The sequence below is a fragment of the Saccopteryx bilineata genome, chromosome 3 (genome assembly GCF_036850765.1).
Source record: "Saccopteryx bilineata isolate mSacBil1 chromosome 3, mSacBil1_pri_phased_curated, whole genome shotgun sequence".
NCBI lineage: Eukaryota > Metazoa > Chordata > Mammalia > Chiroptera > Emballonuridae > Saccopteryx > Saccopteryx bilineata.
The window spans coordinates 199,332,786-199,621,143 of NC_089492.1; the positions used below are offsets into that span (position 1 = coordinate 199,332,786).

The following is a 288,358-nucleotide window of genomic DNA, read 5'->3' on the forward strand; positions in this document are numbered from 1 at the left end:
GAACCTCTCTCATAGAAATTGCATTCTAATGGAGAAGAGAGTCAAAAAACAAAACAAAAAAATATAGGATATTCTATAAATACAATGTCAACTCAGTGCTATAAAAAATAAAAACCTAAAAGAATGTAAGGAGAAAAAGGAGATAAAGTTGGATAAGTGGCTCTCTGAAAGATTAGCGACTTGAGTGAAATCTTACAAAGACTTTGGCAGTGAAAAAGAGAAAGGTAAATGCCCCAGTGTGAGAATGAGTCCACCATACCTAAGGAATAGCAAGAAGTCTGGGACAGAGGAGCGGCACAGAGAAGCTTAGAGATGAGCCTTCAAGGGCAGGCAGGGACCAGATCAGGTAAGAATTTACAGGTTCTAAGAAGGAATTCAGAATTTCTTTTCAGTATAATGAGAAACCATTGGAGGATTTTGAGCAGGGGAGGACCAGAAAGTGTTTTCCAGTTATAATCATCACTGAGGCTTCTGCATGAAGAACTCACATTAGACTAGCAATTCTGGAAACCACTTAGAAAGCTCCTGTAGTGATCTGGGAGAATGGTGAACAGGTGGCAGCAATAATGGAGGTGGGGGGAAGTGGATGGACTGGCTATTTTACTTTCTTTCTGATATTTGGTCTCTAATACACATCAAAAATAAACACACAACTATTAGAAAAAGTTTAAAGTTCCCTCATGTTCTATCTGAAAGTATTTCAGCCACTATGTCCCATGTTCCATCCCTTGTGAGAGGCTGATATAATGTTTCAACTTCAGGCTCTGAAATCAGACTGTTTGTATTTGAGTTCATTACCTGACTTATTGCCTGGAAGGCCTTTTGCAAGTTACTTTACCTATTTCTTTGCCTATATAATGAGGATGTTAATAGCTCTCTTTTAGGGTTATTAGTAGTATTCAATGGGATAATGCACATGCAATGCAACACATGACACAGTACATGGTGGATAACAAGTATATCTGTAAACAATATAATTCATGGAGATATCCAGGTTTTATTTTGTTTTCTTTCAGAAACCGCATAAGCACTATGTTAACCTTATAAATATGCTATTAGCCTTAAGAAGAACTAATATTTTTTAATTGGACATTTAATAATTAATGTGCTGCAAATGTGGTGGTGTTTTCCAAATAATTGTAATGCTTCAGATTCATAGTTCGGGGAGGTATTTTTTGCTCTTGTACTCCACAGGTGAAATAACAACGGGAACTTACCAGAGTTCTACTCGTCAAAGAATCGGCATTCAGTGGCACAAAACTAACACAGGTGCTGCAGCCTGCTGGCAAAGAATAAATAGAAGCACATGTTTTGAAAGGTACATAATACTTCACTTCTTAAAATACTACTTATGAAATGTGGTCAGCTTTGTTTTGCAAATTGGCTGACACCTAACATACAGAGGAACTGCGGTTGGTGCTGCGTGGCTGCGCCACCTGGATTCCCTTATCTCGTTTATTATTATTAACCATTTCAAAAACACTTTGGAGATTTTTAAAGAAAGAGATAGATTGTGATCTCTGCTTTGAGTGTGGTCCTGCTAGAAAGCCCAATGACTTTTTAAAGGTGCTTTTAGTGACATGGTATGCTGTAACTGGTATTTTCCTATTGTAAACAACTGTCCTCTTGGGTAGAGCCCAGAAAGGATATTAGGGATTATGTTTGAATAAAAACACTGAATTCACTTTCCAACCCCCATCCCCTTTTATTTTCAGGAAAGAAATTATCTTGAAATGTGGAAAAGAAATGAATTTGAGCATACTAAATCCGAATAACCCAACACTGATCTCTCTTAGTCTCAAGTCAATACAATAGCAAAAGCTCCAATAATGTTAAACTTGCTGTCAGGAGACCGGACCTATTACATGTTGTGCTTACTTGAGACAGATGGGTGGTCTACAGAATGTGATTGTCCTGTAAAAACAGGGGCACACACGCTTATAAAAACTTCTCAAGGAAGCCTTCCAAAGAATGTCTGTCTGTGCTGCCACCTCTGATTCTTCCAATTAAAATTGAAGAGCCTTCTAAGTTTCCAAACTCTAAGTAACACCAAATGTTGGATTTACTTGACAAGCATCATCAGCCACCATCTGAGATTAACCTCCCAGCTTAAAAATTCATTTTCTTCCAGCCATGGAAACTGTGATACCCAGGAAGATAAGCTTATCACTCAATGGCTTCTCCTCACTCACTCATCCTCCAAAATGAATATGAAGAAGTAAATTTCAAAACAGAGCCAAACTCAGGCTTCTTGAAACACAAGGTTGGGTTACTGAGGTTATTAACAAAATCTTTTTGGTAACCCAAGTTTACCTGACAGTTCTTGCAAAGTGCTCAATTAGTTCGACAATTTGTAGACCTGCAGAACTGGACCAAAGTTAATCTAGACTTGTGGTACATGAAATACTAGCATAATACTAGGAACAGTGGATTCTACACTGTCTTCCTAATTTCCCTAAATCTGAGAAACACATGGGTATTATTAGCAATACTCTTGGAAACTTGTAAAAAGCTAAATTTCACTACCTAGAGTATTTTTTATTCTGGATTCTTGCACTAACTGAAACATTCCAAATATTAAAAATTATATTAAGTGCCCTATTCATGGAGAATTTTACAACTAAGATGTAGAAATACCATGGTAAGAATATTTTATGAAAGAGCCAGAACACATAATAAATTAATATTGATTTGCATGAAATTTTGCAGACATCAGATGATAATATAAAAAAGGAAATAAACTTTGTTTGAACTCTATAGCTATTATGTTAGATTATCCCCTGTTTGATTCTATTCCTGTACCTAATTTAACACCTGTAAGTTGCCATGGAAATTGTATATAAAAAGTGCATTTCATATTGCAAAGGTAGGAAGTTCAAGTTGTATGAGAATCAGAATTTTATTAGAATTCTTTCAGCTTGAGCCTTTCCCTAGCCTTGAAAGTGTGGGTAATTTGTGTTCTATCATTTTTTATATCTTATAGTATTTGGCAGTAGTTAACAAAAGTGGTCAGGAGAGCAAAGAGGCATTGCTAGAACTATAAACCATGGAAAAAGATGAAACAGATTGAGTTTGAACTTAATAGTCTTCTAATTCACTTAAAAAACATTTTTTAACTTTTATTTATCTTAAGATTTTATTTTTATTTATTTTTTAGAGAGAATAGAGAGACAGAGAGAAAGGGGCAGATGGGAGGAGTGAGTAACATCAACTCATAGGAGTGCCTTGACCAGGCAAGCCCAGGATTTTAAACCAGCAACCTCAGTATTCCAGGTCAATGCTTTATCCACTGCACCACCACAGGTCCTAATTCACTTTTCAAAATAAATTTCTTAAACAAGTAGAAAAATTGCAGAAGTCTCCTAGTGACTCTAATGATTCTAAAGCTTGAGGTAAAGAGCTGGACAAGCACAAGAAAGGTGTGTCTGGCTTTGGGTCTGTAAGTCCAGGAGCTGCAGCGGCCACAGCCACCACCTGGCACATGCAGGTTCCCATTGAATTCGGATAGATCATAGAGTAACAATGGAGCCAAGAACTAGTGGGCCATTTTCTTTATTTCTAGCCTCATGCTAAACAGGCGAGTAAATACACATAGCGGGAAAACATTTCCCTTTCCACTCAGGGCTCCCAAAGCCACTGACTCATCTGAGTTTTACTAAAATCAGAGGCCCTCACCAGTTCAGCAGACCTTACAAAGACCTTCACCTCTGTTTCCTTTCAGCTCCCTGCTATCTTGCTCCCTGCCTCCTCTCTGCAACCATATGGCCTCTTTCCCCTGCAACAAGTAGTCTCCTCCCCTGAAACAACATGGTCTCCTCCAAAATGGCCTCCTAGCTCCTCCTTTTAAAACTTTTTGGCACAAAAATCCCTCCTCTAGCACACATTAGCATAACCAAGCCCCTTCCCAAGCAGAAAGGCAATCAGCACTATCACATGGCAGCATCATCACATGAGCAGTGGCCATTTTTAACAAAGTGAGCATAAAAATTATATTTTATAAACTTATTTGCCCAACAGGGTCTCTATAGTATGATGTGGGTTCTTCTGGAGTTGTGCTTTTATTACTCATTGCATGAGCTTTTTCTTTCCCTGAATGGGACTTATTGACTCATTGCTAGAAGGATATAAAATCTAAGGTATTAATCAGAGACATTCTTTCTCAGGCCTACTTCTAAACTAATCCTTAAGAAATGTTTGTCAATTGGCATTTTCTAGCATGAGTGGCAGGTCATGTGCATAATTCACATGAATGTGCTTTGAGTACTCTTAAGTGCCATGGAAAGTAATAGTATTATCATTGTTATTGTTATTATTATTATTATGCAAAGTCCTGTAGCAAAAAATTACAGTATCTATTTTCCATTCATATTGTGAATTTATTGCTGAGCTGGAGCTAGAAGTTAGACTTTCTTAAACACTCTTATTTTCAGTGCTTACAGTTACTTCATAAACTTCCTTTGGTATGAAAACACTTAAGGTTTTATTTTCTCCTGAATGCCCCAGGTGGTTCACCAGGTGTGTCACAGCCTCAACTGGCAGGTGGCCATCAACAACTGACAGTGTGATTCCAGATGGTTAAACCCATATGATTCTTCCTCCCTCATCCCAATAAATGTAAATTTCCCATTTTTTCTTAATTAAAAATGATTATTAAGAAGCAAATTTTAAAATTTATTGTTTTAAAGATGTCTTTTTAAAGTAACTCAAAGAAATGAAGGCAGAGATTCAAATTAATTGCTGTCTTTTTCCCACGTTTCTACCGTAGAAATCTATCAGTTCAAAGCTCTTTTCTGACATCATTTTTCACAAATGTTTGAGGGTACCACTGCTCATTGATTGATTCCAATCTGTTTTAGAAGCTATAGGCTGGTCAAAGGTTATTCATGGCTTAAGCTATTCACTGAGAAGTTCTTAGGTGAGGCATTGATTTATATCTACATATGCAAGAAGAGAGAGGAAAAGACACTGACAACAGGATTCTGTTGGGAGCACTTTCTCCAGTTAAAAAAATAGCCATTTTTTCTTTTTCTTTTGATTTCCCGCCACCTGTTAGTTACTTAACTTCCCAGTTAGCTCTAGGTGCAGCCTAATTTGTATGCTATCCTGGTTTATTTGTACCTTTACCATTGACTACAACCTGAACTCACAAACTGCTTAACGAAGAAAAGTCTGAGCAAAATGTCAACAGCTCCTTCTGCGGTAGGTAGGCAGTTAGAGATGAGCAGAGCAAGGACTGTGGGCCAGGTACAGAAGGTCAGCAGGGGGGAAGGTTCCGGTGCCTGGCAGCGAACAAAACTGAGAAAACAAAGACCTTGCCCTCAGGGTAACCTTTTCTCCCCTGCATGGTGCTAGTTATGCAGGTTAAACTCCCTTAGAGGAGGAAAGAAATGGAGCCCTCAAACACAAAGTCCCCAGAACAGTGGGGTTCTGACCAGAATCAAATATATCTAAGCCTCAGTTGTGTTTCTGTTTCCAGGCCCAGAAAAGCAGCAAGACCAGACAAGCAAATGGCTTATGTGTCAAGACCAGCTGCATTGACTAATGACCCCCTACCCCAGTGCTGATCAATCAGTAGAGACCATAACCCTAAAAGGACACACCCGGAAACTGATGAATATCCTACTGGGTTCTTCCCCTGAGACATTCAGATAAATGTCTTCAAGATGGAGGACCCAGTGTGGCTCTCTCTGTGGAGCCCAACTGAGTATTTCTCCACTCCCTTCCCGTAGGGTGTTTTCCTTGCCTCTCTCTTTCTACCTAAGCTCCAAGGGCTCTTCTTTTGCCTCTACAACCTGTTCCTGAGTCCATTTCTTAAACAGTTCACTTCTACTTCTGTGACTATCTAAATATACCTTCCCTTATAATTTGAGTCTTGACTCTGAAGTCTTTCTTAGCCAGAATTCAAATACTAAGGTTGTTGAACCAAGGTCCAGTCTGACTCCACTGGTCTAACACTTAGAGCCATTTCATCACCAACACTTAGGTCTTTATACTCAGTTAATTACACCATCCATTAACTAATACATATATGTTCCAGTTATACTATATATTTTTTATTTAATTTTGGGGGGTAACACTGGTTAATGAAAATAAATGTTTCCTGTGTACAATTCTATAATACATCATCTGTAATATTATATTATGTGTTCACCACCCCAAGTCAAGTCTTCTTCCATCACCATTTATCCCCCCTTTACCCCTTTTACACTCTCACCCCCCTGTCCCTCTGGTAATCACCATAGTATTAGTGTAACTATAGGACAAGAAATCCCAGTAGATCATAGCTATCCATTTATAAATTATAATTTTCCTCATTGTGGAAGAAAATATTCAAGACCTATATAATTCACATACTTAGAAAAGAAAATTTATTTTTTGCCCTACTTTCTCAAATTCCTTGGAAGTGAAAAAATGTTAAACGGATAATATCTTTCAACACTGAATTGATTTCTCAGCTTAATTTAAGCATAGGAATTATGTGCCAGATGGCATAATCAACATATTCTGTTGAAAGATTGCAATTTTATTCTTATAAGAAAAAATAAAATAAGCATTTTCCATGTGGTCTACTCAGTAGGAAAGAAAGTTTATGTGTGCTCATTCCAACAATGCCATCTTTGATGAGGAAAATGACAATAGCTTTCAATGTTTTAATTGAACTCTTTTGAAAACAGGAAGTGCACTTTGTTTTGCATAAGAACTCTGGTGAATAACTGGAAATAGAAATAGTATAATGAATAATCATAAATATAGTAAAATTTATCTTAGCGCCATTGGATATTTAAAGACTTCCTGAAATGCATTTCATTTTCACTCATATTATAACCATATTCATTCAATATCCTGAACCTTGTGCTCTAAAATTGGAACATGCCCTTGGCTCTCTTCTTCAGAGAGGTCATTCAAAAATATACCTATCTCGGGAGATATGGCAACTGCTTGTTTCCACAATTTATTGCATTTACAGTAAATGTGATATTTATATTCTCTACACTTCCATAAAGCACTTGGCCAAGGAACTTAGTTATGAGTTAAAGAGAAAAACACAATGTTCATAATAACAGAGAGAAATACTGTCAAAAAAGTCCTCACCCTGAGAAGCAGAAAGAGGAGAAGCTTTATTCGAGTACACATTTTGCAAACTAGGGCCATGCAGCAACTGTGGAAACTGAAAGCATAATCTGTGGAAATAACAAGGAGAGTGCCTTTTATAAAGTTCTCACTCTGGTTCTGAACTGGTCCATTTTTATGCAAATGAGTAATATAATCTGCACTAACTGATTGGTCCAAATAGTTCTGATTTGATTGGTCAGCTTCTTGAGATCTGATTGGTCATATATAGCTACAGCTAGTGCTCAACTTACAACCACGGTTGGTTCTGACAGACCGGTCGTAACACAATTCGGTCATAAGTTGAGTAGGCTATATGTACAGTACTGTGAAATGATGTTATAAAAATCTTTAAGTCATATTTTATCATAATTTTCTTTCATTATTGTTATATATCATAATTTTCTTTGTTCATTTTATGCCATTTGTATCATCTCTACTCCACTTTGTTTCTTATTTTTACATTTGTCAGGTTTAAGTAAAACACTGCATTACCAGTACAACTGGTTTAATATTTGCAAAGACTATTTCCTCTTGGTAGACATCTTGGGAGGGGTTTGATGAAAAATATCCAAGACACAAAACACAAATTGCTGTACCAAGTCTGGGATAACAGTTGAAATGGTGCACGCGGAGATGGTAGTGCTGCTGGAAGCTGGTTTGCACTGTCGTACGTCCAGCTGGGCAACGCTTGCGCTGCCAGATGCGGAGCAGTTGTGGCTAGTGATTGTGGTCATAAAGTCGAATGGTTGTAAGTTGCATAGGTCATAAGTTAATCAATATTTGTACTCTGATTGGTCAGTATAAATGCAAATAAGGATATAGTTGTGCAATTCTAGTTGTATGGGGCAGTCTCAACCCACTGGTCAAAGATGATTTCAGAAAATCCTTTGTAAGATGGCAATAGCACAGTGCAAGAGGCTAAAGATTCAATCTTTAGCTTTTCCCTGAGATGCAGAGTGAGTAAGAGGCCTCTGTCAGCAATGGCTGCCAGACTCTAGGTATGAATTTGTGCCCAGTTAACCCTAACGAGTCATCCTTGTCAGATATATTCTTTCTTGAGCCCCACAGTACAGTTAACGGATACAAATATTTGAACACTATGAGTGTCAACCAAAGAAGAGAAAAAGAGAGTAAAGAATGTGGGGGGGGGGAATGAAGGGAGTGCAGAGGAGAGAAGTGAGGGGTGACCAGATAATATAGGAAGACAAAAATGTGAAACAATTCATTGATGACATTAATTTGTATTCTAAACAAATTTTATTTGTTTCTGAAAAATAGAGAAAGTCCTTCCTATGACAAATTATTGCTGGAGAAGATAAGACATTTCTAGTTACTTTGAAGAAAAATTTAAATGATTATTAAAACAGATACTTGGAATAAAATAAGTTTTTAGTAAAATAACCTCTCAATCGATACTTTTTGGAGAAAAAGTTCAGTAATGATGTCGCTGTGGCAAGTTTCCTTTTTTAGCTTCTGGTTGAGATTGTTCTTTTATCTTCACAAGACCTGTATTTTGATGCTTAGACAACTCTAAGCGTCTCTGGCCTGATAATGGCAGCCTGCTTGGCAGCATTATGTTAAAATATGCTTTTCTAACTTCTCTTATAAAAACAATATTATTGAAGATGCACTCACTTATAATATCAGGTGCATTTCAGAAGAACTATATTATAATTCCATTAAGATATCTAAATCTTATTCCTTGAGTGTCAATTTTTTTTCATCATTATTATCATGATTAAATATACTTTGATATAATCTCTTACACAAGATTACACCATATAAACATCAGATGATGATCTAGAAAATTTAGTAGGTGTCAAACACCTACTAGGTCACTATTGATACATGGTTTAAAAATGACAAATCAGTCCTGGCCGGTTGGCTCAATGGACAGAGCATCAGCCCTGCATGTGAACATTTGATCCCCAGTGAGGGCACACATAAGAAGCTCCCCCCACCCCTTCTCTCTCTCTTCCTCTCACACAGCCAGTGGCTCGATTGGTCTAAGCATCAGCCTCAGGCACCTAGAATAGCTTGGTTGATTCAAGCATCAGCCCCTGACAGGGGTTACCAGATGGATCCCAGTCGAGTGCATGCGGGAGTCTGTCTCACTATCTCCCCTCCTCTCACTTAAAAAAAAAAAAAAAGACAAATCATATTAATTGACATAGTAATCACTTACTGTGCACTTGGGGTATGAGAAGAAGTACTACAGCCTGTCTGGGGTTAAGTCTGGATTTTCTAGGCATCCTAATTCTATTTCTATTCTAATACAAATAGGAACAATATAAATTAAAGAACTTTATTTTTAAATGTTTTGGTTTTTAATTTGTATTCTAAAATATGGCAAATGAAAACAAATAGCCCAAATAAGTGAAACATGAGAAAAATGAGAATTCATAAGACAAAATGAACAGAAATGTCATACTTTAATGGATTTAGGGGATAAAAAAGGAAGAATTTATAGAAAAGGTAGAGAGAGAGAGAGACCACAAAGTTTAAATCCAAAATAACACTATTAAGAAATGTTAAGGATATGGCAGCCATTGCTGTCGAAGGCAATACCGAGGTCTACAAAAGTAAGAATTCAAAACTGACACTGAGTTCGGCCAATCCAAAGTTAGTGGTTAGGATTTTCAGTGGAGAGATTGGGTCTGAAGACAAAGTCTAGGGGATTGCGGTATGAATGTTCAGTGAAAAAACAGAAAACAAAAGATCTGTAGAATTCAGAGCAATTGTTCTTTCTTTCCCCTTATGGAAGGAAAAAGGAATGTCTAATACATCATTACAGCTTTATCCTCAATTTCTAAGTGCTATTTTGTGAATTTTGCACTCCATTTGTTTTGCATTTGCATAGTATTGAGTACTCCATATCTTAGTTCTACATTTCCTGCGTTGCAAAGCCTTACAATAAGCTCAGGTGTAAGTGAGAGTGTAGAGACGAAGGGAAAGAAAGCCATAACCAGAGTATAGCTGAGCTGGTCGCCACTGTGGGCTAATGGAGTTAAATTTCCTGGGATGGACTGGTATGTAGTATGTACCTCAGAGAGTTGTCCTTCTGAAGCACTGGAAGCTAGAGACTGTATGCATGAGACTCCTGCCTCAAGTGACTAAATGTTGCTCCCAGGGGCATGATTTCCATTGGCATTTCCAAGACTGAGGAAGAACTGCTTTGTGAAGAAGAAAGCCCTGTGTAAGAGGATTGGAGAGATGCAACCCCTTGGGGTGGATGTGGGAGAGGAAGCATGTACAGGGAATTGTCCATCATCCTGACACTGAAGTCAGGGGGGTGGCACTGTAACACAGGGTACAGACAGTGTCCCAGTTCCACCAAAAGTCTCCAGTAGAATTATGACTCCAGAAAGTGCCATGCTAGTTCTGTCCTTTTTGTGTGTGTTTTCTAATATAGGGGGAGCACATATACATATGTGAGAAGCATGAATTTAGAATATACGTATATAGGCACCTTTAAAGAAACAAACAAACAGGTTGAAAAAAAGTTCATGCCACTTGTGAAATCTTAGTCATGCTCAGACTCCAGGAGCCCAAGTAGAGAGAGTGAGTGAGTCAGTGAGTCAGTGAGTGAGCCATGTGGACTTCACTCAGAGGCAAAGAGCCCAAGTTACTAGCAAGAGACAGGGGACCAAATACTGCTCACAAATATGAAGGGATATTTTATTGCTTCATATATATTTTGAAATATCCCCTCATTTTTGTGAGCAGTACATTCATTCCTCTAGCTGTCTCTGCTTGCTCTTTCAAAGCCAGGACTAACGCTATACCTCACAAAAATAAAAGGAAAAATAATACCTCCCCAGACCATATCATTGCACTCTTCCTTTGTGAAATAGCATTAGTAGGTAATAATTCATATTTTAGGTACTGCGATAGTATTAATAGCACAGGGTATCAGTGACAAAAAACCAACTTCCAAACTAACAACGTGTGTATATGCTATCCTCTGTCCATGCCCATGGGTCCCCATTAACAAATATCATATATCTTACTCAGCTCCAAGTTCACCAATGCCTCTAACCAAGGCTTTTTTTTCTCTAAGTAGACTAAGCCAAAAGGTAAAACAGCAACGAAAGCTCTGGCTGTCTGAACTGAACTCTGCAATGACATGTGTATTTTCTTCTTTCTGAGTGGATTCATGAAGTTCTAAAGCTATGGGCCTTAAAACTTGGTTTCCTGACCAAGAGCGTCAGCATCATTTGGAAATATATTTGGAATACTGTACAAATTTCTTGCCACCTGACAAAGACTCTCTCCATGACCAAACTCTAGTCAGGCTTCTTTGAGCTTTCCTCTCAGAGTCCCTGGCTTTTTCTATGTTCTTCTCTGCCTTGTTCATTTTTTAGCAAGAATCCTGATAACTTGGTATAGCCAGATTCCCTCACCCTCAATATTTGATCATCCTCAATATCTATTCAAGTTCCTCATTTCAGCACCCCTGGTGGTCACTCTGGTCTATCTTCAGCAAGAATCCTGACAGATAGGTTTTTTCTAGAATCTTCCTTTACCCTTGATGTTTCCTCCTAATAATTTTCCATACACTGAGCCTCCCTCTCTGTTTCTTGGGTATAAACTGCCACTTTTCCTTGTTGCATTTAAAATTGAATCCAATCTTTCTCCCCTACTACAAAACTCAGTTGAAGTAGCTGCTTTGAATAAAGTCTTCCTTATTATCTTTAAAAAGTGTCATGAGTAATTTTTTCAATGCTTCTCCCAGACTTACAGAATCAGAAGATCTGCAGATGGGGCCCAGCAATCTGTATTTTGTCAAACTCTTTGAAAGATTCAGTGCTTACTAAAGTTTGAGACCCACTGCTCAAAATGAGGCCCTAAGGAAGGGGGCATTCACACTACAAAAGCAACATGCCAGGCAATAGGGACAGGTCTAAGAACATACGAGAAAAAACCAATTTTTATTCTCATAACTCTCACAGTTAGTAAGGGTAATTGTAAGATCTCCATTTGGAGACAGGCATCCACATCTCCAATAAAATTGAGAAAGGCTGACCTAGGACCCCCTGGAGAAACCATGATTATTTCAGGCATATGATGGTAGTAATTTAAGAATCTGGATTTAAAGTATGGAATCAGCTGTGGCTCTGAAAACCCCACAGGACAGTGGCTAAAATTCTAATTGTCAGTTCTGTGGTTCTGTACTGACCTGTGGTTTCACATGGGAAATACCCACAGCTGTAGAGGAAACCACAAAGGTCTGGAAATGGCAGGCAGAGGTAAACAGAACCATAGTATATTCTATAAACAATAATAAGGAACCACAGAAAAGTATCAAAAGGGATACTTTTGGCTGGCAATTTATTGAATGTTTAGACTTAGGGAACAAAGTGGTAAGAAAGTGAATGGGATTTCTTGGCTTTAATTCCACAAAGAAATAGCTGTTAAAGCCTACATTTTTATTTCCCATTAAGAATGGTTAACAATGAAATATAAAAGGAGGGTTACTTTAGAATAATTCATTAATTCATCTTGTATTTTTATTTATTTTTTTAATCTTTACAGACATGAGGAATGTATATGTCTCTCCAAAAGTTTAAACATATTAAACCTTTTTGTTTTTCTTAGCAGATATGCTTTTATAAGACAAATAGTCAAATAAGAAGAAATCTGTAACTCTCGAACTTAAGCTTTTTGACCATTACTGTTAGATCTGCTGTCCAGGAGATAGATAACAATGAGTGAGAATCATTGATATGATGCAAATGTTCAAATCTTCTTTCTCCCTTCATTCCAGAGGCACATGCTTTATAAGTTCCCTGACCATTCATTCACAAGCTTTTTCTGCTCCCCCTGGTGGTAGCTGCTTTGGAGCTGGAGAGCACTGGAGAGGGTATTTCAGAAGTCTGTACAATAGAATTCAATGTGAATTTTGAAGTCCAAAACTTGCTCTGTTAGTATTGAGCATTTCCCCTCCCTCAAAAAGTGCTTTTTCCTTAATCTGCTAGAAATATAGTGAGGGGATTTTACTTTGCAATAAATCTCTAGTGTGTTTTTGAATACTAATTAAATTATTTAGATTATTTCTTAAAATTTTAATGTTAATATTTATAGTATGTCATTTTTAAATGTCACTATTAATATCCACAGCACAAAAAAAGACAAAGGCTACTTCTTTAATTATGAGAATTCCGATTGTCTACAGACTTAGAAACATATATCTTCTCAAAAGTTTTAAATATTCAACTTTTTAAACAGACAAGCTTTTCACAAGAACGATATTCAAATTAGAAGAAAAACCTCAATTCTTCAACTTCAGCTTTTCAGCATTATTCCTTATTCTCTAACTCCCTTTTAGCTTAACCTACTTGGGAATCTAGCCCCTTCAAACTGTCCCATCCCTCTGAACAAACTATTCTCAAAAGCACACAAGCTTTCTTCTTGCTCATGATAAGTGATCTCTCCCTTTGTTTCACATCACTTTTAGCTGCCCTAATGCCATTTGTCTATTTCTCCTTGCAACAAAACGTTTCCACATTTTCATCTCACATTCTCTCTTTAGCACACATTTTTTTTCTTTTTTTCTTTTTTGTATTTTTCTGAAGTGAGAAGCAGGGCAAGGCAGACAGACTCCCACATGCGCCTGACTGGGATCCACTCGAGGCAAGCACACAGACTCCCACATGAGTGGGATCCACCTGGCATGCACACTTTTGAAGACATTTCTGCTCTGGCCAGCTAGGGTGGTTGGTTAGAGCTTCGTCCCGAAGTGCAAACATTGCTGGTTCAATCCCTAATCAGGGCTGCTGGTTCAATCCCTAATCAGGGCACGTACAAAAATAGCTTGGTGTTTCTCTCTCTCTCCCTCCTTCTTTCTCCTTTGCTGAAATCAATACTAATAATAATAATAATAATAATAATAATAAAAGTACCAGCTATTTTTAACTGGCCACGTAGGCTCTCCTCTTACTTCATAAGTGGTATTTGAGCAATCACCCCCCTTTCTTTCATGTCTAATAAAGTACCTCAAACTTAACAGAAGCAAATCACAGCTGGATTCATTCCACTAACACTGCTTACACTTTTCAGTTCATTGTGCTATTATCATTCACTCTACACTTTTCCTCACAAGCCTACCCTGCCCCATATCTCCTCCCTGTTTCTACTGCCAGAGCCCTAGTGCAAAGCATCATCATCTCTAACCCACGGCTCTGCAGTACTCTAACCCACTTCCCCTTGACCTACCTTCAGCAGTTCATCTCCATAGCAGCCACAATTACCTTTTAACATATAGGTGCAATCTTATCATCTCCATTTACCACCCTCCAGTGGCTGCCCACTCAATTAGAAGAAAACCCAATACCACCCCCCCCACACACACACATGGCCACAAGAAACTACATCATCTAACAACTGTTGCCAAACCTCTTTATCTAAATTTCCTTCACATCTCTCTTTGTGTTTTATCCATCTTATCTACTTTTTTAGTAGCAGTTTCCTCTGCTTGGCGTGTACTTCCCTCTGTTTTGCTAGTTCCTTCTCATTTTTCATATCCCAGGTACATTATTGATATCATCACATCTCCTGCCTACTTCTCTGATTGCTCTGTCAAAAGTAGCTCTTTGCACCAACCCATGACCTTTTCCATAATCATCATAGCATCTTTTCTCATCTTAAATTATCTCATTGATTTATGTGTATGTTGTTCCACCCACCAAAATGTTAGCTTAACAAAGTCACTGATTTCTTGTTCACCATTGGATTTTGTGTGCCAAGTACTTATTTTATAGCATGTTTAACAAACAAATTAATAAATGAACAAATACCTCAGCTTGTAACAGGCAACATGGCCAAATCACATGTTACAGCTGCTGTGGATTGTCCCTTTCCCAGAATGTCTCTGAGTTAATGGCTTTTTTCTTCTTCCTAGGGTTATATGCACTGCTTCAGAGCCAGCACCTCTCCTGAGCACCCTTTTCAGATTTCCTCCAGTTCCCCAACACTAGAAGTCTCTCTCTCTCTCTCTCTCTCTCTCTCTCTCTCTCTCTCTCTCTCTTTTGTAGTTTTCTAAAGTGAGAAGCAGGGAGGCACAGAGACAGACCCTTGCATGTGCCCGACCGGGATCCACCCAGCAAGCTCACCAGGGGGCAATGCTCTGCTCCTCTCGGCCATTGCTCCATTGCAACCTGAGCCATTCTAGCACCTGAAGTGGAGGCCATGGAGCTGTGCTCAGCGCCTGGGCCAACTTTGCTCCCTTAGCCTTGGCTGTGGGAGGGGAAGAGAGAGATAGAGAGAAAGGAGAAGGGGAAGGTTGGAGAAGCAGAAGGGTGGAGTTACTTCTCCTGTTTGCCCTGGCTGGGAATTGAACCTGAGACTTCCACACGCTGGGCCAACACTCTAACATGGAGCCAACTGGTCAGGGCTGGATGTGTCTTAAAGAGAAATTTTGACTACAATTCTATTTCTGGCTCTGGTCCCTGAGACTAATTGGACAGAGTAAGAAGGTTATACTGATTAGGGAAGACATGAGAATGATACAAAGACTATTTTAATTGCCCAGGAAGGGCATATTAAAAGTAAATACCCAGCAGTGGGTTTGGTGAACAGTGAATAAATTCAAGAGATACTATAATGGAATTGATTGGCTAGATGAGGAGAGATGGTGCTATCTTACCTTGCTATACCAAAGAGGCACAAAACACCAACAAAATACCAAAGGCTAAGCTGCTTAAACAACAGAAATTTATTTTTCATAGCTTTGGAAGCTGAAAGTTCATGACCAAGGTATCAGCAGGGTTGATTTTTTCTAAGACCTTTCTCCTTGACTGACAGATAACTATATTCTCACTGTGTCTTATGTGTGTGTGGTGTGTGTGTGTATGTGTGTCTATGTGTCTTCTTTTAAGAACACCAGTCCTATCAGATTAGGACCCCCACCCTTATGACCTCTTTAACCTTAATTACCTTCTTAAAGGTCCTATCTGCAAATATAGTCATATGTAGAGTTAGGGTTTCATTGTATGAATTTGTAGCAGATACAATTTGTTCCATATAGGAAAGAAGACCTGTTTAGACTAAGAAACATCATTGATGATTTCTAAAAGTATATGATTTGTCTAATTGTTCTCCATTGCTATTAATAGATGTCTTATTTATTTTTCATATTAAGCCCATTATAGTCAATTTAAAGGGCAGGAAAACTTTCTATTACTAGAAGAGCATAATTTTTAGGTTGGTTTTAGGACACAGAACCCCTCAACTTCCAAATTACACCCACAAATTTCTTTGTTCCAATTAGTGTATTAGTTAGATGAGTGTGGCAGTCAGCTTCACTGGTTTTAAGCAACAGAGCTATCATTGTTGCTTCTCAATCATGAAATGATTGAAAAAGAACTGAGAACATAATGGTCCTTACATGAGTGACGTCCTAAAGGTTAAGAGTTTGAAGAGCTCAAGCTTGCCTGAAACCAGGCAGGATGGTCACGAAAGGTCTGGAGCTTGCGCCTGGATACTGTCTTTTGCCAGGTGGTCAGCACTTCCTCAGCTCCTTCTTCTCCATGGCTCAGTTCAGGTGGGCTCTGACCTCACCATGACACTGAAGCCCCTCCTATCCAAGTTGCCAGTTATCTCCATTCACCACATCCCAAAGTCAAGCTTCAAAACCCACTCAGCTTGACATTTCAGTAAGAACTGACACAGCTGACCACACTTCCTTCTTGAAGTACTATTTCCCTTAGAAAATGCACTTATTTTCCTCCAATACCACTGCCTCTTTCTTCTTATTTCTACTTGTGGCTCCTTCTCCTTTCCCCACCCTCTCCACACTCATTATCTCATTTAAAACCCTTGCTTACTTTAAAGATCAAATCTAATCTCTAGCTCTGACCTTTCCCTGACAATTTAAGATTCTGATGTCCCGTTCTGACATGTCTGGTCAGAAATATAATGAATTTCTTTAACAATACTTCTAAAATATAATTCCTGATTCTTTTCTCAAAACTTTCTCCAGTTTTCTCTATTGCAGTAAACAGCACCAAATTCATTTAGTTGCTTAATTCATAAATAATGATAATGATAATAATATTTACTGACACATATATATGTTTATTAGAGGCCAAATTCTGTTCTAAATAGGACACCTACCTATTTTTAAGGTTTTATGTTTTCTGTGTTGGGCTTCTTTTTCTCTATCGTTTTTTAGGAAATTGTCTTTTGTACACTGAAGGAGCACACTCAAGAGATACATTCCCTAGCTTTCTCACCCCCCTAACCACCGCCCATTCCGAGATTAAGTTATGGACACTGTAAATCAGCCATACCTTCCTCAGTCCTGAAAATGTTCTCTTCTCTGGCAAATGCCATGCTTCCTTTTATGTGGTAGGAACTAGCTAATGGTGATAATTATCATGGCTATTTTACAGCTAAGATAAAGAGAATTCATGCAGAAGATGCTGCATCTCAAAATTATAATAGAATAAACTATTAAAAAGCAGAACTATAAGAAAATGCTTTGGCCAACAATCTACAGCCACAAGGTAGCCATGGTATGAGTAGTGCTTTACAATATTCTGAACTACTGGTTTTTGTCACCATTTAGCCATGAAAGAGGCCACATTCATCAGATTGTAAAGGCGTATAATGATTACTGGAAACATGTACCCTTTCCTCAGGTTTTAGTGGCCATCTCTCCTTGAGGGATGGAGGGCACGTGGTTTAGGTTCCTAAGCAATCACAGGTCTGGGTAAACATGCTTGACTGATTAATGATAACAGCTCTTAAAGCACTGCAGATGTTTCCAGCACCCAGAGATGTTTATTATTTTATACTAAATTAAATTCATTTTCTCTCTCATTCCCCTCTAAGGAAAATGGTGACAAATCTAAATTCAGAGTGGACTGCTATATTAAAAATGGCCATGTGCCACAACCTCTAAACAGGCTATGGTTTGGGTTTGTATTTCAGTGAGAGGATGATGGGAGGGAGGATATTTAAGGGCAAGGGAGAAAAAGGAAACCCTCAATGAGCACTGAGCCAGAGTACAATTAGCACTGAGCCAACTGTCCTGCAAACAGAAAGTAGTAACCTGATAGCTTTTTGTATTTACCAAATACAATAATAATCAAAACAGCAATAATTTATCATATTGTTGCATGATACATACTTATGATGGGCACAGAGAAGGAAATAAATATTTTAAGGCTCATCTGCTTTGTGCCAGGCAACACAATACTGGGAAATAGGAAACATTATTTCCATTAAGCAGATTAGAAAACTGAAGTTTACAGTGAATGGCTCACTTGCCCAAGACAGAACAGCACAATATTTATTCACACTAATTCCAAAAATGAGAGTAACAATAGACATGTATACAGTATCTATTTATTTTTCTTACATAAATCATTTCAGTCCATTTTATGCTAATAAATTTGTTGTCTCTTAAAAATCTATATTAGCCAGTGGTCAGCAAACTCATTAGTCAATAGAGCCAAATATCAACAGTACAATGATTGAAATTTTTTTTGAGAGACAAATTTTTTAAACTTAAACTATATAGGTAGATACATTCCTTATCGAGGTAGCGCCTGCACATGGTATTTCGTGGAAGAGCCACACTCAAAGAGCCAAAGAGCCACATATGGATTACGAGCCTCAGTTAACCAATCACTGGACTAGACAGTCATTCATGGCATCCTAACTCTTGTGGGTTTTTTCATATTACCATGACCCTGGGAATGCCCACCGGCTGCATACTGTTCTCAGCAGGGAGATGTTCTCAGAAGAGTACATCCTTCCAATGAATAGCTGTCCCTGGTTTCTAAGGATGATGGCTGTATGATTCAGATACATACAATAGATTCCAGAATGAGCTGAGGCAGAACCAGAAATTCAGATAGTTATGACTGTCAGTTTTTAAACATTGAGTTGAAATAAAGCTGTGGATTATAAATCAATTTGAAGAGATAATTAGACATTGCTTGTTTCTACTTTTTAAAAATTTTGGTCACAAATGAATTCATAAAAGCACACATGGTTACATATAAAATAGGAAGATTCATGGCATCACTGTGCATTACAGTCTTTAAGAAAAGAAGACATTTGACTTGTGATTTAAGACTGGTCATTATAAATTTTGGGCAATTCTTGACAGTGATTCTGATTTGTTTTCTACATGTTAAAGACAGGCATAGAATTCTTTCACTTCATAAAGTGTGCATATATTCTACATGTAAGAAAGGGAAGGGTCTTCAACATTTATTTATTTACTAGCTGTACCCGGTCATGCATTGCTGTGGCTCAGTCTGGTTAAATGGAAAAGAAAGAAAAGAGAAAGCACACATTTCTAATATGTTTAATTTTACAATGCTTGTGGATATACAATATTTTTTGTTGTTCCATTGTCTGTGGAGATATAGAGATTGTCTGATTTGCCAACTCTAGAACACACAACATATAACTGTCCATGGGAGAAGCAATCTGTGTCTAGATCTAAACCACACAATTCTAAAAATTAGCCCTGAGCTTTGTTGATGGTGATTGCAAATGCCAATTGAATTGGGAACTGCAATCTCTGAAATTGAAATGGCATATCTGTTGGAATCATAGGAATGCAAGGAATGAGGACATGTTCACCTTTGAAAGGTCCTGTCAAGATTGTTGCTTCTATGATGTTGCTCATTAATATTTTATTTTAAGTCATGTGCCGTTGCAAAGCTTTGGCTGGTTGATATTTCACAACATGATAACTGGCATTCCGATTTTCCATTGCAGTACATGCGATGGCATCCCTGCCAGATCGAGTGAATTAAAAAATTCTGTTGGGTAATTAACTGCTTCATCTGCTTCCACAACAGTGTCAACGGACTTGTACGTGACTGCCTCACTTTGAATGTTAGACTGAATAATATTGTTAAGTTCGTAGACATCTTTGTTCTTGGCCTCAAGGATAGCTCGTTCACTCAGCCAATCATGATTCTTATAATTGGTTTGAATATTGGGAAATGCTTTTTCAACCAATTCTTCTTTTGACGTCACTAAATTGCAAAAGTTATGAGGCAATGAAATTTGTCCTGAGGTCAGATCAACCAGCACCTTTCCATTCCCAATTTCCAGCAATTGATGTGAGAATATCTCAGCTGATCGATTGTTTTGCATCTGGACACGCATATTTGTAGTTAATTTTAACGTCTTTACGTGTCTCCACAAAGTAGAGTATTTCAGGTAAGCATTTATTTTATCCGCTGGTGTCAATCGAGGAATTACAGGTAATGTTTGCCTGAAATCTCCTGCAAGCAATATTAATGCGTTCCCAAATGGTCTGATGTTTCCATGCAAGTCTTGCAATGATCGATTAAGAGCCTTGAGTGACTTTGTGAGCCATTGTGCATTCATCCCAAACAGTAAGTTTGCATTTCTGCAATACTTTTTCCATGCCAGATGCTTTGGAAATGTTGCATGTGGGAGTTTCAATGACTTGCATGTTCAGTGGCTATTTCAAAGCAGAATGAGCAGCTCTTCCACCTGGTAGCAATGTGGCAGCTATTCTGGATGATGCAAGAGCTAAGGCTATGTCATTTTAGGATCAAATTGCTGCCAGAATCAATCTAATTAGGAATGTTTTACCAGCTCCTCCTGGGGCATCTAAGAAGAAGAGTTCTCCAACCCATTATTGACAATTTGCATTATTTGATCGTAAATGCCTTTTTGCTCAAGCGTTATCTTAAGAATATTTGATTGCACATACAACAAAAGATCACCCGTGTTGTAATTTTGTTCATGATGCAATTCTACATCGAATGAAGCAGCAGCAGATCAATTCGGTGATGGCATTCCCAATTGATTGAGAACTTTGTTCGCGATTTCTAAGCACAAATCTTCAATCATTATCAATGCTTCGTTGTAGATTTCTGCTGTAAAATCCATGTTCATATTTGAATTTTCTTTGCGTATTTGATGAAAAATATCTTCAGCCATGTGTGAGTTATATTTCTCCCATAACATTGAAATGGAATCATAAAATATTTAGTATAGCTTGTGTTGCTTTTACGTCCAACAGATGGCGCTGTTTTTCAAAAAAAGCATGTTTTATTTGTCACAGGTGTGACATCTATGCAATAGTAGGTATATAAAAACATAAAAACATGCACGTATTCGAATGCAATGTTGTGTCAAAATTTCAAAGCAATTGGTGCAGAATTTTCGGAGATTTGAGATTTTGAACAAATGAATATTTACATTTTTATTTATATAGATTCTTCAATATGTATATGTGGCTTGTTCATTTGTATCAAGAACTGTAGTAAATTTCAGGGAAACAGCTTGACAAAATACTACCCCTGCCCTCAAGTAGCTCAGTGTTTAGAGTAGAGAACACAGAAATTAAAGCGGAGAAATCAAACTAAGCAAGATGCCGTAAGCAATTAAATTTCAGAACATCTTGTGGCCATTTAAACAAACAAAACGAATAAAACTGTTGTCCTAATCTAGTAAATATTCATTCTTTGAGTTAAACATTTGTTCCAAAAGAGGCAACCATACTTTCTGAAACACTTAAGGCCTTCCAACAATGGTGTGTCTGATCAGAATGAACCTGTGGGGCAAATGGTTTTCTGCCAACTCTGAATATTGAATTCCTATTCATTCTTCAAAGTCCAGTAGAAAAACTGCTTCCTCCAAAGAGACTTGCATGATACACTAAGCTGAATATGCTCTGGGCCTGCCTTACTACTGCCTTATAAATAGATCACTTCCAGACTTATAGCAATTTTTTCTGATTTTTGCTTTCAAAAACACATGGCTACCTGAAATTACCAAAGAGAGAAGGCTCACCTTCTTCATTTTTTCCCCCTGGAGAATCTCTTTCTCTCATGGCAGCTAAGCTGACATTTCTGAAAAATTAAGTCAAATATAAGTACATCAGGGTATACATGGACCAGGCTACCATGTATAAGCAGGAGCAAAGCAGGAGCCATAGCCCTCCTGATATGCTGTTCTCCACCTAGGCTGGGCCTCCAAAGAGCTAAGACTGTCCCATGAAGCCCTGGAGCTTTGTGTGGGCATCTATCCTACATGAATTCACTTTTTTATCTTAGTATAAAAATAAAAAATAGGACTATGATATAGATATATAATGACACCAACCAAGGTTAAATTGCACAGAATGGAATGGGTAACCAATCACAACCACCATGACCAAGTGCTCTCTGTTTTTGCAGTAATACAATGTATTGATTGGCTGAGGCTGTGTATTGCTACAGTAACAAACAACTCTGAAGTCTCAAGAGTTTAAAACAACAGAGGTTCTCTCTCAGTGCACATCTCTCAGCAATGACATCCATCTCGGCTGTGGATCTGCTCTATTCATTTTTTCTTCCAAGACTGAGGCTGAAGAAGTGGCTCTTCTTTATTATGAACAATGCCCATGTCATAAAAAAGAGAAAAGAAGATGACAGACTACATGATGGTTTTTCAAGTACAGGTCTGTTCTGCTCCTATTCCATTGTGAAAAAAAGTCTATGGCTAAGACTGACATCAGTGAGATGAAGGTATGTAATTCCCTCAGAGGAAAAAGCCTGTAGGAGGAGCAGTAAATACTTTAAACAATAATTTCATTTACTACACCATGTGAGAAAGGTTAAGCTATTGAAGCAATCCAGAAAAACACTATACCAGAGGGTTCTTATTAAGTTTTAGTGAAAATATAGTCATGTCAATTGTCTGTTTCTAAGTCTTAACTTTTTTATCTATAAAATCAGAGATTTGGTTTATATGGTGTCAAGGTACCTTCCAACTCTGCGATAGAGCCCACAGCCTGCATTATGGTTATTTGTTTTGGTATCTTAACCAAAGTGTAAATGCCAATATTACTTCTATATTTTTCAAAGTCCTCACCAAGTGTGGTGCTTGAAAACATGTATTGCATGAATAAGTTAAACCCTATGAGTAACTTACACTTTAGTGCAAATCCATTAGATAATGTGCTGGAAGCAGGTTCCCTGGCCGAAAAGAGTAGAGTGCTGAGAGCCTCGAGTGTGTTGCGAAGGGACAGAAATAAGGAGGAGAATGAAAACAGCACAGGAAAGCACTAAGGACGGCAAGCTGAAACCCAAGGCTGGCAATGTTCCAGTTACTAGTTGATCTCTCTAAAAGCAGTTCTGTGGCTGAATGTGTATATTAGGACAGGCTACTATTCTGGATTACTTTAGGGCTGAAAATTACTTAATTCACTACATTTAAAGACATATTTTTTGGAACTATTGCAAATGGGAAGAGGTTTGGTTTTATTCTTCTGTTTCTTATTTTGTATAGGAGGACTAGGTGAAGAACACATTCCCAAACTGTTAGAATTCAATGATAGGAAATGCTGCAGCATTGGATAAAAATTGAAATTCCTGCTTTTATTGTGAAAAGGAAATAATAGCCTTTAGAAGCTAACAAAATAGTTGATTTGCCAAGAAAATGCTCCCAACTAGAAGGAATCAGCTAAGAAGAAAAAACAGACAGTGCTTTTGTCCCCATTAACTCTGTTTTCATGAAGTGATGAAAAAGCTCTCATTAAAAAAAAAAAAAGTTCTACACTTACAGCAATACAAAGCATTGTTATTTAAGTAACTACAATATGTAATTTGAATTTCATATTTAATCTTCAGCCAGAGTGATGGATAGTTCTCTGCTACTTACCCATATCATTCTTCCTGTCCTCATAATTGTAGCTTGGCAAGAGCACCTGTGAGTATTTCTTATTTTTACAATTGTAGTCCACAGTAGCTCTTCAATTATTTCACTTCATGGTTGAACAAATAAATCAAATGTGTAGATTTACTTTTAAATCAATGCACTGTGAAGCTGATTTAAAAACTTGATGTAGTTTGAAATAAAAAAAATAATAAGTAATCCACAACACAGATAAAATCCATCCACAATAATGGGAGCTGTTTTGTAAGCTCAACCAACATCCTGTCGCTGAAAAACTAACGCTTTTTTTCTTAACTAATTTCAACGTGATAAGCTGTAAAACTCCAAACACTGTAGTGAAGATTTGAGAAGTGAAACAGAAAGCAAGTGAAAGCTGGAGTCTGGCTATGGAATACCCTTGAGGAATCCATTGTTTACTCTCTTTTCTTTTTTAGGTTTTCAAGTATTGCCTTTCAATTAGTGATTTGAGCATTTAAGAAAAAGACATTCAAGGACAGTAGTGTCTAAACCATAACTTTATACTTTTCTCAGAAATCTGTATTCTTGCACCTCTTGCTGACTTTGGAGAGGACTGGTTCTCACTTTGGAAAGGAGGATAACAACATTTCTCTCTGCCTCCTGACCAGTGGCTCTTCCCCTTCCCCTCTGGTGATGGTATGTTAGCAAGCAAAGCCATCAAGTAGAACACAAGTATTTCTTAGGCTTTTAAATCAAAAGCATTTTGTAGTTTTCAACAACTGTCCAGAATATTGCTCCTTCCGGTGGCTAAAAACCCATATATGGGTGATACTGAGATGTTTAGTAAGCTTATAATATAAAATATGTAAAGTAACATCACTAGAACTTTCAAGTGTTACTTTGCTATTAAACACCCAGATCTTGAAGCTTAGCAGTAAGCTTAGTCAGTATGTAATACCCACAGGTCTGTTTCAGTCAATACTAGTCTATTAGTACGCAGTTTTCCTTGGAGACTGGCCATCTTCACATTGTGCCTGTGTTCCCCTTTCCAATCTTCCTGTCACTGCTCCCTGTCCCCGACTCAGCCTAGGGCACCTTGGATGGAACTCTTGCCATTTCCTGTATTCTGCAAGAGCACTAATTGAAAATTTGGGTGGCCTTGCTTATTTATTTTTCTGGAATGCAGTTGGTTATATTTTCATGGCATTTTCTCAGCAGTGCAGAGTTTCAATTTCAAACTACGACAATCAGAAGTAAAGTCAGCCAGTGTCGGCAGGCTGTACCCCGGCTTTGAATTTGCAGTACTGTCTTTGCAGATTGTAACTAAATGTAAGCCATCAGAAGTGTCCGTTTTTTTTCATGAAACTAAAAATACAGGTTTACTTTTGCCTTGAAAAAAAGAGAAAACATAGTTTGTGCTCAGTTACTCTAAAAAATAAAAGATAAATAGGAGGTAACATTAAAAATTATTTGGCAAAATTTAACAATTGCCTGTCATATCTAAATCTTCATAAAGTGAAGATTTAAGGCTTAAATTTTCTGTCAGATCAATATATTTTAAAAAGAGCTTGCTTCACCATACTGTAGCACTGAGATTTCATACAAATCACAGCCTCATGTGTTGCATGCACATTTTTCTATAGGATTATGAAGGCTAACAGTGAAATATTTAATTTTATCAATATGTTATACCATGTTGTTCTAATAATCTACCACTGCTCTAAAGTTTGCATTGCCTAACATTCAAAGAGGACTATATTTCAGTGAATTTGGGTAAAACACAGTTCTGGCAAAAATTAAAAGTATACACATGGCTTATAAAATTTATACCTTAAAACTGACTTTTGATTTCATCCTGGATGTGTCCATATTTCACTTCTGAACTAAAAGGACATAGAGAGAGATAATTTTTTAACATCTCATATATTTTGCATGAACTACATTGAAAGATTTAGAATGGCTGAAAATATACATATAAATTAAATAGAGTTTGTCACCAAAGACAATTATTTTCATTCAACTTCCTGAAAAAGTGTCAACTCAGAGGCAAATACATTTTCAGTTTTGTAATTTTAAAATAGGACTGAGTCTTCTTTTTTTTGTTTTTTGTTTTTATTTTTTATTTTTTAATCTTGACAGCCACCATCCCTTGGTTGACATGTATTTCTGTCATTCGTGTAATTAATGGGTACATTAATTGTACACCGATTTGCCTCAAGATGGAAAAATGATTAAGATCTTTCTGTGGAGCAAAGGTTGCCATGGCTGTGAGCTAAAACTAAACTCTTAAAAAAAATCTGTCCCATTTAATTTAGGCAACTGATTTAGGAAATTAAAAAAAAAACTTCATTTGTTCATTTTAATTAAATAATTAATGGTATTAAATAGCAATCCTGAGTCAGTTTTTATAAACTGACACATATGACAATGACACAAATCATATCTTTACATAAGAAAAAAGTACACGAAATTAATCTGACTTCTTAAGTGAGCAAATTTATGAAAGCCTTCCTATAATTCATAAATAGGATTTCTTTTCCACATACATTTTGTTTTTAAATTGACTTGAAAGAAGAAAAAATCTGCTTGTGCTATGCAAGTATTGCTGAAGTACTTATTTTGAATATATACAGATGTAAGCTGAGTTATAAAATTATGCTTTTCACATGACACTGATTATGTACTTGAAGATATGCTATGAATATTATATTGGTAACACTTTATGATTATATAGCTCTAAGTAAACTGCAAAAGTATTTTTCTAACATATATAACTGAACAATTTAGAAAACAAGCTTGTAGGCATTCATTAACTTGGTAAATACAAACATATTTTATTTAGTACTTTTTTTAAATTTGACTTTTTAAAAATAAAATATTTAAAGAAATATAACACTATTCACATCCATATCATTCCTTTCCTAATAGTGAGTTTCTTCATGTTTCTGTCTTGTTATGTTTCATTATACCTTAGGAAAATAGTTGTCAGCTGATGTATAGTCCATTTGGAGGCTTGCTTTTTGTCATTAAGTCTGAGCAAATATGGGAAAAGACATGTTTTTACTATTTGTACAAAGTCTCAAAAATTAAAATTTTTACATATTCTTAATATTTTCCAGTATCATGTCAATTTTCTGAGCATTAATGATAAGTTTTAGTGTGAGTGATAATTTCTTCCCTAGAGGTCAAACCACAAAATTAAAATATCTGAAAAAGCAATACACTTCACAGAATAAGCAAGAACAAAACTACCTCTTTGGACTTACCCTTTCCTGTATATGTGGACAGCTGCCATTTCCTTTCAGATGTGTGACTCCAGGGTATGTTTTCTTCCAACTTGTGCACAGACATAAGTCACAGCCGAATTTAGGCATTGCTCAAAAGAAATGAATGCCTAAAATTTCAAAATAATTCACAATAAAAATGGAAGATCTGGGCTGGAGGATTTCTATGACAGGATGGGCCATTATCTGCAGAGTAAACTGAGGTGGGACAAGGTTGCCAGTCGGTGAGCTCAAAACAAAATTCACGAAAGCATCAAGTATTTCTTACCTTCTCATCTTTGATTTCTTGAAACTTAATGACTTAGATGGGAAAATGAGGTATATGTATAATGTTGGATAACAGAATTATTGGACCTATGTATTGGTTTTCTATATCTGACATTCTATTATAAACAACTGACAACTCACCTAATTTAAATTAGTTTATCCAAAGCATGAGGTTCCTGGTTTCTTTTGCTTGAGAAAATAAGCTGGTTCTTTTGAACATTTTCTTGTAATAAAGGCAAAAAGAGGTGATACAGCTAAGGGAACAAGGTACCTTCAGGCTTAAGGATTTGCCAGTATGGACTACCTACTTTAAGACTTGGAGAGCAGAGGCATTGTGGCTAGCAACCCCCAAATCTCCCAAACACAGTTTTCCAGTTGTACAGGCCACAAATAATCTTAAGAGCTGTTGAAAGCAAAGTGCCAGTGTACAATCTTCCTATGAAGAGTGGGTTATCCACAAAAGAGAAATGTGTAAATCAGAGAATTTTTTTAAAAAATTAGGATGCTGCTCTCAGAATTCTTTTTTACATAGAATTCTGCCGAGGACCTCAATTTACATTAAAGATGAAAGAGATGTTGGGAAAATAAATATTTAAACTGTGATTGATGAGACAGGATGATGCAAGTTGGGTTAAAACAGGGCTAAAACAAAATGGAATCTAAACATTCAAAAGTCCTCAAATCCCCACAGCCACTCCCCCCAGTTCTTCACACCCACCATCTGGAATGTGATTCCCAGTGGGACCACCCTCACTCACCCCACTGCAAAGCAACACTTTTTAGTGGTCACTACCTCCAAATTCCGTTTTCAACACTTCCTTATGCGCGCATGTGTGTGGCAGGCAGTGGTGAGCACTGACCCATGGTGTCTACCCATGCTGGTCTGACCACAGCAAGCCTTTGGACTAAAGAGGAAGGCCCCTTGAGGAGGGGATGTTTTTCTGCAGTTTTGGGAGGGCTGCCTTAATCTGCTACTGCATTTAGTTTAAACACGAGTGCAAGCTAAAATGACAAGGTACTGAAATTACTTGTTACTTATAAAAAAAAAGAACTCTAATTTTTCTCAGAATCATATGTTCTGTTCAAAAATGAAAATGAATAGCAGATAGGAGAAAGAGAAGCAGGAAGCAAAGGAAAAATTAAAGTCAATCTATAGACACAACTTTCTCCTCTGTCCACTTCCACTTAATATTTTTTTCTTTTTTAATTTTGGTTAATTAGCTTAGAGTTCTCATTTGTCTGGTGCCAGCCATTTCTGGTTTTGTGACATTGCTTTCTCCTCACTATGGAAATGTGATTTTCAGGACATAAAAAGCCACAGGATATAATCCATCCCTATGAATCTAAGGTGAATGTTGTATGCAAAAGGAATAAAAGTTGATGTCTGTCACTACCATTACCCTAGACTGAAATGCTTACTCTAGTCTTCTGGAATGTTCTGCTGACCACCATCTACTGATTGCCTCTGAAGCATGAGCACTTTCTGAACTGGCAAATAGGATTTCTGTATGCATTATGTTTGCATTGGCCTGAAAAAAAACTTGGGATGTATCAGGGACCAAAACTAAATGGAGATTTTAACAGGTCAGATTTCCATAGATTTTGTAAATAAGAGGGTTATTAAATAAGAAGGTTATTTTTGTTTGTTTGTTTCTAAGTGTTTCTCAGCAGTTGAAAACTATTAATTGTAAATATCATTACCAATATTGATTTTATTAATAATTATTACAGATATGCTGAAAAAGTTCAGCCTAATTTCATCTATCAGAGTTGTGTTTTACATGTATATAGTTAGTTATTTCATACTTAAATAAGCTGCTCACTTAGCCAGGATTCTTGGAAGAATTCCTTAAAATGATTCTCCAACATGAAATATTCTAATTTCTACTTTTAAATATTCTAATTTCTACATTTAAAAAATGTAAGGGTTCTCGTTTATAGTTAATTTGCTGTTTTATTAGTTTGTGTTCTTAGACAATATGAAATCTCATTGGATAAAGTATAAAGCTTTGATTATATAACAGAACTGCATGCATTCAAGAATTATATTTTATATGGAAAGTCAGTATTCTAAACTAGTTATTTAGGTTCATTAAAGGTCCTGATATGTGTAACATTTCTGGTAACTTAAAACTTTTAACATGTAGTTATTAGATTTCTAGTCAGAATGGGCATTTTTTATTAAAACACATTTGAATGATTTGCTATTGTCATTTTCAAAAATAGTAGTAATAATGTGTATTTAATTAATTATTCTCATATCATGCTCACAAATGCCTATATTTCTATATTTCCAACAGAGATCACCATAATGTGAACGTTTGCATGTAATGTGAACCACAATATGTATATTTTTTCCAGTATAAGTTCATTAAATAAGTACATTAAAGAATTTAAAAGTTACGCATGGGTCACCTCCATTTATAGTAGTGAGTTTACTCATGCTTGCATTTTTAAAGGATGAGTTGTGCCAACAGCCTTGTGCCTGAGATTATTTCTATCCCCAAATACTGCTTACATAATTATATTTTCTAATAAACCTAACCAATAGGACAGTCCTTTCTTTGGGCACAGTCAAAATTTGCTGATTTAAATGTTAGAGTATGCTTGTAAAAATAAGCAGGAAAGACAACTTCTTTAGAGTGTCAGCTGTTGTTTTCTTACTGCTAAAAGATTTTCTCCCAACAAATTCTCTGAGGCAGTCAATTTGTATTGGCCCTAATTTTTAATATTTATCAAATAAGACCTGGGCATAAATTAAAAATATATATATAAAATAGGATTTCTCATTATCTTGACCACCTTCCATGATCCAAAGATATGCTTTAAGGAAAATAAATATGAGAAAAGGATAATAATTATAATGGCATAATGGCTTTACTTTGTGGTTGATTAGCTTAATTTATAGAAACCAAGAGAAGACATGTTGAAAAAAATAGTAATGCCTGGCATACATAAGGTATTGGTCATTATTTGTTTGTTTGAACCACAAGCTTGAATTGCTGCCCCATACATGTACAGAGGATCTCTCTGAATTAGTAGCTAGGCAATTAGTTATGTGCAAAAAGTAAACCTTTCTTAAAAGTGTTTTCTTTATTTGTATTGCCTCTAGGGTCAGTTACATACAGATTTCTTAGACATTTAAAAATGATTAACAGTTTTATTGAGTTATAATCGATATACAAAAAATTGCACATATTTACGGTATACGATCTGCTGACTGGAGCTTAGACATCTTTAAATGAAAGGATTACAGTATTGTAAACCAAGAAAGAAAAGCAATGCAAAAATTCTGTAAATATAGAAGACCAACTAAAAATGCAAAAAGCTCCTCTTTGTTTGATGTGGCAAGCTGACTCATCTTGTTCAGGAAGAGCATTCTAAATTCTTTGAGAAATCATTTATCTTTTATTTCTCTTAAAACATGCCAAAATCCATGGGGTGGAGGGGGGGGGAAGACAAGGACTGGTACAGCAATGCATTTTATGTTCTCTTTCCAGCATTACGACCAAGGAAAACATGGGCCATAAATTCTGATTTAAAACAAATTTTCCTAAAGAATGAAAACATCTCTCTAAATGTCTTTTAACCAATACATGCTTACAAACAGGAAGACAGTAACAACCATAATTAAACATATCTAAAACACAGAATGATGTGCAAGGACTGACAGCAATCACTGAAATTTTCTTTCACAATTTGAAATCAGCAAACATCGTGTACAACTCTCTAGATAAATTATAATTACATAGAGATTTTCTCCATTTGCTCTCAAATCCTTACAAGTCTACAGTCTTAAAAAGCTATTGTTTATCAGAAGGAAAACATATGTATGTGCTAAAAAAAATCTATTATTCATGTCTCTGCATTTATTCGAACCTCTAATCTATGTTAATAGGATGAATGTGCATCGTGTTAAATAGATGTAAAACATAATAGTAATGAAAATCAACACAGACCCATACATCTAGGATCTAAAAAGTGTGGCCAAGCTTAGAAGGAATTACTTACGGAAAAGTAGGAATTCAATAAAAACACAAAACTGAAAATGCAACTCACGTACTTAACATTATATTTTTCTCCTTTTTATTACTTTACTTCACAGCTAACCTGCCATAGTTTGGTTTTCTGCTTTTTTATAGTAGAAAAACTATCCTAGTCAGGGACTAAGAAGTAAAGCAATTAGTTCACAGGGTAGGGGGCTGAGGAAGTGGTGAAGGTCTTGCAATTCAGTCAAAACTCACTGCAGAGAGTTGTTCTTTGAAAAGTGCGGTCATGGGATTTAAGACCTTAAAGTGCCTTTCAGTCTCTGCCTCCTGAACACCTTCTTTTAAAAATGGGATAACTGGCATCCCAGCTGGGTGGCTCAGTGGATAGATTGTCATCCCAACCGAGGTTGTGGGTTTGATTACTGGTGAGCGCACATATGAGAAGCAACCAATGAGTGCAGAACAAAGTGAACAATGAGTTGATGGCTCCTCTCTCTTCTTCCCTTCTTTCCCCTTCCTCCCTCTCTCTCTTTCTCTCTCTCTCTCTCTCTCTCTCTGTGTCTCTCTGTCAAATCAATGGGGGTAAAAAGTGAGATAACCAGAATGCTCAAGAAGTCGAAGAATGTATCTGATCAGGGTTGATATCAGGCCTGGCCCAGAATGTGGACTTCTGAACTCTCAGTGTGATTAAGCTATACAGCAGATTTTTGAATAATGTATTGTAATTTCATTCAACATCATTTCTTTATAGTGTTGATGAAGAAGAAAATAATTTACTTTAGCTGAGGCCACTGTCTCTGGAGTGTGTACTCTCTCCCCACGTATGTGAGGGTTTTTCTCCAGGGACTCTGGTTTTTTCCTGCAAACAAGAGCTGTGCACATGTCTATACTGTCTCAGTCTGAGTGCATGTGGGGTGTGTGATGTGCCCTGTGATGGACGTGTGCCCTCTCCAATGCACTGTACCCTCAGCTGCCAGGTTGGGCTTCTGCCATGCACTCCTCTGAACTGGAATAAGTGGGTTGAAAATAATGATCTTACTTGTTTTTATTAATCTGCCTTAAATGTGTGTATAGCTCCCATTTATTTAAGTTTAAAATTAAAACTGTTTTTGAGTCTTTACTTAGAAGTTTGGTGATGTTTTTGTGACCAGAAATATGCTGTAAGAACTTAACTATTGTTTACATCAATTTGTCTATGATAAAATTGGTTCCATTATACATCATTTTGCTTAAAGTTATAGCTTCTGAGAATCTACTGAGGACTTAAGTGAGGACACACTGTATCTCTAGCTACATCAATCAATCAATCTATCTATATTTAAACCAACAACATATAATCAACACTTCATTTTTCAGGGGCCATGGATACTTTCATTCTTTATTTTTAGTATGTCACTGCTCAAGTTTCATCAGAGGTGGAAAAGTAAGTTTTTACTCAAATTAATTGGCTACACTCTTTGGTTATCACTTTTGTTGTAAATGTTCAGTCAGGAAGAACAAAAGCTCAGGCTTTTGTCTAAAGGGTGACTTGGAATTTATTTTTGGCTTATAATTTTTATGCTGTCCTCATCCCTTTGTACAATGGAAAGTATAAAGAGAGTTCTGCCCTGCTGGCACACCGGCCTAGCATACTGGACAGCAGTAGAATAGCAGCAGCTGTTTGAAGATGTGCTTATAAGAGGCAGCTAAGTGCAGGTGGGCAAGACAAGTCCTTCAGGATGCAGTCATCAGAAGCCAGGATCCGGCTGTAGTGGGCACACTGAGAAGGCATCCTGCATACGGACGGATACTTCCATTCACCTTTGGGAACTATATTCTAGGGGAGCACAGCTGAGTCAACAACATAGTGAAGTCTGCTGAAAACAGGATGAGGAAACTACCTTTAGGGAGTTTAAAATCTTTTATTGGGTTTGTGAGAGAACAAGGTGTTAGCCGAGCAATGAAAAGACTCAGATAAAAACTGTCATGTTAAAACAAAAAGAAATGAGACATGAAACCAGGCAGACAAATTGTATGCAAGGAATCTATGAAACTGTTGGAAATTTGTAGGCCTTCATACAGGAGTGTTCATAGGACTCAAATCCTATACAAAAGCCAAGGGGCCTTCAACATGTGTCTCTACCCAAAAGAAACTATAACTGTTGCTTCTGTTCCAAATGGGGTGATATTCCTTGACAGCAGATGTTTAACATGGCAACAGCCAGTCTGTGGCCCTGAACCCCATCTATTACGGGAAATAGCGCATGAGTGGAAAAAACTTGGAATATAGTATCATTTTCTATGTCTTTCTCTATGATTGCAGACACTAGTGATATAATACAAATTGGCCTTGTTCCCACTAAAGTATGTAAGACCTTCAAGTGGAGAGTTTAAAAAAAAAATACAAAACACACAAAGAAACCCAAACAGAAATATCCCAACACCTAGTAGTTTAAAATAAATTAAAATACTACCTTACACTCCATGATGTCTTTCATTTAGAAGATAAATAAATCTAAATTCCTATTCACAAAAAACCAAGAACCAGGTCATTGTTTCCTTCTCTGTAGCAGCAGGGAGGACCTGGCAGGGAAGGGAGATTCCCCTGGTCACTACAAAAGTCATTTTCACATTCTGACCAAGTCCTCTCTCTCCAGGTTTCATATCTGTCATATGTCCCTGGCAGTGAGTGACTTTCCCAATTTCTTTGTTCTCTTTCAGACCATCTACAGATACAACCCACAGCCAGAGATGCCCTAATATAAACACAGGTGGTAATCACAGCTGCATCACTCTGCTGGGTGGCAGTGATGGCCATATAGTTGGAGTAACACTGTTAAAATATCATATTCCTAGGTAGACCCGGCTTTACTTACAGTTTTTGGAAAATAAAATATGAGATAGCAAGTAGGAAACCACTGAGCTTTGCTTTGCTCTAAAGTTGACTATTTTGAGGACCTTGCATAGACAGAGCTCTGAAACTGTTAAGAAACATGGATGCTGAAGCCTACATAAAGGCATTTGCTAGCATCACATGACAGCAAGATTAAGGTGAAAATAAAGTGACATAAGGGACTTTGTTAACCAATAGGCCCAATCTGACAATTGCCAAAACAGAGTTGTAACGGTTAGAGAGAGAGGAGAGAGAGACAGAGAGAAGCTGGAAGCATCAACTCCCATATGTGCCTTGACCAGGCAAGCCCAGGGTTTCAAACCGGCGACCTCATCAGCATTTCCAGGTTGATGCTTTATCCACTGCGCCACCACAGGTCAGGCCCCTTGAGGATTTTAAATCGTCCTTATGACCTTAAACCATGAAAGACTCCTGTGAAGGATGACAAAATTGGGTGGTGCTTGGAGAAACATCTCAATTGTTTTTTCATTGTCAAGATTTACATATCAAATTCTGCTTGCATTTCTGTGCGCTTAGGTGATCATTAAGCATATTTTGAAATATGCAACTGGAAACAGACCCAACTCTGCCACTATTATAATGTGTTGTTGTTGTTCTTCTTATTTTTCATTGTGCATTCAACATTTAATTATTGAGAATCTACTATTTGTGAGGCAGGAGTGAACAATACAAAATCTCTTTCCTCAAGGAGCTTATATCCTAGTGGAAGGAGAACAACAACAAAAAAGTAAACAAATAGATAATCATATATGTACAAGTTGTAGTTAGTACTATCACTGAGAGGCTGGTGAATACCTGCTGTATAAGGCTCAGGTATCGATAGCAATGAGTAAGACAGGAACCTGCCAGGAAGGGGCTTAGAATCTGAATTAACAGAAAACCAAGAAGTTGTCAGTCTTTGGTAAAAAGATTCACTAAAACATGTTAAATTATAGTTGTTTTGAGGATTAGATTCCATACTAATTATGGTCCATTACACACTGATATGCCATGCACTATGAAATACGTTGGGTGTCAATTTAATGTTAAAAAAAATCTAAACAGGAAACTATGCTTGTCGTAGTGTTTTCCTAGGGCTAAAACCAGAGAAATTTAATGCTTCAAATGAGCTTTTTTAGGTCAAATAAATCTGAGGCAGAAATAAAAACACAAAGCTATAATGATATTTAATTGCCTCAATAGCTACTACTGCAATTTGTATTTAATTATTTTATTTTCTGTTAGCCTCTGCGTATACTGCACCCACATTTGCTAGCTAGCTTTAGAATACAGACCAGAAATTTAAGAAAACACCACCAGTGATTTTCATATTAGCAAAATATTCTCTTTTTTCTTTCAAGTGTTTTTGTTTCAGGACTACAGTATTACTGTTTTTTAAAATTTATCCAGGAAAGATATGTGAGTCCTTAAGAGCCATTCAGATGGCAAGATCACCTCATTTGAGAAATGGCCTGTCACTGAGACCTAAGGGAAGACAAGAAAAGGGTTTAGTTTCACCATAAGCAGAGTACCACTACCAGGGACACAAAAAAACTTTATTTCCTTTCAACCTCTGTTGCCAGGTCTCTTGACTCATGTTTCTTGTGTGTTTTAAAATGGATGATCCTGGGACAGTTGATTACTGCATGCTGTAGCACACTTCGACATGTCTTCTGTTGTAAAGGAGAGAAAAATGTAGTCACGCTAAGTGCCAGGACTCAAAGCATCTGTACGAAATATCACCTACTTTTCTTGGGATGTATTTCTCTTATAGGTGAGCAAATTCAACACATAAAGATATTTGAGTCATAATAAGTGGAAGGTTGTTTTGTTCTATGATAATGACTATCTTGGCTGGATTCCCCCAGAAGCCATCCCTGAATGTTTCAAGGGCTAGTATGTAACTTGGGAGGGGAGAGCAGGAAACACCAGAAGGAGAACGAGGAAGGCAGATGGGAACAGGGAAAGATGTCAGTCAAAGGTGAGCTGTGAAGGTATATCCTGAGGGTGCTGGAGCTCAGTCTCAAAGGGAACTCTGGAATACACTGGATAACATGCCTCCCAGCTACCCCAGGTGGGAGGCAGCCTGTCTGGCTGAAGCCTGCTTCTGGTCCAATAAACTCTGGTCACCGTTTCCAGCTTGCTCTGCATTCAGAAAGAAAGCACTGAGGTACGAAGGTACAAGTTTTCCCAGAAAGTAGAGCTCAGAGAGCAGAGGGACAGCAGAGAAAGTGGGTTGGCTGTGATGGTCTCTGTTTCTGTCCAGTCCTTGCATACCGTGTTGTGTTCAGTTTGTTCTGTTACTGGTTCTTAACGCGGAGGCCCAGTCACACATACATTAGTACTGATGTACTGAGCTATGGCCTCCTGATACAGTTGGCCCTAAGGCCATGGTGATCCTCATTCTTTCCCCTTGTATCACCCATTCTGAGTTATCCTCACTTTCATCTAGCACTTCTGCTGGCTTCCTTGATGAAGCGGCCCAGACCTTTGTCCCTGAGTCCTTTTGTCCCAGACCAGGGTCTAAACCAGGGGTCCCCAAACTACGACCCGTGGGCCGCATGCGGCCCCCTGAGGCCATTTATCCGGCCCTCCCCGCACTTCCGGAAGGGGCACCTCTTTCATTGGTGGTCAGTGAGAGGAGCACATTGACCATCCCATTAGCCAAAAGCAGGCCTATAGTTCCCACTGAAATACTGGTCAGTTTGTTGATTTAAATTTACTTGTTCTTTATTTTAAATATTGTATTTGTTCTCGTTTTGTTTTTTTACTTTAAAATAAGATATGTGCAGTGTGCATAGGGATTTGTTCATAGTTTTTTTTTTATAGTCCGGCCCTCTCCAATGGCCTGAGGGACAGTGAACTGGCCTCCTGTGTAAAAAGTTTGGGGACCCCTGGTCTAAACCCTGGTTACCATACCCTGTCAGGCCAGGGATGCTGCATTGTCCATTAATTGATATCACCAGGCATAGAAAAGATGTCCAGTGAGTGTCCTGAGTTCCAGAAATAATCTTCCCTGCTCCAATTTTCTCCAGATGATAAGGGTAAATTTTTTTTTTTTGTTGCCTATATGAGGAGCCTAAATGAAGAGAAGCCTTTAGCTTCAGTGGAATTTTGTGTCACCTGGCTGAGCACCCTCCCTTGCTAGAAGAGCCAGGACTCTATCAGGGACACAGCACCTTGATACATATATACCACAATATATACTACATCCCATAGAGTAGCATCCCAATCCTGCAAAATGTTATCCCCAGGCTGGAAACTTAGCTCCAGATGCTCTAATGTTCTATTAGGGGGCAGCTTCTGGGTGTAAGATATATGGTAGAATCAGTGGATCTTGTGGTATAATTTCTTTTGTCATATCTCTTTCACTCTAAAGAGGGTCCCTGGTCCCTGATGATATTATGGGAAATGTCACAATGATAAATCAGACAGTAGGTGAGCAATTAGATAGCAATGCTTGCCTGAGCCCTGCAGGCAGGAAAAGAAACCCACACCCAGGATATGTATCTGGGATTTTGGAAATCAGCTTGCCACCACGTGGCTGCCTGGTCTTCTTGAGGAAAAGTACAAGAGCACTGGCTAGACATTAGCCACTGCTGCTGAAGGGGATGGTTGTATTGTCTAGATCTGCCTTGTTGAGAGGCAGCTCCATCCCTGCCACTCTTGCTACTCCATTCACAGGCCCATCGTACAAACACCGGGGTGACCCAGGACAGAGGCTGGTCAAAGCATCCTGGGTAGTGGTACCCCACTGCTGTGGATGCTCTCTAGTGGGCATTGATGTGACACATGCAGATGGGCCAGAGATGAAGGCTATGTGTGGTGCACATGTGAACATGTGAGTTCTTGGGGTAACATCATCACCATTGTTATGCATCTGCTTCATGGCTACACTCCTCTCCAGTCAGTTGTAACAGGTCACTCCAACAGGTCTACTACTTTTGGGAACATCTAGTCTGGAAGGAGGTAGCACACTCTCGATCACATATAGTCCCAATGGCAGGTAAACTCTCCCAACAACTCTGACCCAATGCTCAGCTCCACTCTAATAGCAGCAAGCACAGGATCTCCTGTATGTCTCATACTAACCCAGTTCAGATCCATTCATTACAAATCTTAGAGAGGTGTCTGAACCCAATTGTTTTGAGCTCTCTTTGTAAGGTGGAGTGACATGTGGGTGACCATATATTTCCAAAACAGGGAAAATTTGACAGTGAAAGGGGCACTTTTTTGATCATTAAGGTACGGTAACAGACAAGAACCAAAGTTATCTCACACAGACTGAGATCACCCTACATATCTGCCACCTTTTTAATTTAAAGTGGTTAATTCCAGGACGACCAGGAAAATCCCTCTAAAAAATCCTGTCACACAATCTTAAACTCTATCATCCTCCGTGTCATTTCTTTGCATAGACTCTCAACTCCTTTGCTCCCTGCTTCCTCTGCCTTGTAAACCTCCAATCTTGGTTACAATTATTTTTCTACTAATGACCTACACCACCGCAGCCAAAACATACAAAAAGCATGATGACTGGTTCCATTTTAAAGCCAAGAAAACTTTCAGCGCAGCCTGGAAACCTTACCACTTTTTCTTAGGAAATTGCTTCACGATATCCAAGACAGAGATTTCACTCTTTCTCCCCAAACCTTCCTAGCCCCTCATCCTCCACTTTCACAAGATGATCGTGCTGTTTTCTCTTGCTAATAAGATAGAAGCAACCAGAAGAGTATTTTGTCATTTTCCCGGCACGACCTTCCGTCATTCCCGCGTCATTTTCTGTCCAGACTGTCGCAGTCACTCCGTAAGTGACATTCCGCATCCTCTTGCCATGTCACTGGACACCCTCAACCCAGCGGGACTCTGCAAGGAGGGTTAGGGTAGGGTCTGTTCTCCACCTTTGTGCATCTGATTTGGCTGAATTTAAACCATAAGCGTTCAAGGTTTTCAGGCTGTAGACTGGCTTTCTCTACGACAATTTCTACGGCACCGTGACTTTTGTGTGTCACCGCATCTGCCAGGGCCTCGGATGGAGCCCATCACCAGCGAGAGCGGATGGTCCTGGCCTCCTCCGCCCCGCCCGCCCCTAACCCCGCCCATCCAGTATCTAGCCCCGCCCCGAGCCCCGCCTGCCCATCCGACACTCGGCGCTCGGCTACCCGGCGGATCAACGCCCTCGGCGCTCCTAGCGGGCGGAAGTGGACAGCCGGCTGTCGGTGCCACTGCCCGAGAGCTCTGGGCGAGCGCGGCCGGGACGGCGTCCGAGCAGGCAGGAGGGCCAGCGGCAGGCTGAGGTACGTTTCGGATCCTGGCGGCCCTGGCCGGGGGCCACCGAGAGGCGCGTAGAGGCGGTGCGGCGGGCTCGCTTGCTCCTGGAGATGCGGGTGGGAGTGGCGGGCGGACGGCCTGTGCTTGTGTTCGACCCGCGGCTCTGGGCTGTGAGGGCGCCGCGCCGGTGCTCGCGGGGGGCGCCCCGGCCTTGCGTCGCTGTCACCGCGTGAGTCTAGCGAGGTGAGTCTGCTGCACTGGGCGTGTCCCCGCATCTGTCCCCGTCGCTGTCCCCACCGGGCGTTCACACCTGGCGCGGGTGAGTGCCGCGGCCGGAGTGAGACCGCCTTGGGGTGCTGGGTGGCCGGTGGGGCGGAGGCCGCCTCGGGGTGCTGGGGGGCCGGCGGGGCGGGGGCCGCCTCGGGGTGCTGGGGGGCCGGCGGGGCGGGGGCCGCCTCGGGGTGCTGGGGGGCCGGCGGGGCGGGGGCCGCCCTTGGCTGCTGGGGGGCCGGCGGGGGCGGGGGTCGGGGCTCCTCGGTGTGGGGGAGGGCCGGCGGGGCGCACTCCGCCGCTGCTTTCGGACCCCGCAGGCCCGGTCCCCGGATGCAGGAACAGTGTCTCCATTCCGATAAAACACGGCTCCCGAAAGAGCCTGCCTGTCTTTACATGTAGCTAGGTTTAATTGCTCAAGGTTAATGATTGTGAGAACGTTTTGTTTTATCTTGTTCACGAATCTGAGTAAAACCTACAAGGAAAACTTAAAAAAAAAAAAAATGCTGTAAAAACCAGCCACCCTTAATGAATCGTTTGGGTGCACGATATCGGGAAGCTGGTTGTAACTCAGATTAACGCGACTCGATCTTTTTTATTTTATTTTTTATTCGCGGATCGGTCCTCTAACGAGTAATAATATTTTGTTCACATTCCGGTCTGGCTCAGTGTAACTGAGTAACAACAGAGAAACTGAGATCCAAAAGCTGCTGAAGGGTCACCTGTGTGCTCCAAGCTCTTGGGTTGGAAGGGTGATCATAGGAAGACGATGATGTAGGCTTCCTGCTTCGGTGGTCTCTTCTGGTTTAAGTAGAAACTTAATTTTTAAGCAGAAAAGCAGAGAAGATTCCCCCCAAGGGTAACTTGGAACAATTGGAAGTTTCAGAAAGTGATTTTTTCCCTCTTGTCAAGCATTTAATTTCCCATACTTAATATCATTTTTGAACTATTCTCTTCTGAAAGGACAGTTGTTAGTCTGCTAAGTTAAATGTCCAACTTACAGATACTTGAGAGCCTGTTCTATACATCTTATGGGAAAAAGAAATTGGTACTAAAAAAAAAAAAGCGTTGCAGAGGCAGTCTTTTCATGAAGGACTTCGGACAGTTTCTCCTGCCAAACAGTGGCAGGATTAGGCCATCTAGGAAATGCTGGTTATACAGTTAATTTTTCATCCATTCTCCTGCTTGCTCTTCTTATTTATCCAGGATTACTAGTACAGCACCTGTCACATAGTAGGAGCTTAAATGTTTATTGAATAGATAGATGAGTTTTAGGCCTGTGTTGACTAGAGGGTTTTGAAATTGACTGGAAAGGGAAATAACTTTGACCTTTCTGCTAAGCAGTGTGCTAGAATGTAGATTGTTCTCAGACCCTGGGGGATGTGTTCATGGATCCCCTGCAGTGCCTGGTGAAATCCAGTGGTGTACTGGTGTTCAGTTATACTCCCATGATTCAGTATGTGTTTATGTTAATTTTAAACAATTATTATTTATATAAATACACAAACTTAAAGGAATTGTAGAGGAATTATGAATCTTGAAACTGTGGACACACAGCTGTCTGTCTGAAATTACAGAGTCAAAACATATTTTGGCTTAGTAGTCAAAGCATCCACCCATCTGCTTTATAGCCTGTTACTTAGCCTCTTTGGGCTTCAAGTGTCCATTTTCCTGCAGTCAAAGAATATATAAAACTAGACTATTTTAAAGAGTTTTTCCTGCTTTGAAATTTTCCGACTCAGTGAATTCTGTTATCACTTAGCACTTTTCTTATCCCTGTGTTTTCTTAGGGGCTTTAGATATTCCTGGCATTTACGTATCTGCCAAAAGAGTAAGCTTTTGCTGGACAGGGGTTAGTTTCAGTAATTTTTGAATCTCGTAATTTTAGCGTATGCCTGGTACATAAATGGGAATAAAATGATGTTAGCTTAGATACAGAAGGGGCATTTTTGCCATCCCAAAGATAGCTAAAAACTAAACTGTAGGAGTATGTGTGAATATAACAGGACTTCAGAGAAGGGAAGGATCTATTGGAGTAGAGTAATTGGGAAGGCTTCAGGGAGGTCAGGCTTTGATGGGAAGGATGTGGCCTTTCAAAAGAAAGGCAGGTAGGTGAACATCTGGGCAGCACACCAGGAACAAAGGCTCACTGACTGGTAAGTGGGAGCATTTTGAATTATGGAGTGACTTGAAGGTCAGGCATAGGAATTTGAAACGGACTCATTAGGCTTGTTTCCTCCCCTGAAAAATTCTATTAGGTTTGCTCAAAAACTTCATGAACATTCTTTAACTTAGTATTAGGGTGGACCATACAATTTGCTTTATTTATGGTTTTGGTTTTAGTAATTCCTTCTGCTTATTTTGTCCCACTTACAGTAAATCTTGGTGCCAATAATGGAAAGAACAGTGGATGCCAGGACTCGGGAAACCTTGATTTTAGTTAATTAGATGAGCTGCACAAGGTGGATCCAAGCAGGCACCTGGAATGTTGCCGGGCACAAAGTTAGCATTAGTAATTATTGTGCAACACTGAATTCATTCTCCCTTTGCTACTTACTGCATATGTGGCTTTTGGTAGATTTGGCCCTTAGTTTCATCTGTAAGCTTTGATGAATTCAAGGCCTTTTCCACTTCCAGAGTTCTGTGATTTTGGAGGGTATATGATTTTAACTTTTATAAATAAGACAAAAAGCTAGGCATATATATTTAATTTTAGTTTAATTTTAATGAAAGCCCCATGTGATTGACAATGAATATCTGGAGAAATCAGGGTGTCAGCAGGAGTCAGAATTCCTGCCAGATGGTCAAACTAGGAGATTTTAATAAAGGGAGTACTTGCCAAAGAAATGCAGCACAGCATGAGGGAGCAAAGGAGATAGTGAGGCCCAAAGAGAAATGTACAACTGGAAAGGGCTAAAGGAGAAAGTAGAGCCCACTGAGAGCTGGATTCACAAGGGAGGGGTCTGGTAATTGCCTGAGACATGCTTGGGGGTGAAGGAGCAGGACTGATGTGCTCCACCTGAAACTGGTCCACCTCTGAAATCCAAAGCTGAAACTTACCACTGTTTGCTTACAGTCTTTCATCTTTCTAAGCCCCCGTTACCTCAGTTACACCTGCTCTTTTACCAGGTCTTTGGTCACTGTCATACCAGTATGCTCAGTTGTATCATCATTCATCTGTATCATCTGGCTGGCAGATTCTCTGCCCTGGATGATCTCAATTCTTTACTTTCTTTAATGCTTCAACTGAGTTGCTGTGACCAGCAGGAGAAAATCCTAGCATCTAGATTTGTACCCCTATAAATTTGTTTACTAATTTCAACCAGCCATCAAAGACTTTTCTAGAATTGTCCTCAATAGCGTTGCTTCTGGTCTTTGCAGAATCTATTTGAAATATTTTCCACTTTTCTCAATCTCTCACCTTTTCATATAATCCATACTGTTAGTAGAGTTTAGAGACAGAGAGCAATAAAGCAAAACAAAAACAACAGTAGTAAAGAAGTATCATCCTCCTTTGAGTTCACATTCTCCTGTTAAAATTCTTCTCTGTTCTTCCCCAAACTTCTTGATAGAGATCAACTTGATTTGATAATATTGTCCAGGTTATATGTCTTGGGGGTAAAAGACAATTTTTTACCCCTGAAAAAAATGTTTCCTAATAAAGAAGTAATATTTTGTTCACCCAGTGCAGGTCTAATAAGGAGGGACACAGGTACTGTTTGTTGGCAATAGATTGATGAGTGAATAATGGTATATTTTTTGCATGAAACTACTTTTACTTCTGTCTTCCATTAAGTAGTGTTCTTCTTTAAGGTTTTTGTTTTCACTTCTTGGCGGGGGTGGGGTGGGGGTAGTAGAGGGGAAATGGGTTTGGCCTGACCTGTTTCATTTTTGGAGTGTGTGTGATCACTAGCCAGTAGAATGAGTCAGAGGACTAGCCACCTTTAGACCTACGGCTTTTGGCTGTGAAATGTAATAAAGGTAGTTACTCTCTAGGAAGAAACTTAGCCTATGGAGGCAGAAGAATTTATGGTTATTGGGGAATAAAAAGGAGACTTTCAACTAACATTTTTAATTAATATGGAATTCAGTGCTTGTTTTAAGAGAAGAGCCAGGTAATCAAGTATTTATGCAACCGGTTAGTTATGTGGGAGCTCTGGAGAGACAAATTGTCAGTCTTTTCCCTTGTATACTATCTTGCTTTCACTATTCTTTCCTTGTCACTTCATGTATATTCCCTTTTATCCCTTACCTCCCAATATTGTAGCAGAAGTGAAGGTATACCCCCTCCCCAAGATAAAAGAAAAAAAATTGATAGCCATTTATCAGTTATTTTTTAAAAAATTACTGGATGTTTTTCAAGTGAATTAAAACAAATACGCTTTTATTTAAAAACAGTATATTTCAGTTTTATTTTTAATATCTGTTTAGTGATATTAGAAAGAGGAAAGGAGAGAAAAAAAGAGAGAGAAACATCAATTTGTTGTTCCACTTATTCATGCATTCATTGGTTGATTCTTGTAGGTGTCCTGACTGGGATCAAACAGCAACCTTGGTGTGCTGGGATGCCGCTCTAACCAACTGAGCTATCTGACCAGGGCTATTTCATTTTTATTTTGCTTGTAGGAGTTACGAAGGAAAGAGAAAGCCAGAAAGCTGGGATGCTTTATCTTTTGTAGTACAAATTTGTACCCCATGGATTCTTTCAGGTTGGTTCATGGTTATATTTTTGTTTACCATGATTTTTGAGATGGAGCAGGAGAGAGATGATTAATATAGAAAACTGGACCAAAGAGTTTATGACTCTGTCGCCCAAGATTTATAAAATGTGTGGCAGAGGTGATATAACTTAACTTTGACCCTGCTCAGAAGTAGTAGAGTCTGAGTTTACAGAAAACTAAAGGAAGTAAATTACCATTCTTGAAGACCCTTTTCCCAGTTTCTCTGGGAGATCCCTCTGGGGCCAGTTTAGCCTAGCCTCAAAAAGCAAGTCTATCCTTGGTTAGGTATGCTGCGACCCTCTGAAGATATGGTGAATTCAGTACTTTATGTTTCTGGGTGGCCTGAGATACTAGTTGAGTATGATTTTATTGTTGAAACTCACTAGGCAGCTTTGCAACCAGATTTTTCTGAAGTTCTTTGGCTCCAAGATGTCTCTGGACTGGGTGAGTCTACCTAGTGCTTCTCAAACATTGATGTGCACATAAATGGCTAAAATGTGGATGGATTCTCACTTAGTGGGTTTGGAGTGGGCTCATGAGATTCAGTCTTTCTAATTTGCTCCCTCATGATGCAAGTTTGAGTAGCATGGGGAGAGGTGGGGTTTGGGAGTTTAAACATTTTTTTTTTGTGTGTGTGTGTGTTTTGAGGGAAAACTTTTATTTTTCTATGGCTTGATCTAAGAAAATAGTGTTTTAGTGTCAGGAGGCTTTCCTTGGTCTATTTGGTGAAGGTTCTCCAAGTCGTCAGTGAATCATAACTTATATTTCCAAATCCTGGCCTTAATCCCCTTAGCTGAGCTGAGCCTCTTGGGGACCTGACTGGTGAGACACTTGCTCGCTTGTTTGTTCAGATTTTTGTATGCTATTTATTTATTTATTTATTTATTTTTTGTTGTTGTTTCTTTTTTAACAGAGAGAGAGTCAGAGAGAGGGATGGACAGGGACAGACAGACAGGAACGGAGAGATAAGAAGCATCAATCATTAGTTTTTCATTGTGCATTGTGACACCTTAGTTGTTCATTGATTGCTTTCTCATATGTGCCTTGACTGCAGGCCTTCAGCAGACTGAGTAACCCCTTGCTTGAGCCAGTGACCTTGGGTCCAGGCTGGTGAGCTTTTGTGACCTCGGGGTCTCAAACCTGGGTCCTCGGCGTCCCAGTCCAATGCTCTATCCACTTTGCCACTGCCTGGTCAGGCTTGTCTCACTATTTAAATCAGCAAAATTCTTCTTAACTGAATAGGAAAAAAAAATTTTCTACAGCTATTTTTGTGGTTACATTTTCTGTTTTTCTTCCCTTTAATGTTACTGCTACTAGTTATTTTTATATGTATTTTAAGTCTGAAGTTATATAAAAAAAGTAATTTGCTGTCTTTTAAAAAAAAATTTTTTTTTAAATTTGCTTTTAATTGTCTTTTATTCTGCCAATAAATATTTTGGGAAATTAAAGATTGTGCCACAATGAAATACGGGAAAATTATAAAATTAATAAAATTTTCTGACCTCTTTTGAAGAAACACTTTAAATTTATCTTGTGTGCTTCATTAAAGGAAAAGAGGCAGGCGGGTTAAAACTAATATGAATCTTAAAAAAATGCATTTATTTAAGTAATTATTATAAATTATAAGAAAATGTGGCCTTTCCTCATTTTAATGAAATGATTTTATAATGGTAATTCTCTCTTTTGACCTGTGATTGATAGGAGGCTAATTGATGTTAAATGGATGCTTTGTTAATCCTTCATCAATGGCTAAATTGGTATGGAGAGTACAGGTCAAGGCTACTCTCACAAGGCCATGACCAGCTTGTTTTCTCAGGGAGGTTTTTCCCTTTCTCCCTTCTTTTTTCTCACTCTCCAATTCCCTCCACCACCCTCCCGCAGCCCTCCCCTCTCTCTACTGCAGAATGACAGCTTGTAGATGTTGCGTGCGAGGAGTTCAAGCTGGCGCTGTGTGGTCTGAGTGTGTGGTCTCCACTCAGCCCAGAGGCTGCTAACAGGGTGGATGAGAGAGCAAGACTGTTTACTTTAATTTATTTCAGATGCCGGAATTGTGCCCAGTTCCTCCTAAGCTTGATTCCATAGCTAGCAGCTCAATCCCTCACAGCTGTGGTGTAGTCTCAGCTCTGCATCAGGCCTCTCCCAGTAGGCACTTGCATAGCATCTGCCTGTTTGAATCCCTCTCCGCTCAGAAATGTTAATGACACTGCTGAGTGCTGTGATTATTTTGCTTTCTCTGTGTCAGATATATGGCCTTGAAGAAGTTTCTTTTGAGGTAGAGCTAGAGAAGTAAAGCAGAAAATTGAAGATCAGTGACAAAGTTGATGTATTTTTAGAAATTGGGCAAGTTTTTCTACAAGATTTGGATCCCATTAATCCAACTATGCTTATATAAAAGAATTTGAGCATTATGTGACATACTGTCATGTTTAACATTTTTAATAAAATTAACCAATTTAAGCTGACAGTTGATTCCTTGACTTTTTTTGAGAATCTGCATTGATTTTGGCATGGCCTGTTATTATATTTGTCAGTAGTGATAATAGGCTTATTTTATCATAAAGATTTGATAAGTTGAGACAAATGTAACTTTGTTTTTAATGCAGTAATATAAATTTAGGACAATATCTTTTTTCTAATTTCATTATAGATGGCTTAGCAGTAGTTATTGATTTTTATTCATCTTTCATTACTGAACATTATTGTTGAGAAGGTATAGAACTTTGTTATTTCAGTAAACATCTGTAATGTCAGTGGCCGAGGCCAGTCAGGTTCACCCTGGATTTGGGCAGACAGTAGAGACACTGTGGAGCTGGAAAGTGTCGGGCCATACCCGTTTTATTGGAGGCTCACAAAGACAGGTGAGCAAATAAACAACAAAAGGGGAAGAGCTAATAAACAAAGGAAAATCTGCTATTCGCAGTAAGGACAAGGGAGCAAGGAAAACCGTACCTCATGGTGGCAGGAGAGCGATTTGGGAGAATCACCACCCAAGGGAAGCACCCATAGCTTTGGCTATGTGCACACGTGCCTCTGCCATGTGCTCACGCACTATTTAGGCAAAGTGCTTGCAGCTGGTAAACCTGCAAGCAAACCTAACACAGCTGCCCCTCGTTCTACCCCTTTAGGGTTTGCCTCACAATCTACATGACAGGGTTTTTCCATGATGGTCCCTGGGTGAGGAGTGAGGTGGTACATTACAAATACCAAAACAGTACAGACAGCAACAGAATTACAAAACAGAGCTATGGGTGAAAGATAGAGCAGTCAGCGGCACCAAGAAAGGCAAACCGTTCCCCTCTGGCAGAATCCAGGCCAGAGTTCTGTCTGCAGACAGCACAGTAGCAGGTACCAGAGGCTGCCCCAGGTGGGCATACCAAACCTTATTGTCCTGCTCACCAGGATCTGCTGGTTCTGTGTGCAGCAGAATGGGAGAACTCTTTATGGGCCATAGAGAAATTTCAAAGGCGCCCTTCATAATGCTGTCTCCCTGAGCACTCACGGGATAATACACTTCTGTCTTAGCGGCCAGGTGCTGGTTGCCCAGGGAGTTAACTGGAGGTCTACCTCTAGCCCCCTACCCCACAGTGCCAATAAGGTCACCCATTGAAGGTGAGGGGCCTGTACAGTCCAGGGCCATGTCCATTGAAGCCGTTGGCATTTAAGGAGTGCTATTGGGGCAGGCAGAAGCATGATGCCCTGTTATCCAAAGCCCAGCTTGAGCAAAGCGTCCTTGGTGTGTATCTGCAGCTGGATGGGAGCAGCTGCCCAGTGCAGGAGGGCCTTCACCAGAGCTGCCCTCCCCCACTCCCCCGTGGAGGTTTCTCATTCAAAATCCGGAGTACTGTCCACAAGCAACGTGTCCGTCCAGTAAGGGAGCTAGTGCCCCCTTCCTGTTGCAGTCCCTACTTTAAGATTTCATTATAGCACTCAGTGATACCAGCAATTTGTGGGTGGTAGGGAACATGGTATTTCCAGTCCACTCCTAGATCTTGAGCCCATGTCTCACCATAGAACCTGTGAAATGGGTACCATTGTCACTTTCAAGGACCAGTTGCCGCCCATACGCAGCACTCCAGTGGTCCAGAGCCTGTATGACCGCCCTTTGGTCTGGGTTATGGGCAGGGTAAGGAGCAAGCAGACCCGTGGTAGTATCTATACATGTGACTGCATGCTGTTACCCGTCCGACTTTGGTAAAGGTTCAGTGATGTCTATTTGCCACCGTGTAAGTGGAACATGACCTCTCTGGATCTGCCAGGTAATGCCAGTTGTTTCTGTGGGTGCTCCTTGGAATATACTGCACCACACCAGTGGTAGTCAACCTGGTCCCTACCGCCTACTAGTGGGCGTTCCAGCTTTCATGGTGGGCCGTAGCGGAGCAACCAAAGTACAAATAAAAAGATAGATTTAACTATAGTAAGTTGTTTTATAAAGATTTATTCTGCCAAACTTAGCGAAAATCCGACATAAAGTACTTGGTAAGTAATTATTATTATATGCTTTAACTGGCTGTAACTCTGCTTTATAAATTTTATAAAGTTACTTCCCTACTTTATAAATCACCATTACTGTGGAACTGGTGTGGGCAGTTAAAAATTCTACTAACAGAGATATAAAAATGGGCAGTAGGTATAAAAAGGTTGACTACCCCTGCACTACACATTGCTCGCAATCTGCAAGTACCTCTGCATAGGACACAGGCAAGCCCACATTGTTTTTTGTCCCACATGGAGCAGACGCTGGTGGAGCCACTGTGTCACATCACCTACAGGTGCAGTCTCCAACCATTGTACCCTCGCCAAAGTGTCTGCCTTGTCATTCCCAGGATGGGGTAGAGCAGGGGTCTCAAACTCAACTCAGCATGTGGGCTGCAGAGCAAGATCACAGCCATTCGGCGGGCCGCACTAGGTCTACAAAAGGCAACTGTTACGCAACACTTTTCTCACTGCAGTTGAAAACAAAGAAAATCAGTACAACAAGCACAATCGTACATGCAGTTTACTCTGTGTCACAAAACGACCAGAAACTGTAGTTCGCATCACAACTGCTGTTAAGCTAATATCTAGCTAGGATGCTAGAGAAATGAAAAATACAAGTAGGCCCCTAGGCTTACTTAATTTTATCCAAAATATTTTGAACTTCATGGATTAGTCTGCAGGCCGCACAAAATTGTTCAGCGGGCCGAGTTTGAGACCCCTGGGGTAGAGGAACATGTCCTATGACATGGTATACTGTCACCTGCTTCTGGTGTCCAATTTCCCATAAGTCCTGTTATATGGCCTGACCCCATAGCAGATGGTGCATTACCATCCACTGGTTAATGTGCCAAGTAGCAATTCAAAGGGTCAGTCCATGATAGACAGCCCAGCTGTCAGTACAGATCACCAGAGGTGAAGGTTCATTATGGGCAATTAGCCATATGGCTTTTAATTCTGTCCATTGATTGCTTTGGTCTATACCTGTGTCCATCTAAATAGTCTCAATGGCTGGATGGAAAGCTATGGCCATCCACTTGGCAGGTTGGCCGCTGCTAGAACTATCAGTATACCAGGCATCCTCAAGGATGAGCATTCGCCCCTCCTGGTAGGGACTGACTTCAGGTTCTGCCTCCAGATCCCCAGCTGCACCTGACTCTAAGGTCGCATAGGTGACTGGACCCAAGACTTCCTGCAGTTCTGCTAATGGGCTGGTGCTAAGAGCACAGCATTGTTGCAAGTATGCTCCCCACTTGGCCAGGGTAGATGTTTGGGCTGTACCACTATGAGGTTTGGTTGCCCAATCTCTCACCTGTCCTGCAATAGGGTATGTGGTCTTGTCTGTAACTGGAGTTATGATTGTAATACTCTAGTGCAGGCGTCCCCAAACTATGGCCCAAGGGCCTCATGCGGCCCCCTGAGGCCATTTATCTGGCCCCCTGCCGCACTTCCGGAAGGGGCACCTCTTTCATTGGTGGTCAGTGAGAGGAGCACTGTATGTAGTGGCCCTCCAACGGTCTGAGGGACAGTGAACTGGCCCCCTGTGTAAAAAGTTTGGGGACCCCTGCTCTGGTGGCTAGGAGGGCAGTATACACAGCTGCCAACTGTTTCTCTACTAATGAGTAACGGACTTCAGCACCTTTCCATAGTTGGGACCAAAACCCAGTATGTTGCTGCAGGTGTTCTGTTTGTTGCCACAAGCCCCATCCAGTTTCTCCATATCTGCCCCAGCCGCAATTAAATCTACCCGCATATGTGTTTGGGTAACTTTCACAGGTCTGTTCCTCTTGTTGGTCAGAGGGGCAGCACAGGCAGCATCCCTCACAGTTTTGTGATTCCGTGCTACCTCTAGCTCCCCTAAATCTGCTCCCCAAATCTGTGTAACTGCATTGATAGGCTCTCCCACATAAGGATCTAGGATAGCCACTAGTGAACCAGAAAGGGCTGATGGGGCACTGCAGAGGATGAAATCCTTGCATGCTGGCCGTAAACACTTCCTCGTCTGGTCCACAGGACCCCGGGTGGAAAACAGCATTCTTCATACCTAGTTCCTAAGGACCTTTACTTACTCACTATGGCACTGCCACTGACTCACTGCCCCCAGCAATTCTCCAGTATTCTGCTAGACTGTACGAATGGCAGCCATCGCCCATTCTTATACAGTCTGGTTTCCTGGGTTGTCATGGCAGTTTTGAAGACGCTGCCTCAAGGAGGAGTGTGTGGAAATGGTGGCAATTTCTCCATCTCTGTTCCGGAGAGCATGACAACATCCACTCCCCATGTCCCACAGCCTCAGTAACCAGGCTGCCAGCGGCTCTATGGGATTCTTCCTGAATTGTGCACCCAACTCCAACAGCCCTGCCTGGGTGTAGGGCTGGACCACATGGTGGTTGCCCCTGAGTGACTCTTTGCTGCTGAAATTTTACCTTCTTGGTGACCACTGGCTTAGCTCTGAGTCTGTGGATGGCAGTTGCAGCCAACCGTTCCCCTCAGAAGAGGAGAAATCAGAAATGCCTGCTCCCGCCAACTCAGAGCCACTTTGCCAGCAGGAATGCAACTCCATCTTCCGTGCCTGCTTTGTCTCTTGTGGCTGCTGGCTCTCAGCCTGATGCTGACTCTTGAGCTCCTGAACCTGCAGTTTCTCTAACAGCTGTTGCTGCCAGTGTTCAGCTTCCTGGGCAAACCGCAACTCGTGAACCTGTAATTCCTTCTCCAGAGACTGCTCCAGTTCCAGGCGCCATTGGTGTTCTGCCTGCACCTCACAATGCAACTCTCAGACCCATTCGGCCTCCTTCTTCAGTGCTGGCTCCAGTTCACGCTGTTGCTGATTTTCAGCCTGCAACCTGCCATGCAGTTCTCAGATCTGCAGCTCTTTCTCCAGTGACTGTTCCAGCTTGTGCCATTGTTGCTGCTCAGTCTGCAGCTCATCCTGGAGCTTTTGATCTCGGACTGCCTCTCACACAGAGCTCTTGGTTTCCTCTTACAGGACTGTAAAAACCACCCGGCCTGTGGCCCCAAAAGGACAGCCACGGGGAACCATATGCTGGAGAACAGCGACCACTCCCCACCCTTCAAGGGTGTCGGCGGCTCCATACCCATCTGCTCCGAACCCTGCCCACTACACTAGATGTAATGCCAGTGGCCGAGGCCAGGCAGGTTCCCATTAGATTCAGGCAGATGGTAGAGAAACTGCTGAGCTGTAAAATGTCAGGCCATACCTGTTTATTGGAGGCTCACAAAGACAGGTGAGCAAATAAACAACAAATTAGGGGAAGAGCTAATAAAGGAAAATCTGCTACTCACAGTAAGGGCAAGGGACAAGGAAAATCGCACCTACGATGGCGGGAGAGCGATCTGGGAGAATCACCACCCAGGGGAAGCCCCCAAAGCCTTACCTAGGCTATGAACACGTGCCTCTGCCACGTGCTCACGCACTAATCAAGCAAAGTGCTTGCAGCCCGTAAACCCGCGAACAAGCCTAACACTGCTGCCCCACAACATGTATAGACTCAGTATCAGTTGGGATTTTGTATAATATAGTTTCTTTGTTTCCTGTCTTCCCTACAAGTTTTTCTCAAAAGGAATTGTGTTATTGATGATTGTTCACGACAAGAAGTCTAAGCCACTGACATTTCCAGAGGAGTTAATATGTGTAGCTTATTGTTGTCTTTCTTTTCTCCCTACTTTTAACCCCAAATTTCAGTACAGTCTTGTGCACTTAATGGTGGGAATGTGTTCTGAGAAATGTGTCATTAGGCAAGTTTGTCTTTGTGTGACATCACAGAATGCACTTGCACAAACTTACATGTTATAGTTTATTACACATATAGGCTATATGGTATAGCTATTGCTCCTAGCCTACTAATCTGTATAGCATATTACTGTATTGAATACTGAAGCAACTGGAACACAATGGTATTAAACATAGAAAAGGTAAATTGTCATACCTGTGTCGGGCACTTATCATGAAGGGAGCTTGCAGGACTGGCATTTAGGAGTGAGTGGTAAGTGAATGTGAACGCCTAGGACATTACTGTGCACTACTGTAGACTTTATAAACACTGTATATTTAGGCCAAACTAAATTTATAAAACAACAAGTACTGCATACTGTGCATAATTGTATGTGCTATATTTTATGTGACTGGTAGCGCAGTAAATTGGTTTACACTGGCGTCACCACAAACACATCAGTAATGCATTGTAGTAAGATGTTACAAAGGCTAATGCTGTCACTAGGTAATAGGAAATTTTCAGCCCCATTTTAATCTTATGGTGCTACTGTTATGCCGCATGTGACTATAAAGAAAGTCAGTTTGCATCACTTAGGGTATAAAGCCTTCCTCTCTTCCCTTAATGCTTTCAGTTCTTGCCATGGTTTTCCTTCGTCTTACTTGATCTTGAATCAGTGCGAATTAGGAATTTAGTAGTGTCAGATTTAAAAAAAAAAAAAGTTATCCTGTATTTTCTCTTGCATCCTTTTTTCTCTTTTGTATTATGTTTGTGGTGATAATGATAATCTAATGCTCCCCAAATTTCTGAAGCAAAATTAATATATCAACACTAATTCTGGATCATTTTTATCACTCCAAAAGGAAACTCTGAACCCTATCAATCCTTTTCCATTCCCCCTCCTCTAGCCACAACTAATCTGTTTCTATGAGTTTACATATTTTGACCTTTCATGTAAATGTAATCATGCAAGATGTAAATATTTGTTTTTGTCATGGCAGAATATGTTCATGGTAGCAGTCATTACCTTATATCTTTTACATTACCATATGTCTTTTACCTAGCAAGTGAAAATTGTGTATGTGTGTGTGTGTGTGTGTATAATATAGAATTGAAGTTATGTTTGGAAATTCAGAAATATTTAACAGGAGCTGTGAAATGCTCTAGGTTTGTATTTGATAGAAATGCCATGTGTGAGTATTATCTGTCAGTCAACCAGCCCTTTGCAGCAGTGGTCAGTCATGTAGGACCCTCTAGCCAGCTTTCTAAGTTTCATTGTTACTTTTGTCATTGTTACCAGTGTCATTGATACTTGTTTAAAATTTGATCTAATTTATTTATTAAATTCTAATAAATTCTAAAGCAATGAATCCTGATTGAACCAAATACCTTTATGTCTACTTCATTTTATTGGGCAAAATCCTTCAGGAATGGACAATGAGCAGGAAAAATAGCAGTGTTTTATACTAGGTAACTAAAGTGGGAGTTACTCTCAAGAACAGTTGATTTTTTTGCAAAGGTAGAGAAACTTTATATAGAGCTACAACACCTTGGCAGCATTTTATTTTTGAATTATTTTTTAAAGATTTTATTTATTGGTTTTTAGAGAGAGGAGAAAGAGAAGGTTGGGAGGAGTGGGAAGCATCAACTTATAGTAGTTGCATCTCATATGTGCCTTGATGGGGTGAGCTTGGGATTTCAAACTAGTGATCTCAGCAGATTAGGTTGACACTTTATGCACTGTGCCACCACAGGTCAGGCATTGGCAGCATTTAAAAAAATTATTTCCAAATTCATCTCTGTTGAATGTAAGTTCATCTTTAAATCTAAGAAAAGAAATTAGTCTTTATTTAGACTTTATTTTTTATAACTGAAAAGTTGGAATCTTAAATTCTCAGTACCTACTCCCTTTTTTTTATCAATATATGTGGTTTTAAATTTAATCATTAAACTTAAAATCAGTTTTGGCTTAGTTTTTCATAAAATTTAAGTATTTTTCTAATGCAGAGATGTATGAGGGGTAAAACTCTACATTTAAAGTATTTTTTGGTAAAAGGGGGACACAGTATTAAAGATCTGACTCTATACATTAGAATTTCTGATTTTCCGGTAATTCATTATGCAAGTAATTCATTGTGCAAGATTCAGTGTCTTGTTACTCCATGTGTCCTGCAACACAAATACTGCTGTATTGCTCTGAAAGAAGAAACAGTGTACTAAGAAAAATAATGAGGAGGCTGCCGAATATGCTAATCTTTTGGCCAAGAGAATGAAGGAGGCCAAAGCAAAATGCCAGGAAAAGATTGCCAAGCAATGTAGGCTGTCCTCTCTGAGAGCTCCCACCTCTACAACTGAATCCAGTCCCCTCCCCTCCCCTCCTCTTCTCTCTCCTTCTCTCCCCTCCCCTCCCCTCTCCTCCCTTCCCCTCCCTTCCTCTCCCCTCCCCTTTCTTCTCCCCTTCCTTTCCCCCTTCCTTTCCCCTTCTTTTCTCCCTTCCTTTCCCCCTTCCTTTCCCCTTCTTTCCCTCCTCCTCCCTTCTCCTCTCCTCCCTTCTTCTCTCCTCCCTTCTTCTCCCTTCTCCTCTGCTCTCCTCCCTTCTCCTCCCTTCTTCCTGTTCCTCCCCTCTCCTCCCCTCTCCTTCCTTCTCCTCCCTCTCCTCCCTTTTCCTCCCTTCTCCTCCCTTTTTCTCCCCTCTTCTCTTCCCTTCTCCTCTCCTCTGCCCTCTCCTCCCTTCTCCTCCCTTCTCCTCCCTTCTTCCTTCTCCTCCCCTCTCCTCCCTTCTCCTCCCCTTTCCTCCCCTCCCCTCCCTTCTCCTCCCTTCTTCCTTCTCCTCCCCTCTCCTCCCTTCTCCAACCTTCTCCTCCTCTCTCCCTTCTCCTCCCCTCTCCTCCATCTAAACATTGGTTAGAATCTTAATACATCAACTGTGACATGATTTTTGAGACAATATAGAAGGAATGAACTTGGGCTGGGTGCAGAGTCCATTGTAGTGACACAAACTAAAATATTTTATGGTTGAAATTATTTATTTGGGGTTTACTTTAAAGTACTCCCTCAACAACAACATAAAAATGTATTGAGGAGAGGTAGTTGGAACAAGAGACAAAACATTGAAGCTGGGTAATGGGAAAATGGAGGCTCCTTATGCTAGTCTCTCTTCTTTTAGGTGTAGTTAAAATTTCCATAATAAAAAGTGAAAAAAAAATCACATAGAGGATTAGAATAGTATAGAGCTAAAGCCTGGTTTTGAATCCTAACTCTGCCACTTACTAGCTGTGACTTTAGGTAAACTGTTTAATCTCTGGTAATTTTATCACTATTAATAAAACCATTGAGCATTTTAGAATGCTTACTTCCAGGCATCTTTTCTGTATGTTTTAAAATAATATATTAAAAATTATATAACAATATATTTATGAATATGTAATTATCTATGCTAATTAAAAATATGCATATGTTATATTTGTGCAAGCAGAAAATGTTCATATGAATTACTAGTTCAGAGCTTGGATTTCCACTGGATCCATTACATGAAAGAGTCCATCATTGATTTTTGCCAGGTTTGGAGCCTTTTTTAAGTGTTGGGTGTGTTTTGAGGAGCTGATAGTTTCTAAGCAATAGCCATCTGAGGTGATAGACCTGGATTCCTTGCATCTGGACTTGCAGGCTGTCCTCCTAAGGGGGCAGGAGTGATGCTGGTGCTAACTTGGCTTTGCTACAGAAAGATGGTAGCCATCAAGCACAAGTTCAGACCTGAGGCCTCCAGGTTTTGGACAAGTGTCACGTTTTTATTGAAGCTCTTGGTGCTTGGGCAAGAGACATCAGTTGGGCAGATATTCCCTTTCCTCACAGTACGCTTTAGTTTAGAAAAGATCACTTGATAGGCAAGCTGCAATTTCCCCAAATATCTGGTTTACAGATTGTCCCATGGAAGCTTCATATAATATATTATATAGTTTTATGTAATTTTAATATGTATAGAAAGAATTTCTGGAAGTGTTCTAAAATTTTAAATGGTTAGCTAAATATATATATGTGTTAAATATATATCGTATATACATGCACATATATAGTTTATATATAAACTAAAAAATATATATATATTTTACAGACATTCTTGGAGATATTGTGGATTTGGTCTAGATCACCACAATAAAGTGTGCCACAGAGACTTTTTTGGTTTACCAGTTATGTTTATACTGTAGTCTCTTAAGTGTGTAATAGCATTATACAAAAAAAGCAATGTATGTACCTTAATTAAAAATACTTTATTGCTAAAAAATACTAGCTTTCATTTGGGCACTCAGCAAGTTATAATCCTTTTGCTGGTAGAGAGTCTTTTTTAAAAAAATATTTTTTATTTATGGTTGACATACAATATTATATCAGTTTTAGGTATACAACATAGTGATTAGATATATATTTTGTACCTTATGAATAAGCACTCTGATCACCCATCTTGAACCATACATAGTTATGATAGTATTGACTATATTACATATTTATGCTGTGTTTTATATCCCCTTGACTTTTTACAACTGGAAATTTGTACTTCCTCATCTCTTTGACCTTATTTACACATCACCCCAACCACTCTAACATTGGGCAACCATTAATTTGTTCTATGAGTTCATTTTTTTCATTTCTTTTTATTTTTAATTAAGTGAGAGTCAGGGAGGCAGAGAGACAGACTCCTGCATGCACCCTGACAAGGATTCACCCAGCAACCCCTGTCTGGGGCTGATGCTCTGCCCATCTGGGGCTGCTGCTATTTTAGTACCGGAGGTGAGGCCATGGAGCCATCCTCAGTACCTGGGGCCAACTTGTTCAAACCATTTGAGCCATGGCTATAGGAGAAGAAGGGGGGTGCGGAGGGGTGGAGAAACAGATGGTCACTTCTCCTGTGTGCTCTGACTGGGAATAGAACCAGGTACTTCCATACGCCAGGCTTGAGTTCATTTCTGTTCTGTTTATTTTCTTTATTTAGATTCCACATCTAAGTGAAATAATATGCTATTTGTCTTTGTCTGACTTATTTCATTTAGCTTAATACCCTCTAGATCCATTCATATTGTCACAAATGGCAAGAAGTTATTCTTTTTTATGGCTAATATTCCACTATGTGTGTGTGTGTGTGTTTGTGTATTTTAAGTGAGACAGAGATAGAGAGAGGGACAGACAAGGACAGACGGAAAGGAAGTGAGAGAGAGAGATGAGAAGCACCAATTCTTCATTGTGGCACCCTAGTTGTTCATTGATTGTGTTCTCATATGTGCCTTGGCCAGGGAGCTCTAGCAGAGCGAGTTACCCTTGCTCAAGCTGATGACCTTCAAGCCAGTGACCTTTGGGCACAAGCCAGTGACCATGGTGTCATATCTATGATCCCATGCTCAAGCCAGTGACCCCACAGTCAAGTCGGTGAGCCCATGCTCAAGCTGGTGATTGGGGTTGGGGTTGGGGTTTTAAATCTGGGTCCTCCATATCCTAGGCTGATGCTCTTTCCACTGCGCTACCGCCTGGTTAGGCTGTACCATATCTTCTTTATCCATTCACCTAAGCTGCTTCCACATCTTGACTATTGAAAATAATGCTGCGGAGATGATGTTAGAGTAATGATGGCATAGAGATACTCCTGACCTCTCCCCTTGAAATTTCAACAAATTGAACAACTTTAATTAATGCATTGAACAACTATAATGCAGCTGGGCTTGCAGGTGTGCCTGAAAGTTCCACGCCCCGAATGTACTAATGGTGGGATGGAGTGAAAAGGGGGCAGAAGATAAAACACAATCTTGGTGGGATTTGGAGAGGAGAGGAGGCAAACCTAGAATGATTGGGTTTTTTCTTCTCTGCTGCACTACAGGGATGAGGGAAGCTCAGGCTCTCTGGATTTTGTCTGAGGGATACAGAGAGGGAAACTCAGAGTGACTGGGTCTCCTTCTGTCGGGAGGAGTGGTGAGAGAGAGGGGCAGAGGGGGAGATAAACCAAAGCGGTCAGAGTGTAGTGTCATGGTAAGTGTTCCCCCAGTCTGCAGCCTGCACTCAGCAGAGACAAAGAAAACTAAAGTGTAGTCCCACAGCCTCCCAGGTTCCGCCTCCCTCACCTTGCGGAATGGAGAGTGGCAGAGACAAACACCACAACTAGCTCTCCAGAGCCACTCTCCCCTGAAAAACGTAGGTGTTCCATGTCCAGTACCCAGGTCTGTTGAGACGTGGGAAGGAGCACCTGTAAGCCTAAGATCACCATTGTTAGACCCATAAACCTGGAAAGCTGAAGCAGTAAAGCCAAAGCTGTAGAGCTGAAGCCATAAAGCTCACACAACACGCACCACCCAGCAGTGTTACAGTAACATCTCAATGGATAGCCCAGAAACTTCACAGAGCTAAAAGTTGTAATACAGTGACACCTACTGGAAGAAATTTCTCAAAACCAAAATTTTATTTTTTTCTCCCTTATTTTTTCATTTTTGAATTTCATTTTTAAAATTTTTATATTTTTTTTCCTCTTTTCATGGGTGTTTTGTTTTTGATTTTCTTGTTTGCTTTCAATCTCTTTTCCTGTGTTTGTTTTTCTTGTCATAATTTAAAATTTTTTTATATTTTATTTTTTTTATATTTTCAATTTTTTTAGTTTTTTTTTTTGTTAGGGTTCTTAACAATACCATTCCCAGATGCCATTGAGGAAGAAGAAATTGAATATCATGGCTACACAAGACAGAGAAGTATTTCAGAAAGAAAATGAAAAGAAGCTCCATCACATGGAAGCCTTGGAGTTAAATAATAGAGAATTCATAATTGAAGTTCTGAAAATACTCAACAAGGTGCAAGAAGACACCAATAGGCAACTTAATGAGTTCAGAAAACAATAACTTAATGAACCCAGAAATTAATAAACAAAACAAATACCTCACCAAGGAGATTGAAACTTTAAAAACAGAGATGAAGAACAATACATGAATTGAAGACTGAAGTCGCAAGTTTAGCTAATACAATGGATACAAAATTGATATGCAGAAGTCTAATGCATTTCTATATGCCAACAATGAAATTTTGGAAAATGAACTAAAAAAAGCCAATTCCTTTTACAATTGCAATAAAAAAAATAAAGTACCTAAGAATAAACTTAACAAAGAATGTGAAGGACCTATATAATGAAAACTACAAAACATTATTGAAAGAAATGGAAAAATTCACAATGAAATGGAAAAATATTACATGTTCATGGATTGGAAGAATCAACATAGTTAAAATGGCCATATATATAGCAATATATAAAATGGCCATATAAAAAGCAATATATAAATTTAATGCAATCCCCATCAAAATTCCAATGTCATTCTTTAAAGAACTAGAACAATAAATTACCAGGTTGGTATGAACCATAAAAAACCTCTACTAGCCAAAGCAATCCTGAGGAAAAATAACACTGGAGGTATCACACTACCTGACTTCAAATTATACTAGAGTCACGATAATCAAAACATGGTATTGGCAGAAAAACAGATATGCAGACCAATGGAACGGAATCGAGAGCCCAGAAATATAACAACATTTATATGGACAACTCATCTTCGACAAAGTAGCCAAAAGCACGCAGTGGTGAAAAGAAAACCTCTTCAATAAGTTGTGTGGGAAAATTGGAAAACCACATGCAAAAGAATGAAACTTGACTACAGTTTGTTCCCCTGAACAAAAATTAATTCAAAATGTATCCAAGACCTAAATATAAGACCTAAAACTATAAATTTCATAGAAGAAAACATAGGTACTAAACTCATGGACCTTGGCTGTAGAGAACAATTTATGAATTTGACCCCAAACGCAAGGGAAGTAAAGGCAAAAATAAATGAAATTGAGACTACATCAAAATAAGCTGCACAGCAAAAGAAACTGACAACAAAACATATAGGCAGCCAACTAAATGGGGATATTTGCAAACAACAGCTCTTGTAAGAGTTTAATATTCAAAATACTACATATAAAGAACTCAAAAAGCTCATCAACAAACAAGCAAACCATCCAATTAAAAAGTGGGGAGAGGACCTGAACAGATACTTTTCCCAAGAGGATACGTAGATGGCCAACAGGTATATGAAAAGATGCTCATCTTCACTAGCTATTAGAGAAATGAAAATGTAAACTATAATGAGATACCACCTCACCCCTGTTAGATTGGCTATTATCAACAAGACAGAAAATAACAAGTGTTAGGCTGTGGAGAAAAAGGAACCCTCATTCACTGCTGTTGGGAATGCAAATTAGAATGACTATTATGGAAGAAAGTATGGTGGTTCCTCAAAAAATCAAGAATAGAATTATCATATGACCCAGCAATCCCTCTACCTGCAAAACTCGAAAACATTAGTATGTAGAGACACATACACCCCCATGTTCATTGCAGCATTATTTACATTACACACACACACACAATGGAATACTAGTCAGCCATAAGAAACAATGACATAGTGAAATTTTCAACAACAGATCAGGGGTCAGGAACTTTTTTGGCCTAGAGAGCCATGAATGCCACATATTTAAAAATGTAATTCTGTGAGAGCCATACAATATGTTTAACACTAAATACAAGTAAATGTGTGCATTTTATGTAAGACCAACACTTTTAAAGTACAATAAGTCTCTGAATTCTTTTTAATAACGTTGTTATGCTGTTGCTAACCAATGATGAATAAAGTACTTCTTTACCATTAATGTGACTTCTGGTACTGCATGGTTTTGCTGATGGCTTTGTAGTCTGGTTGATGCGTGGTGAGGTTAAGCTTCATGCAGGCGTTGAGACTTCCATCTATTAAACATGATTGTAGGTTGGTCTTAAGGTTCTTTAGATGTCATGCATACGTAGAGCCAAACATTATCAGTACAGCAATACTCACATGCTGCAGTGTGTGGTATGTGACGGGAAGTGCATTTCAAGTTTTGACAATCAGCTGGTCTGCGGGTTGAAATTTTTTCATTTCTCCCCACTTGTGTTTGCTCACCAACTCTGCTTGCTGTCGTGCAAGTCTTTCCAAATCTTCATTCAGTGTCTTTAACTTATTCACCCACATGTCTGAGGCCTTCAGGTCAGCAGCTTTTAGCTCAAAACCTCTAATGGAGACACTGGGGATGTAACTCAGGTCGGTGCTGTCCACTGCACACTCATGTGGATGGTTGATGAACTTAAAAAGACAAGTGCGCTCACAAAATTCTCCAAAGCGCTCTTTGAATGACTGCAGGAGATTAGATGTGAAGCCTGCTAGCTGCTGGAGATTAAGATGTTGAGAAGTGTCACTTGCTGTGCATGCATCTTTAAACTCTCCCAGTTTTTCAAAGTGTAGTCAACAACCTGTTTCAGTGTCCGCGATGAAGAGTTCCAGCTTGTTTTCAAATTAAAACACTGCTTGTTGAAGGGATAAGACTGTATTTCCAATGCCTTGCATTTTCACATTGAGCTGGTTCAGATGTTCAGTCATGTCCATGAGATAGTAAAACTTCAGGAGCCACTCAGTGTTAGTTAACTCAGGGTGCTTGACAGTTTTCATTTCAAGAAAAGTCCAGATTTTGCTCAGACAAGCCGCAAAAGGGCTGAGCACCTTCCCTCTTGACAACCAATGCACATTGCTGTGCAGAAGCATAGCAGGATAATTATTCCCAACTTCATCCAGCAGTGTTTTAAACTGGCGATCATTTAAAGCTCGGGCAACAATAAAGTTGACCACCTGAATGACCACCGACATCACCTCACCACGCTGCTCACCACACATCTGAGCACAAAGTGCCTCCTGATGTAGGATGTAGTGAAAACTTAGGATGGGTCTCTTTTCATGTTCACGAAGAAGTGCTACGAATCCTCTGTTTTTCCCCACCATGCACGGAGCACCATCAGTACATACCGAAATAAGTTTATTCATCGGTAGATTTTTTTCTTTAGCGAACTCAGTGTAAGACTTGAATAAATCCTCCCCTCTTGTTGTCTCTTTCATAGGCAAAACAGCAAACTTTCCTCAGGTAGTGTGTCACCGACAGCATACCTTGCAATCACGCTGAACTGGGATAAATGGCTTACGGCTGTTGACTCACCAAAGCAAGAGAAAACAATGGTGCTGCATTTATGTCTTTCACTTGTGTTGCCTCAATTTGATTTGCCATCATGACGATACAGTCATGAACAGTTCTTGCCGACAGAGACATGTCTTTTGTTCGTTTGATTATCTTGTCTTTATCCGAAAAGTCGTCAAAAAGTTCATTGGCAATATCAAGCATTAATGTTTTGACATACTTTCATCTGTGAATGGCTTTCCATTTTTCAGAATTGCTAAAGCACCAGCATAGCTAGCCAAATTCCAGTCACCTTTTGGGTCCAAACACAGAGTTGCTGCTGACTATCTTGCTCTCTGCACAGTAGCTCTTGACATGCTTTCTTCCTGCTGTCCCCCGCTGGATATTTTGATGCAAATGTAGCATGGCATGTATTGAAGTGCCGTTTTATATTTGACTGTTTCATCTATGCAATTTTATCATTGCATATTAGACACTGCAGAACCTGCTCTCTCCACAAAGGCGAATTCTTCTGTCCATTCCTGCTGAAAAGTATGATACTCCTCATCTTTTTTTCTTTTAGCCATCTTCTTCAAAGGGTTTCTGCAATTAGCTAGCTGACTACTTGATTAAAAGGAGGGAAGTTTACTTCCTGACCTCACAACGACCCGTGTACCTTACTCATTATCCAATAAAAATTTGGTGGTGTCCCGGAGGACAGCTGTGATTGGCTCCAGCCACCCGCAACCATGAACATGAGTGGTAGGAAATGAATGCATTGTAATACATGAGAATGTTTTATATTTTTAATGTTATTATCATTTTTATTAAAGATTTGTCTGCGAACCAGATGCAGCCATCAAAAGAGCCACATCTCGCAAGCCATAGATTCCTGACCCCTGACATAGATGGACCTTGAGACCATTATACTGAGTGAAAGAAGTAAATCAGAAAAAAAGCTAAGAACTGGACGATTTTATACATAGGTGGGATATAAAACAGATTTATGGATATATTATAGATAAAAGTGAAGTGGTTAGCAGAGGGAAGGGAAATGAGGGTAGGTGGAAGGAGACTTGAGTGAATGGCGAGGGCGGAGTGGTGGGGAGAAGGATATAAAGTGGGTCAAATATAAGGTGACAGCAAATAATTTGATTTTGGGTGATGGGTATACAACAGTCAATAGTTCAAATGTTACAGAATTGTTCACCTGAAACTTATGTACTCTTATTGATCAATGTCACCCTGTTAAAGTTAATTTTCTAAATAAAAATTTTAAATAAAAAAAAAAAAGGCTGCAATGAACATAGGATGCATATCTTTTTTTTTTTTTTTTTTTTTTTTTTTTTACAGAGACAGTCAGAGAGAGGGATAGATAGGGACAGACAGACAGGAAGGAAGAGAGATGAGAGGCATCAATTATCAGTTTTTCATTGCGACACCTTAGTTGTTCATTGATTGCTTTCTCATATGTGCCTTGACCGTGGGCCTTCAGCAGACTGAGCAACCCCCTGCTTGAGCCAGCGATCTTGGGTCCAAGCTGGTGAGCTTTGTTCAAACCAGATGAGTCCGCACTCAAGTTGGCAACCTCGGGATCTTGAACCTGGGTCCTCCACATCCCAGTCTGATGCTCCATCCACTGCACCACTGTCTGCTCAGGCTGCATATCTGTTTTTTTGGGTTTTTTTTGTATTTTTCTGAATTTGGAAACGGGAAGGCAGTCAGACAGACTCCCGCATGCGCCCAACCGGGATCCACCTGGCATGCCCACCAGGCGGCGATGCTCTGCCCATCTTGGGGCGTTGTTCTGCCGCAATCAGAGCTATTCTAGCGCCTGAGGCAGAGGCCACAGAGCCATCCTCAGCGCCTGGGCAAACTTTGCTCCAGTGGAGCCTTGGCTGCGGGAGGGGAAGAGAGAGAGAGAGCAGAAGGGGAGAGGGAGGGGTGGAGAAGCAGATGGGCGCTTCTGCTGTGTGCCCTGACCGAGAATCGAACCCCATATCTGTTTTTAAATTAGTGATTTGGATTTCTTTGGCTAAGTACCCACAAGTGGAATTGCTGAGACATATGGTAGTTTTATTTTTAATTTTTTGAGAAACTTTTATGCTGTCGTTCATAGTAGCTGCGCCAATTTATAGTCCCACCAACATTGTACGAGGGTTTCTTTTTCTCCATAGCCTTGCCTACACTTGTTTGTTGGTTTATTGATGATAACCATTTTTACAAGTCTGAGGTGGTATTACATTGTGGTTATAGTTTGCATTTTTCTGATGATTAGTGATGTTAAGCATCTTTTTCATGGGTCTGTTAGAAATCTGTATGTCTTTGGAGAAATATCTATTCATGTACTCTGTCCATTTTAAAATCACATTATTTGTTGAGCTGTATAAATTCCGTATTTTGGATATTAATCCCTTATAGTCTATATAATTGGCAAATGTTTTCTAATCAGTAGGTTTGTTTTTTTGTCAGTGGTTTTCTATTCAGTGCAAAAATTCTTTAGTATCATGTAGTTCCATTTGTTTATTTTTGCTTTTATTATCTTTGTTCTAGGGGATATATCCTGAAAAATACTGCTCAGGATAGTATCAGAGAGTTTATTATTTACATTTTCTTTCAGGGGTTTTATGATTTTAGATCTTACTCTAATCTGTTTTCAGTTTATTTTTTAATATGGTATAAGAGGTCTAATTTAATTAAAATTAATCTAACATTTAATTTTTTATTAAATATTTTTATTTTGAAATTAAATTTAATGGGGTAGCATTGATCAACAAGAGTACATGGGTTTTAGGTGAATATTTCTATAGCATTTGAACTGTTGATTGAGTTTTGTGCCCATCACCCAAAGTCAAGTCATTTTCTGTCACTGTATATTTTTCTCTCTTTACATGTATCTGTCCAGTTTTTCAGCATCATTTACTGAAGAGATTACCTTGACTCCATGTTCTTGCCTTGATTGTTGTAGATTAATTGACCATATAGGTGTGAGTTTATTTCTGGGCCCTCTATTTTGTTCTATTGATCTATGTGTCCTTTTATGCCAGAACCATGCTGTTTTGATTACATCAGCCTTGTAATATAGATAGTTTGATGATTAGGTAAAGTTTGATACCTCAAACTTGTTGTTCTTTCTCAAGATTGCTTTGGCTATTTGGGGTCTTTTGTGGTTCCATGTACGGTTTAGGATTATTCCAGTTCTGTGAAAATGCCATTAGAAATGCAACTACTGATCTACTTTCTGACTCTATAGATTTGTCTATTCCAGACATTTATAGATAAATGAAATTATATAGTATGTGGTTCTTTGTGGCTGGCTCCTTTGACTTAGTATAATGTTTTTGATAATTACTTATCATGTGGCATGTGAGTACTTCATTTCTGTTTCCTTTTTCTCATGCCAAATATATTCCATTGTAAGGATGTATCACATTTTATTTACCCTTATATCAGTTAAGTTGATTCTACTTTTTGACTATTATTTAATAATCCTGTGAACATTCATGGATGTTTTTATGTGAACGTAAGTTTTCATTTCTCTTGGATATATACTTAAGAATAGAAGTGATGAATCAGGTAATAACTCTATGTTAACTTTGTAAGGAATTGCCAAACTGTTTTTCAGAGTGCTTGTAACTTTTACATTTCCTCCAACAATGTAAAATGATTCTAATTTTTACAGTCTTCCCAACATACTATGTTTTTTCTTTTTTGATTACAGCCTTTTATGGGTGTACATAAAGCGATACCTTATTTTTTGTTTTATTATTTATTTATTTATTTATTTATTTACTTTTTAGATAGAGCCAGGGAGAGAGAGAGAGACAGCAACATTGAACTGCTCCTGTAGTGTTCTGACCAGGAAGTCAAACTGGCAACCTCCGCACTCCGGGTGACACACCAACTAACTGAGCTATCTGATTGGGGCTTAGTTTTTATTAATTTTTAGAGAACAGAGAGAGGAAAGGATAGAGAGGACAGGGTGAAGGGAAACATTTGTTGTTTCACTCTGTTGTGCATTTTTTGGTTGCTTCTCATGTGTGCCCTGACCAGGGATCGAACCTGTAACCTTGTTGTTTTGAGGCAACGCCCTTAACCAACTAAGCCAATGATCAGGGCCAAATAGGTTTTGATTTTCATTTCCCTAGTGACTAATGACATTGGGCTTCTTTTCCTGTGCTTATAAAATATTTTTGTATCTTTTTTGGTGAAATGGCTATTCAGAATCTTTGCCCATTTAAAAATTGTATTTAATTTTTTTTTACTATTGAGTTGTCTTTTTTATAAATTCTAGATGCAAGTCTTTTATCAACTACACTACTTACAAATATTTTCTCTTATTCTGTGTGTTGTCTTTTTACTTTCTTGGTGGTCTTTGAAACATGTCTTCTTAATTACATTTATTGGGGTGGCATGGGTTAATAAAATTGTATAGGTTATAAGTATATGATTCTATGATACATGATCTGTTAATTGCATTTTATGTCCACCACCAGTCAGATCATCCGTCACCATGTGTTTGATCCCCTTTGCCCTTTACTACCCCTTCACCCCTCTTCCTTCTGGTAACCACTAGACTGTCTGTGTCTAGAGTTTCAGTTTTATATTCCACAGATAAGTAAAATCATACGGTTTGTAACTTTTTCTGTCTGACTTATTTCATTTAGCATGATATTTTCAAGAACCATCTATGAATGTAATCACAAATGGCACGATTTCATCATTTCTTATGGCTGAGTAGTATTCCATTGTATGTACATACCACGTCTTCTTTATCCAATCCTTTATCAAAAGCCACTTCAGTTTTCATTTCTTGGCCATTGTGAATAATGCTGCAATGAACATAGGAATGCAAATAAATGTTTTCAAAATTTTTAGGTAAATACCCAGGAAAGGAGTTACTGGGTCATATGATAACACTATTCTTAATTTTTTAAGGAACCTTCATACTGTATTCCATGATGACTGTACTGATTTATGTCCCCATCAGCAATGAATGAGGGTTCCTTTTTCTCCACAGCCTCTCTAACACTTGTTATTACTTGTTTTGTTGATAATAGCCATTCTAACAAGTGTGAGGTGGTATCTCATTGTAGTTTTGATTTGTATTCCCCCAATAGCTTATGAAGTTGAGCATCTTTTCAAGTATTTGTTGGCTATTTGTTTTTTTGGGAGAAGCATGTGTTCAGGTCCTCTGCCTGTTTTTTACTTGGATTGTTTGGTGTTGAGTTGTATGAGTTCTTTATCTATTTTGAATATTAACACCTATCAGAGCTGCAAATATCTTCTCTCATTCAGTAGGTTGCTTTTTTGTTTGGTTCATAGTTTCTTTTGCTCTGCAGAAGCTTTTTAGATTGATGTAGTCCCTAGTCCTATTCATTTATTGTTGCCTTTATTTCTCTTGCTTTTGGGATCGAATTCATAAAATCCTCTCTAAGACCAAGGTACATAACTAATTTCTGAGTATTTTATCCTTTTTTATGCTATTGTATACAAGTGTCTTAAACTTTGTGTGTATGTGTGTTTGTAATGCATCTCCTCTATCCCTATCCTCTACTGCTATGTTTGTCTTATTCTAAAAAACATTTATTCGACCTCTTAGCAATTACATGACATGCCTTTTTGGTGTCAGGTGCTCTGTGACAGGCATTGGAGATATTGAATTGATTAAACATCGTGTGTTTAGACACAAATATATCTAAAGTTTATTTAAAGCACAGTGAATATTAGAATGATGTAGCAGAAGCATTGTAGGAGAATCAGTGAGACTTTATTAGAGACGGTAATATTTAGCTTGACCTTGAAATATTGGTAAGGATTTAACAAACTTAGACTTTCTGTTTAGTTGAAACAAGATAAGGGAAATCACAAAGGCATAAAAATACTTGACTGGTCCTGGCTGAATGGCTCAGTTGGTTAGAGCGTTATCCTGAAGCACAAAGGTTGCTGGTTCGATCCCCAGTCAGGACACATACAGGAACAGATCGATGTTCTTGTTTCTTCCTTCCTCTCTCTCTAAAATCAGTGAAGTAAATAATAATAATAAAAAACACCTGGCTGTTCATAACAGGTGAACAGGCTCATGCACTAAGTGTCTGATGACTGAGGAAAATGACTGAAGGTGAAGTAGGAAATGTAGAGGAATCTAGTTTTCACAGGTTTTAATAAAATGTTAAGGATTTTGTGGGCACTGTGGGCCGCTGAGCAGTGGGGTTTCATGGGAGATTTTTATTTTTAAATGAGGGCTGGTGTTTATGAGATTCATATGTTGGAGAATTAACTCTGTTGTTTGCTGGGAATGGATTGCATACAGTAAGGCAGAGTAATCAATAATCTTGTGGTGTGCCACAAGAATTTTTAAAACATGCAGTACCTGACTATTTAGTCAGGTGTACTGACCTGTTTTCCCTTAGATTCTGTCATATAAAAAGAGAATGATAACAGCCAACACAACGACGCCTTCTGGTGTGAATGAATCGAAGTTATACCTTTTTTTAAAAAAATTAGATTGAAAAAAAATTTTTTTTAGTATTATGTGGAATTTTAGTATATAATAGTTGATGTGTGCCAGGAGATGAAAAAGGTTGAGTTAGAAGTCTTTTTCAAAATCCAGGGAGAGAAGATTAGTAAGATTTTATTATGAAGAGGAGGAGGAGAGGAGTTCTACAGTTTGCTATGCAGTTTGACACTTAATTACCCCTATTTTGCCTGGTATCTCTGTCTTCTTCTTGGTTTCTTCAGAAACTATACTTCTAATTTCTACCAGACTGCAGAGGGAAGGCAGAGTCCCGAGTGTCTAACTAGCAAGTTCCATCTATTTTTTTCTGAAACTCATCCTCATCTTCTAGGGTGTTTGAAGCCTTGGGCACTTAAGGAGCTCTGCAGGATTTATTAGTGAAGTTTTATTATTTATTGGTTGCCTATATGCTAGGTACTGTGCTTTGCTAGAATTATCCTATGTAATCTTAATTGTAACCTTAGGAAAGGATCTATCTATTACCTCCTTTTTACACATATGAAAATAGGTTTGGAACAGAATTAGTAAGTTAGAACACCAGGACTTGAACACAGGTGTATTTGACTCAGAAACTGGACTTTTACCAACTCTGCTATACTCCAGAACAGTTAGCATTTCACGCTTCTTCCTGTATGTCTGCACTATCATTTTTGTAGAAATATCACTATGTTGATTTGAACACATGAAAAAAGAGTTGCTATACTAAGTATAATACAAAAATAAAGTGAAATTCAGTACACTTATGGAAATATAAGTGTCATTTAATTTTTATGACTGTAGTTGCTCAGAATATCTTCCTTAAACAACATTGGGAGTAAAACAGTTTCTAGCAATATTTGGGATTCAGCTGGTGTAGGCATGGAGATAAATGGTCACAATAGATTCTGTCTGTCACGATACTGAAAGCTTCTAGAACCAAAGGCTTAGTTTTCTATTATTTTTCTGCCCCTTACAGTACTAGCTAGAGTGTCCTTAGAAACTTAATGTTCAGTGGATGTTGGCAGATAGACTAAATGACAACTAAAAAATTCAGAACTATATGTTTAAGAATACTTTTTATGTTTTGGTACCAAATGTTTAGCATTCTTGTATTTTGAGTCAATGCTTATCTCAGTTGGCACTAATTTTTTTTTCTTTCTCTTTTAACATAATCTCTATAACTAGATCTCCAGTTTGATCAACAGAGCACCATGTCTCGTTCACGGCAACCCCCCCTTGTGACAGGCATCTCTCCAAATGAAGGAATACCATGGACCAAGGTCACAATTAGAGGAGAAAACCTGGGGACTGGTCCAACAGACCTCATTGGTAAGGGAAGGACTGTGCTATGTATCCATGCTAAGTGCATTTTTGTGTTGGGCAGTTGAGGCAAGATATTTTGAAATAGTGAAGATGACATTATTGTGGTCTGTACAGAATGAGCTGAATAAAAATTAAATAATTATTTGATTTCCTGATTTTTCTGTTAAAAATTTTTGTCATTATTGTTTTTCACCAAGTCCTTCAGAAAGTTTTCCAAAGCTGAGATTTGCCTCCATTTCCTTGACTCTTCTCTCTCCTCTTTAGATTGCTAAAATAGCCTCCTATCTGTTTTTGCTCTCTTAAGCTTTCCTTTCATTATACAACTCTCTTTCTTCTCAAGTGTCCTGTGAATTATTCCTCTTCTCTTTCTTACTGCTCTTCAAATCTAAACCCCATCTCCTGGTGATGTCAGTACCACTTGGCTCTCATCCTCACTCCCCCTATATACTGTCTCACCAGGTGACTTAGAGACCTTACTTGTACTCTTTTCTTTGTTCCATGGCTGTTCCATCATGGTTGAGAGCATGACTACTAATCTAAATGCGTAGTCTCAGTCTGCAGAGACTCACAAGCAAAGATCCCTTCTTACCCCTGTTAATCTATCTTATTTAGGTTCTCCTCTAACATTTACATACTATTTAGAAGAAACTAAGTTTTAGTTTTTAGGGTCAGTTTATGTTTTTAAGCTTTTTAATCTTTTTAATCTTTTTAAGGACATGGATGATATGCATCCAGTTGATACAGCATAAATAATTTTACATACTGGTTTGAATAGTATGTTTCTCCTCCCTCTGTATCATGGAGACCCTTTACTTTTGGCTTATTTAAGCATTGATGTTTGTCAGTGGTTCTCACTTCTTGCTTTTCTTAATCTCTTCTAAAACTTAAAAAAAAAAAAAAACGACTGGAAGCCACTAAGTCTCAGTCCCTAAAGAGCCTGATTATGTTTTTTAAAAATACAAATGAGTGTTAATACAGCCAGGGAAGAGAGCAGATTAGAAATATAATTGTATGGTCAGTTAAGATTATTTCCCTGTGAACTCTGTGTGAGGGTATACTGCACTCCATTGATTGTGAGAAAGGGAGAGACTCTACTAAGTGTTATTGAATATGGTACAGTATTCTGATTCCCCGCATACATTTATCTGGATTCAGACATTCTCTTGACTCATTTCTTAATTTGGTAAAGTACTGGACATTATGAGTTGGAACTTGATTTTTTTTTGCATTATAGCTGCTGATTGACAGATTGTGTTTTGGCCATTCAGAAAACCTTTTGAAAAGAGAAAGTGCATCACCGTGTTTTATAACTGAGATTTGCACTTCCCAGCTAATTATTTTTGCTAGTGTTATTTAAATATGTCTCATTTTATACTGTTTTTCTAGTTACAGTTTTTGATTCTTCAGTAAATAAAACTTAAATATATTCTTATGAAGATAGTCATGTCTAATCCTACACATTGATTTTTGATACAACTTATTCCAGAATTTTCTTTATCCAAAGTGCAAAAATTCCCACATGTATGGAAAAAGGCCATACAGATGGAGTTTATGTCCCACATTTTAATTGGCAGTCACTGGGAGCTCCTAAACATGACAGTTACTAGTCTATATACATTTTAATTTTGCCTTAGTTTCAGACATTACTATTCTTATTTGACTAAATGTATATTTTATAAACCTTGGTAGATCAGCTTTCAGTTGCCCATATATTGGCAAGAAACCAGTTTTTAAAAAAGCAAACTTAACTTACTAAATTGTTTAAGTGTTTTTAACTCAGATATATCTACATTAGCCAACTAAAACACTTAAAAGTTACTTTAAAAATATTTATTATATTTTATAAAGCAGATTTCTTAGTTTTCAGTAACTTGTTTCTTAGTTTTCAGTAACTTGGCAAAAGTAAGCTTAAGTAATTAAGAAATAGGTTTTACGGTCTTATTTCATTTTCATGACATTTAAAATAATCTATTTCATCCTATGTTTTAAATTATATGGTGAGTATTATTTTTTTTAGTTAAAATGCTGAAGACATATTAAATCAGAGGAACAATGATTGCAGCTATAACCAGATGAATGTACTATTATTGTTCTGGGAATTTTTTCCCCAATATCATTTATGTTTGCTCATCTGAACATGTTTTTTCTATGTCTTTGTAGCTGATAGTTGTTTCCAGTTCTCAATTTTAATCATAAGATAGTTCTCTAGCAGGGGATTTCTGTCAGGAATGACTTTATATTAAGCCCTGACATTTGTTGTGTTTTTCTCCTTTCTAAAATGAGTTAATATTTAAAATCACAAGAATCTTTTTGATACAGTAAAATTAAAAATTATTAAGTTATATATTGCTCTGGAGTGTTATCAAAATACCTACCCTCTGTAATTAAATCTTTTGTAAATTAAAACATTTCTCATTTATTTAAAACAATACACAGACTGTTAGGTATACATAACAATTATTTGAGCAAATATGCATTGAAGTGTTTCACAGTACTTGGAGATAAAGAACAGTTTCAGAGATGCTTTAAATCTCTTAAATTGTTTAAATTTTTGTAACAAAAATGATTATCAGGAAAGATATCTAAGAAATCCTCATTTGGGAAAAAATAATTTTGATTATCAATACATTTAAAAATGTGTCAATGTCATTACACATTTTAAAAAACCCACAGAAAACTTACTCCTAAAGGAACCTTTAAGTGTTTTATTAGTAAAATAAAATTTCATACATGAATAAATAATAGATGTTTTAGAGAAATCTCTAAAATTCATTATTTTAAATGTTTTTAAAATGTTATGTTCATGTGGTTTTTATTCCTTATAGTTAATATAACATTCTTACTAAGTAATGTTTTAAGTTATAACAACATGAATGCCTTCCAATATTTTGTTAACCAAATTTGGCAGGTATTACTGGAAAAAAAACTGTAATCGCTAAATTTGACTGCTGAACAGTATAGAAAAAATACATAATGAGAAAAACAAGTGTGAAGTAGCCATGTCTTTGCCACGTATATTTTGGTTTGTTTTCTTTATAAATATTTATTTTATTGGTCCCTATTTTGTGGTAATGGAAACTATAGAGACTAGCTGGTAAGGGTAGTATCTTGGTGTTTTGGTAGGGATCATGTATTCCTTACAATCATCTGTCAGTGCCACCCTGGTTGGTGTTGCCCACATTATAATTTGCATGGAATCAGGGCCTGAGATGCCAGGCATAAGCTGATCTTTTGGGAGTGCCAGTTTTATTTTGAAAGCAGAATGTAGGATAGTAACAGTATCATTAGGAAGACACTAAGGAAGCAGAATGGTCTGCCTGTAGAGGAATGATAAGCAAATAAGAAAAATGAAGTAGGAAACCAGTAATGCCTGAAAACATTTACTGGATTTACCAGACTCCAGACTACGCTTAAAATAAAGTATCTACTTTAGTTCATTCTGTTACATCCTATCTAATTGAACACTAGTAAAAATGTATGTCGATTATTTTCAGGAAGATGTATAAAGATGTTTTTAGGGAATGATATATATGTTTATTTATACTTTACAACTTTATATCAATAACTTAGACTTCTAATAATAGCAATAATTTCCCTTCTAATAACCATGAAAGCAATTTAAGATTCTCATCATCTAAGTACAGTAATCTAGAATGCCTACACATTTTTAAAAATTTTTTTTATTCATTTTAGAGAGGAGAGGGAGAGACAGAGAGAGAGAGAGAGGAGAGACAGAGAGAGAGAAGGGGGGGAGGAGCTGGAAGCATCAACTCCCATATGTGCCTTGACCATGCAAGCCCAGGGTTTCGAACCGGCGACCTCAGCATTTCCAGGTTGACACTTTATCCACTGTGCCACCACAGGTCAGGCCTACACATTATTTTTATGGTCATTATTTTCTAATTCCAGTGATGTTTCGAGAAACAAATATACTCTAAGTCTTAAACATTAGTGAAAAAGATTAGACAAAAATCAATAGAAACAATGGTACATTTGCAAATAATGTTAGATATATTCAATAATAGAAGTAATATTGAACGAGGAAATGTTATTTCCAGATTTATTTTTTAGTTCTTGGCAAAGCCTGGTGTAACTAAGAGGAACAAGAAAAATGTCTTTTTATATATGATTATTATTGTTCTTTTGAACTTTGTTATATGCATTCTTTTATTTTTAGGCTTGACAATTTGTGGACATAATTGCCTCCTGACAGCAGAATGGATGTCTGCAAGTAAAATAGTATGCCGAGTGGGACAAGCCAAAAATGACAAAGGAGACATAATTGTCACAACTAAGTCAGGTGGTAAAGGAACGTCAACAGTTTCTTTCAAGCTACTCAAACCTGAAAAAATAGGTATCAGCTCTCATGATGTTGTTCTAAAGATGAAAGTAAAAATGGGTTTTGTCTTTCAAAATTTAGGTATATTAGTGTAAATTTTACCTACTGTTTTATCTCATTAGCTTAGATTCAGTTTATGTTTAGTTTGACTAGAATTGATATTGGTTAAAATTTGCATTACCTCTGAAAAGGCAAGCAAGGGTCATGATCCTGACAATTATCATTCTAAACTCGTTTTCCCCCTTTTATTTAGAAATTAAATTTAATAGGGTGACATTGATTGATAAGAGTACACAGGTTTCAAGTAAACATTTCTAAAGCATTTGAACTCTTGATTGCATTGTATGCCCAGCAGCCAACATCAAATCATTTTCTGCCACTGTATCATTATCCCTTATTATTCCCCTCTCCCCATTACTAAAGCTCTTGCTTTTGTTCTGTTGGTCTGTGTGTGTGTTTTTCTGCCAATGCCATACTGTTTTGATTATTGTGGCTCTGTAGGATATATTTGAAGTCAGGTAGGGTGATACCTCCAGCTTCATTCTTTTTCTTCAGGATTGCTTTGGCTACTATTTGTGTTCTTTTATGGTTTTGTACAAACCTGGTGATTTTTTTGTTCTATTTCTTTAAAAAATGACATATGGATTTTAGTGGGGATTGCATTAAGTTTATATATTGCTTTGGGTAATGTGTCCATTTTAATAACTATGTTGGTTTTTTTCGGTCCTTAAACATGGAATATGTTTCCATTTTATTGTGGCTTTTTTCAGTTTCTTTTAATAATGCTTTGTAGTTTTCAGTACATAGGTCCTACACGTCCTTTATTAAGTTTATTCCTAGGTATTTTTTGTTGTTGCAGTTGTCAAAGGAATTATTTTTTCAGTCTCTTTTCTGAAGTTTCATTGTTGGCATATAGAAATGCAGTAGACTTTTGTATATTGATTTTGTCCTGTGCCTTTACTGTATTTATTTATGGTTTCTAATAGTTTTTTAGTGGAGTCTTTGAGGTTTTCTGTATACAATATCGTGTCATCTACAGAAAGTGATACCTTTACTTCTTTTTTCCCAGTATGGATGCCATTATTTCTTTCTCTTGCCTGATTGCTCTGGCTAAGACTTATAGTACTATGTTGAATAAGAGTGGAGAGAGTGGGTATGTTTGTCTTGATCCTGATATAAGAGGAAAAGCTTTCACTTTTTCACCATTTGGTATGATATTGGCTAATGGTTTGTCAAATATGGCTTTTATTATGTTGAGGTACTTTCTACCTACTTTATTGTATGTTTTACACATAAATGGATGTTGTATCTTATTGAATGCGTTTTCTGCATTTATTGATAGGCTCATATATTCTTGTTCTTTGTTATGTTCATGTGGTGTATGTATTATATTGATTGATTTGCATATGTTAAATCATTCTTGTTCTCTTGGAATGAATCCTACTTGATTGCTATGAATTATTTTTTTAATGTATTGTATTCGATTTGCTAGTATTTTGTTTAGGATTTTTGCATATGTATTCATTAGAGATAGTGGTCTGTAGTTTTCTTTTTGTGTGTTGTCCTTGCATAAGGGGTACAGAGGCAGGATCTGGATGTTGGGGATGCACAGTTTGTATTTCTCTGACTCTGTGCCAATTCAGGCTGCCCGCAGACCATGGGAATAATGGTAGTGACCCATGTTCTGCTGTCACTTTAGTTCAGTATCTCCAGATGCCTCTCAGTCTCTCTTCTCTCCCCAGCTGAAGAAGACCCAGTCACTCCTGGTTTCTCTCCTCTCTGGAGCCCTGGCAGAGAGACACCCAGACAGTCCAGTTTCTCTCCTGTCTGGAGCTCCGCCATGAGCATGTCTTATCTTCTGCCCCGCTTTTTACCCTTTCCACGTTTATTCTGTGCGCAGATCTTTTTAGGTAAGGCTGCGAGACAAGTTGGATTCCTTCACTGAGTTATAGCTGTTCAGTTTGTTGAAATTTCAAGGGGAGAGAGATCAAGGGTGTCTCTCAGGTCACCATTACTCTTATGTCTGGTGCTACAGTATCTAAATTCTTTATAAAATCTGTTCATTTAACATTTCTTTTTTTTAAATTCAGAGACAGAGAGAGAGTCAGAGAGAGAGATAGACAGGGACAGACAGACAGGAACCCAGAGAGATGAGAAGCATCAATCATCAGTTTTTTGTTGTGACACCTTAGTTGTTCAGTGATTGCTTTCTCATAGTGCCTTGACCGTGGGCCTTCAGCAGACCGAGTAACCCCTTGCCCAAGCCAGCGACCTTGGGTCCAAGCTGGTGAGCTTTTCTCAAACCAGATGAGCTTGCGCTCAAAGCTGGTGACCTTGGGGTCTTGAACCTGAGTCCTCCGCATCCCAGTCCGATGCTCTATCCCAGGGGTCCCCAAACTTTTTACACAGGGGGCCAGTTCACTGTCCCTCAGACCATTGGAGGACCGGACTATAAAAAAAAACTATGAACAAATCCCTATGCACACTGCACATATCTTATTTTAAAGTAAAACAAAACAAAACAGGAACAAATACAATATTTAAAATAAAGAACAAGTAAATTTAAATCAACACACTGACCAGTATTTCAATGGGAACTATGCTCCTCTCACTGACCACCAATGAAAGAGGTGCCCCTTCCAGAAGTGCAGCGGGGGCTGGATAAATGGCCTCAGGGGGCCGCATGCGGCCTGCGGGCTGTAGTTTGGGGACCCCTGATCAGGCCTGGTCAGGCCATTTAACATTTTGATATAACAATTTTAGTTCCTTGATCTTGAATACATTTCTTCTTGAATTGTATTTTTTTCTGCTATATAGTTAAGATTTAAAGTGAAATATCCTCCTGACTTGGCAAATTATCAATATGGTAATATTAGCTAAATAATACACTTTCATTTTCTCCATCCTTTCAGTCCTGGACAACATGTTGTCTGATCTTTAGACCTTCAGACTAAAAATCATTCTTCCTTGTACCCTAGAGCAGTGGTCCCCAACCTTTTTTGGGCCACAAACCAGTTTAATGTCAGAAAAGATTTTCACGGACCGGCCTTTAGGGTGGGACGGAGAAATGCACAAAATAAAATTATGCAACCAGCGTAAAAAATGTGTTATTTTTAAATATAATTGTTGAACTTACGAGACAAGTGCCAAGAGTGAGTCTTAGATGGATGTAACAGAGGGAATCTGGTCATTTAAAAAAAATAAAACATCGTTCAGACTTATATATAATTAGAACGGAAATAATGTAAATTATATATTATTTCTCTGCAGACCAGTACCAAATGGCCCACAGACCGGTACCGGTCCGCGGCCCGGGGGTTGGGGACTACTGCCCTATAGCACTTCACATGATAAATTTTTATATACTTAACACCCACTTTCTCAGAGTAATTAAGAACTTAATCTGAGGACCCAGACTTTGAATATTAATCTGGGCTCTAGCACAAAAAACTGTGGAACTTCACTGTCTCTTTGTGGTTAGAAGTGGAATAGTAGTATGAACCTACCCTTATAGGGGTAAATGAGTTAGGACATACACATAAAGTGCTTAATATAGCCCCTTACACAAAGTAAGTGTTCAATAAATTATTTTTATTCATTTAAATATTTCTTTAAACATTGGGGTAACTTTAATAACATTATATAAGTTTCAAGTATACCATTCTATAATATATTATTTGTATATTTTATTGTGTGCCTATCACTTAAAGTCTAATCTTCTGTCTCCATATATTTGATCTCTTTTACCCTCTTTAATCTCCCTCCCTCCATATCCATTCCCTTTAGGTACTCACCATATTGTCATCTGTTTCTATGATTTTGTTTGTTTTGTTTTGTTCATTTGTTGCTTTCTATTTTATATCCCACATGTGAGTAGTATTCTACTTTATGAACCATATTTTCTATATTCAGTCATCCATCAAAGGACACTTAGATTGTTTCCATGTCTTGGCTACCCTGTATAATGCTACAATGAACATAGGGGGTACATATATCTTTTTTTTTTTTTTTTAAGTGAGAGGGAGAGATAGACAGAATCCTGCATGTGCCCAAACCAGGATATACCCAGCAACCCCTGTCTGGGGCTGATGCTTGACTGAGTCAAGCTATTTTTAGCGCCTGAGGCTGATGCACTCTGACCGACCAAGCTGTTTCTCAGCACCTGGGGCCATGCCTGCGGAAGGGGAAGGGGAAGAAGACGGGGGTGGGGAGAAGCAAATGGTTGCTTCTCTTATGTTCCCTGAGTGGGTATTGGACCCGGGACGTCCATATGCTGGGCTGGTGCTCTATCCACTTAGCCAACCAACCGGCCAGGGCCACATATATCTTTTATGAATAAATGTTTTCAAAATTTTCAGGTAGATACCCAGAATAGGGATTACTGGGTCATATAATATCTCTATTTTTAATTTTTTGAGGACCCTCTATACTGTTTTTCATAGTGGCCACAACATAGCTCAATCTGGAAAATATGCTGAGTTAAACAAATCAGATAGAAAAGGTCAAGAACCATATGATTTCACTCATATGTGAAATATAAAACTGAAAGCAACAAAATGTATTAAAAAACAAAGAAAAATAGAGGAAGACAGCAGTATTGTGTTTAACAGTGAGAAGGGAAGTAGAGGGAGATAAAGAGAAAGGGGGTCAAATATGTGATGACTGAAGAAGACTTTGGGTGATGAGCACACAATGCAATATGCAGATGATGTAGCATATATTTGTACGCTTGATACCTATATTATTTTAAGTCACTGCAATAAATTTAATTAAAAAATTTTTAAATAAAAAATATTCTTACCAACACTGTATAAAGATTCCTTTTTATCTACATCCTTTTTAACACTTATTTCTTGTTCTAGTGATAATAACCATTCTGACAGGCGTGAAGTTTATCTTATTGTGGTTTGTTTTTTGTGACAGAGAGAGAGAGAGAAAGGGACAGATAGGGACAGAAAAACAGGAAGGGAGAGAGATGAGAAGCATTAATTCTTCATTGTGGCTTCTTAGTTGTTCATTGATTGCTTTCTCATATGTGCCTTGATTGGGGGTGGGGGGGGTGGCCACAGCAGAGCTAGTGACCCCTTGCTTAAGCCAGTGACCTTGGGCTCAAGCCAGCCACCATGGAGTCATGTCTATGATCCCACAGTCAAGCCAGTGACCCCATACTCAAGTTGGTGAGCCCACACTCAAGCCAGATGAGTCCGCACTCAGGCCAGCGAGCTTAAGGTTTCGAACCTGGGTCCTCTGTGTCTCAGTCCAACGCTCTATCCATTCTGCCACCACCTGGTCAGGCTATCTCTTTGTGGTTTTGATTTGCATTTCTTTTATAGGTAGGGAAATAGACCATATTTTTAAATACCGATTGGCCAATTGCATGTCTTTTTGGGAAAAGAATCAGCAGGTCCTCTGCTTGTTTTTTTAAAAAAAATTATTGATTGATTATATATAGAGAGAAACATCAGTTCTACATTCATTGATTGCTTCCTATATGTGCCCTGATCAAGGATCAAACTGCAACCTTGTCATATTGGGATGACTCTAACCAAATGAGCTTTTGGGCCAGGGCCCTCTGCCTTTTTAAAAGATTTTATTTACTGATTTTTGAAGAGAGGGGAAAGAGAGAGAGAAAGAGAGAGTGAGAAATGGGGGAGAAGCAGGAAGCATCTACTCATAGTAGTTGCTTTCTGTATGTGCCTTGACCGGGCAAGCCCAGGGATTGAACTGGTGACCTCAGCATTCTGGGTCAATGCTTTATCTACTGTGCCATGACAGACTTGCCATTTCTTAATTGGAACAGTTGTTTTTTGTTGTTGAGTTATGTGATTTCTTTATATATATTTTGAACATTAACCCCATATCAGAGGTATTGTTTGCAGATATTTTCTCACATTCAGTTGGCTGCCTTTTTGCTTGTTGATGGTTTGTTTTGTATGCAGAGTTTTTTAGTTTAATGAAGCCCCTTTATTTATTTTTTGCTTTTACTGCCTTTGCATTTGGGGTCAAATTCATAAAATTCTATCTGAGGCCAAGGTCTACAAGTTTAGTGCCTACTTTTTTTCCTATGTATTATATTATTTCAGGTCTTAACATTTATGTATTTGATTTATTTTATGTTACTTTTTGTGTAAAATAGCAGTGTCTCATAGCGGTTTAGTTTCATTCTTTTGTATGTGGCTTTCAAGTTTTCCCAACACCATTTGTTGAAGAGACTTTCTTTTCTATTTGTATGTTTATGGCCTCTTATCAAAAATTAGTTGCCTGTATACATGTGGGTTTATTTCTTCGCTCTCCATTCTCATCATTGTCCATTTGTCCATGTGTCTCTTTCTCTGGTAATAACATGCTGTTTTGATTATTGTTGCTTTGCAGTATCATTTGAAGTCAGGGAGTGTTATACCTCCAGCTTTTTTTTTTTCTCTCTCAGTATTGCTTTAGCCATTCAGGGTCTTCTGTGGTTCTGTACAATTTCAGGATAAAATTTAAGGAAATTTTTTTCTATATTTTTGAAAAATGCCATTGGGATTTTAATGGGGATTGCATTAAATTTGTATATTGCTTTAGGTAAATGGCCATTTAAACTATGTTCTTTTAATCCATGAACATGAAATATTTTTCCATTTCTTTGTGTCTTTAATTTCTTTCAACATTATCTAGTAGTTTTTAGTGTATAGGGCTTTCATACCCTTTGTTAACTTTATTCATAGATATTTATTTCTTTTTGTTGCAATCGAAGATGGAATTGTTTTCATTTTTTTCCCGAAATTTAATTGTTAGTATATAGGAATGCAATGCATTTTTTTACATTGATTCTGTATCCTACAACTTTACTGTACTTGATTGTTTCTAATAGTATTTTGGTGGCGTCTTTAAGATTTTAAATATAAAGAATTGTGTCATTTGCAAAAAGTGGCAATTTTACGTATTCCCAATTTGGATGCCTTTTATTCTTTCTTTTACTTGATTGAACTGGTTAGGTACATCTAGTATGTTGAATAACAGTGGTTAAAGTTAGTATCCTTGTCTTGTTCCTGATCTTAGAGGAAAGCTTTCATGTTTACAGCATTGAGTATATTAGCTGACAGTTTATCATATATGGCCTTTATTATAGTATTTACTTCTATGTCCCATTTATTGAGTATTTTATTAATCATAAATGGGTGTTGTGTCTTGTCATATGATTTTTATCTTTTATTTTGATAATTTGTTGTGTAACATTGATTGATTTGTATATGTTGAACCACCTTTGCACTCCTGGCATGAACCCCACTTGGTTGTGGTGTATTATCTTTTTAATGTATCATTGTATTTACTAGTATTTTGTACCTATACTCATCAGAGATCTTGGTCTCTAAATTTTTGGGTGTGTGTGTTTTCCTTATCTAGTTTTGGTATCATGGTAATGTTGATCTCATTTTAAAATGAATTAGGAAGTTTTGCCTCCTTTTTCATATTTTGGAAGAGTTTGAGGAAGATCGGTATTAAATTTTCTTTGAATGTTTGGTAGAATTCATAGAAACCATATGGACCTGGACTTTTATTTTGGGGGGAAGTTTTTAGTGACTGTGTCAATTTCCTTACTATTGATTATTTAGATTTTCCAATTCTTTGAGATTTCATTTTAGAAGGTTATTTCTAAGAACTTGTCCATCTCTTCTAGGTTATAGAATTTGGTGGTGTATAGCCTTTCATAGTGTTTCTGTAAGTTCTCCTCTTAATACTGAGTTTGAGTTTTTTCTCTTTTTTCCTTAGTGAATCTAGCCAGAGGGTTATCAATTTTATTAATCTTTTCAAACAACCAAATCTTTGTTGCATTATTTACTGTTTTGTTCTCTGTTTCATTTATTTCTGCTCTAATTTTTTTTTTCCTAGTAACTTAAGGCTTTGCCCCCCTCCCTAGTTCTTTAAGGGAAAATGTTAGGTTTTTTTATTTGAGATTTTTCTTGTTTCTTAAAGTAAACCTGTCATGATGTAAATTTCTCCTTTGTTAACACTTTGTATCTTTCCAAATTTTTATATGTTGTACTGTCATTCTCATTTGTCTTTCTACTTTTATTTATTTTTTGACCTGGGCATTGTTTTGTAGATCTCCACACATTCTGAGCTTTTTTTTTTTTTTTTTTTTTGACAGTTGATTTCCAATTTCAAAGCATTGTGGTTAGAGAATATGCTTGGTATGTTGTCAGTCTTCTCAGATTTGTTGAGGCTGGTTTTGTGTTCCAGCATATGTTCTGCCCTTGAAATTGTTGAACATGATGAATTAGATGAATGACAAAGAGCCCAAAGGAGCGTAGCGGATACAATACTATCTTCAGAGGTCATATTTTGTTCACAGGTACTATCCAGTCGTTTTGTTGGGTCCTTGTTAGTTCCATTACAAAAGCTCTGTATGCCTTGGAAGGTGTTTGACTGATTTCTTTATAAAAGGAATTGTTGGATATATTTTTTTGAATAAACAAAATTAATTGTACTTTTTTTTTGTAAAATACATTTGTTTTATCAGAACTTTTTATCAGAGGCTTAATTTGTCTTCTCTATTGAATAATGTAAGCCAAGAGCTGTTATATTTGTTTTTATAAAAATAGATTCTTAGTGTTTTAAATTAAGCTACCAGACATTTTAAAAAAAATTAGAGCCTTTATATCTTCAAAACTCTTAAAAATTACCTTAGCATGCATTTAGATCCTAAAAGATAAAGCAATTTGAAAAACTTAGAACGTACCTGGAGGTGTTTATATCTTACTAAGGATGTGCTCCTCATTTCGGTAGGCATTTTGGACCAGTCTGCTGTGTGGGTTGATGAAATGAATTATTACGATATGCGTACTGACAGAAATAAAGGAATGCCTCCCTTGTCCCTGCGTCCTGCTAACCCGCTTGGCATTGAGATTGAAAAGTGAGTACCATCTTTTTTACAGTTTCTTTTTTTTTTTGTATTTTTCTGAAGCTAGAAACCGGGAGAGACAGTCAGACAGACTCCCACATGTGCCCGACTGGGATCCACCCAGCACGCCCACCAGGGGCGATGCTCTGCCCCTCCGGGGCATCGCTTTGCCACGACCAGAGCCACGCACCTGGGGCAGAGGCCAAGGAGCCATCCCCAGTGCCCGGGCCATCTTTGCTCCAATGGAGCCTTGGCTGCGGGAGCGGAAGAGAGAGACAGAGAGGAAGGAGGGGGGGGGGTGGAGAAGCAAATGAGCGTTTCTCCTATGTGCCCTGGCCGGGAATTGAACCCGGGTCCCCCGCACGCCAGGCCGACGCTCTACCGCTGAGCCAACCGGCCAGGGCCATTTTTTATTTTCAATTGGTAAAAGTTTTATATACTTAGAGAGTCAAATTCTGGAACTATCAGGGAAGCACAATTTAACACACCTTCATTTTGGGGAGACTATTATTACTTCTGAAGCCTGGTCAGCTTTGCTGCCAGTGAATATTTCTATTAAAACTTTTGGCAAAACTACTACTTCTTTAGGTTTTTTTAAAATTTATTAGTTGTGGAGAAGAAAAATACCTTGAAATATTTAATACTAATACCTAAAAAAGTCTAAGTATAGTTGATTAATTTATATAAATTTAGGTATACAACTAGTAATCTGACATCTGTAGACTACATGAAGTGATCACCATGACAAGTCTAGTAACCTTCTGTCATCATACACGGTTATTGTGAGAGTCTCTGTGTATTGCATCCCTGTGACTTACTTGCTTTATAACTGGAAATTTGGACCTCTAATCCCTTTATGTTTTCTGCCCCTGCTACCCCTACCCCCACTCCCTATTATAGCCATCAGTTCTCTGTTTCTGTGTGTGTGTTTCTGTTTTGCTTTGTTTATTTTGTTTTTAGATTCCACATATAAGTGAAATCATGTGGTATTTGTCTTTCTGTGACTTATTTCACTTAGCATACCCTGTAGGCCCATCTGTGTTGTCACAAGTGGCAAGTTTATTCTTTCTTTTATGGCTGAGGAATATTCTACTGTTTGTATATATACATACATATAAATCTTCCAGAGATATACATATATATCATATCTCCTTTATTCAGTTGTCTATTGATGTACACCTAGGTTGCTTTTCTATCTATTGTAAATGCTACAATAAACATAGAGGTGCAGATACCATTTTGCATCGATACAGTTTCACAGAACTTGTTATTTGAATAATACTTTAATGGTATGAGAATAAATGCATTTTTTTGGAGTTGGTAATTTTAAATATTTAGATGATACTTGAAATAAAAATGGGATTTTCTATGTGCTTGATATTTTGGGAAAAATTTTAGAGTAATTAGGCTCAATGTAGTTTTGCATTTTGTTTAAAACCCTTGCCTATAATTCAGACTTACTTTCTAGGCTTGTGGCAGATGATATCTTTCAAGATGTCTTTTAACCATGTCTAGAACTTGATTTTTTTAATCCCTAGAATAATGTTTTAGTAACTTTCATAATTAATATCTTTATATCCTATTTAATCAATGCTTCTAACGCCTTAATTGTGTCTTATTAGTGATTTTTCTTATGAACTGATATAAAGATATAAAGTGTGTTTCTCTTTAAACACTTACTGGTAGATGACAAATTCATTCTGTTAACACTTTAACCATAGCTTTATTTTAGGTTTTTCTAAAATAGGAGAAAATTCTCTACTAATCTCTACATATACTTAACCTTTGAGCTTACACTTGTTATCTGATGTGGTTTACCTGTGGCTGAGAAGGAGTCAGCAAGTGTTTGTCTTGGGAAGTTATCATGTGTGGAAAAAGTCCTGGGGCTTAACAGCTTTTAGTGAGTGAGGGCTGTTCTGGGTCACATCTTTGAAGCTCTTGGGCAGTATGGGTAATTTTGGGAGCTGTTTTAAGGATTTCAGTGCTCTATAAATTTAAGAATTTAAGATTCAAGAAAGTCCAGAACAGAATGGTAATTGCTAGATATTTACTTGAGCATAGTGTCAAGCATAAATAGACTTTGAAGTTGATTATAAAACTTTTAAAGACCTGCTTCAGTACTCTCAAAAGCTAGTTAATTTCATTCCAAAGTCTGCCACAAGTGAAGTGTTGAACAGGAGGGCCCTTTTGATTGTTCTTTCTAGAGTATAAGACTGTTTTATGCATTTTGTATGAGTGTTAGACAAAACTATCAAAGTTAGGCTTGAATTGGATATTTACTATCATAATGTGAATTTCCTTAAATTTTAGTTTGGCGTATACCCACTCTTTGATAACTTTACCTTCTCATATCCTCTCATCTTTGTCTTTAGTTTTCCTGTTATTGCTGCTATCCATGAAGCGGTATGGCTTGAACTCTTTATAATAGTGTTTTTAAAAAATGGTTGTCAGGATAATAATATGCATTCCTTTGATAACATTGGTAACAGCAGCCAGGAATAATGGCACTGAAGGTGCTTGGCTTTTTAAAATTTATCTTTTCTTTTTTGAAAAGTAGTCTAATTTAATCTGGAGACAAACTCAGTTTAAATCTTAATTCTAGCACTTTTGGCAGTATGACTTTGAGCAGGTTGCTCAACTTTTCTCTGCTTTAGTTGGAGTGTCTGTGCCATAGAGACACAGGGTTGTAAGGGTTCAGTGAGTAAATGTTACTTTAGAGCAGGGGTCCCCAAACTACGGCCCGCGGGCCACATGCGTTCCCCTGAGGCCATTTATCCAGCCCCTGCCGCACTTCCGGAAGGGGCACCTCTTTCATTGATGGTCAGTGAGAGGAGCATAGTTCCCATTGAAATACTGGTCAGTTTGTTGATTTAAATTTACTTGTTCTTTATTTTAAATATTGTATTTGTTCCCATTTTGTTTTTTTACTTTAAAATAAGATATGTGCAGTGTGCATAGGGATTTGTTCATAGTTTTTTTTTATAGTCCGGCCCTCCAACGGTCTGAGGGACAGTGAACTGGCCCCCTGTGTAAAAAGTTTGGGGACCCCTGCTTTAGAGTAATGTCTTGCTCATAGCAAGTGCTTAGTAAATGTTAGTCATTATTACTATGATTTTTTGCTCTTCATGTATACGTACTACTTAGTGCTTTGCCACTTAGGAAAAGAATCTCTTTTTTAATGATTGTTAAGATTTCAGGATGATAAATTGTATTAAAATCTTTTATTTTTTTCATTTTTCTTAAGTGAGAAGCTGGGAGGCAGAGTGACAGACTCCTGCATGCTCCCCGACCAGGATCTACCCAGCAATCCCCTGCCAGTGATGCTCTGCCCATCTGGGGCCGTTGCTCCATTGCTCTGCAACTGAGCTATTTTTAGCCCCTGAGGCAAGGCCATGGAGCCATCCTCAGCACCTGGGGCCAACTTGCTCCAACTGATCCATGGTTGTGGGAGGGGAAGAGAGAGATTGAGAAAGAGAAGGGGAAAGGAGAGGGGTGGAGAAGCAGATGATTTCTTCTCCTGTGTGCCCTGACTGGGAATTGAACTCAGGACATCATATGCTGGGCTGACCTCTACTACTGAGCCAGCCTGCCAGGTTGTATTAAAATCTTAAAAGGATTATGTACAGTAATTCACCGAGAGTGTAAATGGTGATAAATTTAGCAATAATATATTTTAGAGCTGTTATTTAAGTTTGAGTAGTATTTGCTCAGCCACGGGATAATTAAAAGATAGTTTTTGAAAAGGTAAGGTCATGACTCATACATATGTAACATGAACACATGCCAGAACTTTTGTTTATTTCATTAGTTAATGGGAAAACCTGAGGGAATTCCAGAGTACAGACATGAATAGGCAATGAGGAATGCTAAAAGATACAAAACTGGCCACTTCTACTGTATGGTAATTAGTTGTATCTTCACCTGACAGGTACTTCTGTGGCCAGGGATCCCTGCTCACCATCAGGTCTCCACAAGTTAATTTCTGTTTCTGTAACAGAATTACAAAATTGAGACAGAGAAGCACAGATCCTTGTGGAGTCAGAAGACTCTGAGAAAGTCCTCCAGATAAGGACAGGACATCTAGGGACCTTTTCTTTGTTTGTTTAAAGTCTTTACAGTTTGGAATACTGTGTGGCCATGAAATAGAAGGAAATCTTGCCTTTTGTGATGGCATGGATGGACCTGGAGACTATTATGCTGAGTGAAATAAGCCAGGCAGAGAAAGACAAGTATCATATGATTTCACTTATATGTGGAATTGAATGAACAAAGTGAACTAAAGAATGGAGTAGAGGCAGAGGCAGGGTCACAGGGAGCAGACTTGTGCTGAGGGACAGCTGTCAGAGGAAAGGGGGATGAGGTGATGGGATCAGAGAAGGTGAAGGGATTAGTGAAATTATATGTACATAACAGAGATACAGATCACAGGACAGCAAATCCCAGAGGAAAGGGGCAAGGGAGTTAGGGGGAGGGGGTCAAAGGGGTATAATGGAGGATAAGGGAGTGGGAGTGACGGAGTTACAATATATTGAGTGGAACACTTGAATCCATGTTAACACAATAAATTAAAATTAATAAAAAATTTAAAGAACAAATAAAGGCTTTATAGTTGTTCCAGTCTAAAGAAAGAAAGGATGGACAGACGGGGAAGCAAGGAAGGGAAAGGTGAAACTGGGCAGTGTTATACAAACCAAGAGGAGAGAATGTTTTTGGTCAGAAATGCTCCTCCAGTTTGTCTTTTAAATATTATTAGGAAAAACGTATTTATTTTATTGAACTTTGACCTCAAATAGAGAGGTATTATTTTAGAAAAAGAAGAGAACCAGAAAGGAAAAGCAGATCTTAAAATACTGGTAGAGTGGCTTTCATTATTTTTTAGATGAAAGCTTTGGTCTTCATAGAGAATGCTATTACATTTAGATTAGAATTCCTAAGAGCACTTTCTTATTATCTGTCTTTTATTTCTGTTTATGAGTATCATTTGGGGGCTTCTTTTAAAATTAAAAGGCGGAAGACCTATTTTTAATATTTTAAAAATGTCATTGGAGAAAGGATTTTAATCTTACTTTCTGTTGAAATAGATTAATTGAGAAGGTTTGAAGAATTATGACTACCTGTTATAAAATACTCTACTGTGGCCTTTTTGAATTATCATGTTAAAGTGGTAAGGCCACCTTTGAAAGATAAATCAGCTTCTGGGAATTGCATTGAAAATGTTTATAGAAATTCTTTTCAGCGGACAGTCAGATGTACACTGTGAAACAATGAGGAGTCCTGTTGGTTTGTGACCAGCTCATCTGAATGTGAAAAAAAAGTGAGAATATAGTTTTCCTGTTACTGTTTGATGTGAGTCAGAGTTTAATGAATCTTTCATTGGTATACTTAACATACTACATACTGTCCTCTTTCAGCACACAAGTTTAACAACTGGCATGTATTGGCCTCCTTCCACTGCTAACATCATTCATGTTCCTAAATTTTTAACTGATGTTTTACACATATGGTGCCTTGATACTTATAAAAATTTTACCAATTGTTCAGAAACAACCTCACTTTGAACTGTGACTAGGATTTGCTTATAAAAGGTTTTTTTTTTTTTTAATTAACTAATTAATTTTTTTACAGAGACAGAGAGTCAGAGAGGGATGGATAGGGACAGACAGACAGGAACGGAGAGAGATCAGAAGCATCAATCAGCAGCCTTTCTCTGTGACACCTTAGTTGTTCATTGATTGCATTCCCATATGTGCCTTGACCATGGGGCTACACCAGACCGAGTAACCCCTTACTCAAGCCAGCGACCTTGGGTCCAAGCTGGTGAGCTTCGCTCAAACCAGATGAGCCCGCACTCAAGCTGGCAACCTTGGGGTCTTGAACCTGGGTCCTCCACATCCCAGTCCGATGCTCTGTCCACTGCACCACCGCCTGGTCAGGCAGAAGTCTGTATTTTTTTATTTATTGTACTGATAGTCACAAATGTATGTGTTCTTTGTATGGCTTAAAGTGTAATGGAGATAAGCTAACCTGAAAAAGAAGGTAAACGGGTTTATATAAATAAAGTCTTTACTAGGTTTTATATCTTAAAAACAATATTTTTTGTAACAAGAGAATATTTATAAATAATGTTTATGGAGATGGTACATATTTGGGAGTGAGGACATAGAATGGACTTTGCCTCTGTTTTTGTATGATCTACAACTGTGAAACTGTTACCAGAACGGCTATCTAATGTAGTCAATTGATACACCACTAATACCTGTTTTATTTTTACATGTTCTGTATGGACAACACAAACCTGGTTTATTTCTCATTCGTTTGGCTTTCTAATAAAAAGAAAAGTTGACCACTTTTCTTGTTACATTTAGAAAACAAAGAAAGGTGGCAAATAATTCTTAGTTTTAGTACAGAAGAGAAAAACCTTGGGTAAATTTACCTTTAGAAATTTTATAAAAACAGCCTGACTAGGCAGTGGCACAGTGGATAGAGTGTTGGCCTGGAACGCTGAGGACCCAGGTTCGAAATACTGAGGTTGCCGGCTTGAGCGTGGGATCATAGACATGACTCCATGGTCACTGGCTTGAGCCCAAGGTCTCTGGCTCAGCTAGAATCCTGCAGTCAAGGCAAATAGGAGAAAGCAGTCAATGAACAACTAAAGTGCTGCAAAAAAGAATTGATACTACTTATCTCTCTCCCTTCCTGTCTGTCCCTCCATCTCTCTCTCTCTAAAAAAAATAAAAAAATAAAAAAAATCAACAAATTTGTGAGGTACGATATAGTGCCTAAGTCCAGAAACTATATCAGACAAAAAAAACCAAAAAGAACACAACTAAACACAAGTTTATGATATTTAATACAACAGAGTGAAAACAAAGGTGCTAAAAATGTAAAGCTAAAAGAAATGACACATTCTCAAAAGAATGTGTTAACCTCCCCCTTTTATTGTGTTAACCTCCCCCTCCTCTCATTTTTCCATCCACCAAATCAAGAAAACGTATTTTCTTCATGCAAACACAGAATAACACAGCTTTCATTAGACCTCACTCCATGTGAGTGTTTAGAATTTCTCTCAAAATTATTTTTATTTTCTTTGCTCATGGGTTATTATTGCAGATTCTTCTCCACTTGAAAGTGAAGCTGATATGTTATCAACATTCCTGTTAGTTTTATCTGGCCACTCAATATATCTGCATCTTTCCATGACATGGTCTCAAGGCTTTATCGGTTTAGATTTAAATGTGCACTTACACTGCCATCCAATAGAAAGCATGTATTTTAGTGGTGGCAAGAGTTGTCATCTGCAACTTTTATGATTCTTTAATGAAAAGATCTTGAATTTACATTGACTATATGTTGCTTTCTCTTTCCAACTTCAAGTTATTAGATTAACAGTATACAGTATATTTAATTTGAATTACTCAGAATATGCCCTATTGAAATTATAAACTGTAACTTCATTTGGTGGGTCAGAGCCTAAAATCTTGTTACTATGAACAAATGTTTGCGTTCTTTCTAATTCTCCATTGACATAGTGCTTCTTCCTTACCTAACACTGTATTAAGACCATCAGCAATTTTCTGCATTCTAAATTAACTCCTCCTGCATTCTCCCTCTAAATTTCTAACTTTCTAAATTTGTAGTTGTGGTTTTATTTCATACCTAAGATTCTCTGGTTCTTTATTAGACAAGAGAAGTACTGGGTACAAATCTCAACTATTTACATGCAACCTCTCTGAGGCTGTTTGCTCACTGTAATATGGGAATATATAACTCACAACCGGTTGTTTTGATTATCAAATGTAATGATACTTATGAAAATAATTACTAAGTATAAAGAATAAAAATAACAGCAAATAACATGAGCATTTGTTTTGTGTCAGAACTGCTAAGCCTTCCACATGCATTAACTACTGTCATCTTTAAACATTCTTAAGAAAAAGTTTTTATGATCTCATTAGCCTAGTGATAAATGTAACCGTGGAGAAGTTACATAACTTCTCCAAGGCTGTACAGATTTAAGAAAGAAGGAAATACTGTCATTTGTAACAACATATGTTGACCATGATCTCATGCAAGACAGAAACAGAATTCAAATACGGTCTGATACAGTATGGTTTTCAAGTAAATTTTTTAAGCATGACTTAACTGTCAGACCTCTGGGGACTGTGTAGTCTTATCCAGTTCACCATGGCGTACAACTGCTGTATTTTCGTGTTTTGCATTTGCATGTTATATTTTTTTGCTTCACTTGCAATCATTATATCATAGATCATTTTTTTGATATTGTCATTCTTAGCTCTAGTGACCCCTCTTAACTCTGTTGCTTCGATATAGGTGGTGAACCACCCAACCAAAACAAACCACAGGGTTTGAGTGAAGGATAAAGAAGAGCTCAGGTTAACTCCTCAGAGGTTTTTTGTTGTTGTTTTTTTTGTCAACTGTGTCTTTAATCTTTGAGTTTGGAACTCTTCCTTGTTAGATGAAGATATCACATAGTTAAATAATATGTAAAGACTGTAGGTAGGGATTTAGTGGATATCAGATGATTTTGTAGTATATTTTTATTGTTAAGATTATATAACATTCGGAGCAAATGAATTGTTAGGATTGCAGAGAACTGTAGTTTAGGTATTGTACAGGAGTAAGGCTGACAGTCATAGATGCCACTGCACACCTCTCCCTTACACAGATGATGACAGACCGCACTCATTCATCAGGCCATTCTTTACAGTTTAGGCAAAGCCACATGATTCTTGAGACAGCAGTCTGACGACACTGCTTACTAGTTTAGGTGGAACTATGGGATGAGCTAGCGCACCCGAAAGGAGGGTTTCCAGTTACTTAGCTAGGTCTCTGCCTAAGTTTGTACTCAGTTATTATATTCTGTGAAAGTTCTAACTTGGAAGAATGATTTACAAATAAATAAAATGAGAAAAACTTTCAAAGGTGATGGGATTTTATTACTAAGTATCAAACCAGCATGAAGAATCCAAAGCAAAATAGACTTCCTTTTATTTTTCTTTTACGGAGACAGAGAGAGTCAGAGAGAGGGATAGATAGGGACAGACAGACAGGAACCAGGAGAGAGATGAGAAGCATCAATCATTAGTTTTTTGTCGCGACACCTTAGTTGTTCACTGATTGCTTTCTCATATGTGCCTTGACCGTGGGGCTACAGCAGACCGAGTAACCCCTTGCTCAAGCCAGCGACCTTGGGTCCAAGCTGGTGAGCTTTTGCTCAAACCAGATGAGCCCGCGCTCAAGCTGGCGACCTTGGAGTCTTGAACCTGGGTCCTCCACATCCCAGTCTGATGCTCTGTCCACTACGCCACTGCCTGGTGAGGCCAAAATAGACTTCTAAAGTGTTGTTCTCTAGCTCTTTTTCAAAGACTGTATAATGAAATGAGCAATGAGCTTAAACAATACAAATACACAACACAGACAGTATGAAGATTTAGACCAGGGGTTGGGAATCTTTTTGGCTGAGAGAGCCATGAACGCCACATATTTTAAAATATAATTCTGTGAGAGCCATACAACGACCCATGTACGTTATGCATTATCCAATAAAAATTTGGTGTCCCAGAGGACAGCTGTGATTGGCTATAGCCACTCGTAACCATGAACGTGAGCAGTAGGAAATGGATTGTAATACATGAGAATGTTTTATATTTTTAACATTATTTATTTTATTTTATTTTATTTTCATTTTTCTGAAGCTGGAAACAGGGAGAGATAGACAGACTCCCGCATGTGCCCGACCAGGATCCACCTGGCACGCTCACCATGGGGCGACGCTCTGCCCACCAGGGGGCGATGCTCTGCCCATCCTGGGCGTCCCCATGTTGCGACCAGAGCCACTCTAGCGCCTGAGGCAAAGGCCACAGAGCCATCCCTAGCGCCCAGGCCATCTGCTCCAATGAGCCTTGGCTGCGGGAGGGGAAGAGAGAGACAGAGAGGAAAGCGCGGCGGAGGGGTGGAGAAGCAAATGGGCGCTTCTCCTATGTGCCCTGGCCGGGAATCGAACCCGGGTCCTCCGCACGCTAGGCCGACGCTCTACCGCTGAGCCAACCGGCCAGGGCCAACATTATTTTTTTTATTAAAGATTTATCTGTGAGCCAGATGCAGCCATCAAAAGAGCCACATCTGGCTCGTGAGCCATAGGTTCCCGACCCCTGATTTAGACTGTAATCTTTTAACTTTTGAAGCCAGTGGTTTAGTCTCGGATTTACTAAAACTGAGGTGATGCCTGCTTGATGTCCATGATTGTCTTAGTCTTGTTTCATCTTCTTGTCTGTTACTACATTGTTAAGCAGTGTCTTCCCCCTCACCTCCAATTAAGGAAGAAAACTTCATAGTTTGTGGGCCTTTTTCTCTCCTTACTGAGGTAGTAACATAATAAATGTTGGATTCTGGATTAAAATATAGGGTTTACAAAGGAGATCGTGGAGCACCAGTTTTGATGCCTGTGTTCCTTGTGCTTTTAGGGAATATGAAGGGATAAAGTAGAGGAATTAGTAGAGAAGGGAAAGATTTGTGAGATTTCTTGAGAGCTTTGATAAGATGTTAAGGGAAGGTAGGTAGAAAGTGTGCTCTTCACTCTTGCCTGGCAAGAGAAGCTTCCTTGGGACCCCTAGGTACAAATGTTTCCCGCAGTTATGAGACAGAAGCCCTGGCACCCAAGAGCCGTCGAACAATGCACGTGAACAGTAGAGGTGTCTGTGTGCCTAGAGAAGGGTATTTTCTGGGAGCACTTCTCTAGAGAGAGTGGGCTCGCTCCAGACCATTGTAAAATTGTACCTAAGGAGTCTGGTCACCTGCAAGGCAAGGGCTCAAACAGGTAGTCGTTTTGGGGTGAGGACAGAGTTTTAATCTTAGACTGGGTTGCCTAATTTCTGAATTGAAGCTGTGTTTTTAATAACGTGGAATCTCAGATAAGAGTAAATAGAAGTCATCAGATCTGTCCATATTTTCTTTGAGGATGGGGATAGTGTCCCCACTGAATAAATTTTAAAGAGACACTGGACTCATATAATGCATCTATTTGTTTTTCCCATGTCTCCTGTGTCCTACTTAGCAATTTTTCCCATTTGTCACATTCTTGCCTTAACTGCTCTGTATAGTATGCATTCATTTTCAACAGCTCTTTATTTCCATCTGTTGATCTGACTTGAATGTTATGGGAATATGCATATCAAATTCCTTTCTAAAACATGATGATTTAGAGAGTTCAGTTTCAAAATAACTGTCTTGCTAATTTTTTGAGATTATGAACAAAGAAAACTTTACAGATTTATATGCATTTTGTTATATCAATAAATGAACCATTCGCTACGGCCTTCCTTTAACAGAACACTCCTTTGAAAGCTTTATAGATATGAAATATATATGAATATTTGTAAGTTTTAAATTTTTTTATAGAATGCTGTATAAATTTTCTATTTATAAATATAATGGTTTGGCCAGAAAAAATATATATTCCAATTTTATAAAGGATTATGTACTGACTGAATACATTTAAAAGAAAATATGTTTTGAAACCTATTCTGTTATGAACAGAAATTACATATCTTTTTACTCTGCTGTTGGTTTTTAAGTCATGCTTCCTAATGCATAATTAATTTGCAATGGATACTTTAGAAAAGCAAACAAAAAGTAAAGAGGCACCAGGCTATAAAATAATGTAGCCCTGGCTGATTGGCTCAGCGGTAGAGTGTCGGCCTGGCATGTGGAAGTCCAGGTTCGATTCCCAGTCAGGGCACACAGGAGAAGCGACCATCTGCTTCTCTACCCCTCCCCCGTCTCTCTCTCTCTCTCTTCCTCTCTCATAGCCATAGCTAAAACAGTTCTGAGCAAGTTGGCTCCAGGTGTAGAATATGGCTCATGGCCTCGCCTCAGGCACTGAAATGGCTCGCTTGCCAAGCAACAGAGCAGCAGCCCCAGATGGGCAGAGCATCGTCCCATGGGGGCTTATTGGGTGGATCCCTGTTGGGGCACATGCAGGAGTCTGTCTCTGCCTTCCCTCCTCAATAATAATAATAATAATAATAATAATAATAATAATAATAAAATAATGTTGTGTCCTGTTCATATCCTGTGAGTTGGGCTTATCCTAAGTTTATGGGGGTGAGGAACACATTTCAGTCAGAGGGGATAGCAAGATCAGAGGAATAAAAGTAAACAAACACAACATGCAAGAAAATATAATCCTTTTGAAGTTGCTGAAGCTTCAAGTTTGAGGATAAGAATAGAATAGTCCTGAGATATGAACAGGTTTGGATAATGGAGACACTTAACTACAGAACTTTGGACTTTATTTTGCACAGATGAAGGGATGGGAGTATCGTTAGGACTGCTAGCTAATTAAGCCCATGGTCGCAAGTTCTGCCCATGTTCACTTTTGCTCACAAGCATAACTGGCCTCCAGCATCGAGTCTGACCTATATTTACTTAGTATTTGAATTAATAAGTAAGTGAATTGATCTAGAAATTGACATTAAAAATGTAGGCAAGAAAGTGACCCATAAGCGGTGATGTCCTGTTGCCATTTTCGACAATATGGATGGACCTTGAGAACATTATACTCAGTGAAATAAGTAAATCAGAAAAAGCTAAGAAGTATATGATTTCACACATAGGTGGGAAATAAAACTGAGACTCATGGACATAGATACGAGTGAAGTGGTTACTGGGGAAGAGAGAGGAGGTAAGTAAAGGACAAATACACAGTGATAGATAATGATTTGACTTTGAGTGATAGGTACACCACATAATCAACAGTTCAAATGCTATAGAAATGTTTACCTGAAACCTATGTATTCTTATTGATCAAGGTCACCCAATTAAATTTAATTTATAAATAAAAGAATAAATGTGAAAAAGAAAGTGAGCTAAAGATAATGTGTTATCAACTTTTCTTAAAATTATTTCAGACACAGGGAAATAAGTTAGATCTAATTTTATTAGTAAGCCTATCATTAAGCATTCATTGGTATGTCTTAAACCAGCTTTCATATAGGTCTTTAAAATATTTTTAACAAACTGATCTAATGTTTTGAAATATCACTGTATCCAGATTTTGATTTTTACCTATCGATTAGGACCTAATTTCACATTTGGATAGATTTCATAAAATGTCAACTTAGTCTCTTTAAACTTTATATTCTAGTATTAATGCAATTTTTATATTTTAATAATTTCCTATCACATATAATCAAAATTGCTACATAAGAAATCAGTTGAGGTGTAGTAAATATATTTTGTAAGCACTTGCAAATGTAGGCTTCATAATGTAGATGAATATGGTTTGTATATGAATATTATACTAAGTACGCCTGGATATCGGTTACATCTTTTTAAGTAATAGAACTGGAAATATATTTTAAACTTTTTTTCTCCCTCAGAAGTAAATTTCTCCAGAAGGACTTGGAAATGCTGTTCCCTGGAATGAGTGCTGATTTTACAAGTGAGAATTTTTCAGCTGCCTGGTATCTTATAGAGAACCACTCATCCACCAGGTTAGTGATGTGGGACTGTTGATTGTGCCTTGTTTCCCTCGGATGCAGGTAGTAGGATTATACAGTAGGTTGGGTTTTAGGTCTAGCTCTACCATTTCAGAGCCCTTTGACTTTGCGTGAGCTCATGAATGTCTCTGGGTACCTATTTTCTTATTTGTAAAACAATTATTAATGGACCCTTATTTTTTACCACCGTCTTGTTTCCATAGGTTTCATTATTTATGCAACCCATCAAAGCTTTGTGGAGTCTCACCTGGTTACCTAAACTGATGTCTAAATGTGACCTCTTCTAACTCAAATAACAAAACTTTCAAGTCCTGGTGTAAAGTAGGGAACACACCTCCTTCCCAGACCATAGAGCAAAGGAAAATGGCTTGGTTTATCATTTTGTAAAAACTTTGTTTAAAATTAGGCAAAAAAATTAGACAAGGTCATATACAGTGGTGGGCAAAAGTACATTTACAGTTGTGAGCATGTGAAAGTTTATTCTTACATTATTATTTGTTAATTGTATAATTTTCCGTATGATCAACTATAAACCTACTTTTGCCTACCCTGGTATCTAATGTAAAGCACTTCTTTTTGTCTGCTAATTAAATTTTACCCATTCTTTCTGCAGAATCAGGTTTTTAACATTTTTGCAGACTGTTTTAAAACAATTATATTTAGTAAAAACGTTTGAATAAATGTTACTGTTTTTGTTTTTTCCTTTTCCAAGTGAGAGGAGGGGTGATAGACAGACTCTTATCCACCTGGCAACCCCGATCTGGGCCAATGTTCTGCCTATCTGGGGCCATGATCTCACCCAAGGTTTTTTTTAGCACCTGAGGCAGAGGCCATGGAGACATTCTCAGTGCCTGGGGCCAATATGCTCGAACCAATTGAGCTATGGCTGCAGGAGGAGAAGGGAGAATGTGAGAGAGAGAAGAGGGAAAGGGAGAGGTGGAGAAGCAGATGGGTGCTTCTCCTGTGTGCCCTGACTAGGAATTGAACCCAGGACATCCACACACTGGGCCGATACTCTACTGTTGAGCCAGCTGACCAGGACCTGAATAAATGTTTTATTGCTTGAAATTGATATTCTTGAAAAGTTAACTTGTTAAAGTATAAATTAGAAATTCTTTACCTTTATTTTATTAGGAGGAAAACCATTAGCTGAAACATGAGGAAATACTGGTATATACACAGAATAAATTTGGCCTGATAATTTTTTTTTTTTTTTTTTTTTTTGGTATTTTTCTGAAGTTGGAAACAGGGAGGCAGTCAGACAGACTCCCGCATGCGCCCGACCGGGATCCAACCGGCATGCCCACTAGGGGGTGATGCTCTGCCCATCTGGGATGTTGCTCTGTCGCAGCCAGGGCCATTCTGGCACCTGAGGCAGAGGCCACAGAGCCATCCCCAGTGCTCGGACCAACTTTGCTCCAATGGAGCCTTGGCTGCGGGAGGGGAAGAGAGAGACAAAGAAGAAAGAGAAGGGGAGGAGTGGAGAAGCTAATGGGCGCTTCTTCTGTGTGCCCTGGCTGGGAATCGAACTTGGGACTTCTGCACGCCAGGCTGACGCTCTACCACTGAGCCAACCAGCCAGGGCCTGATAAATTTTTTAAACAAACGTCTGAACTCTTATTATAGGAGGTGGTTGTAATTTTACATTATGGCTGTGCTTTTTCTATTACTTTGAGTCAGAATTGTCTTTCTTCTGTGTCAGGCTTTCATGGCACTCAGTATATTCAGTTTTATAGACAGATTATCTTAGCTCAGATAGAAATAAAACTGCTAAAATAAGGAAGACTGCCTTTTTTATTTCCCTCTACTTGAGATGTAGAGATAAAATATTGTGGCTTTTTATTTAAATTGTGAGTTGAAAACCTCCCTCAGGTTTTCTATAGTTTCACTGCTAATGACAGGATTAGCTATTGATGTGGTAAGGATAACAGCGTGTACAATTTGTATCCAGAGTACAGAAATGAACACACAGAGAAGGCCCAGCCTTAGGTGGCTTCCACCACTGCATGACCTAGGCCTTTCCACCAGGCAGATGATATTCAGTACTCCTTATCACCTTACATATGTATAAATGGTATATATTGGTTATAAAAGTATTTATGTGGTTATTTACTTCATAGGGGCTTGATATTCTATTTGAATTAACCATTTGAGGGCTACTAATCTCTTTTCTAGCTGCTGCAATTTGGGCATTCATAATAAAAGTTTTATCTCTAGGTAAAAATTTAAAAGCTTTTATTTTCATCTGGTTATGTATTATATCAGACTCTTAACTTTCTTAATGCAGGCTTCAGTATTTTATACTTAATGCATTGTCTTATTTCTTTTTTGCTTGTTAGGAGTGTCAAACTCTTGGTTTTTTTATTTCATTTCAGTTTTGAACAGCTCAAAATGGCAGTCAGCAACCTGAAGAGACAGGCTAACAAGAAGAGTGAGGGCAGCTTGGCTTGTGTGAAAGGGGGTCTCAGTACATTCTTTGAAGCCCAGGATGCTCTCTCAGGTAAAGTGACCCTCAGAGCCATCTGCTGTGGCTTCCACAACAGAAACTTGACACTGTGTTTGCAGGGTGTTTACAGGGTGTTACATTTGGTCTGTATTTATAATAGTTGAGATCTAAAATGTGCCATAAACATTTGTAGGCTAGGCTGGAATCTCTTTGAAGGCTTGGTACTTTAAATATTTGTCTCTGAGGCTTTTATAGACGTATGGTATATGTGTGAAATAGGAGACTACTTTGCTTCTCCACAGTCCCAGTCTCCAGGGCTGATAAGTAATTAAATACCAATGGGTAAAATTCTAGAATTTTAAAAATCCTTTTATAGCCATCAATATCTTACACATGTGACTGATTCTATAAATGTGACTCATTGTGTGTTTGGTTTGGAAAGGACTGATGGCAATGTATTACTCTTTGTAGCCGTCATCCCACCAGTCCCACTGTGTGCGTCATCATCTCAAGGGGATTGTATTGAATAGAAAAATGTAGCTTTAGACATTTCAGGGAGAAATATTAGGTATGTTTTCTTTCCCCCTATAACTACCTTTAATAGACATCAAGCTATTGTTTATTTATTTAAAAGTAAAATATATTAATAAAAACCAGTGCTTTTAAAAAATGAAAAACCTATAATATAGAACCTATATAGCTAAGTACTGACTGTAGACAAGGAGGCCACACCTTCTTAGAAAGACTACATTTTAAAATTAATTTGTAGTCTTAAAGTGTAGATAGCCTTTTATTGTTTTTTAATTTTTTTTAATTTATTCATTTTAGAGGAGACAGAGAGATAGATAGAGAGAGAGAGAGAGAGAAAAGGGGGGAGGAGCAGGAAGCATCAACTCCCATATGTGCCTTGACCAGGCAAGCTCAGGGTTTTGAACCATTTGACCTCAGCGTTCCAGGTTGACGCTTGATCCACTGCACCACCACAGGTCAGGCACCTTTTATTGTTTTTAAAACCCCTTTCTCTTAGGCTAAATATGTATAGCTGACTTCTGACAGGTAAAAAATTGGATCTGATACAGCTTTTCCCTTGTAGGTAGAAGTTAGGTTTTTAGAGTAAAATGTGAATGCCTAGGATGGAACAGAAGTTAGGTAATCTTCTTTGATAAATATTCTGTACCCCATAATTTTTGATGGTGTACTTTTCTTTCTTTGTGCTTATTGATATTCTTAGTTATCAATGTTTTCAACATTAGAAACCTGAGCATATATAAACAGTTTAGTATTATTAGGTAGAATTTAGTTATGAATATACCTAGTAGCTATACAAATGATAATTTGCCATGTGTGATTAGCAATTCTCATAGATCATTGTAATTAAAACTATTTCACTCAGCAAAAATACATATTTGACTCTTCCCTCTACCCTTTTTAAAATATATATATATATTTTTTTGTATTTTTCTGAAGTTGGAAACGGGAAGGCAGTCAGACAGACTCCTGCATGCGCCCGACCGGGATCCACCCGGCACGCCCACCAGGGGGCAATGCTCTGCCCATCTGGGGCATTGCTCTGTTGAAACCAGAGCCATTCTAGCACCTGAGGCAGAAGCCATAGAGCCATCCTCAGCGCCCGGGCCATCTTTGCTCCAATGGAGCCTTGGCTGCGGGAGGGGAAGAGAGAGACAGAGAGGAAGGAGAAAAGGAGGGGTGGAGAAGCAGATGGGCCTTCTCCTGTGTGCCCTGGCTGGGAATCGAACCCGGGACTCCTGCACGCCAGGCCCACGCTCTACCACTGAGCCAACCGTCCAGGGCCTATACATTTTTGTATATACACATATTTTTATTTGTTTATGGTTTTACTTCTGTAAATGGCTTCACTATTGACATATTTCAAGGTTTTTTTGTGCATTAACTTAATGTATTCTCATTTATTACCTTTGCCCTACAAGTATATTGGTAACTTAAAAGTTTAACAGAAATAGTTGTGACCGACTACTAATAATATTGCAACTGACTACCCCATATAGAAAATTATTTTAATAGTAAATTTGAAAACATTAGACACATATATCTAGCTTTTTTTGATGTAAATGAAATGCATATTACAGAAAATATTAAATAGATGAATAATAAGCAAGAACTGTTCTATTGTAGAGATAATCACATTAATATTTTGATATATTTCCTTTTTTTTCTTTAGCTTATATAAGTACATATTACAAATACATAGTTATATAGTTGTATATGCTAGAAAGCTTTATTCTTTAAATTGCTCCTCTGGATATTTATTTTAATATACTATATAGCATTTGATTTATTAGCTCTTTAGAAATTTTTTTGACTATAGTCTTAAGTGAAATTGTTCTATAATTTTTTATTTTTACAGAGACAGAGAGAGGGATAGATAGGGACAGACAAACAGGAACGGAGAGAGATGAGAAGCATCAATCATTAGTATTTCGTTGCAACATCTTAGTTGTTCATTGATTGCTCTCTCATATGTGCCTTGACTGTGGGGCTACAGCAGACTGAGTAACCCCTTGCTTGAGGCACCGACCTTGGGTCCCAGCTGGTGAGCTTTGCTCAAACCAGATGAGCCTGCACTGAAGCTGGCGACCTTGGGGTCTCACACCTGAGTCCTCCACATCCCAGTCTGATGCTCTATCAACTGTGCCACCGCCTGGTCAGACTATAATTTTTTTAAATGCTACTTATTGTTCAGGTTTTGGTGTTAATGTTATATAGAATCATGAATCTCTTATGTGTATGTGTATGTACTTTGAAATGGGTTATGTTGATTAGGAATTTTATGTTGGAAATTTTAAAGAGCTTATATATTGAAAGAGCTAATAAACTGCTCAGGTAATTTATTTTACCTTATTCTTTTTAAATGAGAGGCAGGGAAGTAGAGACAGACTCCCGCATGTGCCCTGACCAGGATCCACCCAGCAAGCCCTCTATCGGGTGATGCTCTGCCCATCTAGGGCTGCTGCTTCATTACTCGACAACCGAGTGTCTGAGGTGAGGCCATGGAGCCATCCTTAGTGCCCGGGCCAACTTACTCCAACTGAGCCATGGGTGCAGGAGGGGAAAAGAGAGAGAGAGAGAGAGAGAGAGAGAGAGATAGAGGAAGAGGGAAAGAGAAAGGAGGAGTGGGAGAGGTAGAGAAGCAGATGGTCGCTTCCCCTGTGTGCCCTGACCAGGAATCAAACCCAGGACTTCCACACGCCAGGCTGACGCTCTACCAGTGCGCAAACCGGCCAGGGCCTATTATATTTTTTATGGTAAGTTTCAAACATGCTAAAAGTAGAGAGGATACTGCAGTCATCCCCATATACCTATCAGTTAGATTTTACAGATATTTATATTTTTCCATACTTGCTTCATTGGTGTGTCTGAGGTTGGGTGGTTGGTTTGTGTTTTCCTGACCTCAGGCAGCATGACATTTCTGTCCTATGTACTTTATTATGAGCCTTCCTCCCCTAATAAGGACATTTGCCTACATAACTACAATAACCATTATCATAGCAAACCAAAGTTTCAATAATTCTTTAATATCATCTCTCAGTACATATTCAGATTTCCTCAATTACCCTTCAACTTTTTTTTTTTTTAATAGTAGTGGTTTGGCTAAATCAAGATCCAAATACGGTCCAGGTATTTAATGTGGTTTTCTGTTTTTATTTTTAAGTTTCTTAAGCATTTCTTAACTAAAACAATCCCCTTGCCCTTGTTACCTTGTCCTTCCTCCACCCCCCAACCCCCATGCTAATGACTTATTAAAGAAACAAGGCTGTTTGTCCTGTAGGATATCCCATGCTCTGGATTTGACTGATTGCTTTCTTATGGTGTCATTTAATGTCATTTAACTTATTTTACTCTCCATTATATTGTTTGGACTTATCTAATGGGACATTAGTAAGATTCAGTTTCAACATATTTGGCAACATGTGGTAGTGTGTGCTTTGTGCTTCGTATTTTATCATTATCATTAGTGTCTGCTTGTTCTTCCTGTAGGACAGACATTATGATGGCTTAGTGGGTTTAAGTGGCGTGGGCCCTGGCAGTTAGATAGATAGATACATTTACTTTTGAAATTTCTACTTTCTGTGTTCTGTTTATTTTCATTTGAGTTCCCCGAAATTCTCTCTCTCATTAAGATTTTCATGATTTTTAGCATTATGTTATAATTTTTAAACTATCTAAAATTTATGTTCTAGGCCTTTCTTATTAGCAACTCAGATTATTTTTGTTCTTCGTTTTTTACATTGATTCTTCAGTGATGCCATTTTTGTGTTTTCAGAATGTGAAATTTTAATTTTCCTTTTTGATTTAGTAGTTTATACTAGACTTGTTTTTTTTTTAAGTTAGTTTTAGTCTTATAATATTATGAAAGCAAATGTACTCCTTAATATATGTCAATTTTCTGTTATTGTGCCGAAGGTAAAAATGGGGTGTGAAGCATGTTCTTCTCAGGGCATACTTTTTAATTTATTATTAATACCTAATTAATTATATTATTTAAATCTAGGTTATTTAAAATAAACGTGTCAGACAAATCTCCCTCTTTAATTTTGATTCTGTCAGTTTTTCTTTGTGTGAAAAACATATTTACTCTAACTGGTTGCTTGGATTATTTTGATACCAATATTGAATTATAATATGATGATAACTGCAAAATTAGGGGCAATTCCCATGACCACCAGCAGGTTTGCTGATTTCCTAGAAGGACTCATAGGACTCAGTGAAAGTTATTGTACTCAAAGCTGTGGTTTACATTGAAAAGATACAGATTAAAGTCAACCAAGGAACAAAACTCATGGAGCAGGTTGTCCAGGAAAGTTCCATGGGTGGAGTGTCTAGCTGTCTTTTCAAAATGGAGTCATGAACAGCACTCTTTTTCCTGGTAATGGTGTGAGACAGTGTGCCTGGAATATTGCCAAGCAAGGAATCCTTGCTGTCCCGAGTTTTTATTGGGGCTCTGTTCCATAGACCTATTCAGCTGCCCCCATGGCTGGCATCTCCAGTTGCCCTGCAGGCTGAGCTGATACTGCGTGACCCAAAGCTCTCACCATAAATCACATTGTTAGATTACTTGGTATGACACTGTTTGATATCCTCTGTGTTATTCTGTTTGATTGAGTGGAGTATTTAATACACAGTTAAAGGATTTTTTTAAAAAGTATTTTTTAATTTGAATTGAGAGAGAGAGAGAGGAGAGAAGAGAGAATGGGGGAGGGAGAGAGAAATACATCGATTTGTTGTCCCACTTATTTATGCATTCATTGGTTGGTTCTTATGCGTGCCCTGACCTGGGATTGAGGATGCAACCCTGGTGTGTTGGGACGATGCTCTAACCAACTGAGCTACCTGACCAGAGCCATTATGACTTTTTTTTTTAGTCCATTCTAATCAGGTATACAATAGTAGCTGTTACCCTGTGGTATGGTCTTTATTTATCTTACAGTTTTTATGCTGTAGGCAGGTTTTTTTCTTGTGGGTACCTGGGTATTTTAATTAGAAGTTGACAAAAAGTGTGTGTGGCATAACTGATCTGCCCATGTTAATCTCAGTGTGTTTGTTACAGTTTTCTTTACTGTATCCTACAAGACTATTATTGCTGGCATTGCACTTCACTTTTCTCCTCCGGTCCCTTGAGTCTTGATGAATGTTGGTTGCTTACCAGCTACTGCTCCCAGGAGTCCCCCCCAGTAATGTTTATGGAGCTCATAACATTAAAGGCCTTCTTTACTTCCTCAGTGCCTTCTGACTGTCAGCTTTGTTTTGGTGACCATGTCCGTGACTGCCCCTTAAACAAATACAGTCACTTGTTTTTTTAGTGGCAAGTCCAGCATTATCACTGCTTCTTTTGAGGACAACTGTGGGCCAAACAAAACTGTATGAATTATTTCCTTTTAAGATATACTAAAGGATGCCAGAATAAGGAGGCCAGAGCAGAGTAACTAAACTCATGTTGCTCAGTACATGATTGATCCTCCTTTCTTGTTACTTTTATTGCTGCTATTCCTGGTGATGTGAGCCATATTGATTTTTTGGCAAATTCTGTTGTTAGTATCTTTTAATGTATGAAGATAATCTAGGCAGATATGGTTATGTAAAACCCAGTTATCTAAGTGAGAACCCTATGTACTTATTATTCTTCAATGTAGTAGTTATAATTATATTATTATTTTTTCCAATATAACTAAGGATGGAAAGGATTCACAGGTTACCTAAACAATTTAAATATAATTCGTATATGTTTAGTCACTCATAAAATTTAGTAGAATAAGTAGAAACTAAATGTTTGAAAAGCTCTTTATAAATTTAAATTAATCCATCTAACCCTAACCCTTCCTCATCTTTTCTGTTAGTATTATACTCAGACATTGTCACATAGGCCAATTTAGGCCCCAGCTTGTCTTTGTACAGGCCCAGGAGCTAAAATAAACATGACTATGTTTTCCAAGGGTTGTTTTTTTTAAAAAGAAAAAAATGGGTGGAGAAGAAGAATATTTCATAGAGGTATTATGTGGCCCACAAAGCCTGTAACGTTTCCTTTATGGTTCTTCACAGAAGTAGTTTGTCAGTCTCTGACCTAATGTGCATATTCTCATTTCACACAGGTTAGTGATAACACAGTGGTTAGAGCAGGGGTCCCCAAACGTTTTACACAGGGTGCCAATTCACTGTCCCTCAGACCACTGGAGGGCCGGACTATAAAAAAACAAACAAACTATGAACAAATCTCTATGCACACTGCACATGTCTTATTTTAAAGTAAAAAAAGAAAACGGGAACAAATACAATATTTAAAATAAATAACAAGTAAATTTAAGTCAACAAACTGACCAGTATTTCAATGGGAACTATGGGCCTGCTTTTGGCTAATGAGATGGTCAATGTGCTCCTCTCACTGACCGGCAATGAAAGAAGTGCGGCGGGGGCCAGATAAATGGCCTCAAGGGGCCGCATGCAGCCTGCGGGCCGTAGTTTGGGGACCCCTGGGTTAGAGCATACACATCACAGTGTGCCTGACACTGAATCCTTATGGACATTGCCCATACACACATGCCATTTAATAATGGCATTATATAAATGCACGGAACAAATATTTTGATATTTTTAATTGAAATTTGCATATTTGAGATCTATATTTTACTAGAGTTAAAAAATCATATAATTTCAGTGAATCAGTAGGCAGGATTTTTCTTTGAATAGTACTTGTATATACATACTTTTTTTGTTTCCTAAACATAAATACCTGATCTCCAACTTCTTTAAGTTTCAGTAGATTATAAACAATAACAAACAAACCTGTGATCATGTACTGAGTTGCTTATTGAGTTACACCATTTAAAAAATGTTTTCAGAGAAAATAGAAGGTCGAATGAACCAGACATTAGGTTATATGTATAGTTTAATTTTCTGGAAAACAGGATTGCTTTTTATCAGATCCTGTGTGTCTTAGTCCTCATGCTCAGCTGACAGTTTGACAGTGGCTTGCCATGGTGGAGAGGGTGACAGAAAGCTTCTCCGTCAGCAGAAACAGGCTGTGAACTGAGCTGGGGGCTGCCAGGCTCACCCTGTGTTGACCTGCTGATCAGTGATTGGTTTTGGTAGCAGCCAAAATGTGGCTCTATGATTTCCTTTAATGCTAATTTAATTTAGGAAGTAACATTTGAAGCAGGCTACAATAAGATGTACTGTCTTATTGCCATGGGTAAACCACATGTAGTGCCTGCTCAGTAAAATGCAATGAGTGTGGAGTGCTTTTCTGCAACCAGGACTGCCAGAAAGTCACAGCAACATTTAAATAAATAGTGTAAGCAGATTTGTTTGTATTGAACATGGAAATCTTTCTAGTTTTGCTGTTAATATTTGGGCATTTTTATCACTTTTTCTTAAAGATAGGGAAGTTTGCTTTCATTTAACTTCTGTGTAAATTTAGGCTTTGATATTTGCAAACACTTTATTATTACCACATAATCCAAATTTGAAACATTAAAGAAATAACTTTTCTTTTTCATTCCTGAATCAACCATGACAAGAAAAAATACAGTGGCTGATTTTTTTTCTCAAATGTATTTTCAGTGAATGTGTTTCTTCAACAGAGAAGCAGGCTATTTTAGAATTTTAAACAAAATTTGAGGTTGCTTTACAAAAATAAATATAAAAAAGGACAAGATCAAGATTAGAAACTAATTAAAAGAAGCAGAGAAACAGATGTTATCATACATTGAGAGTATTTTTATACTGCATTTGAACACTGAATCTGACCCAGAATTTCCCAGCTGAAGAGTCAAGGGAAACAAATTGTAATTTATTAAAGAAATACATGTTTTACTTAGACGGATTTTCTTTCCCCAGAAATCTTCTATTCATGACTTGTGGGGTTGAGGCAGAGTCTATAGCTCCTTTTAGGAAAGAGTTTGATGCTCTGAGTGTCAGAGAATAGACAACATAGTAGTGGTGTTTGCGTAAGTAAAGTTTGCCTGTAAAGCCTGTGGAGCTACACAATGTGCATTTGAGTTTTGCTAGAGCAAATTATATATGTGAAAGAATAAAATTCTGGATGTTTTAGTAGCTATTATTTTTGAAAGAATTGCTTTTAATTGCATCCGAATGCCATTCCCAGCTGACATAATGAGTATCATTTTCATTTTACAGGTGTGAAAACAGGCTTAAACAGTTGACAGTGCTTACTCATGCAGTGTGGGCAGTGTGGGCGGTGCAGGCAATGTGGGCAGTGTGCGCAATGTGGGCGGTGCAGGCAATGTGGGCGGTGCGGGCGGTGCAGGCAACGTGGGTGGTGTGGGCGGTGTGGGCAATGTGGGCAGTGTAGGGCAGGCATCCCCAGGTTCTCAGATCAGACTACTTTATTTCAAATTTGGGGATTTCCTTGGTCAACTTATTTAATTTCACTGAGCCATGGTTTTGCCATCTGTAAAATAGAAATAATATTAAATATGCATCATTGACATCTTATAAGAACAATACACGTTAGAAAGTTATCGTAGTACGTAGCTTATGTTCATGGCTCAATTAATGTTTGGCTTGCTAGTTTTATCATTTTTATTATGTCACAGTTTTGAATTTGAAATTTTTTTTTTTTTTTTTGAGAGAGAAAGAAGTATCAACTCATTGCTCAACTTGGTGCCTTGACCAGGAATGGAACTAGCAACCTTGGGATCACATTGGTGACCCCATGCTCAAGCTGGCAACCCCAGGCTTAAGCTGGCAACCTCAGGATTGATTGAGCTGGCAACCTTGGCATTCTGGGTGTATGATGTATTCACTGAGAGCCGCCACTGGTCAGGCTGTAGTGTACTATTTTAATAATGAGAAACTATCAATGATTTAGACTGATGTCTTCTGGTTACTTTGCTGACTTGATACGAGTTTTTGCACGTTTGTGTTTCTTTCCAGCAGTGAAAATAATATGACCATTTTGAAAAGCTGTTTAAAGATGTCATTTTGATGTAATATATTCCCACTTATTTAAATAGCCTAAATTCTAACTAAACATTTTGTTCTAGCCATCCATCAAAAACTAGAAACGGATGGAACAGAAAAAGTAGAAGGATCCATGACGCAAAAACTGGAGAATGTTCTGAACAGTAAGTTTTGTTCTATTACTCAAAACTATTTATGGACTTTATAACAAGCCTTAATACAGTTCTTGGATCTGGTTTCACAGAACAAGGCAATAAGTTGCATTTTAGTATTTCTTTCTAAATAGTAGTGATTTAATGAACATAAAAGAGAATAAAAACATTGAAATGAATGCCCTTCTTTTGTTTTTTTTTGCATTTTATTTAGGAGAAATCATAATTTGAAAACAAGCCAGTATACTTCATATTGAGTAAAATATGCCGTCAGAAAAGAGACTGGTATATAAAGAGCATCGTCAAAGACAGAAAAGCGCCCTGGCCGGTTGGCTCAGCAGTAGAGCGTCGGCCTAGTGTGTGGAGGACCCGGGTTCGATTCCCGGCCAGGGCACACAGGAGAAGCGCCCATTTGCTTCTCCACCCCTCCGCCGCGCTTTCCTCTCTGTCTCTCTCTTCCCCTCCCGCAGCCAAGGCTCCATTGGAGCAAAGATGGCCCAGGCGCTGGGGATGGCTCTGTGGCCTCTGCCTCAGGCGCTAGAGTGGCTCTGGTTGCAACATGGCGACGCCCAGGATGGGCAGAGCATCGCCCCCTGGTGGGCAGAGCATCGCCCTATGGTGGGCGTGCCAGGTGGATCCCGGTTGGGCGCATGCGGGAGTCTGTCTGACTGTCTCTCCCTGTTTCCAGCTTCAGAAAAATGAAAAAATAAAATAAAAATAATAATAAAAAAAAAAGACAGAAAAGCACTAAGGAAGTAGCCGGGGTTTTTATTGACCAGAAACCTATAAAAGCATCTTCAGATATCTACCAATGTTCATACAAATAGTATCAGCTACTAGAATAACAGGTGCTTAGGTGTTATTTATTTATACCTGACTTTCTTCCAAAGTGAATTTAAGGCAGCTGCAAATTTTTTTTTTCTTTTTTCTTTTTTTGTATTTTTCTGAAGCTGGATACGGGGAGAGACAGTCAGACAGACTCCTGCATGCGCCCGACCGGGATCCACCCACATGCCCACCAGGGGCAACGCTCTGCCCACCAGGGGGCGATGCTCTGCCCCTCCGGGGCGTCGCTCTGCTGCGACCAGAGCCACTCTAGCGCCTGAGGCAGAGGCCAAGGAGCCATCCCCAGTGCCCGGGCCATGTTTGCTCCAATGGAGCCTTGGCTGCGGGAGGGGAAGAGAGAGACAGAGAGGAAGGAGGGAGGGTGTGGAGAAGCAAATGGGCGCTTCTCCTATGTTCCCTGGCTGGAAATCGAACCCGGGTCCCCCACACGCCAGGCCGACGCTCTACCGCTGAGCCAACCGGCCAGGGCCAAGGTAGCTGCAAATTTAATAGTGTTTCTAACTCTGAGACATTTTGTAAAAACTGTAGGCCAAGAGAAACTGAAAATATGCAAAATTTTGGGATCCTGTCTACCTCCCCTTACATATGTTTCTGACATACTAGCTTCCAGGTACTTAAAATATTGATTTGAAAGAAACTCATCAGGCCTGACCTGTGGTGGCGCAGTGGGATAAAGCGTCGACCTGGAACACTGAGGTTGCCGGTTCGAAACCCTGGGCTTGCCTGGTCAAGGCACATATGGGAGTTGATGCTTCCTGCTCCTCCCCTTTCTCTCTCTCTCTCTCTTTCTCCCCTCTCTCTAAAAAAAAAAAAAAAAAAAATCAATAAATAAAAGAAACTCATCAGATCAATCAGTTCCACTTATAGTATTAGTGACTTAGACTTAAAAGTAAATTATCCTCTTTCAGGCATTAGTAAACATTTGACAAGGATCAGTAATGACCAAAGGAATCTCCTTGTTTTTTAAAAATAAGTATAGCATATGGTTACAAAATTTAAGTAGCATCACATTAGATCTTTAATGATTCTATGAATGCAGGACTGTGATACGAGGTTAGTTTTTGCATTTCTAGCTTAATTTATTTTCACGATTAGAGTTACTGAGCTTTTTTGTAAGGTTCTGTTCATAAATCTGGGCATCTCTGATAAGCCACTATGATCTAGAAGGAAGCTTTAGTTTGGAATAGGCTTTCCTTGGTAGTAGAATTTGAGTGCTTTAGATTTCATCCTAAATTTATGAGTTTTAACAGCACCTAAATATTTTTTTTCTCTAGTTGTTGTTACTGTTATATGGCCTTGAGATTTTGCCGTATTTCTTATGAGAATCATGTCACCACTGGTTGAAATGAATATATTCTGAATTAATTTAACCCAGATAAACATTTACTAAAGCTAGTCTTTGTTAGCATAGTCAGACAGTATATTAAGGTCTTGGAAGGATATTTTCTACTCAGGGATGTTGTTTGCACTATTGAAATTGTCATTAAACCATATCTGTAAAAAATAGTAAGGTTATTTCATTAACTTTTGGAAGGTTATTTCTAGGACAAATAAGTATCAAGTAAGTATATCATTGTTATCAGTAAAAGAAAATAGATGCTTGATAAGGATTTGAAAAAATTAAGGTCTCTTTCAAGTGTTAGATTTATTATAATGTGTTAACATAATTTTTTTCTTTTAAGGAGTAGTTTAGGAAATCCTCCCTTGAGCATGTGGAATAAAATTTGTAAGGGAAGTCATTTTACTTCTATGCTTTTATATCCACAAACCTTTTCTAGAAATGTGTCATACTAACTTTCTACTGAAGTTTGCTCTTTTTCAATAAAGTTGTTGTTAATGTAAATGCTCATTTCTTTGTTGGACTCTCTTTTAAGACTTTCTGGCCTAAATTTTTTCTTAAAATATATTCCTTTATAGCAACCCTGTTTTTCTAGAAACATTTTTATAAAGTCAATGTTGATGTTTACTCTCTATGATAAGGTTTTGATAATTCACTTGGACCAGCATTTATTTAAGACCGGTTGTGTAGAAGTCCCTGCTCAGGCCAATGTAGGGTGCACAGCTGGAAGAGGTGTGGCTTTAGCCTTGAAACATGTCCTCTGCCCAGACAAGGTGTAGTTACTCAGACTTCAGAAGCTGTGTAACCGGGGAATCAGAAAAAAAAATTATAGAAGTAGTGTGGAAAATTTAATTTATTTTATTCTAGAAAAGAATTGATGAGAATGAATGTACTTAGTTTGATTAGATTATTGCTTTAATTTTGTATAAAATTTTATTTTAATTTATGTTCATTTTTGAGTTATTTTAAATGAATGTTTTTATAATTTGGGCAACCTTTGTCACCATAAATTAAATTTTAATGGATAGTATTAACTATAAGAAACTTAGCTTGACCGGGTGGTGGTGCAGTGGATAGAGCATCAGACTGGGATGCGGAAGACTCAGGTTCGAGACCCCGAGGTTGCCAGCTTCAGTGAGGGCTCATCTGGTTTGAGCTAAAGCTCACCAGCTTGAGCCCAAGGTTGCTGGCTCGAGCAAGGGGTTACTCGGTCTGCTGAAGGCCCGCGGTCAAGACACTTTCTATGAAAAGGCAATCAGTGAACAATTAAGGGGTTGCAATGCGCAATGAGAAACTAATGATTGATGCTTCTCATCTCTCCATTCCTGTCTGTCTGTCCCTGTCTATCCCTCTCTCTGACTCTCTCTCTGTTTCTGTTAAAAAAAAAAGAAAAAGAAAGAAACAGTCCACGTTATTCAGAATTTATCAGTACTAAAGCCTTTCATTGAAATTCTTTTGTTTTCACTGACTTATTTCTTGGATTTGCCTTTTAACTTAATAATTTCTTCTTGATATCAAGCCAGTGATGAAGTAGTGACTATTCTATCAAATCTATATGACTATTTTCTACCCTATTCCAAGAGTACAGAATAGCACTGTCCAATACAACTTCTGAAATGGTAGAAATGCAGCTGTTGAGCACTTAAAATGTAGCTAGTATTGAATTTTTAATTTTTATTTAACTTTACTTAATTTGAATTGAAATAGACCCATGTGGCTAGTGAGCTACCTTATTAGACAATGCAGATATAGACAGTGTAGTTTAAGTATGCAGCTGTGGTAGTAATAGCTAAAACATTTGCTGTGTTTACCAAGGGTCATAAACATTCTATATGTAGTTAATCTTCACAGTCACTTTATAAAGTTTGTACTATTATCTCCCTTTTATTGAAGAAACAACTGAGGCCTGGAAAGATCAAAACGAGTTACCTAATGGCATATAAGTAGTAAGTGGTAGAATTGGGATTTATGTCTAGAAACCTGGCTCCAAGTTTGTACTTTAAATAACAGACATACCTTGGTTGCATGTTTTTTTGTGTTTTTTTTTTTTTCTTAAGCTGGAAACGGGGAGAGACAGTCCGACAGACTCCTGCATGCGCCCGACCGGGATCCACCCGGCACACCCACCAGGGGCTACGCTTTGCCCACCAGGGGGCGATGCTCTGCCCCTCTGGGGCGTCGCTCTGCCGCGACCAGAGCCACTCTAGCGCCTGGGGCAGAGGCCAAGGAGCCATCCCCAGCGCCGGGGCCATCTTTGCTCCAATGGAGCCTTGGCTGCGGGAGAGGAAGAGAGAGACAGAGAGGAAGGAGGGGGGGGTGGAGAAGCAAATGGGCGCTTCTCCTATGTTCCCTGGCCGGAAATCGAACCCGGGTCCCCCGCACGCCAGGCCGATGCTCTACCGCTGAGCTAACTGGCCAGGGCCGGTTGCATGGTTTTGATGTGCATGAGTTTCAGTTACCACAGTTCTGTTAAATATACCTGATCCCCAATAACAGAGTTCAGATTTTAGTTACCACAATATATTTGTTATAATTGCGTCAAGTATAAACTCAGGTGCTAGCTCTTCAGTCCATAGATCACTCTGTAAATAATAGATGTGCAAGTGATCAGTGACCAGCTGTCTCTTCTGAGTCTATCTGTGACTGGTCACTGCACATATGTTACCTATCATTTCATGCACAGACAGCAAAGTGGGTAGTTGTATGGCCCCCTTGTCTCCCAGAGATAAACTCACATAATATTTTATAGAAATGGATAGATAATTAAAAGAGGGGATTGGCCCACAAAGGTGAAAATGCATCAAGAAACAAAAAGTGATAACTGTTAAGCAAAGTTCAAATCTAACATAACTGGCGTTACAGAATAAGAAGCTGACAGTGGGGACTGGGCGCTGCTACTGTTCGAGAGACTCAAGCTGTGCAGCCAGAGGAACTCAGTGATGGCAAATTTATTAATGGAAATGAGAAAAGTGTGAAGAAAAAGATGAAGATGTTTTATAGGAAGCAATACCTAAAGGAACACTTAGAGATAATCCATGTCACTGAAAGTACAAACTTGGAAAGGGTATGATAATTTGTCAAATATAAAAAAAGGAGTTTGCTAACGTAAATTTTATGATGAAAAACAAGGTTAGCTGTCTTGATAATTTTAAAAAAAAGAAATAGACCACTTTAGTTTTTAACTTTAAATTATAGTGTATTTTATGCTTTAAATTATAGTGTATTAAACAAAATAGTTTTACAGCTTTTTAATATTCATTTATAACCAATGGTTTTTAATATTTCAATGAAATTTTTTAAACTCACAAAACTGTCATCATTTTTTGTTTGATTATTAAGATTATTTCTCAGTATCAATTTGCACTGTCATTTATGTGGTCCTGTACAGCAAGCAAAACTTTTATACTAGAGTTAAGAATTGAGTTCAAGTTCTATACATGTGCAGGGCTAGTAGGCAGATAACAGGTCTGAAAACAAGCAGAAATATGTGTTTATGGTCACATTATACTAGAGCAAAGAGCATACTGTACTGGACACGTCTCTAAGTAGAAAGCCTACAGAGCTGATTCAGAGGCTGATTTTTAGTTTTTGCTCTGTAAATACTTATTGAGCACATGTTTGTTCTGTCCCAGGGAGATGGAGGTAAAACTTACGCTCTACTTTTCAGACTGTATAGTTTAATGGAAAATATAGGCAAATAAGCAGGTGATTAAATTGTGGTGTGATAATCCTCTTCAGGTGGTAATACTCGGGTACATTTGGAGCCTTCACAAGAAGGACCTAATTGAAAAGCAGAGCAGAGAGAATGTCAGGGAGGGTTGCGTGAATTTTCAAAGAGGTCTAGGAGGTAGCCATGCAAGAAGACATAGGTGGTAGGCAGCTAAGTGGTTACAGGTTGTCCCAGGAAGGACCAGCAGCATAAGGATGGAGGCACCAACTTCAGATACATGCCTATAAGTGAGATAGCTGGGTCATAAAGCAGTTCCATTTTTAATTTTTTTAGGAAATACCATACTGTTTTCCACTGTGGGTGCACAAGACCAGCGGTGCAGGAGGGTTCCCTTTTCTCCGCACCCTCACCAGCACTTACTGTGTGTCGATTTGTTAGTGAGTACCATTCTGACAGATGTAAGGTCGTATCTTATTGTGGTTTTAATTTGCATTTCTCTGGGGTTAATGACATTGAGCATTTTATCATATACCTATTGGCCAGCTGTATGTCCTCTTTGGAGAAGTGTCTATTCAGGTCCTTTGCCCGTTTTTTAATTGGATTGTTTACCTTCCTGGTATTGAGTTTTATAAGTTTTTTTTTAAAATAAATTTTGGTCATTAAACCCTTATCAGACATATCAGCAAATATGTTCTGCCATTGAGTGAACGGTCTTTTTATTTTGTCAATGATGTCTTTTGCTGTGCAAAAGCTTTTTAATTTGATATAATCTTGTTTGTTTTATTTCCCTTGCCCCAGGAGATATATCGGCACCAATATTGCCTCAAAAGATGTGTGAGATGACTGCCTAGCTTTCTTCTAGGATTTTTATGGTTTCATGACTTACATTTAAGTCTTTTATTCATTTTGAGTTTATTTTTGTTAATGGTATAAGTTGGTGTTCTAATTTCATTTTTTTCATGTACCTCTCCAATTTTTCCAACACCATTTATGAAAGAGACTGTCTTAACTCCATTGTGTATACACTTGCCTCCTTTTTAAATATTAATTGATGATAAAGGTGTGAGTTTATGTCTGGGTTCTCTTTTCTGTTCCATTGATCTATATGTCTGTTCTTATGCCAGTACCATGCTGTTTTGATTACAGTGGCTTGTAGTATAGCTTGATATCAGGAAGTGTGATACCTCCCACTTTATTCTTCATGTTCAAGATTGCTGAGGCTGTTTTTGGTTCCATAGAAATTCTTGGAATATTAGTTTTAGGTCTGTGAAGTATGCCAATGTTATATTTTGATAGCAATAGCTTTGAATCTATAAATTACTTTGGGTAGTATGGACATTTTAATGGTGTTAAGTCTTCCTATCCATAAACATGGTATATTCTTCCACTTTTTTGTATCTTCCTCAATTTTTTTTTCAACATCTTATAATTTTCTTAGTATATAGGCTTTTACCTCCTTGGTTAAACTAGGTATTTTTAAAATTATTTTTATTTATTTATTCATTTTAGAGGAGAGAGAGAGAGAGAGAGAGAGAAAGAAAGAAAAGAAAGAAAAGAAAAGAAAGAAAGAAAAAAGAAAAGAAAAGAAAAGAAAAGAAAAGAAAAAAGAAAGAAGGGGGGAGGGGCAGGCAGCATCAACTCCCATATGTGCTTTGACCGGGCAAGACCAAGGTTTTGAACCGCCAACCTCAGCGTTCCAGGTCGGTGCTTGATCCACTGCGCCACCACAGGTCAGGCCTGCTAGGTATTTTATTTGTTTTGTTGCAGTGGTAAATGGGATTGTTTCCCTAATTTCTCTTTCTAGCAGTTCATTACTGGTGTATAAAAATGCCACTGACTTCTGAATATTTTATTTCCTGCCACTTTCCCAAATTCATTTGTTAAGTCTAGTTTTTTGGCGGAGACTTTAGAGTTTCCTATATACAGTATCATGTTGTCAGTAAATAATGACAGTTTTGCTGCTTTTTCCAATTTGGATGCCTTTTATTTCTTTTTCATTTCTGGTCATGGTGGCTGGGGCTTCCAGTTAATAGAAGTGGTAAAAGGGGACACCTCTGTCTTGTTCCTGATCTTGAGGATTGCATTTAATTTTTGCCATTGAGTATGATGTTGGCTGTCAGTTTGTCATAGATGGCCTTTATTATGTTGAGGTATTTTCCATGTATTCCGACTTTGTTGAGAGGTTTGTTCATAAATGGGTGTTGGATTTTTTTTTTCTTTTGTATTTTTCCAAAGTGAGAAGCAGTGGGGAGGCAGAAAGATATACTCCGCATGTGCCCGACCAGGATCCACCCGGCATGCCCACCAGGTGGCAATGTTCGGCCCCTTCTGGGGCGTTGCTCTGCTGCTGCCAGCTGGAGCCATTCTAGCACCTGAGGTGGAGGCCATGGAGCTGTCCTCAGCGCCCAGCCCACTTTGCTCCAGTGGAGCCTTGGCTGCCTGAGGGGAAGAGAGAGATAGAGAGAAGGGAGAGGGGGAATGGTGGAGAAGCAGATGGGCGCTTCTCCTGTGTGCCCTGGCCTGGAATCAAACCCGGGACTTCCACACGCCAGGCCCACGCTCTACCACTGAGCCAACTGTCCAGGGCGGGTGTTAGATTTTAACAAATGCTTTCTTTGACTCTATTGTTATGATAGTTATTTTATCTTTTTTTGTTATCTTTTATTTTTTTGACAGAGAGAGAGAGGGTCAAACAGGAAGGAAGAGAGATGAGAAGCATCAGTTCTTTGCTGCGGTATCTTAGTTGTTTGTTGATTGCTTATTCATTGATTGCTTTCTCATATGTGCCTTCACTGGGGGGCTACAGCAGAGCGAGTGACCCCTTGCTCAAGCTAGTGACCTTGAACTCAAGTCAGTGACCTTGGGCTTCAAGCCAGCGACCTTTTGGGCTCAAGCCAGCTACCATGGGGTCATGTCTATGATCTCATGCTCAAGCCAGTGACCCCCTGCTCAAGCCTGAGAGCCCACACTCAAGCTGGCAACCTCAAGGTTTCCAACCTGGGTCCTCTGCATCCCAGTCTGATGCTCTTTCCACTGTGCAACCGCCTGATCAGGCTCTTTTTTGTTTATGTGCTAAATCCCATTTATTGGCTTGTGAATATTGTACTAGACTTGCCTCCCCAGAATAAATCCCACTTGATCATGGTGTATAATCTTTTTAATGTATTGCTGAATCTGGTTTGCTAATATTTTATTGAGAATTTCAGCATCTCTGTTCATCAGGGGTACTGACCTATATTTTTCTTTCTTTGTAGTGTCTTTACCTGGTTTTAGAATTAGGATAATGCATGCCTTGTAAAATAAGATTGGAAATCTTCCCTCCTCTTAAATTTTTTTGAATAGCTGAAGTTTGGTGTTGTTTTTTTGTTTTTTTTTTTTTTTTTTTTTTAATATTTGGTAAAATTTGCCTCTGAAGCCATCCAGTCCAGGACTTTTTTTTGGCTGGGAATTTTTTTGATACCTTTTTTTATGGTGGTAACATTGATTAATAGTATTATATAAATTCCAAGTGTACAACTTTAAAATACAATATTGTGTGCTTCCCATCCAGTTTCATTTTCTTGTTAGTGGCCCTAGAGAATAAAGACATAAAATGCATTTTGTGAGATGCTGGTAATTTTTATATGTTTACACTAATCTTGGTTTCACTGCTATGTTTTATTCCTGGATATAATTATCCAGTCATCAAAGAGTTAGGAACTTCCAAAATTTTATTACGAGTGCAGTAAAATTCAAAACAGAGTAATAATTTGTGGACAGAAATTATCTATAAATTAAGATTACAGTTTTATAATTTATAATTTTTTGCATAAATTAAAATTCTCCATATATACATACATTTCTTTATAAATAAATCATAATTTTATATTTTATAATTTCCTCTGTAAATTCAGCAAATTTATTCTGTAAAATGTTTTCTTTTTATTTAATTATAAGTAGATTTTTTACCTGTACTTGTTTTCATACTTTTTAGAGGAGTTAAAATTGTTAGTTGGTATTTTTTTATTATCTTTAAAATAAGATGAGAAAAATCTAATTTTGAACTCTTGTACGCTTTATTCTAAATTCCTTCATTATATATTTAAAAAGTGTTTAAGAATTTAGTACCCATAATTCACACATAAGTAATTAACCTTTTAAAAATACTTATTTTCTTTCATGTATCTATTCATTTATGAAGCCTCATTTAATGAGGTTTATATTTTTATATTGTAAACAAATAATTTTTTTGAAGAAAAAAGTTTTAACCCTATCTTTCAAATACTCTTTTAAGCATCATTACATGGTTTGGTGTCAAGAAGAGAGCATGTTTTCTCATCTTGTAACAGAAATTTAGTATTCAACATTAAGTAGAATGTAATGAAAACAGCTGTTTTGAAAAAACAAAGTTTTTATATTAGGCTTTTAAAATTTCGACAGAATTTAAACAATATTTAGATAAAACAGTTATGTTACAAAGATGACTTTTAACATAATCAGGCCACCCACAGTGTGGAGTAGAGAATACAGCATGTGAACCACCCAGTGAGACTGAGGTAATTTTTTCATCTTTGCTTAAAGTATAGTCAGTAGACCAGATAATGTAGAAACTTTTTATGGGCAGTGATCAAACAGCCAAAAACAGTTTATTCTTTTTCTCCCCTTTCCTTGTGGCTATTTAAAAATAATTTCTAAATTGAAAAAGTTTAACTATTTTTGAATACTATAAATTTCACTTTAGATAAAGCCACTCTTTCATTATAATGATTCATATAGTTTAAGGTCTTCTGAGTTTAAAATGTGTATATAAAATGTCCAGTTTGTGTATAATATTATAAACATTAGCTGATTAAGAACTAATCATTAATGATATGTTAGAGTTTGTCAGTTTAATGCTTATGTAATTTTTTTGTGCCAGCTACACAAAGAGATAATTTCACCAAGAAACGGGGTTAGTTCTAAAATATTTCTATTGAACAACTTTCCTAAAAAATATTTTCTTTGTTTTGTGTATAACCACATATGTAGATACTGAATCCAGATAATTTCGTGTACATGTGTATGCATATGTGTATACATGTGTGTTTTAACCTATTGTCTGAAATAATGAAGTAACTTAAGTGCCCATAGTTGCTATAAAATTTAGAAGAAGGACTAAAATAAATGCAGATTCACATTAGAGAATTTATGTGGCCTGGTAAATACGCTTATTTTCGATTGGATATCATTCTTAATATAAGAAAAAACTTAGCAGGCAAAATGAAATTGTATTTTAACAACCGTGAAAGATATCCCTTATAGCTAACTTTTGAAAAAGTCTATTAGTTTTAGTGTGAGGCCACAGTAGCAATCTACTAGTTTGTTTCTTTTGTCCAGTTATACATTTTCTGAATAAAGTTGATTTTTATCTAATTTAGGTGTTGTGTTTTTTTTTAAATAGGAGCAAGTAATACTGCGGACACATTATTTCAAGAAGTATTAGGTCGAAAGGACAAGGCAGATTCTACTAGAAACGCTCTCAATGTGCTCCAGCGATTTAAGTTTCTTTTCAACCTTCCTCTAAATATTGAAAGGAATATTCAAAAGGTAGAGCACATGTTTATGCACCTGTGGTTCTAGATGTCATAAATTTTAAAGCATTAAGATATTCTTTATCTTCATTATAGTTTACTGACAGTCTCCAAAATGTTTATTTATTTATCTATTTTTTTATTTTAAAGGGTGATTATGATGTGGTTATTAATGATTATGAAAAGGCCAAGTCACTCTTTGGGAAAACGGAAGTGCAAGTTTTCAAGAAATGTAAGATTTGTTTATTGCCTTTAGATCTTTTTTCTTTTTACAGGAACAATGTGGGAAAGAATGTTAAATGCATTTTAGTTTTTGTTTACATGGTGCTCTTTTTCACATGTAAAACATTTACCTCAAAAATAATAAACTATGGCTTTTCTTACTGAGATATAGTGAAAATGAACAACCACACTGTAGGATAATCTTAGACATTCTTTGTCACTTATTAACCATGATGTTATTAAAAATTATTTTTATTGGAAAGAATTGATTATAGATAATTTATAGAGATGGAAACCTACATTTTAATCTTCCCTCTTCAGAAAGATTGATATATTTACGAATTCTAACCCGACATTAACAACTTTTGAAGTGATCTCTAATGCCAGGTACAGAAAGTAAAACAATAACAAAAGCCTAAAATGCTTTATGGTAATGCCTTATGAACTAGGAGAAATACCAGAAGGCTTTATTTAGTTTGTAAGTCCCCACTCCATAAGGTCTCAGAAAACTTAATTTTATCTTGATTGTAGTTAATTTACTGTTTAGTGAAATAAACAGACATTTGCATATACCCCTGTAACCTGCACCCCAGGTAGAATGTTTTCATCTCTCCAGAAAGCTCCCATGAGCCTCTTCTCAGCTAGCCACTCAAACCCTCAAGCCAACCACTGTTTTGCTTTCCATATTTTCATTTTACATTCCCATTCTGTAAATCTCATATATGTGTTCTTTTTAAAAAATAGATTATGCTGAAGTAGAAATGCGGATCGAAGCTTTAAAAGAATTACTTCTGGAGAAATTGCTTGAGACACCATCAACTTTACATGACCAGAAACGTTATATAAGGTAAACCTTCTACAGGAATTTTCACAATTCACGTATGTCTGTATTGTACCAGATACTTCATCTAATTCTTAAAGCTGACTTGGAGGAAATAAGGAGATTGATGAAATAATGAAAGAGAAAACACTTAGGAGTACCTAGTGTGGAACACTGGAATTCTTGTATAGTAATAAATTTGTAAGTACTTACTCTTTAAGGGTAAGAAAATCCTGCCTGTTTGAGGAAAGAAGTAGCCTCATTGCTTAGTCCCCTCTTCCTGCTGCTCAGTGAGGGCATACCAAACGTAGCTGGATGGTGTAGGTGCTGCACCCTGTGGGCACCCATAGGCTATGAGGCAGGAGCTCCCTCTATGGTTTAGAGCATGTCATTGTCACAAAGTGTGTGGGAAGTTCTTCATGCTGAAGGGTGGGTCATGACTCAACAGGAGAGAAAAGTCTGAAAGGTTCTAGTCTTTTAAAGAAAATGGGAAACTTTTTTAAAAAACAGCAGTAATATTGAAAGTGATGGACAGCAACAAGGTGTGGCGAGAGGCCTGAGAAAGAAGCATAGTATCATAATGGGAGCTAGCTGTTCACTGGCTGACTTGAGTTTTCCTTTTCAGTTTATTCATCTATGAAATGGACATACTTAAATAATCTACATCTCAGGGTAGTTGCATAGATAAGAATAAATTTAAGAATTTAACATAGCACCAGACACATAAGTAATCAATAAATTGCACATATACATAGTGTTATATATAGAGAGAATTTATATTAGGATTTGGACACAAAATAAATTTAAACTTTTATATCAGTGACTTAAAAATATTTACTTTCTGATGTCATATTTTGTATGTGACCTTTGTTCTCAGAATAAGCTATTATTTTCATACTTAATACCCTCTTTAATTATTGAAGTTTATTAAATATTCAGTAGTTATAAAATTAAAATAGACTACATATATGTATACATTTGGCTGTTGTTACTGTGTCACCATTAAAAATAATTTCTAGATATGGAAGGAGGGTTTGGTCTGAAAGCTACTGCTTTGTTTGCACTTGTGAGAGGACAGAGGTCCACAGTAAGACCTGTGTTCCTAGTGATAAAGGAGCATAGTAGGAGCATGAGCCATTGTCATTGTCAGCATATCTGTGTTGTCCCCCAGGAAGGGGGAGGAGGCTTTTATGGTGGAGTAGAAAACACTAAAATTGATGCCCCACCCCTCATCTGCAGTGCACCAGGCACCATGCTAGATGTGCTGTTTATCATTTTTAGTCCTCCTCTCACAGATGCAGAGACATCTATATTATATCCATTATAGTGGTGTGGAGACGGAACCTGATTTAGTATCTGCTCAGTGCACACAGCTAGTGGTAGGACTCCTGTTTGTCTGCTTTCAGAGCCCATCTTTGCTTTTCTCTAAGCTATCTTCATAAGAAAAAAAGAATGTACAATACTTTGGGGATTTTTCTGGCTTGTAGAAATAAACTACATGTTAGTTATCCAAGTGTTTTTTGTTTTGTTTTGTTTTTACATATAAAGAAAGTTTCAGGAATGTTACTCATCTTGTCCAGGGTATATACAGTTGGTCAGTGCTTTGTCTAGGTTCTGCTAATTATGCATTATATTTATTTTACATTTGGTATTTATTCTATTAAATTTGCTGATAGTAAAAGTAGTGTTAAACCTCATTGAGTGTTTGATGTCTTTATATAGGGAATTACTATTATGTAGATAGCTAATGTGTAGTTCTTATGACTGCTTAACCTACTGGATAGCATTTAAAATATGACTAGCGTTTAAAAAGATTCTTTTAAGTGACCTATTTAAGTGCTTTTTTCCTGTTATTTTAAGGGGAAAAGAACAAGAATGTCAATAACAATGTCCAGTAGTTCATTTATTTTTTTAATTATTATTTTATTTAGATACTTTGAGAAGACATTTAGCAATTCTATTACTCTTTTAAAATTGAATTTTTAGTTATTATAAATAGGAAAAATGTCACAACCAGGTCAGATTTCTTTTGCATTTTGGGATCTATGTGATCTGTGAGTACCACATGGGGATAGAGACTGCTTTGCCATTAACAAAATACATCTGTATTATACATAATTGAAGTTATGCATGGTGTGAGTGCAAATCAGATTACTACTATGTTATCCTTTGTTTTCTATTTTATCTAACTAAAAACTTTCTGATTATTTTTACTGTCCTTAATCTGCCTTGATCTTTGTTTCTTTAGCAAGAAGCAAAGTTTCATATACTTTTTCCCATGTCAGTGTGATCCTATCCCTGGTAATTGTTAAAAATGATATCTGAATATGGCTTAAAACTTTACTTCTCAAATATTAAACCTATGCTTATTATTATTAACATTTTAACTTTTTCCTCTAAAAAAGTCTTAAAAAGTGTTCTTTAATATACAACTTTAAAAGAAATGGCAATAATATGTATCATACTCTAAACAAATATTTTTGAAATGAAACTTCTTACTTTTTAGCTACATACTAAAAGAAATTTACTAGATTAAGTCATTTAACCAAGGAAAAGCCTAGCACAGGTTTTATTTTTAAATTGAAACACTAAAATTTCTAAGAGAATATGTTTATCTTTCTTTATAAAACTTTTAATGTATTGTAATACCCATTAATAAGACAATAGAAAGAGGATTATTATTACATTTTGTGGTCCTGGCTGAGTGACTCAGTAGGTAGAGCATCTTCCTGGCACATGGGTTTGATTCCCAGTCAGGACATGCATGAGAAGGTCATGGGTTTGATTCCCAGTCAGGACATGCATGAGAAGGTCATGGGTTTGATTCCCAGTCAGGACATGCACTAGAAGCAATCAGTAAGGGCACAACTAAGTGGAACAACAAGCTGATGCCTCTCTCTCTCTCTCTCTCTTTTTCCCCTCTTCTCTCTCTCACTCTTTCTCTTTCAAATCAATGGGAAAACTAAAAAAAAATATTTTTGCAGAGACCTTAGTCACCATACTAAAGAGACTTACAATATTAAAAGTTACTAAAAAAAAGTGCTTATCAATTTCTTTTGCTTGAGAAAGAATTCTTGTAATGGGTCATTGGTGTTCTTATTCGGTAGTTTAAAAATTATAAGGAAGCAGTTTTCCTAAAAGGGTATTCTGCCAAATATTTTAAATGATATTTGGCAGAAATTTTTCAACTGTAATCTGTTTCAGTTGTGTATCTGGGTTTTGATATTTTATGTACAAAGACTTTAAATATTTGAAGAACTAAAACTATGAAAAATGCATATCTATGCTATATTTCTGGAGAAATATTTTTTCAGTCATGGATTAGGATTCAGACTTAGAGGTAAATGCTTGTTGTAACCAGATCTCCTCATGTAATAAAGTGGCTGTAAGTTTCAGTTGACAGTAAACTTTAGATTATATAGAAGACAGTGTTACTCTGCCATCTAGTGGCCACATTTCAGACCAGAAAGGAATATATTAAACAACTGAAATTGAAAAAATATTCACCAGGTGCTCTGCTGGCTCCCAGCTGTGTTTTATATAATGACAGAACTAAGTAGAAACATTCTGTGCACTAAATGTAAATCCGTGTAAAGGTAAGTTCTCACTAAGTATATTGGATCATAAGTTGGCTTTCTCTCCTTAGATGTCTTTTTATATCAAGTCCTAGTTTTATAAAATATAGCTTTATTGTTGTTTGTTACCTTAATGAAATTTGAATATATTTCATTTAGAACTAATATTATTAGAGACTAATACTAACAACTGCTTTGCTAATTGATAAAATTTTAGTTTGTTTTTTTTTTAAAGAAAAGTGAATGAATTTGAAATATACTAGCTTTCCTTATTTATGGCTGCAGAGAAAATTTGCTTGGTCAGCCTTGGCTTTGCTTTTTCAGGTACCTGTCTGACCTTCATGCACCGGGTGACCCTGCTTGGCAGTGTATTGGAGCTCAGCATGGATGGATCCTTCAGCTCATGCACAGCTGCAAAGAGGGCTCCATACAGGATCTGAAAGGCAAGGCTCTTCCCTTCTGGTGCACTGTGCCACTTCATATTGTCACTTTAACACATTTTGGAAACACTTAATGATCAAAGGAATTATTAGTTACTTTTCTAGATATCCATATCTGTGGTGTCCCCCTCCCCGGATGGCATCATATCTGAGGAATAGAACAGAAAACTATAAATGTACCTATTATTATGGTCGATCAGCAGTGTTGACAAAAATTTAGTTTAAGGATCAGTTGCTTAACTTCATGAAATTTGAATATATTTAATTTACGACTAAATATTAGAGACTAATATTGACAACTGCCTTACTAATTGATACACTTTTAGGTTTTTTTATAAAAAGGGATGATTTTGAGCCTGATGCAGTAGATAGAGCATTGACCTGGGATGCTAAGGGCTCTGGTTTTAAACCCCAAGGTCTCTGTCTAGAGTGTGGGCTTGCAAGCTTGAGTGTAGGATCATGAGTTGCTGGCTTGAGCACGGCGTCACTGGCTCAGCTTGAGTCCTCCATTTCTCCCCAGTCAAGGCACATATGAGAAGCAATCAATTAAAATAAAATAAAAAAACTAGTGATGCAACTTCAAGTGGATGCTTCTCATCTCTCTCCTCCCCCCTACCTGTCTCTCTCTCAAGAAAAAATAAGTGCATGAATTTGAAATATGTTAGCTTTCCTTATTTATGACTGTGTAGAGAAAGCCTGCGTGGTCAACTGTGGCAACATGATGTTGGAAATGATATTAGTCCTTTATGTATGCTAGTAGCCTACCTGTTATTTTTTAAAATATATGTTTAGCCCTGCTATGTTCCAGGTACAGATAGATAGTGGTGAATAAAACAGACATGGACCCTGCCATGTGGAATTAAACAATAAATAACCAAATATAAAAGTGTGTCAAGTGATATAAAGGAAAATAATGGTATTATGAGGGAGAAGAACTGAGGAGAATGCTTTAGTTGGTTGGTTTGGGAAGGTGTTGTGGAGAATCTCCATGTTAACTAATACTAGAAAGATGTGAAGAAATCTGCCGGCTCATTCCAGCCTGAAAAAAGGATAAGTTTTTGCAAAGACCCTGAGGAAAGTTTGAAGGAAGAAGTCACAGCTGAATTCACAAACACCCAATTTCCTGAATGCCATGTGCCAGCCACTGTTGAGTACTACGGATACAGTGGCTAGTACAGCAGATAAGAGCCTGGCTCATATGAGGCTTCCAAAGTAGCAGAAGAGAAGAACAGGGAAAGTGACTAGTGAAATACAGTGTTTCAAGCTTGGGAAGTTGCAAGTGCTATAGTAGCACTTAGGAACAGCATTTGATCCCAGATTTTGTGGTTGCAGAAGTGACATTCCAAGATTTGAAGTCATTGCTACGTGCTTTGAGGTCTATTGGATAAATCTATTGGCTGGTTGAAATAGAGGTGTGAAAGAAGAAAGAGATAAAAACCATTCCAGGAAGAGAAAGTAAAATGTTTGCCAGATTTCAAGCAAGAAACAGCCACTGAATTCTGTGTGGTTGGAGCTCAGAGCATGATCAGAGTAGCCAGAGTTAGGAGGTGCTGGGTACTGAATGGGACTGTTAGCTGCTTCAATGAGTTTAGGCTTTATCCAGAATGTGTTGGGGGTGCCATTAAGGGTTTGAAGCAATGGAAAGATCCAATGAGATTTGTCTTTTAAAAATCCACTCTGTCTTCCACGTGGTGAATGGATGAGAGGGTGTGATCTTGGAGTAGTGAAGCTGGTTAGGAGGCTGCTGTGGTGATTCAAGCATCTCACCTGGCATGGAGGCAGTGGATGTGGAAACAGGAGTGGATTCAAGAGCTTTTCAGAAACCAGAATCTGACCATAGCAGCTAGTTGGGATGATGGCACCATTGAGTTAGGAAACCTAGAGAAAATGATTCTCCTCTCCCCTTTTGTGTGGACAAGCAAGAGGATATATTCAATAGTAGTTGGATTTAAAGAGCAAGATATGTGAATGTGGTTTGCATATATATGGTTCCTGGAAGTTGATGCTTTCAACCAAAAAGATGAAAAAGGAGAAAACGTAAGGCAGAATCCTGGGGAGCGATATTGACTGGACTGGTGAGAAGAGAAACCTGACAAGGAGAAGAATGGTATTCACAGGACTAGAAGAGAAATGGGAGGGAATAGTATTACCAGAGCAGAGAGGAAGAGTGGTAAGCAAGGATTTTAAAAGAAGAATTAAAATAAAGAGGTGTCCTTTAGATTTTCCACTGAAGCCAGTGTTGTTGACCTTGGCAAATGCAGTGGCAATGGCCCGAGGTGCCAAATAGATTATATAAAATAAGGCATAAGTGATACTTAATAAGGTTTCCAAGAATAAGAGAAGTAACTAACGTGACAACAATGGTCCTGGCATAGAAGGAAGTACAGTGAAAGAGTCACAATTATTTATTTATTGCAGTTTTGTCACAAATTAGAGTACTTTCCAACTGATTCTGTTACTAGTCTTGATTTTTAGCAAAACTCAAATATTTCTTTTTTGATAAAAAATTCCTATTATTTTAATTAATGTAGTTATAATTATAGTTTTAGTAAGTTAAAATGATGTACATTGTCTACAGTCTTTGGAGGTATATGGAAGGCCTACATTATTTGCTTATTCAGTCTATTGTTAGGCAGGACTCTAAACCTTGACTGCCCACCAGAATCCTTTGTTGTTTTTAAAACTACCAATTCCTGTTCTCCACCCCACTTCTACCAAGTGCATTAGAACCTCTAGCAGTGGAGTCCAGGTATTAATAGTTTTTAAAGCTTCCAGATGATTCAGGTACTGCCAGGGTTGATAATCAGTGCACCAGATGCTTCCTTTGCAAGGGACTGGAATCACAGTGGTGAAGAAGACTGACATGATCTCTGACCTCTTGGACCTTGATGTCTTGTGGGAGAGACATATATTTTTAAAAATCATGTGTTTATTACATAAATATAATGTGAAAATGTTATAAAGTGAGGAGTGCAGAATTTTACTCCAGTCTAGTAAGGGGGAGATCTGAGGAAGTTTTCTCAAGAAGGTGATATTTCCATTGAATGGAAATGATGCCTATCAATTATCCAGATAAAGAGGCATGGAGAAGTAGTCCAGACACCTGGTTTTCAATAAATGTTACCTCATTTCCCGTTCTACTAAATACAGTGATGATATTCTTCAAATCACAAATAAGATACATGGTCTGATAAAGGGTTTTCCTGCTTATGCTTATAAGAAGCAACTTGACTGTATAATTTGGTTATGAAAATATTTGAATTTCAGGGATGTATATATTCTGAGTGCAACATAGAGAATATTTTAAGTTGGAAGTTTCATATATCTTATTGTCACACACATATCTGAAATGTCTGATAACCAATATTACATTGCCAAAGGTCTACATTTTTCTTGAAGATAAATGGAGAGATAGTTTTACCTGATTTATTTCTTTTGCCATCTTGTTGTTATATTTGCTATATGTATTCATCCAGAACTGCTTAAAATCAGTACTTTTGGGGGGCAAATTGATAATAGCTTATGTGTAACTAGAGCCCTACATTTTTTATTCTTTCTGACCAAGCTTGTTGCAAAACTTGCTCATCACTTTTTTTTTACCCATATGTCAGAGGAGGGGAGATAGTAAGGCACACTTCCACATGCATCCTGACAGAGATCCACCTGGCAACTCTGTCAAGGGTTGATGGTTGAGCACTGAGCTATTTTTAGCACCTGAGGCTAAAGGCACTGGAACCAACTGAGCTATCCTCAGTGCCCAGGGCCACACTCAAACCATTCAAGCTACTGGCTGAGGAAGGGGAAGAGGGTAAGGAGGGCTGAGGGGTAGGGGGAGAAGCAGATGGTCACTTCTCCTGTGTACTCTGATCAGGAATTGAACCTGGGATATCCATATGCCGGCTGACACTCTGTCCACTGAGCCACCAGCCAGGGCCTACTCATCGCTTTTAAAATAATTGAAATAATGTATATTAAATGGATCCATTACACAAGCTTTACCTAAGTTATTTTCCTAACTTGGTCTTTTGTTTAGAAAGTAAAAAAATAACAATTTATAGCCCTTTGAACTTACTCTAAAGTTTCATGACAAGACAATGTAAATTTTCTAAATTCATTAGTCAGATATTTATAGGTTATATATGCATTCTCCTTGTCATTCAGAAGAACATGCTTATTTACCTGTGCCCTCTTTTGTTGTCAGTTGACAGTACCTATGTAAACAACATGGGAAACTAACATACAGTAGCAGCTTTTTTTTTTTTTTTGTATTTTTCTGAAGTTGGAAACGGGAAGGCAGTCAGACAGACTCCCGCATGCGCCCGACCGGGATCCACCTGGCATGCCTACCAGGGGGCAATGCTCTGCCCATCTAGGGCATTGCTCTATTGCAAGCAGAGTCATTCTAGCACCTGAGGCAGAGGCCATAGAGCCATCCTCAGTGCCTGGGCCAATTATGCTCCAGTGGAGCCTTGGCTGCGGGAGGGGAAGAGAGAGACAGAGAGGAAGGAGAGGAGGAGGGGTGGAGAAGCAGATGGGCGCTTCTCCTGTGTGCCCTGGCTGGGAATCGAACCCGGGACTCCTGCACACCAGGCCAATGCTCTACCACTGAGCCAAATGGCCAGGGCAGTAGTAGCTTTTTTAATAGAAAGATAGCTGTTCTTTTCTGAGCTCACATCAGAAGGAGTCCTTATATTATTTTGGAGGACTACGTACTTATTTACTGAAGTAAACATGCTTAAAAGCAGAAAAGGTAATATAATAACCTTCTGTGTTTCAACAATTATCAACTCATAGCCAATCTTATCTGTACCCTCATTTGTTTTTACCCCTCCCCATACTGAATTATTTTGAAGCAGGTCACATTATTTCATCCATAATTATTTTCTTATGTAATCTTTAAGGAAAAGATTTTTTTTTAATTTTTTATAAAATTTTTTTATTCATTTTAGAGAGGAGAGGGAGAGACAGAGAAAGAGAGAGAGAGAGAGAGAGAAGGGGGGGAGGAGCTGGAAGCATCAACTCCCATATGTGCCTTGACCAGGCAAGCCCAGGGTTTCGAACTGGCGACCTCAGCATTTCCAGGTCAACGCTTTATCCACTGCGCCACCACAGGTCACACCGGAAAAGATTTTTTTAAACATTAAGCAAAACACCATTCTCATTACCTAAAATATTATAAATGATTTATTTGTTATCAAATATTTAATTAATACTCAAATTTGAAAACAGTTTACTATATCTTTAGGATCTAAATGCATTAAACCATAGCTTTTTAACTGATAACTCAGTGCAAAGGCAAATGAAATAAAACCTAGCATATATGTAGACAGAACGTGTGTTTCCTAGAATGGCAGAATTAACCATTTGTGAATATGGTCCACTTTGGCCACTTTGCACTATCTTTCCTGGTTGTCATTAATGCATGTGTGTGCCATTGGTTACATGTTAATAGCTATTTAATATATACTTATGTACATTTGTACAGGTAATATAATTATATAGTTTAAGTATATGCAAATATAAAATCTGCCTTAATTATTAAGTTTGCTAGGAATAAGCACAATTTTTCTTTTTTTATATTTTACACCAGTTGTTCAAGATTGACCCTTAATTTCTGCATGTCCTAATTATATATAATATAAATGTAAGGTAATTAATGTAAGGGAAAGGCTCCGAAATATCATTTGGACTTTCTGTGGGGCATCCTCTCACAATTATGACCTTTTAGATATGGAAGAACCCTGGGACATTGTTCCCAACAGATGTTCAGTAGATGACTTGAGATCTATTTTGCATGTGAGGAAGGTGTCTGAAGAGAAGCTCAGCAGGAACGCTGTCCTGAGTAGTCGCAGAACTAGTGAGTGGTCCAGATTTCTCCCCATCCCACCAGAGTGGACTCCCTCTGAATCACTGAGCTAGTCAGCAAGTTCCACAGCCATCTCTGTATTTCATTGTTGGAGCAAATATTTTCATCAAACGGTTTCTGAACAATGCCAACATTTCATCTAGCACTTTGTTATAGTTTTTGTTTTTATTGAGGTATGCTCAGGAACCTATTTTCAAAGGAAAGGTAGTTGCATTCTAACTCTAAAAAATGAGTTACAATTTTTTATTATAATCTGCTTAGACTTTTAACCCTGGAAAAGAGAAATAGTTGTAATTTAAAATTTTCTTTATTGACTGATTTTAGAGAGGATGGGAGAGAAAGAAGACAGGGAGATAGGAACATCGATCTGTTCTGTCTTCAGGTGAAGCTTTAACCAACTGAGCTATCCGGCCAGGGCAATAGTAGTTATTTTTTAAGGAAACCCACAGGCAGAACAATAGTTAAGAATTGAGACAATCTTGCGAAATAAAATACAACTTTAAATTGATTGGTACACTGTAAATGTTTCAGAGAGGAAAGATTTCTGTGTCTTTTAAGAAAAGCAGATCTTTAAACATACATTTAATTAACTTTCTTTTGTTTTTGAGTCTTAAAGTGTTTATGTGATAGTTTGGGGGGAAATGTTAATTATATTTAATCTTGTGATCTCTAGAGAAAATTTAAGGAGCAAAAATGGTAATAGATTTTCAGAGATAGCAGTCCTACAGTTAAAAAAAAAAGCTACCTTTTCCAGAAAAGTTTCTTTTGTATGCACAGCATTTGTTTGTCAGTAGACGTAGATCATAAGGTTGATACTCTTCAGAACACTGCATTAGAGCTATCTCTGGATTCCAGTTTTTATAGTAATAAGGTATACTGAACTAAGAATATGGTATCTTCCAAATTTAAAAACACTGGGGCACAAGAGCAGTAGATTACTATTGCATGTTAAACTTAACTACCATTTATCCCCAAATATTTGTCACTCCTCTTCTGTGGCTTGCCTCTCTGTAGCCCAAATATGATCTTTTGGCTTTTCTAAGGGGAGACAATGATAGGAAATAAAGATTAACATTTTAAAAACTCATCTTGAAAGCTTAAAGACTAACTAATGGGGGAGGGATTTTTTTCCAGCCTGAACCAGTTAATTATTTTATTTCTGTTCCTCTATATTCAGACCAACCCTGTGTCCTGAATTGTTGCACATGGAAAACTTTTACCACATTATAAGACGTGTCATTTGTCCCTTAAAATTCCTGTGAAATAGATCCAAAATTAGACTGAGTCTTAGGTTTCTTTCTTGGCAGGAAAAACCCTTGGTTAACCCCCTACTGACATTCCCAAACAGGACTTTTAAAGGTAGACTTCAAAGATGTTTTTTTCCTTTGTTCTGAAAATGACTTTAACTCTTAAAATATATATTGGCTATATTTTAATAATTCAAGGGAAAAAGTTTCAGAATAAGGGTAATTATTTCCTTCTTTAAGGTATGTACTTAATTAGGACTTCCCAAAAGGACATACTAGGATGGGGCACAGCGGGGGGCTGTAATTGAAGTAAGCAAGAAAGTCTTTTAAAATTATAGTCACACAACAAAAGGAAATACAGTTATATGTGGCTCAGGTTTACTTTGAAAACTTAGATATGATATGTTACAACTTAAGGGTTTATTTCAAATTATCCCAGTATGGATTTATTGTAGAAAAAAAAATAATGCAAAAATCGTAGAGGCTGGGCTAAATACCTACTCTTTTAATTATTTCAGACACTCAGTAATTATTAGATTAATTACTTGCTGAACTAAAAATGATTGTTTACCTGATGACCTAGGATATATAAAAAGGCTATACGTAATTTCATCCCGATAGCTCATAAAATACATGCATAAATTATATTTTACAATTTACATATAATTTTGTGAATTTACTCAGTACTACCAAACTGTATTTTTCCTTGATATTTTTTGATATTTATGTGCATAACATATAGTTTGTTTTTAGTTAGTAAGATTAATAAATTAATTCTGGTACTTCCATAATGCATCGTTAGGTAGACTTGCTGTACACTAGGTTAAATTTCAACCTCTATTAGAAAGCTGGCACCAGATTAATCAAATTTTCTGTGTGACTAAAAATATTTCCATAGTTAAAAAGACAGTAGAATGTGTTGTTATACACATATTAAATATTTTAATTTAATTTTTAAATTTAATTAAAATATTTTTAAAGTGGTTAAAATGAAGTTGTACATTAGGAAGTTTTTTTTAAATGAAGTTTATTTTCTGGAGATTTAAAAATAGATCCTCTCTTGAAAGTTTATCATAATAGTATGAACCCAGAATGATAGAAGTTGATTTTAAAAGAAAAATGAAAGGCATACCTGCAGCAAGAACCAATATGAGACATTAGTTTGATTTTTACCTTCTCCCTGCAGTAAGTCTCTTCCAACTTAGACTATGCAACCCCAGCTTTATCTGTACACTTGTTCTTTTGCATATTGTGACTAGAGTATCTTTTCAAATTGGCTTTAGAAGATGAAATGCTTGTAGTAAGATTTTATTTCTTTGCTTTAAGATTTATAAGCTATGAGGTAAATACAGTATATAGAACAAAGTAGATTCAGAACAAAGAAGTAGGAGAAAAGTACCAGTTTATTATTGCAGTGAAAAAAAACTTTCCAGCTAAGTGGTGGTCTGAATTTCTTTTTTCTTTTTCCAGATAGAAAAGAAAGCCTAGGTGATACTCAGTGTGTCACAAATTAGATTTACAATTATTTACCATTAGAATTTCTGATGCATACTATTGGAAATTGTCACTGTTGTTTAAAAATAGTATAAGTTTATATAAGCAGTTTTATTGACCTAAATGCAGTTCAGATTTTTACATAATGATTATAGATCTGTTTTTTAATTTAATTTGAAAAGACAATTTTAGCTTCTAAATTTAAAACTAAGACTAGTCATTAATGCTGGTAATTTGAGAAGTTATTTTTAAGTCAGTAACCTAGGAATTTTGAATTTGACTTACTGTTTGAATACCATAGCATTCATTTTTAGATCTTGTATAGTAAAATAACAGCTGTTGAATATCATAGAAAAGAGTTGGATTAAGTTCTTTTTACTTGTTTCTTCTATTTTATACTGGATTCTATTCACCTAACAATGAATGATCTATTTTTGTTAGATGAGACAGGCCAACAGGCTTATGTCAGAAAGACCTTTTCAATTTGTTATCCCGGCAGCTGGTTCTTCTCTGCCGTCTTGGCTTACTGTATATCTGGAAGAAGACTTCTTGTGGCTGGGAGCCATTTCATGTCTAAACCACGTCCCCTTTCCTTCAGAGAAAAAAATGTTGGCAATGAATGTCATGTACACATTGAATGCTAGTATTAACTGGTAATTTAAAATATTCATTATTACATGTACTTTAATTCTATATTTCTGTCATTTTGGTAATAATTCTGTTACTTATATATTTTAATCATATTTTCTCTACTTAAATCTGTATATATAATTGTAAGAAAAGTGTAGTAGTCTAATTAAAACATAAATAATTTTGTTTTGCTTATTTACCTGTCCAGCTTATATGGTTCTTATAACCAGTGTTAGTGAATAAATGCTGCTTCAAAGTTATACCTGTAGTTTTGCTTTTAAAATAGTGGGGTTTTTGTTTGTTTGTTTGTTTTTTATTATTGTTGTTAATGATGCTATATCAGAGTCATTGCCCGGAACCTGTATAGACAGTTCTGATACCCCAAAAGGTGAAGTCAGGGTATGTTAAATATGTCTCCCTTTGTTTCATTTGACTAAATGATAATGATAACCTTTAAATTGAGGAAATTCTCCTGTAGGAACGTTAAGTATATGAAGAAGCAAAGATCAGAAAGGACGTTTTTATCTGTTGACACAGGTCTGATTCGTAAGGAATTTGCAGTTCTGCCTTGATACACTTGCCCTGCCCCCCAGCTTTGCCATTGAAATTCTTCTGTGTGTTGTGCTTGAAAGGAATCCCATCCTGCCTCTGTCTGTGGAGGCTCCTGGCCCTGCAAGTTTGGTCAACAAGCAACAGTGGGTGGTCGTGCTGCACATGGGACAAGGGCCCACTGTGCTCAGGAAAATGTGTTCAAAGGTGTTTAAGGGCAGTAAGGAAGTCAGCTGCCCTTCTGAGAGTTGGGGTTGTAGATCAGTGTTCCCCACACCATTGTAGACTGTGAGAAAACTTGCAGGAGGCACGAAGGATGAGAAAATAAAGTGAATTTACTCACCTGCCTCCACATTTGCAGGCTTCCCTGAAAAAAGGTCTCTTCTGCCCTTTATGTTACATAGGGTCTGTTAAAACAAGTATTGACTGCTTTCCACTTAAAATAAGGAAAACATGCACATCTTGAGTTGAAAGGATTTAAATAATACATGGTAAGGTTTCCTGAAAGTCTATGGTATACTAGGTATGATAAGCATTTTCTGTAAAGTCTGGAGTCAGTATTTTTAGTAAGAATCAAGAGTTTTAATGAACTTAAAAACCCTTAAGTTTTTGAGTTTTACAGACCATCTTTTCAAATCTGTGGATGAGCATAAAGATTATTATCTAGTAGAAATCTCAGTTGGAAAAATATAGCAAATGTTTCAGTTTGTTAATTGCAAATTATAAAAGATTGATTATTTCTAACAGAAAATAAAACATTTAAACTTATGTCTGCACTGCAGCATTTATTTATTTATTTATTTACAGAGACAGAGAGAGAGAGACAGCTAGGGACAGATAGACAAGAACGGAGAGAGATGAGAAGCATCAAACATCAGTTTTTTGTTGTGACACCTTGTGTTCATTGATTGCTTTCTCATATGTGCCTTGGCCGTGGGCCTTCAGCAGCCAGCGATCTTGGGTCCAAGGGTCAGGGTCTCGAACCTGGGTCCTCTGTGTCCCAGTTCCATGTTCTATCCAATGCATCACTGCCTGTCAGCTTTTATTTTTTTAAGTGAAGTGAGTAGGATGTTTTTATTAGCATTGTGAAAAAAATTATTTCTGCAACTTCTGAAAACAAATTTTCTGTTTTTCTCATAGTAAAACAAAATTTCTGTCTGTTTATATAGTATTATACCCCAAAATGTTTTTTTTTAATTTATGCTTGTTTTTAATCTTTTAAATTATTCCGGTATAGGCCTGACCTGTGGTGGCGCAGTGGATAAAGGGTCAGCCTGGAATGGTGAGGTTGCCGGTTCAAAACCCTGGGCTTGCCTGGTCAAGGCACATAATGGGAGTTGATGCTTCCTGCTCCTCCCCCTGTTCTCTCTCTCTATCTCTCTCTCCCCTCTCTCTCTAATAAAAATGAATAAATAAAAAATCTAAAAAAGTAAATTATTCCGGTATATTCACAATTAGAAAAAGAGTTGCTTTTGAGAATGCTGGTATCATGTTATAGAAGCTTTATTTAACTGGAGAATCAAAATATTGAAACTCTAGATTGTCAGTACTTAAGAAGCTTAGTTTTTAAAAAAGAAATTTAAGTATCGAAAGTTTTTTCTTTCAGATGCTTATCTGTAGATAAGATACATATCTTTTCTTTGAAATGTTGGTTAAATTGTAGCTCAAACACTAGTCTGTGTAATTTGATAGATGGAGTTACACCTGAAGAATATTCAGTTCTAGCATTTTTTTGTATTTTTTTCTACAAATAATATAGTGATGATTTCTCATGCTATTGGGTGTGTTCCTGTTTACAGTTTTTTCTCTAAAGCAGTCTTTACCTTGTAGTTATTTCTTTCAAATAACTTTGACAGATTATAGCCAAATAATTTTGATCTTAAAAGCACTTAAAAGTATATTTATTGTCGCCTGACCTGTGGTGGCACAGTGGATAAAGTGTCAACCTGGAAACGCTGAGGTTGCCGGTTCAAAACCCTGGGCTTGCCTGGTCAAGGCACATATGGGAGTTGATGCTTTCTGCTCCTCCTCCCTTCTCTCTCTCTCTCTGCCCTCTCTATAATGAATAAATAAAAATAAAATCTTAAAAAAAAAAGTATATTTATTGTCTACTCTGCTTAGTGCCTAAAATATCTAAAGTTTATTTTTTTACCCACTAACCCCCCTCCCCATAACCACCCTATTTTTGTCTATGTGAGTCTTAGTTTTATATTCCACACATACATGAAATCTATCATTCTTAGCTTTTTATGACTGACTTATTTCACTTAGTATAATGTTCTCAAGGTTCATCCATGTTGTCATAAATGGCAATATGTCATCTTTTTTAATGGCTGGGTAGTATTCCATTGTATATATATACCACTTCATTATCCAATCCTCTATCAGGGGACACTTTGGTTGTTTCCATGTCTTGGCCATCGTGAGTTATGCTGTGATGAACATAGGGGTGCATATGTGTGCTTTTGTTTTAAGGATGAATTTTCCCATATGCTCTGTGTGTAGAGGTGGGCTTTTTATACATTTAGATGATACCACTAATCAGAGTTCTAAATTGTAGTAGTAATGAGCAAAATAAGCATTGCATTTTGTTGTCAGTGGTAATTTAAAGTTTCAGATTTAAACTTCATATAATAGAATCAGAATTTTACAGCTAAAAATGACTTTAGCAGTCATTTAGCAGTGTGGTTTCAAGCCCTAATTTTTACAGATGATAAAGCATAGGCCTGTGATGATTCCTTAACCTAACTGCGAAACCTCAAACCCCTTGCATAGCTGTGAGAATCTTGGGTAGAATTAAACCCTGCCCCAGTTCTAAATACAGGGAACACTTGTATTAGCACAAATGGAGACAGGCTGTAATCCTGTTGAATAAAAGGCTTTTAAAAAAATTTACTTCTAGAAAGTAACTATAGGAAATGTCATTTTTAGAGAAAATTTACTATAGAAGAAAGTGACTTCTCATATCTTATTAATGCAGTATTAAGTTTGCAAAAGATAAAGTCAAATGCAATTTTACAAATACTTAGTCTCTATCACCTGCAAGATGTCTGTTTTTAAGCTAACATTTTAATGAAGAAACAGAATTGTGTGTATACAGTGGAACACTGTCTTCAGCTGGATATCAAAGGGCAATGAGTGTAGGTTTTCAGGGAAAATATATAAAGTAATAGCGTTTTCAGTTGCATATGAACTGCACAAGAAAGCAGAGCATGATATTATGAAAGTTCATTTATTCTCATTACCATATGTTATGTAATATAGGTATTTCTCTTAAACACAACAGGAGATATTACTATTATGAAGTTAAACAAGAGAAAATAAACTGATTCCTTATAAGATATTTTTAAAACTTTTGCTGATTTTGTTACAGAAATATTTTTTTTTGGAAATGCGTTTTTAGTAATGCTTGTAATTCTTTTGTGAGGGAGAACCAAGTTATGTAATTTAAGTTTAAAAGGACTCATAATCCTCAATTCTTCTGACAACTGAGGTTTAAAATGTTTTCATTAATTTTCTCTTCAAAGAATAATTGTATTAATTTTCTATACAGTAACTCATATCGAATCATTTTTTGGAGAGAAAAGCAGTGTAAAATGGTGAGGGAGAAAAACACATTTCTGAGTTAGTGCCCACTGTTTAGTTTGCCAGCCTCGTGCATTTATATATGGTGCTAAAGTGCTGTCTTCTGGTCACTCAGCAAAAATCGATCTTGCAGATGTGTTCTAGATGCTGGTTAGTCCCAGGGGTGGATATGCCGTTCTAGCTTCCTGCTGTTGTGATGTTCTTGCTGGTAGTTTGACACTAGCAATTAAGAAATTAGTTCGTGTTAAACTTTCTTTTCCTGATATCATAGAAAAATTATGCTGTGGTTTCTATGGAAGAAGTATATTCTTATCACAGGGAAAGATAAATCAATCTTTTAACAGTTTCAGAATTCGAGTTACTTAAACTACATGAATACCTACCTCAGTCTTAAAACATTTAAATTAAAGTTGTAAACACATCAGTTATATAAAAATTTTTTTTCTGAGGATTTACTTAAACAATAATTGTATTTTTTGTAGGAAGGGTATATAGTGTACTTTCAAGAAACTAGGAAGTCTTGTCCTTTTCAATAAAAAAATTTATTATCCTGAAACTTTCAAGAGTCATACGTAACATTTACATTAAAGCACTCTTCTTCTTGCACCTTTTTATTTACATTTTTATATAACTTATTAATTTTTATATAAATGTTTAATGCAATACTGAGTTCAAGTTCCTTTATATTTCTAAGATATTTCAAAAAACTGACATTTTGATAGTAACTTCCTGAATTCTTCAATTAATAGCAGTGTTGACTATGTAAACTCTAAAAAAAGGTCATAAATCTTTAAAGCTGCCACATATGACTTCCTCTTAAATGTGAAAAAATCAGTTATAGTAAAGTATTATTTTTTATTTTTTGTATTTTCTGATGCTGAATTACATTTATTTTGCTTTCTTAAAATTAAATTATATGAATTTTCTTATTTTAGCTGTGTTTTCCAAAGTAGAAATGCATGTAAATAAAGCATTTAGCACAGTTGTTGAAATGCACTTAAGTCTTCAGTAAATTCTAATCCAGTAAAAAAAGAAAAAGGTCTGTTCAGATGACTTAATTTCTATTTCTATATAACGTACCTGGTAGAATTTGTGAGGATACGAGGAGATGTCTCACATTGAATCACATTAAGTGACTCATGACAGGAGGAGCCCCTGAAACAGGTTCTCCATAGCACTTCTTACTGTATTTTGTTTACTTATTGCTTTATTTTTCTGCCTCCTCCACCAGAGCAAAAACACCTCGAGAGCAGGGGCTTACCTTTCATTCATCATCTTACCCCCAGGGTCTGTACAGTTTCTAGCACATAGCAGGTGTTCAGTAAATAACTGTTCCGTGTTATTGAATAGCTAACATCAGTGGCACAAAATTATTCTCATGTTTTATCTTTGTACCTGAAAACATATCTTTAAGCTTTTAATATTCTACTAACTTATAAAATATGGAATAAGGTTTTTATTGAATAATTTAGTGTCAGTATATATTGAGGGAGTTATTTGCAGAAGGTCTGGTGACTATGGATAGAGATAAAATATTTATTTTTTAAATTTTTTTATTTTTTTTATTTTAGAGAGGAGAGGGGAAGAGAGAGAGAGAGAGAGAGAAAGAAGGGGGAGGAGCAGGAAGCATCAACTCCCATATGTGCCTTGACCAGGCAAGCCAGGGTTTTGAACCGGCAACCTCAGTGTTTCCAGGTTGACGCTTTATCCACTGTGCCACCACAGGTTAGGCGAGATAAAATATTTAATCCTTATCCCTAAGAAAATAATATTCTGATTTGGAGATAGGCAATACTTCATGCAGTAGCTATAGTTCAATTAGCATTTTTAAGGATGAGAGTTTAAGTATTATAGATGGAGAAGGTGAATGAATAAGGCCTTTCAGGTAGAAAGATAGAGAATGAGGTAGGAAAATATGAGATGCATTTTCATAGGGAGAATATTTAAGTGTCCTATGCATGATAAATACTCTGTTAATGTGTATTTAATTCAATTTGTTTTGAAGATATTTGAAGATGCTTAGCTAAAGAGTTCAGAGTTAGGGGTTATAGGCATCTCTATAGATTGATAAAGGCAAATTTGCCACTTAAAGCGAATGTTTTACTAACTCATTCAGCAACATGGGATTTAATTCCTAATAGCTCTTGCTAAAAATGTTTCCTGGACTTCGGATAATTTGGGTTGGATTACTGGGGTCATTTTGGAATATTTCTGTGGATAGAATTAAGAAAGCAATGTTTCAATGATAATAATAGAGGACACTGAAGAGAATTTTTAAAAATAAATTATTTACTTTTTCCCCTTTGGTTTGAGTTGTTCCATTTAGTGGTACACTCATTGATCGCTTTTCAGATGTCCCCTGACTCGGGATTGAAGCCACAACCTCGGCATACAGGGACGACACTATCCACTGGACACCCAGTCAGGGCTAAAGAGAATTTCTTAACAATAGTGCTATGTTAGGCTTCTGGAATATTTAACAGTGTGAGTGAAAAGGACCTAAACTAGTTTGGCTGGCATCAGGAATAGAAATAGGACAGCAAATCTCACATCCCATAGTAGGAAAGAAATGGGATTGGGAGATTTAAATTTTAAGGGAGGAGTCAAAAGATTTGTGGATAGATCTGCTCCATTAAAAGAGTCAGACCTCTGTGACTTACAAGTGCCATGTAGTTTTTCAAAAAGTGATTTCTCATCCTGATTTTTGTGTTTGTAGAAGACCCCACTTCTTAGTTTTGCTGAGCATTAATTCTAAAATGATATATGTTTCACTCCAGAATTTGTTACATCTCTATATTAAGCCAAAGTAATGGGTTGAATCCTCCAAATCCATCAGGGTGGGAATGACTTTTAAAAGCTATTTAAAGGAAATCATTTTGATTTTACTTGGTAAATGTTTTTTTAAAGAATCGAAAAACTGATCAAGAAATAACTCAGAGAAACAGCCTTTTAAATCAACTAAATATGAATATATAGAAACAATGGGAGTGTCACCTCTTCCTTCCAGGCACTCCAGGCCTGCACGGTCCCATGGTGGATCTGGATAATGATGTACGTCCCTCAGTGTTGGGCCATCTTAATCAGACAGCATCACTGAAGAGGGGCAGCAGCTTTCAGTCTGGTCGAGATGACAGTAAGTATATCGTTCTACCCCACTTTGTCTTTTAAATTGGTACTTGTGTAATTTTAAGCATCTTTCTTTTGGAAAATTCCATAATTAGTTCTGTTACTACTGCTAAATATTACCAACCATCATCTCTTCTACTTATTAAGTGACTACCCAGTAATTAAATTTAAATAATTAAAATGCATTTTCCATTGTACATTAAATACATGACATTTGATTTCTTATAAGTCATTCATCACAGGTCAGTGTTTATTCAAACACAGGCCAGTTTTTAGTTAGTCTAGTTTTATCTTTTCTGTGGTTTAATTAAAAAAAAATATGCCACAGGAAAAATTCTGTGAGAATTTCTTTAAGATGAATTTTGAAACAAAAATAATGTCTGTAGTCAGTACAGAGAAAGATATCTTTTTAATGAATTTGAAAATTTGGAAAGGATTTATTGTTAATGATGCGTTGATTGCTAGTCTTTTTCATGAGATAAAGCATCTCAAATTATAACTATGTTACACTTTTTAACTTTCTAATGTTGATATTTATTATTTACTTACCCACTGTTGATGAGATATAAACTGTATATCTTGGTTATAATGCATTTATATACTAATTAGATGCTGTTAGACATTGGTATTTCTAACTTCAATAATAGAAATAAGAAATCCAAATAGAGTAATAGAAATACTGTACAGTACTTTATATTAAATTCAAATACCTCTAAAGTTTATTTGGAAGTATTTAAATGTTCTTACAAGTATTGAAGTAGGGAATTTTAAAAATGTTTTATTGATATGAATGATGTCCATCATAACATCATCTTAAAAGTAGATGGTTCATTTGAAATAAATGAAGGACTTCCATGACTATTGATATGCCTTCTGTCCTGTGCACATTCTCCATGCAGCTCACCAAACAGTAGAAGAACAGAACTGTTTGCTTTGGCCTGCTGTGCTGCATTGTAGTCCTCTGAGCATATGTACCCAGGGCCTGTCCCTGGAGTGCAGCCCACCAGGGTTTTTAAAAAGAATACTTCCTTCCTTTAATTAGTAACATAATATATCAGGTCTAAGTACACTCCTCCTCACTCATTTCCTTTCCTGTGTCATTCGCTACCATCAGTTGACACATTAACAGACCTAAATAACTTAGAAATTATACTTGAGGCTGACTGTAATGAATTATATCACCTTGAACAGTTCAAATTGATCCTTTTATCCTGCCTAGTTTTTGTCAAGTCTCTTGGATATGTTTTACCGAATTTTGGACAGTTTTATCAATTTTGAAAAATTTTTGTACTTTTCTCAAATATTTTTCTGTTCTGCTTTCCTTTTCTGGGACCCAATTACATGTATGTTAGGCCAGTGGGTCCCACCATTGGTCACTCAGGCTCTGCCCCCAGTGCCTTGTCTGTGTCTCATTGTGGTGTCAGTTACTATGCTTCCAACTTCTCTAATCTATCTATAGTTTCTGACTTATGTCACATACTTTATTTTTCATTTCTAGAAGTTCCATTTGTTTTTTTCTCTTTTATTTTCATGTGTTATTTTAAATTTTTTAACATTGCCGTTATTGGTTAATTCTGTCATCTCCGTCATTTCTGGATCTGTTACTATTGACTGATCTTTTTCCTGGTTTCTGGTTATAGCTCACATTTTCCTCCCTTTCTGCATGGCTAATTGTTTTGTTTTTTTATTGTTCTCCAGACACTGTGAATATCCAGTGTTTGGTGTCTGGGTTTTGTTGCCTTGCTTTAAAGTGCTGGACTTGGTTTTAACAGTTATTAATATAACGTAAGTTTGACCCATTCAAAGCCTGTTGTTAAGTTTGTTAGAGCAGGTCTAGAGATGCCTTTATTTTAGGGATACTTCAGCCCTACCACCGGGTTATGATCTCTTGGGTCTCCACTGAATGGCCCAGGTAATTGATGAGGATTATTCCCTGAGGCTGTTAAGAATTAGAGTCTCCCTGCCCTGTGTGATATCTGGGAATCTTGACCTTATACCATATTTGCATGACCTTACCTTAGTACTCAATATAGACTTAAGAAGACTGCAAATTTTTGGAGCTGGTTTTCTACATGGCTCCTCCCTACTTTGCAGAGTTCTTGCGTGCATTTGCTTGCATTTTCCAGCTCAGAAAGGCCACTGGGCTTTACTTTGGTTCCTCTTCCCTTTGCCTATTCAGGAATTGTCTGCAGGCAGAAAGCCAGGTCAGGTGTGGACTCACCACATATTTCCCTTTCCTCTTACTCAGTGTCTCAAAACAGTTGTTGATATATTTTTTCCCTAGTTTTCTATTTGTTTATGACTGGAGGTTAAGCCCTATTCTTGTTACTCCAATATGGTTAGGAGTGGAAGTAATATAATTAAAGTTTATTTTTCCTAAAGTTGTTACTTAAAATTGGAACATTATGAAGAAATGTAAAGATTATGGATGAAGAAACTTGCTCTTGACTTTATGATCATAGCAAATTTAATACGCCTGCATACTTTTAATTTTTGTCAAAGAAAATGTGGATGTTCCTGCCATGTGCCGTGGTCCTTTTCATCAGTCTTAGGTGATAGCTCTTCCGTTACTCTCTAGTGATGCAGCATGTGGGAAGTCACAGAAGGCACTAGGTCATGTTGAATTCAGTAAGGAAAGAAAACCCAAAAACATTTTTCAATTTTACTGATCAAAATTTGCATAAAGTTAATTTAGAAGGAATGGTGGAAAAAGATTTTCATTATATATGTAAGTACATAGGTATAGAGAATCTGCTAGTAATAGAAAGATAAAATGAAACCTGAGACTATGTTTCTTCACTGGGAGGCCACAGGAACCCATTTGTTTTCCAAGAACCTTGATGATTGAGGGCCAGCACATTAAGTAACTGCAGAACTTTCAGCTCAGTCTGATTATCTGGCAGTATCATTTAGTGACTGTATTTAATCCTCCATATGAACTCAGACAAAATAATGTTACTGATAATTGTGCCATTAAAAAGATCTAACTGAAGGAATCTTTAGAAATCTCTTAAAATTGGTTGTTATATTTTTACATAAATTTCTCTAAATACTTTTATCATAAAATCATTGCAGTTAGAATACTTACTAGTTGATGAATTTACCAACAGTGTAGTAGCTGAGTTTACTTTCTGTTTATTTTGTGGTTTTCAAAAATGATTTTTTTTTTAAATTGGTGAAAAGACAACATTCCCTGCTTTTCTTTGTGGTGGAGCCATTCTCTGTGACAGACTAATCTTTGAGGCTTTATATTCAATATGTTGACTAAATATGTACTTGCGGAATACATGGATGTGGAGTAAACCCGGCCAGAGTGTACAAAGAGCTTGTCCAGCACCAGGGCTAGTCTCTCAATGCTTTTTCAGTTTTTAGATTTTCTTGTCTTATTTTTTACCTTGGTGTTGCCTCAGAACACACCTGACCCTGGCCTATCCTATGTAGCATGTTGCCTTCCATTTCAAAACCTGTATTTAGTTTGTCTGTTTCAACTCTGTCTTCAGATGAAATATACCTCTCACCTCACCAGATTCATGTCACATTACTGTTAGGGGCTCCTTTCATTGGCTGTTCATTTAATTGTAGGCTCTGTGAAGGCGGAGACCTGCCCCAGTCAGTGTTCCTGGTGAGCATCGTATACAGACCTTGGAGTGCAGCCACAGAAGTAGCACACAGGGGACACTCAGTGACTGTTGGCTGGATGAACAAGTACAAGTTTACAGTGTAACCCTAAAGTATCATACCTTTCCCACTTAGGACAACTGAATTTAAAGCTCTTCCCCACAACTCATAATGTAGACAAAGGACTAATATGCCCAGTAAATAATGATGCTCTACAGGCCACAAAAAGGAAGTCTGAATGGCTCTTAAGCATATGAATAGGTACTCAACCTCAGTTATAATAAAAACTAAAAAGGCATTGTAATACTACAATGTGATACTGGTTTGACAAATACCGCCAGTGTTTATTTTATTGAGTTTTATGTTTTCTGTTCATTCATTGGTGAGCTTATAAGGAAGCTTTAACTTCCCTGTTTTGCTTGTGAGTGTGTAAATAATCCCTGTGGAAGTCAATTTAATAATAGCTTTCAGAACCACAACTCTGTATTCCTGGACCCTGCAATTCCTTTTATGAGAATTTATTCTATACTTATACAGATGGTCCCCCACTTAATGATGATTCAGTCTTATAATATCCCAACTTTATGACAGTATGAAAACAATACCTGTTCAGTAGAAAACATGCTTCAAATTTTACATTTTGATTTTTTGTCCTGGGCTTGCACTGTACACTCTGGATACTGTCCTGTGGTGCTGGGCAGTGGGTGAGTTTTGTCTCCCAGTCAGCCAGGTAGCCATTAGAGTAAACAACCTACACTGCTGTGCACTGTGTTGCCGGTATTTTTTGGACATTGGCTTCTGAGCATGTTTAAAGTAGCCAAGGCTAAGCTATAACATTTGATAGGTTAGGTGTATTTAATGCACTTTTTGACTTATGGTATTTTCAACTTACAATGGGTTTTATCGGGCTGTAACCCCATTATAAGTTGAGGAGCATCTGTATTTGCACATATGTTTAAGTGATGAGATATATATATCTCAGTGTTTTGAAACTGCTGGTCCGCCAGAAATTTCGTGCCGGTTTGCAAAAGAGTTAACCACCCTGATGTTATATGAAGATTATAGTCCAGTGATCTTAGTTGAATTCACTTATGCTCTGGGCGATTGCCATTTATCAGCCTGTATCAAAACTGGCAATGCTATTGAGGTTGGCTTACATATCTTTGGAATGTGAAGGTTCATTCAAGCAACCTTTTGCACCGTGCAGAGCATTGACAAATCATGTGCAACAGACATAAAGCATTTGGACAAACTTATGTAGTATTCAATGCATTGTACCTGTGGAGTTCAGAAATCACACAGTAGCTTGTACTATGTTACACTGTTAGGTGCCGTTGGATAAAACTATTCATTTCATATTTCCGTTTCCAGCCATTTAAGTTATGTGCAGAATAAAATCCCCACTCCCTTTCTGTAGTTCATTTTTTTCATGCTTGAGCATATAGCATTTGGACAAACTTATATAGTGTTCAGTGTGACATTCGGAAACCAAATACCAGCTGGCACTGTAATGCACTATCCTGTGCATTGTGATAAAACTTTGTTGTGTATTTCAGTTTCTGGCTCCCTCCCTCTTTCCATAGTACTTTTTTTTTTCAGGCTTGCACAGATAGTTGTGCATATACTTACTTGCCTATTCAGAACATGTTCATATTATTTGCAAATAAATTTTTGTGTGTTTTAGTGTCATTGTGCTGTAAACTTTAAACCCTACAAATTTGAAAGAAGAAATACAAAACATTGTAACCTTCTTCAAAAACAAAAACAATAGTCAAAAGAAAAGTAGTGTTGACATCCAAAGTAAACCAAGTACTAATGCTTCAGGTTTAAGACAAACATTTTGAAAAAGAAATGTGTTGATAATTTGGAAGGTGCAACAGGAGTCAAAAAATGAAAAGGAATGATAAGGAGTATTTAAAACTTGATTTCACTGTAGCACCTGGTAGCGAATAATCGCCACAGTTTTTGTGTGTAGTATGTTCTGAAATTTTGTCAAATGATGCAATGAAACCTTCCATAGTTACTCATCATTTGCATTCAAAGTATAGCACTCTTACTGAGAAGCCACTGGATTTTTTTTTGAAAGATTACACAACCGAATAAGTCAGAAAATTCAAATGAAGAAAGTGATGACCAGTGACAAATCACTCCATCGAAGGTCTTATTTAGCTGCCTTTCAAATATTGAGAATGAAAAAAACCATTTAGTATTGGTGCAGAATTAGTGAAGCCTTGCATCTTAGATGTCACTTGGGCAATTTTAAGTCCTCAAGCTGAACAAAAACTTGAGGCTATACTGCTTTCAGACAATACCATTCAGAGGAGAGTTGTTGATATGGCCAACAATATTGAAGAGCAAATTGTAGAGAGGATAAAGAAATTGAAATAAAAAAATAGAAATTGAATTGTTTTTCCATTCAACTTGTTAAATCAACTGACATGAGTAACCATGCTATTCTACTTTGCTTCATAAGGTGTATTAACGATAAAGATTTTAGGGAACAACAACTCAGTTGTCTTGATCTACCTGCTTGGACCGCTAGTTCAGAGATATTTAATGCTCTTCATGAGTACTTTCAAGTGGAGGACTTAGCCTGGGGAAAAACCATCAATAGTATGTACGAGTGGTGCTGCAAGCACGATTGAACATCACTCTGGTAGTTGAGAAAACAAAGGACGTTGCACATCTAGAAATGTTGTGCATACAGTGTATGGTTCACTGTCAGCATTTAGTGGAACTTTCTCCTGAATTGAACCTCAGTGATGAATGACACAGCGAAGATCACTAATTATATTCGTAGCTGAGGTTTTAACCCCAGACTGTTTACAACACTATGTGAAAGAATGGATTCACAACACCAACACCTTCTCTGTATGGAAGCGAGGTAAGTCTCAGGAGGAAGGACCCTTTTACATCTTTTTGAACTTAGAGAAGAAGTGGAACAGTTTCTGCAAGAGCAAAACCGTATTATGTAGAGATTTTGATGGATAATGAATAAATGGCTGTGTGCATATATGGTGTATATATTTAACCTCTTCAACAAACTAGATAATTTCTCTTCAGGGATTCAACACACATTTTACATTAAGAAATAAGATGGTCCTGACCTGTGAGACCATCAGTGGGTAAAGCGTTGACTTAGAACGCTGAGGTCGCCAGTTCAAAACCCTGGGCTTGCCTGGTCAAGGCACATATGGGAGTTGATGCTTCCTGCTTCTTCCTCGCCCCCCTCTCTCTCTCTCCCCCTCTCTCTCTCACTCTATCCTCTTTAAAATGAGTAAATAAATTAAAAATAAAAAAGGAATAAGATGGACTAATTAAAAAAGAAACTTGTTCTTTGGGAAAATCACATATGAGAAGATGTAGAAATGTTTTCACTTTTCCAGGACTTTTTGATTGCTGCAGACATCAACCAGAAATTTATATTTAATATAATAAATCAAGATTTAAGAGAGTTAGTAATAGAATTTTCTACTACCTACTTGTGCGAGGAGACTTTCTTGGCCCTATTACTAATAAAACCCAAACAGAGAAACCAAATGGAAGTCAGTGCAATGCTTCATCTCTCAGAAACTAAAATGTAGCCCTGGATATCAAGTATTCTTGTAAAGAAGCAACAGCAGATTTACACTAGCTTTGCTTGAGTTAAAAATTACTCTCTAGAAATTTCAGTTGTATTCTATTAAAAGTATTTTTTATTGTTCACCTGGTTATCTTAGAGAATTTTTATTTTATAGTATTATAATTAAAATATAATGCACAATATACTGTAATGGTATTTATTTCTGCCTTAGCAGTCCTTTAAATAATTCTTCTATTTTCACTGGTTCCCAAGTGTAAAAAGGTTGAAAACCACTGGTATAGCTTATTGGTTGAAGCTTTAATGTTAACTGGAAAAGACTGGGAACAGTCCTGTCCATTAGAAGGGGATTTGCTCAAGTATGATACTTCCAGAACATAAGATGCTGTGTAATGGGGAGGGGAGAGAAAAAGGAAACATTTATGTATGAATATGGAAAAACTCCAGGATTCATTGTTATATGATAAAAAGCTGTGTCGAAAGAGTGTTTCGGTATGTTTTCATTTGTGTAAAAGAACATTTAGGTGGGGTGAGAATACACATTTCTGTTTGCTTTTGTATACAAGACATTTCAGAAAGAATCCTAAGAAACTATTAACTGGTTTCTTATGGTTGGAGTTGCTAACTGGACAATGGGGATGAGGGTGGGTGGTAGAATTTACTGGATACCTTTTAAGTTCTCTTTTATAACCATATATTGTTATTTAGAAAATTATTAAATATTTAACTTTTCAGTTTTCTTTTTTTTTTTTTTTTCCAAATGAGAGGAGGGGAGATAGAGAGATAGACTCCTGCATGCTCCCTGACTGGGATCCAGCTGGCAACCCCCATTTGGGGCCGATGCTCTACTCACCTTGGGCCATGCTTGCAACTGAGCTGTTTTTAATGCCTGAGGCAGCTATTTTTAATCATCCTCAGTGCCCGGGGTGATGCGCCTGGAACCAATGGAGTCATGGCTGCAGGAGTGGAATAGAGAGAGAGAGACAGAGAGAGACAGAGAGAGAGAAGGGGAAAGGGAGGGGGTGGAGAAGCAGATGGTCGCTTGTCCTGTGTGCCGTGTTCAGGAATCAAACCTGGGACATCCATACACTGGGCCAGTGCTCACTACCACTGAGCCAACAGGCCAGGGCCATTAAATATTTTAAAATAAATAAAATCTACCCATATCCCACCAGAATAACAATGATCATACAGTGGTACCTTGAGATACGAATTTATTTTGTTCTGTAACCAAGCTCGTAAGTCAATCAACTCATATATCAAACTGCTGATACTGGATCCGTGCGCCAACTAGCAGCAGCTTCCTGAATCACGATTCATATCTCGGAATTTCGCTTGGATCTCAAACAAAAATAGGGACCGAGTCACAGCTTGTATGTTAAAAAATTCGTATGTTGGTCTGTTCGAATCTCAAGGTACCACTGTATTAAACCACAAAACTTTTCTCCTGGGAATATTTTTAAAGGAAGCTGATAGGTAATGGAAGGATTAATGAAAGTTCCCTTTCTTTTTTATTGTTTGTATTTTTCCAAAGTTAGAAGTGGGGAGGCAGTCAGACAGACTCCTGCATGCGCCCAACTGGGATCCACCTGGCATGCCCACCAAGGGGTGATGCTCTGCCCATATGGGGCGTTGCTCCATTGCAACCCAGGCCATTCTAGTGCCTGAGACGGAGGCCATGGAGCTGTCCTCGGTGCCTAGGCCAACTTTGCTCCAGTGGATCCTTGGCTGTGGGAGAGGAAGAGAGATAGAGAGGAAGGAGAGAGGGAAGGGTGGAGAAGCAGATGGGTGCTTCTGTGTGTCCTGACCGGGAATCGAACCCAGGACTTCTGCATGCTGGGCCGACACACTATCACTGAGCCAACCTGCCAGGACCTAAAAGTTCCCTTTCTTGAGCTGCTTTGAAGTTGCTGAATAGAAGTTAGAACCTGACTTCAGAGGGGTTCCTCCTCATTGCTGTGAAGTTGGACAGTGAGGATGTCTCCCTGCTCTTGTCAGAGGTTATGAGCAGAACAGCAGGGCCAGAAGTTAGGGCATGAAGGGAGGAAGAAGCAGAAAGAGGCAGTGAAGAAGCTGGAAGAGATGGGAAAGTGGTTAATGCTCATTAAATTACTGTTTGTTTTTATTCCCATGGACTTTTCTTCCCATAAGAAATATGTAAGACTTATTTCTCACTTACTACAATAACTACATTAAATTACATAACCCAAGAGGTGTCAATATTTTTACTTTTTCTTAAAGTTCTCTGTTATAGGAGGAGTTATTCATTACATGATTCTGTTGACTAGGTTCCTTGTGGTAACTTGACTTCTTACTGAATTTTCACTACATGGGGTGTCTAGAGTAATTTCTAATAAGTTGATATTGGCTTCAAACATAAATATTCCTCTGGGTAGCTCTACCTTTGCTTTGTTTTGCTGTTTGAAGGCATGACATTTTATTTTATTTTATTTTTTGAGAGACAGAGAGAGGAACAGACAGCCACAAACAGGACAGGAGAGAGATGAGAAGCATCAACTTGTAGTTGTGGCACCTTAGTTGCTCATTGATTGCTTTCTCATATGTACCTTGACCGGGAGGCTACAGCTGAGCCAGTGAGCCGTTGCTCAAGCCAGTGACCATAGGGATCATGTCTGTGATCCTGCACTCTAACTGGATGAGCCCATGCTCAAGCTGGCAACCTCGAGGTTTCAAATATAAGTCCTCAGTGTCGCAGGTCAGTGCTCTATCTACTGCTCCACCACCTGGTCAGGGGAAGGCATTACTTTTTAAAGAAAAAGACAACAAGGAAGAAAACAAGGTTGAAAAGCCAAGCTTCCTTGTCTATGAAGTTCTCCCTGCTTCTGCCACTATGCCCTCCTGACCTGTGTGTCCTCCCCTGCCTGCCATGCCTTGTGAGAACAGGGACCTCTGTTAAGTAGCTCCCTGTGCAAATGGAATAGTGGTTTTCAGCATATGAAATCTCTGCAGCCAAAGTGGGACGTATTTTTAGGTGGAGAAGCAGCAATAGGTTTAAACATATTTTTATTCCTGATTCAAAAGTATATTCATAGTATTTTATTCTTTCCCCCTTTAGCATGGAGATATAAATCTCCCCACCGGGTAGCATTTGTTGAAAAATTGACCAAGCTTGTTTTAAGTCAGCTGCCTAACTTCTGGAAACTCTGGATTTCATATGTTAATGGAAGCCTTTTCAGTGAGGTATGTATACAGACGTGACTAGGTGTAGCTGTGTCCCTGTGAATTTTAGATTCTGAAGTGACTGTTTTACAATCTTAAAGGCCCAACACCTTTAACTATTGTCAGATATTTTCAGATTAGTTGACAGTACTGTAAAGCTCAATACTTACTAGCTGTATGACCTTGAACAAGTCATACAGGTTGGTTCTGGTACTCAGTTTCCTCAATTGTAAAAATAAACTTTTGAGTGCTTCTATTTCAAAAGGTGGTTGTGAGGATTAAATGAGATAGTCAGTTAAAGACCAAAAGAAAATTCAAAATTTTTTCAGGGATTCTTAATTAAGTATGGTGCCAATCTGGCCAAATTGTGGGTGAAATTATTGGGCAGTGGACAGTGAACAAATGATAAAACTAGTATAAAATGCTTGCCACTTGCACATGGATTTGAAATAAATTATATAATTATGGAATTTCCTAGTTGAAAGAATTGAGGGATTTCTGTTATTTAGCCTCCATCTCATCATTCTATAGAAGTTGTTATAAGCCTTTATATTTTTACAGGCCACACATTTCCTTAGTGTCTTTATCACAACATAATTGGTAGCATAGAAATTGTGAACATAAAGTAATGACTCTGACTTAATATGTGTAGCACCTGGAACTTGGGTTCATCACTTTATAGTTTCACTTCAAGTGCCCCTAGGTCCTGGCATGTACACTGTAATTCCCTTTGCCTCCAGCTGCTAGGGAGTCCCCACTTGTGGAGACAGCAACTCTGGTTCCACATCTCCAGAAAGAACTCTTTACAGCCCTGAGAGAGCTGGGGAGGTAGTGACCTTCTTGGTAGTAAAAGTATTTTCTGCCGATGCACTTGCCAGCACAGACAATAGATGTGGAAAAGGCTAAGCAGGTTTTGCATTTCTGTATTAAGGCATGCCTTTGTGACCTCTTCCTTGGCAAAACGTGGACCGCCAGAGTATCTTGGTACTCCAGGGGTCCATCCAGTCTTATTTGACTGTGGACAGACATTCATGCTACTCTTTAAGAAGTAGAGTTTTTTTACCTGACCAGGTGGTGGCGCAGTGGATAGAGTGTTGGACTGGGACACAGAGGACCCAGTTTTGAAACCCCGAAGTCACCAGTTTGAACCTAGGCTCTTCTGGCTTGAGCACAGCTCATCAGCTTGAACCCAAGGTTGCTGGCTTAAGCAAGGGGTCACTCACTCTGCTGTAGCCCCCTTCCCCCCCCCTGAAGGCACATATGAGAAAGTAATCAATGAACAACTTAAAGTGCCACAATGAAGAATGATGCTTCTCATCTCTCTCCCTTCCTGCCTGTCTGTCCCTGTCTGTCCCTCTGTCTCTCTCTGTCTCTGTTACACACACACAAAGTAGTTTGGTTTTTGTTTGTTTGCTTTTGTTTTTTCCATTGTATAGTTAATCCTTATTTGTTCACTGTCTCTTTTAAACCTAGTGGATTCCTAAATTATTCTTATGAATGGCTACTTATCTAAACAATAAAATGTATGTGGTGCATGAAAAAATGATGCATTTTAAGAACTTTCTTGGAAAAATCAGTATTTTAAGTATGAGTTATCACTGTTTATTTTTTCTTCTTTAATTTTAGCAATGTATCAATTACTGTACTTCCAAAGGGAACAGTTAAATAATATAGCAATTAATAATGTATGACACGACTTTCTTATTCTCTTTTTATATCACTTGGTTATACAAAGTGATATTGAAAAGTTAACTATACAGAGAAAGTTTTCCATAAAATGAATGTAGAGTTTGGCTGACCTCTATAAATGCAAAGTTGCTTATGGCTGGCTGGAGAAGAAAATGCTTTAATTTCAGCTTTTCGGGTGTCCTGAAAAGGTTTTGTCAACATTCTGCTTTCAAACACTTCCCCATGAAGTCACATTTTTATTCATCTCAGCTGGATGGGAGTTGTGTGGCTGCTGTGCTGAGACAAGTTTAGGTGTTTTGCCCTCTCCCACAGTGGGGGACAGCTATACCACTGCTATGTGAGGACTAGAAAGGTGAGATGCTTCTGTATCAGTGCCTTGGATAAATAGTGTTAACAGCTTTCTTACAGGACACTAGTGCTGAATTAGAAACACCCAGTATTGATCACTTATTGGCTGTGACCTTAGGCAAATAACTTTACTTCTTTGTGTCCACTCCATAGGGCTGGTTAAGAAATAAATGAGTTAACATATAAGTGAAGTGCTTATTACAGTGTTTGGAAAATAAATAAGAATTTGTTTTTATTATTTGGATTAAATATTTTGAAATCTCATTAGCCTGGTACATAATAGGTATTCAATGAACAAAAGTTTAATAGCATTAAGAAATACAGCACTCAGGAACTACTGGATTGGTATTGAATAATATCAAGATGTATTAACTCATCTGAAAAAATTTTCCTCTAGGAAATGGAATTTAAACCTAGTTATTTTCACCCTGGCCAGTTGGTTCAGTGGTAGAGCATTGGCCCTGCATGTGGATGTCCTGAGTTCAGTTCCTGGCCAGGGCACACAGGAGAAGCACCCCTCTGCATCTCCACCTCTCCCCCTCTCCACCCCTCCCCTTCTCCTTTTTCTCTGTCTCTCTCTTCCCCTCCCGCAGCCAAGGCTCCATTGGAGCAAAGTTGGCCCAGGAGCTGAGGATGGCTCCATGGCCTCCGCCTCAGGTGCTAGAATGGCTCCAGTGGCAGCGGAGCAACAGCTTCAGATGGGCAGAGCATCGCCCCCTAGTGGGCATGCCAGGTAGATCCCGGTCATGCCCATGTGGGAGTCTGTCTCTGCCTCCCTGCTTCTCACTTCAGAAAAATACACACACAAAAAAATAATAAAAAATAAACTTAGTTATATTCTAGTCAGGTGGTGGTTTTGTTTTTGTTTTTTTGTTTGTTTTTTTCCTATCTATTGGACCAGTTCCTATAGGTTGCCCACCACCCAGTGACAGTAGCTGCCTTATTATGGGTCTTTTTAGACTTTGTAAAATTCCCGTGTTCTTGATCTCAGATATTTTAGTAATGAAAGGAAATACATTTTCCTTCTTTATAGGTTATATTTAGTTGTGAAATAAATGAACAAGGTTAGCACAGAAAAAATAGTTGTAGTTAGTTGTACTAAGGGTAGATATGCCTATGGTATTTCTACTTATTCATATTTACAAACTTTCCTTAAAAGTTTATAGTAATAGCCTGACCAGGCGGTGACACAGTGGATAGAGCATTGGACTGGGATGTGGAGGACCCAGGTTCAAGACCCCGAGGTTGCCAGCTTGAGCACGGGCTTGTCTGGTTTGAGCAAAGCTCACCTGCTTGAACCCAAGGTCGCTGGCTTGAGCAAGGGGTCACTCGCTCTGCTGTAGCCCCACGGTCAAGGCACATATGGGAAATCAATCAATGAACAACTAAGGAGCCGCAACAAAGAATTGATGTTTCTCATCTCTCTCCCTTCCTGTCTGTCTGTGCCTATCTAGCCCTCTCTCTGACTCTGTCTCTGTAAAAAAAAAAAGTTTATAGTAATAATTAGTAATTGAATATAATTTTCTCTACATAGTTTGCCATGTTTTTAAACTATTTATTCTTTATTGAAAAGCTAGAAGGATACAAAAGGACAGTTGAAAGGCATGGATGAATTAGGAAAGTTTGTTCTCCGTTTCAGTCTATGAGTGAGATCCAGAAACTTAATTAAAATTGGGAAGAGGTCTGGGCTTTTGATAGTTGCTGTTTAATCTCATATGAGAAAGCTCTGTAATATTTGAACAAAACTTAAAATTTTTTGTTGTTGTAGAACTGTTTTGTTTTATTAAGAGCCCATCTGTTGAAGATTTAGTGGCATTTTCAACAGTTTAAAAAAGTCAGTTCTTCAAACCAGTGAAGTTCATGTGAAATAATACATGTGAATCAGAACAGTGAGATCTAGCCGTTGGCCTCACCACAAAGTAGTTTTGGTCTGTGTGTGCAGGAAAGAGTTAAGGTTTTTAGTTAATGAAATGGTTAACAGTAGGTTAAGATCTCACCTTTAGATATATTTTAAATATAGTATATTTTGGATAAAAAAATTTAAAACATCCACATAAATTTTAAGTATTTGGAGTCAGAATTTTAAAAAGTTTTGTAATTTATAGTATATACTACTTTGTTCCAAAATTAGTTTAAAAAATATAGCAAAACTTACATAATTCAATATGTTAGAGATGTTTAATTCTTCATTAGATTAAAATAATAAGAAGCTATCTTTTAATTAACAATTGCAAGAGGTATGCTTCCATTTCTGATGTATTAGGAGACAGATTCTTGAAGTTTATAAAATCACTCTGTGCAGTAGGTGGTATCATGCATTCATTAACACATGTCTGGTAAACAAAATTATCCTGGCAGAATTTAGCCTTAATTTTGATATAATGTATTTTAATAAATGATATTTACTCCTCTTTGATAGGAAAATACATATTTTACAACAGAGGAGTATAAAACCAATCTTCCCACTGAATAAGCCCACTATGTGAAAATTTCAGTATTAGGTACTGTGGCACATATAACTAGAAAAGACACCATTTTTCCATCAAGATACTTACAGTTTTATACTGACATGATCCTTCATTGAGACAAATTACACCTTTCTTTTGGAATTCCACCCCTTCCTCCACAGCACACTGAACCAGGTCTGTAGTAGGGTTCAGAGAAACAGAACCTATGGGATGTTGATTCTTTGTCCAACTATATATATGAAGAGAAAGATTTACTATAAGGAATCGGCTCACATAATTATGGAGGTTGACAAATCCCCAGATCTGCAGTCAGCAAGCTGGAAACTTAGGAGAGCCCATTGCATAGTTCCAGTTTGTAGGAATTCCCCCTTACTCTGCCCTTTTTGTCCTATTCAGGCCTTCCACTGACTGGATGGGTCCCACCCCCACTGAGGAGGGAAAGCTGCTTTCTTGCCTACCAATTCAGATCTTACTCTCAATCCCGAGACCCCTTCACAGTCACACCCAGAGAGTATTTACTAGATTTCTGGGCCCCACAGGACCCAGTCAAGTTGGCTCAAAGAATTAGTTATCACAAAGTCAACATGAATTTCCCAGTAGAGGGCGCCAGTATTGTTCTGTGCCCCCTAACATTGCAATAGGTGCCAGGCTCCTTAGCAGCCTCTGAATTCCACACCTAAAATAGCCCTCCCAATCCAACATTCATGTAGAATTCTTAAACCTCTGCTCATTCCCTCATTCCTATTGTTGACATTTAAATCTACAGAACCATTCCTCAAGGAATCTACAGAGCATTCCTCAAGACATACTCTTGAGGAAGTAGTGTTGCCCAGAGTTATTGATGAGGATGATGAGGACAGTGATTCAGATATAGCTCCCCTGGGCTCCCAAGTGAGTAAATATGCCATTTTCAAAGTCAGGAAGACTTGAGAAAGAACATACTTGGAGGAAATATCAATTTTCCATTTTAATGTGTTGCATTTGAGATTTCCTGTGTTATTCAAGAAGAAATATCAAGTAGGTAATCTAAAAATCACATTGTCAGAGGAAAGATTTAGGCTATAAATGTAAATTTGAAAGTATGATATATGATATATATCACATATAATAAAACCTGGCTGGTCTTTGTCCCTATTTCTCACACAGAGCTCCTAATAAAACCCTTGGAATTTCTGAAGTGAAGAATCATAAAAAGTACCTTTTGTTATATTAATGATGGCTTAGATCCCCACCGAAGAATGAAGGGCTGATTGCCCTGAGCACCATCTCTCTTAAGTAGCTGGAGATTCAGCTTAGTCACCAATGGCCAATGATTTAACAAAGCTTCTGTAAAAACCCAAAAGGACAGGATCAGAAAGCTCCTGGTGGGTGAACACATGGAGATTCTGAGAGTCAGTGGCCTGCTCAGGGAGGGCAGGGAAGCTCTGCACCCTTTCCCCACGCCCTTCCCTGTGTATCATTTCCATCTGTCCCTGAGTTATATTCTTTTATAATAAACCAGTTATCCAGTAAGTATCATATTTCTCTGAGTTCTATGAGCCATTTTAGCAAATTAATCGCAACTGAGGAGGGGTTAGTAGAAGCCTCCGATTTGTAGCCGGTTAGTCAGAAGCACAGGTGACATCTGAACTTGTCACTAGCGCTGGAAATGTGTGTGTGTGGGGGCGGGGGGGTGGGGGGAGGTTCGTCTTGTAAGACTGAACCATCTACTGGAATCTTGACTCCTGGTATTGTCAGAACTGAGTTGAATTTTAGAACACCCAGCTGGGGTCTGGAGAATTGTTTGTTGGTTTTGCGAACCCCTCATATTCCTCTCCCACGCACACTTTGGAAGTGAGTGCCAAACCCAAAATAAGAAGGCATTATATGGAAAGGATATTTGAAGCTATGAGAATAAATTAGTGAGAGAGTACAGAGAAAAAAGAGTTAAGTGCTTAGAACAAAGAACCGATAAAACTGCAACATTTAGAGAGTACCTCTTTATCAGTTTAGTAAGCAGGGAACATGTTCTGCTTTTCTATACCTGGGCCACTATATCAGCAAGTATTCATTTGAATCAGAGCATCTCACTTGACAGAAACAGAAAGTAGGCTAACAGACGTTAAGGCCATTTGGATATTCCTGAGTGATCATGACTCAGATGGAAGTTATTCTTGACATCTCTCCTCTCTTACTAAATACCCAGTGGAATCACGAGGTTCAGTCACTTCTGCCTGAGAAGTTTGTATCTAAGCCATCTACAGGGATTCCTTGTTCGCCTCCTCTAGCCCAAGACACTCATTGCTTCCCTGGATTTGTGCAGCATTCCTCTAGCTGGTGATGCCCTTAACACTACCCCCTCTAGCCACTTCTCGCTGTAGATGTAAAGCCTGCAGTTACTTGTCATTTGTCTTTAAAATAAAGGGACAGCCTGACCTGTGGTGGCGCAGTGGATAGAGTGTCGACCTGGAAATGCTGAGGTCGCCGGTTCAGGACCCTGGGCTTGCCTGGTCAAGGCACATATGGGAGTTGATGCTTCCAGCTCCTCCCCCTTCTCTCTCTCTGTTTCTCTCTCTCTCCTGTAAAAAAAATGAATAAATAAAATTTTTAAAAAAACTTAAAATAAAAAAAATAAAATAAAGGGACAAAAACATTAATTTCTGAGTTGAATCTCGGTGTACAAAAAATTTTGAGAGTTGTTTGCCAATGAACTCAGGAATTTGCTTATTGAATTATTATTAAGGTAAATTTTAGGTTTAGTTTTTTTCAAAAACTCAGGTTTAATTATTTCAAAGCAAGAGTGCATTTCTACAAAGAAAAAAATTACAAAAGCTGCATACTTTAATATAAAATTTTAAAATAAGTATAAATTAGAGCCTGAAGAGTTGTGTATCTATGTGTATGTTAATCACTTTTTGTCAGGTATGTCTAGTATTTTTGTTGAAAACATCCACAATACTTACTCTTTTATGAATTCATGTCAGTAATGTTCATTGTATAAACCAACTAAATACGTTGTTTTTCTAACATACATAAAATAGATATAACATTACTTGTTTTTTAAAATTAATTTGAAGTCAATACCATAATCTTTTGTAATGCAGTTGTTCTTGACTTGTCTTTAACAAATAATACATGAATGGGTTTTTTAAATTAATTTTAATGGGGTGACATTGATAAATCAGGGTACATATGTTCAGAGAAAACATCTCCAGGTTATTTTGACATTTGATTATGCTGCATTACCATCACCCAAAGTAATACATGAATATTTTAACTTTAATGGATAACTTTTACATTATGTTAATGAAATATCAGAATTTTCTTTTACATTGTACCATTTTGTTACTACTTCTTTGTCTGGAAATTTTCCTAAGCTTGCCTTTCTAAGACATTTTACATAAAAATATTTAGGTCATAGAAAATTTAGTAATAAAAAGTTAACAAATCCAATTGAATAGATTTCTCATTAAACAATGTAGTGTAGTCATATACCTATTACTTTGAGAAGAGAAATATCAGAGAAAAGTATGGCTATTGGTAAACAGATTAAAATTTATTTTAGAATTCTGTAATATATTTTCACCTAAGTTAGACTATAGAACCACTGGAGAAAAGCAATGACTTATAATTTTTTTAAATAAAATACCAGATAGAATGCTTATATTCATAAGTATATGTCAAGGGAATGAAATGGATATCTTGAGATTACTAGACAATAATTCAGACTTCACTCATTCTTTTATTTCCAATCTAGTAAGTGAGAAATGATGTTGAGAGTTTTATCATGGGTATGATAATTTTAGGTTTCACCATATAAAATTGTTAATTAAAAGGACATGAAATTCCCCTACAGAAAAAGATAGTCTGGCCCTGGCTGGGTAGGTCAATGGATAAAGCGTTGACCTGGCACCAGAGGTCACAGGTTTGACCCCTGATCAAGCCACATATAAGAAGCAGTCAATGAGTACACAACTAAATAGAACTAAATGGAACAAGTTGATACCCCCCTCTTTCTCTGTCTCTCTCACTCTCCCCTCTTTCCTTCTGTCTCCCTCTCTCTTTCTCTCTCTCTCTCTCTAATCAATGGAAAAAAATTTTTTAAACGGTAGTCTCAGTGCTTGACCTGTGGGAGCGCAGTGGATAAAGCATCAACTTGGAAACACTGAGGTTGCTGATTCAAAACCCTGGGCTTGCCTGGTCAAGGCACATATGGGAGTTGATGCTTCCTGCTCACCCCTTCTCTCTCTCTCTCTCTCTCTCTCTCTCTCTCTCTCTCTCTCTCCTCTCTAAAAATAAACAAAGTCTTAAAAATTTAAAAGAAAAGGTAGTTTCAATTAATCCTTAGGTTCATTTGTGGGATTTGTACTTAAATGTTTTATGAAGGTGAATAATTTCTTGTTGTAATAAGAAAGGTTTTTGGATTAGTTATCCTTTATTAAGAAAGTTAGATTATTTCTTAAGCATTCTTTTTATTCAAGTTTTAACCATATTTCATGTTTTTTATATATAACCCCTAAAGCAATCTTATTTTTGTAAATAATTTCTAAAAATAAATGTTTATTTTTTAATTTTTTAAGACTGCTGAGAAGTCAGGCCAGATTGAAAGATCAAAGAATGTAAGGCAAAGACAAAATGATTTTAAGGTAAGTTAAGGATAAGTATGTATACTTTTTCAAAGGTTAGGGCTTTCTCAATCATGATAGAAGATGTTTATGTTCAAGATATCCATCATCACTCAAGCTGAATCCTTTATTTGATTTAATCAATTGCTTTTAATGTGGTTTGCTAATTTATTATTGTCTAGAAAATGATTCAGGAACTGATGCACTGTCTTGTGAAGCTGATCCGGGGAGCGCTGCTGCCTCTCAGCATCCCAGAGGGCGGAGTGAGGGCATACGGGGGCTGGGAGATGAAGTCTGAGCTCTCTGGGCAGTGGCTCGCTCACATCATTCAGACCATAAGGTAAATATGAACACAGTCTTCTGAAAAGGATACTTTTTGTCTGTTAAAAGAAATACTCAGGATGGGATACAATTTTTAGTACATTCTGCAAAGAATTTTACTTTCTGTCCTTTTGCTTCCACTGTTTCTCATGTGTCCTCTAGCAGGCTCTTCAACCTTCCTGCTCATACCTTTGATGAATGACCTACTGCTCTGGGTCTCTTATTGTTTAATTTAGTGTTACTGTTATACAATGATTTCTCTTCCGGTATTTTACCATATTTGCAACATGACATTGTAGCTTCTAAGCTCCATAATGAATCATTATAGGATGGCTAAAATGATGGCAGGGACTGCTTTGTGATTATACTCTGCTCACTTTTGTTTTGTTGTGTTTATTTTACAGGCTTACTTATGAATCATTGAGTGCCCTTGAAATTCCCAATGACATGTTACAGACTATCCAGGATCTCATTCTGGATCTTCGAGTACGTTGTGTGATGGTCACATTGCAACACACAGCGGAAGGTATGTTAAGAAAAATTGATGACCGTGCTTAGACCCATTTATATGAATATGCCACCTCTTTTTAGCTTCACATCCTTCTAGATAAGAAATTACTTTATGGAACTAGGAATCGTTACCAGTGATTTTCAACCTTTTTTGAGCCGCGGCACACTTTTTACATTTACAAAATCCTGGGGCACACTACCTACCAAAATAACACAAAATAACACTTTAACACAGTACATATTATACATATAGTTAATAATATAGTTTCTAAATGTATTTATACTCACACCTGACCATGTTTGTGCCGTGGCACACTGGTTGAAAAACAGAGACCACCTGTAGCTGCTCAACAGAATTTTTCAAAAGGAATTTTTTCAAATTTTGAAATGCCAGTCTATGAGAAATTAAAATGAATATACTTGAAAAACATTTAAGGATGTAAAAACATCCTTAAGGAAAATGTTAAGTAGAATATAAAATGTATTTAAAATAACCCAATTTTGAAAAACGTATGTGTATTTTAAAAGTTTAATTTAAAAGTATCAGTGTAGTATCAAGGAAGTATCAACAGTGGTAGTAGAAATTATAGGTGATGCTCATTTTTTTAATGCTTTCTAGAATTTGGGGGATTTTTATATTCAATTATAAAAGTACAGTTAAGATTGTCTTTGCCCTTTGGGTATTAAATATCTTCAAAAACAAGAACATTGGTATAAATGAATGACATAAGCCATTACTATCATCAGGACTTTTAAGTAGGAAGTTCATAGCTATGCAGAATTGGGGACTTATCACTCTGTAAGCAGAAAGGGAATGAATGGAATCAGGTAAGAAACTGAGCAGTGTCCTTCTAATTATCACCTCCTCCTCTCAGGGACCTGAAACAGACTGCACTTCTAAAGGTTTAGACAGGCTGCACTCCTATAGCCCAGAGAATCAGATTGCCATTGTCGGGAATATATAGGATTAAAATAGAACCCAAATTATTTATTAGAAATTTTAGGGGAAAATATTGTATAATTATTTTTTAATGTTTAATATTTCCAAGAATGCTGGATAAGTAATAAATATATTACTAAAGTTATTATTAAACCTAACAGCATTCTCCAAATTGAGCTGTGTAGTCAAAAATTTTATTCTGACTGTTCGTGATGCAGAGGATAGAGCATCAGTCTGGGACACTGAGGTCCCAGGTTCGAAACCCCAAGGTTGCCTGCCTGAGCATGGGATCATCAGCATGATCCCTTGGTTGCTGGCTTGAGCCAAAGGTCACTCACTTGAGCCCAATGCAACTGGCTTGAGCAAGGAAGGGGTCACTGGCTCAGGTGGAGTCCTCCGGTCAAGGCACATATGAAAAACAATCAGTTAACGTCTGAAGTGCCACAACCACGATTTTATGCTTCTCATCTCTCTCCCTTCCTCCCTCCCTCTCTTTCTCTCTAAAAAATAAAAAAATTTTACTACGTTAATGTTTTATTTGAAAAACCCATTGCACAGCACACATTTAAATCCTCGAGTCTACCAGAAATATATTCTGTACCCACTTTCACCAATTTTTTTTACTAACCTATAAAAAATTAAAAACCATAACCCGTAGATTTTTATCCTTATAAAGTTCAGTGAGATAACTATAATGAAAAGTACTGTTGTGTTTGTTTGCCCTATAGAAGTGAAGAGATTAGCTGAAAAGGAAGACTGGGTTGTCGATAATGAAGGGCTGACTTCTCTAGTAAGTTTTAGTTATTTTAAATGATTATCATTAATGCATATTATATTTAAAATAAATGATTTATTATTAAGGAACATATGCTCTCTGTATTAAAATTCTAAATAGTTTCTGGAAGTAGAAAAATTTCTTAAAGTTTTTTTCTCAGAGTCATTTTTACTCAGCATTAACCACACATTTAAAAATTAATGAAAAGTGGATTTCTTTTAGAATCTTTTTCATCCTGTGTCACATACTTCTTTTGTTTGCATTGTGTATTTTAATAGATTATGCTTAATTCTAAGTGACCCAACAACTCAATTTTTCAGAAAAGCAGGATAGAAAAAAATGCTTTTGCTGGCTCCTTAGCCAAAACCAAACAGACTTCTCCAGGCATATCCACAGGTCAAGTAATCACAATCTCTTCATTCAAAAAAACAACTTCCTTTCAGATGAGACTTAATAATATCTTTGAAAATAATTTTCATAATTTACTGTGTTTTACCACACTGTTATGAACCAGATCTGAGAAGACAGTAACCTCTGCCTAGTTAGAAGGTAAGGAAACTAAAATAACTTGCTGCAAATAATATATAAGCAAGGGCATATTGGACAGCAAGTTACCGTGATACTTGTTTTTTTATATGAATTTCAGATAAGTCTTGTGCAAATGAAAAAAAAACCTATATGTTTAATTTGAGATTTAAAGCATCTCTTTTCATTAAAAAAAATTGCTATAAAGTCAACAAAACTTAGCCATAAAACAGGTATTGACTTTAGGTCCTTCTTCAGGTTACTGTTTCTTGTATACATGACAGTCTCAAATGTGCTTACCTGATGGCTGCCACACCTGGGATTCCCATGTGTGCTTATGTGGTGGTTGCCCACTTGGAGTCCCCATGTGTACTTGTGTGGTGGCTGCTGCATCTGAGGTTCCCATGTGCACTTGTATGGTAGCAGCCACATCTAAGGTTGTTTATATAGATGAACATCTTTGAAAAATGCTTTGATATGGTTACTGTAAAATTTGTCTGTAGTCAAATTAAAATTTAAGTATAATGGTAAGAAACTGTAACCTCTATAACTAAGTTTATGTTTGGTCTCACAACATGCAAGCCATAAAACTAACCCTACTGAACTGTATAGATGAATGACCCACAGGAAGTTACATTTATGGTGTCAGCCAATTCTAGTCACACATTACTGAAGAAACATCCCTGGCCCTGGCTGGTTGGCTCAGTGGTAGAGCGTCGGCCTGGCGTGCGGGGGACCCGGATTCGATTCCCGGCCAGGGCACATAGGAGAAGCGCCCATTTGCTTCTCCACCCCCGCCCCCCTCCTTCCTCTCTGTCTCTCTCTTCCCCTCCCGCAGCCAAGGCTCCATTGGAGCAAAGATGGCCCGGGCACTGGGGATGGCTCCTTGGCCTCTGCCCCAGGCGCTAGAGTGGCTCTGGTCACGGCAGAGCGACGCCCCGGAGGGGCAGAGCATCGCCCCCTGGTGGGCAGAGCATCGCCCCTGGTGGGCGTGCTGGGTGGATCCCGGTCGGGCGCATGCGGGAGTCTGTCTGTCTCTCCCCGTTTCCAGCTTCAGAAAAATACAAAAAAAAAAAAAAAAAAGAAAGAAAAGAAAAGAAACATCCCAACATGACAGACTTGATAAAGCTGCTCATGGTTTTGGTTCTGTCCACCCAGCACTGGGCCTATGCACATGCTGTCCTCCCTTCCCAAGCTCACTTACTTCCCTTCCCCCTTTCTTTTTAGGGGCTGATTCTTCTTGTTCTTCAACACTCAGCTTAAATGTTCTCACTTCTCAGAGGGGCCTTCACCATTTTTCTTTGAGTCCACTTATTTTCTTTAGTACAGTTAGTTTGGGATTGTACTTATTTGATTTCTGTACTTTTTACATTTTGTAAAAACTGTTTTATTGACTCTTATTTTATGGTCAGTGTTTCCTTAGAATATACACTTAATGAGAACTTTGTCTTTCTTACTCTTCTGTCCCTATCACCCAGAGAATGCCTGGCACAAAGTAAAACCTCAACTATAGTTAGAAGCTAAGATGTTAGGATTCATTCAGATTTCTCTTACATGTCATCTGTTGCACATTTTTCAAGTTTCAGTTTCCGATATAATGTGTATAGAAAATGACTATAATGACTTTAAATTAAAGATCTGATCTTTTCTGGATCATTATTAAATGTTAAATTTTCTTGAACAGTACTGGAGATGTAGATCTAAGAGCAAACTCATTCAGACTACCCTTCAAGCAGGGTTTAACATAGAAAATCACTTTTTATTATGTCATATTCCTCGCAGAGGAGTAGAATTTTGAAGAAAAAATGCCCGACTCTTGTTCTTGTTTAATTTGATGGACCTTAGAATTTCAAGATCCACCTGTTTTTAAATATCAAGTGTGAAATGTAGCAAAGTTAAATCTTGATGACTAGATTATTTGCCAGTTTATTTGTGTCTCTGCTCCTTTGTATAAATCTGGAAAGTTGAGTTTTTGGCCATATTCACTTATTTTAAATGTCTTATTAACCAATGCTTGTTTTGAATTTTAAGATACACTTACACTTTTGTTTTCCTTTAGCCATATCAGTTTGAACAGTGCGTTGTGCATTCTCTGCAATCTCTTAAAGGAGTTCTAGACTGTAAACCCGGAGAAGCCAGTGTAAGTTTTCTGTTTTATTCAACTTCTATTTCAGACTTTCCCAATGAACTCTTCAGAATCACAGTAGGAATTTTTTGAGTCATTTCAGCACAAGTACTTTTCCCTCCAAGTGCTTGATTGTTTTATTTGATTTAACTGTATAAGCTGTTGATTTCTTGATCCCAGGAGAGGCTGATAGAAGTTAAAAATGTGAATGTGAGTGTTGTGAGTAGACTACTTTCCTTGTTAGCACTCTGTGTGCAGAGGAAACACGTGACTTGTGTATTGCTCAGCGCTCTGTGTCAGTTCTTCTCAGGGCAGAGTCGAAATAGGAGTAAGCACTGCCTGTAGTCCTGCTCCTCTTACATGACCCTCTTCAGAGTAAGGTTACACACACTAGAAGCAGCTTTCCATGTGATAACTTTTTATATTGAACTTCATAAACAAAAGTTTTGTTTTCTTAACTAAGCCCAAAACTTTTCACCAAAATTCTTTATTGTAGGTTTTTCAACAACCTAAAACACAGGAGGAGGTTTGCCAACTAAGCATCAGTATCATGCAGGTAATAAGTAAAAGTACTGATGCCTACGCCTGAAATAATGCAAATTATGTCAACCACCTCTTATTTAGAATATATGTATAACATGTATTATATTAAATATGTTTTCTTTTTTAATCAGTATATAATAGTTTATAGTAAGGTACCAAAGTTAAGTTCAAGACAGAATCCAGTTTGTTTTAGCAATGCCCCAATATTTTATTTATATTATGCTCCCTTGTTTTGTGTTCTCATGGGACTTTATAAATATTTCTGTTAGCAAAGATTAAATGGCATGATGGTTGCTACACTGTGTCTAGAGTAGGAAGTTTTTTGAAAGAAAGTTGAGCATGCGAGTGAATGAAGGAGAGAAAGGAAAAGGTGTTTTTCCTAAAATACATGCAAGAACCCTGTTTGGATCAAAATGTAGGTGTTTTCAATTTTCTATTATACAATCTACATTAGTGGATATATGTGTTTCACTCATGGGAGGTACATACATACATATGTATATATCTCTTATAAGATATGTATTTTTTATTTACATAAAGTTTTTATTTTTTATTTTATTATTTTTAATGTTCAAGTATTGATAGATTAGAATGTAAGAGTTCATGTCACAGAAACTTCTCATTTTTTACTTAGATTTTTATATATTGCCTGGAACAATTGAGCACCAAGCCTGATGCAGATGTAGATACTACACAGTGAGTAAAACTAATCTCATTCATGTATTTACAGCATGATGTTAATATATCTGGTCTTTCATCCTAAGAATTCTAATAAGAGAATTAAAATATTATATTAAAGTTATATTTTTCTACATTTCACCTATATTTTTTCTATAATTTATCTTCTGAACTCATCTTAATGTTCCTAGAGGTATATGGACCAAACTGAACACATGATTAGCTCACTAGTTATCCAAACAAAAAAAGTTTATAAATAAGAAAGTAGCAAATAAATATATCATATAACTCTATTTGTTAGCTTTTATAATTCTTTTGCAGAGGGTTTCACTAATACTCTTGTTAAAGACTAATTATGTTAGTGGGACTAATTCTGTGTCAGGATCAGTTGTTTGGGTTGCAGAGGACAAAGCTTCATTTTTTTTTATTTATTATTGATATTTAGAAATCCATGCGATAATTCTTTTATAGTGTTGTTATATAGGAACATTGGCTTGTATATCTTGTGCAACTAAGTTTTAGCTCTGACATACATAATACTGAAATAAATGCCTGTTGAATTTATAATTGAAAAATTGAGAATTTTTTGTTTTACTCTCTCATCGTATTGTCTCCTGCCTCTCAATAAAGAAGACTCTCACCTCTCTGAAACCTAATAAATATTTAATTCTTCTAGTTTTTGTTTAATTTGATTTTGTATGTTTAACACATTAATCTACCAGGAAATTGTATTGTTAATCAGTTCTCTGATACTATTATTTTTTCTTTTAGTTTTTTATTCAGTGAGAGGAGGCAAGACAGAGACAGACTCCCCTCATGTGCCCCAACCAGGATTCACCCATCAAGCCCACTAGGGAGTGGTGCTCTGCCCATCTGGGGTGTTGCTCTGTAGTTCAGCAACCAAGCCCTTCTTAGCACCTGAGGTGGTGGCCATGGTGCCCTTCTCAGTGCCCAGGATCAACTCATTCCAATTGAGCTGTAGTAGCCGGTGGGGGGGTGGGGGGGAAGAGAAAGAGAGAGAAGTGAGAGGGGAAGGGGAAGAGAAGCAGATGGGCTTCATCTGTGTGCCCTAACTGGGAATCGAACTCAGGACATCCACATATAGGTGGATGCTCTACTACTGAGCCAACCAGCCAGGGCCAGTTCTCTGATACTATTGATTAAATGTCTTTCCTTCCTATTGTTCTGTTACAATTTGTTTCATATGTTACTAAATTCTAATACATAATGCCATGTATTTCTGAACTTTATATTCTGTTTTATTTCATTCATTCATCTATATTTTCTATCAGTTTGTGTTATATTTATCATTAGTTTATTTTTTAATATTTTTCAGATTAGTAATTTTTATTTCTTCTCTATTTCAAAATATTATTGAGATTTTTTTTATCTATAAGGCTTCCATATGAATTCTAAAATCAGTTGGTTTGATTTAAAGAAAGGAATTCCTGCTAGGGTGTTTGCTACAATTCTGTATAATCTCACCAATAGTATGTGATATTTCCCTTTTCTTCACAATGGAAATGTTAGTGTGCTTGATGTTGTCCCAGAGCGCCATTAAATATGTTTCTTTTTCCTGTTCTGTTCAGTTGATTTTTACTACTTTGTCTCCCAGATCTTTGATTTCTTCTGCAGCATCTAATCTACTGTTGACTCCTTCTAGTATAGTTTTTTCATTTTGGTTATTGTATTCTTAGTTGTGATATTTATTTTTTCCCTTGTCTCATTGTCGAAGTTTTCACTGAGTTCATCCATTCTTGCTAGGTTCATTGAGCATTTCTATAACCATTACTTTGAACTCTTTATTTGACTGATTGCTTATCTCCATTTTGTTTAGTTTTTTTTCTCCCTGGGGTTTTGTCCTTTTTTTGTTTAGAACATACTCTTTTATCTCCTTATTTTTCCTATCTCTCTCTGTGTGTTTCTTTATATTAGCTACATCTATTAGCCTTGAAACAATGGCCTTATGTAGAAGGTGTCATGTAGGGCCCAGTGGCGCAATTCCCCTTAGTCACCAGAATCAGATGCTCCAGGGATGTCTCCTGTATGGTTTGTATGCACCCTCCTATGGTAGTTGTACTGGAATTGCTGCTAGTGCTCCTGTGTGTGGGGTGTCCACAGGCCAACTGGCTTTGAGGGCTGACTCTGGCTCCTGAGATTGATATGGTGAGGGGGCTGGCCTTCCAAAGTGGGAAGCACTTTGGAGAGGCTCTGGTGGGGATTGAGGCTGCTGACTGGGTGTGTTGATGCTGGAGCTGCTTGAGAGGTACTCTGCTGCTGGCTGAGTTTGCCTGCCAGGTGTGTTAGTGGTAGAGCTTCTAGGGTGGGTTGAGGCATTTGCTGTGCTTGGAGCCACTTGTAAGGGGTTTTTGCGTGAGCAAAACGTGTGTGTGACCTCTAGTGAATGCTGGGGTAAACTAAAGGATATTAGCCAGATACAGAGAGAGTGTCAGAATTGGCACTGGTCTCTGCTGGTTGGATAGGTTGAAGAAGAGTGAAATAAAAGAAACAAAGAAATAATAGCATTCTCCAGCACTTAAGTCCCTGGGGAAAGTTCCCATGGATTCCAGTTCCTCCAGTAGTTGCCCTAAAACTAGTCGGTATAATTCCTTCATGTATGACCTACGTGCTTTTCTAACTGCTGCCTCAGCACTGGGGCCTGTAGTGAGTGTGTTTGTACATGAACCCTTAAAGAGTAGAGCCGTACTTTCCTTGTAGCTCTTTGGCTTTGCTGGATGTAAACCTGCTGTTTCTCAAAGCCTTATGTTATGGGGGCTTCCTCTTCCTGGTGTCCTCTCTCCTCAAGGAGACCTGCTGTGGCTGTGATATCCCTCCCACTTGTGGGTCACGACACTGGGGGTGTAGTCCTGACTAGCCTGCATCTCTGCCCTCTAAATGGGGCTTTTTCTTTCTGTCCTGAGTTGTAGGAAAATCTCTGTAGCTAGTTTTCAGGTTGTTCTCAGTGACGACTGCTCTATATGTAGTTGTAGTTTTGTAATTTTGGTGTGTCCACAGGAAGAGGTGAGCTCAGGATCTACCTATTCCACCATCTCAACTCCCACTACCCAGAGAATTGACCAAAAGGTTTTAAAGTCAAATTAATGTAAGGTTCACTGCATGTTTTTATTGAGGTATAGAAGACATATAACTTTATATTATCATTTTTACTTATAACTTTTTTTTTCTTGCTTTTACATTCAGTCTTTCCGTTGATGTTTCTTCTCCTGATTTGTTTGGAAGTACTCATGAAGACTTCAGTTTGACTTCTGTAAGTAAGATGATAAACAGAGAATAAAACATGCTGTTTTAAAACTATATAATGACTATTCCATAAATCCACCTAAATTATCTACTATATGAGTACTGTAGCATACTACTCTATACTTTGGAGTTATGTTTTGTTTTGTGAAAATGTTAATAAAAATAGAATTTTATATATATTCTGCACTTAAAATTTTTTCTGCTGAAGTTGCAGCTTAACTAGTTTCATCTACTGTCTACATCATGTAGGTTCCCTGGTGCAGGAATAATTGAAGTAATTCATAGGGCCATAGTCCTTAATATGCAAGTGTTACCTTTTATAGGTTGGGCTGTTTTTCCAAACACATAATAATCATCTAAGTTGTGAATAAGCTTATGATTATTTGATTTGTGTTAATAAGAATTTGATTGTATTAGTTGTTCTTCCCACTTTTATTTCTTATGATTGGTTAGATTTGAAGGGGAAAAGCACTTACTAAAAGTAAGACTTTAAATCACTCAAATAGTTTTTCCATTTTGAGAGAAGATCCATTTTTCTTCAGCTAGAGAGAGTTAATTAATGGGTGTCCGAAGATGCAGCAAGCTCAGTTGGACTCCTAGATAAGGTTAATATTTGGAGGGAAGACTTTTGAAGGATAAAGCAATTAAGAATTGATTTTATAACTGGGAATCCAGATGAGAATTTCAAGGAGTAAAGCCTGATTAGAGTGGCTGGTGAGACACCATATGTATTTCATGTGCTTTACAAGGACCATATAAGGGTAACACCAGGTCTGAGGCCTCTCAACCCCCAGCCTCAAATATATACTTGTCCAGTGCAGGAAACTACATGCAAGATTACTCCACCCAACAAAGCTATCGTTGAGAATCGAAGGACAGATAAAGAGCTTCCCAGACAAGAAAAGGCTAAAGGAAATTCATCACTACCTAACCAGTATTACATGAAATGTTAAAGGTCTTCTTGAAGAAGAAGGAAGAGATCGAAAATCTGAACAATAAAATGGCAATAAGCATATTAGCTATCAACAGTTAAATCTAAAAAGACAAATGAACAAGCAGAACAGAAACAGACTCATAAATACTGAGAACATTTTGCTGGTTGCCAGATGGGAGGGGGTTGGGGGATTGGTGAAAAAGGTGAAGGAATTAAGAAGTATAAATTGGTTGCTACAGAATAGTCATGGGATGTAAAGTACAGCACAGGGAATATTGTCAATAATATTCTAATAACTGTGGTGTCAGATAGGTGCAAGAGTTATTAGGATGATCACTTAGTAAGTTATGTCTAACCACTGAGGTGTACACCAAAAAATAACTGTATGTCAAGTGTAATTGAAAAATAAAACATGATTTAAAAAGCCTACAGGTGTGGAGAAAGCACATACACAGCAGGGCCCTCTTTCCCTTGTTCTGTACTCCCCTTTCCCACCCACAGATGATCAGGGCCATCAACAGTGTTACATTTGCTTGAAGGGACCTTAACAGTTCTTTGACCTTTTAATTACATTAGTTGATAACCAGAAAGGGCATTGACTAGAATACACTCTTCTAGAAATAAAGATAGGAACATATTAAATATATGACCATATTAAATAAATATTTTTAAATTTAGAAAGTTTTTAAAGATCTGATGAAGCTAAGTGAAATTATTGGGAGATAAAAATCTGTGCTTGGCAATTGAGTTTAGAGTGTATTTTATCTGTGGTTTGTATACCTCAAAGAACAGGGGCCTATTTATTTCCTTGTTATTGGCACTGACTTTAACATGAGTCATTCCAATTACATATGAAACAGTAAACAAATATAGGTGAATGAGAACTTTTCTTGGAAAGTGATTTTTGCCTTAGTTTTTAGTCAAGGGATCTTAAACTAAGGCCCTATATTAGTCACATTTGTTCCAGAGAATGCTCATAGACTAGAGGGAGCACAGAATAAACACTCTCTGTGAGCCACAGTAGCGGTGACAGATGCCATTCCTGGAATTTTATTTAAAATAATTCTTCTGAACTGTAAGGGATGTTTCATTTATCAACATTGGGGTCTGTAATTTTGATGATGAATTACTTCAGGCAGCTAGAGCTGGGGAGAGTATAGAACATGAGGCTCTCGTCCTCTCTGTGCCTGACACTGAGGGAAGTACCCTACCCTCTGTCTTCACCCCCCAAAAGGGGGAGACTGTTCTACATAAAAAATTATGTGATGGTCCAAATTTTTTAAGGGGCCCATCATATAGACTTTATTATAAAACTCATATAAACTATTTTCTAATAGTTTCCATTGTTTTTGTAATTGTTTAAAAATATCTTTTGTGCAGACTATTAAGTAGAATAATAATATGAATCCCTTCCATAAGAACAACAGCTAGTCCTGCTTTACTGTTATTAACTGTGTTTCATTAATCTGTCTCTCTATACAGATGTTAAATTTTAAAGGGAACATTATTTGACGTCTTTAGTGTGTTATGTAATAACAAGCAATTTGTAGAATTATAGAATTGTATTATGTTTCTAGGTTAATATTGGGAAAGAAGGAGCCAAGAAAACCAAAGTATTGAATATTGATAGTAAACTCTAAGAAATTATAATTAAATTTAATAAGTGATAAGTGAAACCTATCTCAGTTTATTACTGTAAAAGTAATTTTCTAAAAATTTGTTTTAGGAACAGCAACTTCTGATAGTCTTGAGTAATTGCCATTACCTAGAACGTCACACCTTCCTAAATATAGCAGAACATTTTGAAAAGTACAGCTTCCAGGGAATAGAAAAAATAACACAGGTAAATGAATTATGTTAAATGGACAATTGGTTGTTTTATCAATTTAGTTTCCAAACTGTTTTCTCAGCACCCTTTTTCTTTTGTTTTCCTATACATTTCCCTCTGTTTGCTATACCCACACCCATAATCCTTCCCCATGCTTACCCCACCTTGTCTTTAAATGATTCCTGTCCTTTTCATAAGTTACCTTGAATAATTAATTTAATACTCTCTTCTTTTGTCTAGAGCCAGTTTAATCCCCACCTAAGCTGTTCAAGTCAGAGAAGAAAAAAATGATGGAAGGGCATAAAATCCAAGTCTTTAAGAATCATCTCAAATTTGGCTCCGTTTAGGTCAAGACCTTTACTTATCGCTGATAACAGACTCCCTAAGCCTGCAGAAAAAAAAATCTCTTCTTGCTCTTATTCACACTTTCCCCTCTCCTTTCCCATAAGCCTGCAGTGATCCCTTTGCTTTACTGCTTAAGCTGGCACACACACGGGACTGGTTTACACCTTTGCAGGATGCTTAATCTCTTTCCTGAAAACACATTCTCTCCATTCTCTAATCTATGGATGTAGCAAAGTTGAACAAAGAGTCCTGTATTAGTGGAGTAAGTTTTTTTTGTGTGTGTGTGGGTTTTTTAATTAATTTATTTATTTTTATTCATTTTTAGAGAGGAGAGAGAAGGGGAGGGAGACAGAGAGGGAGAGAGACAGAGAGAGAGAAGGGGGGAGGAGCTGGAAGCATCAACTCCCATATATGCCTTGACCAGGCAAGCCCAGGGTCTCAAACCAGCGACCTCAGCATTTCCAGGTCGACGCTTTATCCACTGAGCCACCACAGGTCATGGAGTAACTTTTTTAAAAGTTACACTTTGTTTATATTTTTTCAGGTAAACAGAAAAGGAAAAAATGAAGTAACATTATTATTAAAGGTTGGTTAGTTCCTGGGCAAAGTTTTATCAGATTTCTAAGTAAAACTACACTAGCACCACTCTTTAATGTCAGTACAGTTTTCTCAGTGCAAAGAATGAGAAAGATAATGATCTTGTTAATCTTACAATCAAAATGTACTTGTGATGGATCACATACTTTTTATAAGTGAGGGTTCCAGTTCGTGAGCTAAAGCGGGATTTTTATTTTCAAAGAATGAAAATATCAAAGTGGGTGACTGTTGCGTTTCTGTCTTATCGTAAAGATTAATCATTCTGATGAGAAATGTTGTGACTTAAGGCTATTGGGTCAAAAGTCAAATTTATTTCCAGAAATTTTTGTGTTGAGAATTGTAAGGTTCCCTCTTGCGGTGAAAGTGGACACTTTGTTTTTCTGCAATAACAATAATGACACCAATATATTTATTGGAGAAGTTTTTTATCATTTAAATAATATATGAAATGATTAGTAATTGCATGTAGTATAAGCAGTAACCTTGATTTTCTTCAGATTTTTACGAAGTTATAAGTATGAACTACCTGTTGCTTTGGTTTATGTCATTGAGGTAGAATGAGAGTGACATGCACATAGGCTTAGATACTCTTCCTAGTCTTTGTCCTGAACATGTTGAGACCAAGGGAATATGAAGGATTTCTAGGCTTAGAATAAATGGCAGGCTACTTTTCACATGCAGAATTTGGAATGTTTTTAATTGACCAATGACTATTTTGAAATTATTCAGTTGTATAAACAATAAACTAGGTTTAGATTATAGCATCTGTGTTGATTCTGTCTGCTATGCGTAAATTCATTCATTTCATTATGCCAACCAAGTAAAATATAATTTTGCACTAAAGGAATAAAGGCTGCCAACTGCTGTTGTTTTCACAGTTCCATTTCCAAGTGATAGCTAACTCTAGAGGCAAGATGCCTGAAAACTTATTGGGGCACATAGGTTACATGGATAATTTGGTATCCATTCTTTCATCCTGTTTCTGCTCTTGGAGATAATGGTTCATGGTGGGCTTCTAGCTTAGTGTCACAGGACACCAGACATTCTCTCAGATCTCCTTCCAGGTGTGAACTGGTGGTTTGCCAAGGACTTGTCAGCACTATTTCCTCCTGCTCTTATTGGTACTTCTACCAGGAGAAGGGTGTTAGTTCCCTAAATCTTGTTCCCCATTTTCAAAAGTGGAATTAATTTTAATATAGAAATAGTACACAAATAACGATGCTTTCTAGGAGTTCACTAAATTTACTAACCAGTGGTCATTTAAAGCTAGAATGACTCTATAATTTTATTTTATGCAAATAACCCTATGAATTAAAGTGTTATTTTTTTAATACAGAAAGATGCTCAGAGAGGTTAATGATTTGACCTCTTTAAGTAGCAGAGTAAAGCAGGACTCAATGTTAAGTTTTTTCATTCTAAATTCAGAATGCTTTCTGGCCTAGCAGCAGATATCTTAACATAAAGAACAAAATTATTCTACGGAGATACACCAAAGGAGTAGGAAAATTGTGGTAGCTATAATGATAAAATTCTAAGGAATTTTCTTAACATATATAAAATGCTATTTAACATGTCCTAAACTTTAAAAAGCAAACGTCCAATTACAAGCCAGACACCTTGTAACTGACCTTGGCTCCAACCCCCAGAGGGTTTATGCTGTCTTCTCAATTCAATCCCTTAGTTTGTATAACAGCAGATTTTCAGTTTACTTGGGACTGGAGTCTTTAAACAAGTCAGTTATTAAATTCTTGATTGAAGTTTTATTCCAAGATGGGTGTTGAAGGGAGGGCAGTTTCTTTTTTTTTAAATATGTCCAGGGACGAGCCTTCACATATAGCAATCAATTTTAAAGAACATATTTGATTATGTTTAGCTTAATTGTATTATATAATTCTTAAAATTTTGTTTGAAACCATTTGAATCCACAGATGTGAATGACTACAGCTTATGTCCTCACTATATTTGCTTCATTTTCCCCATCACTTCATAATATAAATTAGCTAAATTTTATTTAGAGGCAATATTTATAAAATAAATTAATTGTAAATTAATCCACTTGGGAGTTTAAGAACTCTTGGACAGGAATTAAAATTGGTCAGATGTGTTCCTGCTCCTAAATACTGAACTTAATTAATCTATGTAACTGCCTCAGTTTCCTTGTGTAAATGGGAAGGGAAAAAGAAGCAGACAGACATAAAGTGGTAATATAGGAGGAAGGACTCAAGGACCTTATAATTTATGAAGAAATATGTTCCCCTGTACAGTAAGTAATTCAGAAAAGCTTGCCATGGCAAGGAAGAATATAAGCTTTCATGTAGATGTTTCAGAGATGTGAGAAAGGCTCTAAATCTTCAGAAAGTTAGGGAGGTATAGTAAAAAAATAGGTAAAACCATTGTTTCACCCATCAGGTCAGATGTGGGATTGCTAAGTCAAAAACCGTGAACCTGAACAGATAAAATTCTACCTCAAAAATAGTTATCTTTCTACCCTCCCTTTACTTCTCTGGGTTGTGCTTTTTTTCCTCTTCACAGTCTGCATGTTTTGGGGAGAACTCATCTACCCTTTGCTGCTTCACTTATCTGTGCCCATGATTCCAAAGTTTTATTTTTAACCTTCATATTATTCCTAGGATTCAGTTCTATTTCCTACCATACATTTTCACTAGAAGTTTCTACTGGGATTTCAGATCAGCAGGTGCAAACCAAAATAATTTTCTTTCCTCCTTCAAATCAGCTTCTCTTTATGTGTTTTCTATCTTAGTTAGCAGTCATTGAATTAGCAAGCTGGGCATCTTGTAATTGTCCTTGACTCCATCCACTTGAGGGTTTATGCTGAATCTTCTCAGTTCAACCCCTGAACCATCTTCTGAATCTGTCTCTACTTCTCTGATTTGCTCTTCCTGTCCAAATTTCACCACTATGTTATTATGGAACCTTCTTCCCAAATTCTTTGCTTAATCTCTAAATCTAAATTTTTATTTTATTTTTTAGTGAGAGAAAGAGACAGAGAGAGGGACAGATAGGGACAGACAGGAAGGGAGAGAGCTGAGAAGCATTAGTTCTTCATTACAACACTTGAGTTGTTCATTGATTGCTTTCTCATATGTGCCTTGTCCAGGAGTGCTCCAGCTGAGCCAGTGACCCCTTGCTCAAGCCTGTGACCCTGGGCTCAAGCCAGCAACCTTAGGGTTTTGAACCTGAGTCTTCTGTGTCCCAGGCTGATGCTCTATATCCACTGCACCACTGCCTGGTCAGACTAATCTCTAAATTCTTTAACCCTCCAATTTATCATCTTGGCATTTCCAGGATGGGCTTTCAGAAATACAGATTTGATTATATTCTTTCTCCTTCCCACATTTCAGTGCCCCTCATTGCTTAAGAATAAGACCTAAATGTCTTAGGTTGATGTTTGAACAGGTTTTAGTCTTTCTCTCATGGCATTCATCTCCCCTACTCCAATCCACCATATCTAGCTACTTACATGTCCTTGGACATTTCATGTGATTGGTCTGCTCATTCATTCATTTACCATTAGCTTGCTAGTGTGTGATAGATACTACCTGTCTGGAATGCCTTTTCCCCAGTCTCAAGACAAATCTTGATCATTCTTCAAAGGCTATCTCAGATACAGATGTCTCATCCTGTAAAGTGCCTTTTATGGTGTCTCCTTATCTGTTTAAAGTACAAATTGAATCAAATCCTCTTCCTTCTGTGAAGCTATTTTCACACTTCTGGAGTAGCATTTTAACACATTACATTATGATTAATTTAGTACTGATATACGTCTTTTTTAGATTATAATTTTTTTCAAATATTTTATATTAAATGTTTTATCCTTACAAATGAGTAGATCTTATGTAGATATAAGAATAATAAAATGAACACGTGCAAGCACCACCAGGTTCAAGAAATGGAGCATCATTACCAGAGCCCTTCCTGCCCTGCTCACTTGTTTGCATTTCTGTTCCCTGTAGAGTCACTGCTATACTTTTGAGATTTTTTTTTACTTTGTGATTTTTAAACAGTGCATTGTTTGATATTACCTATTTTGACTTTTAAGTAGCATAAATGGGATTGTATGGTATGTATTTTTCTATACTTGCTTTTTCTACTCAGTTTTTTATATTCATGCTGCTTTAGTCTAGGTGATAGAAATTTATTAAAATGAACTAGAGACTTTCTCCCTTTTTGCTTCCTCTGAGAAGATTTGTATAAGATTATTCTTTGACTGTTTAGAAGAACTCTCTGGGAAAATCTTTTAGACCTCATATTTTCATTGTGAGATAATTTTTAATGACTGGTTTAATTTCTTCAGTGTTTAAAGAACCATATAGGTCCGTGATGGCAAACATTTTTATAAAAACCGCCCACGTTTGCAGTGCTGGTCAACCTGGTCCCACTGGGCGGGAGGGACCAGGTTGACCAGCACTGCAAATGAGGGTGGTTTTTATAAAAAGATTCACCATCACGGATATAGGTTATTTTGTTTCTTAGTTGTGGTCAACTCTATGTTTCTTGGATTTTGTCCATTTTGCCTATATTTTCAAATTTATTGGCCTCATATTTTTTGTAATAGTTTCATATTATTTCAATCTCAACTGCATTTGAAGTTCTAACCCCTATTTATACTTAAGATTGCTTGCTTCATATTTTCAGTCTTTTTTTTTTTTTTTTTTTGGTCAGTCTTGCCAAGAGTTTTCAAGAACCAGCTTCTGGTTTTACTGATCACTCTTTATGTTCTTTATTTTTTTCCTGTTGTAATTTGGGTACTTAATTGTATTTTTTTTTTAAAGCTTGTAGATTCCAAATCATTCTGCCTTTCTAATATGAACATTTAAGACTAAGAATTTTCTTTTACCTTCTAGCTAGGTCCAATATATTAACATACAGCATTTTAGTTTTTCAGTTTTGTATTTTCTAACTTTAATTTTGTGGAATTTTTTTTTGACACAAAATATATAGAAGTATGATTTCAAATTTCCAAATTGAGAAAGCAGTTGTTTCCACATTGAGAGTTAGTTTTCTTTTTTACGTATGTCTAACTTAGTTGTTCTGAAGTCAGAGAATATTATGTTTTTTAATTTGGTGAAACTTACTTTCAGGATACATGGTGAGTTTTTAAAAATATTTATCTTGCTTAAATGATATGTCCTTCAGTTTTGAATTCCATATATGTCTGTTAGGTCAAGTTAGTGAATATGTTGTTGAATCTTCTATATCCATTTCTTTTGTTTTTTTATGTTGGTCTTTAGACTGTTGATTACTGGGAGATATGTTAAAGTCTTTCTTTGACTATGTTTTCGGTATTTTCTTTGTCTTCACATTCTGTAGTTCTACTATGATGTATGTAGCTTTTGGTTTTGTTTGTTTGTTTTGTTTTTCTGGGTGGGAGTAGTCTGTTTTTTCCCTTACTCCAGTTGATACTTTTACTTAATTCTCATCCATTACCTTTTGATGATGTATTTTTCTTCCCCTCAAGATCTCCTACTGGATATTTATTAGACCTCTCACTCTATTCTTCATGTCTCATATTTTTCTTTCATGTTTTTCCTCTCCTCTTAGTTATCTGAAATGATTAGGAATCATTCTTTCTTCTTACTCAGTTGTATTTCATCTTGCTAAAACTTACTGTCTTGACATTTGTTTTTCATTATCAGAAACTTTTGTTTTTGTTATTAAAAAAGGGAAAAGGGTTAACTTACTCTGGAATGGTATAATTTCAAGTATCAGTGATCAGTGTAGGATAGCAAGTTTCAACTTAGTGTGCTGTAAGAATTTTTGAAACATGAAATACTTGATTATTCAGTTAGGGGCACAGACTTCTTTTCCCTTAGATTGTCAAATTAAAAAATGACAACAGGCAGTGCAGTAGTAGCTGTCCAGTGTGTATGAATCAAAATTGTACCTTTTTGGGGGTCAGATTAGCAAAAAAAACGTATTTTTTCATATGCCATAGAATTTTAATAATTATGTGTACCATGAAATGAAAAAGGTTGAACGTTGCTGGTGTACGGGAGAGTGGTGTGGGACCAGTGTTTATCAGACTGTTCTGTGTAAGGTGGCTGAATGAAATGCAGTCCATAATAAAAGAAAAGACTATTCCTTTTCCCCTTCCTTAACAGAAGATTGGTGCAATCAAGTGAAGCCTGATTAATGTGATGTAAGGTAGCTAACTTGATTATAAAAAATTCACAGAAAAGGAAAGTTTGGGAGTGATGACAAAGATCAGCCATAAGTCACCAAGTTAGAACCTCTGTAGAAGGTGAAGGGAGTGAGGACTGGTAGTACTCACTCGCAAGCTGTGCTTCTGTTTGAGGACAAGAACATAGCCTGTGCTGTCCACGGTTTCCTTTCTGTGTTTTAACAGTGCCACCTCCACTAGGGATAGAAGTTTATTTTTTAATATAATTATTTACTTGGCATTTATTTGATAAGTTATGGTTTAATAACATAAAGGAATGTTAGTTTCTCATCCGTCTAGCCATCCATTTGTAATGAATTAAAAATATGTTTTAGACTGAACCAAATAATCCAAATTCATTTGGCTAGAAGTTGCTATTTGAGTTTGATGAATTTGTTTCTAGAAAGATAGATAGCTCAGTGAAATGTATACTTTTCTGTCATCTTTGAAGTGAAAAAAAAAAAGATTTTATTTTCTATTAATTTTTTTTCTCAAAAACATACTTCATTCTGAAAAGCATTTTTACCACTTTTTGAAATAGTAAATCAGAAAATTTAAAATTGGAACATGAAAATAATGATTTTAATTTTTTAAATATTTTGAGTGAGTTGAAGACAACTGTATAGAAATTAAGGCAATGTGGCCCTGGCCGGTTTGCTCAGTGGTAGAGCGTCGGCCTGGCGTGCGGGGGACCCGGGTTCGATTTCCGGCCAGGGCACATAGGAGAAGCGCCCATTTGCTTCTCCACCCCCCCCCTCCTTCCTCTCTGTCTCTCTCTTCCCCTCCCGCAGCCAAGGCTCCATTGGAGCAAAGATGGCCCGGGCGCTGGGGATGGCTCCTTGGCCTCTGCCCCAGGCGCTAGAGTGGCTCTGGTCGCGGCAGAGCAACCCCCCAGAGGGGCAGAGCATCGCCCCCTGGTGGGCAGAGCATCGCCCCTGGTGGGCGTGCTGGGTGGATCCCGGTCGGGCGCGTGTGGGAGTCTGTCTGACTGTCTCTCCCCGTTTCCAGCTTCAGAAAAATACAAAAAGAAAAAAAAAAGAAATTAAGGCAATGTGACATTTGTTTAGCAGATGTTTGTTTTCCAGGACCTATCCATAGTGAACACGGGTCAGGCCATGTGATGTAAGAATATCTTTTGGTATATGTACTGCTGCTAAGAAGTTATAATGGTAGATTATTACAAATATTACTTGCTCCTACATGTAAAATACTGCCTCCTAATATGGTCTGTATTTCTTTGGTATTACCAGCTGTGTAAAAGTACTTTAAAAGGTGCTGCCCAGTTTTAATATGTAGGAATTTAGTGAGTACAGCTATTTCTGAATACATAGTTATTGAGCTGTAAAGCCCCCCCCTTTTCCTTCTGCTGGGGCCGAGTTTTGGTTAGAGACCCTGGGCCTGTAAGGACGGCGAGCCCTGGGACACCAGCTTTCCTAAGCCTTGCAGCCCTCTTTGTAGTGCCCCTTTGACTGTCTGCTTCCTTTCATAGCTGTATAATCTTTAACACATGATTTTGTGAATGTTTGTCTTTCTTTTCTGTTCGACTGTGATTTCCTTGACAGGAATTTTTCTTTTTTCTTTTTTTTTTTTTTTTTTTTTTTTGATTTTTCTGAAGCTGGAAACGGGGAGAGACAGTCAGACAGACTCCCGCATGCGCCCGACCGGGATCCACCCGGCACGCCCACCAGGGGCGATGCTCTGCCCCTCCGGGGGGTCGCTCTGCCGCGACCAGAGCCACTCTAGCGCCTGGGGCAGAGGCCAAGGAGCCATCTCCAGCGCCCGGGCCATCTTTGCTCCAATGGAGCCTTGGCTGCGGGAGGGGAAGAGAGAGACAGAGAGGAAGGGGGGGGGGAGTGGAGAAGCAAATGGGCGCTTCTCCTATGTGCCCTGGCCAGGAATCGAACCCGGGTCCCCCGCACGCCAGGCTGACGCTCTACCGCTGAGCCAACCGGCCAGGGCCAGGAATTTTTCATTTAACTTTCATCCATGGCTGTCAGGTAGTGTTTTAATGACAGATGGGCCTTGCCTTTGCATTTGGAGTAGGGTGAGAGCACACTTGGTTAACACCCATGTTTATATCTGCTGTGAACCGGACATTAGTGAAAAAGCAGTTGAAATAATTGTAGCTAGAATTTATTATGTACTTTAAATATGCTATACAAGTTTCCTAAATTATCTTTTTAAATTTGTACAACAGATTTTTGAGGTGAGTACTGTTTACCCCAATCCTGCCTTGTCACAAATTACTGCTGCTATTCCCCTCTTTCTGTTGCATTTGTCTGCTCTATCTACTCATCCATTTATTTTCAGCCTTTTAAAACTATTGAGGTATAATTTATATACAGTAAAACACAAATCTTAAGTGTACAGCTTTATGACTATTTACACATAGATACAGCTAAGGATCCAGATCAAGAGATAAAAATTTCCTTCATGCCCCATTCCAGTCAGTAAGCTCCCATCTCTCCACTATTCTGATTTCTTGCCAGTTCTTGAACTGAAAGTACAGTTTGTATTAGCCTTTTGTGGGGGGTTGCTTTTGCTCCAACTTGTTTTTAAATTCACTGAAATTGTATGTCTCTAAGTCGTTTATTTTCTTTTATTGCTGAGTTTAGATAACCAAATTTTGTTTATCATTCTCATAGTACTGGACATTGGGTTGTTTGAATTATAGGTTTTCTTTATTTTTCTTTTTTTTTTTTTCCAAGTGAAAGGAGGGAGAATAGTAAGACAGACTCTCTTATGCACCCCAACCAGATCCAATTGGCAACCCCTCTCTGGAGCTGATGCTTGGATCAACTGAGCTATTTTTAGCACCTGAGACTGAGACAGTCGGACCAACCAAGCTATTCTCAGTGCCCAGGCTGATGCTCAAACCAGTCAAGTTACTGGCTGCGAGAGGGGAATAGAGAGAGAAGGAGGATAGAGGGGAAGAGAAGCAGATGGTCACTTCTCTTGTGTGCCCTGACTGGGAATCGAACCTGGGGTGTCCATAAGCTGGTCCGATGCTCTATCCATTGTGCCAGCCAGCCAGGGCCGAATTGTAAGTTTTTATGAATAGAGTTGATGTGAACATTGCTGTAAAAGTCTTTATGTGAACATTTGTACTCTTATCTTGGACACAGTAGCTCCCCATTCATCTGCAGTTTCACTTTCCTATGATCAAGTGTGTTCTGAAAATATTAAATGGAGAATTCCAGATAAACACTTTATGTTTTAAGTTGCATGCTGTTCTGTGTAGCATGATGAAATCCCTTTTTTTCCCATTCCACTCTGCCCTGGGATGTGAATAATCCTTTGTCCAGCATATATCTACACTATACATGTAGTACAATAAAATATTTTTTTTGGGGGGGGGAGAAAAAGCACATCACTTTTATTACAGTATATTGTTTAAATTGTTCTATTTTATTATTGGCTATTATTGTTCATCTTTTACTGTACTCAATTTCTAAGTTAAACTTTATCATAGTTTTATATGTATAGAAAAAAATACTGTGTATAGGGTTTGTTTTATACAGTTTCAGGCATCCACTGAGGTCTTGGAATATATCCTCACAGATGAGGGGTTACTGTATACATTTAAAAGTGGGATTGTGGGTCATGGGATAAATTGATTATAAACTCTGAATTGTTTTTCAAAGTGTGTGTCTTATTTTACACTCAGCCAGCAATGTGTGAGTCTTCCAGGTGTTCTACATCTTCACTGTCATTTAATATTATTATTTTTTATTTTAGCCAATCTCATTGCTTTCATTGACTTTCCCTGATAGTGATGTTAAAACATCTTATACATTCAGGTATTTATAATTAGAGATCTTCCTTTTGAAGTGCCTGTTCAATTTACTTATTCATTTTAATTGGGTTGTTCACCCTTCTGTGAGTAATTTTTAGAAATCTGTAAATAAATTTTTTTCCAGAATTAATTTTTTTTCTCCCAATCTGTGGCTTGCTGTTTTTATTTTATAATGGTACCCTTTGAAGTAGAAGTTTTTAATTCTGATGAGATCCAGTTTGTCAAATTTTAAAATGTTTAGTCCCTTCCATATCCTTCAGAATCTTTACCTGCTCTAATGTCTTGAATATTTCTTTTCCAGAGGCTTTGTAGTTTTACCTGTTATATTCAGGTCTATGATTTATCTTTTCTAGTATTATATTTTGTTCATTATTGTCATGTTAATTATACATATATTATTATAGGTTTATAGTGTGACTTGGAAAGACAGTTAAGTTTTTTTTCTGGTATTTTTTTCTTGCTAAATTGCATGGGCTAGGATCTCTATAATAATCTTGAATATAAGTGGGAGAGGGGACATCATTTATCAAGTCCTTTATCATTTTTTTTAATCTATTGAAATAATTCCGCTTCTCTATAATGCATTCTTTTTTATCTATTTGTAGATTCAATTTGCTGGCACTTTGTTAGAATTTTTAAATCTTTGTTCATGAGGGCTGTTGGTCTATAATTTTCTTTGCTTTCAGTATCCTTGTTTGGTTTTGCTGGCTTCATCAGACTAAATAGGAAATGTTCTCAGGGTCTGGTCTGTGATAAAGTTTGTGTGTGACAGTTCTTAAATGCTTGTTAGAATTTACCAGTGAAGTCACCTGGACCTGAAGTGTTAGTCATATGAAAGCATTTGGAATAATGGACTCTATTAGGACAACTTGTGCCATTTTTAAAAAGTTGTGTTTTTTAGAAGTTTATCGATTTCCTATGTGTTGGCAGATCACATGAAATTATAATAACCATTTCAGAAGCCTACTTTTGGAATCGGTGGTTGTCTCTAATATCCTTTTTTCATGTTTTTTTTTTTTTTCTTCCCCCTTCTTTTTTTTTTTTTTTTTTTTTTTTTCCTGTATTTTTCTGAAGCCGGAAATGGGGAGAGACAGTCAGACAGACTCCTGTCTGCGCCCGACCGGGATCCACCCGGCATGCCCACCAGGGGGTGATGCTCTGCCCTCCGGGGGGGGGGGGGTCGCTCTGTTGTGACCAGAGCCACTCTAGCGCCTGGGGCAGAGGCCGAGGAGCCATCCCCAGCGCCCGGCAGAGGCCGAGGAGCCTCAATTGCGGAAGGGGAAGAGAGAGACAGAGAGGAAGGAGAGGGGGAGGGGTGGAAAAGCAGATGGGCGCTTCTCCTGTGTGCCCTGGCTGGGAATCAAACCCGGGACTTCTGCACGCCAGGCCAACGCTCTACCACTGAGCCAGGTAGAGCTCTACCACTGTCCAGGGCCTCTAATATTAACCTTTTTAAATTTTGTTTGCTGCTCTTATCCTTAATTATTACTTCTATTTTCAGTTTAATTTTCTCCTAGCTATCTGGGGTAAAAGACTAAAACATTAATTTTAAGCCTTTCTTTTAAACCTTTCTTCTTTCTGATAGATGCATTTTGGGCTGTAAAACCCATTACTTTATGTAATGCTGGTGGCTGAGGCCAGGCAGGTTCACACTGGATTCAGACAGACCACAGAAGAACTGTGGAGTTGAAAGGCGTTAGGCCATTCCTGTTTATTAGATTATCACAGAGGCATATGAAGGAATAGGCAGGGGAAAACTGTTTCTTGTTGCGGCAGGCCAGCAATCAGAAACACCTGCCCCCAAGGGAAAGTACTCATAGTTGTATCGGCTACACACATGTGGCTCTGCCACATGCTCACGCACTAGTCATGCAAAGTGCTTGCAGCCAGAAAATGAGTGAGCAAGCCTAACACGGCTGTTTTCTCCACACTATCTGTGTCACACAGATTTAGATATGTCATATTTTCATTGCCCTTCTAGGTTCTTATTTTCTTTTTGGATGCCTCCCTTTTTTCAAGAATTAGTACTTATATTTCACATTCCCAGAGTATGTCTAATAATCTACTTAGGTTTATGTCTCTAAATATTAGAGGAAGATGGGGGGAGGGTGAAGGAGCATAGAAAGGAGCTCAGAGTTTATGCCCCACCACAGTTTTTCTTAATTGTCCATCCTCCTCAACCTGATGTATTTGCTTTTAGGTTCTAGAGCCTTTTCTCAAGCACAAGGGTGATGTAGTCTTTGAATCTTTTGCATATTCAAAAATATGTTTCTTAGCCTCTGTAAGTGAATGGTATCTTAACTAAATATAGAACTCTTGGGTTCCATTTCTTTTCTTTCTAGAGATAGTATTCCAGTGATTTCAGGTTCTGGTGTTGCAACCGAGAAGGCTGATGTCAGACTGATTCTTTCTCCTTTGTAGGTAAATTATTTTTTTTGATCTGGAAGCCTAAAAGAATTTCTCTTTCTCTTTTTATTATTATTAGAAAATGGGTACTTTAATAGCATTTCCCTAGATGTGTACAGTGTCTCATCTGTCTAGCCTGGAATTCAACAAACCTTTTCAAATTATGAACTCAATCTTTAGATTCAGTTAGATTTTCTTTTATTGGTTAAGTATCACCTCTTCTCTATGTGGTCATATTTCTCTACTTTAATTTCTTCTTTTCTTTCTCCCTTCATCCCTCCCTTCCTTCCCTACTTTTTTTTTTTTTTTTTTTTGGTATATTAGAGTTCTTGGATCTATCTTCTTCTAAGTCTCTTCCTTCAAAATTTCTACCTCTTTACATTTTTATTCTGTGCTTTGAAGTAATTAATTGTGCTTAATTTGAAACTTAGTGACCAGTAGTTTCTTCAATTAATCTAGTCCGTTGTTAGCTTTAGAAATCATGTGTTGTATCTTCATGAAGTCTTGTTTTATGTTATACTTTAATCTCCTTAAGGGTTTTCATTATTTTTCTAAGTTCAAGTTGTTGCTTTTCTTTTCTACATCTGACTTTTTCTGCTTGACAGATATTATTTATAACTGCTAGACTCCCTAGATAATGTGTTTGTTTTTTAACATTAGCTTCTTTAAACTCAGGTCTGGTAATGGTGTTCCATGGGACAGTGGTATAGAAGCAGACAGGTCACTGGTCCACTGCAAAGGAACCTGGGCCCAGACTTTTACTCCCCCAAACTTAGTACTCCACCCACCCACTCTTTAACTTCTTGACCTTTTGGGTGCCAGTGAGACCCAACACAGACTCCTTGGACTTATACTAACCAACCTTTCCTTACCCTGTTCTACTTCTGCTACCAGCAAGAACTCACAATACATGTGGGCTGAGATTTCTGTGACAGTGACCTGTAGTCCACACATAGGCATTATTTCTTATCCCTATTAAATAGCTGTTCTGAAAGTGGTCTTTATTACTCAATATAAATATAGTAAAAGTGTTTTTATAGGAAAATTGTAAGTCTTTTAAAATGCTCTGATATATTTCTAAATTTACATTATTACCTTTTCCTTTACTCTAAGATGGACTCTTTGTGTTTTTAGGTTAGCATGGCCTTATTGAAAGAATTAGACCAGAGACTGTTTGAAAATTACATCGAGTTGAAAGCAGACCCCATCGTCGGCTCCTTAGAACCTGGAATTTATGCCGGCTACTTTGACTGGAAGGACTGCCTGCCTCCAGCAGGTAAATGGTTTCAAGTTACCGAAGTTCTCTAAAAGTAGTGTAATGCATGTGGAGTAATAAATACAGATACGCTTATAATCAATTTACATTTTCTTAAAAAGCTTTTCCTTTTATTCACATTTCTTGTATTTACTTAGGGATTAGTTAGATTGTAACTTTTCATTAGTTTAAATCCATTTCTTTTTCTTTTTTTTTTTTTTTTTTTTTTTTTTAGTGAGAGGAGGGGAGTCAGTGATAGACTCCCGCATGCACCCTGATTGGGATTCACCTGGCAAGCCCACTGGGGGGCGATGCTCTGCCCATCTGGGGCCCTTGCTCCATTGCAACAGGAGCTATTTTTAGCACCTGAAGCAGAGGCCATGGAGCCATCCTCAGCGCCTGGGGCCAACTCACTATAATCAAGCCATGGCTGCAGGAGGAGAGGGGAAGATAGAGAGACAGAGAGAGAGAGAGAGAGAGAGAGAGAGAAGCAAGAGGGGTGAGGGGGGGGAAGCAGATGGTTGCTTCTCCTGTGTGCCTTTACCAGGAATTGAACCCAGGACTTCCACACACCAGGCTAACACACTACCACTGAGCCAACTGGCCAGGGCCAGTATTTGATCATTTTTAATAATGCGTACTTACTTCCTGCAGTATTTCTTTATTGCATAGATATAACAGACTTCAGCAATTTTATGCAATGACTTTTTGACCAATATCAAAAAATTTAGTTAAGAAATATGGTCATTTCTACGTAAGACCTAATTATTGATGCTGAAAAAGTGAAGGATAGAAGGAAAATGTGTAGGAGTAAGATTATTATATTACTTTTAGCAAAGAATATTGACCTGCAGGAGAATGACTAACAGCTTCAGTATTATCTTTGTGATATCAAATGTGTAGTGTGTGAAGACTGGTGTTTTGGTGAAAAAATGGTAAATGCTGAAATAGATCTGTATTCTCTTAGTTTTTATTTTTAAAAACTGTATCTTCCTGGGCCCCTTGAGGTGCCCCCTTTAAAATTAAATGTTTTGTTGGGGAGGTGGAATGTGAAAAACAACTTCTGTGCTGTTTGACTATAAATCATGTTATTTTCTTTTAAATTATCTTTTTTTTTCATTTACCTAAGAAAAATATATTTCCACTGCCATGCAAAGAGTGTCTTGATTAGTTTTGTATAGTTTTACTTTTTCCAGCACTTTCATCTAATACTGTTTTGTGATTTTTAACTAAATTGTTGTATTTCATGGAGCTAGTGCACTTCCTTCTGCTGAAGTGTGAAGTGGTAAACAGGATGCTTGCCATTTCTATTGTTAAATCAGTACCTCCTATTTAAATGTTTAGTTGTTTAACCTTAACCATCCATAGGAACATCTTTTTCTGAAAAATTTTGAGGAATTTACTAAAATGCATTTTCGGGTCTGATACAGGGTCTATGTAGGCTGTTGCTATAATGCTTTCTGGATCATTCTTATTGATTAGTAGTCATGTTCACTATCTGAGAAGAGCCAACAAAATGACTCTCATCCCATCAGTATCGCAACCTAAACAGAAGGAAAGCAAGAAAATACTATTTGAATATAATGGGGAATTAATGAATTAACAGCCTTCTTCTCTGTCAAGGGTTCAAACCAGTTGAAGAATAAACAGTAGAGTCCGCAGGTGAGAAAGCTGATATTGGAGAATGTGGTCTAGATGTAAGAGCCAGGTAGCTTCCTAACCTCCAGCCTTCACCTTGAAACAGGCCACCAAAGGGAAAGGCCAATACTGCAGAGCACATTTATCTGTCTGGTTTCCTGCCTCACACTACTCTAGGGTAGAGAGGAAAGAAGAAAGAGATCAAACTCCCATGCTTAGGAATTTAATAAATTCATCCATGTTAGATTCAGGGAGGTGTGCTGTGGCTGCCAGAGTGTAACTATTGAAGGAGCAGGAACAGGGAGTGCTGAAGTGCTGTGGCTGCCAGAATATAACTATTGAAGGAGCAGGAACAGAGAGTGCTGATAGGGCCCCTGTGAGGCTGAGAACAAAGAAGGTCAGAGACCCTTATCAGAAGTTTATGTTTGAAATTCACCACTAAGCTAAACCTGGCCCCTGTTGCTATGCTCCGGCCCCTGTTGTTATGCTACATGCGACCTCCCTAGCGAATAGCTAACTGCCACATCTGCTTCTGTATAATGCTTGCTCACTTAGGATATTTAAGGACCTAGTTGTAAGCGCCAGGCGCAACTCTTGTTTGCAGCTCCTTGTGAGTACGGTGTCTCCGGACATCTTGGGAGTTCGCCCCTGCACAGGTTAAACTGGCCAATAAAGTAACATCTAAACTCCTAAAAGTCTCCGACATTTGTTCTCGTACCCGGTGGATGTAACAATCCACTCAACCAAACTAAAACATGGACTAATGTCTGTGCTTCAGAACCTAAATATTAATTTCTATTATAAGTAAACTACCTCTGCCAACAGTTTAAGGATCAGTTATAAAGAAAATATGTAGAATTTTATCTTGGCTCTGAAGTGTTTTTCACTCTACAACCAACTTCCAGTTTTCTGGATGATGGATCCAACAATCAGTACCTCCCTCACTTCTGGTTCCCTCTCAGTTCTGCGTGTGACTTCAGCTGCATGAGTACCCATCGTTCCTTTCTCGGCCTGTCCAGGACTAATTGCACCTGCTTCCTGATTCCAGCACTACTGCTCTCTTAGTGGCCATGTGCCATCAACTCTCCTCTCTTTCTCTAGGTCCTTGACATTTTTTCTCAGACTATCACTATTTCACATTTTCTCCTAAATGGTGCCTAACATTTTATAGTAAGCTTTTGGCAATAGATTTATTCATCCAGCCTGAACAGGTGGTGGCACAGTGGACAGAGCATCGGACTGGGACATGGAGGACTCAGGTTCAAAACCCTGAGATCACCGGCTTGAGTGTGGGCTCATCTGGTTTGAACAGGGCTCACCAGCTTGAGCTCAAGGTTGCTGGCTTGAGCAAAGGGTCACTCGGTCTGCTGTAGCCCCCCAGTCAAGGCATATATGAGAAAGCAATCAGTGAACAACTAAGATGCCGCAATGAAGAATTGATGCCTCTCAACTCTCTCCCTTCCTATCTGTCTGTCCCTATCTGTCCCTCTCTCTGTCTGTCTCTATCTCTCTCTCTCTCTCTCTCTCACACACACACAAAGATTTATTCATCCAGTGCACTGATTAATGAGAAACATTTTGGCATAAGTTACTCCAGCCAGAGGTGGTAGGAAAAAACAAACATCAACTAAAATACCAAGACACAGTTTAGTTTTTAGGAGTAATAGATATTTTCAACAGAATGTCAGATTGAATAATCTTTTTTTAATCCATTCATGTCAAAGAAGAGAACTTTGGTGATTAAATAGGATAGCAGTTGTGATATGCGAGCTACCCATTTAGAAATGATTAGGTTATTATGGAATACAGGCAACACCCAATATCTCTTAAATGTAACTTCACCTTTTCAAAATTATTCTGAAGACTCTTTGAGCCATGCAGAATTTTGTGAACATATTTCTGGTGCTATTTGTTGGACACTTAAAATTCTGTTCTCTGAAATTGGAATGTGAGTGGTAAACAATGACGTGGCTGTTCTCTGATGCCCCGTCTTCCACAGGTCTTCTTCATTCTGGTCATTGAGTAGCTTGGCAGTGGCAGGTGCCATCTGAGTGAACTGCATCTTTTTGAAGAGAGAAGTCTGAGTCAATAATTTTTCCTTTACTTAACTCTGATAAAATAGTTTTTATTAATTTCTTGGACATTTTGTATTTCACTTAAAAAGTATTATGAAGTAGATTTTAATTAACTTTATTTTTAAGAGAAAAGCAATTTTAGATTTTCTAAAAGAGCATCATCATAGTCATCTTTTTAAAAATCAATTTCATTATTTAGCTTAGTTTTTTCCCCCATTTTTTTTCTTTTTTATAAGCAGTTCAGTGTATTAGAGTCAGTGCTGTAAAATGATTTATACAATGCTTTCACATTTGGTTATCATTTGTCTGCCAAGCATTTTTCAATAAAGCTAAATTTTGGCTCTAGTGGGTCTTCAATGTGAAATTTATTAACTTTGAGATGACCCATGGCCTACATATTTTCTTCATCGCATGCCTTATCTGTTAAAGTATTTATTTTATTATGTATTAAATTGTTATCTGTAAACTATGCTATTTGGCACCAGGGTAAACTAATGTACTATTGTGCAAATAAACAGTTGAAGTCATTTTTAAACTTTTTATTTTGAAGATTTTTAAACTTATCAAAATACAATAGTAAAACAAAACCTGACTGACCTATTGGCAAGCTTCAACAATTATGAGCTCATAACCAATCTTGTTTTATCTGTATCCCCTCCTCCCCACTACCTCTGGGATATATTATTTTGAAGTAAATCACCCATACACAGATCAGATAAGGGCTTAGCTTAAAAAATAATAATATCCACAATACCTTGATTAGATCTGGAAAAAATTAGCATCAATTCCTTAATTTCATCAAATATCCAGTCAATATTCAAAATTGTCATAAGAGCTTTTTAGACAGTTTATTCAACTTAGGATTTAACCAAAGTCTGCATGTAGCTTTTGGCTGATATGTCTCTTATTATTTTACTCTCTAGAATCACCTCTTCAGCTTATTTGTTGAATAAATCAGCTTATTTATTTATTTTTTGTATTTTTTTTTTCTGAAGCTGGAAACGGGGAGAGACAGTCAGACAGACTCCCGCATGCGCCCGACCAGGATCCACCCGGCATGCCCACCAGGGGGCAACGCTCTGCCCACCAGGGGGCGATGCTCTGCCCCTTCCGGGCGTCACTCTGTTGTGACCAGAGCCACTCCAGCGCCTGGGGCAGAGGCCAAGGAGCCATCCCCAGCGCCCGGGCCATCTTTGCTCCAATGGAGCCTCGGCTGCGGGAGGGGAAGAGAGAGACAGAGAGGAAGGAGAGGGGGAAGGGTGGAGAAGCAGATGGGCACCTCTCCTGTGTGCCCTGGCCGGTCAGCTTATTTTTTTATAGATATTCCTACTTTCTAGACTTTTGAGATTGCTTTTTCATAGGGTCATTTAACATATTCCTCTGTCCCTTGTGTTTCCTATAAATGTGTGATTAATAAAGAAGTTTATCAGTTTTTGGGTTTCATTCTGATTTAATTTTTTTTTTACTTCCACCAGGAGGTACAGTCTATCTTTTTGGATGTTAAGATTAAAATTGGATAAAGTGGTATCAGCCCATTAGCTCAGCGGTAGAGCATTGGCCTGGTGTGTAGAAGTCCCGGGTCTGATTCCCAGCCAGGGCACATAGGAAAAGCACCCACTGCTTCTCCACCCAAACCCCTCTCCTTTCTCTTTGTCTCTCTCTTCCCCTCCGGCAGCCAAGGCTCCACTGGAGCAAAGTTGGCCCGGGCTATTAAATGGCTCCAGTTGCAACAGAGCTGGCAGAGCATCGCCCCCTGGTGGGCATGCCTGGAATTCTGGTTGGGCACATGTGGGAGTCTGACTGCCTCCCACTTCTAACTTAAGAAAAAGACAAAAAAAAAGTGGGTGGGTGTCAGATTCATCTACCCTTAAAAAGTTTATCATAACCTTTCATCTAATATTGTTTTAATACCATATGTAATTGTTGTCATGATCTATTCCTTTTTAGAGATTGCAAACTAATGATTGTTAAGTAACACTAAATTTAAAAAATAAGACATTTCACCAATTATTTGGTTACTCTGAATACAGTTCCTACAAGAAAGGCAGAATAAATGCCTGATTATTTAGCAGTTTTCAGAATGAATTGGTTGTTTCATATTTTTATATAGGTGATCTATCAGATTTTTTTATCTTTATTAACTTATGGTTTGAGCATACTTAATGAGTTTCAATTTATGATAGTAGTTATTTTTTTTAATAGTTGTTATTTTTTTATTTTATTTTTTATAAATTTTTATTAATGGTAATGGGATGACATTAATAAATCAGGGTACATATATTCAAAGAAAACATGTCTAGGTTATTTTGTCATCAAATTATGTTGCAAACCCCTCGCTCAAAGTCAGATTGTCCTCCGTCACCCTCCATCTAGTTCTCTGTGCCCCTCCCCCTCCCCCTAACTCTCTCCCTCCCTCCCTCCCTCCCATGTCCGCCCCCCCCCACCCTTGGTAACCACCACACTCTTGTCCATGTCTCTTAGTCTCATTTTTATGTTCCACCAATGTATGGAATCATGTAGTTCTTGTTTTTTTCTGATTTACTTATTTCACTCCTTATAATGTTATCAAGATCCCACCATTTTGCTGTAAATGATCTGATGTCATCATTTCTTATGGCTGAGTAGTATTCCATAGTGTATATGTGCCACATCTTCTTTATCCAGTCTTCTATTGAAGGGCTTTTTGGTTGTTTCCATGTCTTGGCCACTGTGAACAGTGCTGCAATGAACATGGGGCTACATGTGTCTTCACGTATCAATGTTTCTGAGGTTTTGGGGTATATACCCAGTAGAGGGATTGCTGGGTCATAAGGTAGTTCTATTTGCAGTTTTTTGAGGAACCACCATACTTTCCTCCATAATGGTTGTACTACTTTACAGTCCCACCAACAGTGAATGAGGGTTCCTTTTTCTCCACAGCCTCTCCAACATTTGCTATTACCCGTCTTGTTGATAATAGCTAATCTAACAGGGGTGAGGTGGTATCTCATTGTAGTTTTGATTTGCATTTCTCTAATAACTAATGAAGCTGAGCATCTTTTCATATATCTGTTGGCCATTTGTATCTCTTCCTGGGAGAAGTGTCTGTTCATGTCCTCTTCCCATTTTTTTATTGGATTGCTTGTTTGTTTGTTGTTGAGTTTTCTGAGTTCTTTGTAAATTTTGGATATTAGGCCCTTATCTGAGCTGTCGTTTGAAAATATCAGTTCCCATATAGTTGGCTGTCTGTTTATTTTGATATCAGTTTCTCTTGCTGAGCAAAAACTTTTAATTCTGATGTAGTCCCATTCATTTATCTTTGCCTTCACTTCTCTTGCCATTGGAGTCAAGTTCATAAAATGTTCTTTAAAACCCAGGTCCATGATTTTAGTACCTATGTCTTCTTCTATGTACTTTATTGTTTCAGGTCTTATATTTAGGTCTTTGATCCATTTTGAATTAATTTTAGTACACGGGGACAGGCTGTAGTCGAGTTTCATTCTTTTGCATGTGGCTTTCCAGTTTTCCCAACACCATTTGTTGAAGAGGCTTTCTTTTCTCCATTGTGTGTTGTTGGCCCCTTTATCAAAGATTATTTGACCATATATATGTGGTTTTATTTCTGGGCTTTCTATTCTGTTCCATTGGTCTGAGTGTCTATTTTTTTGCCAATACCATGCTGTTTTGATTATCGTGGCCCTATAATATAGTTTAAAGTCAGGTATTGTAATGCCCCCAGCTTCATTCTTTTTCCTTAGGATTGTTTTGGCTATTCGGGGTTTTTTATAGTTCCATATAAATCTGATGATTTTTTGTTCCATTTCTTTAAAAAATCTCATAGGGATTTTGATGGGAATTGCATTAAATTTGTATATTGCTTTGGGTAATATGGCCATTTTGATTATATTTATTCTTCCTATCCAAGAACAAGGAATATTTTTCCATCTCATTGTATCTTTTTCGATTTCCCTTAACAATGCTTTGTAATTTTCATTATATAGGTCCTTTACGTTCTTTGTTATGTTTATTCCTAGGTATTTTATTTTTTTTGTTGCAATCGTGAAGGGGATTATTTTTTTGAGTTCGTTTTCTAATATTTCATTGTTGGCATATAGAAAGGCTATGGACTTTTGTATGTTAATTTTGTATCCTGCGACCTTACTGTATTGGTTTATTGTTTCTAATAATCTTTTTGTGGAGTCCTTCGGGTTTTTGATGTATAGGATCATATCATCAGCAAAAAGTGATAGCTTTACTTCTTCTTTTCCGATATGGATGCCTTTTATTTCTTTGTCTTGTCTGATTGCTCTGGCCAGAACTTCTAGCACCACGTTGAATAAGAGTGGAGAGAGTGGACAACCCTGTCTTGTTCCTGATTTAAGGTAGAAAGTCCTCAGTTTTATGCCGTTTAATAGGATGTTGGCTGATGGTTTATCATATGTGGCCTTTATCATGTTGAGATATTTTCCTTCTATACCCATTTTGTTGAGAGTGTTAAACATAAAATTGTGTTGTATTTTATCAAAAGCCTTTTCTGCATCTATTGATAAGATCATGTGGTTTTTGTTCTTTGTTTTGTTGATATGGTGTATTACGTTAACCGTTTTGCGTATGTTGAACCATCCTTGAGATTCTGGGATGAATCCCACTTGATCATGATGTATTATTTTTTTAATATGTTGTTGTATTCGGTTTGCCAGTATTTTGTTTAGTATTTTAGCATCTGTATTCATTAGAGATATTGGTCTGTAGTTTTCTTTCTTTGTGCTATCCTTGCCAGGTTTTGGTATGAGGGTTATGTTGGCCTCATAAAATGTGTTTGGAAGTATTGCTTCTTCTTCAATTTTTTGGAAGACTTTGAGTAGAATAGGAACCAAGTCTTCTTTGAATGTTTGATAGAATTCACTAGTATAACCGTCTGGGCCTGGACTTTTATTTTTGGGGAGATTTTTAATAGTTTTTTCTATTTCCTCCCTGCTGACTGGTCTGTTTAGGCTTTCTGCTTCTTCATGACTCAGTCTAGGAAGGTTGTATTGTTCTAGGAATTTATCCATTTCTTCTAGATTGTTGTATTTGGTGGCATATAATTTTTCATAGTATTCTACAATAATTCTTTGTATATCTATGATGTTTGTGGTGATCTCTCCTCTTTCATTTTGGATTTTATTTATTTGAGTCCTGTGTCTTTTTTCCTTGGTGAGTCTTGCCAAGGGTTTGTCAATTTTGTTGATCTTTTCAAAGAACCAGCTCCTTGTTTTATTGATTTTTTCTATAGTTTTTCTGTTCTCTATTTCATTTATTTCTGCTCTGATTTTTATTATCTCCTTTCTTCGGCTGGTTTTGGGTTGTCTTTGTTCTTCTTTTTCTAGTTCCTTAAGGTGTGAAGTTAAGTGGTTTACTTTGGCTCTCTCTTGTTTGTTCATATAGGCCTGAAGTGATATGAACTTTCCTCTTATTACTGCTTTTGCTGCATCCCAGAGATTCTGATATGTCGTATTTTCATTTTCATTTGTCTGTATATATCTTTTGATTTCTGCGCTTATTTCTTCTTTGACCCATTCATTTTTTAGAAGTATGTTGTTTAGTTTCCACATTTTTGTGGGTTTTTCCCCCTCTTTTTTGCAGTTGAATTCTAGTTTCAAGGCTTTATGATCAGAAAATATGCTTGGTACAATTTCAATTTTTCTAAATTTGCTGATATTGTCTTTGTGGCCCAACATATGGTCAATTCTTGAGAATGTTCCATGTACACTAGAGAAAAATGTATACTCTGTCGCTTTGGGATGAAGTGTCCTGTAGATGTCTATCATATCCAGGTGTTCTAGTATTTCGTTTAAGGCCACTATATCTTTATTGATTCTCTGTTTGGATGACCGATCTAGAGCCGTCAGCGGTGTATTGAGGTCTCCAAGTATGATTGTATTTTTGTTAGTTTTTGTTTTAAGGTCAATAAGTAGCTGTCTTATATATTTTGGTGCTCCTTGGTTTGGTGCATATATATTAAGGATTGTTATGTCTTCTTGATTCAACTTCCCCTTAATCATTATGAAATGACCATTTTTGTCTCTGAGTACTTTTTCTGTCTTGTAGTCAGCATTATTAGATATGAGTATTGCTACGCCTGCTTTTTTTTGGGTGTTGTTTGCTTGGAGTATTGTTTTCCAGCCTTTCACTTTGAATTTGTTTTTATCCTTGTTGCTTAGATGTGTTTCTTGTAGGCAGCATATAGTTGGATTTTCTTTTTTAATCCATTCTGCTACTCTGTGTCTTTTTATTGGTAAGTTTAATCCATTTACATTTAGTGTAATTATTGACACTTGTGGGTTCCCTACTGCCATTTTATAAATTGCTTTCTGTTAGTTTTGTATCTAGTTTGATTCTTCTTTTTTGTTTTTCTATCATTTGTTTTTGTTTGTTTGTGTTCCATACTTCTTTCCTCTGTTGCTACCTTTTTTAAATCAAGTGTTTTTGTGGTGGTTTTTTTAAGGGTGGTTACCATTAAGTAATGAAAAGGGTACCTACCATATTCATTGTAGTACCCTATCTTATAAGTATTTCTGCACTTCATCATCCTTTGCTACTGTTAATCTCCATCCTCTCCCCCCTTTTTTTCCTTTGTTGTCACAGTTTAAGTTTGGTTTTATTGTGTTCTTGGTGGAGCTGTTACTTGTGGTGTTGTTTTCTTTTGTTCTTTGAATCTGGTTGGAAAACCCCCTTTAGTATTTCCTGGAGTGGGGGCTTTCTGTTGATAAATTCTCTGATCTTTTCTGTATTTGTGAATGTTTTTATATCTCCTTCATACTTGAAGGATAGCTTTGATGGGTATAGTATTCTTGGCTGAAAGTTCCTCTCTTTCAGGGCTTTAAATATTGGGGTCCACTCTCTTCTAGCTTGTAGAGTTTCTGCTGAGAAATCTGATGATAATCTAATAGGCCTTCCTTTATATGTTGTACTCTTCTTTTCCCTGGCTGCCTTGAGAATTTTTTCTTTGTCATTGGTTTGTGTCATCTTTATTATGATGTGCCTTGGAGTGGGTTTGTTGGGGTTAAGAAAACTTGGTGTTCTGTTTGCTTCTTGAATTTGAGGCTTTAGTTCCTTCCACAGGCTTGGGAAGTTCTCGTCTATTATTTGTTTGAGTATATTCTCCATTCCATTTTCTTTCTCTTCTCCCTCTGATATACCTATTATTCTTATGTTATTCTTTCTGATGGAGTCAGACAATTCCTGTAGGGCTTTCTCGTTTTTTATTATTTTTGCTCTCCCTCTTCCTGGTTGGTGACTCTGTACCCCAGGCTCTGCCCCTGTGTCACTCTTAGGTAGGGATTTGCAGTTGATGGGATTCTATGGCAATGTCATATAATTGGCTTTAGTCTTGCTGGAAGTAAAGGCTTGTTGGCGTTTGCAGTGTCCAACGATGAGAGAGTTTGCTTTCCTGGATTCTCTCTCCTAGTCCCCCCTTTCTGAATTAGCAGCCTGGTGATCCAGCTATAAGGCTGCAACTGCTTCTGCCTGGGGAGTAAGAGGCTCAAAGAGCTGGGAAATCCCCACTCTATCCCCACTCAGTGCAAGGCTTTGGGAAAGGCTCTGACAGTCAGGGCCTCCAGTGTAATCAGGCGGGGGTGGGAGTCAATTGTTGTCAAGGTGACTGTTCAGCGCCTATCATTTAGTTGGACCTCTCAACCCAGGCTTTCCACACTTTGTAGCCTGTTTTTGCAGGGTAGAAGAGGCACTAGTCTCTGCTTATGACTAGTGTAGTATAGACCTTATTATCTGCCAAGTCCTTCTTGTTAGCATTTATCCCTTAATATGGAGGCTCTATCAATCAGAAGTTGCCCCCGCCCCTTTAGCGAGAGGCACTAAAAAATATCACGCCTCTTGTCTTGGAACGCTGAATTGAGAGAGATCTTATCAATTAGAACCGAGGGTGCGCAGATTTCATGGGTTAAGCTAATTTCAGTGATTGGGTCGCAGCTGTGCTTCCGAAGGTATTTTAGGCTGCCTGCGCGCGCCCCTCCCCCAACGCTTGATTGTTAGCTTGAATGGCTGGGTGAGGTGCCCCGTCCACGGAGAGAATCTCCCAAGCCTCTCCCGCTCGCCCGGCCGCTGGCGGCTGGACCGCACCAGGCGCAGGATAATGGAGCCCCCTGGGTGTGCGGGCCAGCAGGGCGCCCTGGGCGCGTGGAATGCCCAAGGCACGCGCGTGAATGGGGCGCTCCGGGCACCGGTGGCTGGCGACCCCCACTCGCAGTGTGCGGGCCGCTGGGAACGTCAGCGGTGGTGCTCAACCGGACCGGGCGCGCGCGCGGCTGCTCGCGGTGGCTCGCGCGCGGCGGGCGGCAGCTCATGGTGCGGAGGTTCGCGGCAGCCGCTCCGCTCGCGGCGGCGGCTCCCGTCGGCCGCTCGCGGCTGCTCGCAGTTCCCAAGTATATGGGCTGACTCACCACAGGCGCACTTCCTTGCGGTTTGAAAGAACGTCCCTGTGGTAGATTCCTCCACACCCTCGTCTCTCAGATTCAAGTGATAACAGTCCTTTCGCTATCAGTTTGTGTGGAACTCCGGAATGCTCCGAGGATAAATTTTTCTGTTTCTAGTTGATAAATTTGTTGTGATTTAGGGGAGAGCTGTCGGATGCGCTGCTCACGGCGCCATTTCCGTGACGTCAATAGTTGTTATTTTTTAATTATCAAATTACCCTCTCTGTTTGGGGAAACCTTTCCCAGTGGGCTCCTGGCTCCTGAAGATGCACCCTTGTAATGCTCGCTTGTTCTCTGGGCTGTTGAGGTGTTCCATGCTCACTGGTGCTTTCTGGTTCCGGACTTGGAATCAGCCATTGGAAGGGAATGGTATAATATGAAATATGAAAAAAGTTCCTGTTTTAACTTTGTTTTACTCTTTCCATACTTTGTCTTTATCCTCCCTATGTACCCCCTGACTTTTTTATAATCTCTTTCTCATTAAATTTTACCTAAAAGTCTAAGCAGCAAAAGCCATCCCGAAAAACTTATAGTGCAGCTTAATAATTAGCCATTTTCGTCACTATTCTGAACTTCCGGTGGAAAACTTGCATATATTTTTGAAACAACATCTTGAATATTTCCTGGAAGTTCACAATAGACACATCCTTCCCTTAATAGGTGAGGAAGCTAAGAAAGGTTATCTGAGGCCATGGAGGACCATTTAGTTGACAAAACTAGGACTTTCCTCTCTGTCTCAGTTTAATACTTCCCAGCAAGTTCATTAATGTGGCAAATTCTATATTGAATAAACTAACAGTGATATAATTTGAATCCAAAACTCAGTTTGGGACTAGATTTTAAGTGGTTGGAACAATCACTTCAACAAAGAAAACTAAGATAATGTTAATAAAATCTTTGTATTTCACAGGGTATTTACTTGGGATATAGATTTTCCTTTGGATCAATTTACTTCTATTTTCTGATAATATTTCATACAGTCAAAATGTCTAAGAGTTAAAGTAAATTCATAAGTATGATATATTTGAAAATCCATTTTTCATTTTTAAGTTACCATCATTTCTAATTGCAAATGGTGTGACAGCCTATGATTTGAGTAACAAGGACTTGAAGAATTATATGTAGAATGAATATCACTTCCAGCAAGTTTGTGTATTAAAAGAGTTTAATAATAGGTTTATGAAATCATAAAAATCCACCTTCAGAGACTTTAAATATAATGGATGTGAAAGAAATTAATATTTTTGTATTCTGTGGCTGGGTATATTAATGAAAAGAAAAATTGGTGTATATTCCACTTTTTTCTTTTTTTGATTTTGTGCCATAGCTTTTTTTTTTTTTTTTTTAATTCTTTGCTAAGGGAAATATGTATGGCAAGTGTTCACTGCAGCAAGTTTTACTTTTGGGCACATGGGTCCATATTCAGCAAGACTGTATATAAAGTAATGTCAATGCAGTGCTGTTGATAGGGCACACATTCCTGCTTTTCTCTCCCCGTTGTAAAACTGGCAGTGCCCACTAGAGATAAACATGCATTTTTACAATGAACCAGTTCTACTTCAGTTTATTACCTAAAAGAAGTGAGTTGTTATGTCCACCAGAAGACATGGACAACAATATTCATAGTTAAAATTTGATATAGTTAGAAATGGGAAATTACTCAAGTGTCTGTCAGCAGTGAAGTAGATACATAAATTGTGGCATAATCATAGTAAAATTCTGTATACCAATGAGAATGACCAAATTCTTCTATATGCAACCACATTAATGGTTCTCACAGACATAATGTTACTGACTAGAAGCCGGGTCCAAAAGAATACCAGTGAGATGGTTTACCATTGTGAGTCTGCGAAACACAGAGTTTATTCTTGTGCTATTATTTAATTATTGTATTATTTTCTATACTAACAACTGCAAGTTTACTTCTGACCCACCCTGTACTGTCTGCCTCAGTATGAGTTCACTATTCCATTTACATGAAAACCAGCACACTGATTGATGGAGACAGAGGTCAGAATAGGAGTTACATTTCAGGTCAGGGTATTGCCTGGGAGGAGTACAAAGAACCTACTGGGGTGCTGGAAATAACTATGCTAGATCTTGATCGGGGTGGTGGTTACATGGTGTATACAAGTATAAAAAAATAAAGCTATTCACATAAGATTTATATACTTTGCTATGTGTGTAAGTTATACTTACTTTTAAGAGAGAGGAGAAAGGTGTGTGTGTAAGTTATACTTACTTTTAAGAGAGAGGAGAAAATTCCTATCAGCAAACTTAAAAATCTTCACAACAGAGTATCACAATTCATAAAATATAGTTAATTACATACCTTTTCCAAATGCATATCTTTTGTGTAATACTTGGTGTAATACTGGTATTTTCAGCTGTGAAAGTCACTAACCCCAATATCCAAGTAAAGTTAACCTAGATTCAGACCTTCAAATCATTGTGATTTCAATTCAAAAATACTTTTCATACTGTTAAATGTTTAACTTTAAAAAATTATAGTTGATTCTATTACCATCCATCAAAGTCCCCATTTTTCTCCCTGGGAAAGGGTTGTACTGCTGTACCTATTGAGGTTAGACACGGCCCTGTGGAAGCAATGTAGATAACCCAGCCAGCGCCTTGAATTGCAAGCCATGGTTTTTCTTGGTCTTTCTCCCCTACTTTGTGCTCATGGGAGCTTGCATTAAAGTGGAACCTCCATAAACTGAGACGCCTGATCACAGTGACCTCTTGATCAACCCCCACTGGACATATCTCGTGAGCAGAAAGTACATTTGCTGTTGTCTTAACCTGCTGGTATTTTAAGTTTTTTTTAAATTTTAGCATAAACTATATTAATTAAACTAATAATTTTTATTTCTTTATCACTTTTCTGATTTTTAATTTATAATGCATGTAATACATAATGTAAATATATTTATAAATTGTTTTTATAGGTTTACATATATATTGAATATATTATATTTTTATAATATATGTAATATGTTAATGGTACATGTCTTTATAAGTTAGACATTATATATCATATATTATAACCTTATATATATTTACATACAAAAATATATGTGTCAAGAGGGCATAAAATTATTTTATCTAATATTTGCATAGTAAAAAAAGTTTAAGGACTACTCTACTAGACCATCTCTAAATGACAAGCACCATGCCTTAGTCACCTCTAGTCTCCCTACAATAGGAAGTCTCTTTGCATAAGAGATTTTTAACAGTTTGAACAAATGAATGCTTTAATTAATAAATAAATGGTTTCCCAATTTGAGAATTATTCTAAGTCAACCTTTTCTCCTGATAAGAAAATTTCTCAGACAGGTAATACTAAAATTCTTAGGTGCCTGTAGAAATGCAGGTGACAGCCCATCGTACATCACTTTAGAAACTGTGTGAATGAAAGGGACACCATTCAAGTCATAACAGCGTGAATGAAAACATGCAGTTGGAGTGTTGACCCATTTTTGTGGTTTCTTTTTAATCTTGTAGCATTGAAAAGAAAATACCAGTTTGCTTGGCTTATATTGAAAGCTTGATGAATTTGTTGATATTTCATTTCGGTCCACTTTTTTTTTTTTTTTTTTTTTTTTTTTTTTTTTTGCATTTTTCTGAAGCTGGAAACAGGGAGAGACAGTCAGACAGACTCCCGCATGCGCCCGACCGGGATCCACCCGGCACGCCCACCAGGGGCGACGCTCTGACCACCAGGGGGCGATGCTCTGCGACCATGTTGCGACCCTCCTGGGTGTCGCCATGTTGCGACCAGAGCCACTCTAGCGCCTGGGGCAGAGGCCACAGAGCCATCCCCAGCGCCCGGGCCATCCCCGCTCCAATGGAGCCTTGGCTGCGGGAGGGGAAGAGAGAGACAGAGAGGAAGGCGTGGCGGAGGGGTGGAGAAGCAAATGGGCGCTTCTCCTATGTGCCCTGGCCGGGAATCGAACCCGGGTCCTCCGCACGTTAGGCCGACGCTCTACCGCTGAGCCAACCGGCCAGGGCTCGGTCCACTTTTAAATAAAAATGTTTTAGTTTATTATTTTCATATACGTTATTAGATTTGTATCCTCCAAAAATCCCATTGAGATAAGGTATTGTTTTCTCCATTTGGCAGATTTTTAAACTCTAGAACTCAGCCTGCAGTGGGCCAGACAGTGGCAGGGCATGCTTTGTGTGCCCTTGTCTCACAACAAAGGCCACACTTTGGATGGGGAGCCGGGAGGCTGACTCAGTCACATTCAGACCCACATTCGTCAGCCCAGCTTCTCTCGGACACACTTATTAGTTTTTATTTAATTAAAGTCATTCTTATTTAGAAAGAAAAACAAAACTCAAAATTATGGTCAATACACGATCAAAAAGATCAAGTGAGATCTTGAAAATTGAACAGCTACTACCTCCCGGTTTATATAGAATGCATCCTATTTTCTTATCACTTTCATTTTTCTAATTGAAGTTGAAAAAGTACTTCTAATGAAAAAGACAAAATTGAAACATGAATTTGACTTATCAGTTAATGTTAATTAAAATTTTACCTTTAAGTCTGAAATTTAGTGTATCATATTTCAGATGAAACTAGTAGTCTATGCTAAATGTATAAAATATTCTGTAATAGTTTGTTAATGTAATCATAATGTTTTACCCATCAGACTTTAATTTTGAAATGGGAGAGGTTGTTATTCTCTTGCCCATACGTATTTAATCTTGAAAGCTATCTGTGAAGTTTGTGAATGCTAAATAAATTCTTAAAAATATAATCATTACTTACAAATGGGAAGAATAACCCATGAAATAATTTTGCTTTTATTTTCACTGCTGCTAATATTTTCTATTTTTATGGGAGAAAGTATTCCTATTCACTTAAAAGCTAAGAAATCAAATTAATTAAACCCCCCCCAAAAAAAAGATTCTTAAAAAGAAAATAAAAAACTGTAGAGGCTAGAGTGATTCATTCATAAACTACTTATGAAAGGTATCCTTTCCTTGAATATTCATTTAAAAAATTCCCTATATACCTGAATACACCAATTTAGGAAAAGGCATCAAGTTGGGAATGAGTAAACTAAATATAAAAACCTTGGGACTTAAAAATCTTTATTCCAACAAAAGCTATTCTTGTTGTAGAATATGTAGGCCTTGCTCTCTGGCAACACTGACACAGTTTCTGGTTACCTTGTGTTAAAAGGCGGTAATTTTGACAGTATATCTTCAGAGTGTAATTGAATAGATAATTTACTTAAAAAAATAATACCCCACAGTTCTTTTATGTAGTGTTTCAGTTTGACCAAAAAAAAGTACATTGTGGGATATTTATAGTATTTTTCAACCTATTTATATCTAGAGACTAGGACTGATAACTGATTTAGGGCACAGGGGTTAAAAACAGGAAATGTGGTTTATAATGTAAGTAGTATCTCCAGTTTCCAGAGTTTGATTTTTTATACTATTGACTGAATGTATCATGTTTCAAAACAACATTGGGCAGTGTACCTTGAAATCAGTCTGTTTAAAAGGAGTTCTCTGTCCAATTACAACAGGAAATGCTTCATGGAAAAGTTTGCATTCTTGGTAGAGGTTCAGATAAGTTATAGCAATTATTTTCTGTAATTACACAGTGTTCTTTCTCTAGCTCTTTTTCAGATTCTTTGCATAGTCAGATTAAGTGTGTCTTATGTCACTTTTAATAAATGTCCTGACCTTTGTATTTAGCTTAAAATTTTTAGTGTTTTTTTTTTTTTTCTTGTAATTTTCTGAAGCTGGAAACGAGGAGAGACAGTCAGACAGACTCCCGCATGCGCCCGACCAGGATCCACCCGGCACGCCCACCAGGGGGCGACGCTCTGCCCACCAGGGAGCAGTGCTCTGCCCCTCCGGGGCGTTGCTCTGTTTCGACTAAGACCAGAGCCTCTCTAGCGCCTGGGGCAGAGGCCAAGGAGCCATCCCCAGCGCCTGGCCCATCTTTGCTCCAATGGAGCGTTGGCTGCGAGAGGGGAAGAGAGAGACAGAGAGGAAGGAGAGGGGGAGGGGTGGAGAAGCAGATGGGCGCTTCTCCTGTGTGCCCTGGCCGGGAATCGAACCTGGGTCTTCTGCACGCCAGGCCAACGCTCTACCACTGAGCCAACCGGCCAGGCCTAGTATTTTAATTGAAAGTTTGTCATCATAGTTGAGGTACATATATTATGGTTATCATTAATTACAGTAATTAGAGAATCCAAGTTAAAAATTAAAAAGGTATGACACAGTTCTAATTTTGTACGGTCTTTGGAATGACAGGTTGGCAGAATCAATCAAAACTAAACACCTTTGATTCAATCAGCAATTTTACTTCTAGGAAGATTTGTTACATAAATTATTCCATAAAAACACTACAAGGATCAAAGGCCATTGCACATTATTTTAAGGTTTTTTTTTTTAAATTTTTATTTATTTTTAGAGAGGAGAGAGAGAGGGAGAGAGAGAAACAGAGAGAGAGAAGGGGGGAGGAGCTGGAAGCATCAACTCCCATATGTGCCTTGACCAGGCAAGCCCAGCGTTTTGAACCGGCGACCTCAGCATTTCCAGGTTGACGCTTTATCCACTGCGCCACCACAGGTCAGGCTGCACATTATTTTAGTACACAATGAAAGGCAACATAACTGTCTAACAGTAGGAGAATAAATTATCAATAATAAAAATGAATAAATTAGAATAGGAGAACAAATAAATATGATGCAGCCATACTGTAGTGTACTAAGCAGCCATTGAAAATTATAAGGTAGCTGTGTATGCACTGGCATGGAAAAATGTTTGTGACATATTATGGAATGAGCTAAGCAAGTTTCAGAAAGAAACTGTGTAGTGTAATCTCATTTTTTAGGGAAAAAATTATATTTATAGGAAAATGTCTGGAAGAATATACAACAAACTAGGGAGAAGATGAAGGAGAAGTTTATTGGACTTTTGTTATTATGAAAACATACTTCTGTGTTGTTTTAATTCTTTTTAATGAGCACATTTTTTCAAAATAAAAAAATCAAGAATAAAATCTTGATCGATACAAAATGTTCACTATTCTGTTCTTTAATGTCTGCCTAGCAATTTATTCAAATTATTGTAAGAAAAAACAAATATGCCTGTGTGTCAGTTTTCATTTAAAAAAGCATTTCCCAGACTTCAAAAAGAAACCAAAACCAGAAGCCCCAATGAATTAACTGGTTTTCCAGCTAAAATTTAAGTCCAAGTCATTGCATGCACATCCGTATATTATAGATTATCTGTTACAGATTATTGCGAGGCACCATTTCATGAGATTGGCACTGTAGGAGCACTAAAATCTTTTTTAACAAATCAGCAAACTATTTTTTATCACAAACGGTGCTGAGGAGTCTAATCAAACAGAGGTTCTCTGTGTGCCAGTATGGGATTTATTGTTTGCCAAACAATTTTATTCCATGCAGTTGCTTTCTTATGCTGTTTTAGAGATGATGTAAGCCTCTCTCCCATTAGTAAGATGGTTTTCTTAAAGATGGAGGTGTCTGCATTAGAATGTAGGGTTGTGAGGAGAGGGACTTTGTTTTCTATGGTTTGCTGTTTTTTCAGTCACTACTATAACCCCAGTATCTGAAATAGAATCTGACATGAAACTGTAATAAACACTCAAATATTTTTAGCAGTGTGCCAGTGTCAAAACTCAAGTGCCCTCCCTATTAGATTAAAAGAAGTAACTGATGAATGTAGCAAAAAGAAAGACTCCTTTCTACTTTGATACATGGAAAACAAGACCTTCAGGGTTGGAGAAAATAGTATGTTGTATATAGGCCCACTTACAGGAAGCCCACCCTACAAAAGGAAGCCTACAGTTCTTGCTCACAGCGGAGATGAGCTTTGTTTTCTCCATGGGGAATTTCCACACTGGGCTACCAGATTAATTGCTAAGTGATAGTCTAGATTGATACTGTGTGGGCGGGGTAACTTTTTGGTCAAATGTTTTGACACACTCTAATTTCATATTCAGAGAGTATAGGAGCTACATATTCTAAATGTTTAGAAGCTGTTCTCATTCTCTTGCCTAAATAATGTGGAAAGTTGTGGGGGTTTATCTAAGTGGAATCTTTTTAAGAGCAATGGTTATTACTACAGCATAACAATGTAGCCTTTGTCAGTAATTTCAAGGAGCAAGTCAGTTTGCCATATTTTTCCTGTGCACGCTGTCTGCATTGACAGTGTGTTCCCTAATAGTACCAAAAAAATTGGCATTTATGGCCCAGTGCTGTTGAAGCTGAAACTAAAATCTAGATTTCCTAACACATTTACTGAGCATGCACTGTGTTCTAATATGTCTGAGCATCTGCCTGAGTAACACATAGTGAGCTTTCAGTAAATATTTAATAGTTTATTATTTGGAATAAACAATTTGCATAAGTGTATAGCTAGAAAAATAAGGTATATTTGGAAAACAAATGTATTTAGTTTCAGCAATATTTTCTGCTATATTTTCTTAATTCAAATTGTATTTTTCAAATGAATTCTAAAAAATTATTTTAAAAAGATTGTTTTCTTAAATCTTATGGGAAGTGGGCAATGTGTGCTTTAGTAGAAAATATCTCCCTTGCACATAAACTGAGCAAGTGGATGACTCAAACACTGAATTATGTATTATTTTTTCTCTGATAAATTTGTTTACTCATTAGGTCACTTGTCAGTTTATTTAAGAGGTTTAAGTCCTAGGAACTTACTAGTAAGCAAGACATACATAGTCTTTGCCTTTTTGGATTTCTTAGCTTGTAAATATTTTTGAACATCTGCTCCAGGCATCCACTGTGATAGGTGCTGAGGATATGAATAGAAGGTAAGTGAAGCAAGCCTTGTACTTGTAGTTTACAGTCTGGCAGGGGAGAGATGAATCAAGTGGTCACACACAGAGAAAGGTGGGAGGAATGGGAGACTGCAGTGAGAACAGGAGGTGAACTTAGAGCAGCACCTTGTAAATACAAGGGAGAGTCGGTGGGTGTTACCAGTAACACCGCCTTCTACTGCTGACTGCCTGCTATCGTGAGCTACTTAGGAATGTTTCATTTAATAAATGGTATCTGTTTTATAAAGAGAAAGCAATAAGTTAGAGCTGTTCAGAAACTTGTTCAAAGGTGATTGATTAGTATCATGAGTATTTAAAGTCAGCATCTGCTTCTGCTTTCTGATTACATATACTGGGTGAGACAAAAGTAGGTTTATAGTTGTACGTATGGAAAATAATACAATAACCAATAAATAATAATAGAAGAATAAACTCGGTTTCACATACTCACAACTGTAAACCCACTTTTGCCCCACCCTGTATAATTCTAATTTAAGCCATTGCTCAGCTCAGATGTCACCATAGGAGCCAACCTTCCTAGCCTTCCCTCCTATGCAGTATTTAGCCATTATTTTCCCTTCTTTTCCTTTCCTTTCCTTTCCTTTCCTTTTCTTTCCTTTCTCCCTCCTTCTTTCCTTCCTTCCTTCCTTCCTTCCTTCCTTCCTTCCTTCCTTCCTTCCTTCCTTCCTCCCTCCCTCCCTCCCTTCCTCCCTCCCTCCCTCCCTCCTTCCCTCCTTCCCTCCTTCCTTCCTTCCCTCCTTCCTTCCTTTGCTTTCCTTTCCTTTGCTTTCCTTTCCTTTCTTTTCCTTTCCTTTTCTTTCCTTTCCTTTCCTTTCCTTCCTCCCTCTCTCTCCTTCCTCCCTCCCTCCCTCTCTTTCTTTTTCTCTTTCTTTATTTATTTATTTATTTTTCTTTTTTTCTCTCCTTCCTCCCTCCCGCCCTCCCTCCCTCTTTTCTTTCTTTCTTTCTTTTTTTTCTTTCAAGTGAGAAGCAGGGAGAAAAAGAGATAAACTCCCATATGCAGCCTGACCAGGATCCACCTGGCTATCTTTATAGACTCCTATATGGGGAGATGTTCTGCCCATCTTGGGCATTGCTCCATTGCTCAGCAGCCAAGCTATTTTAGACCCCGAGGCAAGAACATGGAGCTATCCTCAGCACCCGGGGCCAACTTGCTCCAACTGAGCCATGGCTGCAGGAGGAGAAGCGAGAGGGGTAGAGAAGCAGATGGTCATTTCTCCTGTGTGCCCTGACCAGGAATCAAACCTGGGATATCCACACACCAGGCTGACATTCTACTGCTGAGCCAACTGGCCAGGGTTTAGCCATTATTTTCAAAATCAATATAACAAAAGAGTTCCACTCAAATTCCAACTTACAGAGAATTTTGTGTAAACCAGCAAAATAAGAGTATCATAAAAGAGCTATTTAATTATAGCATGTTACAGTAGCATCTGATATTGTATCTAGGCTGTCTGCTGTCATTTTCTCACATGTTGAACATTCAGCTGTCCCAGCATTTCTAGTGGAAGGAACTTCACTTAAATTTGGATGTGCTGCAGCTCCATGGGAAGATAACAGGTTTGCTGTGTTCAGACTTCTACACTGTGTTTCAGAAATAAAGTAGTGTATTATTTCCAATCATCATGCCTTTTACCCAAGTACTTATGTCTTTATAAAAAATAATAATAGGCCCTGGCCAGTTGGCTCAGCAGATAGAGTGTCAGCCCGGTGGGTGGACCTCCCAGGTTTTTCATCTCTGGTCAAGGCACACATGAGAAGTGACTGTCTGCTTCTCTCCTCCTTCCTCTCCCACTTCCCTCTCTCCTATTGCAAAGAGTGGCTTGGTTGGTCAGAGCATTGGCCTCAGGCACTGAGGATAGCTCCATTGATTTCAGCATCAGCTCCAGACAGGATTGCTTGGTGGATCCTGGTCGGGGCAAATGTGGGAGTCTGTCTCCCTATTTCCCATCCTCTCACTTAAAAAAAAAAGTACCTCAAATAAGTGTACTGCTTTGTAATCTATAAAATGTTTCTTACCACTAAATGATGATCTCTCTTAGGGTGGGTCTCATCTCTTCTGCTCACATTTGTACATCATTATCTGGCAGTACCCAGCACACATGATATATATATATATATATATATATATATATATATATATATACACACACACACACACACACACACACACACACACACACATACACACACACAATATATTTGAAGAATAAAGGAATAAACATGTTACATTTTTGTAACAGCTTTGTTAGCAAAATAAATATTGTAAACTACATTTTGCAAAATAGACAGTTTATCTAAAAACTGTACTGATTTTTGTCTTAGACTGTATCACTTGTGTATATGTAAGCCAGAACTTGGGTCCCAAGTCTTCTGACTTTACATTGGGTATTTTCTCTGTTACCTCAATAAACTTAAAAGTCATCAGCAACCTTTAATATTAATAATATTAAAATTAGAATGAAGTATAGTGGGAAGAGAAGGAACACATACTACCCAAATTAACTACAAAATCGTCCATTTGTTACAATTGTGGACCTTTTGAAAACAACCAAAATTAAATCCTGGTCTTAGCACCAAGTATCATGACCTTGGTCCCTTTAAACTCATTCTTCACTTCATTCCACCCTCTGCTTCAAGGTCTCAGCCACTCTGACAACCAAGTACACATGCATCTCTGACAGCCCCAGGATCTCTCTCTCAGGCAGCATGTGTCTTGGCGTCCGTCCTTACTGCCACTTTTCTATTTTCCAGACCTAATCCCTTGTCTTCAAGGAAGAAACTGCTAAGTTTAGCTCAGCTGGCAGTGAGATCACAGGAAAGACCCAGCTTTACACTTTCCAAAACCCAAACAAACCTATTCTCTTCCAACTCTTGAGTGTTTTCATTTTTATTCTTTTGGCATGGTTTCCATGCTGTCTTTACCCAGGCAGATGAGAGCAAACTGGTCAGTGTAACTGCTGAACAGAAAAGTGCTACCTGTCCCAGCAGTGCTTTCGTGGGTGGGTGCTTTGACCTCAGTACCACACAGACAGAGTGGGGCAGTCTGGTACCTGCCACTGTGACTGTTGTTTTCTGGTACCGGTTTTGGAAAGAGCTGACAGTCCCCTACAGTTGGATTTGGAGCAGCATTTTAAAACACAACCCCGCAGGCAAACCTGTGGAGTTGATTTGCATTTAGTTTGTAAGAAACCCATTTTTAAGTCTCAGTGTGGACCCTGAGTAAGTATGGAGAAGGAGCTGAGGAAGGAAGGCTCATGAGCAGTGTGTGGTGCTGGCTTTGCTCCTCATTAGACAGCTGGCTTTAGAGTGGAGTGCAGAAAGAAAGGAATTGAAATCTTAACCAGGAAGACAACAAAGATCTTGCCTGCTTCATGCTTACAAACCTTTATACCTTACTCCCCATACATGGATGCTGTCTAGTCTTTAGGCCCTTTGCCCTGACTTCACCACCCCTCCCCCGAATGATATTTTTTAACCTTTTAAAGAACTGCACAAAATAGAAATAGCGTATAATGCTTCACAAATTAAATTGGAATGCAAAAATGTTTTTTAAGAAATATAATACCCTTTCATATAGCCATCTAGTGCTAATTTCTCCATATAACTAAATACATATATAAACACAACTAAAAGTAAAAATAACTAAGCACTTTTGGGCCTTATCATATTGGGCATACTTACATACTCTATTGGAAAGACCTAGTGTCTGACTGCCTCTGTTATGTGCCTAGCTGTGTCTACCATAGAGCAGAGTCTCAACAAATTTATGTTCAATGAGTGAATGAGAACTTTTACAATTCCCTTAGAACTAAACAATTTTAGCCCAGTAGGCAATACAGAAAACTTATCTCTGTATTTACCACAATGGATAGCTTTTTGGAGAGAAGCAATCAGTGATTTGTTTTTATATATATTTTTAAAATATTGCTGATATAACACCAGCATATGCATTACTTTGAAAGGCTATAATATTTTACCGAGCTTTGCCTTGAGCTGGCATGCATTTTTCAAATGTGTTCAGTTTAATGGCATCTCTTTGAACCCTGACTAACTTACTGTGATTTGAGTAGGAGCTCTTTCTCTGTTTATCCCTAGGACCACACATTTTTTTCTCTTTCCAACACTACCACTTATGCCTTGAAGCTGTTTGTTGTTGTATTGTAGGAGGAGATGGATAGTTATTTACTTTTATTTTCTGTTCACAAAAATAAGGTCTCCAAGAAATTCAGAAGTTTTTTACTTGTCCAAGGTTAAGGCATGCCCCTCCCATACATTATCCTTGTGCAGCCTGTACCCAATGTAAAAAGGAAACTTGATTTTTGTAAAATTTCCTATCAACACAAACATGATTCTACTGGTTGAAGGAGTTTTGTGCTTTTTTTCCTACAATTCACAGCTTTGTCTTTAGAATTGCATTGAGTAATTTTAGATTTATCACTTTTACAGGATATTTTATTGGTAATACTTGGGCTGGTGGGTTCTTGCCAGGAAATGTTTTTTCTATCAGGCTCAGAGTGGGAGTTGAATTTATAGCACACTGAGCCTGTGACATTGTCTTCATTCTAAGGTTAATTTTTCTTTATTTTAGTCAGCACTCTGGCCCTACTGTTCTTTATTACACTAAAGAATTTTAGAACTTAAAAACTGCCCTCCTATTTTCATTCATTGTTGCTAGGACATCGCTCCTGACATACATTCACATAGTAGCATTGACAAGCCCCTGGTTTTCACGGAGGACAGACTGTCGAATTCCTTCCTCCTAAAGTGCGTAGATCATCATTGGCCCAATATTGTGCATATTATTAGTAACTATATACATTTTATATGTGTGTGCACTTATGAGCTAGTCTTCTATAGCGTTACAATTGAAAGAGTCCAGACCTATGCAGTGACTGTGGACTTGGGAGCCAGAGTGCCCTTCCCTGTCTCCCTCCACTCACATGGGGAGAACGTCTGGAGAGCAGGGAATGAGGCATGTTGACTCCACTGACTGCAGCCGGGGGACCTCACGCCCTGACTAGAGTCATGAACAATTCAAGGAGCACTCTGTGATGTGGCTTTCCTCTGACAGGAAGAAAACTTTTCTGGTCTTGAGCACAAGCTACTTTATTTCACTTTCACTTATAGTAGCTCTTCTATTCCTTTCTCCTACCTCCCAGAAAAGACTTGTTTCCTTGCAATTTTTTTTTCAGGGAGAATCAACTGATTTCTGGATTATATTTAATACTCTTCAATCAGCTTTCTTAGTTTTGTTTTTTTATCCACAAAGTATAATTAATAATACCTGAACCTTCATATCCCAGAGAAATATATGTGAAATAGGCTTCTGAAACTGAAAACAGTGTACCTGTTTATGGACCACTGGATATGACAGAAATCAAAAGCTAGTTATGCATTTAGAACCTGCCAGTGCCGGGACTTGCAAAAACTTGATTATAGTTCTTAGCCTTTAGTTCATCATTCCACATAATCAGTAGCCTGAATGACATTTGGGGAAAGATTCTCCTTAACTCCATTACTGTTTTTTTTTTCTTTTTTTTGCATTTTTCTGAAGCTGGAAACAGGGAGAGACAGTCAGACAGACTCCCGCATGCGCCTGACCGGGATCCACCCGGCATGCCCACCAGGGGTGACGCTCTGCCCACCAGGGGGTGATGCTCTGCCCATCCTGGGCGTCGCCATATTGCGACCAGAGCCACTCTAGCGCCTGGGGCAGAGGCAAAGGAGCCATCCCCAGCGCCCGGGCCATCTTTGCTCCAGTGGAGCCTTGGCTGCGGGAGGGGAAGAGAGAGACAGAGGAAGGCGCGGCGGAGGGGTGGAGAAGCAAATGGGCGCTTCTCCTGTGTGCCCTGGCCGGGAATTGAACCCGGGTCCTCCGCATGCTAGGCCGACGCTCTACCGCTGAGCCAACCTTCCAGGGCCTAACTCCATTACTGTTAACACGCATGATTTTACAGTGCAATAGTATTTTCCCTGTTCTGTAGAGAAGGCATTCTCAGTCCATGCAATTAAATTTAGAAGGAATTCTGAAATATTCCACTCCAAATGAAAATAAATTGTTTTGGAGTTATGATAAAGAAGCATTTTGATTTTACATTTTTTCCTTGCATTGTAATGAAAGCTGTTCATGAATCCTGTGACTACCGGGACCAATCACATGCACTATCTTCTGTAATCCTCACTGTAGCCCTACAAGATAAGTATTGTTCTTACACTCACTCATAGAAGAGAAAACTGGGCTTACAGTTTGTAAGTTATGAAATTAGAGTTTGATCCAAGATCATCTGACTTTGAACTCTTACACTATTAGAGCTATTACTTACACTAAGCCTAGAGCTATAGGCTTACACTATTGTGTGTGCCTGCTTTTGAGTGGAGTCGTGTTCATTCATTCTGTACCATCCGAACTCTGATGTTGTGTTCAGTTTTTGACTTGCTTTATGGAATCAGATTGAATGTGGTTTTGTCAGAAGTTTCTCCCAGAAGTAAATTAAGAGCAAAATAGTTGTTCTGCATAATAATTTGAATTTTTACCTTTGGAAGTATGCTATCACAGATATTGAGGATGTTTTTTAAGTTTTGGTAAATACCCTTCTGTTGTCTATTTTTTTTTGGCTGTTAATTTGCATGTGTTTGCACACATATGTAGACTATGTATGTGAAGAAACCAAAGGACATTTTAAAATTTTGGTTTTGAAGGAGACTTACCAACATTTATCGAGCAGGTAAACAATGACAGAATGGAAAAATAATGAAAGAAAACTCTTAAGTAATTTAACCTTTTTAAAAAACCTGTACAAAAGCAGTCCTTTCTCCATTTGGTTCTCAAAAGGAAATCGAGGGGGGTGTTACTTTCTGTTTCTCCTTAGAAGCTGTGAGGCAGTAGCACTGTGCACAGCGACGCCAGCAGGGGACAGGCAGCTTGTGTTTACACTAAATGCCTTTTCCCTCCCCTTTCTTGATTTCAGGTGTCAGGAACTATTTAAAAGAAGCATTAGTGAATATAATTGCAGTGCATGCAGAGGTAAGCTATCATTAGATGTTCCCAAAAGATACAGGTTACTGGGCGGGGGGGGGGAGGGAGAAAGGGGCTAATTTGATGGTTTTTATGGTGGTCTTTTTTCCCAACTTTTTTGTGCATTCATTTATAACAAATTTGAAAAAGTCCCCATAATGCACCATTTCTCCTTATTTAAACCTCTTAGGTGTTCACTATTTCAAAAGAACTGGTGCCTCGAGTCCTGTCCAAGGTGGTGGAAGCGGTTTCTGAGGAGCTGAACAGACTCATGCAGTGTGTGTCATCCTTCAGCAAGCATGGGGCCTTGCAGGTACCAAAGTCATCCAGTCCCACATCAGACCTTCGCCTTATTTACACATACAGGTGCATTTGTAGTCATCAGTCCTAAGATATACAGACAAGTTTTCGGTTGTTTGTTTTTGATGGGCCTGCTGATTGAAGTCCACATGGTCTCTCCTGCATAAACCACACCAGCCATTCCTTGTCTACAAGTTCCAGAGTTTCTGTGTCTTCAGAGCAGTGCAAGACCTAACAACTCTGGTGAAATTGTATATATCTCATTTTGTATCATGGATTTTCCACTGTATCGCGGGATTTTGTGGTATATAGGTAGTTTTATAAATTTATTATTTTAATTATTTTTGCAGTAAAATAAGCATTTTTAGCCTAAATTGAAAACAATATAAAAATATTAATTAAAACATTAAAAGAATATTTTTTAATAAATAAATTTTTATTAATTTTAATGGGGTGACATCAATAAATCAGGATACATATATTCAAAGAAAACATGTCCAGGTTATCTTGTCATTCAATTATGTTGCATACTCATCACCCAAAGTCAGATTGTCCTCCGTCACCTTCTATCTAGTTTTCTTTGTGCCCCTCCCCCTCCCCCTCTCCCTCCTTCCCTCCTCCTGCCCCCCCCACTCTTGTCCATGTCTCTTAGTCTCGTTTTTTATGTCCCACCAATGTATGGAATCCTGCAGTTCTTGGTTTTTTCTGATTTACTTATTTCACTCCGTATAATGTTGTCAAGATCCCACCATTTTGTTGTAAGTGATCCGATGTCATCATTTCTTATGGCTGAATAGTATACCATGGTGTATATATGCCACATCTTCTTTATCCAGTCTTCTATTTTTTTTTTACAGTGATTAAAGCCTTTAAGCAAACTCTTGGCCAATACAGCAAGAATCCATAAAAAAGTAGTGTCCTTAACATGTTCACCAAGTCCAAGTTGGCCCCAACACCATGCCAAAACCCTGAAAAATGCAACCCAACCCCAGTTCAGTCTGTTAGGAGCTGTCCCAAGGAGCAAGAGTCCAGGAAAAGACCGCATAGCACTGGAATTGTTGTCACAATTCTATACTTTGCAGCTCACATCCAAGTCCCAATGGCCGCTGCTTCTAGCTGGTAATGATTCAGGTAGACTGGAAAAGCCATCTGCAGCATGTATGGAGATGGAGCTTCTGTTCTCCTCTGCCAGTCTCAGTGTGGCTTCTTCAGTGTTCCTTGGTTGAAGAGTCCTCTTAGTTTAGTCCAAAGTTGGTTTTTCCAGATGATAGTTCTTAAAATTATTTGTAATCCACTTTGGTTCTGGGAGGTGGATATTGGTATGTCCGCCTACTCCAGCGCCCTCTTGTCTTCCTCAAAACATTAAAAGAATATTAAATCGAAATAAAATATGTAGGATACAGCAGAAGAGCAAGGAAGGTATCCCAGAGAGCAAAAGGCAAGAGCTACAAGTTGTGTGTACGCACTGCCTAAATCTCTGGTTGGCTCCTAAGCTATATATGCTTGGCCAGACTGCACTACAGCCAGCCCAGTTACGCCTAAAAGAACTGAAGTAAGGGTTATAATGCTGCCCAAGAGGCAAGTGTTTTGAGTTTTAGTTTAAATAAACTGCTTGCCAAAATTAGCAAAACAAAATCAGCATTCTTCAGAGGCATATTACAGAACCCAGCTTCTCTACAGCATAATGTACACTGTGTCCAGGATGCAATCTAAATTTATTGAAAGTACCAGCAGAACAAAACAAGAATACAATGGCCCATTTTCAATAGAAAGACAATCAACTGAGAGCCTTCAGATGGCCCCATTGTTAGAATTCAGAGACGAGTTTTAAAGCAGTTGTGTTCAGTGAAATAAGGGTGACTATGCTCAAATGAATGAAGAGATAAGAAATCTCAGCATAAAAAAAGAAACCTTAAGAGAGGAACTAAATGGAAATTCTGGAATAGAAAAAAATAATATATGTGTATATGAATTTTTTTACAGTCCATTAGATCAGAATAACTACAGAATAGAGAAGACAGAAGAAAAAGTCAGTGAATTTGTAGATCAATAGAAATTAATCCCATATGAAAAACAGAGAAAAGAATAATTGGGGGAAAATTAACAGAACTCTAAGGACCGCAAAGGCAATGTCAAAATGCCTAGCATACGCCGAGTTCAATTTCCAGAACAGTTAGAATGGCTGGTCAGCCCATGAAAGGATGGTCAGCATCATCACTTGGCTCTCTCACACATTGTTGGGAGTGTAAATCATACTTTGGGAAAAATTCTTGCAGTTTCTTTGAAACCTAAACATACACATCTCCTGTGACCTAGCCATTCCAATCATAGGTATTTAACCAAAGGAACTAAAAACATATATTCATGAAAAAAACATAAGAATACTCATATCAGTTTTCTTTATAATGGCCCAAAACTGGAAACAACCCAGGCGCCTATCAACGGAATAAACAAACAAACTGTTGTATGTTCATCTAGAATATACTATTCAACATTGAGGACAGACTACTGGTACCCCCCGATCAATCTCAGGAGCTTTAAGCTGAAGAAAGGAAGCCTTAGAGTAAAACACACATGTCACTATATCTGTTTCTAATTGGCGATAGAAAAAGTTCTCAGGAAGCTTACCTCTGGGTAGTTGTGATTCAAAGGGATGGACCTAAAGGAGCTTCATAGGGTGATGGTTCTCTCCCTTGAATATATGTTTTCATTGCTCAGGTTTATGTATCAGAACTCATCAAATGTTACACTATAAGATTTGTCCTTTGTGGCTCTGGCCAGTTGGCTCAGTGGATAGTGTTGGCCCAGCATACAGACATCCCGGTTTGATTCCTGGCCAGGGCACACATGAGAAGCGACCATCTGCTTCTCTTTCTCTCCCTCTCCCCTCCCCCCCACCATTTTTTTTCTCTTTTCTCCTCTCACAACCGGTGGCTCCATTGGTTCAAGTACCAGCCCCAGATGCTGAGGATAGCTCAGTTGGTCCAAGCATTGGCCTCAGGCACTGAGGATGGCTCAGTTGATTTTAGCATCAGCCCCATAGGAGGGTTGCTGGTGGATCCCCGTTGGGGTGCACTCTGTCTCGCTATCTCCCCTCCCCTCTCACTTAAAAAAATAAAAATAAAAATATTTGTCCATTGTGTAGAATGTAAATTTTAACTAAAAAAAAAAAAAAGAATTAAAACTGTCTACTATAGTTAATCATGCATGGTGAAGTACATCAAAACAATGTGATGGGTTTATGGTTGGATAGATAAATGACAGTGCTAGTAAGTGTTAATGGTAGAGACTGGGTTTATGCGTATTCAATGTAAAATTCTTTCAATGTCTATATACATTTGAATCAGCTGGAGAACTTTTTCCATATGCAGCAAGTCTTCATAAACATTGTTTTGTTCAACGCCCCTGAATTGGAATAAGTTGGTTGAAAAATAATGATCTTCCTTGTTTTTATTAATCTTTCCCAATAGCTCACTGTTATTTCAGTGTTTAAATTAAAGTGTTAATGGTCTTCATTTAGAAGTTTGGTGATGTTTTTATAACTGTAAACTCTTTTTTCCAGCAATTAGCCTGCAGTAAAATTGATTTTGTTATACATTTCTCTTAAAGTCACAATTTCCAAGAACCTGTCGATGACATTAAATGAGGATTTCCTCTTCACATATCCAGGAGACTATCGGCCACTGTGACTATTCAACCTCTAATACTTGATACTTCCAAGGAACCTGGCAGACGTTTTTTCATTTTGAAAATGTTCAAATGATTGTAACTGCCCTGCTTTGCTCTTTCCCTTTGAAAATGCCTTTTTGATGTCCTTTTGAGTACATAACTCTGAGAAAAACTACAGATTGATCTTTAATAGTCATTAACATCAAAGGTCAATGCATCAGTCTTCAAAACCTTCCTGACACGCAGTTTAGAGAGGAGTGGAGTGACAGTTTGGTGATTTTAGCTGATCTTTTAGCATGATTTCTTTTGGCATACAGTTTTTTGTATACTATAGAAGTAACTATAACTTTTACAATTGGCATAATAAATAGGTTAATTAAAACACCTTGTTTGACTGAAATTTCTACATGAAGATTACTTTTACAGTGATTTATTTAATCCTAAAATATTCACCTAAAAGTGCTACCTTATTTTTACTCTTCGATATTTTTCATTGTAGGTATGATTTTTACATAAACTAGAGTATAAACAATAAAGGTAAATTGTCATAGGTAGGCTCTCTAGTTACAGACTATTTTTCAGGCTTATGAAACAGTGAAAAATGAAACCAAACAATTACTTTTCAAACAGAAAAGTTTCACTGAATATACTGTACCTTTTATAAATCAGCTTTTATCCAGATTGATTACAGAATTTCTAATTAACTCTGATTTAAAGAACTAGCCATGTCCTTTATGATTGTTTTACATTTCATGTACTCCTGCAGAATCATGTCCTGAGCATCACCCACCAGGCGTCCCCAAACTACTGCCCGTGGGCCACAATGCGGCCCCCTGAGGCCATTTATCCAGCCCCCACTGCACTTCTGGAAGGGGCACCTCTTTCATTGGTGGTCAGTGAGAGGACCACTGTATTTGGCAGCCCTCCAATGGTCTGAGGGACAGTGAACTGGCCCCCTGTGTAAAAAGTTTGGAGACCCCTGACCCATACTATGGGCACCTGAGTCGAAGGTGGCAGCTGTGGGCTTTCTCATCAGAGGTTCTTTTAGAACTGAAGAAAACTGATCTGTGTGTAAAGTCACACTTCAAGCTTGCAAACATGTGTAAGCTTTAGGTATAGCTTTTCTGTCATTAAACTTTGCCCTGTCCGGTTGGCTCAGTGGTAGAGCATTGGCCTGGCATGTGGATGTCCTGGGTTCAATTTCCATCAGGGCACACAGGAAAAGCAACCATCTACATCTCTACCCCTCCCCCTCTCGCTTCTCTCTCTAGCTCTTTCTTCCCCTTCCAACTGCCAGCCATGACTCTGTTGGAGCCCCAGGCACTGAGTATGGCTCCATGGCCTTCATCTCAGGGGCTAAAATAGCTTGGTTGCAACAGAGCAACGGCCCCAGGTGGGCAGAGCATTGTCCTATAGGGGGTTTGCCGGGTAGGTCCCAGTCCAGGCACATACAGGAGTCTGTCTCTCTGCCTCCCCACTTCTCACTTAAGAAAAAATAAAAATAAAGTTTTGTGCAGGTATAATTCATATACCACACAAATGTATAAAAAGAGTATACAACTCAGTGATATCTTTTTTACTATGTTCACAAAGTTTTGTAATCATCACCAAAATCAATTTATGAAGAATGCCTCTGTGAACATTCATTTATAAGTTTTTGTGGACATATGTTTTCATTTCTTTCAGTTATACAGTGTGTCCGTAAAGTCATGTGCACTTTTGACCGGTCACAGGAAAGCAACAAAAGATGATAGAAATGTGAAATCTGCACCAAATAAAAGGAAAACTCTCCCAGTTTCATACCTATTCAGTACAGTTCGATGTGGGCTCATGCACAAATTTTTTAGGGCTCCTTAAGTAGCTATCCTGTATAGCCTCTACAGACTCATCACTGACTGATGGCCTACCAGAATGGAGTTTCTCCACCAAATTGCCAGTTTCCTTCAACTGCTTATCCCACCGAGTAATGTTATTTCTATGTGGTAGTGCTTTGTTATAAACGTGCCGATATTCACGTTGCACTTTGGTCACGGATTCGAATTTAGTGAGCCACAGAACACACTGAAATTTCCTCTGTACTGTCCACATCTCGACTGGCATGGCCGTGGGCTGCTCCGCTGTATACACGGTGTTATGTCATCATCTGTGCATGTGCACATGCTGCCACATCAACCTACAGAAGCTGGGAGGGTTTCCCTTGTATTTGGTGCAGATTTCACATTTCTGTCATCTTTTGTTGCTTTCCTATGACCAGTCACTTGACTTTCCTACCAGCATGTATGAAAATTCCAGGTCCTGTACATTTTTGCCAATAAATGTTACTGTCTGTCAGATTATAGCCATTCTCAGGTAGGAGAAGTGGTGTCTCATTCTTTTCACTTTCTTGATGGTTTCCTTTTGAGCATAGAATGTTTTAATTTTGATGAAGTTCAATTTATCTATTTTTTCTTTTATTCTTATACTTTGATGTCATTTCTAAGAAGGCTTCCCAACCCAACATCACAAAGATTTACTCCTGATTTATACTAGCGTTTTATAATTTTATTGCTTACATTTAGGTCTCTTTTGAATTAATTTTAGTATTAAGGACAGGATCTAATTTCAGTCTTTTACATGAGAATATCCAGTTATTTCAGCCTCATTGTTGAAGAGATTGTTCTTTGCCCATTCACTGGTCTCCCTTGTCAAAAATCAGTTGATCATAAATGTAAAGGTTTATTTCTGGACACTCAATTCTATTTTGTTGACCTACATGTCTGTCCATATACCAGTTTCACACTGTCTTGATTATTGTAGCTTTGTAGTAAGTTTTGACTTCAGAAAGCGTGAATTTTTCCAACTGTGTTATTCTTTTTCACAATTGTTTTGTCTGTTTGGAGTCAACTTGTCAATTTTTGTTTTTAAAAAATCTAATTGTAATTTTACTAGGCATCATATTGAATCTGTAGAGCTTTAGCTTAGCCTTTGAGATTAAAGTCAGTATGGCTAGAAGGTTCAGGTGTAAGGAAGTAAGCCAACCCACTTCCTTAAATCTGTGTAGGAAAAGAATTTGAGGACAGTGTTTCCAACTTTCCTTCCTCTCACAAGCAGATAGAAAGGAAAATTATGAGGTAGGTAGTAAATGCAGACTGTTGGGAAATCCTTGTGTAGTCCGTACCTTTCATAGCAAGATATCTAGCTCCCTGCATTCACACAGTCATATTTGACTATAAATTAATTTTCAGTCAACGGAAATTTTGTCATAGCCTATTTCTTTGGTCTGTTTTTAAGTCTGTTCATAACTAGTAATCACATGGGTAGAAGTAACCTTATGCCTGTAGTATTCTGTCAACGCAATAAACTGGCTGGAAACTGTCCCCCTTACAACCTATTTCTGCTTGATCATTGTCAGAGATCCTTATTGTCACTTTGTCCTTTTTTCATTTTTAGGCGAGGCTTGAAATCTGTGCTTTGAGGGATACTGTGGCTGTTTACCTGACGCCTGAAAGCAAGTGAGATGCTAAATGTTCTTGTTCTGGAGTGCTTCATTAAAAATAAAGCTTGCCTTTCTAACATGTGAAGTCCTTTGTAAAGATAACTGATCAGAGGGAATTTTTGTGATATTGTGACATGAAAATATTTACATTTGATCAAATTTTTTCATTTAAAAGCATGCATACACATAATATAAACTATAATAGATTCCTAAGAGACAGGTTCTTTAGAGCATAATATAAAGGAAAAAAGATTTAGTGTGTGTGTGTGTATATATATATATGTGTGTGGCAGAGAGAGACAGAGAGAGGGACAGATAGGGACAGACAGACCTGGAGGGAGATGAGAAGCATCAGTTCTTCATTGCGGCGCCTTAGTTGTTCATTGATTGCTTTCTCATATGTGCCTGGACCAGGGGGCTACAGCAGACTGAGTGACCCCTTGCTCAAGTCAGCGATCTTGGGCTTCAAGCCAGCAACCTTTGGGCTCAAGCCAACGACCATGGGGTCATGTTTGTGATCCCACGCTCAAGCCATATTAGCCCACGCTCAAGCGGTGACCTCAGGGTTTTAAATCTGGGTCTTCCGTGTCCCAGTCCAATGCTCTCTCTGCTGCACCACCATCTGGTCAGGCAATTTAGTATAATTTTATGTTTTTCATTCTATAAGATAACTCATTCTCATAAATGATGTAGCAAAGTATTACATTCTCCTTTAAAAAAAAAGAGAAGAATTGAGTCTATCCACAGCAGACTTTGAAGGACAGTTCAAGCACTGTAATTATCAGCATAAGAGGAAGCCTTGTGGTTTCTCTGAAAATTTTTGTAGTGGAAATTTGATGATAAGTTTTAGCTGTTTTGAATGAAAGTCAGGATTTCCTATCATTGAAATATCAGTAGGTGAACTGAAACAGCACTACTTACTTTGACAAACTTGTTTACACCACTGGCAACATTACCTAGGAAATTTTGGGTTATACTGTTAATGTGCACAAGAAGCCAAGTAGTATACAAATAAAATGTTTAAGGATATTTTGTGCAATATACTTATTCATGTATTTTTAGCTTTTGATAGCTTGACTTGTGCCATCATTCTTACTATTAAATCTGAAAGGCTTCTTAACTTTTTTCCTAAAAAAGTTAGCTTCATATTCTTATTCATCATGGCTGGCCAGAAGCCATTTCTAAATAATTCCCATGTTAATTATTTAACCACACCTTTTCCCAGTCATTGTTTTTCTGCACAAAACACTAAGTAACAGATGATAGAAAGTGTTCCTTCCACATTTGATGTGTATGTGTGCCATGTGTAGGTACCTATGTATTTATTCTCACTAATTTAACCTTTCATAACCTGAGTTCCTCATTATAAAAGAAATATAGTAATACTTTCTAGGCAAATCTTTGGTGAAATTAAATGAAAAAATATGTCAAGTCACCTTCTAAACTGTTGATGCACTACAAATAATAGGTGGTATAACTGTTATAATGTAATAGCATCATAATTGTTTTGATTAATTGAGAAGAGGTTTACAAGAAACCAGATGCTTGTGGAGATATGGCAGAGACTTGCCTCAACATAAGGATAAAGTGGGGGGGCAATTTCATATTGTGGGGGAGCTAAGTGTGCTCACAAGCTGTAATGCATCCCCACACTCACACCTGTCTCCACCAGGAGTAACTGAAGCCTTATAGTGCCAGTTTTTATGACTCTATTGGGACTTAGCAGTCTCTCTATACCAGGGGTTGGGAACCTTTGGCTCACGAACCAGATGTGGCTCTTTTGATGGCTGCATCTGGCTCGCAGACAAATCTTTAATAAAAAAATAATGTTAAAAATATAAAACATTCTTATGTATTACAATCCATTCATTTTCTACCGCTCATGTTCATGGTTGCGGGTGGCTGGAGCCAATCACAGCTGTCCTTCGGGACACCAAATTTTTATTGGATAATGCATAACATTCACGGGTCATTGTATGGTTCTCATGGAATTACATTTTAAAATATGTACCGTTCATGGCTCTCTCAGCCAAAAAGGTTCCCGACCCCTGCTCTATATGTTGTTAGGATACCTGCTCCTAGGTTGAGAAATACTGCTCAAAAGTTACTTCCTGGTATACTGATGAGGATGCTTTTACTATACAAAATCAAAGATCACTTTAAAGTCATGAATAATTACATTTATTTCATCTCTGTCAACTGTTTCTTAGTGTATGGTCCAATTTAGTACCAAATAATCTCCCCTAAAATGCTTTTCATTTCATTTAGTAATTTTTCTGGTATACTTTCTACATTAACAAGTTAAATGTATCAAATTGGTGCTTTTAAAATTACTCTTTTTCATGAAATGAGATAATATTGAATTTTATATATCATTATCCTACAAATTTTAAAAATAATAATAGCTGAATTTTATAAAACACTATGTTCAGTTATTATAAGATATTGGCTGTAAGTCAGGCCCTGTACACAAAACTGTTCCCATTTGTGTAATCTTTTACAAGATCACGTTTCTACTTCATTTCCTTCCTTTCTTACCAGTTGCTTTATCTAGAGTTCAGTTTTGTTTTGGAAGTAAAAACTTTAAAAACTTAAATGTCTACATTAGGTTTTCATCTACCACAAGTAGCATGCTTTTATAAAATTCAGTTTCTACTTTAGCTTTTCCAGTTATGTTCCATTCCTAGGTGAATTTTTGACTCTGCTCCTACAAAGCCTCTGGTAACTCTGCCCTCACTTGAACATTTTCTATTGTTTTTCACTTTTACTTTTTCTCATTTCTACATGTTGCACAGGTTTATACTACTAGTTTTTTATTTAAAATACACTTAAGAATTCTTTATGATGCTCTAATTCCTCATAGAAACATAAAATATTTATAAATGTTGCTGCTTGCATTTCAGGTCTAGTTTTAAACAGGCTCTGGAAGCCCTGCCTCAGCTTTCCAGTGGAGCAGACAAAAAGTAAGTGCTGTGTGCCCTTCTCAGGGCCCAGGGAGGTGTCTTGAACAAGATTCTGTTACGTAAAAGTGCTCTTTTTATAAATAATGATTTGAATTTAAGGAGGCGCAGTACTTAATAGCTCTTAATAGTATGCATTATGCTAGCTATGCCTTGCTTGTCTCTCAAGTGACAGAGTAAGGGAAAACCTTACTGCTGGGCTTTTGACAGTTTAGAAATTAATTCTTTTCTTGTTTTAAGTAAACAGTATAGAAGACGTCATAAGAAAGTTTATTTTGACTTATTTATTCAACTATATCATTGTCTTAAATTTTTAAGACTACTTAGGGAAATGTAAAAGAAGATAGCGTAGTAAAATGCAGAGCACAGTGATTTCTTTCCTTTGAGTAGCTTGGCAATGTACAGCTTTGTGCTCTAAGTAATACGTATAAAGTATTAAGGAAGAGTAGATTTGTAAATATGATAACAGTAAAATTATATATGTTTCACTAATACTGTACTGATTGTCTCAGTCACTTCAAACTTTGGTACTCATAGGACAAGAAATTCTGACCTGAGACAAAATCAAGGCCAGGTTAATTTAACCAGTGCCCAGCCTGTGCTCAACTGAGGCAGCAGAAACAGATTTTTGCTACTTCACCAACATGGAGACCTGGGCTGGGTTGGGAAGAAAGTGTAGCAGACAGTTCTTTTGCTTGCATGTCCCTAATGGTCAAAAGGGTGGCTGTACTAACAGTGCTTGCACCTACAGCCCTGTCTGCCCTTCTCCTACTTCTTTCTCACACTAACCTTTTCATTTCTTTAAAATAAAAATGTTCAGGCCCTGGCCTGGTAGTTCAGTGGAAAAAGTGTCCATCTGGCACACCAGAGGTTGCAGGTTCAATCCCCATCAGAGCGGGGCACATATGAGAAGCAATCAATGAGTGCACAGCTAAATGGAACACCTAAGAGAAACGAGTCGATGCTTCTCTCCCTCCTTTTCTCCCTTTCCCTCAAATCCATGGAAATTTTTTTAATTAAAAAAACTTACGTTCATAATAAAAATATGTTCATAAATATACAATAAATATGTTCATTAATATAATATGTTCATAACTAATGAATATGTTTATAAATATAAAAATACATTTTAAAATATGAAAACAATTACTATTATTTTTAACATTCAGAACATGGCTTAAAAGGCTAGTGCTTTTTGAGGGGAAGTCAAGAACAACAGCCACCCTGCTATAGTCCTGGATGGGGACTATTTTAGATCTAGTATTGGGACAGTGTTCTGATATTGAGCATTGTTACACCATGAAATAATCTCTTGACCTCAGTACCAGTGAGCCCACTTGGTTGCTTCATCTGAACCAGATGAATCTAAGATTGCTTTTGGCCCTAAAATGTTATGGACATTTCAGACAAGTTAAGGAAACAGATTGAGTTATCAAATAGTAGCGTGATTTGCCCACTGGAGTTGGAAGTAACCCTGCTCTTCTGGTGCTTAATTCACCACTTCAGTTTACCACTTGTCAATATTTGTCGAAGACAAAAATGTAAAATAAGAGAAACAGATATTAGACAGATCATGGCGCAGAGGTGGGCGCAAAGGGAAAGTGGCTTAGAAGGGGTAGCACAAGAGAGTCGGGAAGAGGAGGGGCCCAGTCTGCATCCAGTTATGGAGTTGTTAAGCTGCTGAGATGTTTGTCAACATTGATAGAACTGTATGTCAAAAAGAGTACATTTTAGTGTATATAAATTTTTGAAAAGTGAAGAAAATGGACAGGTGCAAACAATCTGTTTTAGGGAGGAATCTAATCTCGCTGAAAGAAACAGGAGGGAGATTTTTATATAGAAACATAAATATGTATCTTTGCTCTTTGTAACTTCTGTAAGGGCCTTGTTTCTGTTACTGAGTTAAGAATCCACAGGTAAATAAAGCAGCTGGCTCCCTGCATGTTTTCTTCTGTGAGATTGTAAAATGATCTGTGTTTCTTGCAGGTCACTGGAAGAGCTGCTGAACAAGTTCAAGAGTAGCATGCACTTGCAGCTCGCCTGTTTCCAAGCTGCTTCTTCAACCATGATGAAAACATAAATACCTGTACCTCCAAAATAGGGGCAATCCAAAGATAAAAGTAATAAAATTACTGTTTCTTAAGTGCTGTAAGGGTATTTGCATATAAAGCATTAGGTTTGCAATTTCTCTCTTTTTCCCTTGACTAGCTTAGAAAGATGTTGGTTATGTTTTATTTCGACCAAAATACCCTTATTTGAAATTCCCAAGCAGTATTTGTTTTGTCATTTTTATTATATTAGGTCCCATATGACTATATATATGATATTATTTTTCCCCCTTAACTAAATGTTTCATGGTCAATGCTGCGGGAAGAATTACTATTATAGGAGTGTTTTTGAGATGACATGTGATATATACTGAAGCATTTTTCAGTGTCTCACCTACTAATATTTTAACATCAGTGGCTTCCAGGACACAAGGATAGATTGGTAAGAAGAGATTTGGAAAGTTACATTTAGACATCTTTGGAGCTTTAAGTCCTAACCAAACAGCTGTACTTAAAAACTTTATTTCATACCAATAGCTCCAACTCTCCTTATTGGAGTAGATCTTTAGAAAATCTGTGATCTGCATTTAAAAAAATGTTCTGTTTGGGGTGATTATTTGTGGTCCAGATGTCCATTTGCTGCCTAATTTTTGTTTTTCATAGCCCAAAACATTAAATATCTTGTCAATGTGGTTTTCTTTTTTTGTCTCACTCCTATTTTAATGTCACTGTATGTAAGTGTCTTGGTTGTTCCTGTGCACCCCATTATGTGTGGTGGGGCTGGAATGCCCTGTAGGTGCTGTTTGGAACAGCTGCAGTCTTCAGTGTCTACTACGGGACAAACCAGGCCCACAGCTGTTTGCTCCGTCCCCTCGGGCAGCTCCTTTTCTCTCCCCTTCTCACCCACTGATGTATCTCACCCCATTGCTGAGAGAACGCTGCTCCTCAGAGGCTATTTCCTGAGGTAGTGAAGGTAGGTGCTCCTCATTCAGGGGTGGGAAGAGCTGTTGATGCGCCACGGCCATTTGTTCAGGTCATGGTAGGTCTTCCAGGTTAACCCCCACCACACTCCCATCATGCATCACTTCAGGACACTGAATAACTGCAGTCTGTGTGTCAGGGTTTTCACAGAATCTCCTTTTTTTATGCTGAAATTAATATCTTTGTTAATACAACTAATTTTAAAGTACATTCTAGCTAAAGTATCCATTATTTGAGTAAGTCAGTGTCATGTTTGTTCATATGATACATGGGGGGGGGGAATCATAGTAACTAGAAGTGAAAGTTTAGTCTTTTATGAATGTGCTTGATATACAAAATATTGTGTCTCTTAAGCATATTAACCACTACACCTAACATGACTATGGATTAAATTACAAAACTACAATCCTGAATATTTGTGTTATTTTAAATATATAGTATAGAGCATTCGGCCAATAAAGAATGTATCTTCAGTAGAAGATGCAATTTATCTGACATTTATTCCCTAAGCATCTTTATTTCAACATTTCCATTAGCTATATAACTTTTTATCAGTCTAATTTTAACACTCAGAATAAATAAATTCCAGTTTACCTTATGTTTGTTTCATCATTGGCAGAAAGCATTTTTCAGGTGTCCTGTTAATTCTCCACTTGGGGCCTTCCCAATATGCTAGGCACTGCACTAAATTATCACTTCGCACTCCCAACAGCTTTATGAAAACATTATGATTGAAATCATATGGTACTTGTCTTTCTGACTGGCTTATTTCACTTACCATAATGCTCTCAGCAGGTCCATCCATGCTATCACAAAAGGTTAAGATACCCTTTTATGGCCATATAGTATTCCACTGTGTAAACATACCATAGTTTTTTTATCTACTCATCTACTGATGGGCACTTGGATTGTTTCCGATGTAAATTTTAAAACAAAACATTATGAGCTAGGTAGTATTATATTTGTTTCACAGATGAGGTAATTAAGGCTTCAAGAGGGGTAGGCAACTTCTCTAAGACGACAAAGCTGGAAAGGGCAGGATCTGTGTCACACTTAGAGTTGTCTGGCTTCATTGCCCCTTAACATAATCACTGCCAGTTTTCCTTCAAGCAGAACGTGCTTTCTGCTGTTCCTCCTCCAGTGACATAGCTAAGAGAAGCATATAAATACAAGAGGATAATAAAATTTAAGCAAAATAGGAACAGGTGAGTGCTTTTATAGCTCAGATTAGACACATAAAAACCCCACACTGAAATAAGGTGGTTCAGGCACTGCTATTCCAGCAAGTCAAGGGGACTTCTTGGAAGAAAGGGGAATTTTAAGAGCTGCTTAAAAGAACAATTTAGTAGTTAAGAGGAAATGTCTGAATATAATGTAGGAAGAAATCTGAGAGACTTGGAACAAATTTACAGAGGTAGCTGAGAAAAAAATGTAAGTTACTCAAAGATGCTTGCTTTCACACGCTGGTAGTGCTAGGGTTTAGCACATCCTTGTCCATGTGGTCAGCCTAGCTTCATGTCAGTTAGCAAAGTTTAGCTCACTTCAGTGCTGAAAAGTATTAGAAATAATTTGGTTTTACTAAGACTTTCAGTATCAGTGTACCATTACAGTGGCATGTTCTAGAAATGATGCCAGCATTACAAAACAAGCATCATTGCAGTAGGCACAGCTGCCTGAGTCACTGTCCTGTTGCTGTCACCCTGGCATGCAGTTTTCTTAAAGGGGATGAACAGGGAAGATTACATCTTAATTCTAGACTTTGAGAAAGAGAGTCATGTTTGTTTCATGATTATGGGGGTGGAATGTTTATTAGTTGCAGAAGGATATTATAATGGGTTTTCTGAAAATAAGAACTTAGCAGCTTTTAAATAAAAATTAGGTTTCTAAAATAAGTAAACTATTTTATTTAATGTATGTTTAAATAATTATGCTTTACTGTAGATCGAAACTTGCTTATATTTTGTCATTAAACATTTACCTACCGATACCATAATAAAGGTTTTCATACGGATTTATAAATGCTCTGAAAATATAAAAGATATACAGAATACTTGACACATGTACTGCAATTAGAGCAGCGGTTTTACTTTTAGTTTTGCTTTAAATGCAGGTTGCATATTTTTATAGTCACAGAGGTTTTTGTGTACTGATATCATCTCATTTTTTACTCACTTATGTTTTTATTTTTATTTTTGAAGTGAGGGGAGAGGAGATAGTGAGACAGACTCCCACATGCACCCCAACTGGGATTTACCCAGCAACCCCATCTGGAACCTATGCTGGAATCAGCCGAGCTATTTTTAGTGCCTAAGGATGACCTGCTTGGACCAGTACCCAGGTTGACATTCAACCCAACTGAGCCACTGGCTGCAGGAGGGGAAGAGGGAGAGAAGGGGAAGCAGAAGGGGAAGAGAAGCAATTGGTCGCTTCTCTTCTGTGCCCTGACTGGGATGTTCATAGGCCAAGCCGACATTCGATTCATTGAACCGCTGGCCAGGGCATCCAATTTAGTTTTATTATATGTATCACTGAAAGCCTTTTTGTACTAGCTAGGTTATAAATACATAACAATGAATTTTTTACAATTGGAATCTGGGTGTTTGGGTTACCTGCTTTCTAAAGCCATCCACTCTTAACTCTTTTTAGCTGATCTGGTTCTTTTGATTTTGATGTCTCTGTCTTAACAGGTCTTCCTACAGCAGATGAGAACTTAACTCTTTTGTTGCCTCTACCACACCCACACTTCCCTTGACCTTTCCACCAAGTACATTCATTTTGGTTTGACCATAATTCAGTGTTCAATTTAGTGTGCCTATGTAAATGCCATTTGGTGCTAAGCCAGTAATATACTGAATATTTTTTGTATGTTCCTATTGTACTTTTTATATGTGCTATGCTTTCTATGTATTTTTCACTCATTCTAGAACTTCTTCAAACCAAGTTATGCAAATGTCCTTACACTATGTTCAAACACTTAGGTAGTTCATCAAGTTTATTTTGAGCAATCTCACCCACAGCTGCCCAGTTTGGACTGGTGTTCTCTAGGTCAGCCTCATGCCTGTAATTTTGGGATCTCCTGTCAGTATTATCGCCCTGGAGTTTTTTTCTGGCTGCCTCCCTTCTGTGTTGGACCAGTTGCTTTTGTGTCCCATGCTATTCTCTTTATTCATTTGTTCCCTCATTGATATAACTTAACCTCTGGTAACTTTCTCAGAAAAGAGTATATGGGAAGTAAAAATTTTGAGAACTTGAATATATTATGAAAATCTTTGTGATTGCTTGGCTGGATATAGAATTCTAGGTTAGAAATTACTTTTCCTCAAGCCTTCCCACTGTTGTTCTCCAATGTTTTTTGTCTCTGTTTATACAACCTTCTTCTTTTCCCAATTTTATGAAAGTTCATAATGTTCTAGGTGTAATGCCTTTATATTATTAGTGATAAGTCTAATGTCTTTAGATTCTGGGAGTTTTTCTTTAATTATTTCTTTGAATCCCTCTACTCTTGTTTTTTCCTTTATCTTTATTAGTTGAATCTTCTATGCTGGTCCTTCATAAAAGTTTTAAAATATTTTCCTCATGTTTTATCTCTTCTCTTTATTCTTTCTTTTTTTTTAAATTTTTTTTTAATTTTATTTTTATTTTATTTATTTATTTTAGAAAGGAGAGAGAGAGGGAGAGAGACAGAGAAGGGGGGAGGAGCAGGAAGCATCAACTCCCATATGTGCCTTGACCAGGCAAGTGAAGGGTTTCGAACCGGCGACCTCAGCATTTCCAGGTCGACGCTTTATCCACTGCGCCACCACAAGTCAGGCTCTACTTTCTGAGAAACTTCCTCACATTTATCATACAATCTTTCTGTTGGGTTTTTTGTTTCTGCTGGTTTGTTTGTTTTTTTAATTTAGAAGAAGTTTTTTGTTCTCCGAATAGTCTTTTATTGAGTGCTTTTTATTTCTTATTTCTCTGGGATTAATAATACTCCTTTAGAAGTTTTCTTTTTTGTATAGTATACAACTTGCCTTATTCTTTTGTCTTTGATATTAGAATAATTGTCATAGCCTTCTTCAGATTTCTTGCAATCTTTGGATACCTATTCATACTCATCAATAGAGCACCAAAAGCTGGGTAGCAGTGTAAGCTCCATGTAGTACGTGGGTCTTATAACTGAGCTTCAGTTTGGGTAGGATGGATGGCCCTTTCCATTGAGGAGTTCCTAACATTATTATATTTACGAAATTTTCCTGGGCTGCTAAGATTCTGTAGAGACTAGAGAGTGTTCTTTCAATCTTGTGCCTTCTGGAAGGAAGAAGAGGAAGAAGGCTTGGAATATTGTTTTTGTTAGGATAGTACCCTTGCTCTCAACTGAATTTGGTATCCCATGGCCTTCTGCCTTTACCCTTTTGGAGAACAAAGATCTGGTCTTCTCCTGGAGTGGAAAAATCAAGAGCATTACCCAGCTGTGTGGGAAGGAAGAGACCTGGGAACCTCTGGCTGTTGCTTAAACAGTCTTTAAACTGATTATTTGGTTTTAGCCTGAACTTTATCCCCATTTCCAGAACTTCCCTTATTATGAGTTCTTGAGCCTTTTGGGAATTTTGAAGTATAGACTAGATTGTAACTTTGTTGTACATACTGCCGGTTTAGGCTCCCATGTTTTTGTTTTGTTTTGGGGTTTTGTTTTTTTTTTTTGTATTTTTCTGAAGTTGGAAATGGAGAGGCAGTCAGACAGATACCTGCATGCGCCTGACCCAGATCCACCCGGCATGCCCACCAGGGGGCAATGCTCTGCCCATCTGGGGTATCGCTCTGTTGCATCCAGAGCCATTCTAGCACCTGAGGCAGAGGCCATAGAACCATCCTCAGCGCCCGGGCCAACTTTGCTCCAGTGGAGCCTTGGCTGCGGGAGGGGAAGAGAGAGACAGAGAGGAAGGAGAGGGGAAGGAGTGGAGACGCAGATGGGCGCTTCTCCTGTGTGCCTTGGCTGGGAATCGAACCCGGGACTCCTGCATGCCAGGCCGACGCTCTACCACTGAGCCAACCGGCCAGGGACTAGGCTCCCATGTTATTAGATCTGCTAAATCTGCTTCCAAACTTTTATAGCTATTATTTCCTCTCCTATTATCTTTTTATTTTTGGATGTATGACTTTTATATATATTTAATATTAACTATATATAGTTGTATACCCTATTGTATGCAGTGTGTTTACTGTGTGTGTATAGACAAATACAGTATGTGTACTGGGTACATGTGCTGTGTATATACACATGCACGTGCGCACACATGTAAAACTTCACTGTCATTTTTGTAGTGTTGGTTAGAGCTAATGTTACTGTGTGGTTTCAGTCTGCCCTTTATAACTGAAAGTTCAGATTAACTTTTTTTGTTTTATTTGATCATAATATACCAAACTGTTTACATGCATATGGTCTTCAGATTTGTTGCTCATAAGGTATGATTGTTTACTGCAACTTTTAAAAATTGAAGGGACTCTTAGTGGAGAGAAGCCATGGACCTTCTATTTCGATGAATCCACTACCCATCCCTGGATGCTAAAGGTACCAAATCAGGACTCACACGCAGGAAGTATCTCTTATTCCTGTTCTAGAAACATCTCTTACAATACATCAATGACTCATTCTTGCCCAACACACACACACACACATGCACACACCAACACAAACAACAACCAAAGAAACAAAATTTAGACATCTATAGCTATTTAATTTACAGGAATTATGGGGATAAAAGAACATATCAATGGACAATCAGAAAAATTTATACTGCAGAAAACTCCAAAGTAAAAATTCCATTTTCTTTAGTAAAGAAATTCTAAAAAAAAAAAAAAAAAATAGAAAGAAGGAATAGGCCAGAGGGTATTCTGTATAATAAAATATATTTCAGGTATTTATCAATTAATTGCATTGTATGAATATTATTTGAATAGAACCAACAAATTATTTTTTAAATTAAATAATTGGAAAAGTTTAAACATTCTAACAGTATTTAAACATTGTTATAAAGGAATTATATGTGATTATGATTTTTTAAAGTCATTATCTTTTAACTCTTTGTAAATAACATGTTATATAAAATGTCACTGTAAAGCTACAGTGACCATAACAGTGTGGTATTACCAAAAGAATAGACAAAGAGATCAACGGAACAGACCACATAGCTAAGAAATAAACCCATACAACTACAGTCAACTGACCTTTGACAAAGAGGCAAAGGTAATACCATGGAGAAAAAATAGTCTTTTCAACAAGTCGTGCTAGAACAACTGGACTAATGCAAAAAGAAAAAAAAAAAGAATCTAAACACAGACCTTGTACCTTTGTAAAAATTAACTCAAAATAGATTGTATACCTAAATGTAGAATGCAAAACTAAAAGTTATTAATATAAATCTAGATGACCTTAGGTTTGGCAGTGACGTTTTAAATACATCAATTGCTTATAATTGCCAAAATTTAGAAGCAACCAAAGATACCTGTCAGTAGGTGAATGAATAAATAATCTGTGGTACATCTACACAATAAAATATTATTACTCCATTCACTTAAGGTTTTTCCCTGACTGTGAAAATATTTAGTATATGCATGAAAATACATGGAGGAGGAGAAACCTTAAGTGCATGTTACTAACTGAAAGATACCAAACTAAAAAGGCTACTTATTGTATGAAACCAACTATGTGACATTCTGGAAAAGGCAAATATGGAAACGGTAAAAAGATCAGGGATTAGTGGTGAAGGAGGGATGAATAGGTGGAGTATGCAACATTTTTAAGGTGGTGAAATTATTCTATATGGTAGTAGAATAGTGGATACATGTCATTATACATTTCTCCAATCCAGTGGAATGCACAACACCAAGAATGAGCCCTGATATAAACTATGGAGGTTGGGTGATGTGTCAGTGTATGTTCATAAGTTGTAACAAATGTGCCACATGGTCTGGATGTTGACAACCAGAGGCTTGTGTATGTCCGAGGGAGAAAGTGTAGGATATCTCTGTGCTTTCTGCCCAATTTTGCTGTGAACCAAACTGTTCTAAAATATAGTTTACTGAATGTGTGTGTGATTTTTTTCAACTCTTTATAAATGACATGATAAGATGTCTGGGATTTGCTTCAAAAAGAGCTAAGGGAGGTATCAGTGGAGAGCGGGTGAAGAGAGTAGGATGTAGGTGAGGTAAGCATGGCCATGAGTTGATAATTTTTGAGTCTCGATTTTAGGTAAATTATGCTTTATTATAGTCTTATCTCCACTTTTGATACACTGGAAATTTTCCATAATAAAAAATTCAAAGAGGAAAAACATACAAAGGTAGCCCCTGAATAACCCAGCTCATTTATACTAAAGTATAATCAATTGAACAAGTGCAGGTAACTACTATCCAATTCTTTCGTGATTAGGAGATGACTGGGGAGTGAGTAGTATTAGATACCTGCAGGACGCCGGGGAGCACAGTCAGTACCAGCTGTGTCTGTCTGCATGTACTGCTAGAATAAGAAGATGTAGGCTGAGGCATCTTCCTTAAGAATGAATGCTCATAGATCACTTTATGAGAAATAATAGCTGCAGTGTTGACTTAAATAAGGGTAGATGATAGTTGTTGCTATTCACAGTAGATATATATTCTAGCAGATTAAACCATTATTCCCTTCCATATTGTGGATAAAATTGTAGAAGTAAGTCTCGGGGAAAATCTATAAAAGGAGACTTTTTTACACAGAAAAATCATTACCCTTTAATTATACACACTAGGATTATTAACACTTTAAATTATACTTATTGTAGAAATACAAATATTGATCGACTTACAACTTATGCACCTTACAACCATTCGACTTGACGACCACAGTTGCTAGCCACAACTGCTCCGCGTCTGGCAGCGCAAGCGTTGCCCAGCTGGGCATACGACAATGTGGACCAGCTTCCGGCAGCACTACCATCTCCGCGTGCACCATTTCAACTGTTATCCCAGATTCGGTACAGCAATTTGTGTTTTGTGTCTTGGATATTTTTCATCAAACCCCTCCCAAGATGTCTACCAAGAGGAAATTGTCTTTGCAAATATGAAACCAGTTGTACTGGTAATGCAGTGTTTTATTTAAACCTGACGAATGTAAAAATAAGAAACAAAATGGTGTAGAGATGATACAAATGGCATAAAATGAACAAAGAAAATTATATATAAAAATAATGAAAGGAAATTATGATAAAATATGACTAAAATATTTTTATAACATCATTTCACAGTACTGTACATATAGCCTACTCAACTTATGACCAAATCGTGTTACAACCGGTCTGTCGGAACCAATTGTGGTCGTAAGTCGAGCACTAGCTGTATACAGCAATATAGGGTAAAGCTTAATGTTTCAAAAGATGCTGAGTTCTAATTCTCCTTGCTGGAGAATTAAATTGATATTTGCAGATAACAACTAAAACCTCTGGCCATAAGTCATAAAGCTATAACCTAAGTGCACTAAGGAGTGACCAGAAGCAGTCAACACTTATACTGTTGAAGGTACATAGAGTGATTTCCTATTTTTGTGGTTTTTAGCCAGGAACCAGGTAGACATGGCACGTTGAATACGGTGACAGGGGGACAAATGAAGAACTGATGGTCTTTCTGCTGTAAGGACCGGAATATTACACCCAGAAAATTGCAGCTACTGGAGAGAGAAGAACTTTAAAAAAGAAACAATCAGTGAAGAGATCCCCAAATTCTGTTGGTCCTTGGCTGATACCTCAGACAGACAGGAATGGAGAGAGATGAGAAGCATCAATCATCAGTTTTTCGTTGCAACACCTTAGTTATTGATTGATTGCTTTCTCATATGTGCCTTGAGCGCGGGCCTTCAGCAAATCGAGTAACCCCTTGCTCGAGCCAGCGACCTTGGGTCCAAACTGGTAAGCTTTGCTCAAATCAGATGAGCCCGCGCTCAAGCTGGCAACCTCGGGGTCTCGAACCTGGGTCCTCTGCATTCCAGTCCAGCACTCTATCCACTGCACCACCACCTGGTCAGGCTAGAAAAGATTTTTTGAATAACACATTGGTCAAAAAAGAAGCCATCACAAAAATTAGTAAAACCAAGAAGAATTTTACATCAGCATGTGAGATACAGCTAAAGAAATTAAACATGAGCTAAGCAACAAACTAAAAAGTTTTTTAAAAATGAACTAGCCCACCGAAAATAGAAAAAAATAATTTTAAAAAGTAAATGGAAGTAGTAGAAAACAAAGATACAATAGGAATGATCAAGTCAACAAGGCTAAAAGTCGGTTCTCTGAATAAATTTAAAAAGGGATTATTGGAGACAAAATCTGGCAAGATTGATCAAGGCAATAAAAGAGGAGAGAACACAGACATTAGGAATGAAGAGGGAAATGTAATTCAACATGCAACTGCTTTTAGGAGTTCTGTGATCAAACTGAGTTCCTGAGCACAGCCAACTGAGAATCTGAGCCTCAATCTGATGATCAGTGAGAAGTGAAGATATGCAGGAGAAAAGCCTCTCTTCAGCACCTCTAAGAATTCTTGTGATCTTAACCAAACAGAACAGCTACTCAGGGCTGAGTGAACCCTTCCCCCACCCCATTTCAGTCCTGCCAGTCACTTAATGCAGAACTTAAAACATATCCTTATCCAAAATAGAAAAGAATATTCTTTTGGAAAGGAGAAAACGAACATACATGATTTTAAGACTTATTATTCTGTGTTTGACAGAATCAAGTCAAAACATGAAATCTCATTATATATTAGATGATGGGTGATACATTATCCACAGTGACAATTTGAATGCCAAATGGGTTTTGAAATGTAGGTCCTAATCAGAACCTTTCAAAAATGCCACTGTGTTTAAGAATAGCACTGTTGGCTTTGCTGTAGTTAATGACACACAAATGATGGTGTGCGCAGGCACTGCAGCTCTGCCGCTTCCCACACTGCTCCTGCGAGCCGCAGCCCTCGTCGTCTCTTGTTCCACTCCTCCACCAGCGTGCCACTTAGAAGAATTTAGGGAGAAAGAAGTGACTGCTTGCTTGCTTTCGCTTTGCTTTTCAAAGTGTTTCTTTTGTGAAGGGAAATAATCTTGTTCTGTCTACAGAAGTGGGTCTCAAACTTTGGTGTGCCCTGAAATTGCCCAGGGGGCTTGGGGGAGGGGTCCAGGCAGCTGTGTTTTTGCCTGGCACCCTGGTGGTTCTGAGGCACCAAGGTTTGAGCATCAGTTGAGGGTTTCAGCATCTGCACTTTCCAGATTCTGTGACACGTAGTCCAAGGCATGTGAGTTATGTCCTTCCGCACCTTGATAACACTGAGTCCTTACTATTTGTCAGACATTGTTCTAAGTTCACGTGTATCAGCACCTATTCTCACAATAGCCTTCTTGGATCTGCACTATTATCCCCATTTTATACACAAGGAAACTGAAGTACAGACGTCAAATAATGTGCCCAAGGCCACAGGACTCATTAGGAACAGCAAGGATTTGAACCCAAAGATTCTGGTCCTGAAGCTTGTACACTTAACCTTCATCTCTTCTGTTTGACATAACACTAGTTTATGAGACAGCAAATGTTGCTGAATGAGGGTCCCTTTTAAGTAACAGTGTCATAGCAAAGACAGGAACTCACCTGTCAAGACTCCAAAGACAGAAAGGATGTGTAACCCCAGGTAGTTGGGTAATTCTTAGGTTCTGTGAGGCTACAGAGATGAATCACATTTAGCTCTATCTCAAGGAATACAGAGCTAATCCAAGCAATTAAGAAAAGTGTGACCCCAATTCCCTGATACTCCTGTTTAGATTTAAAGAAATTGGATGTACCACTCCGCATTCCCATGACTGAGCACAAGAAGAAATCACAATCAGCCTATAAGCAGCTAATTGAAGCCAGGGAGCAAATGAGATCCTATCAAACAAGCAGGGGGGTTAGGAAAGAATAAGGTACCTAGGGTCTGAGAGGCAGACCTCAGAAGACAGATCTGCAGGAGAAACAGCAGTCACAAGGAGGGATGGGAACCAGAGGCTCTGGGGAAAATGAAAAAAAAAATAAAAAAGGATTGTGTAAGTTTACTTTTTAGAAAATGTGTTCAAACATAGCCATTTAAAGTGATGTGTCCTAGAATTTTTAGGGGGAAAAGCCACAAACCAACTTCATCATTTGATGCCAGTTTATCTTTTTACCAATATATCTCCTAGCATTTATGGGAGAAATACCATTGCACTTGGTTAGACACCAGAGATGTGAGGTCTATTTGCTGTTATTTAACAAAGTCATCATCTGTACAGTTAACAGAGTACAGATACCATACAGTAACACTGTGAAAGGCCAGCTCCTGAGCCACATGTCTGTACATGTGTTCCTATATTTAACCACAATTTCTATTCATAGAATCACCTTTCATAGGTATAGCATGCTGTGCTTTTCCAAGAACCTTCATGTTCAAGATATTTTATTCACTGTGAAATGAGCAGAATTAGTATTTTTACATCTGGACTTGACCAAGGAGAACACTGAAGCTAAGAGAAAATAGTGTTTCCTTTGATCACATAACTAGCTTGTGAAAAGGCTAAAACAAAACCATACTCACTAAGTCTCAGTTCAACCCCTTCACATTAGAACTCTGGACATGGGGGGTGAAGACATCAACATGTAACCTCAGAAACAACAGGTAGTTCCTTCTACCCTTCTGTAGAAGTATCTCCTTGTGATCAACTTCTTGCTCCAGACCAGTAAGTAAATGCCCTGAAAACTCGAGGTCCTTTCTTCCCTAGAGAGAAGGACTATTTTGGGTTTGTATTTTTTAGAAAATGGTGTTTAAAAGGAATATTTTAAAAACCACATCAGAATTTATGCATTAAAACAAATTCAGCCTTTGGCCCTGGCCAGTTGGCTCAGTGGTAGAGTGTCGGCCTGGCGTGCGGAAGTCCCAGGTTTGATTCCCGGCCAAGGCACACAGAAGAGGCGCCCATCTGCTTCTCCACCCCTCCCCCTCTCCTTCCTCTCTGTCTCTCTCTTCCCCTCCCGCAGCCAAGGCTCCATTGGAGCAAAGTGGCCCGGGCGCTGGGGATGGCTCCATGGCCTCTGCCCCAGGCGCTAGAGTGGCTCTGGTCGCAACAGAGCGATGCCCAGGATGGGCAGAGCATTGCCCCCTGGTGGGCAGAGCGTCGCCCCCTGGTGGGTGTGCCGGGTAGATCCCGGTCGGGTGCATGCAAGAGTCTGTCTGACTGCCTCCCCGTTTCCAGCTTCAGAAAAATACAAAAGAAAAAAACAAACAAAAAACAAATTCAGCCTTCAACATAATTCATAATATTTCAATATAATAGTTGGTAAACGAACTATACAAAGACATTTAAAGGATAATCACGTGAAGTTTAAATATGGTGTGGGTTGGATGGTATTTAGAAGTTAGTTTTGGTAGGTGTGATGATGTGTTCTGTCTGTGTTAGAAGTTAGTCTTATTTTCAGGCCTTGTGCTGATGTAGGCTCTGCTTCAACAACAACATGGTGATGTTAAATTTATCTAAATAAATTACAGAGTCTTGGTGAATAACAGCTCTGCTGCCTGAATGTCAAAGCATTTTATTTTCCCCTTTTTTTAATTTTTGAAAATGTTCTCCGAACCACTTTATGAACCACAAAGAAGCTGAGTCACACTACTTTAGAGTTCTACCTCATTTGGATCCAAAACAATATTATTAGTTGACATGACCCTGTTCCCCATTGTTGACACTATTTCCACATAATCATTTCCTTAAAACAGCCTCCTCCTACCTTGTATCTCTCTGTGCAAGGATCTAAAATTATTTTATCAAATTCTATGGCCAAGCCATCAGCTCAAATGTGAATGAAACTGAATGACTCCAGTCAGGCTTCTGGTATAAATGTTATAGAGACTCTGGTGATCTGAAACCTCTCCTCCAACGATTTCACTGCATGGGACCAAACACAGAGTCCCTGGGAACTAAGTCCAACATCCCTGGGTGGGGACGAGGATCATACTGTTTTCAGGGAAGAAGAAATCAACCATAGGTAGAAGAAATGAAGGCTGATTTTATTAAGCACATGTGGCAGTGAGCAAGATGTGAGGAGGTGACTAGGATGTAAAGTATCCTAAGAACCCGACCAAAGTATCTACTAATTCTGAAATTACTTCACTAAAGAAGCATGAATGGGGAGAGTTGTCCTCCCTCACTCCACCTCACTTTTCCCTAAGGGCAGGATGAAATTTGCTAATATAAGATTGGTTTTCATTTATAGAGTTTTGAGGATATCCTGCATAAAAAGTTTTCTTTGTATAAGCAGTATCTGCTCAAATTAGCAATTCAAGTTATCTTCATTGACCAAGGATGAAAGCAGCGTATGGAAAGTGTGAGCCCAGCCTGGGATCCTAGAGTCAAGCTGGGTGGACTCTCTCCCACTTGTGTGAAGCGTCTGTTTTTAAAAACTTGTGGCTCTTTGAAAAATCCCATTTGGAGTTTTGTGGTGATTGCATTAAATCTGTATGCTATTTTAGGTAACATGGCTATTCTAACTCTGTAGATTCTTCTGATCCGTGAGCACAGACTGTCTTACCATTTCTTTGTTCTTCAATTTCCTTCAACAGTGTCTTTGTTTCTCAGTGTATAGATCCTTCACTTCTTTATGCTCATTCCTAGAAACTTGATCCTTATTGTTGCAATTGCAAATGGGATTATCTTCTGACATTTCATTGTTAGTATATAGGAATGCATTGGCTTTTTTGTACATTGATTTTGTATCCTGCACTATCACTGTATCTGGTTATTGTTTATAATAGTATTCTGGTGTAGTTTTTAGGGTTTTCTATATATAAAATCATATCTGCAAGTAGCAATAGCTTTATTTCTTCATTCCCAGTTGGATGCATTTTAATTCTTTATCTTGCCTGGTTGCTCTGGCTAGGACTTTCAGTACTATGTTGAATAACAGGGCAAGAGTAGGCAACCTTATCTTGTTCCTGATCTTAGAGGAAAAACTGTTTTTCACCATAGAGTGTGGTGCTAGCTGAGGGTTTGTCATATATGCTCTTTATTATGTTGAGGCACCTTCCTTCTATACCCATTTTACTGAATGTTTTATGGGACCATAAAAGACCCCAAGTAGCCAAAGCAGTCCTTGGAAAAAAAGAACATGACTGGAGGAATCGTGCTCTCTGACTTGAAATTCAATTTCATAGCTACCATAATCAAAACACTGTGGTTGGCAGAAAAATACATAAACCAATGGAACATAATTGAGAGCTCAGAAATAAACCCACACATGTGTGGACAACTGATTTTCAACAAAGGAGCCAAAAATATACAATGGAGAAAGAAAACTTCTTCAATAAATGATACTGAAAAAATTGGGAAACCACATGAAAAAGAATGAAACTAGACTACTATCTGACACCATATACAAAAATTAACTCAAAATGGATTGAGCACAGCAAAAGAAACCATCAACAAAACAAAGGGTCAACCAAACAAATGATAGAAAATATTTGTAAACAATACCTTCAATAAAGGGCTAATATCCAAAATATGTAAAGAACCCAACAACTCAACAACAAAAAACAACCCAATTAAAAAATAGGTAAAAGACCTGATTAAACACTTTTCCCAAAAAGACATACAAATGACCAACAGACATATGAAAATGTCCTTCACTGGCTGTAAAGGAAATGCAAATCAAAACCACAGTGAGATACCACTTCACACCTGTTAGATTGGCTGTTACCAACAAAACAAGTAATAGCAAGTGTTGGAGAGAATGTGGAAGAAAACCCTCATTCACCACTGGTGGGAATGTTAACTGGTGCAGCTACTATTGAAAACAGTATTGAGGTTCCTAAAAATTAAGAATAGAATCATATAACTCAGCAATCCCTCTACCCCCAAATTTTGAAAGCACTTATTTGTAGAGATGTATGTACCCCGATGTTCACTGTAGCATTCATTATTCATGGTGGCCAAGACATGAAGACAACATTAAGTTCCTTCAATAGATGATTGGATAAAGATGTGGTACATTTATACAACGGAATACTACTCAGTCATAAGAAATGATGAAATACTGCCATTTGCAAAAACATGAATGAATCTTGAGAATATTGTGCTAAGTGAAATAAGCCAGTCAGGAAAAGCTAAGAAATATTATTCCACTTATATGTGGGGTATAAAACAGAAAGCAACAAATGAATAAACAAAACAAACTTATAGACACAGAGAGCAGTACAGTGGTTACCAGAGGGGAAGGGGGTGGGAGCAAGGTAATGGGGGTCAAATGTATGGTGATGAAAGGAGACTAGGCATTGAGTGAGCACACAGTGCAAAATACAGATGATGTATTACAAAATGTACACCTGAAACGTTATTGATGCTCCAATAAATTAATTTCTTTAGGTCTACTAAATTTATTTTAAAAATTATAAAACATTTCTTGCAAAAGAGCATTGCGTTCTGCACACTGCTCTGAATAGATACCAGGGACATAGGACTGTTGTTACTTTACCTCCCTGTCCCCTCATGACCATAGTAATTACATAGGGGGAACTTTCCACCAACAATGAACAAAAATTAAAATTCACGCTGCTGCTTTTTCAAGACTTCATTGTTAGCTTTTGCACACCCTCCCCTCCTCACCCTGCTTGTGAGGAACTAAAAATTATATCTGATGAACAGAAAAGATTGCACTACACCTCAAATGCAGAACACCTATGAAGAAGGATGTTGGCTTTAAACAGAAGCAGATATGAAAAATTAAAAAAAAAGAACGTAGGACTCCTTCAGTTCTCCAATAGTCTTAGAAAAAAGTTTCAGATTGCTCCTTTACACTGTTCTGAAACAAATACTATTCATTATTTTATATCTGATCCTGTGTTTCTGTAAAGGCTCATCAATTTTGATAGAAGCTCCTGACTCATGACGAATTTGCTTAATTCTCTGCCCACCTTTGTCAATAACAGATCCAGCCAAATCTCTGGGATAGTTACTTGTGCAGCAATACTAGGTCCACCAAGATAGCATGTGAGCCAGAACACCCTGCAGAGGAGTAATAATATTCAGAGCCACACCATGGTTCTGCCCTTCTGAAGGGGAGTTACAGAGTCCCAAGATACATTAGCTCTGAAACCAACCATGCCATCATGATTTTCTCCAAGTCTTCTTCTTCTGACCTAGGCCATTGGATCTCCTCTTTTAGGTGGTGGTGGTAGAGGAAGAGGGAGAGTCACCTTCTGCTACTATCCTGGCCACCTCATCCAGGAGGAGGAGGAGGAGGAGGAGGTCCTTGCAAAGGGCTTGTATCATAATCTCTTCTAGAGGGAGACATTGGATGCTCACCCTGACCAGAAGGCATTCTGTCAAAACCACCTCTTCCCCCACATGGGAAGTCCCACAGAACATCCACAGTGGTCATCAAACAGTGTAAATCCAGGTTTCATTGTAAGAATTAGGGTCAAAAGGCCGTGCACGTCCTTGGATGGGAGACTCCGATATACTATCAGGGATGATCTTCATGCACTCTACACCCCTGTCAGGTTCTCCTCCAGTAAGAATGGCCCTGTCCCTGGCCGGTTGGCTCAGCGGTAGAGCGTCGGCCTAGCGTGCGGAGGACCCGGGTTCGATTCCTGGCCAGGGCACACAGGAGAAGCGCCCATTTGCTTCTCCACCCCTCTGCCGCGCTTTCCTCTCTGTCTCTCTCTTCCCCTCCCGCAGCCAAGGCTCCATTGGAGCAAAGATGGCCCGGGCGCTGGGGATGGCTCTGTGGCCTCTACCTCAGGCGCTAGAGTGGCTCTGGTCGCAACATGGCGACGCCCAGGATGGGCAGAGCATCGCCCCCTGCTGGGCAGAGCGTCGCCCCTGGTTGGCGTGCCGGGTGGATCCCGGTTGGGCGCATGCGGGAGTCTGTCTGACTGTCTTTCCCCGTTTCCAGCTTCAGAAAAATGAAAAAAAAAAAAAAAAAAAAAAAAAAAAAGAATGGCCCTGTCAGTGGAATGAGGACAGAATTCCTGGAGAAGTTTGATTGTTGTCTGAGTCATTTCAAAGATTTTAGCTCCCTTGACCCCAAAAATTCCTTCTGCCAGACTGATGGATCAAGTCTCAATCCACAGCCAAAGTCATGTCCTGTACAGAGTTGGTCATTTAAGCGTTGCACTGCATCAGACTCGAGTGGAAGCTGGCTGGTTGCAGTGTGTGATGGCACTGCAGGCCCTCTTCCAACATAGGGATGCTTTTCTTCAGCATATCTCCAATTGTTTCAATATCAGCACTGATCCTCAGTGTGCACCCAGGGCCTCGGCTTTCTGGGGCTGACATGCTGGTGCTATAGTCTGTGTGCAGAGCCCAGCACTCTTGCCCCCATTCCCATTCACCACCCCAGCCTTCTTGTTCTGCAGCAGGATGCAGAATTCAACCCTCAGCAGCATTCTCAGATCATGTGAAAGCTTGTTCCTCTTATCTTCTGCAGGCTGCTTACTACTGTTGGTCTCAGTGTTGGGGAAGGTTTTCACTGGCTGTCCAGTTTTTATTTTCTTGGATTATATGGGTGCACCAATCAGTTATTATATATCCTCGCAGAGCAAAACTGAAGTGTTCTGGGCAGGATCAACTGACACCCTAGTGTAGAGGTCGGGAACCTATGGCTCGCGAGCCAGATGTGGCTTTTTTGATGGCTGTATCTGGCCCGCAGACAAATCTTTAATAAAAAAAATTAATAACGTTAAAAATATAAAATATTCTCATGTATTACAATCCATTCATTTCCTACCGCTCATGTTCATGGTTGCGGGTGGCTGGAGCCGATCACAGCTGTCCTCCAGGACAACACCAAGTTTTTATTGGATAATGCATAATGTACATAGGTCGTTGTATGGCTCTCGTGGAATTACATTTTAAAATATGTGGCATTCATGGCTCTCTCAGCCAAAAAGGTTCCCAACCCCTGCTCTAGTGCTTCAGGTAAACAAGCAGGATATGAGCAAGATAGTGAGGTTGGTGCAGCAAAGAAACAGAGGATAATAGCATTGGCAGCATTTTCACCTAAAGTGAATTTTTAAAAAATTGTGGTTCAATAAAAACCACCTAACCTCTTTTTGTATGCAGTACTCTCTCCAATTCAACCCTCTAGAATGAAATGTCATCCACTGACTAAACACTAGCCTGTTGACATCGAATTGCCTGAGTGGGGACATTCATGCAGGGCCTAGCCTGCATTGCCCTGTGAGCTCAGGGATTTTATACCCAGTCTCTTTGTTCCCTGATGAAGGGCAGACGGTCAGGACAAGTGCTGTGCGATACCCTAAATAAATTAGCCTAACACTCTTATGGGCCCCCAACTTCTCCCTGTACTGTGAGAAAAGTCTCTACAACAGCTACGTTGTGACTTGAAGGAAGGGAAGAGGCTCCCATGGATGCTTCATGGAATCCGGACGAGAGGAAGACTGTTCACTTCATCTTAGGAAACGCCAGTGTTGTTTCATGTAGAGAAAAATCCCATCAATATGTTTCAGAAAAAATGTGTTTCTTCATAAAAATAGGCACCATATTTGATAACTCACCTTATAAATTAAACCTAAGTAATTTGGAATATTTTACAAACACAAAGCTACTCATTTAAAGAACTTGGGGAAACAATGAGCTATCTGAAAGTTGTCAGGCATGAAAAATTCCTGTGAAAGTTCAGGGTTTTTGAAAACTCTCCAGGTTAGTATCTCTAAGCACATAGCCTTAGAAATAATGTAAAAGTTAAAATTCCACATTTTAAAATCCTGTGTTTTCTAACTCTTCCTTCTTGCCTCAAAACAGAACCAATCAACCTTCCTTCCTTCCTTCCTTCCTTCCTTCCTTCCTTCCTTCCTTCCTTCCTTCCTTCCTTCCTTCCTTCCTTCCTTCCTTCCTTCCATCTTGTCTGCATCAGGTGACCTCAATCTAAAAACTCCAATTCAGTGCACCAATCTTATATCTCTATTGAAAGACATCACCCAGAGAAGGTCATGCCATTTTTTCCCCTTAAGTGTGAGTTTTACCACCTGAGTTAAGTGTTCTGAAGATTTGAGTGAAAATATCAAGTTAGAACAAAAAGAGGAGTGGAAATCAGAGGCCGGGCGAAGCTGAGAAGCCGCTCACAGGTGTCTCTGGTTCTGAGCCCCTTTTCTCTGGCCTGTAGAGTTGAGCTGGTTCCTATGGCTCTTCACAGCTCCGAGACTCAATTACAATTCTCAAGCTCTGGACACACTAGTCATTTTGTGAACAAGCTTGTAAACTGTCAAGTACTTCACAGCCATTATCTCTCTATCAGGTAACTAGTCTCTTCCCACAATAACCTGCCACTGAATTGGCCTGCTGGGACTTTCACTCTCAGCGGCAGAGGGGAGAGAGGTGAGGGAGACAAGATGGCTAGGTGAAGACAGTCTTTGTCCCGCCTCCCTGTGCCCGCCCCTCAGGGTCATGGCCCCCTTCCTTCTGTTTCCTTCAACCAGTTGCTATCCTTCCTCTAAACTTTGAAGTTTTATTCCTTGTGTTAAATCTAGGGCCCTTGTGTACTCTCTCCATCCAACTTAGATGCAACCAGAGCTTCAAGAGTTAAACACTGCTTGTTACTCAGAAATATTAGATGAGCTCTTGCTGTCCTCTGTAATAGCAGCCATCTCCCTGCAAATGGCACACATAATTGCTTTCATTGAAGCAAGTCAGATTGAATAAAATCTGTATTTTTACAATATTAATGTTTCAGTTCTCATAATTAAACTGTTTATGGAAGATATTAATGGGGAATCTAGGTGAAGGGTAGGTATATGGACACTCTTTATTTACCTTCGCCACTCTTTCATAAGTCTAAAATTATTTCAAAATAGTTAGTGAGAAAAAAGAATTGAGGACCGTTTTCTAAACCTGCTAGAAGTTCAAGTAAATCATGGCCAAGCAGCTCTTCCCTTTGCCACCTGAAAAGATTTAAAGGGCATGGGTCTTCTGTCTAAAACAGGCCTCAAAGAGCAAGGGAAGTGGTTTGGAAAGGTAGTCAGAACTGAACTTTTGCTCATACTGTTTCCAATTAGCTCTAGGAACTTCACTAAAAAGAAGGTGCCCCTCCTCAAGTTCACCACTATCAACTCTAACTAAACCAACCCCAGAGCCTGCACTTGTCTTTCTTGTCACTGGTTTGCTAGTCTCTGGATAGGACTGGGGTCAGGACAGATTCCCTATGAAAAGCCACATCCTCTTCCTGCTCATACCTGCTGTGCCCCAAGTCAGGATTTTACCAGAAGATTCATTGTTACACTTTTTAATTCACTGTTTTCAACAGTTTTTTAGTACTGTATGCAAAGTGACATGCTGGTCAGAAACAAGAGCTACTCTAGAATGAATCAGTCAAGGCAGAAGTACCATGTCTTGGATCCCTAACTGCTTGGCAAGATTCGAGTTCTCATTCTGATTTCTTTCCCATCGTCCCCTGACAACAGGCACTTCCCCATGACTCAGAACTGCTTGTCCCTCAGTGAACTCATTGTCTGCATGCATGCCTGTCCAGTTAGCCTCTTTCTTCTTGCCTCCAAGTGCTTTGTGATGTCTCCTCTACTGATGAGATTTAACATTTTTGAACTTCAAAGGCAAACTTCTCACCCCCAGATCTGTTTCCGCTCCTCTCTTCTTCATTTTCCTTTGTGATCTTCCTTCAAAGATTCCCCAGACTTACCTTGAAATGTTCTTTAATTTGTTGGTCATCCTCATTTCCCATCTCCTCCTCCCCTGGCCAGTCATCTGCCTGCCCTTCTTGGCCTCACAGGTTTTGTTGGGTTCTCCCCACTCTTCATTACCTCTTTAGCCTGACCTGAGGGGAATGACATTATAAAAGCAAGTCTAACTATTCTATCAATGAAAATTTTGGTGACTTAGCACAATAAAAGTTTACTTTATGCTCACATAAGAATCCAATGTAATTTTCTAGAAGGTGACCCTTTGTGATGCTCTCCTCCCGCAGATGACTGCTTCGAACATCTGTGATTCTGCCTCTGGCTTCTTGTCTAGCTCACTGGGGTGCTTTCCACACAGGCATCAGATGGAAATGGGCAGTGTAGGGGCTCACACACTAAGCCTTCGACGGGCCAGGCTGGGAAAGAGTGTGTATCAGTTCTGTTCACATTTCGCTGGCCAGGACTCAGTCTCCCAGCCCCTCTTCACTGCACCAAAGGCTAGCAAATGGGGTTGGGCCAGCTGTCCTGGAGAGAAGAGAAAGCAGGTCTGGTGAACCACGTGTTCCTGTATATCACACACTTGTGGGCTCTGAACCCAACCACTGATGTCGTTTTGGAAACAAACTGTACTCTTTTCTCCTTATATTTCCAGGCTTAGTTCGTTTCCCCTCTTGGAAGGATACAGGACAAATAGATTTCCACGGATCACTGTCACTTTCCCTTTCTCACCTTCTGCCATCTAAATGTCCCTAAAAACCCACGAGAATGTGGTTGGAGTGATCGTGCCCTTAATCAAAAGCCATTCCTCTCTGTAGCCCTGTCTTCATGCATGTACTCTGGATCCTCCTTCTCTCAGGCTGACCACTGGTAAGGTTTTGCTGTCTTTAACCCCAGTGTGCCACATGACCCTGTTTCCACACAACCTTCTGATACCTCTGTAAATAGTTCCTTTATTAAGCCATCACTGAATTATCCTAGTTTGTGACCACCTTTCTGATTCCTGGTAGGGTGCTTTCTGATACTCCTTGGATCTTTGCATAAACAGCTGGGTGCTAAGGTCCTGCCTAGCTCCTGACCCACCCCCTGATGGCTGTGTCATCCTCACCTCGTCTTCAGGCCATGTGCTCTACTTTCATCTGCTTTATTTTAAGACAACCTTTCACACATGATTCCCCTTGAACCTCTAACCTTTACCTAAAAATTACCTTCACCTTTCTTCTTTACTTCTTGTGTACTCTGAAGATGTGTTATCTCCTGTCTTATCTGGACCACCCTTGTTACTGTGCCCTCGAGTCCAGACTCTCACGCCATTCCCCAGACCTTGCTCTGGCATCTGTTCTCACCTGAGGCTTGACAGTCCTTTGTCATGAACCACAACAGGAAGTTCAGCATCCCCAGCCCAATACACTCAGTAGAAAGCCAGGAACCTCCACTCCCTATGACATCCAGAGTGTTTTCTGGCCACAACCGCTAACGGAAAGATAATGTAGACAATCCCCTAGAAACCTGAGAATTAAACAACATACTTCTCAATATCCCATGGGTCAAAAGAGAAATCACAAGGTAACTTAGAAAAGCGAATGGAAATACAATAGTATATCAAAACCTGTGAAACACATGTAAAAGCAGGGTTTCGCAGGAACTGAATAGCATTAGGTGCTAGTATAATAAAACAGGAAAGGTCTCAAACTGGCACTCTAAGCTTCTGCCTTAATCCAGAGCAAACACAAGGAGGAAATACTAGGAGAGCAGAAATGAACAAACAAAACAAGCAATAGGAAAAATAATAACATTGATAAGTCTCTAACCAGTGTGATAGAGGAAAAAGATACAAATGACCAATGTCAGGGACAAAAGAGGGGATATTACTCCTGATTTTATAGACATTTAAAAGATAAGGGAATATTATAAACAACTTTATTGCCAATCAACTTGATACCATGGATAATATGGACAAATTCCTTGAGAAACCATAAAAACTCATTCAAGAAGAACAAGATAACTTAAATAGTTCTATATCTATGAATGAAATTGAGTGCAGGCCTGACTTGTGGTGGTGCAGTGGATAAAGTGTCAACCTAGAATGCTGAGGTCGCCGGTTCGAAACCTTGGGCTTTCCTGGTCAAGGCACTTACGGGAGTTGATGCTTCCTGCTTCTTCCTTCTCTCTCCTCTCCCTCCTCTCTAAAATGAATAAATAAAATCTTTAAAAAAAAAAAAAGAATATGAGTTCATAGTGTAAAACCCTGCCATGTAAAGAAAACTTTAGGCCTCAATGCCTTCACTGGTAAATTCTACTAAACATTTAAAGAATAACTAAATTCTTATAGCATATTTAGCTCTTTCAGAACATAGAACATTTCTCAATTCATTTTATAATTCCTGCATCATCCTGATACCAGAACCAGGCAAAAACATTTCAAGAAAGAAAACTGCTGGCCAGTATTCTTCATGAACATTGACCCTGAAGTCTTTCACACAGTGTTGGCAACCCAAACCTAGCAATATATACAAAGAATAAAATATCTTTTCATCTGTACTTTATACCAGAAATGAAAGGTTAGTTCGACATTTAAAAAGTAATCAGTCACTAATTTTGTCAAAAGACCAAAAAGAAAAAGAAAAAAAAAGAAAAGGTATGATCATTTCAAAAGATGCTGAAAAAGTACTCTGGATTTGGAGTCTACCTCAGTTCAAGTGCTGTCTCTACGGTTTACGAGTTGTGTGGCCTTTGCCAAGTGACAGCTGTCTTTGAGAAGCTCTATCCTTATCATAGACTGGGTAGAAGAATCCTACTGTCATACTGCTGGGTGACGATGAGAGAGAAGACATCTGTCAAGTTCTCCAGAGTTGTACTTGGCCCACATGCCTCCCTCCTTCCTAAAGGACTGAAGGGTTAGTGGTAAGGTTATTACATGAGAACCCAAAGAAGGGCCAGTAGGTGCCTCCTGGTGTTCCCCACCTGCTGAACCCTGTGAGACTGAGCTCTGGAGGGAAGTAGCAGCAGTATTCTCAGTTGGCCAGTAGGGAGTTGCCTTGCTCCTGGGGCAGGGTGGGGGGTGTCCAGAGCAGGCATCATGGGCGAGGTCTCTGCTCACGGGCTTGGTGGACAGAGTGAGCCGTGCCGGAGGTGCTGCCTCAGCCATTTCAAACTTTTGTCCAGTGGTTGAACTTAAACCAGTGAGGCAGGGGAGCCGTCAGAGGTTTCTGAGTGGAGTAGTGGCATGACCACAGAAGCATTTGGAGCTGTTGTTGGAAATATGAATTATACATTTGTTGGTTGTAACTCTGATGATAGATTGGGGTGGTGAGGACCCTGAATTCACCAGGGAATGCTACTCCCAGGAAAATGCATCCTTGCATAAGGAGCAGTCCCAGGTCCTTGTGATCTGGCCGGGACCACAAATGGCCTTAACCTCAGGTAGATGCTAAGGCATCCTGCTCTGCATTTCCTTGCAAAGCTTGACTGGCTGTCCAAGAAAAGGAGCCTCCCTTTAGTCATACATGGGGGAGCAGGGTGTGGAGAAAAGCATCTCTGAGTCCTTCTTTGCGGACCATCACTTGGAGAAAGGAGGAATGTGGCATGGATACATGTAGAGGGGACACCCATAGGGGGTGCTCAGCACCCATTTCGGTGGTGATATTGCTGTCCTGGCCCCTCTCTTTCCTCAGAGTCCTTTATCCTAGCTCTCTCTTCAAGGTGAAGGAGTATAAGGGCAAGGGGAAAGCTTGGGTCATCCCACTAGAGAGAAATCTTGGAGAGAAATCTGAGATGTGGCCTGGAGCATTTGTGCATTTGTCAAAGCTGACCTTAAGTGACACTGATTTTTTCTCTCTGATAGGTGCTGGGAGTCTCTGAGGAAACTGACCCAAAGACAAATATCCTTGACTACCTCAAGGTTCATAGCAGGCCTCAGAGAGTTACTGACCAGGTTGGGTTAATAAGATATTTATTTACAGAGCATGTTGTGTGATGTCTGGCACTTAATAAATGTCTTATTAATTCTAGCTGTTTTCATCTTTAATTACTTCTTACAAAAGAAAAAAAGGGGGGCACAGGCCAAGGGGCTGAGTATAATAGTAGGTAACATTACAGCACTTAATATAGACTGGACACTATAAGGAAGGGCCTACATTTTATTTATTTATTTATTTGTTTATTTAGTGAGAGGGGAGGAAATAGAGAGACAGACCCCCACATGTGCCTCTACTGGGATCTACCCGTCAATCCCTGTCTGGAGCTGATGCTCAAATCAACTCTGCTATTCTCAGCAGCCACTGAGACCAGTTGAGCCTGCTATTCTCAGGGGCCAACTCTTGGACCAGTTGAGCCACTGGCTATGATAAGGGAAGAGAGAAAAAGATAGGGGAGAGGGAGGAGAAGAAAAGCAGATGGTCACTTCTCTTGTGTGCCCTGACCAGGGATTGAACCCAGGATGACTATACACTGGGCTGACACTCTTATCCACTGAGCCAACTGGCCAAGGTCAGGCAGGTTCTACTTTAACCCCCATTTTACATTGAGTAAACTGAGGCATGGAAAATTTTTTTTTAAAATATATCTTTTTATTTCATTTTTGTTTTTCTACATATTATCTTTCTATAAATTTTGTTTTATTTTATTTTTTTTTCAAATTATTATTATTTTTTTTTAATTTTATTTTTTTAATGGGGCAACATCAATAAATCAGGATACATATATTCAAAGATAACAAGTCCAGGTTATCTTGTCTTTCAATTTGTTGCATACCCGTCACCCAAAGTCAGATTGTCCTCTGTCACCTTCTATCTAGTTTTCTCTGTGCCCCTCCCCCTTCCCCTTTCCCTCTCCCTTTCCCCCCTCCCCCTGTAACCACCACACTCTTATCAATGTCTCTTAGTTTCACTTTTATGTCCCACCTACGTATGGAATAATGCAGTTCCTGTTTTTTTCTGATTTACTTATTTCACTTCGTATAATGTTATCAAGATACCACCATTTTGCTGTAAATGATCCCATGTCATCATTTCTTATGGCTGAGTAGTATTCCATAGTGTATATGTGCCACATCTTCTTTATCCAGTCATCTATTGATGGGCTTTTTGGTTGTTTCCATGTCCTGGCCACTGTGAACAATGCTGCAATAAACATGGGGCTGCATGTGTCTTTACATATCAATGTTACTGAGTTTTTGGGGTATATACCCAGTAGAGGGATTGCTGGGTCATAAGGTAGTTCTATTTTCAGTTTTTTGAGGAACCACCATACTTTCTTCCATAATGGTTGTACTACTTTACATTCCCACCAACAGTGTATGAGGGTTCCTTTTTCTCCACAGCCTCTCCAACATTTGCTATTACCTGTCTTGTTAATAGCTAATCTAACAGGTGTGAGGTGGTACCTCATTGCAATTTTGATTAGCATTTCTCTAATAACTAAAGAAGATGAGCATCTTTTCATATATCTGTTGGCCATTTGTACTTCCTCCTGGGAGAAGTGTCTGTTCATGTCCTCTTCCCATTTTTTTATTGGATTGTTTGTTTGTTTGTTTGTTGTTGAGTTTTATGAGTTCTTTGTCTATTTTGGATATTAGGCCCTTATCTGAGCTGTTGTTTGAAAATATCATTTCCCATTTAGTTGGCTTTCTGTTTATTTTGTTATCAGTTTCTCTTGCTGAGCAAAAACTTCTTAGTCTGATGTAGTCCCATTCATTAATTTTTGCCTTCACTTCTCTTGCCATTGGAGTCAAATTCATAAAATGCTCTTTAAAACCCAGGTCCATGAGTTTAGTACCTATGTCTTCTTCTATGTACTTTATTGTTTCAGGTCTTATGTTTAGATCTTTGATCCATTTTGAGCTAATTTTAGTACAGCGGGACAAACTGTAATCCAGTTTCATTCTTTTGCATGTGGCTTTCCAGTTTTCCTAGCACCACTTATTGAAGAGGCTTTCTTTTCTCCATTGTATGTTCTTGGCCCCTTTATCAAAAATTATTTGACTATATATATGTGGTTTTATTTCTGGACTTTCTATTCTGTTCCATTGGTCTGAGTGTCTACTTTTCTGCCAATACCATGCTGTTTTGATTGTCGTGGCCCTATAATATAGTTTGAAGTCAGGTATTGTAATGCCCCCAGCTTCATTCTTTTTCTTTAGGATTGCTTTGGCTATTTGGGTTTTTTTATAGTTCCATACAAATCTGATGATTTTTTGCTCCATTTCTTTAAAAAATGTCATTGGAATTTTGATGGGAATTGCATTAAATTTGTATATTGCTTTGGGTAATATGGCCATCTTGATTATATTTATTCTTCCTAACCAAGAACAAGGAATATTCTTCCATCTCATTATATCTTTTTCGATTTCTCTTAACAATGGTTTATAGTTTTCGTTATATAAGTCCTTTACATTCTTTGTTATGTTTATTCCTAAGTATTTTATTTTTTTGTTGCAATTGTGAAGGGGATTATTCTTTTGAGTTCGTTCTCAGTTGTTTCATTGTTGGCATATAGAAAGGCTATTGACTTCTGTATGTTAATTTTGTATCCTGCGACCTTACTGTATTGACTTATTGTTTCTAGTAGTCTTTTTGTGGATTCTTTGGGGTTTTCGATGTATAGGATCATATCATCTGCAAAAAGTGATACCTTTACTTCTTCTTTTCCGATATGGATGCCTTTTATTTCTTTGTCTTGTCTGATTGCTCTGGCTAGAACCTCTAGTACCACATTAAATAAGAGTGGAGAGAGTGGACAACCCTGTCTTGTTCCTGATTTAAGGGGGAAAGCCTTCAGTTTAGTGCCATTTAATATGATGTTAGCTGATGGTTTATCATATATGGCCTTTATCATGTTGAGATATTTTCCTTCTATACCCATTTTGTTGAGAGTCTTAAACATAAAATTGTGTTGTATTTTATCAAAAGCCTTTTCTGCGTCTATTGATAAGATCATGTGGTTTTTGTTCTTTGTTTTGTTGATATGGTGTATTACGTTAACCGTTTTACGTATGTTGAACCATCCTTGAGATTCTGGGATGAATCCCACTTGATCATGATGTATTATTTTTTTAATATGTTGTTGTATTCGATTTGCTAGTATTTTGTTTAGTATTTTAGCATCTGTATTCATTAGAGATATTGGTCTGTAGTTTTCTTTTTTTGTGCCATCCTTGCCTGGTTTTGGTATGAGGATTATGTTGGCCTCATAAAATGTGTTTGGAAGTATTGCTTCTCCTTCAATTTTTTGGAAGACTTTGAGGAGAATAGGAACCAAGTCTTCTTTGAATGTTTGATAAAATTCGCTGGTATAGCCGTCTGGGCCTGGACTTTTATTTTTGGGGAGGTTTTTTAATGGTTTTTTCTATTTCTTCTCTACTAATAGGTGTGTTTAGGCTTTCTGCTTCTTCTTGACTCAGTCTAGGAAGGTTGTATTGTTCTAGGAATTTATCTATTTCTTCTAGCTTGTTGAATTTAGTAGCATATAGTTTTTCATAATATTCTACAATAATTCTTTGTATATCTACAGTGTCCATGGTGATTTCTCCTCTTTCATTTTGGATTTTGTTTATATGAGTTCTTTCTCTTTTTTCCTTGGTAAATCTTGCCAAGGGTTTGTCAATTTTGTTGACTTTTCAAAGAACCAGCTCTTTGTTCTATTAATTTTTTCTATAGTTTTACTGTTCTCTATTTCATTTATTTCTGCTCTGATTTTTATTATCTCCTTTCTTCGGCTGGTTTTGGGTTTTCTTTGTTCTTCTTTTTCTAGTTCCTTAAAGTGTGAAGTTAAGTGGTTCACTTGGACTCTCTCTTGTTTGTTCATATATGCCTGAAGTGATATGAACTTCCCTCTTATCGCTGCTTTTGCTGCATCCCATAGATTCTGATATGTCGTATTGTCATTTTCATTAGTCTGTATGTATCTTTTGATCTCTGCACTTATTTCTTCTTTGACCCATTCATTTTTTAAAAGTATGTTGTTTAGTTTCCACATTTTTGTGGGATTTTTTTGCTCTTTTTTGCAGTTGAATTCTAGTTTCAAGGCTTTATGATCAGAAAATATGCTTGGTACAACTTCAATTTTTCTGAATTTGCTGATGTTGTTTTTGTGGCCCAACATATGGTCAATTCTTGAGAATGATCCATGTACACTGGAGAAAAATGTATACTCAGTCACTTTGGGATGAAATGTCCTGTAGATGTCTATCATATCCAGGTGCTCTAGTGTTTTGTTTAAGGCCAATATATCTTTGTTGATTCTCTGTTTGGATGACCGACCTAGAGCCATCAGCGGTGTATTGAGGTCTCCAAGTATGATTGTATTTTTGTCAGTTTTTGTTTTAAGGTCAATAAGTAGCTGTCTTATATATTTTGGTGCTCCTTGGTTTGGTGCATATATATTAAGAATTGTTATGTCTTCTTGATTCAGTGTCCCCTTAGCCATTATGAAATGGCCATTTTTGTCTCTGAGTACCTTTGTTGTCTTGTAGTCAGCATTATCAGATATGAGTATTGCTACGCCTGCTTTTTTTTGGATGTTATTTGCTTGGAGTATTGTTTTCCAGCCTTTCACTTTGAATTTATTTTTATCCTTGTTACTTAGATGAGTTTCTTGTAGGCAGCATACAGTTGGATTTTCTTTTTTAATCCATTCTGCTACTCTGTGCCTTTTTATTGGTGAGTTTAATCCGTTTACATTTAGTGTAATTATTGACACTTGTGAGTTCCCTATTGCCATTTTATAGATTGCTTTCTGTTAGTTTTGTGTCTTGTTTGATCCTTCTCTTTCTTTTTTCTATATTTTGTTTTTATTTCATTGTATTCCATACATCTTTCCTCTGTTGCTATCTTTTTTATCTCATGTGCTTCTGTGGTGGTTTTTTCAATGGTGGTTACCTTTACGTAATGAAAAGGGTTCCTACCCTGTTCATTGTAGCGCACTATTTTGTGAGTACTTTTGCACTCCATCGTCCTTTGCTACTGTTAACCTCCATCCTCTCCCCCCTTTCTTTTTGTTGTTGTTACAGTTTAAATTTGGTTTTATTGTGTTCTTCTTGGAGCTTTTACTTGTGGCTTTTTTTTTTTTTTGTTCTTTGTATCTGATTGGAGAACCCCCTTTAGTAATTCCTGGAGTGGGGGTTTTCTGATGATAAATTCCCTCATCTTTTCTGTATCCGTGAATGTTTTTATTTCTCCTTCATATTTGAAGGATAGCTTTGATGGGTATAGTATTCATGGCTGAAAGTTCCTCTCTTTCAGGACTTTAAATATTGGGGTCCACTCTCTTCTAGCTTGTAGAGTTTCTGCTGAGAAATCTAATGATAATCTAATGGGCCTTCCTTTATATGTTGTATTCTTCTTTTTCCTGGCTGCCTTGAGAATTTTTTCTTTGCCGTTGGTTTGTGCCAATTTCATTATGATGTGCCTTGGAGTAGGTTTGTTGGGGTTAAGAAAACTCGGAGTTCTGTTTGCTTCATGAATTTGAGGCTTTAGTTCTTTCCACAGGCTTGGGAAGTTCTCATCTATTATTTGTTTGAGTATGTTCTCCATTTCATTTTCTCTCTCTTCTCCCTCTGATATACCTATTATTCTCATGTTATTCTTTCTGATGGAGTCAGATAATTCTTGTAGGGCTATCGCATTTTTTTTCATTTTTGAGTCTCTTTCTTCTCTCTGTTGTGCCTCAAGTTGCCTGTCTTCTACTTCACTAATCCTCTCTTCTATCTGGCCTGTTATATTAGCTAAACTTGTTACCTCGTTTTTCAGCTCGTGAATTGAGTTTTTCATCTCTGTTTGATTTGTTTTTATAGTTTCAATTTCCTTGGACATATATTCTTTGTGTTCATTGAGTTGTTTTCTGAGCTCCCTAAATTGCCTTTCTGTGTTTTCTTGTATATCTCGTAGGATTTTTAGGATTTCTATCGTGAATTATTTGTCATTTAGCTCCAAGGTTTCCAATATATTAAATTTTTTCTCCATAGATTTTTCCTCATCTAGCTGTGTTACCTCTCTTTCTTTTGTATCCATGATATTCGATTGTCTCTTCCTTAATGGCATCTGAGGGTGGTTTTGTTGATAGTATTAATGAGATTTAATAAAGAATAAAAAGTTAAAAAAATAAAAAATCAAAAAAAGTTGTTTTTTTAAAATTAATAATGAAATAAAGAAAAATAAAATAATAAAAAAATTTAAAAAAAATTTTAAAAAAGGAAATTATTTCCCCCCTCTTTTTTTCCTCTCCTCTCTTCTCCCCTCTTTCTTGAGGAAATCTTGTGGTGAACTGTGAATTATATTGTATTTAATAGAACAAACAATGCCTGTAATGGAAGGCCTGAATTGGGGAAAAGTAATAAAGGGGCAAAAAAAATAAAAAATAAATAAATAAAATTAAAAAGGGGGGGTATGGACCCACAAAAAGCAAATAATAAAAAAATTTGGATCAAGAATAAAATGATTTGCTTTTAGGTGTTGGTTGACTAAGAGTTATGATGAGAGGAATAAGAGGGAAACCGGAAAATGGGGGGACAAATTAAAAAATTACTATTGTATTTAGTGGAACAAGAGCTTGATAAAATGAAGAGCCAGGGATGGGAGCACTGCTAGTGAGTTAAAAAGGTGAAGTAAAAACCCCCCAAATGCCACAAACATAAGTTTGAGTCCCAGATAAGTTAATTTGTTCGTTATTGAGGTTTGAATGAGAGGAGACGTAAAGGAGAAAGGAAGAAACTAATATAGAGGGAGAAAAGAAAGAGAGAGAGAGAGAAACCACTAAAGGAAGAAAAAAGAAAAAAGAGGAGAGAGAGAGGGAGAGAGAGTTAAGGGTTTTGGAGTACAACCCTCATAGAGAGAAAGGAAGAGGAAAGAAAAGATAATGGGAGATGTAACACTTATGGGTAATGTAGTTTAAGGAGAGGAGAGAATAAGACCGGTAGAGAGTTAAATGACCAAATTGGAGGAGGAAAAAAAAAATCAAGGATGAAGATAAGAGAAACAAACGAACAAATATAATAAAATGGGATAGGTTATAAAGTCTGCAGATTATTTTTGATTTTGAGAGGTTATCTTCTTGCTTTTTCTTTTCTCTCCCTCTTCCTGGTCGGTGACTCTGTACCCCGGGTTCTGCCCCTTTGGCACGCTCAGGTAGAGGTTTGCAGTTGATAAGTCTCTATGGCAATGTCATGTATTGTGCTTTAGTCTCGTTGGCAGTCGAGGCTCATTAGCATTTATAGGCTCCGACAGTGAGAGAGTCCGTGTTCCTGGAGCCTTTCTCCTAGTCTTTCCTTCCTCAATTAGTAGCCTGATAATCCAGCTATGGGGTTGCTGCTGCCTCTGCCTGGATAGTAAGAGGCTCAAAGAGCTCGCCACTCCCCACTCTATTCCCACTCAGCACAGGGCTCTGGGTAAGGCTCAGTCAATCAGAGCTGCTAGCATAATCAGCCGGGGCTTCTGCCCACTCAAAGACCTCTGGCTCTGCCACTCTGTCCGGTAACATGGGCGGGCACCCACTTCCGGGGCGCTTGGAGGAAACTCTCGTTCACTGTCTGCACACGCAGACCAGGATGTCAGACCGGAAGTCTCGCCCTCTGAGTGAAACCCCCCCAGCCGCTCTGAAAAGTTCTAGTGTTGGAATTGGCTCTCGATCCGTCCCCGTGTGCGGCTTTTTCAAGGCGCTGGGGTGGCCTGAGATTGCGCTTTAGGCCCACACAAAGGCCCCTGACTCTGCCCCTCTGTGGTACAACACGGGTGCACACTTCCGGGGCTTTGGAAGGAATCTCTCGCCCACTATCTGCGCACACCGACCAGGAGATCGGGTAAAATGGCTGCCCCGCTTGTCTTTCTTTGTCTGGGTTTGGCGCGAGTGTTAGCTGTATTGCCCGGGTTGTCACAGGAACAGTTTTTCCTCGGCTTGTATCTCCGTGCCACAGCCTGGTTCGGCCATTTGTGCTGCGGCCTGGATCTATTCACCCCCTTTGCCCGCCTTAGTTTCTATATTCTCAGTTTCCAGTGAAAGCTGCCCTATTTAGGTTAGTGAGGAAGGCGGAGCATTTCTTACTCCCTATTTCCTTCAGGGTCTGGTTATATATTTAGCCAATTTTTCGCTCAATCATACCTTTGGGTGTATTGCAAAACATCTGGAGGCTCCAAGGATAGGTTTTTCTGTTTCTGGTTGAAGATCTTGTTGAGTTTTGGGGGAGATTTATCAGTATCGCTTCCTACCCTGCCATTACTCTGAGGAATGGAAAATTTAAGTGACTTGCCCGAAGCCATGCCAAAAGGACCCAGAAGACGTTGTGTAAACCTCACCTGAGACCCACTCTGGTTCTGTAGTTCAGGTCTGCCTTATGCCTATAGCTCATGTCACTTGAGTGCATGGCCAAGTTCTTGGTCTCACTCATGCTCCTGTGAGGCTGATTATTCCAGAAAGACCAACAATTAACTTTAGAACCAGCCCAGATTTTTCTTGGCTGAGCTTAAGACTCCAATGCAGGTTAAACAAAAGTAAATCAAAAAAAATATTGGAAAAAGCAATGACATTTATTATTTCACTTAATGAGAAGCCTTAATGGAAGTTGAAACTCTAGGTTGATTAAGAGTTAGTGACCCAGTGACATTATCAAGGACCCAGGCTACTGCCACTCTCAACATGTAGCTTTTCTTCTCAAGGTAGTTTCTCCAGGCACCTAGACACCTGCTATGTGCAGAGGGAAAATGAGAGAACATTTGTGTCTTGTATGCTTTACGTGAATGAGGAAGTCTTTCCCAGAACCCCCACGGCATTTGCCTGCTCGAGGCTATGTCTTGGCAGGATGACTGAGAAATCCACAACTGGCTTAGACCAAACAATGTTCACCTGGACTCAACCTCTCCTAAATGACATGGCCTCTCAGAAGTGACCAACATATCTGAGTTCCATGAGCAATGAAGAAATGAGGTGTTCCTTGGGGGCAGGCAGCCAGGTCACGGTCTTACTGTGGTGTGTGTTGGTGCCCGTCTCCACCCCCGCCGGCTGTGCACTGGCTCCCCTGATCAGCTGTCCCTGAAGGACATCTATCCCACGCTAGCATCTATCTTAGAACTCCTTGCCTCCATCCCATGTGTCCTTCTAGCTGCTGCCCCTTTTCTTTGCTTCCTCAAGAGCCAAAGCCCTTGAATTGTCTACGCTCACCACCTCTTCCTGCTCGTGCACTGTTTAACCAGGCTTCCAGCTTCTCATCTCCACCAAAACAGCTGCCAGACATACTCAGAATTTGCCCACTGCCAGCACCCTCATTCTCCTCTGGACTCTCAGGGGCCTGCTAGTTGCCGTTTTCACCCTTTGTCTCCTGGGTGAGACCTCTACACGCAGCCCTGCTGATCCCTTTACAATGAGGGAGAGTGGCCAGGCCAACCTCACAGACCCCAGCCTGCTCAGTGCACCCACAGCAGAGGCCCTGTCCTCACTGTGTGCGGCCAGGTCTGCTGCTGCTTCCCTCTGCCTGACCTCCTTCTGGCGTTCTCCCCCGGGCGCTCTCCGTCCCTCTGCCCTGCTCTCTGAGGACTCACCACACAAGCCAGCTTTACTTCTCAGTGACCTTGTCATCACCTGACAGCCCACGTTCACATATTTATGGTCTGATTCCTGCAGTCACACATAAGCTTCGTGAGGGTAGGAACCCTGTCCAATTTAGTTAGTGCTAAAACAGTGCCCGGTACCCACTAAATACATGCTAAATATTTGTTGACCGCTATTGAACTATGTGACCTCAGGTGAATCACTTTAGATTTGGGGGTGTCAGTTTTACCTATGAACTGAGGGGCTCACTGACTTCCAAGTTTCTTTTTTTTAAAAAAAAAGTCTCTAGAAAGGTGATATATCAGCTTTCTTGGGGTGCCATAGCAAAGAACACAGTCTGATTGGATTAAATGACAGACATCTATTTTCTCACACTTCTCAGGGTTGGAAGTCTGAGAAGGTGTCAGCTGGGTTGGTTCCTTCTGAGGCTTGTAGATGACTGTCTTCTCCCTCTGTTCTCACACAGTCTTTTCTCTGTGCCTGTGTCCTAATCTCCTCTTATAAGGACACTAGTTAGTTTGAATTAAGGCCCACCCAAATGACCTCATTTTAATTTAACTCACCTCTGTAAGGCCCTGTCTTCAAACACAACCACATTCTGAGATCCTGGGGGTTAGAGGCTTCAATATATAAATTTGAGGGGGGGGGGGCAAAATTCAGCCATAATAGATAATAATGTCACAGCCTACAGTAGTTACAGGACCTTAGAGGGAACTGTGCCCTGGAGCGAGAGATAATTTTTGAAAACAACATTGAAAGATAAGAAAGTGGTTTCAAGATTGCTGTGCTTATACTTCTGACTCTATTTATTAGATAAATTTCCAGTAAACCTCCTTGTGAAAATGTGGGGATTTTTTTCTCCCATTGTTTTGCTGCCTGATCACAGCCTCAGCAGGTGAGTGGAACATCGGGGCTCGGCCCAGACGGCACGGCTGCAGATGTTGCGCTTTCCAGTGCTTTCCTCCGCGTCTGCTGTTTCCAGTGCGCCCTTTCTTAGGGCTCACTGTGCTTCCCTCCAGGTGAACACAGGAACCGTCCCTGCTGTTACTCCTCAGGCAGCTAACTCTTTGGAGCTGCTTGGCCTGGGAGATTCTGGGGAAGGCTGCTGTCCAGCGAGATCAGGACACCTCACTGCCCAGGGGCCGGGGGCCATTGTGTCCAGGCCCTTTGTCAGAACTTCATTTCAGAAACGCTGCCCCACTTTTCTGCTGGTGCGGAAGCCAGCCAGCCTCTCCCTGCTCCGTCAGTTCTCCCCACTGCATGCCAGGCAGGTCTTGTCCGTGCAGCCCTGAATCTGGAATGTGGAACTGGTTTCCAGTAAAACTTCCGACTTTAGTCAGCTCTCTCCATGACACCAGTGCAGAAGGATGGTGTGCTGTGGGTGGGCGGCCTGACTCCTCACCTGTTCTGTCTGCAAATCCATCTCCTAAGTGGCCTCCCTGGAGCCCCACTACTTTTCCTTGGCTTGGACACTCAGTGCCACCCATGGAGCCCCTGCCCGTCGAGAGAAGGAAGCAGCTGGACTGGCAAGGACAGTCCCAGGTTTCCATTCCTAAAACGGGCTGGGCTGTCAGAGAGCCAGCGGCCAGACCCCCCTCCCCCGGCAGGCGGTGCCTGTGGGTTTCCCCAGCACTTCCTGGGACTGCCACAACCCTCTGCCAGTGTTCCACTGGGGGCTTCTTGGTTTCTTGTAAAAGATGCGATTAGAGTAACCTTGAAGATTTATTCCCACCTTATTTCATAAACACAACAGGGAAATGCCAATGACACGCAAGCCGTTCCTCAAACCACCTTGTTTTTGAGCTCTGCAATGGAAACACACCACTTCCTTCCACTGAGTCAGGCCCGGCCTGGCCTCCCTTTCTCCGGGCGCCTGACTTGCAGCAGTGGCTCAATGCCAGCTACACACAAGTGCGATGTCACTATTTCCATTAAAAATGTTGACTCTCCAGGTGGAACTCAATCATTGAAAAAGTTTCGGGGTTTTGTGTGTGTATGTGTGTGTGTGTGTGTGTTTGTGTTTAAAGATTGCTTAAGTCATTAAATAGGTTAAAGAAGGTGTGGTTGGTGTGCCCACCCACTGTTCACATCTCTGATTCAGTTAGTGCCGCCCCACCAGCCCTGGACACTCAGGAAACACCTGGGTGTGGATGTCTCAGTCCACGTTAGGAGCCTTAGCATGAGCCAGAGATGCCAGTAGACACAAAGGCTGGGAGCAGCTGGAGCTCAGAGGACGATGAAGATACTTATTGTTAAAGTCTATCTTTTCTAAAACTTTCTAGGTACTGCAGCTAGAACAATTTCTCTCATGTTGGCCCCCCTCAGAGCCTGTTGAAGCCCTCCCTCAGTCTTGTCCGTGAATAGATATCTGCCAAGAGAGTGCTCCACTCTGGAGTCTCCTCTCCACCTCCAGCAGAGGGGACCTATACTCTTCCTCCTCCTGAATAGCATCTGAGTGGCCTCAATCCAGCACAGGCTGGGCTAGGGTGCAGGACCAGGAGCTCACCCACATAGGCAGGTCCCACTGGAAGCATTGGTACTGGCCAGGCAGGCAGGCGGCAGGTTCTGGGACACAGATGGGAATAGTTTCAGAAGCCCAGGCCCTAAGCCTGAAGCCACATGCCAGGAGCCTAGAAAAAACAAAAATTGGAATCTGGGTTAGGAGACTGGAGGACAGGTTCCAAATATCTTCATTTAAAAGTGTGAGATGACACCGAGCCAGATCCCCTGGCAGACAGGCAAACACCATGGCTCTGCAGACCGGGCTGGGAGAGCCCTGACAGAGGCAGCAGCTGCAAGGGCCCCACCTGGACCAGCTGCCTCCATCCCCTGCTCCCCAGCAGTGCAGCTTTGCCTGTCATTCCTTCAACTCGGCCACACCCACCCCTCCATCCCTGCTTTTCTTCCAACCTCAGCCTCCATCCCAATCTAGCCCTCTCCGAAACTTCACAGTAACCCAGTATTGTCATGCCATCAACACATAAATGAACCTCAGCCCCCAAAGTCCTTTGCTGTCCTTATTTCAGATGTCAATCCTTGTCCCCTTCTTGAGGGTAAAGACCAGCTAAAGGCCATTAGATTGGCTCCCAAAGCCCTACCACTACCAACAGTGCCTGGTGACTCAGAGTCAGGACCACAGGGCTGGAACAGACTATTCTGATGCTGGGAGAGGAAGTGGGATCCAAGCCAGCTGCCTCCTGGCTTCTCCCAGAGGCCTCTCCATCTGCAGGTCCTGCTTCCATGTTTCATGCCCCCCTAAGGGACAAAATGCAATGTGAATATGGTGCTTGACATAAATTAAGGGTAAGATGTTTGTCATTGTCAATATTTTTTTTTTTTTTTGCCATTACGTCTTAAACAGTTTCTCTGAACAGTTCCTGTGATGGCTTCTGGAAAGGCCCGACCCTGGGCTCCTAAGCGTAGCTCTTTAATCCCCATACCTGTTTTTGTTTCAGACTCTTATAACACTGAAGTTAAAAACCACAGAAACCAAAGTCACCAGCCAGTGGGTCACAAAGATGAGCTTCATTTTGTTTGTTACAGTGATTCTTATGAATCCCTTACATTATTGCATCAAACTCTAAAAAATAAATAAATAAAAGAGAAAAAGAAAACAGTCCTTGCTGTCCTCTGAAAAGGAAAACCAGAACAGTTCTAAGCGTGCTTCACTCAGTCTGGGGTTTCTGGGCCTGCTGGCATGCTGGCTGCTTTTCCATTGTTTCTCTGCGACGTAACCCTTGCTGTGTCTAGAACCATCCTCTCATTTCCTCTTCATGGTGTTGTGGTTTGGTCTTTGATTTCAAAATCATTCAACGTTCATTCAGCAAAATTTTGATGAGCATGTTATCAAGTCAATTCACCAAATACCCAACAAAAGTCCAGTGTGTGTGTCCCCAGCCCTGTGTGCTCCACCACACCACCCTGCAGGCTCCTGCCTTCTGTCTGGGGGCCAAGAGGACAGCAACTGGCCGTGGGCACATTTGGGGTTTGGAGGGTTTGGTGTTTCTTTATTGGATAGAGGCAGGAAAGGCTCCAGGAACAGAGATGCTGCTGCTACTGCTCCTGGGACAAACCCTCCATAAGCATCTGTCACAGGCCGGGACCACTCTCCCTATTTGGTGCTCACAGCAACCCTGTGAGCCATTATTACCCCCTCAGTAGACGATGACAACTAAACACTGCCGGGCTCACTCATTCACCCCCAGCACTGAGCTCGTCAGTGGCAGAACTTGCACGATACAGAGACATATGGACCTTACCCCGAAGTGAAGGACACAGGGCCCACCCAAGTGAATTAAAATAATGCATCAAGTTAATTAAAATATTGCCAAGGGGAGCATTTGCTTTTTGGCATCTACTGCGTTATTATGAAGTAAGTAATCAGAGACCGTTTTAAAATGGAGAAAATAATTCTAGTTCAATGGGTTGAAAGCATAGAGGAAAATGGTTTCTATCCGAAAAGAGGAAACCCTGACTGTCAAGTCAGAATCATGGAAGGAAAGGAAAGTTGTCTGGATAGTGTGTTCTCCATCCTTAAGAGGGTGGAGAGCCCGAGACAGATGGGTCACTTGTCCACCCTTTCATCTGTATGCCCACTCCCTGTCTTCGATGTTCTCACCAGTGTTTTAAGGGTCACGTGACGTCACAGCTTCCCATCACCTTCACCGCACCACTGCTCCTGCTCCCACAGGGTTCCCCAGAGGCCATGTCCCCCTGTTCTCCAGTCCAGCACTGCCACTGGACAAGCCCTAGGCACTCGCCTCTGCTTTCCAGGATTAGCCATGGCAGTGAGATTTCGGTGTGCCCGCTCTTGTGGGCTGTTTCCCGTTTGATATCTTAGGCTCAGTCTCGCCTCACCACTTCTACATCAGCCATTCTCTCAAGGAGGGGCACCTAACGGGTGTCGGAAGGGGCAGGCTGCAGGGACCTTGGCAGTGATGGGTCCCCAAGCACCTTTATCTACTCACTGGCTCCTCCCTGCCACCCTCATTCCAACCCTCCACTTTCTTGCACTTTTGCTTTCTCTCATTGCATTCAAGTTGGTTATTTAAAAAACCAAGTACGATTTCTTCCCCCTTTGTTATTTCCTCCCCTCCCCACCTTCCCTCCAGCAGTGATTTTCATTTATCTAAACTTGTCTTAAGTTTCCATTTACTATAATTCTGGCCCAAACATTTCCATTGAGACCCCTTTACATTCCTGGTGCTTCCTCTGGGGTGGAGTTGGAACCTCCAGAGGTGAGTGATGGCAGGTTATGTGTTGATCATTTGTGTTAGTACCTCACACCCCCCAAATTGAAAGCTCACGTGTCTGTGGCTTTCCCTGACCTACATCTAGGGGTGCTGTCAACACCACCATTTCATAGGTGAGCATTGATACTCAAATGGTCCAGTGACCCCTCACTCTTAGCCAAATACTCTTCCTAAGAGAAGCCCTGGAAAAACACCTCTTCATTTTTCTCCTCACAGTGCAGACATTTTTTTCTCATGTAAAGCTCAAACATCCCCAAATCTTAAAATGGTCCTAATTTTCAAAGCATTTCAAGCGTATTTGAAAGTAGCTAGAAATAGTTCAGTGAACCTCATGAACCTATCACCCAGCCTTAATGATCATCAAAGTGTGGCTATTCCTCTCTCATCCCTAACCCTCTTTTAAAATGTATTTTAAAATATGCATTGATTTATAAAATACAAGGTAAGAAGAAAAAAATAAATTCAGTAACATTTATAAATTATGCATGTGTTATCTGAACAGACTCAGATTTGAAAAATAGCTGCATCCTGAATGTGTACAGTAAACTATTCAACTCCTATGTGCTGATGCTTGTTATAGCCATGTCGCATGGGCTCAGTTCTTTTTGTGTCACTGTTCTTTACCATTTTTTGGAGATGGTTTAGACTTGCAAAAAAGTTTCTGAGATAATAAGAATTTCTGTGTGCCCCCTATCCAGTTCCCAAAATGTTAATACTTTATCATATAATTTTTTTCTGAATTGAGAATAAGTTGCATACATTGTACCTTTTCACTGCTAAATTCTTAGAGACAAAGACATTCTCTATATAATTATTCATGTTAAGAATTAACGTATATAAGACCCTATAATCTAGTCTCCATATAATATTCCAATTTCACCGATTATCTCACTAATTTGTTTATGGAAAAGAAGAAAATTGTTTTGTTTTTCTGGTCTGGGGTGTAATCAAAGATCTCACTAGGCATTTAGTTGTCATTTCTCTCTAGTCTCCTCAGACTGGGACGGCTCTCCACTCTGTCCTTCTGTCCATGACCTTGACATTTTTGTAGAGTATCGTTTCTCTCCTCCTCCTCCTCCTCCTCCTCCTCCTCCTCCTCCTCCTCCTCCTCCTCCTCCTCCTCCTCCTCCTTCTCCTCCTCCTTTTCTTATTCTGCTTCTTTCTCCATATCCTTCTCCTCCTTGTCTCCCTTCTCATTAGCTGGAAATCTAAGAAGCCTTGTTATTTTGCCATAGATGTTTCTCTCAGTAACATATACTTTTCTCCATGATCCCTGAGCACTAAAAGAAGGCTGGCTTCTCATCCGTGTGACTTTCTGCTTTCTTTGGATGTGGACATGTGGATCTGAGACATGGCTTGCCTCGCTTCTCAAGTCCTGAGACCCCAGTGGATGCCGGGGGCCAGGCTGCCTGCCTCACACACCTGCATCCAGCCTCAAATGTCCTGTGCTCAGAGAAGGTTATTGTTCACTGTTGATGACCCTGGGGCAGCAGGAGGATAAAACACCTGACTAGTGTCTTAAAAGTCTTTTTTTTCTCTCTACTATTCACACACACACACACACACACACACACACTGATGGTGCAGGGGCAGTCACTGAATGTAAGCTCTCCATTGCTTTGTCAACTTCTAGAATCAACCAAGGGGCCAAGTGTGGAAGATTCAGTTAAGGTGGCCAAGCAGGAAGTCAGTGTTATCAGCTGTAACTTGGTCACGAGGGAAATGTCAAATACTCAATGTAAACAAGTAAAAATAACCAGTGCAGTTTATGGAGGGATGAGAGGGGGACTGTGGAAGGAAAGTGAAGATGTCATGTGCACTCTTTGAAGGAGGGAGTAAAGGCATCCTTGCTACACTCAGTGAGAAATAGGAGAAACACAAGGGTGCAGAAGTCAGCAGAACATCCTTGATAGCCCAGAGAGCAGCGCGTGAGGGTATGGAAAGCCAGGAAGTAATCTGCCAGGAGAAATGGTGAATCGAGGCCAAGGGCCAGCTTCTGGCGGCCCTGTGCTGCTGGGCAGGCTTCTCTCCATTGTAAGCCACGCTCTATTCTCTCATACTTCACCACATTACAAGCACATTGATAATTGTTTCAAAGACCACTGAAATCAGAGCCAGAGGAACTGAATTCTTGTCTTGGTTTCATCATTCACTATCAATCAGTTATTATCTAGGCAAGAGTTTGCTGCCCCATGGGTAATAAGTACCTGCCCCCTACTCTCAGAGTTGCTGTGAGGGTCAAAATAGATAATGTGCATTTAGGTATTTTATAAACTATGTATTGCAAGTAGTATCAATATTGGTAGTTATTATCACATTATTATCATTATGGGAAGAAGGAGGGCAAACACGTGAAACACCATCCGAAAATATAAATGAGTAAATTAAGACACGAGTGGGAGCTCTGCAACATCATTTAAATGGAGGAAAAAGGTTTTCAACGGAAAGTCTGAGGCTCCCAAAGGTAAAGAGAGTTGTCACCTCAGTGAGGACTACACTACACTTAGGGAAAGCAAGCCCATGTTATGTATAAATCTTTTTCTTTTTAATTTTATATGTTTATTTTAAAATTATAGTTGATGTCCATTATTATATTAGTTTCAGATATACAACCTTGTGATTAGACATTTATATCACTTTCTAAGTGATCACTCAGGTAAAATGCAGCAACCATTTGACACCATGCATAGTCATTACAATATGCATCACACTACATCCCTGTGACTGTTCTGCCTCCACCAATTTGCACTTCTAAATCCCTTTGCCTGACCTGTGGTGGCGCAGTGGGTAAACCGTCGACTTGGAATGCTGAGGTTGCCAGTTCGAAACCTTGGGCTTGCCTGGTCAAGGCACATATGGCAGTTGATACTTCCTGTTCCTCCCCCTCTTCTCTCTCTCCCCGCCCCCTGTCTCTGTCTCCTTTCTCTAAAATGAATAAACTAAAAATAAATAAATAAATAAATAAATAAATAAATAAATAAATAAATAAATCCCTTCACCTCTTTCGCCCATCCTCCCCCAATGCCTCTCCCACCTGGCAACCCTCAAAATACTCCTTGTATCTGTGAATCTTTTCTGCTTGTTTATTTTATTTTCTAGATTCCACATACAAGTAAAATCGCTTGCCATTTGTCTTTCTCTGTCTGACTTATTTCACTCAGCACAATACCCTCTAGGTCCATCCATGTTGCCAGAGATGGCAAGATTTCATTTTTTTTTATTGATGAATCATATTCCATTTAAAAATATGCCACTTCTTCTTGATCCATTCATATATTGATGGACACTTGAATTGCTTCCATACCATGGCTATTGTAAATAATGCTGCATCAAATATAGGAATGCACATGTCTTCTCTATTTAGTGTTTTGGGTTTCTTCAGATAAATACTCAGAAGTGGAGTTGCTGGATCCTTCTTTGTTTCTTGTTATATAACGTGTGTGTGTGTGTGTGTGTGTGTGTGTGTGTGTGTGTGTGTGTTTCCAGAGTTAGAAGTGGAGAGGCAGTCAGACAGACTTCCGCATGCTCCCAGCTGGGATCCACCCAGCACGCCCACCAGGGGGCAATGCTCTGCCCATCTGCAGCTGTTGCTCCGCTGCCACTGGAGCCATTCTAGCACCTGAGGTGGAGGCCATGGAGCCACCTTCAGCGCCTGAGCCAACTTTGCTCCAATGGAGCCTTGGCTGCTGGAGGGGAAGAGGGAGATAGAGAGGAAGGAGAGGGGGAAGGGTAGAGAAGCAGATGGGCACTTCTCCTGTGAGCTCTGACCCCTGACTGGAAATCGAACCCAGAACTTCGACATGCCAGGCCAACACTCTACCACTGAGTCAACCAGCTAGGGCCTCTATAACCTTTTGTTTTAAAGTCTGTCTGTTATAAGTATTTCTACCTTAGCTTTTTGTTTTGTTTCCATTTTCATAAAGTATCTTTTTCTACTCCTTTACTTCAGTCTGTGTGTGTCTTTCAATCAGAAGTGAGTCTCCTATAGATAGCATATATAAGGGTCTTGTTTTGTGATCCACTCAGTCACCTTTTGTCTTTGATTGTAGCATTTAGCCATTTGCATTTAGAGTGATTGTTGACAGGTATGTATTTATTGCCAATTTTTATTTTTATTTTTTATCTTTTATATATTATTATTTTTTTGTAATTTTATTTAAAAAGCTTAAGTTAGTGGGGTGACAATATCAGTGAGTACACAAGTTTCAAGTGAACATTTCTATAGCATTTGAACTGTGTACCCAAAGTCAAATCATTTTCTATCATCATATATTTGTTCCTCTTAAAGAAGGCCCTATAACATTTCATATAATAATGGTTTGGTGGTGATGAAGTCTGTCTTGTCTAGGAAGCTCTTTTTTTGTCCTTTGATTATAAATGGTAGCTTTGTTGGGTGGAGTAGTCTTGGTTGTATGTCCTTGCTTTTCATCACTTTAAATATTTCTTGCCAATCTCTTCTGGCTCGCAGAGTTTCTGTGGGGAAATCAGCTGACAGTTTTATGGAAGCTCCCTCGTAGGTAACTAACTGCTTTTCTCTTGCTGCTTTTAAGATTCTCTCTTTATTTTTAACCTTTGGTATTGTAATTATAATGTGTCTTGATGTGGGCCTCTTTGGGTTCATCTTGTTTGGGACTCTGAATTTCCTGAGCTTATATGTTTATTATTTTTACCAAAGTAGGGAAATTTTCTGTCCTTTTTTTAAATACGTTTTCAATTTCTTGCTCTCTCGGACATCCCTACTATACAAATGTTGGTACACTTAACGTTGTCCCAGGGGATCCTTACACTATCCTCAATTTTTTGGATTCTTTTTTTTTTTTCTGTTTGTGATTGTTTTCTGCTTTTTTTGTTTTGTTTTGTTTTGTATTTTTCTGAACTGAGAAGCGGGGAGGCAGACAGACTCCCACATGTGCCTGACTGGGATCCACCTGGCATGCCCACCAGAGGGTGATGCTCTGCCCATCTGGGGCCATTACTCTGTTGCATCCGAAACCATTTTAGCATCTGAGGCAGAGGCCATGGAGCCATCCTCAGCGCCCAGGCCAACTTTGCTCCAATGGAGCCTCAGCTGCAGGAGGGGAAGAGAGAGACAGAGAGGAAGGAGAGGGGGGAGGGTGGAGAAGCAGATGGGCGCTTCTCCTGTGTGCCCTGGCTAGGAATTGAACCTGTAAAAGCAGATGGGCGCTTCTCCTGTGTGCCCTGGCTGGGAATTGAACCTGTAGAAGCAGATGGGTGCTTCTCCTGTGTGCCCTGGCTGGGAATCAAACCTGGGACTTCCACACGCCGGGTCAATGCTCTACCACTGAGCCAACTGGCTAGGGCTCTTCTGCTTTCTTATATTCCAAATCACTGGGTTGATTCTTGGCTTTATCTACTTTACTGTTGATTCTTTGTAATTTATTCTTCATTTCAGTTAGTGTAGTCTTCATTTCTGACTAGTTCTTTTTTATGATTTTTATGTCCTTTTGTATAAAGTTGAAGTTTTCACTAAGTTCCTTGAGCATCCTTATAACCAGTGTTTTGAACTCTGTATCAGGTAGATTTCTTGCCACATTATTTAGTTCTTTTTTTGGAAATTTCTCCTGACTTTTTGCTTGAGACCTGTTTTTTTGTTTGTTTGTTTTGTTTTTTTGTCTCCTCATTTTGGATGCTTCTCATGTTTGTTTCTATGTATTAGGTAGAGTTGCTATGTCTCCTGGACTTGTAGATAGAACTTATGTAGTAGATGTCCTATAGGGCCCAGTGACATGGTCTCCCCAGTCACCTGAGCTGGGTACTCCAGGTGTGCCTCCTGTGTGGGCTATGTACAATGTCCTATTGTAGTTGAGCTTTGATCCCTGTTGGTGTCTCTGATAAGGATTGACCCCCAGATAGATCAGCTGCAAGGTTGGCTGTAACTAAGCAGAGGAGCTGCTGTGTAGGGACCAACCCCTTGGAGCAGGACTTGCTTCAGTGAGGCTTTGGTGCTCACTGAATCTGCCCCTTGAGTGTGTTGTTTATGGAGGTGGTAGGGAAGTAATGTGGTGTCATTTGAAGATATTTACTAGGTACACTTTGCTCTTGGGCCTCCTAGTGGATGCAATGTCAGCCACCATCACCTGAGTTCTGACTAGAGTGACCAGGCATGAACTACAGAGCAATCTGCAGGTGTCTGGGCTTGGAAGTGTCTGGGAGAGGCTAAACTGCAAACCCAGGCAGCCCCCCCTAGTATCAGGCTGGAGCCTCTTAACAAGAGATACAGGGTATACAGAGGCCAAATGCTGCTTGTTCGAGTTTAGGAAAGTCTGAAACATGAGCCAAGAGAATCTGTTTGTATAGAAAAGCCACTGGAAATGGCTTGGGTGGACCTCAGGGAGTCACCAGGGCAGGGTGAACAGTGTTAACCAGGTTGATGGAGACTCAGATATGGCATCTGACTGCTGACTGGTGGGAAGGGTTCAGCAAAGAAACCATAGCTTCTGCCAGCACTTCCTTCTGGGAGAAAGCTGCCCCTCCAGCCCTCACCCTGAAGCCTGACCATTTCCTTTCAAGCTACTGCCCCAGTACTCGAGTTCAGCATGATTGAATCCATGTAAGTTTGTGTTTGAACACTTTAAGAGGAGCTGCCTGGGACTCTAAGAGTTCTTTGTCTCACTCGACCACAATTTCTCTGGTTTTCACAGCCAGAAGTTATAGGGACTTCTCTTCTGGTCATTGGAACCCTAGGCTGGGAGTTCTAATGTGGGATTGGGACCTCTCATTCTTTGGGGGGAACTTCTGCAGCCAAGATATTCTTCCCAATTTTAAACTGTGGATGTAGGACCAGCCCATTCTGAATCTCTACCCTTCCTACCCACGGCTTTTTCTTTATCCTATAGGATTTCTGTTCAGCTAGATTTCAAGCATTCTGAATGATGGTTGTTCTGTAGTTTAGTTGTAATTTTTTTTATAACTACAGGGTTTTTTTTTATAATTTTTAAAATTCATTTTAGAGAGAAGAGACACAGAAAGAGAGAGAGAGAGAGAGACAGAGACAGAGAGAGAAGCAGGAAGTATCAACTCCCATATGTGCCTTGACCTGGTAAGCCCAGGGTTTTGAACTGGTGACCTCAGTGTTCCAGGTTGACACTTTATCCACTGCGCCACCACAGGTCAGGCTAGTTGTAATTTTGATGTGGTTGTTGGAGGTTCCAAATACCACATTTACCTCTGCCGCCATCTTGTCTATACAATTATTCTAACAACCATGCCTTTGACCCATCCATTCCATTCATGCAAATATATTTTTGAAAATAATTATTAGTATATAGAAATATATCTAATGGAGCCAACTTAAAGATTAGTAATAGAAAACTAACAAATGAAACATGATACCTAGTCCTGCTGCATAAACAGCATAAACATTTGTTATGCATACTCCGTAGCAACATGAAAAATGTGTTTTATAGGTACACAATAAAACTGTACTTTTAATATGAATTATACTATTATAATCATATGAAATACATAAATATGAATAAGAATTGAAAATAAATGAGAAAAGTAAAAATATTTGTTGTATTAGGAAATGTATAATGGAAATTGTGTTTTAGATTTTCATTTCTCCCTTCAACAAAGATTGCCCATGATGCTCCAGACACTATTGTGAGCCAAACAAATTATCTTGTCCTCCTGGAGTATAGGGTTCAGGAATATAGCTATTATGCTATTGTAATTGTGCTAAGAACTGCAAGAGAGAGATTAATGGTGCTATGGCATTTTCTTCATAATTACTTTTTAAGAATATTACTTTTCTATTAAAGCTGACAATCAATGTTATTTTATGTTAGTTTCAGGTTAAACATTTGTATTACTTAAGAAATCATTTCCTAGATACATCTAATATCTACCCAGCACAATACATAGTTATTACAATATTATTGACTATATCTTTTATGCTGTACTTTACATCTTTGTTACTATTTTGTAACTATTAATTTGTTCTTCTTAATTCCTTCATCTTTCCACCCAGTGCCCTATACCAGGGGTCCCCAAACTACGGCCCGCGGGCCGCATGCGGCCCCCTGAGGCCATTTATCCGGCTCCCGCCGCACTTCTGGAAGGGGCACCTCTTTCATTGGTGGTCAGTGAGAGGAGCATAGTTCCCATTGAAATACTGGTCGGTTTGTTGATTTAAATTTATTTGTTCTTTATTTTAAATATTGTATTTGTTCCCGTTTTGTTTTTTTACTTTAAAATAAGATATGTGCAGTGTGTCTAAAGATTTGTTCATAGTTTTTTTTTTATAGTCCGGCCCTCCAATGGTCTGAGGGACAGTGAACTGGCCCCCTATGTAAAAAGTTTGGGGACCACTGCCCTACACCCTTCCTCTCTGGCAACCATCAGTTCTTTATGAGTCTGTTTTTGTTTCCTTTGTTCATTCAATTTGTTCTTTAGAGTCCACATATAAATAGAATTATATAGTATTTGTCTTTCTGTCTGATTTATTTCACTTAGTACAATACCCTCTAAGCTTATCCATGATGTTGCAAATGGTAAGATTTTTGGCCCAGTAATATTTCATTGCATTTATGTACTACAACTTTTTGTCTATACTACTTATATACTGCTGGGCACTTGGGCGGCTCCATATCTTGGCTATTGTAAATAACACTACAATAAATATAGGGACAGGAGTCATATATCTTTTTGAAGTAGTGATTTGGGTTTCTTCAGATATACATCCAGTAGAGGAATTGCTCGGTCATAAGGTAGTTTTATTTTTAGTATTTTGAGACAGCTCCATACTGCTTTCCACAGTGGCTGCACCAATCTGCATTCCTACCAACAGTGCAGGAGGGTCCCGTTTTCTCCACATCTTTGCCAACACTTGTTATTTGTTGATTTATTGATGATAGTCATTTTGACAGGTGTGAGGTGATATCTCATTGTGATTTTAATTTGCATTTTTCTGATAATGGTGGTAAGCATTTTTTCATGTGTTTATTGACCATTTGTATGTCCTCTTTGGAGAAATCTCTATTCAGGTCCTCTGCCCATTTTTGATTGGATTTTTTGGTGTTAAGTTGTATGAATTCTTTATAAACATTGGATATTAACCTGTTATATTGGTGAATGTCTTCTTCCATTCAGTAGGTTCTTTTGGTTTTGTTGATAGTTTGCTGTAAAAAATTTTTTTACTTTGATATAGTTCCATTTGCTTATTTTTTTTAATTTTTTCCCTTGCCCGAGGAGATATAGCAGAAAGAATATTACTAAAAGTAATGTCAGAGAGTTTACTGCCAATATTTTCTTCTAGGAGTTTTATGATTTTGGTTTTTATATTTAATTTAATTCTTTAGACCATTTTGAGTGCATTATGGTTTTTTCTGTAAGGAGATGAGTTGGATTTATTTATTTATTTGTCCAGTTCTCTCAACACTATTTATTGAATAAACTGTCTTTATTCCATTATATATTCTTGCATCCCTAGTCACATATGAATTAACCATATAGGTATGGGTTGTTTCTGGATTCTACTCTGTTCCATTGGTCCATGTGTCTTTTAATGCCAATATCATGCTGTTTTGATTACTATGGCCTTATAGTATAGTTTGATATCAGGCAGCATGACATCTCCAATCTCGTTCTTCTTTTGCAAGATTGCTTTGTCTATCAGAGTTTTGTGGTTCCATATACATTTTTTTTCATTATTTGTTCTAGTCCTGTGAAAAAAACCATTGGTATTTTGACAAGGATTGTCTTGACCCTACAGATTGTTTTGCTTAATATAAACATTTTTTAAAACTCTTTTTTTGAAATTATTTTAGATTTATAAAAACATTGTAAAGATCGTACAGAGTTTTTATATACCTTCACCCAGTTTTCTATCATTGTCAACATTTCACATAACTATGGTACATTTGTCAATATTAAGAAATTAACATTGAAATTTTCCTATTAAATGAAATTGTAGACTTTATTTGGATTTCAACAGTTTTTCCACTAAAATCTTTTTTCTGTTTCAGAATCCAATTCAGGATTCCACATTGCAAACAGTCATATCTCTTTGGACTCTTCTTTGACAGTATCTGTCTTCTTTGCTTTTCATGGCCTTTAGGATTTTAAAGAGTACTGGTCAGGTATTTTCTGGACTGTCCCTCAATTTGGGTTTATCTGATGATTTTCTCATGATTATACTGGGGTGATAGGTTTTGAGATCATGAGAGGTGAAGTGTCCTCATTACATAGGTTCACATCAGGTAGCACTTTGTACCCATAGAATGTATTACTGGTAATGTTAACCTTTAGCACTTAAGTGATGTGGTGTCTGCCAGGTTTTTCCACTGAAAGTTATTTTCCCCTTTCTCTACTCTGTTCTGTGGAAGTGAGTCATGCATATAGCCCCTATTGTATTGAAGACAAAAAATAAAGTCTGTCTCCTAGAAGGGGACTACCTATAAATATTATTTGGAATTTTTCTATGAGAAAATTTTTTCCTTCTTCTCATTTATTATTCAATCATTTATCAGTATGAACTTGTGTGTATTTCTGTTTTTCCTATCTTATTTTTAAATTTTTCAATTACAGTGGACATACATTATTATATTAGTTTCAAGTGTACACCCTAGTGATTAGACATTAACTTAATAAATGCTCATCCTGATTAATCCTGCACCCATTGACAACATATCTAGTTATTAGACTATTATTGATTATAGTCCTTATACTGTACATTACATCCCCATGACTATTCTGTAGTTACCAATTTATACTTCTTAATTCCTTCACCTTTTCCACCCAAACCTCCAAACTCCTTCCCATCTGGCAACTGTCAAAATGTTCTTTGTATCTATGAGTTTATTTTTGTTCTGCTTGTTTGTTTTTTTATTTATTTTAGATTAAACCATTGATAAATATATATTTATTGCTTCTTCTTCTTCTTCTCTTCCTCCTCCTCCTCTTCCTCCTTCTCCTCCTCTTTCTCCTTCTTTTTCAAGAAGACCCTTTAATATTTCATATAATACTGGTTTGCTAGTGCTGAACTCATTTCTATGTTTCTTGTCTGGGAAGTTCTTGATCTGTTCTTTGATTCTAAATGATTGATTGTTTTGCTGGGTAGAGTAATTTTGGTTGAAGGTCTTTGATTTTCATCACTTTGAATATTTCTTGCTAGTCCCTTCTGGCCTCAAAATTTTCTGTTGAAAAAACAACTGACAGTTTTGTGGGAGCCCCTTTATAGGTAACTAACTGCTTTCCTCTTGCTGCTTTTAAGATTCTCTCTTTGCCTTTAACTTTGACATTCAATTCTGATGTGTTTTGGTATGGGCCTCTTTGGGTTCATCTTGTTTGGAACTCTGCACTTCCTGGGTTTGTATGTCTTTTTCCGTCACAAGATTGGAGAAGTTTTCAGTTATTATTTCTTCAAATAAGTTTTCAATACCTTGCTTTCCCTTCTTTTTCTGATGCTACTGTGATGCAGATGTTGTTATGCCTGATGTTGTTCCAGAGGTCCCTAAACTATTCTCATTATTTCAAAAAAATGTTCTGCTCTGATAGAGTGTCTTCTGCTATCTTGTCTTCCCAATTGCTGGTTTGATACTCTGCTTCATTTAATCTATTCTTGCTTCTTCTAGTGTAATTTTTATTTCAGTTATTATATTTTTTATTTCTAACTTGTTTTTCTTTTTCATGGTTTCTATGTCCTTTTTTATGCTATTGAAGTTCTCACTAAGTTCCTTGAACATTCTTATTAACTATTGTTTTGAACTCTGTATGAGGTGGATTTCTTGTCTTTATATTATTTACTTCTGTTTTTTGCTGATTTCTTCTGTTCTTTAATTTTGGGCATATTTTGTTATTTTCCTATTTTGGCTGCTCTCTTTGTTTCTGTGTATTAGGTAGATCAGCTGTATCTCCCATTCTTAGCAGAGTGGTTTGGTGTATTATGTGTCTTGTGGGGCTCTTGGCTCTTGGGCACAGTCTCCCTTATCACCTGAACTTAGTGCTCCAAGAGAGCTTCTTTTATGGGTTATATGTCACTTTATGTTTATTTGAACCTTGATTGCTGTTGGTACATTTGCAGGTGGGATTGAACCTCATACGATTATCTGCTAGGATTGACCCTGTCCACAGAATATAAACTGTTGTGCAGGGTGGGCTGATTCCATGAAGTGAGATTTACTTGAGTAGGGTCTGGTGACTGTTAAGACTCCCCTTTGGGTGTCATGTATGAGGACTAATCAGGTTGTACTCTACTGTAGTCTGAAGCTAGCAACCTGGTGTGGTATAGTTCTGAGGCCTTTTGTTATGGACTCTGGTGCAAGTCAATATCAGACACTCTCTGTGACCAGCCTTGAGCTACCTCTTAGGAGCTACAAAGTGATCTAAATTGGTAGCTGCCTCTGCTGGGCTTGGGTGCAGATGGGGAGAGGCATATTGGAATCAAGAACACCTGTCACCAGCATTGGACGTATGGTAAGTTAGCAAAAGGCCTGAGGCACCCTGAGATCCATTATTACCTGCTGGTCACCACAACACTCAGGCACTGAAGAGCCTTGAGCAGTACAGGAGTTGCATGAGGCATTTTCTCAGGAAGTCACGACCTGCAGTGCATGATGTTCACCACGTTGATACAGTTTTAAACTCATTACCTGTGCTAGATCTGAGGCCAATCAACAAAAGTCTCAGGTTATACCAGAGGCCAGCTGCCACCACTTGGGGCCTGCAGACCTCTTTGGTGAGGCAAGTCTCAAGGAGTCATGGGCATAGAGTTAGTAGAGTTCACCAGGCTAAAGCAGATTAAGATTTGGCTATGTGAAGGGAGGAGAGGTAGCTCCTGTTGACCCTGTGAGAAGACAACCTTTGTCCTAAAGCCATACAATTCAGTGTCTCCTTGTGTGTCTCTGTAACCCCCCTTCCATGAGCCCCACTGGAATTTCTCAAGAGTTGCTCAAGAAAGACTACAGCACATGCCCAAGCTAGCTGTCTCTGCCAGAGCCTTGGGTCATACATCAGTTGGCTAAGAAAGAGCCTCAGGGAGACATCAAGGTAAAGCCAGTGTAGCTCATTAAGCTAATGCCCTGTGGGGTAGCTCTTAACCTAAGAAAGATAGCACCCATGGGCCCTGCAGTAGGAGGACCCAACACAGGGTAATGGAGGCTATCCCTATAGCTATTACTTTGAAACCACACAACTTAATCTCTCCCTAAATAACTCTGGCACCCCAAGTCACTATCCCTCTGTCAGAGCCCTCAATGAGTGCTTGTGAACAAGAGCTTATGTGTTGGCCCTTTAAGGGGATGTTTAGGGTTCCAGCAGCCTTCTGTCTTACGCAGATAGATGGAATATCTCCTGATTTTCACTGCCAGATGGTATATGGGTTCCTTTTCCTGGCTCTGGTGTTCCAGTCTGGGGAGCCTGGCATGAAGTTGAAACCCCTTGCTCCTCAGATAGACCACTGAAGCTGAGCTAGCCTTCTCAATTCTCAATCACAGCATGTGGGTATGGAGCCAGAACTTTTTGCCTCTCTACCCTTTTTACCAGTCTCTATGTGAGAGAAAGCCATGGGGGTAGTTGTAAAGATAAAGTCTGGAAGAGGCTAATTTAATAAGGAGTGTTTCCTTCTGTAAATCCTTAGTTATGGGACTTCTATTCAGCTAGTCTACAGATGGTTCTCCAGGTTAATTGTTCTGTAATTTACTGGTAATTTTTATGTGGTCATAAAAGTCGGTGAAGGCAGGTCCCACTTACTCTGCTTTATTGAACCCTCTACCCACAATACCTTTTTTTTTTTTGACAGAGACAGAGGGACAGATAGGGACAGACAGACAGGAAGGGAGAGAAATGAGATGCATCAATTCTTCATTGCAGCACCTTAGTTATTCATTGACTGCTTTCTCATATGTGCCTTAACCGGGGGGCTACAGCAGACCAAGTGACCCCTTGCTCCAGCCAGCAACCTTGGGCTCAAGCTGGTGGGCCTTGCTCAAACCAGATGAGCTTGTGCTCAAGCCAGCAACCTTGGGGTTTCAAACCTGGGTCCTCCACGTCCCAGTTTGACACTCTATCCACTGCACCACCACCTGGTCAGGCCCTAAATAACTTTTTAAAAAGATGAATATTCTCTCCTATGGAGTGAATGTATCTTCTTTCCAAATTTGTATGTTGAAACTAAACTCCAAATGTGATAGTATTAGGATGTGAGCCTTTTCAAGGGTGATCAAGTTATGAGGGTGGAGCTCTCATAAATGGAATTAGTGCCCTTATAGGAAGTTAGTACAAGATCACATGTAAGGACACAGTGATAAGGTAGCTGTCGACAAAACCAGAAAAAAAACCCACACACCACATCTGTCAGCACCTCCATCTTGGACTTCCAGCCTCCAGACTGTAAGAAATAATGTTTTTTGTTTAAGCCACTCAGTCTGTAGTCATTTATTATAGCAACCCAATTGACTAACTCTTTGATTAGGAAACATGAAGACGAAAAATGGCCACCCCTGTGAGAGAAAGCCATGGAGGTAGTTGTAAAGATGAAGTCTGGAAGAGTGACTTACTAAGAGCTAATTACTAAGAGCTAATTTAGTAGGGAGTATTTCACAAACTATGCTGTGAAGTCATGAACCTTATTTGCCCCAAGAATTTTAAAATATAAATATACAAATAGGATTCCAAAGTTTTAAGTTCCTTGACTGATAACCATCAATCATGGTTTTGGAAGTCTATGGCTGTCCCCAGGTGCTAACTGACCCTGAGACAGGAATTATGAGCAAACATTTGGGAGGTAACACAGGATGGGGAGTAGAGAGTGATGCAAGGGAGGGTGGAGGTCATTGTGAAGTACCTGGGACTCTGGAAAGAGTTGATGGTCTCCGAATCCACCACACCATGAAGACAAGAAAGTTAAGGCATTTGCCCTCCACTTCTACCTGCTGTGGCCTGAAGGTGATACCTGGGAGTCCCCTCTCTGTCACGCTGACCTGGGGTCAGAAACCCCTGAAAAGCAGTAGCAGGATATGGGCAGAGCCCCACAGCGTCAGCCACAGGAAGAGGTGACACAGGTGGACGTGTCTCTCAGAGGGCTTGGGAGGTGACAGCACAGAGGATAGTCCTGTATCTTTGGGGATTCTTTTTACCTTTTCCTGCAGAGTCCTGAGCTGAGACAGACCGAGCCTGGGTCCACAGGCAAAATCACTGGTCTCCAGTGCTATCCACCTGGTGGTGGCAGCAGAAGTTAGTTTCCCTGATGCAACTTACATTCCTCTCTATGCATTGACCTCACCATGTTGTCTCTTTGTAGGCATCTGGAAAGAGCTGAATTAACCTGCTTCAAATGAGTCACTACAGGGAGAATCAAGGAATGGTAATGGATCAAAACTTGACTTGGGATAGGGGGAATACCCAATGTGGTGTACAGAGATATGCTGTAGATTTGGGCATCTGAAATCTATATAATTATGTTAACCATTGTTGCCCCAATAAAACTAAAACAACAACAACAAACAAAACAAAACAAAAAAACCCATCTGCTCTTGCCAACTAAACACATAGACCTCAGCCTCTCCCAGGAGGCAGACAGATACAGACAACCTGCAACTCACTAGTCTATTTGGAACCTGCATCCCACCTGCACCCCAAGCATCCAAAAACAAGATTGACTAATGGGCGAACCCATTTAGAGAAGCCAACCCCACCACCAAACAACAGATGCCAGACAATGAAGAGTCCATTCTTGATATTGTGGTTGCAGAAAGGATTTGTGAAGGGCCAAAATAAGTCCTGGGGACACCCTCAGCCTTGGGCAAGTAGGGATGGTTGGTCATCCTACACATTGAGATATAGGCACAATACTGACAGGGAAGGCAGACCAACCAAGAGATCATGGTGAAAATTGCAGGGGAAGGATTGTGATGCATCCCACAGTGGAGCACAAAGGGTAGGCACCAGGAACATCTCTGCTTCCACGTCCATTTAAGCCTGTCTTCCTTTCTAACACCACCCTGCCAATGTTCTCATTTGATCTTGACCCTAAGTGTGTGTGAGCTAGAAAATCATGTTTGTAGTTAAGCCAGAGAGCACTGTGCCATGTGAGAGGACAGGAGCAGGCCACAGAGCTGGCTGGCTGGAGGGATGTAGGATAGAGGCAGAAATTTCAGGAAGCTGGCAGCAAGGATCAGATATCATGGTCACTTGGGTACCAGGTGGCGAAATCTCCATCCACACACAAGCTTCCAGGATTCCTTCCCATGGCTAGGGAAAAGAGAATGTGGCAAACTACATACTAGCTTTTACAGTGTCCACCTGCAGATGACATGTGTCCCTTCTCACATTTAATCTATCAGAGTAAGACATGCATCTGTGTTTACCTGGAAAGAAGGCAAGGGAGTACATCTCACCTTCTGCTGGCAAAGTGAAGAGACAATATTTGTAAACAGCCTGCATAAGTCCCATTAAGGGAAATGGGTTTTGTCTCCAGCAATGGGAAGGGCTTGCCAAAGAGTAAAGAGAGGGCCTCTAAATCATAAATGACAAGGTGTCTGTAGCCTTGACAGGTGACCCAGATTCTCACATCAGCTGCATCCTGGAAGCTTGCCTCCCTCACTCAGGGCGGTGGTCAGCCCCACCAAGCTCCTACCCAGGAGTGACACTGCTGGGCTGAGCCTGTCTGCTCCTCTCCAAGACCCAAGCAGCAGCCCTGCCCCAGCATCCTACCCCCAAAGAGAAAGGCCTCTTTCTGGCTAGCCAGGCTGTTTAAGATAAATATAACTCACCAAGAAGATGTGATAAGAAAAAAACATTTTCAGTAGAGAGAATGGGATGTACTCAGGGAAGTTTGAAAAAAAAAAGTTATTTTAATTGCATTTATGTTTTGGTCCAAGACTCCTATTGTTGATACTCAAGGGACAGAGTTTTGCTGGCTGAAATGTGTTTGACAAATGTTATATATTTCATTATGACCCAAATTATGTTACAAGTTGCAACATGCCAGTCATTAGGGAAGAGTTTGATCCCAGCTCTATGGTTTGTCAGCGATGTTGAGCCCATCTCAGCACTATCTTTTTAGAAGAGCAGCTGAAGCGCCCTTTCCCTGAGTCTCCTTCAGTTTCCACAAGCAACTTGGGCAGAAAGTGATTTTGTTACGCCATTATCAGCAGATCAATAGAGCCCTCTTGGGAAATTAAAGTTTCTTGTGTGTTCTAATATTGCGTGATGCTCTTTGCCTATTTATTTTGAAAAAGAATATCCACTAAAATCTGATTTTCAATGCAACAAGATGAGTAAAATGTACTAAGTGCATTTATAGTAGGAAATGTTGAGATATTTTTCTGGTAAACTTGATAAACCTCAACAACACAAATTGATAGTTATTTAATGCAACCTTTAATTGAATTTCATTATATATTTTGTTAAGTAAAAAGTTTTCTAAGGCATATGCATTTAAAAAAATTTATTTCTTGATGCAATGCCTGGAATTTATTTTCAAATAACCTTGGGGGTGTGGGGTGTTAGAGGGTCACAGTTGAAACAAGACTGGCCAGGAGGTGATAATTATTGGAACTAGGGATGAATGCATGGTCATCATGCTATCTTCTCTGTGCTTGGAATGTATATGTAATAAATGATTCAAAAGTCACTTTATTTACACTTTGAGCAGACAAAGTCATTTAAGGTTATCAGAGCCAAGAATGCCTGGTGCTGCTGCTGATAATGACAACATTTAATGAGGTCAATATCATAAAACTAAGAACAGTTTTCACATATTTTTAATGGTTGAAAAAAAAAATTCCAATGAGCTTGGATTTGACCCATGGACTGTTGTTTTCAGACCCCTGATCTAATATCAGATAGAGATGAAGCTAAGGCAAAAATGAAGACACGAGTCACCCCCAGTGAGCAGAGCAGACCCACTCTGGTGGCCCAGTGTCCTCAGACATGTGAAATTTCAATGACCACAAATAAAGCTTGGTTGGCTTTGTGCCAGCTCCACTACTTGTGGTTGCTCTCATGCTCCAATGGTGCAGTCCAGCAGTTGCAACGGTGACCTACATAAGACCCTCAGTTTTTCATTTTGGCCTGCAAGGCCTAAAATATTTACTATCTGGAGCTCTGCAGAGAACGCTTGCTGCCACCCATAATGCTACACATCATATATGTATGTATTATATATTAGGATCTCTAGTATTTATTTATCTCTTTTTTTTTTTTTCATTTTTCTGAAGCTGGAAACAGGGAGAGACAGTCAGACAGACTCCCGCATGCGCCCGACCGGGATCCACCCGGCACGCCCACCAGGGGCGACGCTCTGCCCACCAGGGGGCGATGCTCTGCCCATCCTGGGCGTCGCCATGTTGCGACCAGAGCCACTCTAGCGCCTGAGGCAGAGGCCACAGAGCCATGCCCAGTGCCCGGGCCATCTTTGCTCCAATGGAGCCTTGGCTGCAGGAGGGGAAGAGAGAGACAGAGAGGAAAGCGCGGTGGAGGGGTGGAGAAGCAAATGGGCGCTTCTCCTGTGTGCCCTGGCCGGGAATCGAACCCGGGTCCTCCGCACACTAGGCCGACGCTGTACCGCTGAGCCAACCGGCCAGGGCTATTTATTTCTTATTTGTATCCTCAACTAGGCTGTAAACATCTTGAGAGCAAGCGCCTGGTTGTTTAACACTCTTTTCTGCAAGGAGAACAGAAAAGTGCATGGCCATGGACTTGGGAGCT

General features: G+C 38.5%; 1 protein-coding gene, 1 non-coding gene and 1 pseudogene across 6 annotated transcripts; 1 reads left to right on the forward strand and 2 right to left on the reverse strand.

Moving 5' to 3' along the window:
• Positions 1 to 39,309: 39,309 nt before the first annotated feature.
• EXOC2 (exocyst complex component 2) lies at positions 39,310 to 230,790 on the forward strand. 5 transcript variants are annotated; one of them, XM_066268537.1, is made up of 29 exons: positions 39,322 to 39,442; positions 63,480 to 63,632; positions 70,328 to 70,471; positions 74,643 to 74,819; positions 83,574 to 83,700; positions 97,089 to 97,202; positions 99,584 to 99,708; positions 109,194 to 109,274; positions 120,537 to 120,682; positions 120,817 to 120,898; positions 121,633 to 121,735; positions 125,608 to 125,726; positions 142,102 to 142,227; positions 152,495 to 152,619; positions 161,663 to 161,728; positions 161,890 to 162,047; positions 162,433 to 162,554; positions 164,207 to 164,268; positions 166,838 to 166,918; positions 167,400 to 167,459; positions 168,081 to 168,142; positions 171,326 to 171,392; positions 174,046 to 174,162; positions 188,607 to 188,748; positions 216,728 to 216,783; positions 216,965 to 217,087; positions 224,173 to 224,234; positions 227,122 to 227,181; positions 229,165 to 230,787. In XM_066268537.1, exons 3-29 carry the CDS (start codon positions 70,354 to 70,356, stop codon positions 229,256 to 229,258), a joined length of 2,775 nt encoding a protein of 924 aa, XP_066124634.1. In that variant the 5' UTR covers positions 39,322 to 39,442; positions 63,480 to 63,632; positions 70,328 to 70,353; the 3' UTR covers positions 229,259 to 230,787. The 5 variants fall into 5 exon arrangements, with proteins under 5 accessions (XP_066124632.1, XP_066124634.1, XP_066124635.1 ...); XM_066268535.1 differs by lacking the exon at positions 63,480 to 63,632 and having other exon boundaries at positions 39,310 to 39,442; XM_066268538.1 differs by lacking the exons at positions 39,322 to 39,442; positions 63,480 to 63,632 and adding an exon at positions 39,524 to 39,659.
• Positions 204,829 to 204,904, reverse strand: TRNAV-AAC (transfer RNA valine (anticodon AAC)). The gene has a single exon. It is a non-coding gene; the product is annotated as a tRNA-Val (tRNA).
• Positions 230,791 to 246,045: 15,255 nt separating the features above from the next.
• On the reverse strand, positions 246,046 to 250,951 carry LOC136329971 (heterogeneous nuclear ribonucleoprotein K-like; annotated as a pseudogene).
• Between the last annotated feature and the right edge of the window lie 37,407 nt (positions 250,952 to 288,358).

Coding starts and splice junctions, on each gene's coding strand:
- EXOC2 (XM_066268534.1), top strand. Junction 166,919..167,399: donor GTAAACCCGGAGAAGCCAGT/GTAAGTTTTCTG, acceptor TCTTTATTGTAG/GTTTTTCAACAACCTAAAAC. Junction 216,784..216,964: donor TAATTGCAGTGCATGCAGAG/GTAAGCTATCAT, acceptor TAAACCTCTTAG/GTGTTCACTATTTCAAAAGA.